This window comes from Bos taurus, chromosome 26 (genome assembly GCF_002263795.3).
Source record: "Bos taurus isolate L1 Dominette 01449 registration number 42190680 breed Hereford chromosome 26, ARS-UCD2.0, whole genome shotgun sequence".
Lineage (NCBI taxonomy): Eukaryota > Metazoa > Chordata > Mammalia > Artiodactyla > Bovidae > Bos > Bos taurus.
Window position 1 is genome coordinate 30,714,208 of NC_037353.1, and position 288,358 is coordinate 31,002,565.

Genomic DNA, 288,358 nt, shown 5'->3' on the forward strand with positions numbered 1-288,358 from the left:
CAAGAAGCCAGCCTTTGGGAGTTTTCAGAGATTTCATTTCTAAGAGATGACCATTAGGGGGCAATCCTGGGTCTAAATTTAGTTTTAGTTGATGGAGGCCAGAAGGAAATGGCAACCCACTCCAGTGTTCTTGCCTGGAGAATCCCAGGGTCGGGGGAGCCTGGTGGGCTGCCGTCTATGGGGTCGCACAGAGTCGGACACGACTGAAGCAACTTAGCAGCAGCAGCAGTTACTTCAAAATGTCTATTTGGGGCTTGGATTTGCATCTGTTTTCTGATTATGAATTACTGGATGCAGAATCAGTTCAGTTCAGTCGCTCAGTCGTGTCCAACTCCTTGTGACCCCATGGACTGCAGCATGCCAGGCCTCCCTGTCCATCACCAACTCCCCGAGCTTGCTCAAACTCATATCCATCGAGTCGGTGATGCTATCCAACCATCTCATCCTCTGTCCTCCCCTTCTCCTCCTGCCTTCAATCTTTCCCAGCATCGGGTCTTTTCCAGTGAGTCAGTTCTTTGCATCAGGTGGCCAAAGGATTGGAGTTTCAGATTCAGCATCAGTCTTTCCAATGAACATTCAGGACTAATTTCCTTTAGGATGGACTGGTTGGATCTCCTTGCAGTCCAGGGAACTCTCAAAAGTTTCAACACCACAGTTTAAAAGCATCAGTTCTTCAGCACTTAGCTTTCTTTATGGTCCAACTCTTACATCCATACTACTAGAAAAACCATAGCTTTAACTAGATGGAACTTTGTCAGAATAAGGTTGAGGAAAGTTTATAAACACTGAATTACTTCATGCATTCCTCCAGCCTAGTTATCTTGTTCTGACTTAGGAAGAATTAGTCCTCCAGAGAAGTTGCGCTTGCCTAACACTAGTCGTTCAGAGACGACTCAGCCAGAATCCAAGCACAGATCTTCAAGTCTGCATCTCAAACACTTGTCTGCTATACCGCAGTCTCCCTTGGAAGCCCATTGGATCATAACCTAGGAACAGATAAATAAACAGTATCTAAAATCCCCTGCAAATTAATGTTTAGGACTTTATTATAGGGATAGTTAAGATAAACATATTGCAGAACAGAGCTCGTGTATTATTTATCAATAATTAAGTCAGTTAGATGCTCTGTGACACTCTTCTGTTTCCTCTCAAGTGAATTAAGATACTGATTGCTTTCCTACTACAACCTGTGATATTTAAATGCCATTTATACCTTAAATGACAAACTGATATGTTTTAATATTCCTTCCTTAGCAAATGTTATATGTCTTAGCTAGCAGACAGGTGGACATGTCTCCAGTTATTTTTAAGGCCTGTATGATTTATAGTTGGTTAAGTCTTGATAATGAAGCAATGGTGAAAGTTACTGATTATTTCTGCACAAACTACTTTAGGTTCTGTCATTCTTGGGCCAGTGCTGACCTTGCTTGTAATAGTAAAAAAAATAAAAAAGAAAATTCCTTTATTTTCAGTCCCGAGTAACTCCTATCTCTAGGCAAAATACTACTGCTGCTAAGTCGCTTCAGTCATGTCCGACTCTGTGCAACCCCATAGACGGCAGCCCACCAGGCTCCCCCGTCCCTGGGATTCTCCAGGCAAGAACACTGGAGTGGGTTGCCATTTCCTTCTCCAATGCATGAAAGGGAAAAGTGAAAGGGAAGTTGCTCAGTCGTGTCCGACTCTTATCGACCCCATGGACTGCAGCCTACCAGGCTCCTCCGTCCATGGGATTTGCCAGGCAAGAGTACTGGACTGGGTTGCCATTGCCTTCTCTGGCAAAATACTAGTTCCTGGCTAATCTCTATACCTTAAAATCAATAGCATTGATTTTATTAATCCAGTTTGTATGTTCACAGGAAAATTATTTTTCTAAGAAATCATTCAGGCTCTCACCTTCTGAATCGGACTGGATTCTGCCTGTGGAATGTGTACCTCTCTAAATAAACTTGCTTTTAAACACACAAAAGTAATAATAAATTCCTAAGAAATGATTCTAAAATGTTTAATATGCTTTTAAAATAATAGACAAGCAATTAGTAAAAAATATTGTAAGAGTCCGTATTACATATTATTTCAAACTCTTATAGACAAGATTTTTCCTCATTGTTTGTCCCTTTATATTCGACTTTCACTCCAAAGGGTCAGTAGAATGAGCCCTGTGGAAGGACCAATTTGGAGTGTTAATTATTGGATGTCTTAGACCAAAGAATGTCCTATTGGGCTGATATTTAGACTTGAGATTTTTCAAGAAAAAAAAAAAAAAAGTTTTCCAAAGCAGTAATATCCTAACAGACGGGGATGGAAATGAGGAAGTGGTGTGGTTATAAGAGGCAGACTGTTCTGTGGATTTCCCACTGGTCCTCTTGACTTAAATGATATTTTCTGGGTTAAGAAAAAAAACCCTGACAGTCCCAGCCTGGACCTCGGACTGCGGTGCTGCCAGACGCTTTCCAGTGAGTTGCCAGACTAGCGTGTGTCCTTACTTCATGTACGGGCACTTTGTTTTATAAGCAGGATCTAAACTAATTGTTTTTTCCAAGAGCAATAGCTTCAGAAGATTCTTACTGAGCAGGAGCTATGGAGGAAGTCGTTGCAGTACTCTATAACTCACCCCTTTCCTGTTGAGTAATGCTCTGGGGGCTGGATTTCAGCAGTGGCTGGTTGGGCAGACTTTGACTTTAGAGTAGGTGACCTCCTCAGTTTTATGAGAGAACATGTAGATACAGCCAACTTGCTGGCAGGCACAGGCTTACTCTTCCAAAGGTGTTTACTGGACTAACAAGGTTAAACATTACTTCTTACCTGATTTCTATTTTGGAAATGTTGGCTTCAATTGTTTCAACTGAAATGAAGGTCATTTGGGGCTATTAAGACAAACCAAAATGTATTCCAAATATTATGCACCAGGCCATGGTGCTGGGAGGAGGAGGGGGAAGAGGGGAGGGGTGAAGCTCCCACTGCACTTGGATGTTTCGGTCTATCAGTGTGTGGTAGTCACTCAGCCATGTCCAGCTCTTTGCAACCCCATAGACTGCAGCCCACCAGGCTCCTCTGTCCATGGGATTCTCCAGGCAAGAATACCGGAGTGGGTAGCCATTCCCTTCTCCAGGGAATCTTCCCAATCCAGGGATCAAACCCAGGTCTCCTGCATTGCGGGCAGATTCTTTATCGTCTGAGCCACCAGGGAAGCCCATTAAGCCCTTTAAAACACATTGTGCATGATAACTGAGGTGTTTCATTTTAAAAATAATCTTTTAGGTAATTTTGTATTATAGAACCAAGTATGTGAAGTAACTTCATATAGGTATGGTCTCCTGTCTCCATTTTGACCTTTAGGTTAACATTGAGCAAGAATACATGCACATACCCCTGCTGAAGTCAGGCTGAGCATGGCTCAATTAACTGCAGAAGAACAGGGCAGACTGGGTGGGGCAAGCTCTGGAATTCTACCCACTCACTGAGCAAAGCCGGGCATTGGGGCAGCAGCTTGAGCTGAAGCAGGTAGTAGGAAGTCCAGCCCAGCGGGTGAAGCATGGAATCCGGAGGACGTGGCAGTCGACCAAAAGCGCAATCTGGTACAGTGGTCCGTATCCGGGAAGTTAAGTCCCAGTCAGGAACCTGGAGCAGAGCAGGAACGCAGGAACCGGGTAGCCGCGTAGGAGCCCCAGCCCAGGGGCTGAGCTTTAAGAGCAGTGCTTCCTCCACTTCCTGTGGGGCAATGGCAAAACCAGGGAAGGACCTTGGGCCTGGGGGCTCTTAGTATAGTTCTTCAGAACAGAAACTCAGATGGAAGGAGAATAACAGACGGATCCTGTGATCAGAGCTGAGGTACACGGTAATGGCTAGGGTCCCAGGAGCAAAGCAGTGCTCGGGGCCAAGACACAAGGTTATGACTGGCCTGCAAACAGGCGTGACTTCTTGCTGAGTGAGTCCCGGAGCCACCTTAGTTCTTCCTGTCTCATCAGGACCATCCTGAAGCCCACTTGAGGGGGTCAAGTGGCTCCAGCCAATGGGGGCGAGGAGTGCTGCGGAGACAGGAAGGGGCCTGGCCTGCCGCTAACGATGGAAGCAGCCGCACGTGGGAACAGACTCCGCCGGGCAGCCAGGACGGGTTATTAATATTTCACCCTAGAACTTACCTGGGGGACAAGGGCCAAGCACTGCCAAGACACTAGCTGTTAGAATGGCCCTGTGTTCTTCAGGAACTCATTTTCTCTAAGAAAATAACAGAGTTTACCCCAGAAAATGAGCCCTAGTGACAAATCTGGCCCCCCCTTCTGGAAGTCAATATAAGCTGCTCATCAAGAGTGCCGGTAATTGGGGGTTTCCCTGGTGGTCCAGTGGCTAAGACTCTGTCCTCCCAGTGCAGATCCCTGATCAGGGAACTAGATCCCACATGCTACAATGAAGATCAAAGTTTCCGTGAGCTGCAAATAAGACCTGGCTCAGACAAATACATAAATATGTATATACTTTAAAAAGAGTACTAGTAATTGGATAGAAGAGAATCAGAGGGTGGTCTGTATTTCTCCCCCTCCTGGAGTAAATGAGGCTATGATTTTAGGCAAGCAGAAGTACCTTAATTCTATGTGATATGTCTCCAGACCCTTGGGTGATGGGTAACAACCTTCTGCCCTGGGGCAAGAGGCCTCACCAATTTGTCTTGCCACACTTGTCCAAAGAATGATCGCTCAGTCCACTCCTCCAGCCTGCTGCCAAGAGGAAGACTTCCTCGGGCCCTTACCTGTCAAACCTCGGGTCTGTCATCATCCTCTGTTTAAATCATTCTGTACTCTACTCCAGGAGCTGCCCATAGAACACCTGTTCCTACTCCCTGGCAAACAGAATCTCCTCACACCCATCTCCCTTAACCTGCTTACCTAGCAGAAGGCTTGCAGCCTCTCCGGTGTCTTCCTAGCTTTCCAGGCATCCTCCACCTGGCCCCGTTGATGAAGCATGTTACTCTCATTCAAATAACTTCCTTCTTTATCAGATTCCAATGGCACTTTAGGGTCATACTTATCTCAGTCTGTCTTAAATTAACATTGTTATATATTCCCCCCTACAAGATTATGAACTATGGGAAAGCAGAGGTTATACCTTGTTCTTCTTTTTGTCCTCCACATAGAACATAGATGCTGAATTTTTGTTGCTTATGATGGACACTATTGTTCATGTTGATGTCATCTTAACAATATGTACATAGCAAAACATGTTCTTGTGTATCTTAAATAGCCAAAATCAGGAAGGGGCTTGAAGTTAAAACCATGGTTAGAGTCACTAGTTTGATCTGCACAGCAAATGATTGCCACAATTTACCAAGTGCCCACCCACCACACGCAGGCATTGTCCCGCGTGTTTTATGACATTATCTTAATTCCCTTTCCTGCAATGAAGGGAACCTGTATTAGAGAGAAGCTAATACACTGTTTCATATCATTACATGCTGCTAAGTCGCTTCAGTCGTATCCGACTCTGTGCGACCCCATAGACGGCAGCCCACCAGGCTCCCCCGTCCCTGGGATTCTCCAGGCAAGAACACTGGAGTGGGTTGCCATTTCCTTCTCCAATGCGTGAAAGTGAAGTCGCTCAGTCGTGTCCGACTCCTAGCGACACCATGGACTGTAACCTACCAGGCCCCTCCGTCCATGGGATTTTCCAGGCAAGAGGACTGGAGTAGGTTGCCATTGCCTTCTCCCATATCATTACATAGTAAGTCGTAGATCCAGGATTCAAACTCCAAGTCTGTTTCTTACTCTTTGCAGATTATTCACCAAATGCAGCCCTCTTGACAGTTGGTAGAAAAATCAAGTGTTAGAACTTGCAGCAATAACAGAGAAGCCTTCCCCAGGCTGTCTCTCCCGTGGCCAAATTGGCTTCTAGGTGAGGAAGAGTTAGCCCAGGACAGACTTCCTGGGCAGCCCCACTGCAATCACTAACTCAGAGTAGGGGAGAACGTCCTGTGCACGTACGCAATATAGTTTTGTTTAGGAACCCGAGGACAGCTTAGAGGATCTGTATAGAAAAGAAGACTGGGTGTTGGTCTTTTCTTAGCAAACACTACTACAGCTGTGCTACTAAATTAACAGTAATATGGTCACTGCATCCTGATCAGCAGCGTGGTTTTTTAATGCATGTATTGCCCAATATTGCCCACTGAATCTCTGCAGATTGTTTAACTGAAGGCTGCTGTCATTGATAGAAGTTGTTGGCACATTATCTCTCCCTGGGTAAAGTGTAATAGCTAGAATTTACTGAGCATCATGTGCTTTAAATGGATGCAATAATTTACTACTGCAAACCTCCAGATAAATAATATTATCCCCCATTTTACAGATGAGAAAACTGGCTTTAGAGAAGATGCCTAAGGTGTCAAAAGCCGGGGTTGAAACCTACATACTCAAAGTTGAGAGCTTATTCTTTTACTGTCTTTGATTCCCAAGGATAACTGCTGTTTTATTCATCTTTTTCACTTACATGGATCTCTGGGGACAGCAGACATTAATTAATAAGCTATTACATTATACAGGGTTCTGAGTTCAAGTTTTCTTTCACTCTCAGTCACTTCTGTGCTAGAATACTCTTTTGTTCTAGAATGCTAGTTATGGCACATGATACATTACATAGTATCTAATTCCAACTGTTGTACCAATAATATTCTGAAATTTCCACATTTGAAATCATTGTAGCCTTTTTTTCTTTGTCCAATAGTGGAACATTATAGTCTAGAGCTTATGCTCTGGAGTCACAGAGACCTGAGTTTGACTCCTGGCTCTTTACTTTTCTATAAAATGGGTAGAATAATTGTACTAACCTCTTTAAATGGTTATAAGAATTAAGTGAAATTGTAATATGCACAAAACTTCACATGGAACTCAGAATCAATAAACCCTCAGTTAATGTTGGTATCGTTAGTATTATCACTTTCTTTGGTCTCCTTTATCTGCCAGGAGAGAATGCATATTAGAAAAAAGATTGAACTATAAATGGCTTATCCCTTTCAACGTTATCTATCTGAAATGTTGTCATTCCTGTTCTTTTTAAAATTCTCTGTACAATAATGACTAGATTTCCAGTCTTTGAAAGAGGGCAGGCACTTCCCTGGCCATCCAGTGGTTAAGATTTCACCTTCCAATGCAGGGAGTGCTGGTTCGACCCCAGTGAGGGAACTAAGATCCCATATGCCCTGGGGCCAAGAAATCAAAATATAAGACAGAAGCTATATTGTAACAAATTCAGTGAAGACTTTTTTTTTTTTAAACTTTACAATATTGTATTAGTTTTGCCAAATATTGAAATGAATCCGCCACAGGTATACCTGTGTTCCCCATCCTGAACCCTCCTCCCTCCTCTCTCCCCGTACCCTCCCTCTGGGTCGTCCCAGTGCACCAGCCCCAAGCATCCAGTATCGTGCATCGAACCTGGACTGGCGACTCGTTTCATACATGATATTATACATGTTTCAATGCCATTCTCCCAAATCTCCCCACCCTCTCCCTCTCCCACAGAGTCCATAAGACTGATCTATACATCAGTGTCTCTTTTGCTGTCTCGTACACAGGGTTATTGTTACCATCTTTCTAAATTCCATATATATGCGTTAGTATACTCTATTGGTGTTTTTCCTTCTGGCTTACTTCACTCTGTATAATAGGTTCCAGTTTCATCCACCTCATTAGAACTGATTCAAATGTATTCTTTTTAATGGCTGAGTAATACTCCACTGTGTATATGTACCACAGCTTTCTTATCCATTCATCTGCTGATGGGCATCTAGGTTGCTTCCATGTCCTGGCTATTATAAACAGTGCTGCGATGAACACTGGGGTACACGTGTCTCTTTCCCTTCTGGTTTCCTCAGTGTGTATGCCCAGCAGTGGGATTGCTGGATCATAAGGCAGTTCTATTTCCAGTTTTTTAAGGAATCTCCACACTGTTCTCCATAGTGGCTGTACTAGTTTGCATTCCCACCAACAGTGTAAGAGGGTTCCCTTTTCTCCACACCCTCTCCAGCATTTATTGCTTGTAGACTTTTGGATCACAGCCATTCTGACTGGTGTGAAATGGTACCTCATAGTGGCTTTGATTTGCATTTCTCTGATAATGAGTGATGTTGAGCACCTTTTCATGTGTTTGTTAGCCATCTGTATGTCTTCTTTGGAGAAATGTCTATTTAGTTCTTTGGCCCATTTTTTGATTGGGTCATTTATTTTTCTGGAGTTGAGCTGTAGGAGTTGCTTGTATATTTTTGAGATTAGTTGTTTGTCAGTTGCTTCATTTGCTATTATTTTCTCCCATTCTGAAGGCTGCCTCAGTGAAGACTTTTAAAAATGGCCCACATTAAAAAAAAAAAAATCTTGAAAGAGAAGGGCAGGCGATGACAAGGGATGAACATATAATTTATAACTGGCCCTTTTCCAGTAAGAAAAAATTCTGTTGTTGGGAGATAAGGTTTGTAGTCTGGGAAGGTGATGGATAAAGGAATTACTACGTTGATTACTCCCAGACAAGGATACTCCAGAGCAGCAACTTCAAGACAAGAGGGGATGCCTAGACATAAGGCAGCTCCATGGAGAATCCCATAGGTGCCAAGGTGTGTTTGTGGAAACAACCGCCTTTGGGGCTCTTGTTGGAAAGGATTTTCCTAGCTCTCTTTGTTCCCTTGAAAATTGAGTGCCATCATGTAGGGGGGTGGCCATCTGCAGCCTTTGTGGCTCATACTATCTGATCTTGAAAATCTAAGAAAGTCCTTTATGAATAAGCTTAAATGATGCGTCACAATTTTGGTTTTCCCTCTGGGGAATGCTCTGGTGACAGAGGTTAACCAAAACTGTTCTCTGAGCATCATGATGAAGTCCCAGAAAAAAGCAGGTTCTCGTCAGTCCTGGGCTGGGTAGAACATTAGTAAGAAAACAAATATGCTTCATAAGAAAAACCTGCCTAGCTCAAAATCTGATTAAAGGTAGGGGAGAGGAAAAGGGTTGTGTAAAAGTAAATGGGAAGGGGGCCCAGAATGTAAAATTCTTTGGACGGTTTGAATAATTAAGCACATTATACACTTTCATATTCATAGGGGAAAGACAGGAAAGAATACACCCAAACAGAATGTGTTTAACAGTGGTGGTCTCTTTTTTTTTAATTTATTGAAGTAAAGTTGATTTACAATGTTGTGTTCATTTTTACTGTACAGCAAAATGATTCGGTTATACATAGCCATTCTCTTTCATATTCTTTTCCATTATGGTTTTCCACAGCTTATGGAATATAGTTCCCTGTGCTGTACAGTAGCACCTAGCTGTTTGCCCATTCCCTGTGTAACAGTCTGCATCTGCTAAGCCCAAACTCCCAGTGCATCCCTCCTCATTCGCCCTCCCCTCCACAACCCCGAGTTTGTTCTCTGTGCCCTGTATGTCTGAGTCTGCTGCTGCTGCTGCTGCTACTAAGTCACTTCAGTCGTGTCCGACTCTGTGCGACCCATAGACGGCAGCCCACCAGGCTCCCCCGTCCCTGGGATTCTCCAGGCAAGAACACTGGAGTGGGTTGCCATTTCCTTCTCCAATGCATGAAAGTGAAAAGTGAAAGTGAGATCGCTCAGTCGTGTCCAACTCTTAGCGACCCCATGGACTGCAGCCCACCAGGCTCCTATGTCCATGGGGTTTTCCAGGCAAGAGGACTGGAGTGGGGTGCCAATGTCTGAGTCTAACAGTGGTCATATCTTGGTAGTGGGATTACATGTGCTTTTGATTTATTTTTGACTCTTTTTAGATTTCCAAATTTTGAATAATGAAATATTAAAAACACAGAGAATCAAAAATTATGATAATTGGGGGAAATGCTATTTTTAAGTCATATGTCAATACGGAATGACAAGCACAGAGCAGAACAGTGCCAATTATATGCTACCATTCATGTAATAAAGGGAGCAAAATATATATATTATTTATATGTGTATAAAATATGCCAAGAAAATTAAACCAGAAATCAGTTGCACAGGATTGACCATGGGAAATGGAAGTGCCCTGTGGGAGATTTTTCACTATAAATGCTTTGATACTCTACTTCTTTAATTGAGTGCCTATATAAAAAGTTTTTAAAATGCAGTATATTTTCCCCATTGTAACGTCAAGAGGTCCTGAAAATTGTACAAAGCATATCATTATAAATGAACTACACATATATTTCAAGCACACTCTGTATGATCTACAGGAGGTAGAATGTCTGCAAGACACCAGGATATGTTGCCCCAGGTCGTGTGGTGTTATTTATCTGAAGGCCCACATGTCAAATGCAGATCCTCATTGAGAACCAAAAGAAAAAAAAAAACTAGCCTTAATATGAGTCATCAAGTTTCCATTTTTGCCTTGACTTCCAAGAAGCCTAGAGCTATGTTTTGCCTTCAACCAGATTTTCTGGTTGAGGGGGACAGTCAGACTCTTACCGAGACACACCCCATTTATTACTCCACTCTCATCTTTTAAATCTTGTTCTAATAGCTTTCCATTTGGTTAGAGCTATGCCTTCCGCTAGATGCAGTTTCAAAACTTCTTTGAAGGGCAATGGATACGTATTGGCTATCTATTGCTAGGTAACATGCATATGTGCCGCTGCAATTGTGTCCGACTCTTTGCGACCCTATGGACTGTAGCCCACCAGGCTCCTCGGCCCATTCTCCAGGCAACAATACTGGAGTGAGTTGCGTGCCCTCCTCCAGGAGATCCTCCCAACACAGGGATCAAAGCCACATGTCCTGTGTCTCCTTAACTGCAGGCTAATTCTTTATCCACTGAACCACCTGGGAAGCCTCTATGTCACTCTAAGATGTAGAAGCGTAAAACAATAATATACATTTATTTATCTCACAGAACATGTTTCATGAATCAGAAATTCAGACGCTTGCAATCTTTCAAGAGATTGCTGCTGAGACATTAGCCAGAGCTGTGGTCATCTGAGGGCTCAACTGGCGCTGGAGACCCTAATTCTGGGAAGGTCAGCAAGCTGGTGCTGACTGTTGGTGGGAGGCCTTCAATCCTCCCAACACGGGCCTCTGCACGTGCTGCCTGAGTGTCCTTGGGGCAGGGTGGCCCACGGAGCAGACAACCCAAGAGAGAACAAGGGGGAAGCCACATCCTCTTATGACCTTGCTCCGGAAGTCACATACCTTCACTTCTGCCACAGCCTCTTCAGAAATGAGTCACTAGTCCAGCCAGTCTTCAGGAGGAGGGCTATTTGGCTTCACCTTTTGAAAAGAGGAGTGTCAAAGAATTTGTGGTCATATTTAAAAACCACCACAGGGTGTAATAAAAAATCCAAATAAATCAATTAATATCAAATTAGTTAAATGAGATGGTAAGGACCGCAAGAAGTAAAGGAAGGTCACTTTTAGGAGGACACACCCATTGAGCACCTGCTCTATCCTGAGCTCTGTCCTTCACAAACGAGATCGTGTTTAATTTTTACAGATGAGGAAAGCGAGACTCAAGGAGGTTGTACAACTTGTCCGCGATCACGTAGCTAGTAAGTGTCAGAGGAACCTGTCAAGCACACATCAGTCTGAGGTCATAGCTGAGCCATCACCCTTCCCAGCAGGAAATGGAAAGCATTCTCAACTATTTGCCACCTTGATTTCCCTAAGCCATGGCAACTGGGCCACCAGAGAGAAATGTCGTAAATACTCCAAGTTGAATGAATTCTAATAGAGCTGTTTAATTGATCTCTAAGTCCTCTGGAGTCAAATGTGTTAATTCTCCTTCAGGAGCACCTCCCCTGCCTTCTGCCATTGCCGGTATGTGCCCAGGCAGGGCAGAGCCCTGCCTCTCCTCACCCCTGACTTTGAAAGTCAGCCAGCTTCTCTTCCCATTGCAGCTGGCTGTAACACGGAGGCCAGTGGGGTCAATGGAGTAGGGTGACACAGCACCGTGGTGTGTGAGGACAAGGCCCTCCTTCTGATGGGGACTGAACCAAGCCCAGTAGGGTGGAGATCAAACAGGCCATCTGCCCTGGTGCTACACTAGACTGTGGGGTGCTGATAAGGCCAGGGCATCACCCACCCAGTTCAGCGTCCTCTTCCACATATAGACTTCTCTTGACGCTGCCCTCCCAGACGTTGATTGTCACATGGGTACTTCTCTCTGCAGGTACCTGGCAGCCTCTTTGCTGCTGTGAGGTGGGACCTGATCCGGGGCAAGACCAGCTCCTGCTTGGAGGGCAGTGGAGAAACACTGAACCCTTATCTCTCCTCCTCCCACTTTTTTTTTTAATGTGGACCATTTTTAAAGTCTTTACTAAATTTGTCACAATATTGCTTCTGCTTTATATTTTGGTTTTCTGGCCACATGTGGTATCTTAGCTCCCCAACCAGGGATCGAATCTACACCCCCCCTGCACTGGAGGTGTGGAGTCTTAACCACTGAACTGCCAGGGGATTTCTTCTACCCCTACTTTCCTTTCCAGCATTGCCCACTCCATTCCTCTTAGGAAATAATCTTCTCTAATATTTATTCTGGCTGCCCTGAGTCCTAGTTGCAGCATGTGAGATCTGGTTCCCTGACCAAGGATGGAACCCAGGCCCCCTGCATCGTGAGCACAGCGTCTTAACCACTGGACTACCAGGGAAGTCCCACAAACTATCTTCTGATAGATTCTCTGGTCAATAGTCATTTCTGCTGAGAACTCACCTGGGGAATCCCTGAACTTCTGCTCCACTGATATCTCAGTTCTTAAGTCACATTTCCTCATACAGAGAATTCTCCTTGGGTTTGGAAGCCAAGGAACCAGTGCTGTGGTTAGAGGCAGAGCTGGAGTAAGAAGTAGGTCAGTTGGGCTGTTAACCGAGGCTCTAGTCCACAAGGGCACTGAAAACCATCCTTGTAGATAAAAAGGATGAAGAATGTCAACTTCTTAGGAGGTATCTTTCAACCGTTTATGACCGAAAGAATACTATGATGAAATACTCCGAGGCAGGGGAAGGCTTTGAGACCTCTCACATCAGTTAATTGCCAAAGGTGAAGATCTGGTGAACAGCAGGGCTTTCTCTCGGGGTGTGGTCTGTGCATTTGAAGCCCATTGCTGCTCCCACCCCACCCCGCTTGGTCCTCCACCCTTCTGTGTTCAGCCTCCTCTCCAAGAAAAGGAGCAACAAATACTGAGAGGTTATCAGCAGAGAACCACCACCAAGCTGTCAGCACATAGGCAGGGACGCAGGGCTTGTCTGCCCTGGTTGGAGCAGTGTGTGCAAGGGGGCAGCCAGGGCCTCTGGGGTGGATCAGAGCTGTCCTCACTGGAATAGAGGGAGACCCTGGGAGGAAGTGAACCCACACACTAGCTGTTGGCTGTCCACCTTGGTCACAATTAGGTTGAATTTTCCCTTTCTTTATAGCTAAGGCAGATCCCTCACTTGGAAACCCCCAATGAGGGGGCTGACATCTGACATTGATGAAAGAAGCAGGGTGAGCCCACAACGGTGCCAGGAGGGCAGCTTCAAGTTAGGGCCAGACCATGTTACAAGCAGGTGAACAGAACTTCTGCCACGTTGTCCTGAGAGCCCAAGTGAAAATGTTACTTGTTCAGTTGTGTCTGACTCTTTGCGACCCCATGAACTGAAGCCCATCAGCTCCAGAATACTGGAGTGAGAAGCCATTCCCTTCTTCAGGGGATCTTCCTGACCCAGGAATCGAACCTGGGTCTCCTGCACTGCAGGCAGATTCTTTACCATCTGAGCTACTAGGGAAGCCAAGAGTGTATGGTTGGGCCCTGGGAGAGGTTGGTCCAATCTAAAAAGCACAGGAATGATAAACTCTGCTAGTATGCCTAGTGCCCCTGACCTGTCCAAGACAGTGCTCTGGGCACTTTAAAAGGATGGTTGCGTCCCTGAGGATGCCTCTGGGGACAAGCTTCACTATTACTCACCCTGTTCTGAGTGAGGAACCTCAGGCCCATAGAGGTTACACTACCTGCCCAAGACAGAAGTCAGTGAGTGGGAGTAGGGATTCAAAGGCTGGTGTCTCTGACTCTCGAGCACCCCCCAAGCCACCACGTCTCTCCTGAGAGAAGTCACCTCTTGGGTGCTTGGGACCCCCAACTCTTGCCTCTTTGAAGCCTCTGCTCTGCTCTGCCCTCCTCCAAGCACGGGGGCCGGGCCCTCTAACCCTGGGAAGTGCCCGTGACCCTTGCTGTGAGACTGGCTTTTCCAGGACATATCTGGGGCCTGAAACTGGGCCAAGTGTATTCCTGGAGAAGGCAGGGCCCAGCCTGGCGAGGAGGTGCTGGGTCGTGGCTGTGGGCTCCACTCCAGGGGTGGAGGGCAGAGGCTGAGCCGCTGAGAAGGAAGCAAACACGTAAACTCTGGTGTCGGAGTCTCTGCTGAGGATCAGCTGAGTGAACTTTACAGATTTCTTCTCTGAGCTCAATTTTCCCAGCTGTAAAGTGAAAATGAGCTTACGTGCCTTGTGGGGTTGATATTAGGGATGAAACGGCGGGAGCCCAGCGCCCGCCCTGGAGCTGACCACACCAGGATCCAGGTGTCCCCGAAGTACATGTGAGACCCCCCTGGACCCCCCACCCCTCCTCTGCACCTCTCTCCTCTTCCTGTCTCCTTCCTCTTTCTCCTCCTCTATCCTCTGTCTCCCTCTTCCTTCTTTGTGGCTGGAGGCCTCTGTGTGGCCCAAGAGATGTGCCTGAGTGACTGGTAACAACACCAGAAGGGGTCAGTGGACACACCTGTTGATGGCCTAGAACCTTCCAACGGGAAGGGGTTAACTGAGCCAGGCCTGAGTCAACCAGGGATCACGTGACCTGTGACAGCCACACCCCGTGCCCCTGAGCCACCCACCCACCCGCCCCTCACTCACAGGCACCTGCTGGCCACCATCCCTCCTCACCCCAACCTCCACCCCAGGAGTTCCAGCTATGGTCCAGGGGAAAACATTGACTGCAAAGAGACAATGGCCATGGTCACTTTTAGCTGGAGAGGAGACTGACTTCCTCCCTGCCCCGTAGTCCCCCAACCCAAAGGAAAAGAGAGGCAAGGGAGGGGCTGCCGGGTCACCACGCTTGGCTGGCTGGCTTTCTGTGTACAGGGTATTGAGGCTGCCTAATTGACAGATAGTAAACACGGATAAAGACCCAGGGGGCAGAGAAGAAGGGGGTGACTGGGGTGAGGCAGACAAGGCACTAGGGGTGGGGTTTGAGGGTCTTGGGAGAAGACCAGATGGCTCCCCGCTGTGTCCCCATCTGGGCCTCGGGGACAAAGGCTGATGCCCACGTGAAGAGGGCCATGGGGGTAGGGCCTGGGGAAAAGTAGGAAGCAAGGGGCTCCCCCTAGTGTGTGAGGCTCGGCAGCTCGGGACGCCCCTCTAGGTGCCCCTCCCTCATCCCCAGCTCAGGCGGGGGCATCTCATGTCGCGCCTACACTGCTCCTCCGCAGCAGGCCTGGGACAGCGCCACGCTCTGTGAGTGTGCACATTTTCTGCAGGGTGGGGGTGGGGGTCTCTGCACCCCTCTGTCAGGAAGAGGCCCCAGGCTATATGGGAGAGCCTGGCTGCAGCCGCCAGCCCCGTGACCACCCAAGCATGGCCCCAAGCCCAGGGGATCTCAGTCTGACTCCGGGATGGCATTCTGGAAGGAGGAGGTAAGGTGTTCTCCTCCGGGCCCAGGTAGCATTCTGGAAGGAGGAGGTAAGGTGTTCTCCTCCGGGCCCAGGTAGCGTTCTGGAAGGAGGAGGTAAGGTGTTCTCCTCCGGGCCCAGGTAGCGTTCTGGAAGGAGGAGGTAAGGTGTTCTCCTCCGGGCCCAGGTAGCGTTCTGGAAGGAGGAGGTAAGGTGTTCTCCTCCGGGCCCAGGTAGCGTTCTGGAAGGAGGAGGTAAGGTGTTCTCCTCCGGGCCCAGGTAGCGTTCTGGAAGGAGGAGGTAAGGTGTTCTCCTCCGGGCCCAGGTAGCGTTCTGGAAGGAGGAGGTAAGGTGTTCTCCTCCGGGCCCAGGTAGCGTTCTGGAAGGAGGAGGTAAGGTGTTCTCCTCCGGGCCCAGGTAGCGTTCTGGAAGGAGGAGGTAAGGTGTTCTCCTCCGGCCCAGGTAGCGTTCTGGAAGGAGGAGGTAAGGTGTTCTCCTCCGGGCCCAGGTAGCGTTCTGGAAGGAGGAGGTAAGGTGTTCTCCTCCGGGCCCAGGTAGCGTTCTGGAAGGAGGAGGTAAGGTGTTCTCCTCCGGGCCCAGGTAGCGTTCTGGAAGGAGGAGGTAAGGTGTTCTCCTCCGGGCCCAGGTAGCGTTCTGGAAGGAGGAGGTAAGGTGTTCTCCTCCGGGCCCAGGTAGCGTTCTGGAAGGAGGAGGTAAGGTGTTCTCCTCCGGGCCCAGGTAGCGTTCTGGAAGGAGGAGGTAAGGTGTTCTCCTCCGGGCCCAGGTAGCGTTCTGGAAGGAGGAGGTAAGGTGTTCTCCTCCGGGCCCAGGTAGCGTTCTGGAAGGAGGAGGTAAGGTGTTCTCCTCCGGGCCCAGGTAGCGTTCTGGAAGGAGGAGGTAAGGTGTTCTCCTCCGGGCCCAGGTAGCGTTCTGGAAGGAGGAGGTAAGGTGTTCTCCTCCGGGCCCAGGTAGCGTTCTGGAAGGAGGAGGTAAGGTGTTCTCCTCCGGGCCCAGGTAGCGTTCTGGAAGGAGGAGGTAAGGTGTTCTCCTCCGGGCCCAGGTAGCGTTCTGGAAGGAGGAGGTAAGGTGTTCTCCTCCGGGCCCAGGTAGCGTTCTGGAAGGAGGAGGTAAGGTGTTCTCCTCCGGGCCCAGGTAGCGTTCTGGAAGGAGGAGGTAAGGTGTTCTCCTCCGGGCCCAGGTAGCGTTCTGGAAGGAGGAGGTAAGGTGTTCTCCTCCGGGCCCAGGTAGCGTTCTGGAAGGAGGAGGTAAGGTGTTCTCCTCCGGGCCCAGGTAGCGTTCTGGAAGGAGGAGGTAAGGTGTTCTCCTCCGGGCCCAGGTAGCGTTCTGGAAGGAGGAGTTCCCTCCGGGCAGGTAGCGTTCTGGCAAGGGGTAGTTCTCCTCCGGGCCCAGGTAGCGTTCTGGAAGGAGGAGGTAAGGTGTTCTCCTCCGGGCCCAGGTAGCGTTCTGGAAGGAGGAGGTAAGGTGTTCTCCTCCGGGCCCAGGTAGCGTTCTGGAAGGAGGAGGTAAGGTGTTCTCCTCCGGGCCCAGGTAGCGTTCTGGAAGGAGGAGGTAAGGTGTTCTCCTCCGGGCCCAGGTAGCGTTCTGGAAGGAGGAGGTAAGGTGTTCTCCTCCGGCCCAGGTAGCGTTCTGGAAGGAGGAGGTAAGGTGTTCTCCTCCGGGCCCAGGTAGCGTTCTGGAAGGAGGAGGTAAGGTGTTCTCCTCCGGGCCCAGGTAGCGTTCTGGAAGGAGGAGGTAAGGTGTTCTCCTCCGGGCCCAGGTAGCGTTCTGGAAGGAGGAGGTAAGGTGTTCTCCTCCGGGCCCAGGTAGCGTTCTGGAAGGAGGAGGTAAGGTGTTCTCCTCCGGGCCCAGGTAGCGTTCTGGAAGGAGGAGGTAAGGTGTTCTCCTCCGGGCCCAGGTAGCGTTCTGGAAGGAGGAGGTAAGGTGTTCTCCTCCGGGCCCAGGTAGCGTTCTGGAAGGAGGAGGTAAGGTGTTCTCCTCTGGGCCCAGGTAGCGTTCTGGAAGGAGGAGGTAAGGTGTTCTCCTCCGGCCCAGGTAGCGTTCTGGAAGGAGGAGGTAAGGTGTTCTCCTCCGGGCCCAGGTAGCGTTCTGGAAGGAGGAGGTAAGGTGTTCTCCTCCGGGCCCAGGTAGCGTTCTGGAAGGAGGAGGTAAGGTGTTCTCCTCCGGGCCCAGGTAGCGTTCTGGAAGGAGGAGGTAAGGTGTTCTCCTCCGGGCCCAGGTAGCGTTCTGGAAGGAGGAGGTAAGGTGTTCTCCTCCGGGCCCAGGTAGCGTTCTGGAAGGAGGAGGTAAGGTGTTCTCCTCCGGGCCCAGGTAGCGTTCTGGAAGGAGGAGGTAAGGTGTTCTCCTCCGGGCCCAGGTAGCGTTCTGGAAGGAGGAGGTAAGGTGTTCTCCTCCGGCCCAGGTAGCGTTCTGGAAGGAGGAGGTAAGGTGTTCTCCTCTGGCCCAGGTAGCGTTCTGGAAGGAGGAGGTAAGGTGTTCTCCTCCGGCCCAGGTAGCATTCTGGAAGGAGGAGGTAAGGTGTTCTCCTCCGGGCCAGGTATCACCCCTGCTCCACCCTTGGGGGACGTGGATCGTGGTCTATGCTGCACACACTTCTTTCCTTTCCAAGGTTTCATGTAGTAGGCAGCCCCTGGGGGAAGAGAGGGGATCAGAACCACCTCAACTCCTTTGGAGCGAATTCTCTTATTTCCCACTTTGTCTTGCTCCTTGGAGAGGCCTTCCAGCCCTCAGCCTGCCCCACCTGAACTCTGAGTTGCCCATCAAGCCCTCGCTGAGCAGCACTGTCCTCCCCCAGCTCTCCCCACCCATCCAGTGCAGCCCGGGTTTTGCTGTATAGCTAAGCGTCACCCAGAGAGACACCAAGATAAAGAAAGCAGGCAGACCTGGGTTCAGGTTATAGCCCTGTGCTAGGACTTTAAGCAAGTGACTTACTGTCTTCCAGCCTGTTTCCTGATCTTTCACTGGGAAACCGGGTACCTCCTTGAAGACTTGTGAGGGTTTAGGAGAGATCTACGTGTAGAATGTTCTGCCATAACAGAGGCCACATGCATATCCTATCCACTGGTGTGCTGTGCTTAGTCGCTCAGTCGTGTCCGACTCTTTGCAACCCCATGGCCTGCAGCCTGCCAGGCTGCTCTGTCCACTGGGATTCTTCAGACAAGAATACTAGAGTGGGTTACCATTCCCTCCTCAGGGGATCTTCCTAACCCAGAACTTGAACCCAGGTCTCCCATATAGCAGGTGGATTCTTTACCTACTGAACCACCAGAAAATTTCTTCCCCTTTAGGCCACTCTTTCGATTCCCACTGTTGTGGCTCTAGCCTACGCTCTTCTATTTTCACCTACATTTCTTTAAATAGCCCCTCACTGGTCTCTCTGCTCCAACCTCACACTGCTGGACAGGGAGCTCCTTCAAATGCAAATAGTGGTCCTGTCACAACCTGCCCAGAATCAATGACTTACAGGAGGGATAAAATCCAGCTTTCTTTGCACTCAAGGAGCCCACTGTGGAACCGGCCAGCTTTATTTCCTCTCTCCAGCCACTCACCAGTCTCCAGCCACTTGCTCTCACACACGTATCACTGCACCTACTCCTTTTTTTTTTTTTTTAATTTATTTTATTTTTTAACTTTACAATATTGTATTGGTTTTGCCATATATGAATATGAACATGTACACCTATTCTTTCCTCATTGTGGTGTGTCCTTCCCCACCTCACCTGAGAGCCAGCTCCTCCTCCTCCTGGGGAGAAGGGGTCTCTCCCGACTCACTATCTGCCAGGCACTGTGCTGAGCATTTGATTTTCATTATCTCATATTCAGTTCAGTTGAGTCACTCAGTTGTGTTCAACTCTTTGCAACCCCATGGACTGCAGCACACCAGGCTTCCCTGTCCATCACCAACTCCCGGAGTTTACTCAAACTCATGTCCATTGAGTCGGTGATGCCATCTAACCATCTCATCCTCTGTCATCCCCTTCTCCTCCCGCCTTCAATCTTTCCCAGTACCAGGGTCTTTTCAAATGAGTCAGTTCTTTGCATCAGGTGGCCAAAGGATTGGAATTTCAGCTTCAGCCTCAGTCCTGCCAATGAATATTCAGGACTGATCTCCTTTAGGATGGACTGGTTGGATCTCCTTGCAGTCCAAGGGACTCTCAAGAGGCTTCTCCAACACCACAGTTCAAAAGCATCAATTCTTTGGCACTCAGCTTTCTTTATAGGCCAACTCTCACATCCACACATGACTACTAGAAAAACCATAGCTTTGACTAGATGGACCTTTGTTGGCAAAGTAATGTCTCTGCTTTTTAATATGTCTAGGTTGGTCATAGCTTTTCTTCCAAGGAGCAAATGTCTTTTAATTTCATGGCTGCAGTCACCATCTGCAGTGATTTTGAAGCCCTAGATATACTCTCACTGTTTCCACTATTTCCCCATTTATTTGCCATGAAGTGATGGGACCAGATGCCATGATCTTAGTTTTCTGAATGTTGAGCTTTAAGCCAACTTTTTCACCCTCCTCTTTCACTTTCATCAAGAGGCTCTTTAGTTCTTCATTTCTGCCATAAGGATGGTGTCATCTGCATATCTGAGGTTATTGATATTTCTCCTGGCAATCTTGATTCCAGCTTGTGCTTCATCCAGCCCGGCATTTCACATGATGTACTCTGCATAGAAGTTAAATAAGCAGGGTGACAATATACAGCCTTGATGTACTCCTTTCCCAATTTGGAACCAGTCTGTTGTTCCATGTCCAGTTATAACTGATGCTTCTTGACTTGCATACAGACTTCTCAGGAGGCAGGTCAGGTGGTCTGGTATTCCCGTCACTTTCAGAATTTCCCACAGTTTATTGTGATCCACACAGTCAAAGGCTTTGGCATAGTCAATAAAGCAGAAGTAGATGTTTTTCTGGAACTCTCTTGCTTTTTTGATGACCCAATGGACTTGGCAATTTGATCTCTGGCTTCTCTGCCTTTTATAAATCCAGCTTGAACATCTGGAAGTTCATAGTTCATGTACTGTTGAAGCCTGGCTTGGAGAATTTTGAGAATTACTTTGTTAGCATGAGAGATGAGTGCAATTGTGCAGTAGTTTGAACATATTTGGCATTGTCTTTATTTGGGATTGAAATGGAAACTGACCTTTTCCAGTCCTGTAGCCAATGACTTGTCCAAATTTAATGGCATATTGAGTACAGCACTTTTCCAGAATCATCTTTTAGGATTTGAAATAGCTCAACTGGAATTCCATCACTTCCACTAGCTTTATTCATAGTAATACTTCCTAAAACCCACTTGACTTCACATTCCAGGATGTCTGGCTCTAGGTAAGTGATCACACCATTGTGATTATCTGGGTCATGAAGATTTTTTTCATATAGTTCTTCTGTGTATTCTTGCCACCTCTTCTTAATATCTTCTACTTCTGTTAGTTCCATACCATTTCTGTCCTTTATTGTGCCCATCTTTGCATGAAATATTCCCTTGGTATCTCTGACTTTCTTGAAGAGATCTCTAGTCTTCCCCCATTCTATTGTTTTCCTCTATTTGCATTGATCACTGAGGAAGGCTTTCTTATCTCTCCTTGCTATTCTTTGGAACTCTACATTCATATGTGTATATCTTTCCTTTTCTCCTTTGCCTTTCGCTTCTCTTCTTTTCTCAGCTATTTGTAAGGCCTCCTCAGACAATGATTTTACCTTTTTGCATTTCTTTTTTGGGGGATAGTCTTGATCACTGCCCCCTGTAAAATGTCACAGACCTCCGTCCATAGGTCTTCAGGCACTCTGTCTATCAGATCTAATCCCTTGAATCTATTTGTCACTTCCACTATATAATCATTAGGGATTTGATTTAGGTCATACCTGAATGGTCTAGTGGTTTTCCTTACTTTCTTCAAATTAAGTCTGAATTTGGCAATAAGGAGTTCATGATCTGAGCCACAGTCAGCTCCCAGTCTTGTTTTTGCTGACTGTATAAAGCTTCTCTTTGCAAAGAATATAGTGTCTGATTTCGGTGTTGACTGACTGGTGATGTCCATGTGTAGAGTCTTCTCTTGTGTTGTTGGAAGAGGGTGCTTGCTATGACCAGTGCATTCTCCTGGCAAAACTCTGTTAGCTTTTGCCCTGCTTCATTCTGTACTCCAAGGCCAAATTTGCCTGTTACCCCAGGTGTTTCTTGACTTCCTACTTTTGCATTCCAGTCCCCTATAATGAAAAGGACATCTTTTTTGGATGTTAGTTATAGAAGGTCTTGTAGGTCTTCCTAGAACCATTCAACTTCAGCTTCTTCAGCATTACTGGTTGGAGCATAGACTTGGATTACTGTGATATTGAATGGTTTGCCTTGGAAATGACAAAAGATCATTCTGTTATTTTTGAGATTGCATCCAAGTACTGCATTTGGGACTCTTTCGTTGACTATGAGGGCTACTCCATTTCTTCTAAGGGATTCTTGCCTACAGCAGTAGATATAATGCTCGTTTGAGTTAAATTCACCCATTCTGGTCCATGTGAGTTCACTGATTACTAAAATTTCAATGTTCACTCTTGCCATCTCCTGTTTGACCACTTCCAATTTACCTTGATTCATGGACCTAACATTCCAGGTTCCTATACAATATTGTTCTTTACAGTATCAGAATTTACTTCCATTACCACTCACATCCACAACTGGGTGTTGTTTTTGCTTCATTCTTTCTGGAGTTATTTCTCCATTGTTCTCCAGTAGCATATTGGGCACCTACTGTCCTGGGGAGTTCTTTCAGTGTCACATCAATGATAGACCCAAGATGGCGGAAGAAGGACACGCACTCATCTTCTCCTGCGAGAACTCCAAAATTATAACTCACTGCTGAACAACTGTCCACAGGAGAATGTTGGATCCCACCAAAAGAGATCTGCCACATCCCAAGGCAAAGGAGAAGCCCCAGCAAGATGGCAGGAGGGGCAAAATTGCGTTTAGAATCAAACCTCGTGCCCACCAGAGATGCTTGGAGGACTCAAACAAAACCTTGTGCTCACCAGGAGACCCCACAGAGTCTGAGCCAGACCTGCCTTTGCATATTTGAGTATCTCCTGCAGAGGTATGGAACAGCAGTGGCCTGCTGCATGGGCAGGGGCTCTGAGTGCAGCAGACCTGGGTATGGCATAAGCCTTCTTAGAGGAGGTCGCCATTAACCCCACCATAGAGCTGCCAGAGCTTACACAGGACTGGGGAAACAGATTCTTGGAGGGCACAAACAAAACTTTGTGTGCACCAGGACCCAGGGGAAAGAAGCAGTGACCCCACAAGAGACTGACCCAGACTTGCCCGTGAGTGTCCAGGAGTCTCCAGCGGAGGCATGGGTCAGGAGTGGCCTGCTGCAGGGTCAAGGGCACTGAGTGCAGCAGTGCATGCATGGGACCTTTTGCAGGAGGTTGCCGTTATCTTCATTACCTCCACCAGAGTTATCATCCCTGCTTAACAGGTGGTAGAACTAAAGTCTCAAGTGGTTAATCCTGTCCCAAATCCATGCTCTTTGATACAATGGTCTTGCAGCTTCAACGCTTCCTCCTCCACAAAGCCTTCCCCAACTCTAAGCATGGAGGCTGGGTCTGGCTTAGTGTTTTGAGGACAGAGTGGGTAGATGAGTTTCAAAGAAACAAAAGGTTTGTTCAGGAAAAAGCACATGATCAGCCCAGCAAACATGGATTCAGCAGTTCCTATATTCAAGGGTCAAGTCTTATCCCATAAACCAGCAATTCCACTCCTCAGTTGGTCTCCCAAATAATTGAAAAATATGTCTCCATAAAAACTTGTACACAAATGTTCATGGCAGCATTATTCATAATAGCCAAAAAGTATAACAAATCAAATGTCCATCAACTGATGAATACATAAGTAAAATGTGGTATTACCCATACAGTGGGTTATGATTCAGCGACTGAAAGACAGTGCCGATACACTATACAACATGGATGAAACTTGGAAACACTATGCTAAATGAAGGACGCCACATATTGTGTGAATCCATTTATGGGAAATGTCAAGAATAGTCAAATCCATGAAGAAAGAATGTAAATTAGAAGTTCCAGGGTCTATCGGTACAGTGACTGCTAATGGCTATGGAGTTTCTTTTGGGAGTGATGAGAATGTTCAAAATTAGACAGTGGTAATGGTTTCAGAATTCTGTAAGTATTCTAAAGCCATTGAATCGTTCATCTTAAAAGGATGAATTTTATGGTATGTGGATTATATCTCAATTAAGCTATTAAAAAAAAAAACTAGATACAACTTAAATGCCCAGCCATAGAAGACTGGTTGAGAAAATTGTGGTACAACTCTCAGATAGAACACTCTGCCATGATTGCCAATAATATAAAATGTTGATAGGAAAATGTCTTAAGATTATTGAACAGGCATAAAAGGAGTTATAGAACTCAAAATAGAATATATGATTCCACTGTAAGGAAATGTGTAATGTGTGTGTGTTGCCTTGCGGGTGTGGTGGTGAGGGGGTGGGGGGAGGCAGCAATCTGCATAAGAAAATGGAAAGATCACTGATACATTACAAGGCTCTGTAGATAAATCTTATCTTTTTTTTTATTTTGGAGGGAAGGCTCTCTGGATTTTCTAGTATTTTCACACAATAAACATATGTTAATTCTGTAATTTCTAAAAAGAGTGACTAAGAGCTTACCCATGCCCTTTCACCAGCTCATAGTCCAACAAGGAAGACAGATATGAGCATTGCAAAGGGAGCTAAGAGACCGGGAGCGGGTGGAGTTGAGACTCATCTCCTGGAAAGTTTGGACTTTGAAATTATGACTGGAAGAAGCATTTGGGGGTAAATCAGATAACTGGGCCAATGGTCTCTGGTTTTCCAGGGGATGAAAGGAGAGGAGTAAAGGGCGTTTCTCGTCAACTCTCCCAAAGACCCTGTGTCCTGTGGCCCAGTCCTCCCCTAAGCTCCTTGGAAAACATAATTCCAGCCAGCCTTCCAAATCCCCACAACACTCATGGGACCATGGGGACATTTGTTAAAACTAGTGGCCAAGGTTCATCTAGGTTGGCCCTGGCAGCCTTTCAGTTAGGTCTGGACCAGAGTTCCCAAGAGCAGCCACACTCATGGGTGGGAGGGAGGTTTGCACTTTCCCAACAAAATGGAAGAACAGAGGCAGGGCCTCTACACTCACTACCCTGCTGTTTCTCACCTTCCATCTTCTCTCAGTCTTTCTTTTTTTAAATGCTGTTTCCTCTTAAGCTGGGGGAGTGCCCAGTAGGCTGAGAACAGAAGTCAGAGGCTGTGAAATAAAACAACTTTCAAGATCAACAGGAAGCAGGGAGATAAATCACAAGGAGAATGACTTGGGGAGGGTGTATGTTGGGTTTGGTCTCATTTGTAGTGGTCATGGTGGTAACGGTGGTGGGGAATTGAGGCCAGAAGCAGGAAGCTGGGTGTCCCAGCCTCAGCTTTTGATGGTTTCCGGGTCTCCTTGAGTCTGTGAAGAAGGGACTCATCTCTGTGATGAGCCAGATCTTTCAAGTTGCCTTTGTCTTTGAGAGGTGTTAATATGTTCTTGTGAAACTGCTGCTCCTTGGAGGGGTCCCTCAGAGCATGAGCAAAGCAGAGCATGTTAGCCAGGATCTGGGTATTGCCCTAGAATTGAAGCATTATGAATGAGCCCCCAATGCATACACTCACATGGGATGATCACTCACAACACTGGGGAGATAGTTTTATTCAGGGTCTCCAAGGGACCCGAAATAAAACACTCAGGAGTAAGTTTAACAGAAGGAGTGCAAGATTTGTACATTGAAACTGCAGCACATTACTGAAAGAAATTAAAGAAGACCTAAATAAATGGAAAGACAGCTTATGCTCATGAATCAGAAGACTTAAAGTTGTTAGGACAGCAATATTCCTAGACTGATCTGCAGATGCAGTACATTCCTATCAGAATTCCATATGGTTTCTTTGCAGAAGTTGATAAACTGATCCTAAAATTCACATGGAAATGCAAGAGATTCAGAATTGCCAAAACAGTTTCAAAGAAAAACAGAGACTTTCATGGTGGTCCAGTGGCTAAGACTCCATGCTCCCAATGCAGGAGGACTAGTTGCTTGCTGCAGCTAAGATCCAGTCCAGCCAAATAAATAAAAAAATTTTTTTCTAAGAAAAACCAGCTTGGAGGACCCACATATCCCAGTTTCAAAACTTGCTACAAAACTACAGTGATGAAGACAATGTGGTATGAGCCTAAGAATAGGCATATAGATCAATGGAATAGAATTGAGAGTCCAAAAAGAAACCCTCACACTTATGGTCAATTCACTCAACAATGGTGCCAAGACCATTCAGTGGTGAAAAGAAGTCTTTTCAACAAATGGTGCTGATACAGATAGAGACTCACATGCAAAGAATGAACCTGTCCTCTAACCTTACATCATCCATGAAATTTGACTCAAAGATGGACAAAAGAGCTAAATGTAAGAGCTCAGACTACAAGAGCCTTCAAAAGAAAACATAGCAATAAATCTTTGTGACCTTGGATTTGGTAGTACTTTCTTATATATGGCACCAAAAGCACAGGCAACAAACGTAGATAAACTAGACATCATCAAAATTAAAACCTGTTTTCCTACAGAGGACCCTATCAAGACAGTGAAAAGATGGCTTACAAATGGGAGAATACATTTTGCAAATTATATATCTTATCAATCAGGGACTTGTCTCCATATGTAAAGAACTATCACAACTCGATAACAAAAGGTAAGTAAGCCATTTTTAAAATGAGCAAAGGATCTGAACAGAAGTTATCCAAAGAAGATAGACAAATGCCAATAAACACATTAAAAGATGCTCAACATCATTAACCATCAGGGAGACACAATCAAACCACAATGAGATACCACTTCATGCTGGTAGAATGACTATTTTTTTTTTTTTTTAAAAAGCTGGTGAGTGTTGACAAGGTTATGGAGAAGTTCCTGTACTGGTGATGGGAATATAACAGGTTGCAGCCACTTTGGATAACAGTATGGCAGTTCCTCAAAATAGTAAACATTGTTACCACATGATCCAACAATTCCACTTCTTGGTATAAACCCAAGAGAAACGAAAGCATATAAAATCTATGGAAACAGAAAGTAAATTAAAAGTTGCTGGGGCACTGGGGAGAGGGAGGGATGGAGAGCAACTATCTGCTTACAGATATGGAATTTCAAACCTTTTGGGGACGATGAAAACATTTTAGAATTAGATAGGGGTGATGGCTACACCTTTTGAATTTACTAAAAACCGCTGAATTGACCCCTCAAAAGGAATGAATTTTATGTTCTGTGAATTATTTCTTAATTTTAATGGAAACATATATACATGGCTCACATTTTTAATAGACTTTATTTTTAGAGCAGTCTTAGGTTCACAGTAAAATTGAACAGAAGGTACAGAGAGTTCCCATGTACTCCATGTCCCCACATACCCACAGCCAGTCCCACTACAAATATCCCAATCAGAATGGTGCCTTTGTTAAAACTGATGAACTCACATAGATAACTCACTGTTGCTGCTATTTTTCAGTTGTTAAGTCACATTCGACTCTTTGTGACCCCCAAGGACTGCAGTACTCCAGGCTTCCCTGTCCTTCACTATGTCCCGGAGTTTGCTCAGACTCATGTCCACTGAGTCAGTGATGTCACACAACCATCTCATTCTTTGTTGCCCTCTTCTCCTCTCACCCTCAATCATTCCCGGCATCAGGGTCTTTTCCAGTGAATCAGCTCTTCACATCAGGTGGCCAAAGTATTGGAGCTTCAGCATCAGTCCTTCCAATGAGTTTTCAGGATTGATCTCCTTTAGGATTGACTGGTGTGATCTCCTTGCAGTCCAAAGGACTCTCAAGAGTCTTCTCCAGCACCACAGTTCAAAAGCATCAATTCTTTGCCCTCAGCCATCCTTATGATCCAACTCTCACATCCGTACATGTCTACTGGAAAAACCACAGCTTTGACTGTATGACCTTTGTCACCCCAAATCCATAGTTTACAGGTAGGTTTAATTCACTCTTGGTGTGGTACATTCTATCAGCTTTGACAAATGCATAATGACATGTATTCCCCATCATGGTATTATACAGAATGCTTTCACTGCCCTAAAAGTCCTCTGTGCTTCACCTAGTCATCCTTCCCACCCCCTCACCAGTGGCAACCACTGATCTTCCTACTGTCTCCATATTTCGCCTTTTCCAGAACGTCATATTTGAAATCATACAGTAACCTTTGCAAATTGTCTTCTTCCACTTAGTAATATGCATTTAAAGATTCCCCAATGTCTTTTCATGGCTCAATAGTTCATTTCTTGTTAGCACTGAATAATATTCCATTGTCTGTATGTCCTGCTGTTTACATATCCATTTATCTACTAAAGGACATCTTAGTTGTTTCCAAGTTTTGGCAATTATGAATAAAGCTACTATAAATATCCTTATGAAGGTTTTTGTATTGACTGAAGCTTTCACCTCCTTTGAGTAAATACTAAGGAACATGATTGCTGGATCACATGGTGTGAGTATGTTTAGTTTTGTAAGAGACCACCAAACTGTCTTCTAAAGTGGCTGCACCATTTTGCATTCCCAACAGCAATGTCACCAGCATTTGGTGTTTCAGTTTCTATTTTCACCATTCTAATAGACGTGTCATGGTATGTCTTCCACCAGACTTCCCTGGTGGCTCAGATGGTAAAGCGTCTGCCTACAATGTGGGAGACCTGGGTTCAGTCCCCGGGTTGGGAAGATCTCCTGGAGAAGGAAATGGCAACCCACTCAAGTATTCTTGCCTGGAAAATCCCATGGACGGAGGAGCCTGGTAGGCTACAGTCCATGGGGTTGCAAAGAGTTGGACATGACTGAACGACTTCACTTTCTTTCTTTCATGGTATGTCAATGTTGTCTTTTCACATTATATTTTTATTGAACAATGTTGCTCTAGACATTGGGATTCAGCAGTGAGTGAAATCTACAACATCCCCAGGCACATGAAGATCCTATTTTTGTGGAAAGAGATAACAGAGACAAGCCACACAGCCTTTCCTAAAGAATAAGACCAAAAGACCTGATCCTAACCCGTCATTTCATAAATGAGACATGTGTTTAGAATGGAGGTAAGACAAGGGGGTAAGAACAGTTTATTGCTGCCCTGACACATCCCTGAGAAATTCAGCAAGAACACCTACCAGAGTCACAAAGAATAAGGAGCTGGTAGACCTTCATATCATGTGTTCTAATGCCTTGATTTTACAACAGAGGGGAAAGATTTGGGTTAGGCATGTGACTGATCTAAGATCATACACCTGGTTTAAGACAGGGCAGAACTATCCTCTACGTTTCCTGAGTCCAGCTTTAATACCTGAAATCAGTCAAGATGAAACAACGAATGAGAAAGGGAAACCCCAAGTCTCCGACTGGGATTGCCCTGCCAGAGCAGAGTCTCAAGGCAGCCCCCAGCACCACCTAAGGAAGCGAAAGTGCCTTGACTCAGCAGTTCCACTCCTAGGACTCAGCCTACAGACACACACACAGGTGTGCACAACTTAGGTATATGATTACTCACTGCAGTATTGTTTCTCATAGAAAGCACTGGAAGTGATCCCTGTTCATCAGTGGGAGGCTAGTTAAATACATTATGATGCATCTATGCAGGGCCATAATATAGAGAGAGTACAAAAGTGTCAGAAAACTCTTTGTGTTCTAAAAGGGAGCAATTTCCAAGATCCATCATTAAGTTAAAAAGTAAGGTGCAGACAGGGTACAGAATATGTTCATTTTACCCTGGAGACTAGAAAGGGATGAGGGCCTTGTCATTGCCTTCCCTCTACCCCTCAATAGGGGTTAAGAAACTCACATACCAATTATGAAGACAAAATAGCCACCCACTGTCCTGACTTTTGGGCTTCCCTGGTGGCTGATTGGTGAAGAATCTTCCTGCCAGTGCGGGAGAACTGGGTTTCATATGTGGGTCAGGAAGACCCCCTGGAGAAGGGAATGGCTACCCACTCCAGTATTCTTGCCTGGAGAATTCCGTGGACAGAGGAGACTGGCAGGCTACAGTCCATGGCGTCACAAAGAGTCAGGCATGATGGAGCAACTAACACTTCCACGGCCCTGATTTTCAGCTCCTGTTACTCGGGGAATTTGAGCAGCTCAAGGTTCTACAGGCTGAGCTTTGAATTCCTGGGACACTCGGCACCCTTCCACTGGTGACCCTTTGGGAAAGTAGCCTGTCAGGAGCCGTGGGGCTGTCCAAGGGCTCCCCTATCTGATTGTGTCAGGAGGTCTGGCTTTGGCCCAGCTCTGCACCAACTTGATATGTGAAATCAGACAAGTAGGTGAACTGCCTGTTCCAACCGCATCCCAATAATACTGGCTTCCTAGGGACAGAGTGAGGTCACAAAGGAGAGTGTGATGCCCCCAGACCCTGACTGGTTTCTGAGGACACCAGCACTCCAGGAAGGAACATGGGCTCTTTGTGGTTAAAGAAAAAGGTCTAGGGGAGACCTTGCCTGGTTAACAGAGGTTATCAAGTCTTTCACTGCAGACCTTCTCAGAGCCTTGAAAATGCCAACTGCATTGTGACATTTGGGTGTGGCTACAGTATGTATCATGTCCCAAACTCTTCTGACCACAGCACCACTTTGGAGGAAAACAACTTTAAAACCTCCTGGAATAAAGGTAATCCATGGAACACAGTTTGACAAACTCTGTTTAGATAAAAGCAGGGTAAACACAAAACACTATTCATAGACACAATGGTAGAGATAATGACCGCAATATAAATTCTTATCATTAACACCCCCTATTCAGTTGCCCTGGCCCTGCTCACAGTATGAAGTAGTTTTATTTTTTCAAACTGTGGATCATAAACCATTAGTAGGCAGTGAAATCATTTTAGCCAGTTGCAATCCCTGGGTCAGGAAGATCCCCTTGAGGAGGGCATGGCAACCCACTCCAGTTTTCTTGCCTGGAGAATTCCATGGATAGAGGAGCCTGGCGGGCTACAGTCCGTAGGGATGCAAAGAGTCAGACACAGCTGAAGTGACTTAGCGCTTGTACACAACCAGCTCAAAAAAAATGAATTTGACTTGAATGGAAAATAAGAGCACACTGCATTTAAGACAGATTTTTTTTTTTTTCCTGAAACACATGTACACATATGCCCATGCTGGGTTATGCCAGCAAACGTGTTTCTCACTGTGGGTTGTGGTAGGAAAGTTTGAAAAATACTGCCATAGAGCAGATGAAAGGAAAAATCAGGTGAGGGGTGCCCTCATCTTCTGACTCAGCCTGTGTGACTCTGGTGAGGGCTGCGGGGACAGCGGCCTCTCACTGGCGGAGCGATTGTGGAATAGATTTTAGGATTAGCAGTGTCACCTTGCCGGACCCGAATAATGACAGAGGCCCTCTTTGTTATTCACCAGGCTCCAGAAATGCAACCATTCTTTCATTCCTTTTTCAAATGCTGCTTATCCTCCCCGACCAGAAAGCACCTTTCTGTCTGGGAAAACAGGTTTGTTGAAGCTCTCGCTTCTTGCTTCAACTTAGACATTCAGAATGCAGCTTAAACTCCGAAGACTCACTTTGATGTCTCTAGCTATTGGATTGTCCTTTTTTAAAACTGCAGTGACTTGGCCCAAGTCTTTTCTTTTTTCTGGTTCTATGTGATGGGGGAGTATTGTTTAAAACGTTGAAGTGTTTCGCACTGACCAATTAGAGCAAACATCCTGTGGATCTTTATTTATTCCTTTATTAAGGTGTGCTTTTTCCAAGTCCCAACTGAGCCCTTAACCAGCTGTGTGGCTTTGAGCAGGATCTGCTCTCTTTGTGCCTCTTTCTTCCCATCTGTCTAATGGGGGTAATGAAATCTGCCTCACCAGGAAGTTATGGGAATTAAATGAGGCAGTCTCTATTAGACCCTCATCACAGTCCTGATGCATGGTAAGAGCTCAATTAAGAACTAATGTAGTCACTGCTCCTCCTCCTGCTTCTTGGAGTGTAACTCATCTGTTTGCTTGAAACTTGAGGTGAACTGGTTAAGCCTCTAAATCTTTCAAGGGACGTTTCAAGGTTTGTAAAAAAGCCTAGAGTATTCAGAAGGGGGTTCCCAAATCTCCAGATACCTCAGCTTTCTTTCACTTCCTCCCTGGATGGGCAGAGCCTAGTGTCTTGAAAAATACAGGTGGGCTCCTGTGTGCCTTCGGGAAGCACTTGGGACCTTCTGAAGGTGACCTCAGCCTGCCTTCCCTATAGGGTCTGCCCAGGACTTTGCAGGTGGCTCAGTGGTAGAGAATCCGCCTGCAATGCAGGAGACGTAATGAGACTCGGGTTTGATCCGTGAGTGGGGAAGATCCCCTGGAGGAAGGGCTGGCAACCCACTCCCGTATTCTTGCCTGGAGAATCCTCTGGACAGAGGAGCCTGGCAGACTACAGAACATGGGGTCTCAAAGAATCAGACACAACTGAGCAAGCACTTGCAGGACTTTCCACTGAAAGTTCTGCATCCTGGGAACTGCCTCTCTCCCCAGAAAACACGAGTCAGTTACCCTACTTCCCAGGTCCCCAGTGTTTACCTCTACACCCTCAACCAGCGTTCACTGCAGCCTCTCGCTGGGAATCACCTCCCTTCTCCAACACTCAGCCGTCTTGCCCCTGGGCTGGGCTGGGCTCTGGCTCCCAGAGTCCCTTGATTTCAAATGCCCCAGGTTCACTGACATTTCTCGCTTGACTTATTCACCTTCTCAACTAGACTCTGGTCCCTTAAGGCCAGGAACTATGTCTCCTCCTATCAAATTCAGCCTTGTATCCCTCAGTAACTTTCAGAGCAGAGACCTGCGAGGAGGCCTGGTGAGCCCAGCAACTGGAAGCAGTTGCGGAGGGAGGACCAGGGAGTGACTGATGTCAGGAGAGGAGTCAGGGTGGCAGCACCAGGAAGAAGACCCAGGACTGCCCCTTCCTTCCTTCGCTGCTCAGTGTTCAAACCCAGGAGCTCCTAGCCTGCTCCGAGCGTGAGTAGAGTTAACTGAGAGTCCTTCTCTCAACTACAGCTTCCAACAGCAGCGATAATGTGGACTCTGACCTGGATCAGAGTCTTGGTCACTGGGCCCTCTCATCAGAAATACTCAAGGCCTTTATTAAAAACATCTCTGGTGGTTTCAATCAGAATCTTGGGTGGGGTCCAGGAATCTGCGTTTGAAGAGTTGATTCTGCTGTAAACTAAAATTTAAGACACCTGTGATCTAGTTGTAGCACTTCCTGACTTGCCCCACCCTCCTGGACTTGACCACTGGCTCTTCCCCTCCCAGGAAGGCAAGTGTAGGCTCAGCAGTTTCTGGACAAGGGGACTGGCGAGAGATGGAGTTGCCCAATAGCACGGGCTCTCAGAAGAAGGAGTGGCTAGAGCTGACCTTTTCATCTGCCTTGGGGTAGATGCCAGGATCTAGGATTGGTGAAGGGGAAAGAGAGCTGCAGGGCAGCCTGGAGGAAGACACCAGGCCTGTGCTTCCCCACTCCAGCACATGGTCTTCCTAGATGGATAAAGGAGCATCTTTGTTTTAAGCTTTGCTTTTTTTTTTTTTTTAATTCATCCATAGTCATTGTTAACCTAGAATTGGTCCCCAAAAGAGGATTTCAGAAGAGCCTTATCTTATATTCCCTAAAATTAAGTACACAGTTTTATGTGTATTGAGGGGGGAAAGGAGTAATTCAGGCAGGTTCTCTCTGCTTACTCTTTGGAGTAAGGCAGAATAGAATAATAGTTAATGGTGTAGATTATTATAATTCAGGGTCAAACTCAATGAATTTGAAGTCTGGCCATCCCAGTTTACAAGCATTGACACAGTTACTCAACCTCTCTGAGGCTCTGTTTTCTCATCTGTTAAATGGGTATACCCTATAGAGTTGTTGCTAGGATGAAATGAATCAGTACATGCAAAGCACCTAGAAGAGTACTCGGGCCACAGTAAAGATTACTGATCATTAGCTATGATGACAAAAGGGCAAGTCTTCCAAAGTCAGTGATCCAAAAGTAGGTTAAGAAACACTGAAGTTCTCTGGGGACTTGAGAGGCCACATGTGGCATGGTGTTTGTGTTAGTCGCTCAGTTGTGTCTGACTCTTTGTGACCCCATGGACTGTAGCCCAGCAGGCTCCTCTGTCCAAGGAATTCTCCAGGCCAGAATGCTGGAGTGGGTAGCCATCTCCTTCTCCCGGGAATCTTCCGCACTCAGGGATCAAGCCTGGGTCTCCTGCGTTGCAGGCAGATTCTCTACTGTCTGAGCCACCAGGAAAGTACAGTACCCCCCTCACTGAGATCTGAAGGCTCTGTTGGTCACTGTGGGGCTGGGGACAAGCAATCTCACTCTCCAAGCTTATTAACTGGTCTGTAAAATGCGAGCAGTCATGGTACTTACTTCCTGAGATTCTCATGAGGGTTAACAGAGAGGCTGCCTATGGGGAGGCTCGGCAAGCATCCCCATCCATCATTTTGGTCACTCAGAGACTCCTAGAAACAGGACTTCTCATCTCTCCAAAGCCATTTTCCATCCCACCGAAGTAGTTGGGAAAACCGTCCAAGGAAAACTCTCTTCCTCCCTCCACGCTTTCAGATAAGGCATAACTTGTCTGCAAGGGAGCCATTACAGGCAGAACAGGCTCCTAACTGTTGGCCTCAGGGTGGAAAGAATCAAGAATCCCCCTTGGAGCTGGAAGTGAAAGGATGTCTCTCCCTCACCTCCCCCTCACCTCCCCCACCCGCCTCCCACTTGGCAAATGTGGCTTCCCTCTGCTTTCTGCTGGCTCCCAGGGATCCTCCCAGCCCTGTTCCTCATATCTCTGGGGCATCACGGCGGCTCTGAAGACAGCTCAGGTGCCCTAGAGCCATTAGAAGGTGCCAGAAAGTCTGACACTTTGATTCAGGAAAGACTTGCCTAAAAATAGAACCACAAAATCTCAGTCCACACAGGAGTTGGAAGCCCTGAGATGCATCTGGTCCAACTTTCTCAGTGCTCGCTTAGTGTCTGCTGAAAACAAACCCTGGGGCCCTCCTTGGAGGTTCAACTGCGGTTCTGCGGTGAGGCCTGGGATGCTGGGTATGAAGGTACATCTAGGGTGGTTCCCGCGATCAGGCAGGTTATTTACAGCATCTCTGGAACACCTCTGAGAATAGTGAGCATACCATCACCTCTATGGGGTGGGGGAGAGATGGGTCTTACTGGTTGACAGTGTGGACACGGAGCCAGGTGTGGGTAGGGACTTTTCCCACTTGCTAACTCAGCCACATTCAACCAGTTACTGAACTTCACTGAGCTTAACTCCTCATCCATGGTGTGCTGCTGCTGCTGCTGCTACTGCGTCACTTCAGTCGTGTCCGACTCTGTGCGACCCAATGGACGGCAGCCCACTAGGCTTCCCCGTCCCTGGGATTCTCCAGGCAAGAACACTGGAGTGGGTTGCCATTTCCTTCTCCAATGCATGAAAGGGAAAAGTGAAAGTGAAGTCGCTCAGTTGTTTTCGACTCTAGCAACCCCATGGACTGCAGCCTACCAGGCTCCTCTGTCCATGGGATTTTCTAGGCAAAAGTACTGGAGTGGGGTGCCATTGCCTTCTCCGATCCGTGGTGTAGGGACACTAATTAATTACAGGCATCTACTTCCCAGACGGTCAGGAAGCTTACTTAAGGCAGCCTAGAAATGAGTCCTTAGCATAAAGCTCAACACGGCCGCTGCCTTCAGTAAACAGCAGCTGTGAGAGTAATAATAACAATAACAAAAAAGCAGTCTTACTTATGTTAAGCTGACACTGTCCCCTTAAGATGCACACCCACAGCACTCTTTCTGCCCTCCATAGTCCAACTTCCTGATCTCGTCTCATGTTAGGTTTTCAGGTATCTGCAAGAGGCAGAGGCCACACGCCACTTTTTCTTTTCCTTTCTGTTTTACTGAGGTCTGATTAACGACTATAAATTGTGTAAAGTGTACAACATGTTTTGATATATATGGACATGGTGAAATGATGACAACAATCAAGCTAATGAACACATAGTTATCTTTGTATGCGTGTGGGTGTGCGGGTGAACACTTAGGGTCTCCTCTCAGCAAATTTCAAGTATATAACACAAATTTCAAGCAACCGTATTCACCATGCTGCACTTTAGGTCTCCAGAACTTCATCTTACAACTGAAAGATGGACCCTTTGACCAAAATCTCCCCCATCCCTCCCATCACCCAGCTTCTGGTAACTGTCATTCTACTCTCTGTGACTAAGTTTGACTATTTTTTAGATTCCGTGTATAAGTGAGGTCATGCAGCATTTGTCTTTCTATGTCTGGCTTATTTCACTTCGCATAATATCCTCCAGGTTCATCCATGCTGTCAGAAAAGGCAGGATTTCCTTTTTATTTATTTATTTGGTCGCTCTCCGCCCTCCTTGGTGCACACAGACTTTCTCTAGTTGCGGCGAGTGAGGGCTGCTCTTCATTGCCGTGCATGGGCGTCTTCTCAATTTTTGTGGCTTCTCTTGTTGCAGAGCACAGGCTCTAGACTCACAGGCTTTTCTGTAGCTGCAGGACATGGGCTCAGGAATTGTGACACACGGGCTTTGCTGCTCTACGGCATGTGGAATCTTCCCAGATCAGGGATCAAACCTGTGTCCCCTGCAATGGCAGGCAGATTCTTATCCACTGTACCCCCGGGGAAGACCCCCCCTTTTTTAGGCTGAATAATATTCCATTGTGTATATATGTATGTGTGTGCATATATTTATACATAAACATAGTATGTGTGTGTATGTATATGTATACACACTACCCACCATATTTTCTTTATTGTTCATCTGTTGACAATGCTTAGATTGTTTCCATATCATGGCCACACCCCACTTAATCACCCCCACCCCTGCAAGATTTTTTCTACCCTTGAATGTGAGGACCTCAAGGCAAGGTGATAACCTCCCAGGCTTGATTTGAGGAAAAGATAGAGATCTCCCCCTCAGACTTCCTGTGGTGTCACAAAACCCCAACACTTCCCATTTTACCTCTGAAAGGTCTTTGTAAAAATGTTTGTGACTCAAAGGAGAAACAGGTGACTTTGGCAGCCAATAGCCCACTAGCTCAATTTAGCTGTAGAATATGTTGGAGGAGAGTCAGATGCTGAGGAAAAGGGCCCCAGGGCCTAGACTCTGCCTGGGATCAGAGGTCGAGGGGCCTGCAGCAGCTGGCAAGCCAAGGTGGCTGATCCCAGGTGTCCTGAGCACGCACCCTCCCCACTCCCCACCCACTCGCACTCCCTCTCCCAACAAACAAGTGCCCCACGACCTCTGAAATAAGAGCTCCCTCTTTTCTCAGGAGGGAGAAAGTGAAAAAGTGAAAATGAAAGTTGCTCAGTTGTGTTCACTCTTCACAACCCCTGCAATTCTCTAGGCCAGCATACTGGAATGGGTAGCCTTTCCCTTTTCCAGGGGGATCTTTCCAACTCAGGGATAGAACTCAGGTCTCCCGCACTGCAAGCCAATTCTTTATCAACTGAGCCACAAAGAAAGCCCAAGAATACTAGAGTGAGTAGCCTATCCCTTCTCCAGGGGATCTTCCCGACCCAGGAATCGAACCAGGGTCTCCTGCATTGCAGGCGTATTCTTTACCAACTGAGCTATCAGGGAAGCCCTCAGGAGGGAGAGGTGCCTTTAAAAACTTCCCATTAACTGGTTATCATGGAATGGAGGACAAGATGGATTTTTCCCAACTCTGAGAGGAATCCAGAGTTCTCTTCGTATAGTGGTTGAGAGCTTAGGCTCTTGAACCAGACTGTCTTGTCTCTACCTCTTAACATTTCTAAGCCTCTATCCGTTCACCTGCAAAATAAGTAAATAACCAGTAATCACCTCACCTGGCTATTTGGGACATAAATATGTGTGTGTGTGTGTGTACTTAGTCATGTCCGACTCTTTGCGACCCATGGACTATAGTCCACCAAGAGCCTCTGTCCATGGAATTTTCCAGCCAAGAATACTGGAGCAGGTTGCCATTTCCTCCTCCAGGGGATCTTCCTGACCTAGGGATGCAACCTATCTCCTGCATTGGCAGGCAGATTCTCCACCACTGGGAAGCCCTTGAGACATAAATAAGATCATCCATATAAAAATATATAGCAAGCCTTTGCTACTGTTACTGGTAGAAGAAGCTAAAGCTACTCTCCAGCTGTGTGGGGAATGGTCCAAATGTGAGGTGTCTTTTGCTTTGCTCCTCATGGTTTGATCAGCCACAGCTGCTCTGCCTGTTTCCACAGCTGGGAAATGTTTGGTGTTAAGGTTCTGGGTGTCAAAGCATCATATGGGGTCCCTGCGAGTGGCTGTTTGTCCACAGAGAGAGGGAAATAATCTGGATCAAGGGGTGGGGCTCACATCCCTGAGCAGCTGCTGGGTGAGGCAGCTGAAGTGACGACGCCCAGGGCTGTTCCTCTAGCTGCCCCGATGCTCTTTGTGACCTGGACTCTGGCATGGCTGCTGCCCCAGGAAGGGGAGGACCAGTCTCCGTGTCCTTTTCTCTGAGCTTATGGTAGGCACTTTGGGGGCAGGATCAGGTGTGGGTTAAAGAGTGTTTCTGGTGACTTAGGAGGTTTGGTTGGAGGGGAGGGAGCAGTTGCAGTAGGGGTGGGTTTGAGGTGGGGATCTCTTCTTTTCCTAACAGCCTCAAGCCAGAGGTTTGAAGCCACCCAGGGCTGATTTTTCCTTCTGTTTGCCTTTGATCTCCGGGAGGCTAAGCCTGATGGGTGGTCCCTCCCAGAGAGGATCTCGGCCTTTCTGCGTTCCTCTTAGCCCACTTATTGTGTGGCCACTGTGGGCTGCTAAAGCCACCAGTAGCCAAAAATGTTTTTTGTTTTTTTTTTAAACTACTAACAAAGAAGACTTCCTCTATCCTCTACTGCACTGAGAATCAGTAAACTTTCAAACAGAGATGAGAGATTAGGATCAAAATATGAAACCAGAAAAAAAAAATCTCATCCTGTTTCCTTGGGAGTTTTGCTGCAACTTGATGAAATATTCCTGGCTTTGTAGCTCGTCCATACTCACCTCTCGCCCGGGTCTAAGAGCGATTGCCCTAAAGTCTGGCAGGGGGTGGAGGTAGGGCCAGGGTCCTGTCTCATGAGGACTCCTCTTTGGAAGGCAAGGATCCCTCTTGGAGAGCAAGATCTTCCTTTTCCTTCAAGTCCAGTGGTTTTCCACTTGACGTCTTGGTAGGCTCCTCGGGGCTCTGAGCTGGGACGACCTCGGGGTCACACGGGGAGCCGGACCCTGTTGTCATGATGAAGAACCTGAGAGGAAATGACTCACCCAAGATTACAGCCAAATGAATCCTAGGGGGAGATCACACCTCACATTTCAGGGTTGAACAGACTTGTGTCCAAATAACCACTGTACGATGCTGTATATACAGCCGATCTTCCTGAGACATACGTTCATCCACATAAAACAATACCTCCTTTTGCAGGATGGTTGTGAGTATGAAATTACCGTCTTCTACGGTGCCTGATCCTAAACTAATAGGCCATGAACTAATCATCTATGAGCTCCACCCCCCGCCCCCACACAGAGTTATTAGTCACACCCTTCTCTGCCCCAGTTCCTGCAATACTTTATTACTCTCTTGGGGTATTTTTTAAACTATTTCAATATAATTATTAAAGTCAGTCTCTATCTATGAGCACCTTGAGAAAGTTAGAAGATCCAAGAGGCAACAACCACAGTCCCCATTCCACTCTTGTACCTGCCCCAAGCCTGAGCTCCAAAACTCCCACACCCCAATCCATTCACAACAAGATGGTAGATGTCATACACCATTGGCCAGTGGTGGCAGAGATGGCATCAGGAAAATCGGGTGCAAGGGCCTTGGCTTCCTGGTCTCCACCTCTCCCCTAGGGGTGGGAGACCTACCCCCTCTTTGTCAGCATCCTACACCCTTGGGGTCTTCCTTCTCCCTCCTCATTAAGATGTGAAAATGACCCATATGGCTTCAAGGAGGCAAGTGGGGTGGTAAGTCAGGGTTAAGATTTGCATTTTAAAATAAAATCTTTTAGCTCCATGCTTTTTGAAGTATAGCCCTAGGACCACGTGTATTAGCATCACTTGACAGGCTTGTTGACAAATACTGAAGTCTGTAATCTGAATCAAGAAGGTGGGGCCCTGGAATCTGTATATTTATCAAGCATCTGAAGTTCACCTTAGACTAAAGTTTGAGAACAGATGAGTTAAGTCCCAAACTGTGCAATTTGGGGCACTAACCAGTGGGTTAGAGAAGGTATTTAGAGGGGATACATGCACTGACCTCCCTTTTACCCCCAGAAACATCCTGTATTGAGCATCCTGATAGTAAAATCTAGCTTCTTCGAATCAGATTGGATGCACAGCTCACCTTTTCGCTGCTCATCTTTGTTCTTTCTTATCCTTATGTGGTGCTTGCTATTTATATTAAAAAACAGAACAAAAAAACTCGAATGCAGTTGAGGCTTATCCTCCAAGTGACAGATGAGAAGCAAAGTTACTGATGTGATTTGAAGAGCACTAAATAGACCTCCCTGAACTCCAAAACTCTCCCCAGCACGTTGGCCTTGTCTCTGAAATCCCATTTTAGGTATTGCTGTGTGGTATGGCTTTGCATTTCGGAGGGTCTGTGTGTTGGGAACACCAACGCACTGGGGATCCATCATTAAGCCACCCAAAATTCACAATAATCCCCCCACTGCTATGCGTTTCTTTAATTCTAATGTTCACAATTGGTGTTTACACAGTGTTCTAGAAGTCAGACATGTGGGTCTCTCTTGCTAGACTCTAGACTTCTCACTGCATATTTAACTTACATGACCAAGCAATTACCATCATGCCCATTTACCTTAAAACAACTGCTGTTTTTATTTTATGATGTCTTTCTGTAGTCATTGTCACTGTGCATATATGATTTTACACAAGTGTGATTGCTCAGAAACTGTTTTGCATTTTTTGTTTTACAAGCATTATTTTCCCGTGTACTTTCCCATGGATCTACTTAAACTTAATCATCGTCCTTATTAATGGTAAAGCAATATTTCATCAATTTGATAACATAAAGTTTGCTTAACCAATTCTCTTTTGTTGGGCATTTGGGCAATTTTTAGACTTTTAACACTCTGAATCACTCTACTATAAATATCTTTGTCCAAATAACTTTTAAACTTCTGACAAATTTCCTGGAGTTGGCTTCCCCAGAAGGGCATTTCCCAGGACCCATTTGGATTTCGAGCTCTTGGAGGGAGAAACTGATCTTACAGTTTCACTGACATTTCATACCCCCTGTGCCCACCTCCCAACCTCTGATCTCACTGAGGACAGCAACCCACCTGTGGGGAGGGAGGGCTCTGTGCACGCACTGAGTGACGCTGTGAGGGGTAGCCCTGTCTTTCCTACTGTCCTTCTAGAAATGAGCTGATGGTCTTTATTCAAGAAATAGTCTCATCCTTGAAGGTTTCAGCTGCCGGGACACATTGTCCAGTGGTAGCTGGAGAGGATGCTCCAGTGATGATGGAAGAAGGGTCCTCGGTGCAATCGGTTGGCCACCCACATGTCAGCTGTAGAGTTTGGCTTGGATGGCTCTTGAGAACTGCTGTGGGTCCCTTTATTTCCTGGCAGCGAGTGATGAGGACAATGAGAGGTTCTTTGCCTTAGAAAAAAGGTTCCTCAACTAAAAAACCCAAAACCTTGGTGCTGAGTCAAAGTGAGGTCTGAGTTGTATTTTCAGGAAATGAGGAACATTGCATTTTAAGTTATCTGTGTTCAGGAAACAAGAAAGGAGAGGTTAATATCCTATTAGCGGGAACCTTCATGGGCCCTCAGTGTTCCAATAAACTGGCTTACTAGGGGCAGTGTGGGCCCTGGGAGTCCCAGTCCTGCCACTTCTGGGCTGTGTATCAAAGGGCAAAGTACTGACTCCAGTGATATTCTTGGAGGCTGTACAATGGGGACAATGTTGATCCTCAGGGGCTCTACAGAGTGATTGGGAAATTCAACAATGTAATATATGTGAAAGTGCTTTGTAAGCTCTAAGCTAATGCCATGTATTTCTGTTATTATTGGTATTTGGATTATTATCATTGGCTAATGGGAGAAGATTCCTGTTATGCCTTCAAGTGGGGCTATGACCTGTGCCTTCTCTTTGAGCATCAGGTAACTGAGCTTAACAGTTAAGCTCCATCTTGTTAAGAAAATTAGGACTTTGATCATCATGTATTGAATGTTATTTTATGTGCAAGACATTGAGCTTCCTGTGGAAAGAGAAGGAAAGTCCAGGCGCCAGCGTCTTTCCCACCTACTGCTTGATTCAACCCCTACTAGAACCTCATATGATAGACGCTATTATTCCCATGTAATAGCTCAAAATTTACTTGCCACATGTGCTGTCTCTGACAATGCCAGACCTGGGATTTGAACTCTGTCCAACGCCAGGGTCTATGCTCTTGCCCTAGGAACTTGTTATTTCTCTGTCCCTGGGGACTTTAGTCTAGATGGGCAAAAGATCAAGATATATAGACAGGGAGTATGACAGGAGGGAAAAAGTACACTAATAGCTTGCTATGGGTATTAGTTAGCTATGGCTGCATAACACACCACCTCCAACTTCAGTGGCTTAAAATAAAAAACAAATAAATAGCGCTCAAGTCTATGTCTTGACCAGGTGCTTCTTCTGGTCTAAGGTGGCCATACTCATGCTTCTGTGGACAGTCGTGGGTCATCTGTGGGCTGATCATGCCAGGGCTTTCTCCCATGCCTGGGGCCTCAGCTGGGAAGAGAAAGTGAAGTCAGCTCTGCGTCTCTTAACGTCCAGCAGGTTGGCCTGAGCTTGTTCTCATGGCAGGAGCAGGGCTCTGACAAAACAGAAGCAGGTAAGACCTCTTGGGGCCCAAAACGGGCCCACTGTGACTTCTGTCAAAGTCACATAGCCAAGGGCTTAATTGAGGCCATCTCTGCAAGAAATCTATAGTACAATAGTTCTATTCTGCATGCTTTATCTGTATTAAGGCATTTCATCCTCATAACACCTCTATGAGATGGACACTGCATGTTGCCTCACTTTACAGATGGAGACATTGAGGTATGGGTGGATTAAGGAAATTTGCCCAAAGTGGGCTTCCCAGAAGTGATAAAGAACCCATCTGCTAATGCAGGAGACATAGAGACACCAGTTCAGTCCCTGGGTCAGGAAGATCCCCTGGAGAAGGTCATGGCAACCTGCTCCAGTATTCTTGTCTGGAGAATCCCATGAACAGAGGATCCTGGTGGGCTACAGCCCATGGGGTGACAAAGTCAGACAACAACTGGGGCGACTTAGCACTCATACATGGTGCATCTGCTAAGTGACAGAGGGAAGAGTCTCGTGTCACAGTGAGGTGTCTTCACAGCACACTGCTCCCCTGGGGAAGGGCAGACACCAAGGCCATGGAGGGAGATGAGACAGGCTACAAGGTGGTCAGTTTAACCACCTTACTTGACCTCCTTCTCTTGAGAAGCTCTGAGGGAAGGGAGGGAAGGTGTTCTGGAGGGAAGGTGTTCCGGAGGGTGTCAGAGTGCAGCCACAACGGCCGGCCCCCTGTACCCCTGAAAATGTTTGTTTTGTTGCATTTAATTTTTTAGAAAGGTCCCCTGGCTGGAACTTCCCGTGTCTGGCCCGGTCTGTTTGTCTGGGTTAAGAGCTGGGAAGCCCTTGGACGTCGGAGGCCCCAGCTGCCACGTCAGCTCAGCATTGTCACAAAAATAGCCCTTCTCAGGGAAGGCAGGTACTTCCTCTGCTGGCTTCCCCTCTCAGCCTGGCCCTCAGAAGAAAAGAGAGCAGAACCGACTGCACACAGGATCGGGATGTGGCTGGTAAGAAGGCTTTACGGGGACTCAGCAGTAACAAAGGGAGGAAATGAATATGCAGTATTAGTAATTATACTGTACACATCCCAATTTGTATTTCAATATGTCATTTCCATAATAAAACTGCCAAAGCCAGTAACTAATGACGCGGGCTCATGTCAGGGAGTTGGAGGAAGATTGGTTGGGGGGAGGGGGGACACAGAGGCTTTTTTTCCCCTAATAACAAAATTGCCTTCAGTGAGAAACTCCTGGCAGGCTGGCTTTTTACAAGGCAAATGTATTCCAGGAGATGAGGCTGTGACCCCAGGCTTCTGTGGAAAAGGAGTCAGGGTTGACTGGCCAGCTGAAAGCTCCTGGAGTTCCATAACTGGGGTAGTTGCTCCAGGGTGGAGAGGCAGCCTACAGGATGGTCAGGCCAGAGCAGAACAAACTGAGATGGGCTTTGGAAAATCCATAAGATAAAATCATGAGCTGGCAGCAGCCTTGTGAATTGGGCTGTCCTACAAAGGCTCCTAAAGCTGAAGCTCCAATACTTTGGCCACCTGATGCAAAGAGTCGACTTACAAGAAAAGACCCTGATGCTGGAAAAAATTGAGGGCAGGAAGAGAAGAGAACAGCAGAGGACAAGATGGCTAGATAGCATCACTGACTCAACAGACGTGAATCTGAGCAAACTCTGGAAGATGGTGAAGGACAGGGAAGCTGGGTGTGCCGCAGGCTGTGGGGGTCACAAAGAGCTGGACATGACTTAGCAACTGAACAGCAAGAAGAAACAAAGGCTCCTGAAACTATTATATTGTTGAAAACCACCATGCCTTTGCACATGCTATTTCTCCCACTTGGAATGCACTTCCCCCCTCCTTTGCCTACCTGTTTGTCTGTTTGAACCCAGCATATGATCACCTCCCTGGAAGCCATTCCTGACCACCAGTCCCCAGCATCGGATTTCATATTCTGGGAGAATCTGTTTTCCAAAGATTCAGATAACATCTGCAACACTTACCAAACAGGTGGTAATTGTCACTTCACTTCTCCCCTCCCTGCCTGGACTGTAAGCCCCTATCCCCTGAGGACACAGAACTCTATGAGCCCCTTCTGGAAAAGAGGAACAAGAGCAAATGGCACATCCCTCTCCATCTCCCCTATGGACAGGTGAGACTGGATTTGTCCAAAGCTCCTTTCCCTTCTTATAGATGGACTAGAATATAATCTTCAGGAAAAATGAGAGAATAAATATCTGGGCATTAAAAAGTAATAATAGGTCCACTGAATTATATGGTGTTCCCTGGTGGCTCAGACAGTTAAGAATCTGCCTGCAATCTGCCTGGGAGACCCGGGTTTGATCCCTGAGTTGGGAAGATCCTCTGAAGAAGGGAATAGCTACCCACTCCAGTATTCTTGTCTGGAGAATTCCATGGACAGAGGAGCCTAGTGGGGTACAGTCCACGGGATTGCGAAGAGTCGGACGCAACTGAGCGACTAACACTTTTCCTTTCACTTTACCAATTACAGTGCTCTTTGTGGACTACTGCAACTGATTTTCTCATAACAACACAATGAAGTAAGTGGACAGGTATTATTATTCTCCTTTCATAGAAAAGAAGCAAGAATAAGTGACTTGTCCAAGGTCACACAGATGCATGGAGCTGAGACTTGAACCTGGGTATTCAATTCCAATTCCAGAACTCTTCCCACTAATATGGAAAGTGTCAGAGGTGGTTTCATAAAGTAAACTGCTCATCAGACTCCGAAGTCATCATAGCCCTGAAAGTGGACAGCTGGAGTTACCATTAGCTGAAATTTTTAAAAGAAGCTAATACAAAAAGGTTTAAAATATATATATACAGGAAGAGCTTGCCTCTTCTGAAATTGACATTGGGTGAATGTTCTTTAGAAATATTCTCTAGTGAATTTCTATCTTAGACCCAGAAGTTTTGGGCAGAATGAAAGAAAATGAAGTAGTTTCCCCAACTGAGAGACCCAGCAAACACAAGTTTTCAAGTTAAAATTTACATACTACTTAGTTTGATCTTCGGAGAAGGCAATGGCATCCCACTCCAGTATTTCTGCCTGGAAAATCCCATGGATGGAGGAGCCTGGAAGGCTGCAGTCCGTGGGGTCGCTGAGGGTCGGACACGACTGAGCTACTTCACTTTCACTTTTCCCTTTCATGCATTGGAGAAGGAAATGGCAACCCACTCCAGTGTTCTTGCCTGGAGAATCCCAGGGACGGGGGAGCCTGGTGGGCTGCCGTCCATTGGGTCACACAGAGTCGGACACGATTGAAGTGACTTAGCAGCAGCAGCAGCAGTAGTTTGATCTTAAATTTCTCAAAATCTCCCTTCTCATTCATCGCCTGGTGCCCACAGCAAAAATATCACACTTAGGCACTTCATTTTATCTTAAAAGATAAAACAATACCAACCAACAAGCAAATACAAGAAACATCTTCCCTCAGTCCTGTCTTCCTTTTCTGTCCTGCACTAGGCTTCTAGGAAGATCTTTCCCAAGTTCTCCACATCTCCTCTCAAGTCCACTATCCACTCCACTTGCTTCATTTGGAGCCCCTTTCTTTCTCCTGGACCATTGATGCAGCCTCTTGACCTAGGCTTATCCTCCCCACTGCCCACCAACACGAGCTCTCCAAAACCCCAGTGTTACAAACAGGGCTCCGTCTATGACTCAGCCAGGTCTTAGGCTCTGACATGGTTTCATTCAAAGGCCTGGGGTGGACAGAATATAGGACTCATCCTACAGGGTCCACCTCCTAGGCCCTGGGACCTGTGATAAGTTACCCAAACATGGAGAAAGGAACTCTGCAGCTATGATGAAGCTGGGGATCCAGAGATGAGGCAAGTAGCCTAGATTATCCAACTGAACCCAATATAACCACAGGGCTCCTTATATGTGGAAAAGGGAAGCAAGGGAGAATAAAAGAGAAAGTGATTTGGAGATGCTACACTGCCAGCTTTGAAGATGGAGAGGGGGCGACAGGCCAAGAAATGTAGGCAGCCTCTAGAGGCTTGAAGAGTCAAGGAAATGGATTGTCCCCTAGAGCCCCCAGAATAAATAGAGTCCTGCAGGCACCTTGATTTTAGCCCAGTAAGATCCATTTTAGATTTCTGATCTCAAGATCCATGAGATAATAAATGTGTATTGTTTTAAGCCGCCAAGTGCAAAGTGTGATAGGAGAGTAATACAGGGCTGTGGTCTTTCCTGACCTACTTTGCCAACCTCCTCTCCTGGTCATGCCCCCTTCACCTGCCCAGCCCCTCAGTCCTCCAGCCAGTCAGACATTCCTTAGACATGCCATACTCTTTCACACCTCTGTGCCTTTGCAAAGGCTGTTCCCTCTGACTCAAATGCTCTTCCCCTTTGGGCTGCTTGTGAATTTCCCCTTGTCCTTCAAGACTGATCTCAAGTGTTGTCTCTATGTACAGCTTCAAGCTAACCTAGCTGACCTCTCTCCCAGGCTCTGTGTGTCTATCTCCCTTTATTTGAGCTTCTAAGGTAGGTTCTATGCATTTTTGTCTGTTTTGTTCACTGCTGCATCCTTTATACTGGAGTAGGCTCTCAAGAAACAAATGTTTGAAAGGCTGGTCTTTCTTTCCTAATAGAACCAGAGATCCTGGCACCTAAACTTTTCCTTCTTTATATCTCAAGCATCTAGGGCAATGCCCAGTGCCTGGTAACTCCTCAAATATAGTCTTAATTAACTAATTAATGGCAGTAAACCACGGTTTAAAAATAGATTGCTCTAATGGCTCATGTGATTTCAGAGAAGTAAAACTTTGACTTCTCCCCTACTTCCTGGAAAAACTGGACTCCTCCACATCAGGGCAGGACATAGCACAGCTCACTCGACATCCTGTCACCTGTTCCAGCTGGTTGCGTGCTGACCATGTGTCTGTGGTTTTCATACACACACTCTCATGGCTTCTGTAGAACAACCCTGTGTGGTCCTTTACCCCTGAAGCAGCTATGAAGTCGGTCTTGGAGGCTGGCATCCAATCTACATTCCTAACACCGAAGCCACAACTCCTTCCACCCAATCTTTCACATGTGGGATGACCAGCACACACCAGCACTCACATGAACTGTTATTTCTCTCCCTCAAAGCCCTGCCCTCTGCCAATTTGCATGGAGATAGGAGGAGGGAAGAAAGTGGGCAGCGAGGGACTGCTTGTGAATTCCCCCTTGTGGTTTAAATCACAAACAGTCTTGGCAGCTATGCTTGGGTGTGTGCACAGAATATCTTCAGAAGGACATACAGGAAACCAAGCGACCGGGAGTGGTGGTCGAGGAGTAGGGGGGGAGACGTCCTTCATGTACTGGGTCACTATGTATCAAATAACATTTTAGGTGTCAGGTATATTTCAGTGGACAAGATAGGCATCACATACATCTCTTTGCACTGTTTGAATTTTTCCATGTATGTATTTCCCTTTCAAAATAAAAATAACCATTTAATTATGAAATAAAACAGAGAGGGTGGAGGTCACATCCATATCACTGAATTCTACATAGCTATTCAAAAGAATGGGCTTCCCCGGTGGCTCAGCAGCAAAGATTCTGCCTGCAATGCAGGAGACAAGGATTCGATCCCTGAGTGGGGAAGATCCTCTGAAGGAGGAAATGACAACCCACTCCAGTATTCTTGCCAGGAAAATTCCATGGACAGAGGAACCTAGCAGGTTATAGTCCATAGGGTTGCAAAGAGTCAGACACAACTGAGCGACTGAACACATACACACATTCAAAAGGATGGAAAGAACAAGATATATTTTTATGTGAAGAATAATCACAACTTATATTATTTTGTGCATGAAAAGTACACATCTATAAAATGTAATATATTTATGTTTGCACAGATGAATGCAAATGTATGAAGAAAAACCTGGAAAGACTGTGGTAAGTGATGGGGGGGGATATGATAGTATGAATGAGAATTGTACTGTTTACACTATTTACTTCTTTATCATTTCAAATGTGTTTGAAACATATAACTTTTATGCATAGAAATATATAACTTTTAGATTAAAAAAGGACCCTGAGACCCCCAAGGCTGGTCTCAGAACACAGATCCCGGTGCGGGGAGATTCCATCGGTTCTTAAAGGCTGCTTCAGTTGCAAGTTTGGACTGGCATCCCAAACAGAGCCAGGGCCCAAACGCGCTCCCTTCTCTTCTCTGCAAATTTGGAAAGCCTGCTGGCCTTGAAAACTGACACCACACCTGCAGATAAGCCCAGAGCCCTTAGGAAGGCTGGAGGGGCTGGGAGGGCTGTGTGCCGATGTGTCACCTCAGCCCCCACTCCAGGAAACAACAATGAAAAGATATTGGCAACTTTGACATGGAGGAAATTGCTTTCTTCTGTTGGAAAGAGGAGTTCTGTTTTGAGGACAAAACACCACTTGCACTGACAAAATGCTTAATTAGGAGATAAGCCAGGGAGCAGTGGGAGCGGCGGTGTTTGCCAGGGGTCCTGGGGAGCGAGTACACAGATGCTGTCCTGGCGTGCCACGGTCATTGCTAATCATGGCTCCGCGAGCCACTGCAGAAGTGGTGTGGGATTATGCTCAGGGCTCTCCTGGCCCTGGGACGAGCCGTCAGATCTGTCAGGACCTCAGTTTATTCATCTGTAAACCAGCGACTGTCATCCCCACTTCACCAAAGGTGGGGGAGATCAAGTGAGACTCTGTGTTTCAAGTTCTCAGCACTGTGCCAGACACCCAGTGCATCTGCTCAGTGGCTGGTGGCAGTGTGATAACTATACGGGCAGTTCTGCATGGTGGCTAAGAACATGGGCTCTGGGGTCACGCCACCTGGGTCAGATTTCCAGCTCCCTCACTTATCAGCTGTGGGACGTGGGCAGTCTCTTGACCTTTATGGGCCTTGTCAGTAAAATGGGGATAATGCTGGTACTTACCTCTCAGGGTTTGTTAAGATTAAATGAGCTAATTATCTGTTAAGCTGTACGTGTCTGGCCCACGGTGGGCAGCACTTGGTATCAGCTCAGTTTAGTTCAGTCGCTCAGTCGTGTCCAACTCTTTGCGACCCCATGAATCGCAGCACGCCAGGCCTCCCTGTCCATCACCAACCCCAGGAGTTCACTCAAACTCACGTCCATCGAGTTGGTGATGCCATCCAGCCACTTCATCCTCTGTCGTCCCCTTCTCCTCCTGCCCCCAATCCGTCCCAGCATCAGGGTCTTTTCCAATGAGTCAACTCTTCGCATGAGGTGGCCAAAGTATTGGAGTTTCAGCTTTTGCATTAGTCCTTCCAATGAACACCCAGGACTTATTTCCTCTAGAATGGACTTGTTGGATCTCCTTGCAGTCCAAGGGACTCTCAAGTGTCTTCTCCAACACCACAGTTCAAAAGCATCAATTCTTCGGCACTCTGCGACTATTAAGGATAACAATAATAATAAACACAGGATGAGCGCGTCCTGAAGGCTCCAAGTCTGCTTTCTCACCAGACATTTTCCCATTGTCCAGTCCTGCTAGGTTGCAAGAGACATGAAACAGGACATCCCTTCTCCCAGTTATCAGGATGGATGACATAGAGGGAAGAGGTTTTTATTCCCGACTCCCAGCTTCCCTGCTGGAGAGTTGGGACCCAAGACCCCCATTTCTTTGGTTTCAGAACCAATGCTCTGGAACTTCCCTGGTGGTCCAGTAGGTAAGAAGCCACCTGCCAATGCAGGGGTACGGGTTCAATCCCTAGTCCAGGAAGATCCCACATACCACGAGGCAACTAAGCCCGTGCTCCACAACTGCTGAGCCCACTCTCTAGAGACCGAACTCTACAACGGGGGGAGCTATTGCAAGGAGAAGCCCACACATGGCAACTAGTGAGGGGCCCCACTTGCTGCAGATAGAGGAAGCCTGTGAGCAGTAACAGACCCAGCGCAACAAAAAAGAAAATGAACAAAGAAATAAGATTTTTAAAAAAGAACCAATGCTCTTCTCTCAACACATGGCTCACAGGTAGCCTGGTCAGATTCTCAGGGACGTGGACCGAGTGCCCACTTTGGGGGAGGATGGCAAGCTGCAGATGATTCTGTGCGGAATTGGAAACCAGAACTGGGTTACAAGCAGGTGCTGCCATTCCTGAAGTTGATAATCCTGGAAGTAGAGACAGTATGTGCCTGTCCTGGTCTCAAGGTACCCACCTTGAGAGACTTAGGTTCAGCTGGTTTTGAATGGACTCACTCCTTCCCAAAAGGGGAGGGACAGAGGGGTGCTCACAGCAAACTGCCCTCCAGTGTGGTGAGTAATAGTCAGGGACAGCCCAAAGGTACCTCCTCTGATCTCTGAGTGCTAGAGCAGATGTTACAGAGGCGGGTCCATGAAAGGAGCCACACCACCCACCTCAGGTACCTGCATCTAAAATGCAAATTGCCATGGAAAGATCTGAAGTTTGTCGTCAGCCTAAACCTTTGGCATCAGTTAAGAACTGATCAGGAAACTGTTGGCAGCTCCTTGAAAATCAGAATGGCACCCAAGTGATGGCGATGCTGCATGTGTATTGGGGAGAGGGGGTGGGATATTTTCGTATGCAGAAACAGGGAGCAAATTAACTGCAGGGCAATTTGACAAAATCTTTTATAACCTTAAAAATGTGCAAACATATACCCAGCTATTCTCTTCCAGGAATGTATCCTAAGGAAATAATTAAGGACTAAGATTTTGTTCCAGGATGTTTATTGCGACATTGTTTACAGCAGCAAAAAATATTTGGAAATAATTTAAATGCCTACAATTGGGAGGCTGGTTAAATAAATTATGGTACAGTCATACAATGGAATATTGTGTAGCCATTAAAATATTGTAAAAGCGTATTTATTGACCTGGAAAGATGTTCATGATTCATTATTGAGTGAAAAAGAGGTTACAAAACAGCCTGTACAGTATGATCTCATTTTTTATTAAAATAAAAAGTGTACATATATTTATATAAGGTAGCTTGGGAGAATATTCTTTTAGGGAAGATCTTGCTAGAGGCATATGTAATATAGGACCTTATGCAGGATGTTTCTGCATTATGATAATTTAGCTTTATCATTTAACATGCCCGAGAGGGAAGGGTGGTACAAATTAAGGGCCTGAAGTGGATAGAGTAGGTGTATTTGTGTGTATATATCAACCAAGACTGGAGATGGAAATGGCAACCAATTCCAATATTCTTGCCTGGAAAATGCCAAAGACAGAGAAGCCTGGGGGGCTACAGTCCATGGGAGTCACAAAGAGTCGAACACGACTGAGTGACTGAGCACACAGCACATCAACCAAGATATTGTAAGTAGCAGCTGGGATTTTGATGGGTTTTATTATCTTATTTTCTTCTTCTCTGCATTTTGTGTTATTTACTTTAAGTTTTTTAAGTTGATGGGGAAAAAAAGACCAAAAACAATCCAAGCCAGATGGCTGGAGGACTGAGAGAGCTACTGAGAGAGCTGGGAAGGAGGAGAGGCAAGTTGAGAGAGCAACCTGGCAAGCTCCACTTGCCTCTGAATCTCATCTGCAATCTGATCTCCCAAGGATAATGCCCATGACCTTACCTGGGCCCTGGGACACACGTTACCAATTGTCAGGCTATCTTTTCTATAATCATGTCTCCTTGGGGCAATTGTCTGGACATGTGCTAGATTCTGATTCTGGGCAGACAGTGTCTCCTCAGCCAGACTGCCATGTGGCCCCCACATTTGACATACATATCTTCTGTATTTAAGGATGGGGGACACGGCTGTATCTTCTAAGGCTAACTCTAATCCCTTCCCCCTACTTTTTAATTAAATATTTTATTTTAATACAATTATGGATCCCATTTACTCGTTTATTGTTTCCCCCAATGTAATCAGACACGACTGAGCAACTTCACTTTCCCTTTTCCCTTTCATGCATTGGAGAAGGAAATGGCAACCCACTCCAGTGTTCTTGCCTGGAGAATCCCAGGGACGGGGGAGCCTGGTGGGCTGCTGTCTATGGGGTCGCACAGAGTCGGACACCCCTGAAGCGACTTAGCAGCAGCAGCAGCAGCAGCAGCATTTTAACAAGAAACTTGTCAGCGTGTATGTTTATGGTTCTCTTTTCCCAGTTTTATGGAGATGTAATTGACATAAGACTGTATAAATTTAAGGCATGTAATGTGATGATTTCATACACATATGTATTGTGAAATGGTTGCCACCATCAGGTTAACTAACTTATCACCTCACATAGTTACCTTTTTGTGTGTATGTTTGGTAAGTACTTCTAAGATCTGTTTTCTTAGCAACTTTCAAGAATATAATACAGTATTATTAACTATAGTCACCCTGCTGTAATCAGATCCCTGGAACCTATTCGTTTATAGCTGGAAGTCTGCACTCTTTGATCACGTTCACCCATTTTCCCCAACCTTGCCTCTGGCAACCACTGATCTTCTCTGTTTCTGTGGGTTCAGGTGCTCTTGGTTTTTTGTTCTGTTTGTTTTAGATCCACATGTAAGAGAGATCATACAGTATTTGTCTTTCTCTGACTTATTTCACTTAGCATAATGCCCTCATGTGATTTACCCATGTGGTTGCAGATGGCAGGATTTCCTTCTTTTTATGACTGAATAATATTCTACTGTATATGTGTGTGTGTTTCACATTTTCTTGATCCATTCATCTGTTGATGACCACCTAAGTTGTTTTCATGCCTCGGCTATTGTAAATAATGCTTCAATGAACATGGAGTACAGATACCTCTTTGAGATAGTGATTTCATTTCCTTCAGATATATACCCAGGAATGGAATTGCTGGATTGTATCATAATTCTATTTTTAATTTCTTAAGGAACTTTCATACCATTATAGTGGCTATACCAATTTACATTCCCCATCAACAGTGCACATGAATTCTCTTTTTTTTACATCCTCACCAGCACTTGTTATCTTTTTGGTAGTAGCCATTCTAAACAGCGGCACTAGTAAAGAACCTGGTAAAGAACCTGCCTGCCAATGCAGGAGACATAAGAGATCCCTGAGTCAGGAAGATGCCCTGGAGAAAGGAATGGCAACCCATTCCAGTATTTTTGCCTGGAGAATCCCATGGACAGAGGAGCCTGGCTGTCTACAGTCCATGGGGTCACAAAAAGTCAGACGCAACTGACTTTTAGCACGTATTCTAAAAGGTATGAGATAAGATCTTATCGTGGTTTCGATTTGCATTTCCTTGATGATTAGTGATGTTGAGCGCTTTTTGTGTACCTGTTGGCTATCTTCATCGAAAAAATGTGTATTTAGGGCATTTGCCCATTTAAAAATTAGATTCTTTTTTCTTTGCTCTTGAGATATAAATGAGTTCTTTATATATTTTGGGTATTAACACCTTATGGATGTACAATTTGCAAATAATTTCTCCCACTCTGTAGGTTGCCTTTTCATTTTGTTGATTGCTTCCTTTGTTATGCAAAAGCTTTTCAGTTTAATGTACTTGTTTATTTTTGCTTTTGTTACTTGCACTTTCAGTGTCATATCAAAAAATCATTGTTAAGGTCAAAGTCAAGGAGCATTTTCCTTATGTTTTCTTCTAGAGTTTTTATGTTTTCAGCTTTTACACTTGCCTTTCCATACAAATTTTAGAATAATCTTGTTTACATCTACACTTTTTTTCCTGGCCGCTTTCAGGATTTTTTTTTTTGTTTTTAGTTGTCAGAAATTTAATTATGGTATGTCTTGTCATGGATTTCTTTGAATTTATCCTGTCTGGGATTCACTCAGCTTCTTGAATCAGTGTTTATGTCTTAACAAACTCAGGGAGTTCTCAATCATTATTTCTTCAAGTTTTTTTTTTTCCAGCTTTGCCCTCTTTCTCCTCTCCTTCTGGGATTCCACTGACTTTAATCTTCGATGATTTTCTCTAGTCCCATGTTCTGAGTCTCTGTTCTTTTTTTTTTTCCATCCTATTTTCTCTCAGTTGTTCGGACAGGATAATCTCTACTGTACCATCTTCTAAATCACTGATTATTTCTCCTGTCCCCTCCATTCTGCTGTTGAGCCCATCTACTGAGCTTTCTATTTTGGTTATTGTGATTTTAGTTCTAAAACTCTGTTGGTTCTTTCGTAGATCTTTGATTTCTGTGCTGAGCCTTTCCATTGTTTAATTTGTTTCAAGCATTTTGATTGTTCCTTGAACTACTTTCATCATGGCTATTTCTCTGTTATCTGGATATTGGCATCCTTTGATTGTCTTTTTCCACTTGATGTGAGATCTTCCTGGTTCTTAGAATGATGAATGATTTTTCTGTTGAAGCTTGGTCATCTTCATATTATAAGACTCTGCATCTTATTTAAACCTCTGTTTCCTGTGATTTTCTTTGACACGGCTGTGGCAGGAGAAGAGAGAGAGGCAGGGCACTGCCTTGTTACCACTCTGCGGAGATTGGAGTCCAGATTCCCCTCTCAGTCCATTTGACACCTGATAAGGATGCCCTTTTGTTAAGCTGTGCAGACAGGAATTCCCCATGTGATCTACACTAACACTGCAGGAGAGGGGTCCTTTTCACCAGCTGGTAGGGGGAAAGTCCTGGCTCTCTGTTCTGCCTTTTCTGGGACCATTTTGGCAGAGGATGTCGGGGAGCCTTGTTACAGCCTAGCTAGGATGGAAGTCTATTCTCCCCAGATGACCTTTACTGGTGTGAGTGTGGGTGTGGTCACAGTTTTTCTGTGGTGTTTGGCTGAAGCAGAGTGGTTATTATCCAGAAGTTTTTTTGTCTTATTAGGCTACCCCTTTCCTGATCATTTGGCTAGAGACGACAGACTTTTGTTTGTCTCTCTCTCTCTTTTTTCTTGTCTGCACTAGCTTCTTCAACTCCAAGTCTGGGATAAACGAGGCAAAAATAAAACACAGAGACTTCACCACTGTGTTGTTCCTTGGGTCCTGAGATCCCTAGCTGGTCTGCCTCTCTCTCTGTACCTCTAAGAGTTTTCTTCTATTTGCTATATACATAATGCCCAAGGATTTTAATTGTGTTTAGTAGAAAGAATAGAGAAGATTTATGTCTACCTCATCTTCTTAGAAGTGGAAATTCTTTCCTCACTGTGTTTACTTACATCTCTTAACAAAAGCAAAAAACCCACTGAAATTTAAGTATCACGCTAACTTCTAGCATAATTTACCAACACTTTTAAGTGATCAAAATCTTTTGCTATTAGAATATCTTCATGAGATATTTCGTGACTCTCTTTCCAAAGGGATAATCAGTCTTGAACTATACAAGGATCCTCTCTGGGTAAATCTGTAATCAGAGTAAAATTAACCCCATCAAAGGATGTTACATTTTGATAGTTCAAAGGGAGGAGGTGAATATAGCTTCATACCCAGGATGGCTGTCTTAAAAAATAACAAAATGACCAGCTACTGAGACTTGCTTCACCATGCCCAAACTGCAAGGTTGCTGACAAAGTCCCCCCAGATTAATTATCTGCAACCACTCCCAGCCTTTTGGGTTGGATTTCCCAGAAACAGTGCCCCAGTTCTTATTTTGTTTCTTTCAGCACAGCAAGTTACCAAAACCAAATCAGGAAAAAAATCTCTGAATATTATTAATAAAGGAGGAGTTTCCTTTGAACTAGAGTCTTTTAAACCATGTTTCCCAGAGATTTCCTGTGCAACTTCAAAAGAAGTTCATGACCACTTTGATTAGGACTTTATCTCAAGCGCTAATGGAGATAGGCGTGTTCTCAGACTATCCATCAGCATGGATGTTAGCCAATTATGTCCCCTTGTAAAAAAGTAACACAACCAATCCTTGGGATCCACACTAATAAAACGATCTTCTTCATCAGAGATGAGAGTCTACTGTTTCTCTAGCTCTGAGCCAAGAAAACTTGGGGAAACCAAGAAGATTTTTCTGTTGTAACTCGGTGTATTTATAGGTCCATCCTGTATTGAACACACATGGACAAAATGCTGTCTGTTGCAACCAGATTCTTTTATTGTACTATTATTTCAGTTATTTAGGGGTTGGAGAAAGACGGTGGGTGGGGGATGGCTAATGGAGACAGATGGCCAGTGCAATTATCACTTGAAAAACAGGTTTGTCCTTTAAAAATGACAACAGCAGTGGACTCTCAGTGGCAGGTGAAATTTGAAAAAGGATTAGTAAGGGATTACCTAAGAGAAAAAGGACAGGTGTATCTAGGGTGTTCCAGTTGGAGGGGGCACTTTAGCTTTTGAATGACACCCTTAAAATCACCCCTTCACATTTCAGTTCCATTTGTACCCGTGGACTTTGGCAACACCAGTGGTGGTGAGTCTGGACTCATCTTTAAAAAGGACAAAAGACAGAATAAATACTGAAGTTTCCCTCCATTATTTGAAGGGAAAATATAAAGAGTATATATTGAGCTTTTTAGCGGAGTATGTATGTAGCTAATGAGAAGGCAGGAAGCCCACAACTCAGAGCTCTCTGTCCTGCTTGAACCCTGAATCTCTACTTCAGAAGCCTGGGAACAGGTAAAAAAGAATCTTAACTCTCTGAGGAGAGTGGCTAGGGACTCAGGGCCAGAATTTCTACAAGCAAGCTGATCACAGGGCACTATGGCTAGATGTGACTGTCTGACCTATATCTATTTGATAGGTGAAGAAACTTAGAAATGCAATGACCTGCCCAAGATCATGATTGGTCAGTGACAAAGTCATAAGTGGAATTCAGGGAGTCAGGTCATTTTTGTGCAATCCGCCTTTCTCTTTGGCATGAGTAATCCTATCTTACAAGGCTTGGTTAAGGGCTCAAAGCCAGAAGGCTGAGAACAAGAGGGTCTGAGCTCGTGTGCTGGACTCCTTGGGGAGCTCTAGGTCAGACAGGACTGTAGCCCCACCTGTATGATTTTTTGCTGCCAAGCTTTGGGAGAGGAAGCTCTACAGGCCCATCTGGGAGAGGTAGAAGCTATGAAACAACAGCTACGTTGTAGCTCAGATGGTAAAGAATCTGCAACGCAGGAGACCAGGGTTTGATCCCTGGGTCGGGAAGATCCCCTGGAGGTGGAAATGGCAACCCATGCCAGTATTCTTGCCTGGAGAATCCCATGGACAGAGGAGCCTGGCAGGCTACAGTCCGTGGGGTGGTAAGAGTTGGACACAACTTAGCAACTAAACCACCACTTATTGGATGTTTCCTCCATACTAGGCATTGGGCACTTTACAGGCATTATCTCATTTGAGCCTCACAATGAACTTGTGAGGTAAGTATAATTTGTCAGTTCCATCTGCAGATGAAAAACTGAGATTCAGAGAGGTTATGTAACTTGCCCAAACATATATATGAGAAAATGACAGAAACAGAATTCGAACCCATCTCTACTTAGCATTAAACCCCAGGCTTTTAACCCGTGTGATGTGTCACTTCTCACAGGCAGATCATACTCTGAGTTCCTCAAGTCATAGTTGAAATTTGGGTGCCTGCTGAATTCAGATACACACAGGAAATAAAAATTGATGCCTGCTAGCTCTGCTGCATCAGGGTGGAGGTGGTAGAGGGAAGACTGGTGCCTTTGGAGGGCACCAAGCTCCTTGGAAATGGTGCTGGGGCCCCCGGTGTGGCTCTGGAGACATGATGCTGGCTGCACACTCCAGTGCTTGGCAGCTGGAATGTGGCCTGGAAGCAGACCCTTGGGTAAGTGAAGTTTGTCACATGTCTCTACCACTTTCTGCTCAGGGGTTACATACCCTAAGCCAAACCCCACTCCCCCTCCTTTGCCTTCCAGCATATTAGGTCCCTTCTATCAGTGATTCTCAAGTCCAGTTGCACAGAAGAATCACCTAGGAAATCTTTTAAATTATTGGTATCTGAACCCCATTTCCAGAGACCTAATTTAGTTGACTAGGTTAAGCTCTCCAGTTAAGTTGCTGGATAAAACACAAGACACTCAGTTAAAGTTGAATTTCAGATGAACAACAAATAGCATAAGCATGTCCCCCAAACTGGAGCTTCCCAGGCAGCACTAGTGGTAAAGAACCCATCCACCAATGCAGGAGATGTAAGAGATGCGGGTTCCATCAGGAAGATGCCCTGGAGAAGGGCGTGGCAACCTACACCAGTATTCTTGCCTAGAGAATCCCATGGACAGAGGAGCCACAGTCCATAGGGTCGCAAAGAGTCAGACATGACCAATCGACTTCACGCACACACACACACACACACACACACTTGTCCCCCAAGTTGCATGGGTCATACTTATACTAAAATATCATTTGCTGTTTATCTGAAATTCAAATTAAAATGTGCATACCTGTGTTTTCATTGCATAAATCTGGCAATTCTATCTCCAGGTCATTCTAAGGCACAAGCCCAGGCTGAGAACCTCTTCCCTACGTGACCAACAATCCTTCTAAGTGCACTTGCATATTGCATTCAGCTTTGCAACCTCTGGGGTGGGTGGCCAATATATGTTTTCTTAGGACCTTCTGTGGCATGGTGTCTGTCCTCTAGCCCAGCAGTGAGGCTAATTGTGGAAAAGGGTGGACAGATCATGAGAAGTTAGCTTGGCCGCCAGTGGAAGCCTGACAATGTCTGATAAACAACACTAAAGGTGCTGCCTGCACCTGATTTGATCCAGAACAAAGTTCCTAGTAATTGAACAACGTGTGTGTGGTGTTTTGGGGGGAAGGGCGTGCCACATGGAATGTGGGATCTTAACTCCCGAATGAGGGATGGAACCTGCGCCTCCTGCATTGGAAGTGTGCAGTCTTGGCCCCTGGACCACTGGAGAAGTCCCTGAACAAGGTGTATTGCACAGTTGTTTTATGAGTGATTGTTGCTCAGTCATGTCCGACTCTTTGCGATCCCATGGACTGTAACCTGCCAGGCTCCTTTGTCCACGGAATTCTATTTTATTATTTTATGCAAGGCACTTACTAGGCACTGCAGGGGAGGCCGTGGAAGCTGTGGAAGAACTCACAGCGTAGGAAGGGAGAATCCAGGTTTCCTTTCCTGGAGAAATGTTCAGTCTATAATGAGGATTTGCCACAAGCGCCCTTGTTACGTACATAAACCCAGCTAGTGAGACTGCATAAACTCATACCCAACCCACGTGCCTGGACAGAACTGGATGAAGGTAAGTGGGTTATAAACAGGAAGAAGGAGCATCCTGCTGCGTTCGTCGGCTGGAGACCAGCGAGCACCCTAGCCCTGGCACTTGCTCGCTGTGCCATCTGAGACAAAGCACTCATTTTCTCTCAGCCTCCGTTTCTTCATCTGTAAAATGGGAGTGATGACAATAGCTTTTGGAGTTGTTTTGAGGATGAAATAAAATAAAATTAAAAATTACGCATGGAGAACAGGGCTTGAAGCATTCCGTGAATACTAGCTATTATACTTACGGTGTCTCTAACAAAATACAGAACCACATTACATGTATGTACAGTGCACTTAAAAGCGCTCACATCCAAAGTATGAAAAACTAACAGGATGAGCAGACATGCCCTTAACATTCAGACTAAGATCTGACAGAGTCCAGTTCTCCCAGTGAACCAGGAAATGGAGAAAAATGTCCAAATTCTAGCCTCTGTATTTGGGATTTTCTACTCAATTTTACATTAACAATGATGCAATTAAGAATCAAAAGTCTAGGGCAGATTCTTGTGACTATATGCCAACATGTTATTCTCATGTGCCTGCCTGTCTGGGATGGGTGTTTTTAGGGTGTAGTTATATGGAAATAGCCTCTGATTACGTTTCTGACTTTTCCAGGTAACTTGTAATTTTAGACAGTTGTTTTGACGTGACTCTTTGGCAGGCTACACACGACTGTGAGATTTTTTAGAACTCTATGAATTAGAATAACACGAAATTTTTTTGAAATTTAAGTATTCGGATACATAATGTAGTGTGCCTTACTACGTGGAACCACACAAAAGGTCAGTGTATGCAAATGAAAGTCAATTTCCCACATAAGCAAGAGAGAAAGGGTTTCCAGTGAAGGCAAACTCTTCCATAGTCTCTCACGATATTTCTATGATGCATAACAGAATGTAACAGCCCTGCTGTATGAATCTCTGTTACTCTGGCTCCAGCTTGGAGTTTGCCTTTCATTTCCTGAAAAGCATGGGAGTAAAGGGTTTTTGTGCGCCTGATTGTGCCTATATGTATACCTGCATGCACACCCACTGGTCCTGTGTCATGTGTATACCTGGATAAGAAATAAGTCCTGGGAGGGTGGGAGTTTGGACTCTGCTCACTGCTGTGTCCCGACACCTTGGAGAAGACTGATGTGTGGGAGACTATGTCTTCTGATGGAATGAAGTCATCTCTATGTCTAGTACATGCTCACATGTCTGTTATCCCTGATAAATACACACACTTCAGTGCCCATCAGCCTTTTCACCCAAGAGAATTGAGCTCTTGGTTAGGAAGGGGAGAGTGCAAACTGCAGGCCTCAGGCAGGAGAGATGAAAAAAGAAGAGAGGGAAAGAAAAGGTTTCAGAGGGGAGAAGAGCATGGGTGGTGGACAGGCATCCAGGCAAAAGGTCAGAAACTAGAAACAGCACCATTCCAGGCTGCTTCCTCCCTGGAGATTTTGTGTAGCCCCCAATGTGGGGGCTGCTTCCCAGATTGCTGAGTCCAGTGGTTCACAGACAGGGCTCCTGTTCCCCCAGACCTCTTTGAAGACAGGAATGGGTCTCTTCCAAGTGTTTCTTGTTTGTTTTCCAAAAAAGAGAATCAAAGGGAGGAAAGTTTTTCCCAGACCTGAGATTGCCAGTTTCTTTACTTTTGGCTAGAATTTTACCAGCTCAGTGTGGTCATCTGCTTCTCTCAAGTTGATCCCAAACCCCCATGGACAGTGACATTCCTATCTGTGATTACTGAACATGGAGGAGATGAATTGAGGATGCTTTTCAGACTGGGGGAGAGAGGTAGACTGAATGCCAATGGCACTCTCCCATTGTAGGGGAGAACCCTGACCCTGCAGATGGTGAGATTATTTCTCCAAAATGACAGAGCCATGCAATGGCCCCGAAGTCTCACATCTTTTTGCCATTGTTTCTGTTTTCCCTGAAAATCTTCCAGGACTCTCTTAGCCCATGACTATCCTGACATGTGCACAATACTTCACAGTTTCCAAAGTTCCTTTATAGATACCCCTTCAGCAAGGCAAAAATTGTTCTTCCCACTTTGCAGATGAGAAGACTGAGGCTTTGAGTGACTTATATAATCAACCAGCTCATCATTAAGGGGAAGCTCCTTTGCCACCTGCATACTGCTTTCCCCTTCCATCTCCTAAAGCCTAACATTTCACCATTAGAGCTGTATTCCTTTAGCTTAAGGCATTGGTCATCTTTTAATTCCAAATGTCTCTGGAAACGATCATATTTGAGCTGGTGTCAGTCACTGGTACCTTAAAGTACCTGAATTTGGAATCTTTGTTAATTCGTTTTAAAAAATATGGAGACGTTAAAGAAAATAGATTGCTGTAGGAATGCCCTCCACCCCCAGGATACATGAGAGAATAAGAAGGTGTGACGAAAGTAAGGTCTGTATGATTCTCACTTTGGTCGCAGGACACTGACTTCATTGCCTGGTGATTCTGGAAGATTCTCCTTTAGAGGCAATTTATTGTTTTGGAGACTCATCTTGTCCCCAGATATGTACAACAGTAAGAACGGGGAAAAGGTGGCTGGGCCACTGCACTTTTGGGGAAGGGAATTTCCACCATCTGGCTCAATGGGTTTCTGGCTACTCTACAGAGGCAGCATTTTGATATTTAAACTTTAATGTGAATGACTCAGGAATAGTTTTGCAGTGTTCAATGCCTCTTCTTACCATGCTGGAGCAAGGAAGCCAGGAAAGGCCAGCACCAAGGTTCAGCCAGGCAAGGAAAGGTCATTCATCTCTTTGACCTTCATGGCCTAAGCCTCTCTTCTGGGCCATGCTTGTGCCATGCTAGGTGCTAGGGGCTGGGGATGGTGGGGGAGCAAGTCATGCTCCCTACCCATGATGAGCTCATAGTCTAGCAAACCCTTTAAGAACTGGGCATTGCATGGGAGAAGCCCAGGAGCTGCCTGAGACAGGAAGGGCCTGTCAACCTCAGAGGTCCAGGAGAAGGGAGGGCAGAGTCCAGAAGAGCAGAGATAATGCCTAGGAGTAGATGACATCCGGGTGAGCTCCAATGTAGGGTGGAGGCTCTTTATCCTCTGCCCATGTCTACACCCACTGGTGAGTGTGTGGGTGGGGGTGGGGGCATGGGGAGTGGTTGAAGGAGGCCTAGTCAGCACTTCTAAGCCTGTGCAGGAGCCAGTGGGAGAGGCAGAGTCCCACAGTTCTAGTTCCTGCTATTCTGCTTGTGCCTAACAGTTCCTAACCTCCCCCCCGACCCCCAACTGCCACCCTGAAACTCCTGGGCTTCCCTTGAAGCCACTTCTAATAGATAAAGACAAGATAAAGGCTCCCAAGGAGAGAGGGAGTCCTGAGCCAGCTCATCAAATCATTGCCAACAATCTCTTTCCAAAGGGAAAGGTGCCCAGGAAAAACTTGGCTAGGGAAGCTCTGAGGATTAGGACTTGAGAGACAATGCAGGGGACAGATCTCTTGATGGTGTTTACCAAGCCTGAGTGCAAAGACCACAGGTCAAAGAGCGGAGAAGAACCTGACTGGTTGTGCTAACAAGGTCCAAGGAAAAGCTAGATGTTGGAGGGTAGCTTCAGCAGAAAGGGCTAGTGAGGGGAGCACAGGTGAGGAGGAAGGGCAGGCGTAAGGAGGCCAGGAGAGCCAAAGTGGTCCAGGCTGGGGAAGGGCATCCCATCCAAATGCAGGATGGGGAGGTCTGGGGGAAGCTCTCATATCACAGCCTCAGTAATTAACCAGACTCTATGTACCTGAAGACATAATTACAGGCAAAACAACTCCTTTGATGTAAGAGTGTAGTGTAGTCTGGGGGCAAAGAAGGACAAATAAAGAATGATTTTGCTTTAATATGCAAATAAGGTTGTCGGAAAAATATTGCCAAATAGGCCAAGCAAAGAAACAGAAGGTTGAGAAAATGTGACCCAGGCTGAGTGGGCACCCAAGACATTTAGGGTCCTTGGGAACATCATGGCTGGCCTGACTGGGCACCACAAAAATTCACTGCTTTCCTTTAACATAGTTCACATGTTCCTACAGGCTGACTGCCTTCTCATTCCCTCCCTGTTCTCTGCAGATATGCTCAGCAAGTTTCCAAAGAGGCCTGTTTATTTATGGAATCAAGGCTCCAGAGAGGGACTTTCCTGGTGGTCCAGTGGTTAAGAATCTGCCTTTCAATGCAGAGGATGCGAGTTCGATCCCTGGTTGGGGAACTAATCCCACATGGCATGGGGCAACTAAGCCCATGCGCTGCAACTAGAGAGAAGCCTGCGTGCCACAACTACTGAGCCTGCACACTATGGACCCCGTGCGCCATAATTAGAGAAGCCAGTGCTCTGCAATAAAGACTCAGTGCAGACGATAAAAGGCCCAAGAGAAAGAAAAAGGGTATGAACAGCTCCTCCTAGGAAGCAAAGGTAATCAGGAATGGCACTGAGCTTGTGACCCAGCTCAGTCTGCCCTGTGATATAACTTCTGAAACACCCCTCTTTACGTTTGGAGCCAACTTTATTAGAGAAATCTATTGATTGGGGAATGGTTAGGGAGGAGGGATGCTCACATGATTTAACACTTGATGGGCTCTGAAAAAAAAATAAGGAAGAGCCTTTGAGCTTTAGCACATTCATCGTTCCAAAGACACGTTACCAAAATGAATGTATGCAACTCTACTGTATGTGAGACTCTGGGGCACAATAGCCTAGATTCTGTGAAACAAAAAGGCATTTCTCCTGCCTCCACTGTGTCTCTTGTGGTGCCATTGTCTGATGCTAAGAACTCACATAATAACAAAAAACAATGCCCCTATGATGGGAGGGAAGACTTGATTTGGCACCAGCAGTGGTGTTTTCCATGGGAATGATGGTGGGGGCTGTGGCTGACTGTGGGAATAGTGCAAATCAGCACTTTTTTGTAGATTTTCTTCAAGCCATTGTTTATTTTGGCTTTGGTCAGATCCGTGGCCCAGCTTGAAGATTCCCACTGGGCTTTCTGAAGCTCACAGACCTATGAGAGATGAAACAGGGATAAATAAATAATGACAAAACACTCTACCCCTGCCCTGGCACTCATGTGTGGGGTGTGCCTATCTTGCTGGGTGTGTATACATGCAGATTGAAGTACAGTATATGTACACATTTGGCCCACACCTCCACCAGGGAATCAGAAACCAAGGTTTTTTCTAGGCTTAGAAGGTTCTTTGTCTCACTTTCACCAGGGGCAAGGGAGATCAATTTTTGCAAAATGACATTGGATAAAACTTGTTTATACTTCCTAAAGTCCTTAGATGTTTATAGACTTTAAAATATGAGTAACTCAGATTGTGGTTCCAACAGAACAAAAAGTAAATAGCTGTTGTGAAGATGGAAAAAAAGTGAAGTGAAAGTGTTAGTGGCTCAGTCACGTCCAACTCTTTGTGACCCCATGGACTGTAGCCTGCCAGTCTCCTCTGTCCATGGAATTCTCCAGCCAAGAATACTGGAGTGAGTTTCCATTCCCTTCTCCAGGGAATCTTCCCAACCCAGGGATCGAACCCAGGTCTCCTGCACTGCAGGCAGATTCCTTACCAGGGAATGAGCCACCAGGGAAGGTGAACTTTTATCTCATAGCTTTTAGGAGCTGCTTCTCTACCCTAGCTAAAGGATGCAGAGATCAATCAAGATGGAAAATGAGCAGGGAATATGTGTAGTATGATTACATTATGGTCTAAAATGGGAATATATTGGCTTTAAAATGCCAAATACTGATTCAGCAGCAGGTTATTGCAGTCTAAAAATACACAAGACTTCAGTGAGGGTGCATGTATTTATTTTACATACATGCATAGTGTTTTTTACAAAGAAACACACTTTCCCTCCTTTTTTCCAAAAGTTTCCATTTCCAGGAAAAGTCTTCCTGACAAGTGTGTGTGAAGCTGTCTCTAAGCAGGGTGGCTGGGTTGCACAACTCCAGGGGGCAGCATTCACTGTGTCTTCTGTATAAATGGTTTCCCTGGAGGAAACCTCCAGGAGACCTTGCAAGGCAACGATATTTAGATAGGCTTATTGCACAGATGTTTTTCAACAAAGTGCAGAAGAGTCTTGTTTCCTGTAACTTATTTCTCCTTTTAGCTGCCAAGTAGGGGACTCAGGTTCTTATCTGGGTCTATACTGGAAGAAAAAGATCATACAATGAGCCAGGCAGCGTGCTGACTGCAGATATAATTTAATCAACTCATGAATCTTATCAGAGGTTTCATGGATGGGGAAACAGGCTGAGAGAGGTTAGGGGACTTGCCCAGGCACACACACAGTCCAGTCTGTGTTCAGCAGAGCTGGGGCTTGAATGCCTCTCTACGGCACTCCCCAAGGGCCCTGACTGCCACCACACTTCCCAGGCCTGGAAAGCATCCATGGTTCCCGCAGACCCTGAATGGTCTGCACTGGCTATGGAACAGTGTCGCCTAGGGTAGGGGTCTTCAGAACCAAAAGGTGGAATTCAGCCAGGGTAGGGGTGGGAAGTTCCTGGGCTGCCACGTCCGCTTTTCTGCCAAATGAAATAAAAGAGAGCCAGGTGTGGAGGCTCCCTACTGTGAGCTTTGCACAGCTGGACTAAGGCTGGGAAGAGGAGTGTGGGGAGAGACGCTTCCATCTCCTCCCCCTTCCAGGAAAATAACTCTGCATTTGAAGGGAGAAAGAAAGAGTGAGTAAATTTGTAACTGGGATTTGGTGGCCTGGGGATTTCACTTGGCCCTGTAAAGGCAGATGCCTGTGCCTGTGTGTGTGTGCATGTGCGTGTACATGTGTGTGTGTGTGTGTGTAGGAGTGTGTCCATTGCGGGGAGAGAACTTGAGGTAACGTGTATGATTTTTTTGGATTGGACTTTTATTTCTTAAGTCATAGCAGCTACCGCTGGAATCTAGTATGTAGTGCCAGGCACTGGTATTATTTTCACGTGAAGTAAAAGAACAACAGTTTAATAGTTTGTTTTTCTGTGGGTACGCTCAGAGCCTTCGAGTATTTTTTCCATTTGGGTTTAAATATTACGCTCTACAATGTGATAACATTGGGGAGAGGCAGGATAGTGTGCCAGGACGGGCAGGGGGCGGTCCCTGCCTCGCTTGTCTCCGCCTTTCATTTTGACCAGTCCGAATGCGACAGGCTCGCACTAGGACCCAGGCGCCAGAGCGCCTCCGTCTGTCCTGTAGGTTCATTCAATCTCCCATACACACAGACCCACAGCGAGACCGACACACACTCACACACACTCAAACACACAACAGCACGCAGCGAGGCTCGGGAAGTCAGGTCGCCTTCTCGCCTCGGCGCCTTCTTTGCTCCAGCCAGCCGGCTCTCCCCCGGGGCCCGGAGCTCGGCCGGGCCGCGCAGCCCCGAAAGAGGACGAGCTCGGCGGACCCCGCGGTCCCTCCATGGGCAAACGCGGGCGGCCGCGCAAGGAGGCGCGCTGCGAGGGCGCGGGGCTGGCCCCCGCCGCGCCCCCGGCCGTGACCGCGCCCCAGCCCCCGGCCCAGCCGGAGGAGCCCGCGGGGGCCAAGCTCAGGTGCCCCTTCTCGGACATTTTCAACACCAGCGAGAACTCGATGGAGAAGCACATCAACACTTTTCTGCAGAACGTGCAGATTCTGCTCGAGGCCGCCAGCTACCTGGAGCAGATCGAGAAAGAAAACAAAAGTAAGTTTGGGGGCCCTGGCTCCTCTTCGGCGCCGGGCTCTTTCTTTCTCGCCCACTTGGGCGACCCCTGACGCCTGCTTAGCCCTCCTCTCCCCAACACACTCACATCCAGCCCTCGGCAGTAAAGCCGATGACACCGGAGAAAGGACACGCACGCACAAAGCTTCTAAAGATGTAACAAAGACGAGCAGGGGGTAGGCGGGGGGTTGGGGGTGCTGTCGGTCCGTCAGTCTGTCCGTCTCCGGGAGGGTGGGAGAACCGCTGGGCCGAGGAGCGGGGGAGTGTTGTTGTTTGCTGACAACTGAGCTGAGAGCTCTTCTCTTCGAGGTCGCGTTTCTTACTTTTTTTTTTTTTCCTCTCCCCCCTTTTTTTTTTTTTTTTTCCGGAGCCTTCTCGGGCAGACAAGTGTTGTTTTTCTGTCGCTCGTTCCTGGGTGGGGTGGGGATTACAAGACGAAAGTTGGAAACTGTAGGCAGAGCTCGGCGGTTCCAGAAAGAAAACACATAGACACACGACAACGATAACAACAAGCAAACAGCCCTCCACGGCGTGGGCTCCGGCTGGCTCGGCTCTGCTTCTTCCTCCTGTCTACTTTGCTTTTTCCTCTCTTCTCGCTGCAAAGCTGGGCTCAGGCCATCGCGTCCACGGAGACAGTCCCTCTGAGCCTCTGCTGCCCTAGGTGCCCCTGCCCCCGACCCCCCCACCCCTCTCAAAGAAACAGGCCGGCAAAACCAAGCGCTGCCACCAGCTCGCCCGGGACCCGCGGTGCTGCGCCCGGGAAACTTGGCGAAGGGGACTCAGCGAGAAGGAAACTTTGGGATCTCGCAGGAAACAATAGTTGTGGAAGAAGGTGTGGGCTGTTATGTGCTGTTTCTTTATTTTCCGGGATACGGCTCCCGAGTGAGCGCTCTGGGCGAGGAAGGCAGATTCCTTCCCGGTGGCTTTCTACTGCTCCCCCCACCCCCACCCCATATTCAGGTGGAGAGAGATGGTTGCGGGCGGCGGGGGGTGCTGGGAGCCCCACCCCGGCCTGGCCTCCTTTTTTGTATTTGTTTGTTTCATTTTTGCCTGGGTGCCCCAATCCTCCCCAGGCCGTCGCCTCAGCGTCCTAACGGGGGCACGCGAGTGCGGCGTCTTCAGCACGGTCCTCACAAATAATAGCTGCGAGAAGGGGGAAGGGGCCGAGGCGGACAGACCGACAGACTAGAGAAAATCTGTCCGAGCAAGTAGGAAGATCAATGAGATGAGAGAGAAAGGGGGGGGGGGGGGGAGAGAAAGGGAGAAAAATGGTCCGATTGCAACGTGTCAGGTCTTGCAACCTACCCCCCCCTCCACACACAACAACAACCCTCAAACACAAAAACACCCTAGCTGACCGACACCCCAGGCCTTCGGGGTTAAAGTAACCGCGTGATGGCAGCGAAATCGTGCAGTAGCTTAAGGCAAAAACAAGGATTTGTGTTGGGAGGTTGGTGGTGCGTTCTTTTCTTTTCTTCTCTCCCTGTTTTCTCGGGGTGCCTGGGTTACGAGAAAGGCGCATCGCCGGCGGTTGCAGCCGAATCAGTTTGCGATTAATCGGGGTGTGGGGTGGGGGGCAGTATGCCTTCGCCTGTAGGGTCAGAGCTGGTGGGGAGGTGGGTGAAGATGTGGTTTTGTTTGGTGTGTTTGCTTTTGTTGGAGGGGGGAGGGGCGTGATTTCTTACTCTAACCACCCCCCCGCCGCCCGGGTCCCCCATTCCCCCGAGTCTGTCCCTTGGCGCCGGCTTTGGCGGGGGGTGCACCCAAAAAGGGCACCTTGGCAGTGAGTGGCAAACCTGGTTTGCCCCCGCCAGGTTCCCTCCACAGAGGGGTGTACGAGAAGCCGCTGGAGCTTCCTCCGCGTCCCGCGCCCCCCGCCCCTCGCACTCGCAGACAATCGGAGACCTCTGTTCCCCACCTCGCCGCCCCCACCCTCGCTCCCCTACCGCCTCGGCCGCCGCCACCTCCTTGTTTACCCGGTGCCGGGGCTCCGGCGTGGCCACCAGTCACGTAAGCAGAGGGCCGGGCGCGCCGGGCCGGACTGCCCCGCACGGGGCGGGCCAGAGGTAGTGGAGCCGGGCTCCGGGGACCGTGGAAGCCAAGGGGCTTCCTCCCGGTCCCCTTACCGAGGCGTCCGCGCTGCCACCCCCCGAGAGGGGATCGGGAACCTGGGCGCCCTCAACTTCGTGTGCATAATCAGCCCCTTCGCCCGGTTGCCCTCCTCCTCCGGCCGGCTCCCCGCTGGAGTATTTTTAGCTCTCTTGCCTCTTTTCGCAGCCGCTGTTTGGCTCAGCATGACGTGATGCCAGCGGCCCCCAGATTTCCCCGAGAGCGGGGACCCTGTTCCAGGCCCTCGCCCCCTCCCCACGAGCTCACGCAGGCAAGGGGGACCTGCAGCAAACTATGGGGCGACCGTCCACAGGGCCTTCTATTATCTCCTTTGCAAACTGGAGCGGCCCACGGGGGCCACTTTATTTTTCCCACTCTCGCCCCCGGTCCGGCCCGGGTCTAGGTCTCCCCGTAAGGAAAACAACGGGCCCTACATCTGTCTCATTTAATCGGGGGTGCTTCTTCGCGCTGGCGGCGCTCGCCGTTGTTTTCTGCTCAATGCACACAATGCCCGCGCGTCACGGCGGTCCGCGTGTGCACAGCAATAACGCGAGTGTGGGGGCGGGTCGTGCGTGCGCCGGGCTCGGGCACTAAGGGTTCCTCCGCGCGCGCGGGGCTTGTTTTGCTTCAGATCCCCGCTTTCCGAAACGCTTACATCATTCAGTCTTTAGGGGAGGGAGGGGAATCTAGGCGTTCCGATAGGATTCCAGCATTTCTCTGGTCCCTCCCTGGTTTTTGGAAGGAAGCAAGGACCCTAGCTGTTTATTTTTATGATGGTGGCGGGACTCAAGTTTTGTGTGTTGGGTAAGGTTTGTTTCTGGTTTTAGGTCACTACTGCAAACGACAATACTGGCCGGCTCAGGTGCACAACCTCCTCGCTTTCATTTCAGCCAGTTCTCCTGTAATCACTTGATCGCAGTTTCTCCGCCTCCACCGCTTCCCCCTCCCAGCGAGAGACACATGGTTTCCACATGGAGACAAACTTCTTTCCTCTGACTGGACTTGACCTAGCAGCATTGCTCAGCCAATCGACAGCCTCAGCTTCCTCTGACGTCACGCGTTGCTGAGGCCGGAGACTAGGGGGTGGAGCCTGGAGGCAAGCCAGAATATCTCTGGGAGCTGTAGTGCGGCCAGCTGGTTCAATCCCTTCTTAAAGGGACGCTCTTCACCCCGAGAAGGGTATTGAACCTCAATTCTCCATTTCGGGTTCTGTGAGACATTCTCGAAATGCACCGATAGGCCCTGGTCACGAGTCCACACGTTCCGCTTTTACTGTGTGCAAAGTACTTCCTTGGCAGGAGCTTGCCTTATTTTCCATTGTCACCAGAACTGCTTTTCATTGCCTCGTTGAGGTTTCCGTGCTAGAAGAGCTCACCAAGTGTGTCCACAGTGCTGAGTTATTCTCAGTATATATGATGAGTTTTCTTGGGGTGTTCAAATTGAGTCACTCAGCATTGAGTGCTCTGTGCAAGGCAAGGATTCCCTAGAAGATGCAAGTACATTCTCCCAAACTTCCAACTGATGTGAATCCCTAAGAAACTCAAATTAAAAGCCTCCAGAAATATTAATTATGGATCCCGTGACCCTGTTATCACAAGTTCAGAAATTATATGTAAATAACCTCTGACATAGGGTCCAGTGAAGGGGTAGCAATTTAGGACTGACTGATCAGTTGAAAAAAAAAATTTACTTCCTATTTTGGAAAAGGTTAAAAACGAAACAGAAAAAGAAATTAATTCACAAAGGGGCGTTCTGTCCATAAAAGTTGTTGAGCAGGCAAGTGGAATCTACAGGACACAACAGGGCTTCCCAGTGTCTAGGGAAGGTGGCTTGGGGGCAATGCTTAAGATAGAAAAGAATGATTAAATTCGAGTAGAAGCCTTGGGTGGCTCTCTGGAGTACATTACCTGGGTTGGAAGGTGAGGTGCTTTCCTAGGGGCATGGACAGGCCAAAGAACAGCCTCTGCCTGCTGACAGAGTAAGCTGTGGCTGTATGGTGTCATCTGGCCCCACCCTGCCTTCCCAACTTAATCTCCTCTACTCCCGTCCAGCAGGTCCACCAGCAAGCAGCCTTTACAGTCATCCCTCTGTGCTTGACTCAGACTCTTCCCTCTGTCTAGCATGCCCTCATTCTCTTACTTCCCTGGGATTATCTGTGTCTAACCTAGCTTCAAAGCCTAGGTCAGATCCCACCTCCTCCAGGAAGCCTCCCCTGGATATTTCTCAAGTCAGGGAATGAATGAGAGAATGAAAGCTTTACAGTCACCCAGAGCAGGGCCCAAGTTACCCCTTCACTGCTTACTGGCTGTGTGGCCTTGGGCACAAGTTGCCTAACCTGAGGTTTCATTTCTTTTTTTGTCAAATGAGGATAACCATAGCATCAGCCTCCTGCCATTGCTGAACAACTGAGGCACTTCATTTAAAGTACCTGGAATATAGTAGGTGCTCAATAAGTAGTCACTTCTCTGAGCTTTGATAATCAGCTCTACTTGCTTACTGTACATTAGCTTTATCCTCACAGGGAGATGATTAGCATCTTAAGGGAAAAGATCACTCAACAGTATTTCATAACCATTGCGTAACACTGGACATACACGAGACAATTAATATACATCCCTTGATTGCTTGGATTTGTCATTTACTGGCTATGACACAGTGATCAGTTTAAAAGGCAGAAAGGACACATGATAGACTTTCTGAAGACTTGGAGTTGGAAATAACTGATCTCTTCCAAGGAGGGAAGATGTCTCCCATAATCAATGCAGACTGCTCCTGGGCTGTAAAGATCAGGGCCTATACAGAGATGGTAGGTGAGGCCCGGAGAGCTGAAACTGCATCAGCTGTGACCCTGCAGATGGATCAGTTATTTATTTACGGAGCAACTTATGCTAAAATTGAGGGCTTTGATAGCAACTAGTGTTTATGCAGATCACATTTCTGCATGGCAGGCATCTTACGATTCAGTCATTCATTCATTCCACACATTATGTATTGAGCATTTACGATGTGCAATTGCTTCCCCCCCCCACCCCGAAAACTCTGTAAGTTGATTTATGATGGGAGTGGAGTGAGGTATTTGTTTTTGGTGAAGTTGTATAAAGAGCATTCTTAACTTAGGCTTCTGTTTCCTCTACATCCTAAATTATGCTCCCCGGATTCAACTCTTTTTGATCTCTGCCCATTGCTAAATGCCAGAAGTGGACTTTTGGGGATACTGTTGTAGCTTTCAGAGTCCCAGAGCTCCCAGGAACTGGGTACCCGATGGAGGGGACCAGGAAAAGCATCTGGACCTTATGAAGTTGGAGAAGATGAATTGAGTCATTCATGGTTTGATGGGGGAAAAGAAGCTCCATCAGATCCAAGACAGAACAAGAGCTGCTCACCTACCTGCCCTCTTTGACCAAAATACACTCCTATTTGGCACAGTTAGAAATGGAGATTTTCATCTGAGAATGGCTGGCAAAATCTGGAGGTAGAACTGAAGGAAGTGAAGAGGGTGCCAGCACTGCAGCAGCAGCAACTAATTGCACTGCATAATACCAACACTGGCAACCATTTACTGAGCATTGACTATACTTGGTAAAATATGGGGCTAAAGACGTGTTATCTCCTCCAAACTTCACAACAACCACAGAGCATGTGGACTTTAATTGCTCCCATTTTACAGAGGGGGTAACTGAGTAACTTGCCCAAAGATCACATAGTAATGGTGGAGCTGAGTTTTGAACCTAGACCTCTGATTGGACTGAGCCTGCAGTTTTATATAACCGTATAGGCGTGTATGCATTTTCTAGTCAAGGAATGAAGTCCAGAGAGATGAAACTTGCTCGAGGTCGCCCAACAACCCGAAGCAGAGCGGGTGTTTGTAACACCTTGTTGATTGTCCAAGGTCTTCCTAAGCACACCCTGCTTAGAAAAGGTTTAGAAACGAAGCTGGAGACAGAAGAGCCAACCAGAGAGGGTTTTTTGTTTTTTGTTTTTTTTCCTTTTTTGTCTTCGTTTTTCAGAGTTGTTCAACTCTCCTGGCCCTAACTCAAGTTTAGGCTCCTAGGAAACACCACCCCTTTCTTGCTACTCTTCCAAGTCTGTCCTCTGGACATATTAGAGGACTTGGGGCTGTTGCTATGGTACTAGGGCCAACAGCAGGTTCATCAAAAGCTGAGTCTTTTGCCTTTTTAAAAAAAAGCCTGGCCCTGCAGAAACGAATTGGCCACAAAGATTTGCATCAGTCATTGTGGCTTGTTCTGTTTTAGATCCCCCTGCCTCCCCACCCCACCCCCTCTTCCCTACCACCACCACTTTCTATAAATACAGTTGGATAAATATTGATTTAAACTGGGTTTCTGGAGAAGAAGCACATGGTTGCCCTGGCCTGGTCCTCACTTAGATACCACCAGTATGCCAGGCATGACACACCTAAGCCCTGACAGCTCTGGCTTCCAGATGACCCGTTTTGGGGAGGTGAGTTGTGGTTTTGTGACTTTTGAGTTAAAAAAGAGAGAGAGACAGAAAAAGAAGTATAAAAGGCAATAACCCAGAAGAAAATGGGAATCTTCCTGCAGAATGAAGAAAGCCATTTTCGGCAGGCAGAAACGAGGGGAGGTTTACCGTAGCCTGGCCTTCTGAACCAGCAGTTCTCTTCCCTTTCACATTCTTCCTTCCATTCCCTTTCAGTTATGTTTTTGAAGGAGGCAGGTGGTAAGACAGAACATCAGCGCCAGAAAAAGCCCAAGAGGTCACAGAGCTTCCATCATCTTCACTATACAGACAGGGAGGCTGAGGCCCAGAAAAAGACAGTGGCTTGCCCAAGACGACACAGCAGAGGCAGAAACAAGTCTGTCTGGGCTGTGTTCCCTCCTGCCTGATGTGAGAATGGGTCCCAGGCAGAGCCCCAAACTGGGCTTTTGTTTTACAGGTCAGGTGCTCATAAAGTCAGCAATTCTCAACCCTGGTTTACTGATCGCAGGGTGTGTCTGTTTATTGCAAAGGTCATTGCAACATTCTCAATAGTCTTTCATAATGAAGATAATTTGAATTCACCATTTAGAAAAAATATTTTCTTATACATCTATGGTAGGGGGAGTGGGTGGAACCCAAAGGTGATGGCAGTGATAGGAAGGCTCTCCAGCCTTAACTGAGGAGGAGGCATTCAGGTCTTCCCAAAGGGGCCTCCCTCTGGGGGTGGAGGGTGGAGCTCCGGCTCCAATGGTGAGAAGAAGCTTTGATTCCGACGGGAGCGACACCTGCTCTCTGACTCTTCTGCTAAACTAAAGGGAAGTCATTTTCTCTGATACTCTTGTCCCTGAGTGGCCTGGCTGGAGGTGTTAAAGCTGTCAGCAGCTGACTTGATCTCTCTGGCCAAAATGAATGGGCATTTGCCACCACCCATCTGAGCTGGAGGTTCCTTCTTTGCTTCCTCATCTTGGCAGAATGCTCTACTGGGCCCCTCGCTTGTGAAATATTTTGAAAGTTCAGGTGACCCTCATTTTGAGCAATACATCTCCAGGAAATATATGTAAATAGGATCTCTTTTTTTTTTTTTTTAATTTAGGTTAGTGAACCTCTCTTTAAAAGGCCCCCATGGCAAATAATTTTATAAAATGTGGAATTATGTTGCATGCCAGGAATTCTCCCTAAATGTGTTCTGTGAGTCTGTTCATCCATCCATTCATCAAGCTGGTATTTAAGGCGTACACACTGCTTTATGTCAGGCTTTGTGCTAGGGCCCAGAGATACAGTCCCTGCCATCGTGGACTTAAACTCTATTCCAGTGCCAGATTTTAGAAATTTCACTTGTCTTAAAGATAAACCTCAACAATGTGGATTGCATCTGACTTGGGCTTTGTGTCTTTGGTTCTAGCCATCATTACAGATAGAACAAAAATTTATACTGGGCTTCAAAAAAGAAAAACACAGAGATACTAGTCCCTCTGCTCCCTCCATGTACCCTGCCATCCCCCAGCCTGATGTTTAAAATCCTTTGTGTTTTGTGTTTATCCTTATAATTTTTACAGATCTGACTCTCCCCCACCCCCTTTTTTAAGCTGCCCAAGCCTAGGAAATCAAGTACTGTGTAAGCAACCTTGTAAATAAACACAGTCCATTCTTAGTTCCTTACAGATTGGGGCACTCTGCACTTGGAGGATTGTCCATACCAATGTTTCTACCATGCCTGCTGTCCCATCGAACATGCCTTTGGCCTCATCTCTCTAATATCCAACTACAGTGTCTGCTGAGGAAATTTAAACATAGCAAAATTAGAAAGATAAACACAGTGTCCTGAGGGAGAGAAAGACTGGGATGTTTAAAGCTAATAAAAGGGGATTTGGATTACCTGTTATTTGAGATATTTTACTCTGTATTTTTATTACCATTAGCAAGTATACTTGAATAAAGATGATTTGGGACCGTTTTAATACCACTGTATCAAAATGGAGGGCATGCCCAGGGCTGCTGTTTCTGATCAAGAGTGGCAAGCGTGAGCCTTTGTTTTTATTTCTGTAGGGGCCCAGAACTACTGTACAGTCCTGTGTTATCCTCTTCTTACTTCAACCATACCTGACCATCTCTACTATATTTCTTGACTCCCAAGATTCTGAGTGCCTTGCATACAACTTTATTTGCTTTTTTCCACCAGCTGTAAAGTTTAGCTCAAAACAACACGTAATTTCTAACACCTGTGAGGAGCCAAGCACCCTGCTTGGTGCTTCCAAAGTGCAATGTATATGATCTCCAGGTTGAGTTCTATATTCCAATGCAAGTGACAGACAAATAGAAATCCATAAATAATACTTGCCTGCTTCCTGGGAGTCTGATAGCCTGTCCCCGGGGTGGGGGCGGGTTGCTGCTGACAAGTGTATTGTTGTCTCTATTTTCCAAAGGAACAGTAATAATGGTGCCTTTTTAATGAGCAGTGACTATGCACTAGCACAACGCTAAGTGCTTTATAGTAAATCCTGACCTTCATCCAATAGGAGGGTGCTATCATTATCCTCATTTTACAGATGAGGAAAGCCTTAGCCTTAGCAAGGCAAGCTAACTTTCCCAAGGCCACCTGCTAACAAACAGTGGGGCTGAGACTCAAAACCAGGTTTTCTTCCTAGGAGACTTCAGGGCTCTTAGAGAAGTGTCAGAGAGCAAGAGGCAAGACATGGAATGTGGAATGTTTGAAGATGAGGCTGAGGGTCCCCTTGGGGAAGGCCTCCCTGGAGTGACTCACTTTACTTCCCATTCATCCTAGAGCAGAGAGAGGACCGCCAGAGCCTTCTGGGGTTCTTCAGGCGTTGAGACCAAAGCAGACAGGGCCCTTGTTCTGCAAGGCACTTGCCGAGGGTGTTCTGCTTGCCCTTGCAGTACCACCTGGCCTGGCACCCCCTGGGGAACTCACCCAACCAGTAGGGCTCCTGAGGCTCTGCATGCTCGGGTGTCGGGGTGTGAATCCACACCCTGTCAGGCTCTACTAGGTTTCCCAAAGGTGCCTGAGCTTGTAGGGAAACTGGTCTGGCCCATGCTTGGCAAGTGTGAGCCACACAGACGAACTTTAGGCCCTGGCTGCCACCTTACTAGCGAGGGCCAGCTGGTTCTGGTCGAACAGCGTTGGTCCAACCTCTTCCTCTCCTCCATCGAGATCTAGGAAGCCAGGGTGATCGTAAATAGAACTGGGTTCGTATCATTTACTTGGTTAAAGCCCTTCAATAGTTTCCTTCCTGTCTCACTTAGAATAAAATCCCAATTCCCTGCATGGCCATCACCCCTACTGTTTGGCGTGAGTGTGGTCTGAAGATGGATAGCCTTGGAGTCTCCTAGGACCTTGTCAGAAATGGGTCTCCCAGGTCCCACCCCAGAACTGCTGAACCCAAAACTCCATTTTAGCATGATTCTCAGGTGACCTATGTGCTTATGGAAGTCTGAGGAGCTGGCCAAACACCCTTGTGATTGCCCTGATCCCTCCATCCACCTAAACCATCCTCCCCCTCATTTATTATTTCTCCCTTATTTCTACTTATCACAATTTACAATGCTTTTACTTGCTTATCATCGGTCTGTCAGGCTAGAATGCAAGCACTTTGAGGACAGAGACCACAAGTAGTTTTATTCTTTGTTCTCTTTGGCATCTAAGTTAGTGTGCAACGAGTAACAGAGGCTTAAGGAATATTTGTTGAACAAACGATGAGTTCTCTGCCTTTAACCCTCTGATGTAGTGCTTATCAACAAGGGGACTATTGATGAGACAGTTCCTCTTGAGCAGATTAATCTGGAATATTGCTGGATTTAACATCCTTGGTTCCTACTCACTAAATGTCAGTAAAATTCCCAAGTCATGGTGACACTCAAGAAAGACACTCCTACACATTTCCAAAGCCTCCAGGTGGATGGCATTATCCTGATTGAGGCTATTGCCTTAATCAACTTTGTTTGACCTTGTCTGGCAAAACATACCCTGATGTACTCTATGGGGTCCAAGAGTTAGGAAATCCAGGTTTGAATCCGTTCGCTACCTGTATGACTTTGGGCAAATCACTTAACCTTTCTGGGCCTCGAATGAGAAACAGGAATCTCAGAATACGTTGAGGATTAAATGAATTGACTGCACAAGTGGCACCACACACATAGTTGGCTCTTATTATGCAGCAGCTATAGGCAAATGGAGGCATGTTATTCTTGGATCTCTGGAGAATCCCAGAATCCTGGAATCAGCATGCTGGAGTTAGAAGAGATGGTGAGATCACACACGTCCTTGAGCAAGCAAGGGCCTGGTGTTTTATTCTAACTATTGTACCTGAGGCTGAAAACAGCCACAAGGTAGCAAGGCTGGATGTGTGACTCAGTGTCCAGGGTCTGGCTGGGCCCTAAGAGTGACCACCACAAGTTTCTGCTGCTTGGAAAGGAGTGGTGATGTCAAGGAGTGGAGGTCGGGCCGCTGTAGGCAAGCTTCTGCCAGGGGAGGGAGGGTTACCCAGGACTGTGTAAGAATGTGGGCCATCCTCTTAACAGCAGGGGAAGGCCTCTGGTAATCTTGTTTTTTTTTTTTTCTTTTCTTTTTTAAGGCTTTAAAATCAAGTTGTATCTAACTTTGAAAGACTAGGTCATTACCTACAAAACCTGTTAAGTGCAACAAAAAATTACAGTGCATTCTGGCTTTTGAATGTGGATGCAAACATTCTAAATAAAATATTCATTCATGGAATGAGCAGTCTTTTAAAGAATAACATACAATGGCTGACCAGGATATATATGCCAGAGATGGCTGAAAGTCACAAAATCTATAAGTATTAAAGGATTGTAATCACAAATTAAGGAGAGTAATACATGACCACAGCAACACAAGATGAAATGTCATTTGAAAAAAAGTATTCAGGAGACATTCCTAATGAAGGAAGCTACTTCCATACAACAGAGATCATTTACCTGTGCTGGTCTTCTAATTAAAATGAGGTAGTGTGGCTGGGCCCATGGCTTGTGGTCATCACCAGCAGAGGAGTTGATTTTTCCTTTTCCTAAGACCTTTGAACAGAAAACAAAACAGAACAGGCTTTGGATCCCCTTGGAATATAACTCGATCTTGATATTGAGAGGATTAATCCTTGGGGCTCCATAAAATTTAAAAGACCATAACATGTATTCTACTTTGTTTATCTGTTTATTTTTAAAACCACAGATCAACTAGAAAAAGAATTAGGGAGATGGGTAGACAGCCCTGGATGAGAGTCTGGAGGACCGAGTCCTAACCCTTGCTCTATCAGTTTGATAGATGGCTGTGTGACTTTGGTATGTTACCATACCTCTCTGAGCCTCAGTTTTTTCATCTGAAAAATGGAGGCTGGATTGCAGAATAAGCTTAATGATACAAACTTATATGAAAACAAACCATGAAGTGTTATTGGGAGGAATATTCATAGGGGATGGCCGAAGCGAGATCTTCCATCAGTTGCACCCTCAAGTGAAGTGCTCCGAGGTAAGCAAGAATCTTATGTGTGCATATTAATTAAGTCCTGCAATGCAGATCTCTTCTTGGACCCATGTTAATGCAAAAAAAGAAGGAAAAGGACATTCCAGAGATTAACACATTCATTATAATCACCTAAATAGGCTGCTGTTATAAGGGCCATTTAATAAAATGTAAGAAGCCCTTTTCTAAGAGAGAAGACATAGGCCAGGATGGAAGTCAAGTGCAGCTGTTTGAGCCTCTGCCAGTGTCCTGATCTCACCAGAAAACCAAAGTTAAAAAACAACAAACTTCCAGATTCAGCGATCTCAGAGTACCGCTGCCTCCCCCTGCCATTTCCTCCCACCCCCCATGTCCTTTCTTTCCCTTTCTCCCCAGCTCAGGCACCTGGGTCGTGGTGCTTTTCCGTATGGTTGGGATGTCAGCCGGCAGCCCTGGCGACTGGAGCCCTGGGAGGCGGCAGCCACCTCTCGGATTTAGCATTACGTCATCCCTTCTAGACCCAAATTTATCTCGGCTGCACACAGACCCGCAGCTCTCAGCTGCCGCTGACTCGAGGACAGCTTACGCATGAAGTTAGGCAAGGCTGACTCACTCGGCAGAAGAAAAGGTTTTCTGCTGCTCTTCACGTTTCTGGGCTCCGAGGGGAGAGGCAAGGAGGACGCTACGGTTGTCACTCTGGGGTGGGGGATGGAAAGATGTATAACTCTTAAGATTCTTATTTAGGAGCTCAGGACTCACCCTGTTCCCAACCTTGTTTATTTGACGACCACCCCCGCCCCTCCACCCCCCTTAAGGATAATTTCGGAAAACAGTGCCCTGCACAGTAAGCACTGCAGTTTCAAGGCAGTTCTCTTAAGCACCAGGTGTCACTAATAGTGACTTTGGACTTGTACCTTAACCTCAGGGCCCCCTCCCCTCTTTTCCTCTTTTCTGTCTGCAGAAGTGATGTAACACAGACCAGGCTCCTCCTCTGTTCATGAATCTGCAATAAGGCATTTGAAAATTTACCTTGAGTAAACCGTTCAGGGAAAGGACCCCTAAGAATGGAGAGCTTTGCCTGCTTCCTCCAGAAGGCAGACTGTCCCCATCCAGGCTGTGTTTGTTATAGGGCTGGGGGACTCTGGAGGACTTTTTCCACCATCAAATGAGACTCCCCTGAGTGAGATACTCCCTTGAGGGAGAGGACAGAAGAACCAGAGACTATGAGTAAGATTCCAGGTTCTTTTGTCAGTAGACTTTAGAAGCCCTGCTTTTCCTCAGTTTCCCCATTTGCATTTGTAGTGCAATTCGGATTTATCTGCAAAAGAGAAGCCGTGGCTGCTTCTGGGTTCTCACAGGCTGGGCTGGTGCTTAGGATGGTTTGTGAGTGACATCCTTTTCTAGGCTAGAGCCCCAAGCTTTGTGCTGTAGGAGGCCCTTGTGGCCAGTATCCACGCAAGAACTCTGGGAGTCAGCTGGAGCAGGAAGAAGGAAGTGGCACCTTCAACTGCTGTTAGAAGAGCCTGGGTATTTCTGTACAGAAACCAGTGCTTAACACTGCCCACCATCACCATCATCTCATCTCTTCTTCAACATATGCAGGTGGCTTTTTGGTGATTTTAACACTACTTTCCATCTCTTCCACTCCCTCTTGGCCATAGCTTTAAAAGAAGGGTTGGTTAATTCATCTGGAGGTCAACTGTGAAAGGTCAGACATGTGCACCAAGCATCCTGCTTTCTCTTAATAACCTGCTAGGGCTTATGATGTGTGGATTTAAACCCATCTTGAACCCATGTGTATTTTCAGTCTGTACTTTTCTCCTTGATTGCATGTCACAAGGTTTACCTCCCATGGGGTAGAATTTTATTTGTTATAAAACTACCTCTTTTAAGTTCCTGGGGTAGCCCTTAGCAATTTAGGATCTAAAGCTTAAAGTGGTTTTGCAAGTGGTAGAAACTTTCCATCTAATAATTTCTACCCTCAACTTACAGATGTTCGGAGTGAATAGGTATTTTCTTTTAAATAATTCCTTTCTCCCCCTACCCAACGTGTCCCTTGTTGAATGTGGAGGGTGGTTGTTACCAACGCCCAGTGGGAAAGCCCAGATCTGAAGCAACCTAGCTAACAGCTGAAAAAGGACAGTTCCTGTTTCAATACCTTAAAAAAAAATTATCTTGTGGCTTGTGAACATCTCTCATTTTGGGTCTCCCTGTATTTGATCGAACATCTATTTGGTTCATACATGTGGTGCCAAGTATAATATTTTAAAAGGTTGGCAGAATTTTGTAGCTTTTGACCTCACTGGAAATCTTGTTCACTCTTGGGGGGAAAAGGGGGAGAGAATATTAGAATGCAGCATGAAGCCCATGACATTTTTGAGAATAACATTTTCATTCTGAGGTGGTATTTTCTGCAGTAGCCACTGGAGTGACCACAGGGAAGGGGAAATTCTCCCCTCACCAAGAGCTTCTCGTTACTCTGGATGTCCACCGGCAGGATAAGATAATGAGGGTGGGGAAAGTTATGGATGTTTACACAATTCCTAGGTTGCTCCTAGAGCTTTCAACAGTTATGATCTTCTTGCCTTTCCTTGCCCTAGACCAGAGATTATCAATCAGAGGTGATTTGTGCCCCAAGAGGCTTTTGGCAATGTCTGGAGACATTTTTGGTTGTCATACCTGAGTTGGTGGTGTGCTACTGGCATCTAGTGGGTAGAGGCCAGGGATGCCGCTGAATATCCTTCAATGCACAGGTCTCCACCAACCCCATCCCTCCCCCAGTTAGGAATCATTCACCCAAAATATTGGTAATGCTGAGGTTGAGAAACTCTGGTCTAGACTGTGAGGACTTGGAAAGACGATGTGTGGGGGTGGGGGGTGGGCAGTCATTGGCAGTCTTTTAATGTGGTCCTGCAGTCTTTAGCCTCTGCTTTCAGTTCCCTCTCTGTGGAGGAGAACATGAGAGAAATGATCATCATAGCTTCCATTTATTGAGTGCCACATACTAACTTCTGGTATTATTTCCTTTAATCGTCACAATAAGCCCTGCTGACTATACACTCCTTGAGAGCAAGGCCCATGTCTGTTTCATCTGTTACTGTACACGTTATGCCTAGTGCAGTGCCTTGTACACGGCAGGCCCTCAGTGTTTGGATAAATGGAGTCATTACATCTGATATAGACGCGAGGCACATGAGGTCTGAAAAGTCCACAGAGTTAGTGTAAATAGAAGGGTCAGGATTTTAACTGAGCCCTGTGTGACTCCAGCACCAAATCACTTAGCGACCGAAATGTATCTCTCAGTTGCAGCACCAGGGAGGTTTGCCAGTCTCTAAAATCACGAATGAAGGGCTGAGGGAGGGGAAAGGAATTTTTAAAATTAAGGTTAAAAAACAAAACACTACCTCTTTGTGAACTATGAAGAAGGGCCTTAGGGGAGCTCTCTCTGGCTCTGATGGGATCATCTCTTGTTCCTCAGCTGTATCTATTCAAGTATCTATTCTGCAGATAGGGTAACCAAGCCGCGGAAGTTCCGGGAGAAAGTAGTAGTAGATGGAGAACTGGAGCGGGGCACTGTGGAACTACATGTTCCAGCTCCTGGGCACCTTCCAGGAGTCATTGAGAAAAAGGTTCCCCGGAAGTAGACCCACAGTCGTTCAAATCCTTCCCTCCAAGAAGCAAAGCACAGAAAACCTCTTGGTCTTTCCACCTGGGAGGCAGAAATTCAAACGGACTACGTTTCCCGGAGGCCATTGCGGAATTTGGTAAGGCGCAGGCGCATTAAAGCGTCGTGCATACTACGAGTCCCGGCGTGCAGTGGGCAGGGCGGGACTACATTTCCCAGGAGACAGAGGAAGGGGCGGGAGGGGGCGGGTCGCGGTACTGCCCCCGCCCCTCCCCCGTGCTCGCGCGGAGAGGTAAACAAACCCCGCGCGGGTTGCCAGCGGAGCAGGGGCGGCGGGGTGGCCGGGGCGGCGCGGGTGGCGGGGGCGGCGGAGAGCGCGCCGAGCCGCGGCGGGGCTGGCCTGCCGGCCCGCCGCACATGTCCCGGGGCGGCGCCGGACTGTAGCCGCTTGCGGCGCCTCCTGTTGGCCGGGGAAGGGAGCGCGGAGAGGCCCGGGTTGCCGCCCGCGGTGCCCATGGAGCAGGTGCGGATGATCAACGTGCAGCGCCTGCTGGAAGCTGCCGAGTTTTTGGAGCGCCGGGACCGAGGTAACGGCTGGACGCCACCACCTCTGCCACTGCCTGAACCCGCGCACTCCTCTTCCGCGCGGGGAGTGCGGTGCGGCTGGTGTGAGGGGTGTGTGTGTAAGGAGAGGTGTCTGTGAGGAGGGGGTGCTTGTGTTAGACGGGGGTGCGTTGCAAGGAGGCGGGTGGTGCGTGTGTGAGGAGGGGCTGTGTGTGAGGGGATTGCGTGTTTGAGAAAGGGACGCGTGTGAGGAGGGGATGCGTGTGAAGAGGGGTGTGCGTGTGAGGAAGGGATGCGTGTGTGAGTAGGGGTGTGTGTGTGAGGGAAGTGCGTGTGAGGAGTTACATGTGAGGGAAGTGCGTGTGTGAGGAGGGGTGCGTGTGTCAGGAGGGTGGGGTAAGGGAGGTGCGTGTGTGAGGAGAATTGTGCCTATATGAGGGGGTAGCATGTGAGAGGGAGTGAGCATGTGAATGAAGGGGTACCTGAGGCAATACGTGTGCATGTGTGTGACGGGCACCTGTGGGTGTATGTGTGTTCAGGAAGGGGAGCAGGGGAGGACACTGTCTCCTGGGGAGACTGAGGGAGGCACCAGGCTGGAACCTGGGGCTGCCCTGAGTGGAGGTGGACGAGAGGGGAGGAACGGGGAGGAGTGTTGAGAGTGGGGGTGATTTGAGGATCCGGGAAGAAAGAGGACGTGAAGAACCGGAGGAGGTGGCGGGAGGAATGCGTGTCGGGGTCGGGGAGACCGGACCCAGAGCCCAGACCGGGATGCCTGCTGAAGAGCAGGGAGGTGGACAGGTACTTGTGAGGAAGTGATCTCTACACATCCAAATAGGATGCACTGGGATTCCTTAGGAACAGAGACTAAGAGCTATGTAAAGAGATTGGGGTGCTGAGTGCAACCCCTGAAAATTGTGGTGTCGTGAGAAAATGTCTTCCTAGAACGAGGTGATTGAATTGTTTGAAGTACACAAAAATGTGGGCTTATAGAGACACCTTGAAGGGGGACAGTTATACCAAAAGGGATTTTGAAACAAATGAAATAATTTAGGTGAATGGTAACTGGTCTCAGAAATGAGGGTGTTTGAGTCAAGAATTCTTGGAGAAAAGGATTTTGAAGAGGAGGAAGAAGTTCCTTGGTTTAGAGGAAGTGTTAGTACACCTTCCAAGCGTGAGTTGGGTCTGTATATAATGTCACAGGATTGATGACCAGGAAAGGACTGGGAATCTTATTTTCCAATCAGAAAGAATAGAAAAAATCTACCTCTTTGTCTTCTCTGTTTTCAACAGCCTGTTACTGAAAGGACTAGAGATGTGTAGATCAGGAATTTGGGTATATTCCTCTTACCCTCTTACTTCTTCCTCTTTTTTTTTTTTTTTTTTTGCCATTTGTTTAGAGTGTGAACATGGCTACGCCTCAACGTTCCCCTCCATGCCGAGCCCCCGGCTGCAGCATTCAAAGCCCCCACGGAGGTTGAGCCGGGCACAGAAACACAGCAGCGGGAGCAGCAACACCAGCACTGCCAACAGGTATTGAGCTGCAGAGGTTTGGAAAGGGCACCTGAAGGGAGGGAGCATAGACTCAGGCAGAAGCGCTGACCCATCTGACCTCTAATAGCAAGTCTAGAGCAACACTATCAGCCAAGCAAGTGCCTTTATCACCATCCCTCAGAATTTGGCCCTTTTAAAATAATTAAATCTAGGAATCCTAACCTGACTTTGTGTAGAAGGCAAAGAATAGAATCTGGCAAAACAACCAAAGAAGTTCTTGCTGGGGATTATCAAATGTAGACGTCTGTGACTGAGACGGATAGTAAGTTTAGAGATTCGGCCGCATGTGTCCATGCATGCAGCCATATGCTAAAAGTAATCTTGGGCCAGCTTTAAACTTGAGAGATGCAAGAATTTTAAAAAATCAGAAATAAGGAGGCTATAAAGCAGAATAAAGGGTTTTGGTAAAGAAATAAAAATATTTAGATGCAGTAGGAAGTTGGTCATGGTCTGTATTTTTTAAGGATGATAAGAGTTAATTGGTAAGGGAGCTCTTAAAGCAAAAAGAAAAAAAAAAGGAAAGAAGATGTTTATCCTTCAATCAAAACAGATACTAGAAAATGCTTACTTGGATATATACTCAGACATAGTTGACTTCTATTTTTTTGAAAATTTTTGGTAGTGTCTGGCTGTCTTTTCAGTGTTTTTGTTCTAGAGGGCCTATGTATTCTAAAGATTCATCTCATGAAATTTTCAAAAAGCCTGTTTTAAAACCAGCTGGTGCTTGCCTTTTCCATGATGAAAGGATTTAAATGTTTTTTCCAAAGTTTTTTCTAGAGAACGTAAGCGTTCATTTTGGAGGGGCACAGAGCATTCTCTGAGTAACTAAGTTTGCCGGGAGACTTTGGAGAACTCCAGACAGGAAGTTGGGTAGCACTTGAAGATGTGGGTTGGGAGGGAGCAGGAGTAGGGGCTCTTTCTCATTGATGCAGAAAACCTGAGGTTCCTGTAGATAACAGTGCTCAGAACGTTGGATCTTTCCACTCTGCCTTTCTAACATTACTGTGGCAAGTCACTAGTATCTTTAAATCTGTGTCTCCTTTTTTGGCTTCTTTTCTTCGCTAAGACTATTCTGTACATTTTAAATAATTTTTAAAAGTATAAAATTATTTAGCCCTAAGTGTATTATGCTGTATTTATGTTTATGTGTGGGTCTTCAGTGTTTGTTGTGGTTTGGCAGGTTTGGGATGAAAATATGTAAGCATATTAAACAAAATAGGCAGCATTAAACAATTACTTATAAATTTTCCTGCCCTTCACAGTTTCTCTGGTTAAGGTATCAGCAATTAAAACCTATATTCAGGAGTTTATGAATTTTCCAATCCATGCATAGACTAAAATTTTTTTTTTTTACTTTGAGGCATGGGAAGAGTACTAGATAGGAAATCAAGCCTGGGTTCTGCCATGGTATGAGTATATATTGATTGTTTCCTACTTTCTAGAAATCAAGTATATGATCTCATTACATTTTTTTCTCTGTCCTTAACTGTTGTCATAGTTTGAGGGGATTAAGTACATGCTCACCAAGGTCTGTCCTTCCCCTGAAGTTCTGTGACACTGATTTATTGACAGTTTTAGAGATCAGTTACTATATTGGTCATTCAGTACACCATCCCATCATTGCAGATGTGACATTTTTACTGACAACTCAAGAATTACAAAGGCATACATTAGATGTGTATTTCTAGATTTTACCAGTTATGTTACAGGTCATTAATGTGTTTGTCATCTGTTGACTTATACTTTGCTTGGCTTGGAATTTCTCTTTCATGCTAGTGTTCTTTTTGCTACTGCTACTGCTAAGTCACTTCAGTCGTGTCCAACTCTGTGCGACCCCATAGACGGCAGCCCATCAGGCTCCCCCGTCCCTGAGATTATCCAGGCAAGAACACTGGAGTGGGTTGCCATTTCCTTCTCCAATGCATGAAAGTGAAGTCGCTCAGTCGTATCAGGCTCTCAGTGACCCCATGGACTGCAGCCCACCAGGCTCCTCTGCCCACGGGATTTTCCAGGCAAGAGTACTGGAGTGGGGTGCCATTGCCTTCCAAGTGTTCTTTTTCGGAGTCTACTATTGTGTGTCAGCGGAGAAGGCAATGGCACCCCACTCCAGTACTCTTGCCTAGAAAATCCCATGGGCGGAGGAGCCTGGTAGGCTGCAGTCCATGGGGTCGCTGAGAGTCAGACACGACTGAGCGACTTCACTTTCACTTTTCCCTTTCATGCATTGGAGAAGGAAATGGCAACCCACTCCAGTGTTCTTGCCTGGAGAATCCCAGGGACGGGGGAGCCTGGTGGGCTGACGTCTGTAGGGTCGCACAGAGTCAGACACGACTGAAGTGACTTAGCATAGCATAGCATTGTGTGTCAGACCACATTGCTAATTACTGTGTATTTTAGCACAGCACGTCAGAAAATTTATAAGACTACAAATATGCCACTTTATTCTTAGTAGTACTCAAGAGAAAATAATTACATGTGCATTGGACCACCTAAGACTAATAATTTTTCATGGAAATATAAATAGTAAGAAAGAAAAAAAGATTTTAGGATATATTATCTAAAGGTCTACCCATATGTGGGATTTAGGGTGGAGCCTTTAGATGAGAGGGAGAAGGCAGTGGCACCCCACTCCAGTACTCTTGCCTGGAAAATCCCAGGGACGGCGGAGCCTGGTGGGCTGGTGTCTATGGGGTCACACAGAGTCGGACACAACTGAAGTGATTTCGCAGCAGCAGCAGAAGCTTTGGATGAGAACTAGTATGTTAAAGGGGAACACTAGAAATTATTTCTCTTTATGTTTTAAGATTTTTGCTCCATAGAGTAGGGAGCAAATGATCAAATTCTAGTACTGGAGTATTGGGGAGATAGTGGTGTTGTTTCATTTGTAAGGGAACACTGTAGACTCCCTGTTATTACTACATTTAATGAAGATTTTAACAAATAAAACTGGTAAAATTTTTCATATGTTAGTCATCTGAAACAAGGAAAGGAATAGAGTTGATAAGTGTATGTGTCTTATTTTCCTATCAAATATGTACCTATAAGGAAGTTGCTGTTCTATTAAGCGTCTTGAAGGTATGTCATAAAGTAACATTTGTTTCCCTGACATTGTAGCATACTTAAGATACAATGTTGACTCCCTCCCTAATATTCTCAGGTATAATATGATATTCCTGATATAAAATGTTATTTTATAAACTTGTGCTGAGAGTTGACTCATAATATTATAAATTCCTATTCTTTCTTTCTCCCAAGTCTTGAAACCTTGCTTTCATAGAAGTACAAAGGAGAGAAAACGGGTGATACAGTGTGACATTAAAAGAATGTGCCATGAAAATTTAATTTTATCATTTGGGATCCTTTTGACAATTAGGGCATGGGATATATAGTACATAATTATTTTTTAAATTCATGGTTGACTTTACTGTAGTCTTGGTTCATGGCCTTCTGGCACACTTCCTAAAAATCACCCTTGCTAAGTTGTTACTGCTATTAGAGAACTGGCAGCAATTGCTCTCTGGCTTATTGAGCAGTATCAGATAAATTCCCAGCTTCTTTACTATTTGGTTTCACAACTGAAAAATACCAAGATCTCTCATCTTTAAAACTCTACTAACACAGCTTGGTGTAATTGGTGTTACACCGACATGGCTTTGGTGTAACACCAAGTTTCTCCTACATATCTCTTGAACCTGCCTTTTCTCTTAGCTTCATTGCTGCTGCTGCTGCTGCTGCTAAGTCGCTTCAGTCGTGTCTGACTCTGTGCAACCCCATAGATAGCAGCCCACCAGGCCGCGCCGTCCCTGGGATTCTCCAGGCAAGAACACTGGAGTGGGTTGCCATTTCCTCCTCCAATGCATGAAAGTGAAAGGTGAAAGTGAAGTCGCTCAGTCGTGTCCGACTCTTAGCGACCCCATGGACTGCAGCCCACTAGGCTCCTCCGTCCATGGGATTTTCCAGGCAAGAGTACTGGAGTGGGGTGCCATTGCCTTCTCCCCTTAGCTTCGTTATTACCGTCCTAATCCAAGATACCATTACTTCTACCTGAACAGCTCTTGTGACCCTCCTAATTGGTATCCCTGCAACCAGTCTTGTCCCAAATGCAATTCTGATGAATTATATTGGCTAGCCTTCTTTCAGTTCCTTTAATACACCACGTTTCCCCTACCTCAGGGTCTTTGCACATACTCTGTTCTCTGCTGAGAATTGTTTTTCTTTCCCTTTTGCCAAGTTATCACTAATTACACGCTTGCTTCAGCTCAGTAATAACTTCTTCAGGAAAGCATTTTCTCATCTGCCAAAGTGGATCAGGTGGTCACATACCTCATGGCATCCGCACTTTTCCTTCAGTGTTTATCACAGTTTGTAGGAAATATATGATTGATAAATTCATGTCTCATGTATTGGACTAAAAACCCCATGGAAGCAAGGATTGAATCTCTTCTGCTTAAAGATTTATCCCCAGTAACTATCACAGTGCTCTTTAAACAGTAGGTTTTTGAAGAATGGAAGGTTTTTCAAACTCCAAGTAGACTATCTGGAATTGGAACTGAGTTTTTATTTTGTGCCAAGTATTATATTAGACTCTGAATAGAAATAATATAAGAACGTGCAACTTCTGCTTTGGCGAACTCTGATTGCTTTATATTTGGAAGGATATTACTGATAATACATTTGGAAAGGAAAACAATGTACAGTATTTGAAGAATAAAAATCTTCAATCTGCCAGTTCTTTTAAACACATGTATTAGACTACATGTATAAAATACTACAATTAATATTAAACTACATGTATAAAATACAATTAATATTAAAGAATACAGTTATCATCCTGTGTCATGAGAGTAAAATGATACCAAAACTTGTCTATGCAAAGAACCAGAAATCTGTTGAATATTGGCAGTAAATACTGGTATGAGATTGTGACACACATACAGTAATTTTCTTTATTTTAAGGTGATCTATAAAGTAGAAAATACAGGCATACCTTGTTTTATTGTTCTTCCCTCTGTTGTTTATCACAAATACTGTTTGTTTGTTTGTTTTTTTTTAACAAATTGGAGGTTTGTGGCAACCCTGCATTGTCAGGCGATAGTAAGCATTTTAAATAATAAAATATTCTTGAGTTAAGGTATGCACATTGTTTTTTTTAGACATAATACTGTCACACATTTAATAGACTATAATGTAGTATAAACCTAAGTTTTATGTGTACTGAGAAACCAAAAAAATTGTGAGTCACTTTATTGCAGTGGTCTGGAACCAAACCCACAGTACCTCCGAGGTATACCTTTACCAGTTTATTGTTGAATTTCAAGTTGTTTCTTTAGTATTCTTTGGATACTAAAGAATCTTATAACAGCAGCAGTATTTCAGTACTATCTGCTCAGATTGAGGACCTAAAAAACAAAACAACTTTCCTTTTGCTTTTAAGACTTTAGTTTAACCTTTTTAAACTACAAAATAATGAAATGTTTTAGCCTTATTTTTGACGGAATGATGTATTGTTACATTTTCAGCTTTATATCCTTTTTGTCTGTCATCTTCATGGATTTTTAGGGTTTTTGTTTTGCAGGAATAGGGTGAATTCTTTTTCTAGAATAGTTGTAGAGGATTTTTTTTCTAGTGGAAGTAGTTTGACATATATCTTCTATTTTTATTCTTAAACATGCACCTATTTGTTCACAGGCTAATTGAATGAAGCCTTATTTTTGAGAAATTTATTACTAGTCTTTATTTTTCAGTTATTCTGTCTTAAAGAACTGGATCTTTGTCCAATAGAGAACACTCAAAGTTTCAAGGCCAAAAGTAGAAATTAGTAGTAGTTAAACTCTTAATGATACTAGTATTGTTCTTCAGGTACTTCCTATATGTTGAATGATGTGATCTTATGTGTTCTGTGATATTTTGTCTTCCACTAAAACCAAGTTTAAATGAAAACTTCTGAAGAATTATTTATATACTTTAACAAACTCAGATGTATTGAAGCATAAGTTTCTGGTTGCTGGATTTCTGAAAAATATATCCCCCTGTAGAAGTATAATTGAAGGAGACTTTCATGATCATGGCTTGTAAGTTGGTGGAACAACTGCTGTTCTTATTTGATAAAAGGCTTTTGGTAGAATAGTCATTTGATGCTAAAGTATAAAAGATCACAAATCACAGAAAGGGAGTTCTGGATTTCATCTGGTATAGCTCTCTGCCTTATGAAGGTAAGATGTTATCATATATTTTATGGTTAAAACTCATACTAGGAATGGTTGAGTGATTTGTCCAAGCCTTATAGCTCTAAGTGACTTGAGTTTAATATCAAGCCTGATTTTAAGCAGTATATGCATAATTCTAACCAGGCGGGACTTTTGGCCTGAAGAAAGGTTTCTCTTCTGGATTTCTCTTTACAAATGAAACAGCATTGCCTCCTTTTGGATATATTGTAGCATTATTCTTTGTTTTTCCTTAAGTGAAGACAGTTTCCCAAATACTAATCTAATCAAAGAGGTTTTGTGGTGTGGTTTTGACAAAATATGTATCCAGATTCCATTTCTGTTCGATAGTGCTAATGTAATTTAAGCTTGTATATTTTAATTTTCATTTTGGCTTCTGACATATTAAAATACTGGCAGACTTTTTTCCCCCTCCGTCTGTGTGTGTATGTATGTATCTGTATACACATATGTGTTAATATACCTTCTTCATTATCATCTAACACATGTTATCAAGTAAACATATAAATATATTATTTCAAGTTATGATGAGCTTAATAGAAGAAAGCTGGAGGAGCCTATGAAGGTCATAATAGAGGACCTGATCAAGTTTGAAAGATGAAAGAAGGCATCTTGGGATTGTGAACCTTTGCAATCCTGCTTTCACTTATCCTGAACGTTTTTTCAAGTTCATGTCTATTAAATCATTTTTGATTATAGCATAATACTCTACTTCATGTGTGTAACATAATTTGTTAAGCCAATTATCTGTTAATAACATTTAAAATGTTAATTTTTCATCCCATACAGGGCTACTGTGAACATCTTTATATAGATACTTTCGTGCATTTGTCCACCTAGATCCTTAGGACAGACCTGAAGAAGTAGAATTGCTGAATCAAAGGGTGGAATCCATTTTCAATAATAGTAACAGTAACACTTTGCATTTAATATACTAGTTGTGTACAGATTCCTTTAATGTACATTATTATTTCTTTTGAATTTCAGAACACTTCTGTGAGGTAAAGTGGAATTTATTTATTTATTAATAAGGAAACTGGACTGATGTGCAAAGTAACCTTTACAGGTACAACTAGAAGATGAGTGAAATCCCTGGGATTTGTTTCTCTGGAATCAGCAAACAGTCCTCAGTGATAATCTGCCTAAAAACTAAGACTCAGTGACTACAGCCTGAATTTTCTGTGTTGTAGTGTTTTCCTTGTCTGCTCTGGGAAGTGCCTGAAGTGTGTGGTCTGTACCTCCTACTTTAATGCTTTCCCACCAGAGCTCTTTTTTACCCTTTGCAATTGGCTTGCTTATTTGCTAGCTATTGAAACTGTTCCCTTAAAGTAATTTGTAACCAAATTTATTGAACTTATACATAGAATTGTTGTTATGTGTGTTTGTGATATATTTGGAAAGATAGTGTATATAATAAAAATGATAAATAATACAAGTCAGTAAGATGTTATAGACAGGGCAGTTTTTATTTATGTCTGATGCTGGTGCAGGGAATAAGTAAATAGCCTAAGTTTGTTTACAATTTTTTTTTTGCTTGTGAACAACAGAAATTTACTTCTCACAGTTTTGGAGGCTAGAGGTATAAGATCAAGGTAGCAGTATGGCCAGATGAGGGCCCTTTTCTGAGATGCAGACTTCTCTCCTATAGGAAGTCTCCTGCATATGAACAAGTTCCATTCTGAGAGTGCGCTTGTTTAATTTTTTACAATAGGTTACAATAAAAAGGTTACAATAGGTTACTGTGAAAATGCTATAGATCCACAGTATATTCTTGTTCACTGATTAAACTTAACATGCATTCAAGGAGATATAGGGATTCCATAACATAGTGTTACGGTGAAATTTCTTATGTTTTGTCTTCAAGAAAATTAGAGATACCAAGGGAACATTTCATGCAAAGATGGGCTCGATAAAGGACAGAAATGGTATGGACCTAACAGAAGCAGAAGATATTAAGAAGAGGTGGCAAGAATACACAGAAGAACTGGACAAAAAGATCTTTACAACCAAGATAATCACAATGGTGTGATCATTCACCTAGAGCCAGACATCCCGGAATGTGAAGTCAAGTGGGCCTTAGAAAGCATCATTATGAACAAAACTAGTGGAGGTGATGGAATTCCAGTTGAGCTATTTCAAATCCTGAAAGATGATGCTGTGAAAGTGCTGCACTCAATATGCCAGCAAATTTGGAAAACTCAGCAGTGGCCACAGGACTGGAAAAGGTCAGTTTTCATTCCAATCCCAAAGAAAGGCAATGCCAAAGAATGCTCAAACTACTGCACAACTGCACTCATCTCACATGCTAGTAAAGTAATGCTCAAAATTCTCCAAGCCAGGCTTCAGCAATACGTGAACTGTGAACTTCCAGATGTTCAAGCTGGTTTTAGAAAAGGCAGAGGAACCAGAGATCAAATTGCCAACATCCACTGGATCATCGAAAAAGCAAGAGAGTTCCAGAAAAACATCTGCTTTATTGACTATGCCAAACCCGTTGACTGTGTGGATCATAGTAAACTGTGGAAAATTCTGAAAGAGATGGGATTACCAGACCACCTGACCTGCCTCTTGAGAAACCTGTATGCAGGTCAGGAAGCAATAGTTAGAACTGGACATGGAACAACAGACTGGTTCCAAATAGGAAAAGGAGTACATCAAGGCTGTTTATTGTCACCCTGCTTATTTAACTTACATGCAGAGTACATCATGAGAAACGCTGGGCTGGAAGAAGCACAGCTGGAATCAAGATTGCCGGGAGAAGTATCAATAACCTCAGATATGCAGATGACACCACCCTTATGGCAGAAAGTGAAGAGGAACTCAAAAGCCTCTTGATGAAAGTGAAAGAGAAGAGTGAAAAAGTTGGCTTAAAGCTCAGCATTCAGAAAACTAAGATCATGGCATCTGGTCCCATCACTTCATGGGAAATAGATGGGGAAACAGTGTCAGACTTTATTTTTTTGGGCTCCAAAATCACTGCAGATGGTGATTGCAGCCATGAAATTAAAAGACACTTACTCCTTGGAAGGAAAGTTACAACCAACCTAGATAGCATATTCAAAAGCAGAGACATTACTTTGCCAACAAAGGTCCTTCTAGTCAAGGCTATGGTTTTTCCTGTGGTCATGTATGGATGTGAGAGTTGGACTGTGAAGAAAGCTGAGCACCGAGGAGTTGATGCTTTTGAACTGTGGTGTTGGAGAAGACTCTTGAGAGTCCCTTGGACTGTAAGGAGATCCAACCAGTCCATCCTAAAGGAGATCAGTCCTGGGTGTTCATTGGAAGGATTGATGCTGAAGCTGAAACTCCAATACTTTGGCCACCTCATGCGAAGAGTTGACTCATTGGAAAAGACTCTGGTGCTGGGAGGGATTGGGGGCAGGAGGAGAAGGGGTCGACAGAGGATGAGATGGCTGGATGGCATCACTGACTCGATGGACATGAGTTTGAGTGAACTCTGGGAGTTGGTGATGGACAGGGAGGCCTGGTCTGCTGTGATTCATGGGGTCGCAAAGAGTTGGACACTACTGAGCGACTGCACTGAACTGAATGAATTTTTTATAAGAGAAATTATTTGGTTTAGTAGACAATTTTGTTATTAACGTTACTGCATACATTTCAGGGAAAAGTGTTAACGATTTTGTTTTTATTTAGTTTTATGACATTGTATAAAAGGATTTCCATGTGGTATTTATTTCCTTGTCTTTGTTTATCATGGGAAATACTTTTGATAGTCTTTGAGAACACTATGTAAACACCATTTGTGGAGGCCACATAATGAGAGCTTTGAAGCCATTTGAAATGAGAATTTTTAAATTATAGAAGAACATAATTTTAGTCTTTAGTCAGTCATATATTTTGATAAAGCAACTGATTTTCCTTTACTCTCATTTTGATTAATTAGGGGCAATTTAGGATTCTCTTTGAGGAACTTTAAGGAACTTTTCCTTTTATGTAATAAAAGAGACTGGAGAGTAAAATGTGGTAAGTTTGCCTTGGTATTAGAAGAAGTAAATTTTTAGGTTTTTAATTTTGATCACCGTAATCCTATGTCTTCTATGTGAATAACAGAACAAGTGGTCTTCACAAAAACTCTAGATACTGTCATTAATACTTAGTCTGTTGGATTGATTTTTATAGTCTTTGTTGGTAACAGTAAATGCATGTAAGTTACAATTTAAAATGTAGATTTCTAGGCCTGGCTCTAAAGGTTTGGTGTACTTCATTTTATCATTTTAACATGTTACCCACTCAGTTGTCCTTTGGAAGGCAGGTTATATTCCTGTAATTAGCGCTATATGTCAAAAAAGAAGTTTTTGAATTTCATTTTTCTATAGAATCATTATTTATTGGGCAAGGGGGGAGGGTGTTTACCTAAAGCTTAGTCTGTATTTTAGTGGAATTTACCAAACACTGTATTTAGTCCACTGACTGTTTAAAAAAACAGAATGATTTATTTGTATAAAATTTAAACACTTTTTAAAAACTTTCATTCTATATTGAAATATGGCCAATTAACAATGTTGTGATAATTTCAGGTGGACAGCAAAAGAACAGCCATACATATGTGTGTGGTTTAAAAGAGTTACATGGTGGTTATCTAACATTGTAAGAATATAGTGCCCCAGGTATGGTGTATAGGTGCAATTTTCTTAATAAATCCTGCCTTATTTATTTACTTTTAACAAAAAAAATGGATGATGGAATGTGAGCTATGTGAGAGAAGAGACTGAAATTTTAGAGTACTTATATTTCCAGTGTAGGTACTCAATAAATACTAAGTAAGTGAATGACTGGATACTTTGAGCATGATTATGTAGACCTGAAGGTAATGTTTAAACCAAATGTTGACATAATTTTGAGAAGACTTTTAGAAAAACTTAGGCTTAATTGATTGCTTTGTATGAAATGGATCTAGGGATGTTTAATAGCTTTATTCTCATTGTCAGTTTATTTGTAACATATACTCGTTGGAGACAAAATTATGTGGTTTTTTTTTTAACATTTTAAGACCCATATTATCAGAAATAGCTGAGAAACATGTTTCTTTTATTCTTTTAACGAACATTTTAAATATCAGTAGGAATTTAATATTTATTAAGTATTGTTATGTGCTTCATATTGTTGACCATTTTACAAATGTGAAAAATAACTTGGATGTTAATGGTAAAGTGTAACAAGTGTAAGGCAACTGTCCTGTAAGATGAAGATCTCTTATTCTACAGGAGTCCACAGGAAGACTTGAACATGCATGGTCATGGCATTAATTCATAGTCAGCAAAAGTTGGAAACAGTTGAAATGTCCCTCAGCTAGTGAGTGGATAAACAAAATATAGTACATGATACAGTGGAATACTACCCAGTAATAAAAAAAAAAAGTGTTCATACATATGACAAAATAGATGAAACACAAAAAAAGTATGTGAACAAAGTCAGATATATAAGTACATATTTGCATTACTCCATTATATGAAGTTTGCATTTGTAAGGCAGAACTATAGAGACAGGAAGCAGATTAGTGGTAGATGAAGGGTGGGAATTGTCTGCAAATGGACATTAGGGCATTTTGGGGGTGATAAAAGTGTTCTAAAAGTGGACTGTGGTAATGGTTACACAAATATGTAAGTTTACAAAAACTCATTGGATTTTTTACAAAAACACTTAAAAATGCATGAATTTTATAATATGTATCGGTAAAACTTGAAAAAAAGATTCAGTTCAGTTCAGTCGCTCAGTTGTGTCCGACTTTTTGCGACCCCATGAATCACAGCACGCCAGGCATCCCTGTCCATCACCGACTCCCGGAGTTCACTCAAACTCATGTCCATCGAGTTGGTGATGCCATCTAGCCATCTCATCCTCTGTCATCCCCTTTTCCTCCTGCCCTCAATCCGTCCCAGCATCAGGGTCTTTTCCAATGAGTCAACTCTTCGCATGAGGTGGCCAAAGTATTGGAGTTTCAGCTTCAGCATCAATCCTTCCAATGAACACCCAGGACTGATCTCCTTTAGGATGGACTGGTTGGATCTCCTTACAGTCCAAGGGACTCTCAAGAGTCTTCTCCAACACCACAGTTCAAAAGCATCAACTCCTCGGTGCTCAGCTTTCTTCACAGTCCAACTCTCACATCCATACATGACCACAGGAAAAACCATAGCCTTGACTAGAAGGACCTTTGTTGGCAAAGTAATGTCTCTGCTTTTGAATATGCTATCTAGGTTGGTTGTAACTTTCCTTCCAAGGAGTAAGTGTCTTTTAATTTCATGGCTGCAGTCACCATCTGCAGTGATTTTGGAGCCCCAAAAAATAAAGTCTGACACTGTTTCCCCATCTATTTCCCAAGAAATGATGGGACCAGATGCCATGATCTTAGTTTTCTGAATGCTGAGCTTTAAGCCAACTTTTTCTCTCTCCTCTTTACCTGTCCTATTTATTGCAGTAAAATAGTGAAGGATCTTGAACATATGATAGATGCTAAGAAGAACTAACAATGGAATGGATGAATGAATATTAAGCAATGATTCCTTTTTTATTTCTTCCAGTTTTATTGAGATATGATTGACATACAGCACTATATAGATTTAAGGTGTACAACTTAATAATCTGACTTATATACATCATGAAGTAATTATCACAGTAAGTTTAGGGAACATTCATCTCATATAGATATAAAATGAAACAGAAAAGAATTTTTGTTTTCTTGTGGTGAGAACTCTTAGAATTTACTGTCTTAACAACTTTCATGTATGTTGTACGTTACCTCCCTGATACTTACCTTCTAACTGGAAATTTATACCTTTGACTGCCTTCATCCAATTATCCCTCCCCTCACCCCTGGCCTCTGGTAACCACAAATATGATCTCCTTTTCTATGAGCTTGATTTTTTTTTGAATTATAATTGACTAACAATACTGTATTAGTTCCTAGTGTACAAAATAGTGATTTATTGTTTCCGTGCATTACAAAGAGCTCCCCAGTTTGCACAGTGGTAAAGAATCCCCCTGTTAATGAAGGAGATGCAGGAGTTCAATCCTTGGGTCAGGAAGATCCTCTAGGGTAGGAAATGGCAGCCCACTCCAGTATTCTTGCCTGGAAAATTCCATGGACGGAGAAGCCTGGCAGGCTACAGTCCATGGGGTCACAAAGAGTTGGATGCTACTGAGCACACAGGCACGCATACATTACAAAATGATCTCCACAGCAGTGATTCCTTTAAAACTTGAAATAAACCAGTAAGGAGTGGGGAGTGTCACCTCCACTCTCCGACTACAACCAGAGCAAGAATTCAGCTCTCCTGCCAACCTCTCCTCCTTTACTCCCTTTGAGAATCACTTTTTTATGTGATATATTTCCTTTAGACAGTAAGGTTCTTTGAAATAGCTACACGTGTTACATCTATGTTTGCTTCTAGTACTATAGCAAAGAATGGAGTATATTAACAATGGAAATTAGAATCTATGGGCTTTCTGTTATGAGTAGTGCTATTAATTATGGTACCACTTGGCTTTTTTTCCTTCAACAAGTGTCTATCAAATGTTCATTTCATGCCTGAGTCCTTCCTAAAATACTGAACTACAATTTGGAAGTCAAATTATTTAGGAAATCACTGATATTTTTTCCATTTTTAAGGATTTTTAGAATGTTGAAGCAGTCTAGATGATTAGTGTTTTGTCTTTTTAAGTGTCTTGTTTGAACTTTTGAAAATACATTTAAGAGCATTATTTTTAATCGTCACAATCCTCTGTGGTTTCCGTTATTGCTTTTTTTAACCTAAGAAATGATTATTTCACAAATATTGTATAACTTTAGTATATATTAGATGCATCTTAATTTCTGGCACTAAGAATAGAGAGCTGTTATCTTTTATTTTACATTTATTTTTAATATTAAAAAAGTGTATGTAGTTATAAAAGTTAATACTAATTGGATTATATAGAAAAATAACATTCCTCTGCCTCATCTCGCCTCATCCAATTTTTGCTTCCTAGAGGCTGCCACTTCCAATAATTTAACAGTTTCTTCTTCTGTTTGCTTTCATATTTCTAAGTTATAAACTTATCCTGCTTGTTATCTGTTGACTTCCTGTTGTGAAGATTAAGATTTGACTGTTTGTACTCTTGACTGACAGCAGATTAATCATATGCCAGAAATAAAACAAAAAAATTAAGTAGATGAAAAGTCCAGATAGTCTCCAAATCACTTATGTTTTAAAAATATGCATTTTCTAGTAATTTTTATTATTAGTTTTTGGAATAAGGAAATGATGTCTTAGTCTCATTCTTGAGTACTTTGCGGTAGATTAGAGTATTGCGCCAATTGCAGGATGAGATTTATAACTTTAAAAAAATGTTTGTTGCAGTGTAATTTCTATACAATAAAATTCCTCAATATTTAGGTTATGATTCAGTGACTTGACGTGTATAAAGTCATAAATCCCCAAGACAATTATGATACAGAACTTTTTTTTATCACCTCAAGCATTATTATCTTATGTTCCTATCGTCAGTTTCCTATCTCCACTTTTCTTTTCTGTCACTATAGTTTTTCCATTTCTAGAATTTCATATGAGTGGAATCATACATATACTATTTTGTGTCTGACTTGTTTCACTTGGTATAATATTGTCTGAAATTCATTCATGTTGTCCTGTGACTCAATAGTTAAGTCCTTTATATTGCTGAGTCCATTGTATGAATCTACCATAGTTTAATCATTTACCAATTGATAGACATTAGGTTGTGTATAGTTTTTAGCTATCATAAGAAAAGATGCTGTATACATTTATGAACAGATCTTTCTGTGGAAATGAGTTTTCATTTTTCTTAGCTACCTATAATTCTGGGTCTCATAGTAACTGTGTATGTAACTTTATAAAGAAACTACCAAACTATTCTCCAAAGTGGCTGGACCATGTTCCATTCTAACTAGCAGTGTAGGGTGCTTCCAGTAACTCCAAATCCTGGATAGCACTTGGTATTGTCAGTCTTTTAAATTTTAGCCATTCTAGTGGGTGTGTCATAGTATCTCACCATTTTACTTTGCACTTTCCTAGTAATTTTAAACATTTGGTTATGTGTTTATTTGCCACTGATAAATCTTCTTTGGTGAGGTATCTTTTCATATCTTTTGCTTTTTATTTTATTGAGTTGTTTGTTTTCTTATTAAGTTGTAAGATTTCTTTGTAAATTCTGGATACAAGTTCTCTATTACATATGTGGTTTGCAGATGTCTTGTCCTCAGTGGTTTGCCTTTATCATTTTTTTTAATAGTGTCTTTTGAAAAACAAAAGTTGTATTTTTTGATGAAGTTCAGTTTACATGTTTATCTTCTAAAGTACATGCTTGTTATGTCCTAAGAAATCTTTGCATAATTCAACATCATAAAATTTTTCTCTTAATGTTTTTATTCTAGCAGTTTTATAATATTAGTATTACATTTAGATCTAAGATTAATTTAGAGTTAAATTTTTATGGAAGGTGTAAGGTAAGAGTTGAAGTTCATTTTTTGGCAAATGGCCATCCAGTTGTTTCGGTATCATTTATTGGAAAGGCATTTCTACATTTGATTGCCTCGGCATCTTCATAAAAAATGAATTGACCACATATATGTGAATCTATTTCTGGACTCTCTCTTCTGTCCCATTGATCTAAATATTTATATTTACTACAATGCCACACTATCTTAATTGCTGTAGTCTTTCTAATAAGTCATGAAATAAGGTAGTGTAAGTCTTCCAAATTGGTTCTCCTTTTTCAAAAGTTCCTTTTACTGTTGTAGGTCTTTTCCGTTTTCACATATATTATCAGATCTGCTTTTCAGTTTCTACAACAAAGCCTACTGGAGTTTTGATTGAGATTGCATTGAATCGATAGATTAATTTGGGGGGACTTGACACATCTGAACAACATTGACTCTTTTGTTGTGTGGACATGGTATATCTCCCCATTTATTCAGTTATTTAGGGTGTTTTTTTTTTTAATTCAACAGTATTTTGTAGTTTTTTATAGTATGGGTAATGCACATATTTTGTAGTTTTTTATAGTATGGGTAATGCACATATTTTGTTGAGTTAAATTTGTTACAGTAGTTAATATTCTTTGATGCTGTTGTAAATAGCAATTGAATTTGGTATATGGCCTTTATAAACTGACTTTCCTGAACTCACTTATTATTTCTAGTAATTTGCATATTCCTTAGAATTTTCTAAATATACACTATATAATGTTGTTTACTCCAGTATTCTTCCATGGAGACTCCCGTGGATAGAAGAGCCTGGAGAGCTACAGTCCATAGGGTCACAAAGAGTTGTACATGACTGAAGAGACAGCACAGCACAATAAAGCTATTTTTACTTCTTTCTTGCCGTTCTGTATGAATTTATTCTTCTTGCCTTATTTCATTGGCTAGGACTTCTAGTATTGAATAGAAGCTGATGAGAGGGAACATCCTTGCCTTGCTTCTGATAATGGGAAAACATGTATTCTTCCACCACTGAGTATAACTGTAGTTTTTTTTGTAGATGCCTTTTAACAAGTTGAGGAAATTCCTTTCTTTCCTAATTTGCTGAAAGTTTTTATCATGAATGGATGTATGAATTTTGTCAAATGCTTTTTCTTCATCTATTAAGATTTATACTATGGGTTTTCTTTTTTATTCTGTTAATATGGTTAATTACATTGAGTTTTTTGAATCTTAAACTTCTTGCAGTCCTAGAATAAACCCTACTTGATCATGGTGTATTTTGCAATACTGCTGCTAACCATCTCCAGTTAGCAGACTCCACAAGTTTAAGGATGCAGTCCCCAACATGAGTGACCTCACTACAGATCCAGACATGAGTTCAAGAGTTCCCAGCCACCCAAACTTCTGACCAATTGGCTTCAAATTTATGGGTTCCCACAGTCCCCTCAGGTTCAGTAGTTGACTAGAACTACTCATGAAAGTACTATACTTACAATTTCAAGTTTTATTATAAATAATATGAATCAGGACCAGCCAAATGAAGAAATGCATAGGGTGAGGTCTGAGAGAGTCCTGGGCATGAAACTTTTGTGTCCTCTTCCTAGAGAATCAGAATGCCCTACCCTTCTGGCAGATTGATGTATTCCTCAACCAGTAAGCTCATCTAAACCTTGGATTCTAGGGGTTTGTTTTTGTTTTTTTTCCCATATTGTTATGTAGTCACAATTGATTGAATCCTTGACCATGTGATTGAACTCCATCTCTCTGACCCTCTTCTCCCCAGAGGTTGGCTGCTATCAGTTGCTTAAAGCCCAAATCCTCTAATTACATGATTGATCTTTCTGGCATAACTAACGCCTGATTTAAAGTAATTTCCTTAGCACAAACTCAGTTGTGGTCCAAGGGCTCTAACTGAGGAAATTCCTGTAACTGAGGAAATTTCAAAGGTTCAGAAGCTCTGTCCTTGGAAGTTGAGACAAAGACCAGGCAAGCTTTTTTTTTTTTTTTTTTTAATTGTAAAACTGATAGTTTCTATAAATGTGCTAGTATTTTGTTAAGAATTTTTGTGTCTGTGTTCACAAGGGAATGGTAATCTGTGGTTTTGTTTTTCAGTGTAATTTGTCAGGTTTTGATATCAGGATAATATAATCCCCAAGATGATTTGGGAGATGTTACCATTTCCTTTATCTTTTGAAATACTTCCTATAGAATTAGTATGATTTATTCCATAAATGCTTGGTAAAATTTGCCAATGAATACTTCTGGGCTTGGAGGGTTGTTTTTTGTGGGCAGGTTTTTTATTATAAATTCAATTTCTTTAATAGATGCAAGACTCTTCATGGTTTCTGTTTCTTCTTGAGTTTTGATAATTTTTATATTTCAAGAAATTGGTCCATTTCATCTCAAGGTGGAATTGATTAGCATAAGCTGTTCATAATAGTATTTTATTATACTCTCTTGTGTGTTGGCTCTGTAGTGATGTGTTCTCTTTCATCCCTGAGAATTGGTTTGTTTGGGGGTTTTTTTGTATTGGTAATTTTTGCCTTTTTTCTTCATCAATCTTTGAAGAGGTTCATCAGTTTTACTGTGTTTTTTTTTAAAAAAAATCAACTCCTGGTTTTATTGATACTCTCTCGTTTCCTGTCTTCTATTTTGTTAATTCCTGTTCTTGGCTTTCTTATTTCTTCCTCTACTTGAGAGTTTTTCAACCCCAGTGCTATTGACATTATAGACCAAATAATTCTGTTCTGAGCATCACTGGATGTTTAGCAGCATCCCTGGCCTCTCCTCGCAGAATACAGTAGTATCTCCCCGGTATGATAACCAAAAATATCTCTGTACATGCATGCGTGCTAAGTCGCTTCAGTTGTGTCTGACTCTCTGCGACACTATGGACTGTAGCCTACTAGGCTCCTCTGTCCATGGGATTCTCCAGGCAAGAATACTGGCGTGGATTTCCGTGCTTTCCTCCAGGGGATCGTCCCAACCCAGGGACTGAACCTGGATCTCCTGCAACTCCTGCATTGCACACTGAATCTTTACCACTGAGCCACCAGGGAAACCTAAAAATATCTCCAGACATGACCAGATGTCTTCTGGTGGGAAAAACAGCCCCCAGCCGAGATCCACTGCTCCCCTTCTGTAGGCTTAGTTTGGTTCTTTCCCACCTTCTAAAGGTGGGAGAATTGATTTTGTAGTCCACCCCTACCTCCTACCCCAAAGGATTTAAAGCTAGAAACATTTGTTTCCTAAACACTGCTTTAGCTGCACTCTGCAAATTTTGAAATGTTGTATTTCTTTATCATCCAACTGAAGATAATTTGTTTTCTTTGTGATTTTTTTTTAACCTGCAACTTCTTATTTCCTTCCTGTATTTCACTGAGTTTAATTTGCTCTTCTTTTTGTAGCTTCTTAAGGTTGAAGTTAGACCATTGATTTTTAGCCTTTTTTTTTTTAACTAATAGAAGAATTTAATGCTAAATATTTAAAAGTACTGTTTTAGATACATCCAACAAATTTTAGTATGTTCTGTTTTCATTATTCAGTTCAGAATATCTTCTAATTTCTCTATCATTTGTTCTTTGATTTGTCACTTATTTTCTAAGTACTGCTATTTTCTTAGTTATCTTATTGTTACTAAGTAAGTAGTAACTAAGTACATACTAAGTAAGTATCTATGATTTTACTCTGTATGATTTTAGTACTTACAACTGATTTTTACTCAATTTGATTCATGTGTTATTTTTTAATTTTTTTCATCTTTTTTGAAAATGTACATACAGAAATAGCTTGATACATTTTCACAAAGGTTGAGAAATAAGATATTATAGACTCACTGTCAGCCCTACCCCAGGTAACCACCAATCTTTTTTTGATACCATTAGTTTTGCCGGTTTTTTACTTTACTTGAATGGAGTTAGGCAGTATGTATCTTTGTGTCTGCCTTTTTTCATTCAGCATTGTGTTGAAATTATGAAAATTCATCCATGTTATTGCATGAGAGTTGTTCATTATCAGTGCTCTATAGTATTATATGAATGTTCCACAATTTATTCATCCATTCTGTTAGGTTGGTGCAAAAGTAATTGCAGTTTTGCATTGTTGAAATTTGCCATTTGATATTGGAATACATTCTTAAATAAATGTCATTATGTTATGCATCATTTTAATGTGCATTTCTGACTTCTTATATTTTGCTAATGACATTGCTGTTTATTTTATATTTATTTTAGACTATGGAAATTATGTTAGGCAAAAAGCAAATTTGAGTGATTTTCTTATTTGAGTTCAAAATGGGTTGTAAAGTAGAGGAGACAACTCACAATATCAACAACACGTTTGGCACAGGAACTGCTAATGAACATCAAGTTCAGTGGTGGTTCAAGCAGTTTTGCAAAGGAAAAGAGAGCCTTGAAGATGAGGAGTGCAGTGGCTGGCCATCAAAAGTAGAAATGACCAATTGAGAGCCATCGTTGAAGCTGATCCTCTTACAGCTGCATGAGAAGTTGCCAAATAACTCAGCATCAATCATTCTACCATCATTTGGCATTTGAAGCAAATTGGAAAGGTGGAAAAGCTCGATAAGTGGGTGTCTCATTAGCTGACTGCAAACCAAGAAAATTGTCATTTTGAAGTGTTGTCGTCTCTTACTCTACACACAACAGTGAAGCATTTCTCAGCCAGATTGTGATGTGCAAAGAAAAGTGGATTTTATATGACAACTATCAAAGACCAACTTAGTGGCTGGACTGAGAAGCAGCTCTGAAGCACTTCCAAAAGCCAAACTTACACTAAAAAATGGTCATGGTCACTGTTTTGTGGTCTGCTGGCAGTCTGATCCACTGCAGCTTTCTGAATCCCTGCAAAACCACTACATCTGATATGTTTGCTCAGCAAATGGATGGGATGCACTGGACACTAAAACGCCCCCGCCTGGCACTGGTCAGCTGAAAGGGCCCGATTCTTCTCCACCACAAGGCCGCCTGCAAGTTGCACAGCCAACGCTCCAAACATTGAACGAACTGAGCTACGAAGTTTTGCCTCATCCACCTTACTCACCTGACCTCTCGCCAATCAACTACCACTTCTTCAAGCATCTCGACAACTTTTTGCAGGAAAACTGCTTTCATAACCAGAAGGATGCAGAAAATGCTTTTCAAGAGTTTGTCAAATCCTGAGGCATGATTTTGATGCTACAGGAATAAACAAATTTATTTCTCATTGGCAAAAATGTCTTGATGGTATTGGTTCCTATTTTGATTAATAAAGATGTGTTTGAGCCTAGTTATATGATTTAAAATTTATGGTCAGAAACCGTAATTACATTTGTACCAACCTAATACTGTTGATGGACATTTGAGTTTCCAGTTTTTGGCTAGTATGAAAAGAATGAGTATTCTCTTGTGTCCTTTAACAAACATATGTGTATATATATTAGATTGGTATATGCTTGCAAGGGGGAATGCTGAGTCATAAGATATGCTGATATTCAACTTTGATATGTAAGTTATTAATTGTAGTTATTGCTCTGCATCCTTTTTAGGCACTTTTTTATGGTCTTAGTTATTGTGTTTGTTTTTGTTATTGTTAAGAAAGAAATAATACATTTCTTATGAGGCATTTTCCCTATCTACAGTATTAAAGTTTTACTGTCTTTAATGTTTTTTTAAGAATATTTAAAACATTTTTTTTGAGGACAGAAACAAATGTATAAAACTACTTCTTTGAAATAATTACTTTATTGGCAGTAAGCATGATTTTCTTCTATTATAGTGTTCTTCAAACTTTATTGACCACTTATGTACCACTAGCTGCAAAAAATATACCTAATATATTTGTATGTATTCGTAATTTTATACATGTATGGCTGTACTAATATTTTATAAATACCAGAGTATTAAGGTTACATATAAAAGTGAAGAAGAAGAATAAACAGAAGTTTTACTATTCAGCTAGTTCTTTTTCAACCCCCTTCAGGTATATACTTCAGAGACCTCTGCTCTAACAGAGCTGAAGTATAAGCTTTAGGATACAGTTAGAAAATACTCACTTAGCTTCATAGAATGTGTTTTTTTTTTCATTGTGTGGAGGACACTATCCCTTAGGCACTTCAGGATTGGAAAGTAAGTGAAATGAGAATGTTAACAAATTAGGGGCTGGTTCATTAATCCAACAAAGATAGAGGTCTTTTCTTTTGTTGAAAGAGAATATTAATTCTGGGAATGGGGTCTTTTATTTTCCTTCTGTGGTGGTACTAGTCTTGAGCCAAACAGTACCATTTTGTGCAATTTCAATTCTATGCTTCATTTCATTGACTGCCACCAAACTGCACCCTAAAGAATTAAAAGTTTATGTATTAGAGCAGTGTTGTAGTCAATGAAAAATCACAGATCTGGTTGAGATAATGACTCCCATTCAAATAGGGAATGTGTTACCATGTCTCTTAGAGGGATGTTATTTGTGAAAAAGATTATCTGTGATTTGATGATAAATAATAGAAATGTCTTTATTCCTGTCCTTGGAAGTTGTTAAGCATTCAGAGGAAGGGTGTCTGAAAGGAAGACAGTTCATAGGGTTTACTTTCAGAGGTGCATTTTTGTTAGGAGAAGAAAAGTGTGCTAACCAGATGGATTATTCAGAACATTCCAGCTTTATAGGGAATTTAGCATAATGGACTATTTTAATGGCATATTATTGGAAAGGCTTGGTTGGACACATAGGCTCAGGGAAGCAACCCCAGGAAGGTTGCTTCTGCGTGTGCTGGGATGTGACGTGTTCAGCTACTCTGTTTTCCAGCACTGTTTGGATCATTATTTTTTCCATGTGTGTATTAGACGTCTTCCTCTCTATCATGCTTTCAGTCTTCTAGAGTCCTCACATCAACTAAATGATCAAAACACTTATATTTTCCTTTAGTTTCTTTTTTAGTTGTTATTGTTGTTTGTTTCCAGGCTAGTTCCAAGTGTTACTGAGAACTCTCAATTTGTTGCCCCATGTAATATGTTTAACATTGTTTTAGGTAGTATATTTTCAGTCTTGTTAAAAATAATAAGACTATTTGCAGTGGCTAGCATTTACTGAATACTTACTATATGCTGATGCTTTTACATTACTCTCTAATTTTCAGAGTAACCCACCCAGTCAAGGCATGTGATGTTACTCCAGTTTTACAAATGAGAAAACTGTTAACTAGAAAAGTTAAATAATTTGTTCAAAGTTCTACAGCTAATGTGAGTGATAGGGCTAATATTTAAACTCCGAACTTTTTTTCCATTTTTATTCTGTGATTTTTGCTTTGGACTTCACAACTCAGCTTGTTTTGCTTCTGCTATATCCTTTTCACACTTGAAATGTCTTCTCCCTACCAGGTCTAGTTTCTGGTAGTAGCAAAAGCCCCAGACCAAGTGCTCCCTTTCCTAAAGCCCCATTTTCTGAGAGCCCCATTTGTAACTAAACACTGCCTTCTTTAGACTCTCAGAATAGTTTGTACCTTTCTTCGTGTATTTATTTTGCCTAATTTATTTTACGTAATTATTCCTGTATATGTCTTAATCTACCAGCTAGAGACTGTCTTTGATTCCTTGCAGCCTAAGATAGTTTTGAACATTGAAAACTTGCAATATTTGTTGACCTGATATTAGAGGCAAAAATGTCATCAAAATAGGAGTAAACACTACTGATGGATTTTTTTTAAAGTTGAGGGAACATGGCAATATGATAAAGATTAGTATATATGTGATCATTTTTGCCTCTTGGTATTTGGAAATCTTGTTAAATTTTACTAGTGATATAACTAGATATGGCATGTGTTTTCTGGTTTCGTGAAAAAGTTCTTAGCTATCATTTAATATTTTTTAGGAAGAAGATAAATAATAAAAATCTGAGAGAGGTGGGAAGAACCTGCTGTTTTAATTTTGTTCACAGCAGTGGTTCAGATAACGTTCTTTTGGTGCTAGCTTTGATAATAGGTTCAATATAATACTGGAATTCAGCAGTTGGTTATCTTTGGGTATGTGTCTTTTGCATTTAACTCCATATGTGGGATGCCATGCTGTTTGGAATAAGTATATGGTAAATACCTCTCTCTAAATACATTGTTTCATTTATTACTTTAGCATTTCATTGTTTTTGTTTTACTTGTTCTGAGTTTTCTTTTCAGTAAAAGGCAATTAAACCAAAATTTACTCACCAAGTGGGGATGTCTTATTTTGGGGAAATTTTATTATTGATCACCCTTTCAAATTTTGAACAATGTTTTTTTTAAATCTCTTTAAAACATACCTATTACCTCTTCTAACTTATTTAGTTTGACATTTCATTCAAACAAGAAAGAACTTAAACCTGTTTATAAATACTTATGTGTGGTAGAGATTTGGATGTAATTTATTTATTGAGTTTTGAGGTCTGAGTTTGTGTTATACTAAGAAATCTGTTTTTATAGCTTCTTCTGAATCGTACATATCCTTGCCATTAATTTGGCTGAACTCTTAAAGCATCCTGAGATTTTTTAAAATTTCTCTCTTTTGAGAGGGGTGTTTTCTTATTAAGATAATCTGTTGAAAATGAAGATCAGTCGTTTTTATCATTTGTCACTTGGACCTTACGATAATGCTAAGAAAGCAAAAGGTGGACAGTAGACAGTAACTCAAAGAAGCCTTTTGGCTCTTGAACTAAGACAGTGAGTAAAATTTCCACAAATTATGAGACTGATAAAAATATTGTTGAAGTTTAGGAATTTGATTATTAAATATCCATTAGAATAATAAATCAGATTAAAGTAATCAGTAATGAAATATTCTGAAGGCTTTTGACATTAATCAGAAAACACTAAATGATTGAAGTTTCAGTTTTGATGCTGCTGCTGCTGCGTCGCTTCAGTCGTGTCCGACTCTGTGCGACCCCATAGACAGCAGTCCACCAGGCTCCCCTGTCCCTGGGATTCTCCAGGCAAGAACACTGGAGTGGGTTGCCATTTCCTTCTCCAATGCATCAAAGTGAAAAGTGAAAGTGAAGTCGCTCAGTCATGTCCAACTCACAGCGACCCCATGGACTGCAGCCTACCAGGGTCCTCCATCCATGGGATTTTCCAGGCAAGAGTACTGGAGTGGGTTGCCATTGCCTTCTCTGCAGTTTTGATGATAGGAACTTAAATTTTTCTTTATAAAATTTTGTTATTTTTAATGCTAAATTGTTGTAAAAATGTTTGTTCAGGAGAACTTAGTATGACATTCTAATAGTAGTTAACTTTAGATCGAGTTTATTTTGTTGTTCAGTGTAAACATGTGTATTTCTCATTACAATCTTATGAGGCAAATACTGTTATTTTCCTGTTTCATAGATGATAAAGCTGAGCACAGAGAAATGAAGAGATTTTTAAAAGGCAACACAATATTTGATCCAAGGCAGTCTGGCCTTAGAGTCCATGCTCTAAGTCTCTTTTCAATATTGCTTGTCACTAAATAGTTAAGAAATTGGGGTTTGAAATAAATTAATTAATTTTTTTTTAAAAAAGGAAGTTGGGGTTTGGAGTAAGAAAGACATGGGCTTAAATCATGGCTGCAACTTAAAACTCTTAGGACAAGATCATGTCTTTTTACCTCTCAGAGTCTCAGCATTCTTGTTTATAAAACAAGGGGTGCTTGGAGGATAAAATGAGATAATGTATGTTAACTGTTGAGCAAACACTCAACTTGTTCAATAGATGGTAAGTAATATTATTATAACAAATAGTTGTAAGTAAAATGAAAAAACTCACAAAAACAACTGTTGTTAGCATTTTGAGGTATATCCTCCCAGTCTTTTAAAACTGTGTTTTTTTATTTTAGTAATATATCTTTTCTGTTGATGTTGTTTTTTCCTTGTGTGACATTTTTGGTTTATGTTTCACACACAAAAAGGCTTGAATTTGTCTGTATCGCTTAGCAATAAGGCAAACCTATTTCAGCTTCTGTGCTGGCCAAAACTTTTTCTCTCCCTGTATAAGAGGGGGTAAATGGAGATAGAAGACACGGAAGTACATACACTGTTTTTTTTAAAAAACAAAAGAATGGGATTATGTTTGAATTAAATTTTCTGATAAAATGTCTACAAACCAGTAAAATGTAGGACCCTAGAAGTGGGCAAGAGAACATGTGCTCATATTAATTTTATTAAAAATAACAGTAAGATTCTAATTTCAAAATATTTAGTTGTTAACTGAAAACGCTCTATCTGAAGTCTTAATGAACATAGACTACTACTTCTTGATGAGTGAGATAGCTAAAAGTCTGTCCATATATTGCATTGTTAAATTCACTCAATGAATTTATTTAGCAATACCTAAACTAACCCCCCTTCTTATAGCCTTAGCAACACAACATGGCTAACTCTCTTCTCCCCCCTTTTTTCCCTCCCTTTTAGGTCTACACACAATGAGCTGGAAAAGAATCGGTGAGTCAATGATGAGGTGTAGCTTTCATATATGTAGCTTTCATAAAGCAAACTCAACACTTGACCTGTGAAAATATAATATTGCATATGTAGTTAAAACTTTTTTACATGTGTAATATATCATAATTAGGATACATGTGTATTATCTCCCAAAAGTAGTAAGTTTATGCTGTCTAAACTAGAAGACATAAACACACTTCAAGTTCATTTGAATTTTGGGTTTATGTTGAGCCTTCTTTATATCTGTCTTTGGAAACAGGTTAATTGTGATAGGCTCATGTCTTAAATATGGTCTTGCTAAAGGATTAGGTTTCTGTAATGTTGCTAATAACTGTTATGGCAAGTTGTAGGACACTGAATTTCTCTTTCTTTGCAGTTTGTTCTTTCATTCATTCATTTATTCATGCATTCAACAAATCTTTATCTAGTACCATCTATATGTCAGTGCAAGGCAGGTATGATGCTTTACATAAGAAAGACAAGAATGTGTAAGGCAGTTTCTGACCTTAAGGAATTTATAGCTTCCTGCGGGAGACAGATAAGTAGTTACAATACTGTGTAGTGTGGTAAATATGGTGATAGAAAAGCAGAGGATCCTGAAAGATCATTTTTGAAGGTCACCTGATTCTCTCTTGAAGGAATCTTGGAATGCTTTTTAGAGGATAGTGAGCTTTGTTTATTGAGGAAACTGCTTCCCAGGTGATGCTAGTGATAAAGAGCCTGTCTGCCAATCAATGCAGGAGATGTAAGAGACATGGGTTTGATCCCTGGGTCAGGGAGATCCCCTGGAGGAGGGCATGGCAACACACTCCAGTATTCTTGCCTGGAGAATTCCTTGGACAGAGCAGCCTGGTATGCTACAGTCCATAGGGCTGCACCAAATTAGACACAACTGAAGCGACTTAGAAGCACACACACGTGTGAGAAGTTCAATATGAATATAAAAGACTGTAGCACAAGGTAAGCCAAGCCAGATGTGGACAGTTACACTGGAGAGTTTGGACTTTTTCTGGGAACAATAAAAGTAGTTGTATGATTTTAAGGTGAATTGAAATATGATCAGATTTGTGTTTTGGAAGAATCACTTTGGCTACCATGTAAAGAATTGGTTGATTGGCAGAAGAGATCTCAGAGACAGGAAAACTCCAAAATTTTGGAGGCCACAGGAAGCCTCCACTGTAAGAGATAGTGGTAGCAATTGGAAATAGAATATAGAAATAGTATAGAATATAATAGAAACTGGTGATGAGTTGACTATAGAAGCTTAAGTTTTAGATGGTAAGTGTTCTTGCCTAGAGAATCCCAGGGACCGGGGAGCCAGGTGGGCTGCCACCTATGGGGTCACACAGAGTTGGACACGACTGAAGTGACTTAGCAGCGGCAACTATTTACCAAGAAAAGGAGTATAGTAAGAGGACAAGTTTGGGAGAGATGATGAGCAATGTACAAGTGAAATATTCTCTTTTGGATACAGAAGTTAAATTAATAAGCAATAAACTGGAATTATTTACATCAACTGTTTTTAAAATTATGTTAGTTTCAGGTGTATAGCACTATATTTTGAAGCATTATGCACTAAAAAGTGATCACCATATAGTTGACCCCCTTCATCCATTTCACCCTGTGCTACAACCTCCTTCCCCTCTGGTAACCAGATCAGAGAACTAATCTGTTCTCTTTATCTATAAGTTTGTTTTTGTTTTATTTTGTTCTTTTAGATTCCACATGAGTGAAATCATAGGTATTTGTCTTTCTCTGGCTTATTTCACTTGGCATAATACCTTCAAGGTTCATTACTATTGTCACAGATGGCAGATTTCATTCTTTTTTATGATTGAGTAGTTTTCCATCATGTGCACACGTGTGCGCGCTCACACACACATATGAATGTGTGTGTGTGTGTATATATACACATACACACTGTGCTGTGCTTAGTCACTTAGTTGTGTCTGACTCTTTGTGACCCCTTGGACTGTAGCCTGCTAGGCTCCTCTGTCCATGGGGATTCTCCAGGCAATAATACTAGAGTGGATTCCCATGCTGTCCTGCAGGGGATCTTCCCAACCCAGGGATCAAACCCAGCTCTCCCACATTGCAGGCAGATTCTTTACTGTCTGAGCCACCACGCACACATAGCATATCATCCATCCATCCATCCGTGGGCACTTAGGTTGCTTCCATGTCTTTGCTATTGTAGGTAATGCTCCAGTGAACATAGGGGTACATATATCTTCTCAAATTAGTGTTTTCCTGTCCTTCAGATGTGTGTGTGTGTTAGTCGCTCAGTCGTGTTTGACTCTTTGCGATCCCACGGACTGTGGCCCGCCAGGTTCTCTGTCTATGGGATTCTCCAGGCAGGAATACTGGAGTGGATTGCCATTCCCTTCTCCAGAGGAACTTCCCAACCCAGGGATCGAACCCTGGTCTCCTGCATCGTAGGCAAGTTCTTTACCATTTGAGCTACAGGGAAGTCCTTTGGATAAATACCCAGAAGTAGAATGGCTAGGTACACCAGCCCTTTTGACAAACAAGATCTCTATGACCTTCACCTTTTTGTCCTGCCCTTTTTAAAATAGAAGGGTCCTTACAGATTGACTAACCCAACTGCCTCACTGCAGATGAATTTAAATGTCAAATTCTCTTGAAAAGGCTTAGCATAGTCCTCCAGGCTCATTTCGTGGCTTTTACTACTTTATTTGCACAATGCTCTGTTCATATCTCCTATTATGAAACTTAATCAGGTAGTCTTATAATTATTTGTTTATATGTCTCTTTCTGTCAAATGATTCTGACTGCCTCAAAGGTAGGGATTCTCTTTTGTTCAGTTTGTAACCTTGGTGTCTAGTATTTGACATGTATCAGAAGATGTTAGCTTTAATATTAAGTGAAGGATAAAACTGAAGCATAGTTCAGTGGTCTAGTCAAAGATGTTTTGCTAGTTTGAGGCAAAGCAGTTTGGCAGGAAATGCTTTAAAGAATCTCTTTTCTGCCTTATATTTCTATCATATTAAAAGAAGTATCTGGCTAGCTTAAACATGGCAAAAAGACCAAGAAATGACAGCTTTGAAGATTCTAAAAATAAAACCTTATTTTGACCTTTAGAGCACAGAGTGTATTTTGAGCCATATGTTTTAAATACTAATAAACATGTGGCTTTTATAATTATTTCACCTACTGGAATGTGGTCCTTGGGAGACCCTCATTGGAAATCTAGCAAAAACATTTAAAACTAAAGAGACTCTTTCTTTAAGTAAACTATTTGGAATGGCGCTTTTAAAATCGTTGCGTAAACTTGGTTTAATGCGTTCTGTATATCAATTATGACTTATTGATAACCTTATCACCCATAGCATTTCTTTGCTGTGCCTTGTAAATTGTTTAATCTAGTACTTATTTGTCTGTAGTGCTGGTGTAACAGTCATAGCTTTTATCGCCTTAATTGTACATAATCTCTGCTGTGTCCAGTGAAGGCTTTTTGTTTCCATTTTACTTACTTAGGTCTAAGGCTTTCTGGCTGGTTTCCTAGTCTCCCTCTCTTAAGGCATGATTCACTCATCCTTTTCTGTCCTCTTCTGGTAGTCCTAATGTCTTTTTTCCTCAGATTAGGTCTTCTTTCTCCCTTCTCTCCTCTTCTTTTTCCCTCCCTCCTTCTCTTCCTTGAGGTTGAAAGGTAATATAGAATTAATCTTTTTTTCCCCAAGATATATTTGTTTTTAAAAGGGGTATTTATCAATATAAATAAATCTCTAATTTAGTGGAATGTATCAGAGGATGAGTACTAAAGGAAGAATCCAGTTTAATAACCTGTGCTCTATTTCTGAAAAGTGGATCTAACAAAAAAAAGCAAAAATATTGGTAGACACAGGATGATTTAAAGGTGGAGGAGGGAGATGTTTTAGCCAAATAGCAAGAAAGTAACACAAGAATATTGTTAATATTTAAGCCTGTATTGTTATTATACTTTTAAGGCCCTTCCAAGTTCTATTTAATAGCTCTTTTTTCCAAGACGCTGTTTTTATTTGAAATGTTAAAAAAATTTAACCTAGATTTGACATCTTTTAAAATAAATAGAATTGTGGCTTTACCTTTCATTTGCTTTTCAGTGTAATGAGGAGAGTAATTCACTGTCAAAAGAGTGATTCAATTTTGTTTTCATTCTTAAAAAATATTCGTGAAGCAGTTCATATTTTTGAAATTTTGCCATTCTAGGTATAATACTTTCATGTCAAAAGTTTTGGGTTTTTTGGGGGGGGGGCGGGGCTTAGTTCTAAAATCTTGCATATAAAGCTTCTCTGAGTTAAGTGTTTTTTACTGGAGCAATGCAGGGAGAATTAGAGTAGACGATTTTACATTGTTAGTGAATGATGAGTAATTCCAGATGGCTGTCTTAAAGCCCTAACATTGCTGAAGCCCTGGGTCTGGCCTTGAGGAGACAATTGCAATGAATGCTGAGGTTCATACTTCCAGATTTCAGAGGGTCTGGAGCACAGAGTAGTTTACTCTGGCCCACAGTTATCCCAGGATGCCTGCAGCCTTTAGGTAGTTTTAGAGCTGATAAAGAAAGTCAGATTCTTTCTTGGATAGGTCCTGGAGGCTTATTTCTGCCTAAAAGCCTGAGCCTGGTCTAGGTGGTACAGAGCATTTGTTACTGTGTATTCGCCTTGTCTCCCTAGACCTGCAGTGGGTCATCACAGACTCAGGAGGTGGAAGTGAAGTACCTGTAGATGCTTTGCCTTCCTCAGGAGCCTATGGGAATCAGCTCCTGGTAAAATTAATTTTACCTTTGAGTCTTTGAGATTTGAGAATTAGGAATTTACATTGCCCCATTGGCTTATCTTAAAAGTTGGGTCCTTTGCCAGAGAAAAAACCATTCAGTGCAGATTTTAGATTACTTCCTTGCTTTTTCATTTTCTTAATTCAAATTACTGAAGATGTTTTTGAAAGAGTCAACAACTTTAATAGAACTTTAATGGTCAAGTACCTTAGTGCTGACAGCAGGAGAGGCCATTCAACCTTAATAACTGTCATTCCGTTGAAACAAAAGGCTTACTCTTATCCCAACTTTGGCAAATCTAAAAGGACCACATGAGGATGCTGGACTTATAATGCCTTCCTAGGCAGAGCAGAAGAACCCGAGTACCTGTGATAGAAGAGAAGCATGCCCAATGAATGGTAGTAGGTGTCCTCCATATAGAGATTTTCTCATACCTCTGAAGAAAAGGTGAAAATGAGTGTTTGTTGAATACTTATTGTGTTCTCTCACCTTGCAAAACCATTATTTAATCCTGTAAGGTAGGAAAGCAGAAAGAATAGATCAAAGTGTTGTTGAAAACTAACCATTTTGACCTCATAACTACAGTTTGAAACAAGATGATGTGAACACAAAACAGTCTTAATCATGATCCTGTCTGGTTGCAGATAGTCTTTCTCTTCAGTAAGGATTAATAAATACTATGTGTGTTTAAAAATAAATAAATAAATACTATGTGTGGCATCGTGGTAGATAAAGTGACATATAAAATACCCTGTCCTACCATTAAGATTGGGCTTCCCAGGTGGCACTAGTGGTAAAAAAAAAAAAAAAATTAAAAACCCTCCTGCCAGTGCAGGAGACATAAGAGATGCAGGTTTGATCCCTGGGTTGGGAAAAATCTCCTGGAGGAGGGCGTGGCAACTCACGTCAGCATTCTTGCCTGGAGAATCCCATGGTCAGGGGAAACCTGGTGGGCTACAGTCCATGGGGGTCACACAGACTTGGACATGACTGAAGTGACTTAGCACGCATGCACTTACCATTAAGATTAAGGCCACTGTAGTTTGATATAAGTTTCCTCTTTCAATGTCAGGATTTGGTTAAGTTACCAATGCTGCCTAGAAAGATGCATTTAAAGTGTTTTTTAAATTGAAGATTGAAACCTGTTAAGTAGTCTGTGCAGTCATTTTAGTGAGTCATTTGAAAAAGAAATAGAATAGGATAGGAAATACCAAAGAGCATTGTTTGAAGTAAAGGTAAATGTAGATTTGTGAAACTTGTATATTCTGGGTCATGATGTAAAATGCTATGGTTATAGTCAAATAGAACAGCTACTGCCTGGATAGTCAAGGAGAATGTTTCTTGAGCCATGAAGAAAAGAGAGACTTTGAATTTAAGGAAAAATTAAGGAAAGGGATCAGAGCCATGGAAGCAGGAAGTCATAAGCTCTGTCCAGGAAAAACTGAGTAGACCTTATAGAGTGAAAGAGTCGAGTAAGAGCAAATTTGGAAAATGCAATGGTGGCCACAGGACTGCAAAAAGTCAGTTTTCATTCCAGTTCCAAAGAAAGGCAATGCCAAAGAATGTTCAAACTACCTTACAATTGTGTTCATTTCACATGCTATCAAGATTAACATAGTCATAGTATTAAGTTGAATATCAACAACCTCAGATATGCAGATGATACCACTCTAATGGCAGAAAGTGAAGAGGAACTAAAAACCTCCTGATGAGAGTGAAGAGGAGATTCATGAAAAAGCTGGCTTAAAACTCAACATTCAAAAAATGAAGATCATGGCATCTAGCCCCATCACTTCATGGCAAATAGATGGAGAAAAAGTGAAAACAGTGATATACTTTATTTTCTTGGGCTCCAGAATCACTGCAGATGGTGACTGCAGTCATGAATTAAAAGAGACTTGCTCCTTGGAAGAAAACCTGTGACAAACCTAGATAGCATATTAAAAAGCAGAGATATCACTTTGCCGACGAAGGTCTGTATAGTCAAAGTTATCGGTTTTCCAGTAGTCATGTACGGATGTGAAAATTGGACCATAGAGAAGGCTGAGCACTGAAGAACTGATGCTTTTGAATCGTGGTTTTGGAGAAGACTCTTGACAGTCCCTTGGACTCTACGGAGATCAAACCAGTCAATCCTAAAGGAAATCAACCCTGAATATTCATTGGAAGGACTGATGCTGAAGCTGAAGTTCCAAAATTTTGGCCACCTGATGCAAAGAGCCAACTCATTGGAAAAGATCCTGGTTCTGGGAAAGATTGAGGGCAGGAGGAGAAGAAAGTGACAAAGGATGAGGTGGTTGGATGGCATCACTGACTCAATGGACATGAGTTTGAGCAAGCTTCGGGAGATGGTGAAGGACAGGGAAGCCTGGCGTGCTGCAGTCATGGGGTCGCAAAGAGTCAGACACGACTGAGCGACTGAACAACAACAACACAGTCTGTCACATCAGTAGTGGGAAGTGAGGCCAGGCAGGTGCTTTGATATTAGGCTGCAGTGTTACTGAATGTCAAGCAAGGAGTTTGGATTTTATTTTGTTGGTAGTAGTGAGTTTTTGAGGCTTTTGATCAAAGCATACACATATACATGCACACACATGCATGCATGTACATGTGTGCACACTTACACACACATACACTAGTTATGGAAGCAGGGAGACTAGTTTGGATATTTTTGAAATAGCCCAGGTAGGAGAAGGATATAAGAACCAGTATTCAGTTGATGGAATTGGGAATAGAAAGGGAGAGAGAAGACTAAGAAACAATACAAAGAAAAAAGATTATTATTTTCTGTTAACTGGTACTGTTCATTCCTCCTCACATTTCATTCTTTACATACCAGCAAGAGTGATCTTCTTAAAGTATGTGTCAGGTCATGCCATTTCTGTTTACAGTCTTCCACTGGCTTCCTGTTGCAACCAGATAAAATCTATGGTGACAAAGTCCTACCACTCCATCCCTCATCTCATATGGTCTAGGATGACAGTTTTCTTTCTTTTCCTCAAATACACTGTGTTGTTTCTTTCCATCTTATTAGAGCTTTTGTACCTGCTGTTTCTTTTACTTATAAAACCCTTGCTCTACTCCTTTATCATTATTGAGTTCCCAGTTTTCAGGTCGTCTTCTTAGAGAATAGTATGTGCCCACCAGTCACTCTATCCCATTTTGCCTTTTATGTCACTCTACATTTATTTATATCTGTATAAATTATTTATTTGTTTGAGTTATTTGACTTCTTTTGCTAGAATATCAGTTTCAGGAAGACAGGGACTTGGTCTTTTTTACCCTTAGCACAGAGCAGTCATTTAGTAAATGTTCATTGAATGAAAACATGACTATATGTGCTATATATTGAGCATACCTATAATCAATAATATTGCATACTGAATTATGATGACTCAGTCCTGAATATTCATTGAAAGGACTAATGCTGAAGCTGAAACTCCAATACTTTGGCCACCTGATGTGAAGAACTGACTCATTTGAAAAGACCCTGATGCTGGGAAAGATTGAAGGCAGGAAAGAGGGGACGACAGAGGATGAGATGGTTGGATGGCGTTACCAACTCAATGGACATGAGTTTGAGTAAACTCCGGGAGTTGGTGATGGGCAGGGAGGCCTTGGCATGCTGCAGTCCGTGGGGTTGCAAAGAATCAGACACGACTAAGCAACTGAACTGAACTGGAAAATAACAATACTTAAAATACTCTCTTATTTAGCTCAAAAGACATTATAATAAAACAGTGTCATAGGAGGTAAATAGAAAACTTAATTCTTAAAGTGTAAATAAATTATATGAAAGAAACTTGATACCTGGTGACATAACAAAGAATGTTTACTGTGCAGAACTTTATTTTGATCATAAGAAGAGAGTCAATACTCTTTTTTAAAAAAGGCTAATTGACTCTTTCAGTTCATTAAGATATCATATTGCACACTAAGAAAAAGACAAGTAATTTTGTAAAGAGTAAACACTTGACAGAGTTCAAGCTCAACTTGTGAGGTCTTTATGCTTTTCTCACTCCAAGAGTTGAAAATCGTTCAGCATTTTTCGAAGTAAAGATTTATATATACTTGGAGACTAGAATATCGTAAATAATTTCAACTTTTTTGTTAGAAGTTTTGATGTATTAGTTATGTTTATCCCAGTGGTTTGGACATGATAAGGAATACAATATATTTTTTAGACTATGTACATGTCCTCATTTGGCATGGACATTTTGACAGAGTGATTTGTTTTGGTCTACTTTATCTTGGAACAGGATATAAGAGTAAACCTTTGACCATTGGATAGGCAATTGTTTCTTAGTAGTACATCACCTGACTGTTTAGGATTCTATGGCAGGAAGAGCATATCTGAACTGGTTTTAGCTGCATATCTGGGGTGCTTGAATGACACTTGTTTAAAAAGAACATATACTTCTTTGTACAGTGTATACATTCTAGAAAAAATGTATATTTGTTAGGGAAAAAACAAGTTGCAAAACTGGTTTGCCATAACTTTCATTAAAACTTTTTTAATTTATTTAGTTTTAATTAATTTATTTTTTGGAGGCTAATTACTCTACAATATTGTATTGGTTTTGCCATATATTGACATGAATCCGCCACGGGTGTACATGTGTTCCCCATCTTGAACCCCCCTCCCACCTCCCTTCCCATCCCATCCCTCTGGGTCATCCGGGCGATCTGGTTGCAACATCTGTCACCCCATTGATCACCAGGGTTGATTCAGCTGATCTGGCTGGCTACGCAGGTATCCCCTTCCTCCCTCACCGCTCCATGTGCGTCCCTCCCGAAGCTGCGTGCTCGGTCGAAGAGGATGACCATCCCCAATAGAGGAGGACTGGTCTTCAGTCAAGGGGGTATACGAGTAGCTGCGCTCCCCTGCTAGAACCTCCAAACAAGCTTTCAAGGTCATTAAAAGTCTTAACCTCAACTAATATACCTAAAGAATATTTGCTTGTGCTAAAAATAAGTTATGGAGTTAAGGAAACTAAGCCTGTACTGTCAGTTTGAAATATGTAACTACAGCTGGATCAAACATCTACAGTTTTAGATTAGGTCCAATAATTCTGGAACCCTCAGTTTAAATGTTTTTTAGCCTTGGTTTATTACTAAGATAGACATTTTATTATGAAAATACCTTAAAATAACTTCATTAGCCTGATAAAAGGCATTTATGAAAAACCCACAGCTAACATTGTACATAATGGTGAAAGACTAAATTTTTTCCCCTAAGATCAGGAGTAAGACACGTATGTCTGCTCTTTTGGCTTCTACTCAGCATTTACTGGAGATTCTACCCAAGGATGAAGGTGAGAGCATTCAGATAGGAGAGGAAGAAGTAAAACCATTTCTATTTGCAGATATCATAGTCTTATGTATAGAAAATACTAAAGAATACACATAAAAACTAGAGCTCATTAAAAAATTTAGCAAAGTTGCAGGACAGGATTGACACACACAAACTAATTGAATTTCTATAGATAAGCAGTGAACAATCTGAAAATGTATTTAAGAAAACAGTTCTATTAACAATAGCATCTAAAAGAATAAAATACCTAGGAATAAACTTAACAAGGGAGGTGAAAGATTTGTACACAGAAGACTACAAAACATTGTTCAAAGAAATTAAAACCTAAATGGATGGAGAGAGACCCTGTGTTTATGGATTGGAAGACTTAATATTGTGGTATGCCTTCTATTGATCTGCAGATTCAATGCAAGCCTTGTCAAATCCCTGCTTCTTTTTTAGCAGGGATTTACAACTAATCCTAAAGTTCATACGGAAATGCATGGTACCCAGAGTGGCCAAAGCTATCTTGAAAAGAACAAAGTGGAAGACTCATACTTCCCAATTTCAAAACACAATAAAACTATGAAACCAGGCAGTGTGGTATTGGCTTAAGTATGCTTATACTTGCAGATAAGCATATACTTATAGATAAGACTTATACATCAATGGGATAGATTCCAGAAATAATTGCTTACATTTATGGTCAATTAATTTTGAAAAAGGGTGCCAAGACAATTCAGTGTCTTTTCAACAAATGGCGCTGACACAACTGGATAGCTACATGTGGAATAATGAAGTTAGATCCCTGTCTCACACTGTATACACAGGTGAACGCTGAATGGATCATAGACCTGAGTCTAGGGCTAAAACTGTAAAATTCTTAGAAGAAAACTTGAGAATAATCTTTGTGACTTTGACCTAGGCAGTAGTTTCTTACATAAGACACCAGCAGTACAAGAAACACAAGAAAAACAGATACATTGGGCTTTATCAAAATTTAAAACATTTGTTCTTCAAAAGGCACCATCAGCAAAATAAAGACAAATTACAGAATGGGAGAAAATACTTACAGAACATATATCTGATAAGAGACTTACATCCAGAATATATAAAGAACTCTTAAAACTAAACAATAAAAAGACAACCCAATATAAAAATTGGCAAAGGATTTGAACTGATATACAAATGGTCAGTAAGTACATGAAAAGATGCTTGACATCAAAATCACTAGGGAAATACAAATCAAAGCTATAAGATACCACTTCACACTCACTAAAGTGGCTAATTGCTCACCAACTTTGTGGTCATCCATTCATCATACCAGTAACCATTGGCTGGGGGAAAGGTCTGAAAAAGTCTACTGACCTCACGATTTGGCACTTAAAAAGTGCTGATTTCATCACTGTCTGATGGCGTTGTACAAATGACTCAACACTTTACAGTTACTTAAGACATGTTATTAACCATAGATAAGTTTCCAAAATATTGTATGCTGCTACTACCTAATGTGCTTTGAGTACTTGGTAATGAGGAAAGATTGAATTCTGCATATAAAAAGAATAAAGATTTTTAAGAGCCCCTAATTAACAATGAAGTCTAACAAAATTAAAATCATATGTTGAAAGAATATAATAATTGTTTCAGTTTCTCTTAAGGATACTAAAATATAACTTGATTGTTTTTGTTAGACTTTGAACTACAAAATTTTAAAAGTGTAGCTGTGGAGGGAAGGAGAAATAGCATTGTCCAGAGACCAGGAAATAGCTACCCATCTAGTTTTCTGATAGGCAAATAAAAATGATGACTATTTCCTCTTTTTAGTCTACAGATGGAAAACTGACACCCTTGTTTTTTAAATTCATGTGTAAGTACTAAAGAAGTTAATTTTATTCTTTGTACTTTTTAGACGGTAGGAGTCCAGTTATAGTACTAAGTTAAAAAAAGTAGGGGACACATATTCAATAGAATTTGACTGTTTATGAAACTATAGAACCAGATAAATATAGAAATTAACATCAAACAGTGTACAGTAACATCATCATTTTTCAGAAAGACATGCAATTGATTCCTTTATTGTTGTGTGCAAGAATATTTTTTAACTTTAGTTTTATAGGGTAGGAATGCTGAAAACTAGAAAAACTAAAAATAGCTGTCAAAGTGCAGAGATAGGCACCTGTTAGAATTGAACGTTATTTGAGATAGAGATGAAGTAATGGGTGGGTTTTTGAGATAAAATTTATGGTTAATAGAGGAAGCATATCCAGGATAAAATTACACATCTAAAATGCAGCCTATGCCGTGAAGTCATTGCAGCAGTGTCTAGATAGATTCACAGTTTCTATATTGACCTTTGTCAGAAATAGCTCATTAAGGCTAAGCTGACCCAGGCTGCAAGGTGACAGAGGCTGACTCAGACAAGGATTGCATTCTAGAAACTAAGTATTCTCAGAACTTCAGTTATCCAATTCCTAAAGTTTAAATGAATTCTACAGTGGATACCTGGGAAGAGATGAGATCATCTCTTGGTTTCAGAAATAACCAAGAAATATTATAACTTGAAACTCAGATTCTAAAATTATGTATATAAATATCAGGCTTTAGATAATTGAAATGGTATTATAATGAAGGTGTAGTAGCTTTTTATCCAAGTGATTGCAAATTGTGTATCTCAGTGCAACTGTAACTTGTTTAGGAAAACACTTCCTCTAAAACTATGCATTTATCAGTTAAAAAGAATAGTTTAATAGATTTTCCTGATATATTTTAGGTGATACAGTATACAAAAATCTATTTTATACCAATTTTAGAGAATGTTTTTAATCCATAAAATTGACTATACCTTTTACACTGATGTTCATAGTAATTAAACAGCAGCAGAATTTCACTAGATTTAAGGCAGTGTGTTAGTTTGCTAAATTCTTTTGTTGTGTACAGTAATTAATGCTGTGTAAATGCTCTGATAAGTATTGATTTAATAATAGCAATTCAAGTAGTTTTCTTGAGCTGTCGTATTCTTTATGTAAAGAAATTTCAATTTTGGTACAGATTTCAGCACTTAAAGCATGCCAAGAGGTACATCAGTAAGAAATCTTTTTATTACATGAGATACTTCTTTTAGTATCTTCCATTTATTTACTCTAAAAATGAAGAGATTCAGACCATTTGATATGTTTCAGCTGTTGGAGAGAAGAGGATAGTTATTGTACATGCTTATCTTTTTCTGTGCTTAATTCTAGTGAATAATGCCATTTGCAAGTACCATGGGTCTTAGGATTGAAAAGCTACAGGTCTAAAGAAGAATTCAGTAATAAGAATAGAATTTTCTAATATGGTTACTTGCTAATCAGTTGGTGAAGACAAATATGCTTGGAAAATAATTAATTCAGCCCTGGAACATTATTGCTTATATTCATAGCTTTTAAATCAAGAAAAGTTGAAACTTTATGAACTAATAAGTATAAATAATTTCTTTATTTTGTTTTATTTAGGGGAAAGCCAATAAAGGAAGGTAGATTTTAATACTAAATGTGATTTAGGAGCTAAATTGTCGAAAAGAATACCTGTACTCTAACACAGATGACTTCTTTGGGAATATTTAATGGATTGGTGTGAAAATTGTACCAGAAGTTAGAGGATAATAATTTTTCTTCTCATCTCTACTACTGGTAGGTTGTAGACATTATGCAAGTTATCTAAATTCTTGTTTTCCTTAGCTGTAAAAAGAAGGAGACTTGGATGATCTCTGATTCCCTTCCTACATGAAAAGTTTTATAGTTCTGTGAATTTTTAAGTTCAATAATTATAGGCCTATTAAAAACTTAAATATTATTCTGCTGTCTCCAAAGCATTTTCCTTGATATGTATATATAATATATATGCACATATATATATGTATGTAAATGCCCCCCCAACACACAGAATTAAAGAGCAGCTGGAAAAATGAGCTTAGAACTGTGTCTCATTCAAACTTCGGTTTTGGCTTAGCTGGTAAAGAATCTGCCTGCAATGCAGGAGACCTGGGTTCAATCCCTGTGTTGGGAAGATCCCCCAGAGAAGGGAAAGGCTATCCACTTCAGTATTCTGGCCTGGAGAATTCCATGGATTGTATAGTCCATAAGGTGGGAAAGAGTTGGATACGACTGAGTGACTTTCACACACATACTTATTTTATATTGAAAAATGGTAGATATTTGTATAAAAGTAGAATTTTCCCTGTAGTAATTCTACATGTAAAAGTAGAATTTACATGTAGAAATTGAATAGTTCTAAGACCTACAAGACTTTATAGAACTAACACCCCAAAAAGATGTCCTTTTCATCAAAGAGGACTGGAATGTAAAAGTAGGAAGTCAAGAAATAACTGGAGTAACAGACAAATTTGGCCTTGGAGTACAAAGTGAAGCAGGGCAAAGGATAACAGAGTTTTGCCAAAGGGCACTGGTCATAGCAAACACCCTCTTCCAACAACACAAGAGAAGAGTCTACACGTGAACATCACCAGATGGTCAATACCAAAATCAGATTGATTATATTCTTTGCAGCCAAAGATGCAGAAGCTCTATACAGTCAGCAGAAATAAGGCTGAGAGCTGACTGTGGCTCAGATCATGAACTCCTTATTGCTAAGTTCAGGCTTAAATTGAAGAAAGTAGGGAAGACCCCTAGACCATTCAGGTATGACCTAAATCAAATCCCTTATGATGATGATACAGTGGAAGTGATGAATAGATTCAAGGGATTAGATCTGATAGACAGAGTGCCTGAAGAACTATGGATGAAGATTTGTAACATTGTATAGGAGGCAGTGATCAAGACCATCCCCAAGAAAAAGAAATGTAAAAAGGCAAAATGCTTGTCTAGGAGGCCTTGCAAACAGCTGAGAAAAGAAGAGAAGCTAAACAGAAAGGAGAAAAGGAAAGATATACCCATTTGAATGCAGAGTTCCAAAGAATAGCAAAGAGTGATATGAAAGCCTTCCTCAGTGATCAATGCAAAGAAATAGAGGAAAACAATAGAATGGGAAAGACTAGAGATCTCTTCAAGAAAGTTAGAGATACCAAGGGAACATTTTATGCAAAGATGAGCACAATAAAGAACAGAAATGGTATGGACCTAACAGAAGCAGAAGATATTAAGAAGAGGTGGCAAGAATACACAGAAGAACTATATAAACAAGATCTTCATGACCCAGATAACCACAATGGTGTGATCACTCACCTAGAGCCAGACATCCTGGAATGTGAGGTAAGTGCACCTTAGGAAGCATCACTACGAACAAAGCTAGGGGAGGTGATGAAATTCCAGTTGAGCTATTTCAAATCCTTAAAAGATGATGCTGTAAAAGTGCTGCACTCAGTATTTCAGCAAATTTGGAAAACTCAGCAGTGGCCACTGTACTGGAAAAGGTCAATTTTCATTCCAGTCCCAAAGAAAGGCAATGCCAAAAAATATTCAAATTACTGCACAGTTACACTTCATCTCACACACTAGCAAAGTAATGCTCAAAATTCTCCAAGCCAGGCTTCAATAGTATGTGGACCATGAACTTCCAGATATTCAAGCTGTATTTAGAAAAGGCAAAGGAACCAGAGATCAAATTGCCAACATCCCTTGGACCATCAAAAAAGCAAGAGAGTTTCAGAAAAAATATACTTCTGCTTTATTGACTATGCCAAAGCCTTTGTGTGGATCACAACAAACTGTGGAAGATTCTTAAAGAGGTGGGAATATAAGACCACCTGACCTGCCTCCTGAGAAATCTGTATGCAGGTCAAGAATCAACAGTTAGAACCAGATGTGGAACAACAGACTGGTTCTAAATTGGGAAAGGAATACGTCAAGGCTGTATATTGTCACCCTGCTTATCTAACTTCTATGTGGAGTGCATCATGCGAAATGCCATGCCAGATGAAGCACAAGCTGGAATCAAGATTTCTGGGAGAAATATCAATAACCTCAGATATGCAGATGACACCACCCTTATGGTAGAAAGCGAAGAAGAACTAAAGAGTTCTTGATGAAAGTGAAAGAGGAGAGTGAAAACAATGGCTTTAAACATTTCAAAAACTAAGATCATGGCATCCGGTCCCATCACTTCATGGCAAATAGATGGGGAAACAATGGAAACAGTGAGAGACTTTATTTTGGGGGACTCCAGAATCACTGCAGGTGGTGACTGCAGCCATGAAATTAAAAGATGCTTGCTCCTTGGAAGAAAAGCTATGACCAACCTAGACAGCATATTAAAAAGCAGATATTACTTTGCCTACAAAGATCTGCCTAGTCAAAGCTATGGTTTTTCCAGTAGTCATGTATGGATGTGAGTTGGACCATAAGGAAGGCTGAGCACCAAAGAAATTGATGCTTTTGAACTGTGGTGTTGGAGAAGACTCTTGAGAGTCCCCTGGACAGCAAGGAAATCCAGCTAGTCCATCCTAAAGGAAATCAGTCCTGAATATTCATTGGAAGGACTGATGCTGAAGTTGAAACTCCAATCCTTTGGCCATCTGATGCAAAGAAGTGACTCACTGGAGAAGACCCTGAGGCTGGACAGATTGAAGGCAGGAGGAAAAGGGGAGGACAGGATGATTGATTGGATGGCATCACTGACTCAATGGATATGAGTTTGAGCAAGTTTTGGGCAGGAGTTGGTGATGGACAGGGAAGCCTGGCGTGCTGCAGTCCATGGGGTCACAAAGAGTTGGACACAACTGAGTGATTGAACTGAACTGAGAATTTTCCCTAAGAAGCATATGTGGTTTTTTATGTATAAATAATATAAACACATTCCTCAAAGCTTTATACACACAAATACTAGTGAATATTATTGGAGAAAGAAATGCAACTCACTCCAATATTCTTGCTCAGAGAATCCCATGGACAGAAGAGCCTGGCGGGCTATAGTCCACTGGGTAGCGAAGAGTCAGACCCAACTAAGCGACTAATACTACTACTACTAATGAATATTAGGACCTTGTCCCTTTTGAAAAAATACTTATCATTGACTCGCTAAGGAAATGTTCCAAGTTAATCTGTAAACATTGATGTGCTAAATCCTAGTTATATATATTTTTTATATTCTCTGATACATTTAGGTTTACATTTGCTCATGCTCCAGAAATCTGGTTTTATGATTATAACTGTATTGTATTGCTGTATCTAATCAGTCATTTAATAGGCTCCAGTGATCATTAAATGAGGGTGCTGTACCAGGAGGAAAACGCACACTACTGTTAGCAGACTCCAGAGGACAGCTTAGCTTATTTAAACCATATATCTCTAAACAATCTGAAGTAGGTCGGTATATTGGGATCTTTCTTCCTTATTGTTTGGACAAAGTAGCTTTTTAATAATGTCCTCACTGCTTTGATAGTCTGCCAAACCCACCCCTAATTTTGGGACATCTCCACAGTTTATTTTTTTCCTCTTCAGAGTTGATGAGGTTTGCTGAAAATCAGAGCTGTGCTGACTGAGTCCAATAGAAATATATGCTGTCTTTAAATGTAACATTCTCACTTCTTATTGTGTCTCCATAGCATTTACCAGTGACTATTCAAACCCTTTTAAAAAAATCCTTTCAGCAGAGTATGGGGTAAAAACTCAAAGCTTCTGCTGCTGCTAAGTCACTTCAGTCGTGTCCGACTCTGTGCGACCCCATAGACGGCAGCCCACCAGGCTCCCCCGTCCCTGGGATTCTCCAGGCAAGAACACCGGAGAGGGTTGCCATTTCCTTCTCCAATGCATGGAAGTGAAAAGTGAAAGTGAAGTCGCTCAGTCGTATCTGACTCTTAGCGACCCCGTGGACTGCAGCCTACCAGGCTCCTCCGTCCATGTGATTTTCCAGGCAAGAGTACTGGAGTGGGTTGCCATTGCCTTCTCTGCAGGGTCATCAAAATCACATTCTAATTTTCAGATACGACTTTAGTTTCTCCAAAATGTCCTTCTAGTCCGAAAATACCCAGTTCCACTTTTTACTGTCAGATCTAGTTTGTGAACCAAGGGCTAGGACCCATGTCTCTCAATCCTAGTCTAAAGATACTTATAGTATATTTTGTGACTCCCATATCCTCCTTTGCTGAAAATAAGAATGCCTGTTTTGAACTTCTTCATCTTCCTTTTTATTTTCTACCTTTGTGTTTTTAGCTCAAATTCCTTACTCCACCCCTGCCCGCCCTCACCCCCACACACCCCTTTTGAACGTCTAATACACAGTAAGGTATGAATAAGAATAACAAAAATGTTTATAATAACCCCAAGTTAGAAGTAACATGAATTCTGATTAAAGGGGAAATGGCTAAATAAATGACAAAACGTGTACTTTGTATTGGGTGAAAAGAATGATATAGATTTCTATGTGTATATATGGAGATTTCAAAGACATATTAAATGAAAAAAAAGCAAATTGAAAAATGGTATTTCCAGTATCTCATTTATGTTCAGTTCAGTTGCTCAGTCATGTCCAGCTCTTTGTGACCCCGTAGACTGCAACATGCCAGGCCTCCCTGTCTATCACCAACTCCCAGAGTTTACTCAAACTCATGTCCATTGAGTCTGTGATGCCATCCAACCATCTCATCCTCTGTCATCCCCTTCTCTTCCCACCTTCAATCTTTCCCAGCATCAGGGTCTTTTTTCAAATGAGTCAGTTCTTCGCATCAGGTGGCTAAATATTGGAGTTTCAGCTTCTGCATTAGTCTTTCCAGTGAATATTCAGGACTGATTTCCTTTAGGTTGGACTGATGTTAATAACAATTAAATGTATAAATACATAGGAAAGATACATGTCAAACTGAAACACTTGTTGCCTCTGAGGAAGGGAGTGACAAACAAGGAGAAGCTATCTTGTTGATTTTGTTAGAATTTTTATAGTAAGAGTTATTACTTGTGAACTGAAAGATTTTTATGAAAGGTGATAAATGTAATTCTGTCTGTACATTTCCATAGATAATAAAGCTGGAAGGGTCCTTAAAAATCATCTAGTCTAGTATTCTCTTTTAATGGATAAGGAAAACTAAGTTCTTCCAAGTTTTATGCTCCACCAAGCTAATAACAAAGTCAGGATGAGAGTCTAGATTTTCCAGTTCCCAGAGCAGAACTTTTTCACACGCTTTCAAGGTACAGCTAAGTTACATTTTTCACAGTGTCTTTTCTGTTTGTCTAAAATGGTATCTCTTCGAAATTCCCATCTGTTCATTGTTTGTGTCACTTATGTGAACGTTAACCCATAAATACTGTAATGTCCTTCCTTTCTGTATCACATATAGCCCATGTGGAGACTGTAACTCAGTGTCTTTATATCTGACCAGGGTCTTGCATGTAGTAACAGGTGCTTAGTGAATTAGTAATTTCCATTTTTGTTTGATTTTTATAGCTGGCTATGCACGTTGTGTTAGATTAAGAGGAAAAAAAAGTTAAATGCCAAGTCAAATAAATAGCTGGGTTTTTTTTGAAACCTGCCCCTTCAAGATAGAAAATATTTTAGGAAGGCACATAGTGAGATACTTGCTGCCCCGAAAATATCTTCCCTTTCCAAGGAAAATACTTTTGTTCTCCACTCCTGCTTCAGAGAGAACAGTTTGTCCTCATAGGATATTCTAGGTAATATGACCCACTTAGGAAATATGTGATACTTGTGCTTCATAATGGGCCCTCTACTAAAGCTGTACCATGGGAGAATGCTTGAGTGTGATGTTTTCACAGATGCATGTGCGTGTCTATATACCTGAATTGGGTATAGCAGACCAAAAAACTCGATTATGACTTAAAAATTTTCCTATAAGTAGCTGGAAGCTGTGGCAGACTGTTCTTTTGTTGTTGTTATTATGAAAACATTTCCTCAAAATGTTTATACAAGTGTCTTGTGTAAAATTTTATACAAGTGTCTTGCCATTGATGTGTTGTTACCTTATTTTCTGTCTACATAGCTGGAAGATATTAACGTCTTTTACATATCAGCTTGCTTTTTGTGATACACACTCATCCCTATAATGTGTATCTACAGTTGTGTGAGTTTTTGGTAACTTGATTTATTCTCATAGCTGTTTAATTTGACATCATTAAAAGCCTGTAGAATTATCTAAATAGATTACTTGGAAGTTTCCATGATCATTTAGAACATTGTTCTTGGGTGGCACTTTGGGAAGACATTCTTTTTTTTTTTTTTTTAATTTTATTGGAGTATAGTGGATTTACAGTGTTGTATCATATCAGTTTCAGGTGTACAGCAGAGTGATTCAGTTATACATATATTCATTCTCTTTTTAGAGTCTTTTCTCTTAAAGTTTATCACAGAATATTGAGTAGAGTTCCCTGTGATGTATAGAAGGTCCTTGTTGGTTATCTGTCTTATATTTAGTATTATATTTATGTTCATTCCAAGCTCCTGATTTATCCCTCCTCCCTCCACCCACATTTCCCCTTTGGTAACCATAAGTTTGTTTTCAATATCTGTAAGTCTGTTTCTGTTTGTAAATAAGTTCATTTGTATCCCTTTTTAAAAATTAGATTCCACATATGAGTGATATGATATTTGTCTTTCTCTGTCTGACTTTACTTCACTTAGTATGTGAAGTATAATCTCTTAGGTCCATCCATGTTCCTGTAAATGGCATTATTTCATTGTTTTTTATGGTCAAGTAATATTTCATTGTACATATGTACTACATCTTTATCCATTCCTCTGCTGAGGGACATTTAAGCTGCTTCCATTCTTGTGGAATGGAAGGCTAATGTCTCTCTTAGTTTAGAATTATTAGCTTTAGAAAAACATCACAGAATGCTGAGAATTTCCATAAATGCTTCTAGCCAAATATGGCCGGTTGGTACTGAATTTGCTAAGTCTCTTCGGTTGTGTCTGAGTCTTTGCAACCCTATGGATTGTAGCCCACCGGGCTTCTCTGCATGGGATTCTCCAGGCAAGAATACTGGAGTGGGTTGCCAGGGGATCTTCCCGACCCAGGGATCAAACCCGCATCTATTTGTTCTTCCAGCAAGAATACTGGAGTGTATTCACCTAGAGCCAGCTCTGTTATGTGAGAATTTAGAAGTGTATATGTGTATGTGTGTCTATATGTGTAGATTTGTTTAAAAACTAGCTATGAGTTTGGCTCATTTGAAAGCCGTGAAGTAATTAGAGATAACAAGTTTATTAAATAGAAAGTGATCTGTAACTAGTGAATTTCAAAGTGTTAAAACTTGTTCTGTTGAGCCTTTTTTTTTTTTTTTAACAAATTTTAAAAATAATCAGGTTTATCACACTTGGATCTGTTCTGCTTGGAAGGGAAGATATTAGGTGTTAGTTATCCCCTATTCTTGAGATCCTAGATTTTTTATTTTCATACAAAGATATGTAGGTTAATTTACTTGTGATAAAGTTAGTAGATATCTGCTATTTTCTGAACTTTTAATTGGTCTTACAGTTTGCTATGATAAAATTCATTTTATTTTAAAATTATAGTCAACATACTTAGTTTAGTAATATTTGAATGGAATAGGAAAAATGGATTTTTAAACATTAACTTCGGGTTATATTCTGGTTAGTACTTTAATTTAAAATAATTTTTTTTTCAGATAGTAGTCCTCTATGGAGAATTTTTTTAGAAATAATATAAAGAACCATATTTTACTTCTATCTAGGATTTCTTGACTTAGAGTTAGCAAGCTGAAGCTCAGATATATGTTTAAACTTGGCAGCTTCGATTTGCAAAATGGCCTACCTGTGCTGAGAAAGTGAAAGTTAATTGGAGGTTTCTCAACATTTTTGGTAGAGCTTTGAGTACTTTGAAGAGTTGGGTGGATGCCAGTACAGGTCCAACAAACAGTGGTTAGGGATAAACAATTTTTGTCTTCTCTCTCTCCCCTCCTCTACCCTTTGCACTTTTAACTCAGAAGTATGTTGAAAATTTAGGTTTAGGATTTGTTTCAGACTTCCATGATCTTGAAAATTTAGAATTTGTTTTGCTCTTCCTTTGAATGTCAATCCAGGATGACAGAAGTTATTGGTAATAGTCAGACATCTATGATAATGTCTCTTTAACAGTCTTACATACCATTAACCCCAAGGTCATGTTTTCTAATTAAAAATATGTATGTGGAAATGGGAGATCATTTGTGAAAGTGTGAACGTGTTAGTTGCTCGGTTGTGTCCAACTCTTTGCAACCCCATGGACTGTAGCCTGCCAGGCTCCTCTGTCAATGGGATTCTCTAGGCTAGAATACTGGAGTGGGTAGACATTCCCTTCTCCGGGGGATCTTCCCAACCCCGGGGAATGAACCTGGGTCTCCTGCATGGCAGGTGGACTCTTTTACCAAGTAAGCCACCAGAGAAGCCTGGGCGTTCATTTGAAGTGGCTTAATTCCTGGCACTGACGGTGGACTCTTAAAGATAATAAAGATAATTACAAATCAACTGACAAGCATTTATTAGTCTTTGACTGTGTGCTTGGTACTGGGGACAGGATAAAAGAAGGAGAAATTCCAGGCTCTGCTTTTGAGGATTTTTAGTCCAATTAGGTAGAAGACAAAAGATTTTATAAAGCCCCTACAAATAATATGTAATTAAGTGCTAAGCTATGTGTGTCCCAGACGGGAGTTGAGGTAAACTCAAAGCAGGGGGTTATCATGGGCTGAAGTTGGTATGAACATCTTAGGAGTGATTACTTTTGTGACTTGCATGATTCTCTGTAGGAGTTTGCCAGAATTGGTTTTAAAACATTGTCATTACGTTTGAAAGGGTTTTCAAGAGAAATGCTGCATCTGAAACTTGCTTGTTTTTTAGTCACTAAAGTTATGATTTGTCACTTATTCTGGGGTGAAAGTAGACTTTTTTAGCTATTTAGCATGGATGAGATAGGTATGACCCTGCGGCGGCTGCTGCTAAGTTGCTTCAGTCGTGTCCAACTCTGTGCGACCCCATAGATGGCAGCCTCCCAGGCTCCGCTCTCCCTGGGATTCTCCAGGCAAGAATACTGGAGTGGGTTGCCATTTCCTTCTCCAATGCATGCGTGCATGCTAAGTCGCTTCAGTCATGTCCAACTCTGTGCAACCCCATAGACGGCAGCCCAGCAGGCTCCCCTGTCCCTGGGATTCTCCAGGCAAGAATACTGGAGTGGGTTGCTATTTCCTTCTCCACAGGTATGAGCCTGGGACCACATTTAGAGAATATGATAAGGCCTTCTTATTCTCTTAATCTATAGTTGCTTTCCTGGTATGTCTCTAATGACAGCTAAAATACAGTGTCATTATTAATGCTGTGTTTTACCTATGAAGGGATGTCTACTTGGGCTCTCCCTCTTGTGTAGTGCAATGTAGGTGAAGGCCCAACTGTCTGTGAAAACAGCGAAGACCTTCAACTGGAGAAGACACATCTGCTATAGCTTCGGGGAAATAAGGATAACACCAAAGTCCTGTTTTCTTAGCTCTCTAGAATCTCTTAGATGTCATTTTGTTCTGGAGTACTGTTGAAGTACTCATTTTATTCTAGTAAGCCCTTTATGATGAAGAGCCAAGTAACTTTTGCAATCCTGTATTTACCCTTGTAACTTATATTTCATGTGAATGCTTCTCAATTTATCCTTTAACAGGCAACCCTGAACAAGATATATCTGAGAAATCCTGTGCCTTTGTAAACTTTATGCCTGCTCTAGTACATCAACTGTAGATCATTGACTTTTACAAATGTCAACAACCCTGTCGCTTTTAAGTATGCCTGAAAACTGATTGGAAAGTTGATATAGGATTTTATGCCACTACCAAAAAATCTGTTTTTATAGACTCCTTTATTTTCTAGTACTTTTATCCCGAAGTAAGAACAATGCTGAGCCTTCAAATAATCTAAAATTAGATGAGAGAAATTATCTTTTTAATCTGGAAATGCAATACCTAAATTAGAACAAGGGAGAAATTAAGAAGTACAGCTAAGGTTTTTTTCACCAAAATCACAATGGAATAGAATTAGAAAGTATACTCCTTTGAAGTTTTGAAACCTTAAAGGACGAATTTTCAGATTAAGAAAAACAAGGACAGTCCCGCTTTATCCAGTGAATGCTATTTATTACCCTAATAAAAAATGAAAATAAAATCAAACCAATTTAGATCAGTTCTTTGAAAGAACATTGCTATTGGACTTTAGTAGGAAGATGTTAGGGATATGTCTCTGTAATATATAGGTATTGTCATGGAGGACAACCGTCAAATTTAAGTTTTGCCAAGCCTGTTGGCGTCACTGATAAAAGCTTACTTTTTGGCATTTGAATCATTGGTGTGACCAATTATTGAATTTTTCTCTAGGGCTGTAATTCTGTATGGTTTTTCTGTCTTGATTCACTTTATTCCAAGCTGATTCACAATTATTTCTTTACAGAACAGCTTGTATTTGGCATAGCTGTAAAAAAAATTCAGGCTTTTCTAAGTAAGGTTCTTTTTCAATTGGAAATTCCATCTTTGCAGTTAAAACATTTGTAAACATAACACAATTTAGATAGAGCTGAACGACTTTGCAAGACTGCTATTTTTGAAATGGAGGAGGGTTTTCCTAAAGAACAATTTGGTGATTCTGGGCTCTTAGAACTCCCTTGAAAGCAGTTGGCATTTACTGGTGCGTGTATTGGGTCAGATGAAGGAAGAAACATGTATTTCTTGGCTTGCAATATTCAGGAAATATTGGTATGTTTAGAAGAATGCTGAATAGAATTTGGGGTCTTATTTTCCTTTATTTCAAAGGATCCTTCATGTATCTTTTGTTTCCTGAGATTAGAGATGTTGGTGATCCTGAAAGATGTTTCAAGACTTTTACCTTGTAATATTTCTAAAACCTGAAAGGAATTATAACCAAACTTAACCTCCAGACTCTACCACCTTCTCTGGTTGGATCAACAGTTTTTGTGTTGTTGTTGAAGTATTCTTAGGCGAGAGAGCCACACAGCCTCCCCTGATGAGCAGTCAGGATTTTGACTGGCAGTGTGAACAAAATGGAACATGTTCGCTGAGCCTGCCTTCTCCTTCTCAAATCCACTGAACAGTATGGATTTTTCAGCTCTGCTCTCCAGAATCAAGGTGTGGTGGTGCTTCTTGCAGTAGTTCTTCTTGAACAGAAAACTATAATGGTGTTGTGGCTGGAATCATACGAAATAAATATTAGCTCTCTGATTCTTCTCTCATTTAATTTTTTTTCTGGGCTTATCCAGAGGAGAGTCAAACTAAGATTTAGACAAATAGAAACAAGTCACAAAGTGTACTGTTACAACCCAGTCTTAATTTGAACCCAGTCTTTCACTGCTAAAACTTTGTCTTTTAAGAGGCTACTGTAATTGTTGTTAATTCTTTGAATACCTTTCCTTTTCATGCTCATTTGTGAGTGCCCTAATACAGCAATAAAAAAAATTCCTGTTTTATCAGAAGAGAGCATGCCCAAGATTGGTGCCAGGTGTAATGTGAAGCTGCCTCCAAAAGCAGCTCTCAAAAACTACTCTTCAGTTGGGCCCTTTGTGGTCAGGAAAAAAAAAATGTGATATAGTATAATGAAAGAGAAAGATCAGAAGAGTTAAGTAACTTTGAAATAAAAACATTAATTCTCTGTCATTGTCAAGACTGTGGCATGTTTGAAATTCTGTGTATCTTTATTCTTCTAGAGATTCCAAATGTCCTATAAATACTTTAGGATTAATATTTAAAAAATTATACACTGACCAACAACTGCTCTTTGTTACCCTTTTCCTGCCCCAAATTTTACCTCCCCAAAACAAAAACAAAATCAGAAACCCCTGCATTTTGATTTTGGGGAAATTTTGCTAAAATGGGTCTTTAAAAATAATCCCTAGCTGGACTAAACTGGCGGATGTCCAGCAATATCAAACCATTGTGCCGTCTGCCGGTGGCAAGCATGGTCACCAGTTTTAATCATTCAGCTATTTCAGGTTACTTACATTCAGTACAAATTGTGAATACTCATCTTCCAGGGATGCGTTAATTCTTAGACCAGAGTGTTTCTGTTCCATTTAAGAGAAGATGTCTTTCCTCCTAAGTGAATACACCTCCTTAAAGTGAACTGTTACACTAATCACATCTTAATAGTGGGGCTATTTTTAAAGGTGTTAGGCTGTTTTCATTTTCTGCTTCCAAGTGAACATTTACATAACAAAGCATTCTGGGAGTGTGCTGTTTGTGCTAAATAGGATCGCCACTTTATTAGAGATCAGTAACAATATTTCTTCATTTCCCTCTTCCATCCCGGACTATGATTTGATAAATTGTACTGGGCAATGGGTATGAATGCAGCTGTGAGAGTTAGACTTCAGCTTTTGTAGAATAGTAGACTAATGCTTGTTGTGTGCGTTTTTGTATATGAATCTAGGGCAGTGTCTTAAAGGAACGTTATCTCCGTGTCTCAAATCTGACTTACCAGCACGTAGGAAGTTTGTTTTGGTTTCAAAATGTACTTTACCCCATGGTGGCTGGCAGGGTACAATGCTATTGACATCACTGTGTTTCAAATAGAAAATTAACAAGTAGCTACTGTTGTGATTGCAGATTGCCTTCCCAGTCCCTGTGAGAGAATGCTTTTTCTTTTGGACAGCAACACTTCTCAGCCCCTTGGTACCATTAAATCAGCCAATGGGGGCTGCCAGAATAGGGATGAACATCAACAAAAGACTGGAGAGTAGAAAACCCATTAATAATGCAAAATCTTTAATCAGTTTCCAAACTGATGTGAAAGATAAATAATTTAAAAAAAATGTCTTTCCCACCCACAGCCAAGTTTTGACATTAGGCCAGGTTCAGAGCCTGATCTCTCCAGAGAGAAGTATCCTTTCCCTCCACCCAAAACCCTGGAGAGTTGCCAAAGGAAAATAAGCTATTTTGTATTTAGAACAAATTGCCACTGTTTTCACCAGTGATGTAGCCCTATTTCCCAGACTTTGAAACTTGGAATACAGAAAGTTCTTGTGTGACCAAAGAAATATGGTAAATGAGTGATCGTTTTTTGTTGTTTTTTTTTAAAAGAAAAAACCAAATCCTTATAAATAGGTAAGAGAGGGAATGAGATGTATGCATGGAAGCTAAGTTGAGCGTAGAATGGACATCAAGTGAATAAAATCTGTTAAATCACTTTGGAAGTTGGGTTCCTTGTGGGAGCTTCAGTAGAGAACATATGCCTCTGGAACCAGATTTTAATTAATTTTTTTCAAATGCTGTCAATAGTTGTCTCCCTTAGAGATGAATGCAGGTCAGTAAAAAAATTTATATGTTCTATGCTATAGGCTTCAAGTGATCAGCAATCCTGGGATCTTGTAAAACTATGCAAACATGAGTTTCTCCTGTTATCAAATGAGATTAAAAAACATTCATTTAATTTTTTCCCCCTTTGCAGTGTGGAGTATTTCTTTTTAGACTTTTCCCTCTCATACTGGGTTTTCTTACCTTTTTTTTTTTTTCTTTTTTCTCCTAAATAATTGCCTTCCTGTCGTCACAGTTGTCATTACCACCATTTCTTGAACAACAGCTGGAACAGAGGCCAAACATAAATCAGTCAGATTATCTGCATGCTAGGAGGCCTGTCAGTAAGGTCAGAAGGTCAATATTGGTGACCAAAAAAATTGGATTTTAAAAAGTTATCTGTGGGTTTGACATTGTTGTCCTAGTCCCCCATCACTGTCAGTGCTTTAATAAGTTACTCTGTTGTAATGGCTGCAATTCCCAGACCTCTGCTTCACTATTAAGAGAGATGTCAGCCCTAAACAAGAGTTGGCTGGAGAATTGTCAGTTACTCTACATGTAGTTGTCTTTGGTGGTGACTTCAGCTGCACACCAAAGTATAGAGTTCTGACATCGGTAAGCAGGTCACTTGTGAATGTTGGCCTGCCGTCTCTACTGTTCGGAGGCCCCTGTATTACTATATCGGAGAAGGCAATGGCAGCCCACTCCAGTACTCTTGCCTGGAAAATCCCATGGACGGAGGGGCCTGGTGGGCTGCAGTCCATGGGTTCGCTAAGAGTCGGACACGACTGAGCGAATTCTTTCACTTTTCACTTTCATGCACTGGAGAAGGAAATGGCAACCCACTCCAGTGTTCTTGCCTGGAGAATCCCAGGGACGGGGGAGCCTGGTGGGCTGCCGTCTATGGGGTCGCACAGAGTCGGACGTGACTGAAGCGACTTAGCAGCAGCAGCAGTATTACTACATCAACTTTGGTGAGTTAGAGAGGCCCAGAAATATCCATTGGAAATTGTTACATCTCTTCTCCCCACCATGGGCCATTTTTCTGTTTGGTTATTCGAAGAACTGAAATGACTAAAAAGTATGGATTCCTTCTAATCTGGAAGATAATTAGAATATAATGTGATTAGTGTAAAAATCAAGTGTTTATTATCTGAGAAAGGTGATATGGCAAAGAAGCCCTCATGGAAGAAACAGTAGTTTGTGGATTGATGAATGCGTTAGATGCCCAGTGGACAGTGGAGGAAAGGGTATTCCAGGTAGAGAAATCAGAAAATAGGAACCTTTGGTTTGTGGAAGAGTTTTGCAAAAGGTAATGGATAATGACCAGTGCGGCTGGAAGGGTAGTAGGCAGGTCAGATTATAGCATCTTCACACAGATAAAGATTACTACTGTCACCTTTAAAAATTTTTACAGCATGTAATTCAGTGGCATAATAGGGTGTAGCTTGTTGTTTGCTGATGGTCATTGTTATTGACTGACTGGCAGTTCATTGTCTTCACATCTCTGAGTTGTGAAGAGTAAATGCAATGTCAGCCTACATGGAATCTGTGTAGCTTAAGAAAGAAGACGCCACTATTTGTCATTAGCTTACTGAGTACTCACATTTCTCCCCATTCACTTGCCACCCCCCCAACTTTTTCTCTCTCTCTAAACCTTTGAAAAACATAATCCCAACAGTAATCCAGAATTGGTGTTCTGAGGTCCCAAGCTCTTATAGTGATCTGTGGTAATTTGGTTTAACAGTTTAACATAGATTCCTGGAGGTCCTAGGTTGTAGTGTGAAATAATGAGAGATTTGTTTGAAGTTTTTAATTTTAAAAATACACTTTACATTATCTGTTTGTTTGTATATAAAATAGTGTTCTTTTCCCAAATCTTTGAGGAAAACTATGACTTCTGGAAGGCTTACTGTGTTTAACTTTCTGGCCTTAAATACTGTCTGGCTCCCTAACCCAGAGTAGAACTACTTTGATTTTATTGGGAGAAGGTGATTTAAAAAAAAATTTTTGAAGAATGAGTAATGTGTATCTCAACCTTACTGATTTTATTCCTTATCTTGTGTATAGATGAGCCCTTTAGTGGTGAGGTGGATAATGTAACTGTAGAATAATTTATATTATTATAATATTATATAGTTTATATATAATTTACAACTTCATTATAGCACTTGTTGATATTCCTGTCTGGTTATTTTATAAGATACCAAATGAACTAAGGGGAATATTAATGAAAGCAGCTTTTTTTTTTTTGAAGAGTGAGAAGAGGGTCCTAACTATTCTCCTAAGTTTTAATTTTGTTGTCATTAAACCCCATGACACCACAGTCAATTCTGATGCTAGGGAAATGCCACTTACCATGTTACTCACTGGGAGTTAATAGTCTGTTTATTTTTTTATGAAGTAGATAATATACAAACTGTAAATGAAACATATAATTAACATGTGCCATTTTATGGGAATAGCGTGTCTAAAGCTTATTTCACAAATAGGATAAGCTGAACAGCAGCATATGATATCAGTTTTTGTAAATAAAATTCATGAGCAGCATGATTGTGCTTGGGTTCTGGATCTATAATATCTTTAATGTCATTTTTTAATAAGAAAAGGAAGCAAGCAGGTTTTTGTTTTTATTTTTTTGGTAACTGAAGATTTTCAGAAAATTCTCAACGTTACATTTTAGAGAATGCTGGAATATAAAGTGTGTAGGATAAGCAGCTAGCTGCTGTCATATACAAAAGTGTTATGTAGTTGGGAAACCTGGCCACGAGCCACTGCAGCTTTGAAGAATGTGGCTCAAGGGAGGACTCAGCCCGTTGCATAACGTTCCACAGAGAGGAAAATACAAGTACTGTCCCTATCACTTGACTTGTTTTCCATTTTTATTTAGTTACTTGGCAAAGTCTTGGTATCCCGTAGTGGAGGAATGAAAGACAAGCAAGTTCCAGTGAAGGACCGTGCCTGCAAGGGCATCGACCAACGGATGGTTTGTGAGGCTGGGCAGGTGTTAAATTTCTTATTGTTGTTAGGCAGAGGGATAAGAGTTTCAAGAGACAACTTGAAAAACATCATCATATGATACTTGCAGTTTTTTTCTGAAAGGGAATTCTTTCCTCTCTCTTCCCTCAACACCGTGCGTACCTCTTCTGGTTGATATACCTGTGTTTTAAAATATCATAGCTACTAGCAGGGGTCATTTTATAGCAAAATCGTTTCCCCTCATGTTCTGTGATATTTCAGTTTGGCGTTAAAGTTTACAAGGTTGGAAATCAAAAGCAGCACTGGTTCCTTTAGGGAAAAATGATCCCAGTCTACCAAAATAAAAGCCAAACAGACTCTAATTGTTCCTTTTCCCACAAGGGGCTTGCCCTTTTGGAAGGTGTGGGTAATTTTGATAGGACCTTCTCTCTAACAGGGTTAGTCACTGGGAATCGCCTCTTCCCCTGGGAAAAACCCACTTTTATATCTCATTTTAAAACAGACCTCAAAATGTCTTTGAAAATAAAATTACTGTGCTATCTTTTCATTGTCTTGCTGCCTCCCTCTCTGCAAGGAGACTCCAGTGTTCTCACAGGGCATCTCCTGCTACAATCCTAATTTTGCTTTACAGTCACACATGCTAAATTAGGAAAGATTTTAGTTGTATAGTTTTTATTGAGCTATCAGTGTGTTGTGAAAAGTTAAGTAAATGCTAACCAGGGTGCTAAATTTTTTTCCAAGTTTAACTATGTAAATTTACAGTGTTATGTTCTTCCTATTGGTTGTTAGTCTAGTGTTCATCAGAATATTCAGAACAACAGCCTTAAGTTTCCCCAACCTTCTTATACTTTGACTATCGGTGCAGGACCATGCCTTTCATGAATTCTTCTTTATGTCGGTTCCTCCACTCCTTGACAACTTGAAAAACATCATGTTGTGATACTCTCAAATTCCTTCTCAGAAGGATTTTCAAATCAAACCAAGCTTTTGTTCTTCTCTGTCTCTTGTCCTCTTTTCTTCTGCCAGCATCTTACAGTTGATGATTTGGCAACTCCGTCCAGGAGACTCCAGAGCCACCAGTCATATGAGAATGAAGGCAAGAAAAGAAAGGACCAGATGGCATCAAAAGATAGGCCTTTCTAGGTCATTGGTGGTTAAGCTTGCAATCTGGTTACCAGCAGGGAGACTGGGGGAAAGGGTGGAGAGCAGCACAGCACCATTGTAAGGGAAGAGGAATTTTGTCATACAATTCATTCCGTAATTTGCTGGACAGAAAAAACTTACATATGGAAGATAATGGATTTTCTGATTTAACTTTCCAATCACAGGGAATCCATTGCATTTACTTAAAGGGGCATATAAGCACATGGAAAAACTGTATAATATTTGAATGGCCACTTTGAAAAGTGTGGCTCCGCCTTGGTCAGCTGCTATCCTTTCAACTTCCATTAACCCTTTGTTACTATTCTCCTAATGCCTGATTCACTTACAAGTATTAATACAAAAACTGGAGGAAATAACATTTGGCTCCCCCACATATACCTGTCCCCTTAGAAAAGCAGAGGACGTCATTCACCACTCATCCCTCATGAGGACCCTACTTACAAAATATGGACTATGGCAACACTGGCCTTTGTGAGGCATATCTCAGAGTATGGTTTCTTGGAATAAACTGTATCTTGGAACACATTTAAAACTACTTGACTGAAGAAATGTTCAGTAGTGGAACCCTTCTACCCTGTTGGTGGGAATGTAAATTGGTCCAGGGACTGTGGAGAACAGCATGCATGCGTGCTAAGTTGCTTCAGTCATATTTGACTCTTTGTGACTCTGTGGACTGTAGCCCACCAGTCTCCTCTGTCCATGGGATTCTCCAGACAGAGGGTTGTCATGCCCCCCTCCAGGGGATCTTCCTGACCTAGTGATCAAACCCACGTCTCTTAAATCTCCTGCATTGGCAGGCAGGTTCTTTACCACTAGCACCACCTGGGAAGCCTGGAGAACAGTATAGAGGGTCCTTAAAAAACTGAAAACAGAGTTACCATACAATCCTGCAGTTCCACTCCTGGAGCATATATCCAGAGAAAACTCTAATTCAAAAAGACATGTACACCCTAATGTTTATTGCAGCACTATTTATAATAGCCAAGACACGGAAGCAACCTAAATGTTCACCAAGAGATGAATGATAAAGGAGATGTGGTGTGTATAGACACACACACATATAATGGAATGTTACTCAGCCACAAAAAAGAATGAAATGCCATTTGCAGCCACATGGATGAACCTAGAGATTATCAGATTAAGTGAAGTCAGTCAGATATAGAGAAAGACATCATATGATATCACTTATTTGTGGAACCTAAAAAAGTAATATAAGTGAGTTTATTTATGAAACGGAAATAGACTCACAGACATAGAAAATAAAATGGTGGGGAGCTAAATTAGGAGTTTGGAATTAACATATACACACTTCTATATATAAAACAAACAAGGACCTACTGTATGTAGCACAGGAAATTATATTCAGTATTTGGTAGTAGCCTATAATGGAAAAGTCGCTTAGCGACTTCACTTTCACTTTTCACTTTCATGCATTGGAGAAGGAAATGGCAACCCACTCCAGTGTTCTTGCCTGAAGAATCCCAGGGACGGCGGGGCCTGGTGGGCTGACGTCTATGGGGTCGCACAGAGTCGGACACGACTGAAGTGACTTAGCAGCAGCAGTAGCAGTATAATGGAAAAGAATCTGAAAAAAAAAATGTGTGTATATATGTATACACACACACACAAAACCAAATGACTTTGCTGTACACCTGAAATTATTGCAACATTGTAAATTAACTACACTTGGGTTTTAAAGAATGGTCTAAAAAACTGACTTAAGAAATGTTCAGTAGTGACTAACAGTACTTTGGAGGGGTAGTCTGCTTTCCTGGTTCATGTAGACATCGCTTGCATCTTGACTCGTTTGGCCAGGGCAGTTCCTGATTTGACAGTGCTGTTGTAGATCACCAGACTGCTGACCTTGGTTGATGTTTCCTTATAGGATTCCAACTCAGTTGTTTTGTTATGAATGAAGAAATCTAAAGTATTTTTAATTTTAGGTTTAAACTTGGTCCCAATATTTGAATTTTAAATTCTTTACTGTTTTAATCACCATGCTTTTTTCATAAACAAATTCAGTATCCTTTAAGTTTCAACCTCTTTCATTAGGCTGTCTTCGTCAATTATAATCTCTTCTTTCATTTAGATTCTGTCACCCTTGATACCTGTATGACTCATTTCATTGTGAACCAACTGAAACAAAATATGTTTCATTCTGTAGTCTGGATTATAAACTGTTAAAATTTACCTTTCTTTTTTCACTTCTCCCACTCAAGCATCGAGAACATTGCTGAGTACACAAAAGTCATGTAATAAATATACAACTGAATGATTTTTTAAAAGGAAAAAACCAACATTTTCATATTGTTAGTTGATTTCTGCCTAGATTTTATTTTTTCACATTAAAGCATAGTTCATTTTATTCAACTTTTTTATCTTTATCTAGTTGATTTACACTGATGTGCCAATCTCTGCTGTACAGCAAAGTGACTGTTATACATACATATATATATATATATTCTTTAAAATATTCTTTTCCATTATGGCTTATCCCAGGAGATTGGAAATAGTTCCCTGTACTATACCTGGGACTTTGTTGTTTATCCATTCTAAATGTAATATTTGCATCTACCAACCCCAGACTCCCAGTCCCTCCCTCTCCCGCCCCCACCACCCACCCACCTTGGGAACCACAAGTCTGATCTCTGTGTCTGTGAGTCTGTTTTATATGTACATACATTAATTTGTGACGTATTTTAGATTCCACATGTAAGTGATATCATGTGGTATTTGTCTTTCTGACTTCATTATGATAATCTCTACTTTTATCCATGTTGCTGTACATTGTGCTTAGATTTTAGTATGACTTTAACTTATATTTTACAAAACAGGAAATTGACCCACCCATTTTTTTCTGCACCGCCCTCTGCCATTTTTTCTTGATATGCAACTGTAGTAAGGAGTCATCTGAAACTTCTTAAACTAAAAGTTCTATATATGTACTGAATATCTGGGGTTAAATATGACAAGTTATTCCTTTGGCAAAATACTTGTTAACTCTGCATTTTTTTTTAGATGATTGAATTCAAAGCCCTCTTGGGAGCCTCTAATTATTGCAAGAGAACTACCAGTCTCTCTCCATCCTCCAGTCATATCATACGAGTTCAGTTATTAGGCATATGCTATAATAATCCTAATGAAGAGTTTAAAGGCCTTTTTTACTGTGGACCTTATTTTGTTTAGTTTTAGTCTGTGAGAGTCCTCACCTAAGAAATTTTACAATTCAAGATTAAAATTCTGTGATTTTTGTTTGCACATCAGGGGAGGAGAGTGACTTTCAGTTCAGTTCAGTCGCTCAGTCATGTCCGACTCTTTGCGACCCCATGAATCGCAGCACGCCAGCCCTCCCTGTCCATCACCAACTCCCAGAGTTCACTCAGACTCACGTCCATCGAGTCAGTGATGCCATCCAGCCATCTCATCCTCTGTCGTCCCCTTCTCCTCCTGCCCCCAATCCCTCCCAGCATCAGAGTCTTTTCCAATGAGTCAAGTCTTTGCATGAGGTGGCTAAAGTACTGGAGTTTCAGCTTTAGCATCATTCCTTCCAAAGAAATCCTAGGGCTGATATCCTTCAGAATGGACTGGTTGGATCTCCTTGCAGTCCAAGGGACTCTCAAGAGTCTTCCCCAACACCACAGTTCAAAAGCATCAATTCTTTGGCGCTCAGCCTTCTTCACAGTCCAACTCTCACATCCATACATGACCACAGGAAAAACCATAGCCTTGACTAGACGGACCTTTTATTGGCAAAGTAATGTCTCTGCTTTTGAATATGCTATCTAGGTTGGACATAACTTTCCTTCCAAGGAGTAAGCGTCTTTTAATTTCATGGCTGCAGTCACCATCTGCAGTGATTTTGGAGCCCAGAAAAATAAAGTCTGACACTGTTTCCACTGTTTCCCCATCTATTTCCCATGAAGTGATGGGACCGGATGCCATGATCTTCATTTTCTGAATGTTGAGCTTTAAGCCAACTTTTTCACTCTCCACTTTCATCAAGAGGCTTTTGAGTTCCTCTTCACTTTCTGCCATAAGGGTGGTGTCATCTGCATATCTGAGGTTATTGATATTTCTCCCGGCAGTCTTGATTCCAGCTTGTGTTTCTTCCAGTCCAGTGTTTCTCATGATGTACTCTGCATATAAGTAAGTAGGGTGAAAATATACAGCCTTGACGTACTCCTTTTCCTATGTGGAACCAGTCTGTTGTTCCACAGCCAGTTTGAACTGTTGCTTCCTAACCTGCATACAGGTTTCTCAAGAGGCAGGTCAGGTGGTCTGGTATTCCCATCTCTTTCAGAATTTTCCACAGTTTATTGTGATCCACACAGTCAAAGGCTTTGGCATAGTCAATAAAGCAGAAATAGATGTTTTTCTGGAACTCTCTTACTTTTTCCATGATCCAGCAGATGTTGGCAATTTGATCTCTGGTTCCTCTGCCTTTTCTTTGAACTGGCTTGGAGAATTTTGAGCATTACTTTACTAGCATGTGAGATGAGTGCAATTGTGCTGTAGTTTGAGCATTCTTTGGCATTGCCTTTCTTTGGGATTGGAATGAAAACTGACCTTTTCCAGTCCTGTGGCCACTGCTGAGTTTTCCACATTTGCTGGCATATTGAGTGCAGCACTTTCACAGCATCATCTTTTAGGATTTGAAATAGCTCACCTGGAATTCCATCACCTCCACTAGTTTGTTCGTAATGATGCTTTCTAAGGCCCACTTGACTTCACATTCCAGGATGTCTGGTTCTAGGTCAGTGATCACACCATTGTGATTATCTGGGTCGTGAAGATCCAGAGTGACTTTAAAATTGTTAAATCTCATTAACCAGGAATCCATTGATAAACTTTTAAGGAAAATTAAACAAAATTATTTTTCTTTATCCACGTCAGGTATGTCAGGTTTCAGCCTGGAGCCAATTATTAGATTTGAGTTATTGAACTCAATAGAGAGATTTGGAATGGAAATGCTAACAGACCTCTTAACTATGCTGGCTAGAAGGTACTAGAAGAATCTTGACAATTCATCAGCCAAACCTCACTTCACTACCCTTAACATCCTTGCCTGTCAGTGACATAATTGGCTGCCTTCTGCTATCCCTCCCTGAACTTGCTAGCATTTGAGAATGTCTCTTGACATTATTTCTTATGTATTAAGACAGAGAAACCATAGTTTGACGGGTGAGCTAGTAAACCATCTGACCGTCTTTGAGGAGAAAATGGAGGATGTGTTTTGTTCCTGTGGCAGTTGACACGGTTGCTAAATATTCAATTGTAGTTCTTTAAGGAATAGGGCTAATCTGTGAACACATTTGTGGGCTTTCTTTTCAGATATACTAACTTCTGGATTAAGTTATACATTATGAACCGCAGAACCAGATATGTAAACTAATGTTGTTTCAGGGTGAAATTATGTATCCAGAACTCTCATCATGGTAATCATAGTTCCTATTGGGTACATGGGCTTCTCTGGTAGCTCAGCTAGTAAAGAATCTGCCTGCAATGGAAGAGACCTGCATTCGATCCTGGGTTGGGAAGATCCCCTGGAGGAAAGCATGTCAACCCACTCCAGTATTCTTGCCCGGAGAATCCCCACGGACAGAGGAGCCTGGCGGGCTATGGTCCAGGGACTCACAAAGAGTCAGACAGGACTGAGCAACTTAAGCACAGCAAAGCAGAACACACAGGATCCATGGAATGTAAATTCATGAGGCTGTCTGCTAGCATATACAGGAAACATTTCCCTAACCTGCCCACAGGATGATGAGTATGTTAAAGAACACAGTGACTTTTGGTGAAGAATTCTGTCACCTGGCTTTTTTCCAGGTGTAGAATATTGGAGTTGGGTAGTACGAGAGGGGAGAGGGAGACAGAGAAATAAAAAGGAAAAGCTAATAACTGATACACTTAGATATTAGGAAGCAGGGGACTATTTTATAGGTTGTTGATTCAGTGCCTGGAATTGACCTTAGAGCCATATATTTTGTCTCACCCTGTCCTCACTGGCCACAGAATTTTGCTGTTTTTGTTGTGTTGGATCATATGAAGTTGTCATTTTTATAAGTGAGAAAGGGCTGAGTATCAGAAATTTTATATGGTTTAAACTAATGCATAATAATATAAACACTGTAGGATGGCTACAGTTGTGGAGAGGAGTGTGTGTCTGTGTGTGTGTGTGTGTGTGTGTGTGTGAATGAAAGGTGGAAGGGAGGAAATGGAAATTTATGAGCCTTTTCGGGTAGTGAAGCTGAAAACCTCTAACCTAGCCTTGGTTTTATACATGCAAAATCAAATACAGGCGCCCAGTGTTTTTCTACTTCTACATTAATACAGTTGAGAAAGTTTATGGGACTGGATAAAATTAAATCACCTGTGACAGAGATTGGCACTGGGGATAATAATCTGAAGTGACCAACGTCTGCGGCGTACAACAAAAGTGGCGGAAAACTGAAAGCCAGTAGGCACACCTGCACTTGCATACAGATACTCTTTTGAAACTGAATAATGTGCAAGTTCTTATGTGTCTTAAAATAGGCTTTAAGATGTTTTTAGTGGAATATCCAGACTGCTGATTTCACTTACCTTTGTCTTTCTTAGACGAGCTCATCTTCGCCTGTGTTTAGAACGCTTAAAAGTTCTGATTCCACTAGGACCAGATTGCACCAGGCACACAACACTTGGTTTGCTCAACAAAGCCAAAGCACACATCAAGGTAGGAATTTTTTTTTTTTATCATATTTTCACATGACTCTCTCAGTCCTGGTCTCTTTTTAGTAGTGATTTCTGTCCGCATATATCAGCTAGCTCACAATGCTCTCCTTTAATGACTGACCTCAAGAGAAATTTCCTGAAAATTTAACGCTAATCTGATAGGAGCAACATAACCTGACTACACTAAATTGTTTTGACAGCATGGCCATTTGAAGAGCTGGGAATACTAGGAAAATAACAGTTACTCTGCTGATACCCGAAGGAAGGCAGTTGTGCCCTCTGGTGGAGATGACTTCACTTGGCTGTGTCCCTCAGTGTTTTTCCATCAAACTATACTGCAGAGCAGGTTTCTCTTTTATGGCAATAACTTGACAGACTTTGAAAATTCCATATTGTTCTAGTAATGTAGCATTCATTATATACACAAAGTGAAGAAAGAACTATTTTTGATGTTTAAAAATACATATTTATGTATGTTTTTATACACACACGTATACTTGTATAGTCATTCATGTTTTCTCTGTCAAAGAAGAAATCTGAGATGTTAGGGAGGAATCCATTTTACTGTTTGTACTGTACAACACACAAATATCACTGTATCATTTCAGAAACTTGAAGAAGCTGAAAGGAAGAGCCAGCACCAGCTAGAGAATTTGGAACGAGAACAGAGATTTTTAAAGCGGCGACTGGAACAGCTGCAGGGTCCTCAAGAGATGGAACGAATACGAATGGACAGCATTGGATCAACTATTTCTTCAGATCGTTCTGATTCAGAGCGAGGTAGGCAGTGAGCTTCTTCCCTAATGAAACAAAGTGTCCCTGTCTCTGAATTTAGAGAGGGTAGGATGGGTGGCATTGTGTTTGCTTCCTTCTTCTGCACCAACACTGTATGTAGCATTCTAGAGTTTATGCAGTCACAACATTGTCTAGCAATGCCTGTGTGAACTGTAGAACATTTTTTCTTGACTATATATATATATACACACACATATATATATATCAAATATTCTACTTTGAAAAAATTTTAAAGTTGTAAGTTTTCTGTAGAAAATTGTTGAGTTCTCATATACCCTTCACCCAGGTTCCTCTAACGTTAATCTTATGTAACCATAATACAGCTATCAAAACCAAGAAATTAACATTCATAAAATACTATTAATCTATTAACCTTATTCAGACTTCACTACTTTTCCTAATAATGTTCTGTGTCTGATCCAGGATCCAGTGTAAGATCTCCATTGCCTTAGAAATATTTCTTCAGTCTTTCTTTCGTGACCATGACACATTTGAAGAATATTGGTCAGTTATTTTATACAGTGTTCCTCAATTTGGGTTTATCTGATGTTTTCTGTTAGACTGAGGTGTTACACATTTGAGGGAAGAAAATACCACAGAAGTGATGTTGTGCCCTTCTTAGTTCATTATATCAGATACATGACGTTGATATGTTTTATTACTGGTGATGTTTTTATATCTGTATTTTAAACTACCACACCCTCCATTTCTCGTAACATCTGTCCCAGAACATTTGTCTTTGACATAATTAAAGAAAAAAACAACCAGAAAAGAAATTGTAATTGTTTGAATTTTACTGATCTGTTCATCTATAGCTCCCACCACATCAGGCCTCACACCACAATAAAAGATCCCAGAGGTGAACTCTGGTCACTTCATATTTGGGAAACTAGAGCTCACAAGATTTTGAGCATTCTGAAACAAAAAAAGAGAAAATTTTGTAAAATTTCTTTTTATGATGCAAATTTGAAAAAATTTTATTATTATTTTGGTTGCTGTGCAAGGACTTTCCTCTAGTTGTAGTCTAGAGGTTCCTCTAGGCTACTCTTCATTGCAGTGTACAAGCTTCTCATTGCAGTAACTTCTCTTGTTGGGCTCTAGAGCCCAGGCTCAGTAGCTGTGGCATATGGGCTTAGCTGCCCTGAGGTATGTGGAATCTTTCTGAACCAGGGATTGAACCCATGTCCCCTGCATTGGCAGGTGGATTCTTAACCACTGGACTACCAGGGAAGTCCTATTATGGAAGATTTAAAACATATACTAAAGTAAATAGGGTCATGAACTCTCAGGTATCCATTATCCAGCTTGTACAGTTGTCAACATTTTGTCATTCTTTTTTCACCTGTTCTCTACCACCCATATGCCCTGACCATTTCTTCTGAAGTTTTTAAAATCAAATCTCAGGTAACATTTCATTTTGTTCCTAAATACTTCAGTATGTTATCTTTAATAAATAGGACTTTAAAAAATACACAATACTGTTACATCCCATAAAATTGAGTTGGCCAAAAGTTCATTGCTTCAGTTCAGTTCAGTTGCTCAGTCCTGTCCGACTCTTTGCAACCCCATGAATTGCAGCACACCAGGCCTCCCTGTCCATCACCATCTCCCAGAGCTTACCCAAACTCATGTCCATTGAGTCAGTGATGCCATCCAGCCATCTCATCTTCTGTCATCCCCTTCTCCTCCTGCCCCTAAACCCTCCCAGCCATCTCATCTTCTGTCGTCCCCTTCTTCTCCTGCCCCTAAACCCTCCCAGCATCAGGGTCTTTTCCAATGAGTCAACTCTTCGCATGAGGTGGCCAAAGTATTGGAGTTTCAGCTTCAGCATCAGTCCTTCCAATTCACAACAATTTTATTAGATTGTATTGTGATAGCTCTCATATCAGTGTGCATATTTTAAAAAAACTTCAGTGAATTTTCATGTAGCCATTTTAATATTGAAGATGGAAGAAAACATTTTCAGAATATTATATTATTTCAAGAAAGGTAAAAATGCAACTGAAACACAAAGATTTGTGCAGTTTATGAAGTTGCCGTGACTACTCAAATATGTCAAAAGTAGTTTGTGAAGTTTCATGCTGGAGATTTCTTGCTGGATGATGCTTCACAGTCAGGTTGAAGTTGTAAACAATCAGATTGAGACATTAATTGAGAACAATAAACGTTATGCCACATAGGAGACAGTCAACATACTCAGAATATCCAAGCACTGAAAATCATTTGCATCAACTTAATTATGTTAATTACTTTGTTTGGGTTCCATTTAAGTGAAAAAAAACCTTCTTGACTATATTTCTGCATGCGATTCTCTGCTGAAACATAACAAAAGCACTCTGTTTTTAAATCAAATTGTGACGGACAATGAAAAGTGGATACTGTACAATAATGTGGAATGGAAGACATCGTGGAGCAAGCAAAATGAACCACCACCAACCACATCATCCAAAGGTTATCTTGTGTATATGGTGGAACTGGAAGGAGTCCTCTATTATGAGCTCCTTCTGGAAAACCAAATGATTAATTACAATAAGTACTGCTCCCAGTTAGACCAAGTGAGAGCAGCACTCAGTGAAAAGCGTAATTAGTCAACAGAAAATGCATTATCTTCCATCAGGGTACCACAAGACTGCTTGTTTCTTTGATGACCAGGAAAAACTGTTACAGCTTGACTGGGAAGTTTTGATTCATCTGCTGTATCCACAAGACAGTCCACCTTCTGATCCATTTATTTCCGCCTTTACAAAATTTTCTTAATGGAAAAAATCTTAGTTCTTTGGAAGACTGTAAAAGGCACCTGGAACAGTTCTTTACTGAAAAAGACCAAGTTTTAGGCAGATGGAATTATGAAGTTGCCTGAAAAATGGCAGAAGATAGTGGAACAAAACTGAATTTGTTGTTCAGTAAACTGCTTGGTGAAAGTGAAAAATCTGTCTTGTATTTTTACTTAAAAACCCAAGAAACTTTATGGCCAACCCAATAAAATCAGATAATCCTATTTAATGTCATCTAACACCCAGTTTCATCAATTTTTCTCAAAAAAGGCATGATTGGTGTGTTTGAGTAAGAATCCAAAGTCTACATTACATTTGTTTGTACCTTTTAAGGTACAGTTGGCCCTTGAACAGCACAAGTGTGAACTGCACAGGTACATTTATATGTAGATATTTTTCATTAAATATGTGCTACAGTACTACATGATCCATGGTTGGTTGAATGTGCAGATAGGGAGGGCTGACTTAACAGTAGACTCAGATTTTTGTCTGTGTGGAGGGTTGGCATCCTTAACCCCCCATGCTGTTCAAGGGTCAACTATACTTGTGTAGTTTTCCCTTTCCCACTTTTTTTTCAATGCCATTTATTTGTTGTAGAACCTGGGAAACTGTATAATTTTTCTTACCGTTTCCCACATTCTAGATGTGGCTGAATGAATGTCATGGTGTCATTTAACATGTTCTGCCTTCATGTTTCTTGTAAACTGGTTGATAGGTCTAGGGGTTTAATTATATTCAGGTTTTTTTTTTTTTTTTGGAGGCACGGATACTTCATAGGTGGTACTGTGTACTTCCTATGCATCAGTATTATTTTTAATTGTCCCATGCTAGTGATAACATTGGTCACTGGGTTCAGATGATGTCATCTTGATCAGATCAGATCAGTCGCTCAGTTGTGTCCGACTCTTTGTGACCCCATGAATCGCAGCACGCCAGGCCTCCCTGTCCATCACCAACTCCCGGAGTTCAGTCAGACTCACGTCCATCGAGTCAGTGATGCCATCCAGCCATCTCATTCTCTGTCATCCCCTTCTCCTCCTGCCCCCAATCCCTCCCAGCATCAGAGTCTTCTCCAATGAGTCAACTCTTCGCATGAGGTGGCCAAAGTATTGGAGTTTCAGCTTCAGCATCATTCCTTCCAAAGAAATCCCAGGGCTGATCTCCTTTAGAATGGACTGGTTGGATCTCCTTGCAGTCCAAGGGACTCTCTCAAGAGTCTTCTCCAACACCACAGTTCAAAAGCATCAATTCTTTGGCACTCAGCCTTCTTCACAGTCCAACTCTCACATCCATACATGACCACAGGAAAAACCATAGCCCTGACTAGACGAACCTCTGTTGGCAAAGTAATGTCTCTGCTTTTGAATATGCTATCTAGGTTGGTCATAACTTTCCTTCCAAGGAGTAAGCATCTTTTAATTTCATGGCTGCAGTCACCATCTGCAGTGATTTTGGAGCCCAGAAAAATAAAGTCTGACACTGTTTCCACTGTTTCCCCATCTATTTCCCATGAAGTGGTGGGATCGGATGCCGTGATCTTCATTTTCTGAATGTTGAGCTTTAAGCCAACTTTTTCACTCTCCACTTTCACTTTCATCAAGAGGCTTTTGAGTTCCTCTTCACTTTCTGCCATAAGAGTGGTGTCATCTGCATCTGAGGTTATTGATATTTCTCCCAGCAATCTTGATTCCAGTTTGTGTTTCTTCCAGTCCAGCATTTCTTATGATGTACTCTGCATATAAGTTAAATAAACAGGGTGACAATATACAGCCTTGACGAACTCCTTTTCCTATTTGGAACTAGTCTGTTGTTCCATGTCCAGTTCTAACTGTTGCTTCCTGACCTGCATACAAATTTCTGAAGAGGCAGATCAGGTGGTCTTGATACATTAATTCAAATGTATCCACCTTTTGCTTAATAGTTTGTTATTGATGATTGTTGCCCTGATCATTATTTTATTAGGTGTTCCAAAATAGTGATTTTCTATCATTGTTGGGTTTATTAACTTTTTCTTCTTTAAAGAACATTTTTTCATCAATTTTCTGGTTACCTTCAAATAAAGTCTTTACTGGAAAGATGGGATAAATGCTTGTTTTTGCTGTATCAATTTTCCGAGTAATGAATTGGCACCTTAGCAACCTCCAGAGTTAACTTTTTTGTTTAGCTCTTTGATTATCTTGTAAAGTCCTATTTTTTCATGTACTGAATATGTCCCAATCCACTGTAGTCATTCTTGTTAATTCTTTTTAATATCCGAATTTCCCATATTCTGTGGGAACCTTTCAAATAGGAGTTCGTGGGTTTGTTGTCGTTATGTAAAAGCTTACTTTTGTTGTGTGGCACTTGAAGAATAGTAGTTCACCAGAAGCAGCAGCAAGAGCCTCAAGGTCATAATGCATTTACGAGTGAGAGGCATAGCAGAAATAACCCTGTGTAAGGAGGCAGACCTTGGTCCTCCTCTTTCTTTTGCTGGCTACTAAGCTGTGTGATCTTGTTCAGTCTTCAGGCTTTAGCTGCCCTTGCTGCTATTGTCTCCTCCTTGTACTCACCCCACCTCCAAATTTCAGAGAGGTAGTATGTCTTCATCATACTATTCCTGTTCTTACCTGGCAGCCCTCTTTCTCAGCGTTAGGGACTTTTAAATTCAGCATGCTCTGGATAGGGTGTTTTGATTGTGTTTCCCAACTAGAGGTCGGATGAGTGTTCTGTGATCTAGGAAACACTAAATAGCCTGTGAAGGATTAATGGATATGAAGAAAATAGTTATGCATTCATAGTATTATTTGTACAGTTTGTTTCAATAACTGAGTGCATTTTAAAAAGACTGCGAAAACTTTTTGAAGCAGTAAGCCATCTTGAAAATTATATTCTTCAAAATAACTTGCTCTGTCTTCTTGTGCTCAGCTAGAATCCACTTTTCTAAAGCAACTGTGATCAGTATGAACCGTTAAAATCAGGGCCAATGTGAAACATCAGGCTTTTGAATTTAAGAGAATTGAAGGGAGAAAACAGTCTTTCAGCTCCGTTAAAAAAAAAAATATTGCTTTTTATGTATTATTGCTGATTGCACATGTAGTATTTAACAATTAAAATACAGTATGTATATATAAATAGCTGGGTCACATATGTATTTAGATTTTACCATGTTTTGTTTTTGAAGTAAAGTTAATCAGCACCAGTATTTAAAGTAAAATGCTTTTACTATAATCTTTACTATAGATCTGACTATAATCCAGAGACTCTTAAGCCTCACACCCTCATTTCAAGCTTTATTTGATGAAAGAAAATTAATTTGAAGACAAATCTGTGTTCTCTTTGCACTTTTTAATCATGGGCTTATTATGGTTACTGAATAGTCAAGAGATCTTTATGATGAATCCTGGAAGTCTACAGAACTATGCCACCAAAGGCCTGGATGGAAACATATTCTAGTTCATCTATATTGTTTATTCTCCCCCTCCCCACCAACCCCCATGAAGGGAGTTCTGCTTAAACATCACTGAGAATTAGTTTCTAGTTTAAGGCAAAACAGATGTTAAACCACTCAGGATTGGGATCTTTTAATATTAAACACTTAATTCCCAAATAGGTCAAGTGCTTTTGGTGGGAGGTCTAGACAGACTGGCGTCAAAAGCTTTAGTAAACTTGCTGCATAAATTGAGACCACCACTGTATACATTTCTTTGCAAATATATCCGTTTCTCATCTTCGGTTCCTTCTGTTCTTAAGAGATCGCTGATAACAGTTTGTATAATAATTCCTTTATACTACAAAAAGTAATTACTTTTCCTCATGCCCTGTTAGTTCTTGCAAGTGCACATGTACTAATGTTCCTCCTTTTTTCCCTTTGGCAGAGGAGATTGAAGTGGATGTTGAAAGCACAGAGTTCTCCCATGGAGAAGTGGACAATATCAGTACCACCAGCATCAGTGACATTGATGACCACAGCAGCCTGCAGAGTATTGGGAGTGACGAGGGTTACTCCAGTGCCAGTGTCAAACTTTCGTTCACTTCCTAGAACCCAGCATGACATGACAGTGCAGGGCAAAGTATTCACTGGGCCAATTCAATCCAAACAATCTCTTAAATTGGGTTCATGATGCAGTCTCCTCTTTAAAGCTAAGCAAAACTATACTTGAACAAGAGTCAAGAGACCTCTATTTAAGCAAATACTTAGCAAAAAGTGGGGCAGAGCCTCCCCTGCAGAACAAATATTCGTATTTGAAAATCAGTTTCTAATGGCAGCAGAAAATGTGTGTGAAATTTTTTCAATTTGATTTAGTTGATTTGAAAGAGGACACTGGAGATTACATCCTCTTTTTCTTTTCTAGTTTGCTCCTATCATATTGATTGAGTAGACACATTTAAGGATGGGATTATGAACCCTTCCTGAGCTCTTTGGTCCTAACAACAAACAAGAATCAAACCTATAGTAAAGACAAGATAATCAGGCATTAATCTTGGATAGCTAAAAAGCTATTAAAACAGCCTAGGACAGCTTATCATGAAGCCTGTGGATGATCAATTCTTTATAAAAAGGAAAAAAAAAAAAAGCTCATTTCATGCTCTGCAAAAGGAGAGACTCCCATGAAGCCTTTTGAAAGGGATCATCATGCAGCTCAGCTTTCTGTTGGATTCCATGCTAAGCAAGCTAACCTTATCCTGCATTGTTAGCACTAGGGCAGCCAATCGCCAGCTCTACAGTCAGCCGCCCTTAGGCCCTTGGGGAAGTCCCTGTGCGTGACAGCGTCTACCACGCAGGGCCTGATTTTGGATTGAGGGGCCAGAAGGAAAAAGCTCCACGTGCCTCCATGTCTGCGTGGGCCAGAAGAGTTGTACACGCAGATTAGCAGGCCAAGGTCTGAGCCACGGCAGCATTTTTATTTCAGATTTTGATAACTGTTTGTATGTGTTGAAAACCAAAATGACATCTTTTTAAAGCTTGTCCATAAAAAACATAGACGTCTTTTATAGTGTAAAACACATGGGAAAAAAATCATCTATTTTGATGCAGCATTTGATAATGATAAAACACCTCACACCTCACTCTTTATAGTGCACAAAATGAATGAGGTCTGGGCTAAGTAGAAAAAAGGTCAGTGCTGTTTTTGTTTTCTTTTAGAATCATTACCTTTTATCATCTCTTAACCATCTGATATCTATAGTAGACACACTATCATAGTTAACATAGTTAAGTTTGGCACTTGTCTCATTTTAATGTAAAGATCTGCTTCCGTTTCCTACAGGCAGTCTCTCTCCTTCCTCACAGCCCCATTGTGCAGGTGCTATTGTTGCTCTTGTCAATATTTTCAGAAATGTTATTTTAAGTGAAATTTCTAGCCTGCACTTTGATGTCATGTGTTCCCTTTGTCTTTCAAGCTCCAAGGTTCTCCCCAGCCCTCCCCCTTATCCTGGGAAGCCTTGGAGACCTTATCCTGACTCTTTGGACTTTGTATACTTTAAATAATTTAACTACCCTTAATTACTTAAAAAAGGAAAAAAAAAGCTTTATGATTTTCGTAACTTATTGCTGATTTTAATGGGTTAATTTCAGTCCTGTAGTTTTATTTTGTTTAGATAGGGCTGGGCAAGGAAAAAGAAAATAAAGACAACCATATTTAGCAGTGCAGTTGAGTTGTGTGTATGTTAAACTATCCTTTGTAAGTAGCACTTTTAACAGCTCTCACTGCTTCTATATATGAAGTGAACCATCTTGGTCATACACAAGGCCTCATCATATACTTATTTGTTCTTGTGCTCTTCCCGTGCCTCCAGAAATATTTTATCCTTGATTGTGGTATGTCTGAGTGAAAGAAATTCTTTGAAGTAGATGTGTGAAAAACTGCATGCCTTTAGAAGCCCCTTATTAGAACTTGCTACTTCAGGTGCTGGGGACTTAATGCAAAACATGGTAAAAGAAATTTGTTTCTGTGGCCCAGGTAAATTATTTCTGGTTTCATTTATAATTACTCCTGGCCAAGTCAAAATATTCCTCTATATGCTTACTTTTGACTTTCCCAAGGGAGACAGTTTGAAGACTCTGCTAACTACCATGGAAAGTAAATGGAAGCCAGTGACAGAGTTTCTGTTTTGTTATTCCCATGGCATTCACTTGAATCACTTGCCTAGGGCTGGAATTTGGGACTTCATTTAGGTGAACTTGAGGCGCTGCCATTTTGCTGTATATGTAAAGATGGTGGGCTGGGAAGCCTTTGTCACAAACCTATAGGACCTATTTCAACTGCCCCCTAAACTACTCCTTCCCTGAATTTGTTTCCTTTGGGGGAAGGGGATGGATTGTATGATGAATAAGTATTAATTTTTTAAAAGACAAACTGACTTTGAAGATACAAAAAGTTAACCACAAGAAATAAAAATTGTGAATGAAGAATACCCGAGTGCTTTTTGTACCACCCTTCTCTATGAAGGAAAAAATACGAATGAACATCCACACCTTGAGAGGCAAATCTCCTTCAGTGTCCATGTTGATACTGCTTCAGTGGTCGGAATTAATGGCAGTTTAAAATCATTGCCATTTCCTGTTCTATAGCTTTAGAACAGGTGCCTTCTTGACTGATAATTCCATATAACCTAACTGCAGATGGTTTAATGTACCAAATTTTAATTTCTTCAGGCAGGACACAAAGCCATTTATCATTATCTGTTCTCCAAATAACTTTTTAGGGAATCCCTTAGGCTATATACTATTATTCAAATTGAAAACCAGTCTGGAGGGTCCCACTTAATCCTCACTAACCTGAGTTTTAACACTGCCCCCTATATAAAAGATCTGTGTGCTATGATGTGTGCTCACTCACTCACTCATGGCTGACTCTCTGCAACCCTAAGGATTGTTGCCTGCTAGGCTCCTCTGTCCATGGGATTTCCCAGGCAAGAATACTGGAGTAGGTTGCCATTTCCTCCTCCAGGGGATCTTCCTGACCCAGGGATCGAACCCATTTCTCTTGCGTCTCCCACATTTTCAGGTGGATTCTTTACCACTAGTGCCACCCGGGAAACAACAGCTTTTAGTACTATGAAGGGATTTTAAAAGGCAGTGAGAATTACTGAGGCAAAGCTTCTACACCTAAGGCCACACGGACAGTTTCCTGGGTCATTTCTCTTGAGAACTGTTTACCCTCTAGGTAAAGGTTTACCAACTGTCTACCCTCTTGGTAAAGGTTTTTTCGAGGGTTTGTTTTCTTCCACTTAGTCCTTTTCCTATTATCCTTCCACCTCGAAATATTCCATAGCCCATTCCAAAAATTGCATAATACAACAAGGATTTTGGCTACATTTAAATAACAGTTCTAACATTTGCTAAGGATGCTGGGCAAGTTACTAAATTACTTCATGGAGACTGTTTCCTCCTGAAAAAGTTGTTAAAAATACTACCTCTACTTTGAAAGACTGTTAAGGATTAAAACTGATATAGGTAATTCAACCCTACCCCCATAATCTAGGGGCTTGTAGCCTACCAGGCTTCTCCATCCATGGGATTTTCCAGGCAAGAATACTGGAGTGGGTTACCATTTCCTTCTCCAGGGGATCTTCCCGACTCAGGGATTGAACCCAGGTCTCCCGCATTGGAGGCAGATGCTTTAACCTCTGAGCTACCAGGGAAGATATTCTCTTCATCTTGAATCCTGAACTTTAGTTATTATGACTCTGGGTCTTCCCAAAAAAGACTATTAATAAAATGGTTCATTTTCACAATTCTGTGGCAGGTTATACATTTTAAGACGTAAATTTTGACATCCCATAGAAATTTTTAAATAAAGGCTTTGTAAGAGTCATGTTATTGGTTTTAGTGATTACCTGGTCTTCCTAAAAAAAAAAGGACCTGAGTTTGAGTATGTTATACACTGATAGTAACTGCTGCATAATAAATTGAGTGCCCCAGTTAATATTTTAGTGCTGGCCTCACCATGAAAAAGAATCTTATTGCCCTATGTACTAGATCTAACAGGAAACTAGTTTTCTTATGGAATACCATCTGATTCTTTTAAATAATAAGTGTAGATCAAAACAGAATACTGGTTGGCAGCTTCAGTTCTTCCTTCTGTTTTACCTTTGTGCTCAGTAACCCAGTTGTGTCCGACTGTCTGCAGGCTCATGGACTGTAGCCTGCCAGGCTCCTCTGCCCATGGAATTTTCCAGGCAAGAATGCTGGAGCATGTTGCCATGTCCTCCAGATAATCTGACCCAGGGTGTTGAGCCGGAGTCTCTTTCGTCTCCTGCACTGGCAGGCGGATTCTTTACCACTAGTGCCACCTGGGAACCCCTTTACCTTTTCATACAGTAATCAATTATTAAGGGAAATGACTTAAAATGAAAATGAAGCTCTTTTAAAGTTCTGCCAACTTCCTATAATTTTGGAATTTTCTATTTTCTCAAGCTCTTAGCTATGGAAGATGCTTTTAAAAGTCTTTACCAGTAGGACAATAATTGGTATATTCTAGATTTTCACACTAGAGCACAGAATAGCACTGTAAAAACACAAAAGCCATAAAATACCTCTAACATTAATACAAATTTAAGAAGTCAATTTTTTCTAAATTAGCAGCTTCATCACACTCACACTGAAAGCTAGGTCAACTAAACTTGACAGTGCTCTTGGAGGGAAAAACTGGGCAAAAGAACCAAACGGATACTTAACTCCTCCTTCTCGCACACTTTTGGGCAATGGACAACTGGACAATTACCATCTATTAAAGACTAGCCTAGCTGCGGATCTCAGACTTCAACACTAGTTTTCCAAAGTCAAGTGTTTGCTCCCAAGTCAAGTGTTTCCTCCAAGCCTGAATTGTTTCTGTGGTCAGAAATTCACTGCATCTTGCTAAAGTGAGTTACAGGGCTTAAAAGGGGGAAAAAACAAATGCACATCAGTTCCACCAAAAAAAGGAAAGTCATGAGCCAGCAAAATAATAATCATGATTTTGGGGCCTCAAGTTGAGAAAGTAGCTCTTCAAACATTAAAAAAAAACCCTTTTCTTCTAATGAGCATAACCATGGCTTCTTTAGCTGTGCTCTTTAACTGGGGAAACAAACTACAATTTTAATAATTCCAGTAACAAGTGTGTACTGGTTCTGTAAAAATGAACCGGTCAAGGGCTTGGTGGAAGTAAACTGCCAGGTTTTTTTTTTCCCCCCAGCAACTAAAAGATGACTTAAGTATCCAAAATTTGGTCAAGTTCAGCTGTCAACTACCAGAAGCCCAGCATTCTTCTTGGATCTGCTTTTCCCTGCTCAAGGCACACACAAAGAAACTTAGGTTGGTGCAGAAGTAATTGCGATTCTGCCTTGTTGACCTTTTTTGTTTGACATTGGAATACATTCTTAATCATTTTAGTGTGCATTTCATGCTTTTGTTTTTTTGCTAGTGACTCATTACTTGCTGTTTATTTTATATTTTAGACTATGGAAATAATACTAAGACAAAAAGCAATTTAAGCGATTTTCTTATTTGAGTTCAAAATGGGTTGTAAAGCAAAAGAGACAACTCACAACAGCACATCTGGCCCAGGAACTTCTAATGAACCTACAGTGCAATGATGGTTTGTTTAAGAAGTTTTGCAAAGGAAGAAAGAGCCTTGAAGATGAGAAGTGCACATCAGAAGTTGACAAAGACCAACTGAGAGCCATCACTGAAACTGATTCTCTTACAAGTACATGAGAAATTGCCAAGGAACTCCATGTCGACCATCCCTATGGTCATTCAGCATTTGAAGCAAATTGGAAAGGTGGGAAAGCTCGGTAAATGGGTGCCTCATGCACTGCCCACAAAATCAAAAACTATTGTTTTGAAGTATTGCCTTCTCTTATTCTATGCAACAACAAACCATTTCTCAAGATTGTGACATGATGAAAAGTGGATTTTATATGATAACCAGTGATGACCAGCTCAGTGGTTGGACTAAGAACCTCCAAAGCAGCTCTCAGAGCCAAACCTGCACCCAAAAAAGGTCATGGTCACTGTTTGGTGGTCTGCTGCCAGTCTGATGCACTACAGCTTTCTGAATCTTGGCGAAACCATTACATTTGAGAAGTATGCTCAGCAAATTGACGTGATGCACCAAAAACTGCAACTCCTACAGCTAGCATTGGTCAACAGCCAGTAACTGCTTAATAACTGCCAAGTTGCACAACCACTTCAAAAGCTGAATGAATTGGGCTATGAAGTTTTGCCTCAGCCTCCTTATTCACCTGACCTCTGGCCAACCAGATACCACTTTGAGAATCCTGATGATTTTTTTTGCAGGGAATACACTCCCATGACCAGCAGGAGGCAGAAAATACTTTCCAAGAACTCGTTAAATGCCAAGGCTTGGATTTTTATGCTAAGAATAAACTTATTTCTCGTTGGCAAAAATGTGTTCATTGTAATCGTTCCTATTTTGATTAATAAAGATGTGTTTGACCCAAGGAAATGGCAACCTACTCCAGTATCCTTGCCTGGAAAATCCCATGGACAGAGGAGCCTGGTAGGCTATGGTCTAGAGGGGTCGCAAAGAGTCGGACACAACTGAGCTAGTTCACTTTCACCCTAGTTACGACTTAAAATTCAAGGTCCAAAACTGCAATTGTATTTGCACCAACTTTATACATAATCTGAAAGGTAAGTGAAGACCCTCACAGAAATCCAACACCTTTATCTGTGTTCGTTTTTTTTTTATACTTACTCTGGCTAGGCCAAAACAAATTCACAGAAAGTCAGTAATGGTTTCCAAACCTCTTGAGATGTTTCTTAAGAGTACATTTATATAGATACGCTTAAAAAAAAAAAAGATCATAGTATAAGGGGATTCAGTAACTTTGGTTTTGTTTAAACTATGGTATTACCTGTTATTTTACCTGCTATGCTCTTCCTCTCCACTGCAGTAAAAATTCAGTTTAACTTGCAACTCAAAAATCCTAGATATAAAGAATGTTTACATTTACTACTGAACTTGTAAATTATCATTTATACTACTTGGTGGTTTCACAGTATAATACAAATACTTAATACAATCCAGTGCATGTTTATTGAACTCTTAAATATTTTAACAAATACAAAACCTTATTGGTTTTAATAGATTTTCTTCCTTCTTTTCTATTTCAGTTAATACCAAGTTGAAGCAAAAATTCAAATCAAAGCTTTAAAAATACTTGGCTTAATTTGTAAGTGGTATTTTTCACCTTATATAATCACAATCCACAGACATCACACAACTTAAAAACTATGAATTTCCTTTGTCACTTAAGTTTTCCCTTGCTATTTTAAAGGCAGACACAGCATTAAAACTGCACTGCAATGGAAAGCCACACACATATGCACACCCTTCACTGTGAAAAAAACAAGCATTTTAAAAAATGAGTTGTTACATTAAACGGATGTATTTCATTTTGGTTTGCAGAAAATTGCCACAACTAAAATTTAAAATTGTTTTTTTGGGGGGCAGGTTTTAAGACTGTCCTTCCCTTGAAACAGTCAATAACAAAGTCAAATGCAAAGTCAAATGTTAAGTTCTGAGAAGACAAATGCAACCATAGCCACAAGGGGGCCATTAAGTATGGTTCAGTCCATCAGTTTCAAAGGTTCAAGTCCCCTTTCTTGACAAGCAGGGAAACTCTGCATTAAATTTTATAACAACACTTCATAAGACCAAGCATCATATTTGATTTTAGAAAACTGAGAGGTTAACCACCTGCATTTGTAAAATACTATTGGTATCATGCTTCTCACTAAGCATTTCTCAACTTATGAGACAGGTCTCCCCAGGATTCCTAATTTTTAAGTTTAGTCCAGAGATACTATCATCATCCTGCAAATAGGATTTCTCAAAGGGTCACATCTAGATCTCTGACACAAGAGCTCTTGTTTTCCTGCCATATGCCTATTTGTAAAAGGAAGGCCCACAGGGCCAAAGGTGGCACAGGTCTACCAAAAAATTAAAATTCACGAAATAAAAAATTTTATTTTCTCCTTCTACCAAAAATTTACAAACATCTCTATTAAACACAGCCCTTAAAATAAAAAGAAAACTAGTTTGTCCTTTAGGATCCAATTTCATATGTCCAATATAAGGAGTACATAAAGATTTACCAAAACCTTTATTACTTACTCAATATTCTTTTCTGTGGAAATGATGTATGCTTAATCACTGTATCAATGCTGGCAGCTAAGACTTTACCTATCGGTTAACACACCCTGGAGATTTTAAAAACACTTTATTTAATAAAAGTTAAACATACAAAAACTGAAATTAACACACATCTTAAAAATCATCTTCTTCCACTAATAGGAGGACCCTTTCCTATGCATATATTTGGCTTAAACTCAACTCAGGATAATTGTGAAGTTCACTTACCAACAAATGCTGACTGATCTAGTTAACAAAAATTATAAACTCAGCTACATGAACATAATATACAGGGAAATTATGGTCAGATTAATGCACAAGAAATACAGTAAATTTTTAATGATGAAATATTCAGTACTCTTGTTCATTAATTTAGCCTTGGTTTTTTACAAAAATAGTATCTACATTGTATACAGGGCTATACATCAGCTTTTTGTTTTCTCATATAAACATTACACATCCAAAAAATGTCACCACTACTGTAAGTGAAAACACAGGAGGAAAGCAAACGTACAAAAAAAAAAAAAAAGAACATTAGAAAAGGTAGCTGGTCCTAAACATGGTTTCTTACATAAAACTAAAATTCAATGAAAAGAATAAAGAGCTGGATCAATTTTAGAGATGGCCTAATAGGCTTAGGAAGCAAGTTATTGAGAAAAACCTCAGAAAAGAAAACTTTGCCATTTACCAATTAACCTAGTTTTAGGTTAATTGGACAACAGCTAAATTTAAGCTGAAGATAAGAAAAACAATGAAGAGAAATTCTTTTTAGAACATTGGTATTTTGTCTTGATGTTCCAGGGAATTGCTAGAGTATGTGGCAAGTTCAAAGCATCTGAAAATTCCCAGTTAGAACTTTACAAAAAGTATTTACCATCCATTAAGTGGGTACCTGATACTAGGAAGATGAATAATTCATTTAAGTGCTGTATTTATGCAGCATTTATCTAGAAAAGTTGCTTTATCCAATAAACTTTGAGGAAACTGGTAGTAGTAATGAAAAAAAAGTTTAAATGAGTAGCAGTTATTAATTGCAATTTCAAGTTTCATTCTATTGAAGTCAAACAATGACAACAATGGTATTTTCTTTACTCATCTAACAAATAATTTACCTTTAGAAAAATATAAGGATAAAAAGGTAAATGTAAAGCCCTGCAGAGATGAAATCCAACAGTTTTTCTGATTATTGAGGCATCAAATGCCTAACATTGTATTTAGAGGTATCTTGATACTGTGTCATAGGTTTATCAGCAATTCCACAAGTTCCTACTCCAACTTTGCCAGTTACACTCTCGGGTGAAGCAAAAATACTCCTCTTTACCTAGAGAGAGGAAAAAAAAAGAATTCTTTATTGGTTTTGGAAAAAACTAAAATTTCAAAATACGCCTTTAAGGAAAAGTACATCAAGAAAACTTGAGTGATCAAAAAATCCTCCAGTGATACCCAACATAAGTAAGGTTCAATACACTCTAAGTGGTATGTAAGATAGCACACAGGTTTTCAAATTTTAGTTTATAAAAGAAAATAACCTAGATCTTTTATAATTCCTAATATAAATTCATTCACAGTGCTTCCACTGCAGAGACAGTGCCTAATGGGGATATTTTATATTCAGTAAGTCAAAAAGAAGATTAAAGAGGATTCTGAATTCAAGATCCAGTTGTATTTTTTTAAATCTCATCGAACGTCCTTCTTCATTTTAAAGTTATTTTAACGACAGCCATGCTCTGCAAATTTACAAAGTATGTGTGATGAAAGGATTTACTAACCTGGCCCTTTTTGTTTTTAGAATAGGCTCTGTTGTTGAACTGTTGCCATTTTACCTTCTGGTCCTCTCTTTCTTGTTCAAGTTCTTTTATTCTCTGTGCTTTTTTCAAAGCTTTCTTCTTTTTATATTCACGCTGCTGTGCAATCATTTCTTTTCTGTGTGGACAGAACAGGTAAATGTCAATTCAAAATGACCTCAACTAAAAGATGACTTCAGTGCAACCACTCTCCCGCCAAAGAAACCCCAAAATCGAATAAGTTTACACACTTTTCCCTCCATAAATAAAAGCACTAACGTCAATGCCAATCACTCAGGACTAGTAATAAATAAATGTTATTTGGAATATACAGTATCCATGGAAGCTTTTAAACACAACTGTAGTAATCTATTACCCATTTAAATCCAATATTTCAACTGACTTTTAATTTGTCATTTACATAGCTTTTACAAGTTTTGTTTCAAGAAAAAGATGAGTTTCAACATGTAAAGCTAACTAAACCTTTATCAAATTTTAAACGGGCAGTTAGCAAGTATGATATGCTGCATTTGGAAAATGCAAAGATTCATTGCAGACAAAACTATTTCATCTAGATTGGAAGAGCTCAGCAGCACAAAGGGAAATCATAGCTAGCAATTCTTAAAACAAAAACAACTAGGGTTTTCCAATCAGAGCCTAAAAGTTCTCTCAGTAATTCCTGCTAAGTTAACACTTATCACCAAAGGAATGAATACAGAGGTATTCAAAATGAGGTAATATGATTCAGACTTCTCTGTATCATATAAACACTTCCATGAAGTATGGTTTTTACACAATGTCAAAGACTAAAAACAGAAATCTCATGTTGTTCTACAATCTACTTTTCTTATTGGGATGCTTAAATCAAATGTTGTTAATAGATGATATATTTTCCCATATTCAAATATATTTATGTAGCAAATTAAGTTCTGAAAACAAGTAGACAAATCAAAAGATGGCAAACTTCTGCATAAATGCAGAAGTTAACTGAAAACTGTTAATTCCATCTCATGAAACAACTCTCAAACCATACACAGCTCCATCCTTACTGCTACTCCCTTGGTTCAGGTCACCATCATCTTATACCTGGATGATAGTAGTAGCTGCCTTCTCTCTGCTGCCAGTAATCACTCAAAAGTTCAAATATGAACATATCAAATCCTCTCCACTTGAAATACATTAGTGCTTTCTAGCTCTTTATGATCTGGCCTCTACCTTTCTAATCTCTTTCTCTTGTTAAGCTACCCACCCTCAAGCCCCAAGTTTTTAACGAAAGGATTTCTTTCTGTTACTTCTATGTTCCTCCCCATTTTTTGGTTTTAAATGTAAATCTTACTTCTTGTTTAACTTACTTGTTAAGTCATGTCTGATTCTTTGCAACCCCACAAACTACAGCCCGCCAGGCTCCTTTGTCCATGGAATTTCCCCAAGAATACTGGAGTGGGTGGCCATTTCCTTCTCCAGGGGATCTTCCTAACCCAGGGATCGAACCCACATCTCCTGCACTGGCAAGGGGGTCTTTATCACTGAGCCACCGGGAAAGCCTATGTGTCAAGAACTGTGCCATAAGTTTTACTCAAGCTATGAATGAATCCTTACAACCCCATAACAGAGATACTACTATCCCTGATTTATAGATGAGGAATCAGAAGGTAAGCAGCTTGCTCAAGAATCATACCTTCTAGTTCATTAACTGGCCCACATCTGTCCTTTTCAAATCCCAGTTTACATGTCATTTCCTCTAAGAAATTTGCCCTCATGACAAAAATGCAGCTTGTTACCTTTTCTTTGTTCTCTAAAAGTATCTGTTGTGTTTCCTCCATTACTTCTACACTAAAGTTCTTCTTTCATTATGTGTCTATTCTTCAGATTGTAAACGCAGTTAGGACAAGGCCTGTTTTGGTCTTCTTTGCTGTGGTGGAACCCAGAACCTGGTTTATTGAGACATACTCTTAATTTTACTCTTAATCTTAAGATATCCTCTTAATAAATATGTATTAAATGCCTAAGCAGGAACCCCAAAATGTCTTCACTTTACCTAGGTATACGTATTAACAGACACTGTTAACCATACGCTGCTAACCTTCAAAACAATTGTAAACAGTACTATAACTTTCTTATCCTAATCTAGCCTGCACAGATTCTGCAGACAACCTCAAATACCCAAATGAGGAAGATTACATTTAAAATGCTAAAGTCAAAGTCACTTACTTTGACATGGGTTTGTTGCCACTGTCCTCCTTTGCCTTCCTTCCTTCTTCTACAGGCTTGAGGTTCAACAGTGGAGTCACTTCAGCATTGCCATAGCCAGCAAAAGTGATTGCAGCGGTGCCGTTTTCCTCATCTATCTCCTCAATCTCCGCTTCATAACACCTGTAAAGATATCATGGCTGTAAGCAGGTGAGTAAAGGTTTAATACTCAGCCTATAAGACTTATACTGCAGTGATTCTACTATTAAATGTGTCTAAAATGAAACTTAATACAATCAAATGTCCCTTTGGCAAAGATAATACAAAAAAGCAGCTAGAGTTAGCCACTGGCTTTTTAGGAAGGAAGTCCCAATCAAAATATTGCCCGGGAAGTCTCTGACAGATCTACTCAATGTGTTTTAGTCAATTTCTGTGAGAAAATATACTTCTTATATCAATCATTTCAATATATGTGCTTCACAGAAGTCTAAGAGAGCCAACCATTACTCAATGTTCAACCCAAGGGAAAAAGAACTTATAGACTGTATTAAAATAAAGAAAATCCATTCACTTTCCTCTATTTCATGTCTATTTCATCTAGCATCCAAGCCATTCTTCTGCCCTAAAACTTACTCTAAAGCTAAAAACTATAGTAATGGTAACCATCCAAGAATCAAATTGGTTGTGTAAGTCGTATCAGCCATATAAAGACTAAAATAGAGTAGGTCAAGCTGAATAAAAATCACCTTACCATTGTACTTTACTAGTTCATGTTATAGTTAGTTTTTTTTCTACACTTACTGTCCATCTTCACTCCAGATTGCCATACACTTGTCTCCTACTTTCCATGAATGAGTGGGCTGAGTAGAAGCAAAGTTGTCTGAACTTGCCAGAGTTTCAGAAGGCTGAGTTGACAGAAGGTCTTTGGTTAGTTCAATAACCTCCTAAAAAGGAAAAACAAAAACCATTATCTTTATAATTCACATTGTCACCTACTTTCAACAAGCAAGTTCTTTCAGTTTTTGGTAACAGCTCTCATACCATGTAGCACTCATTAACTACTCTACACATATTTATTTGCAGTTCATAATGATACTATGATGTAGATACTGTGATTATCCCAAGTAGAGACTAAGATAAAACATTTTATACAGTGGTGGTGGGACTTAAACCTAGCCAGTTGCCTTTCAATTTAATTAACCTCTAATACTAACAGAAATATAGTGAACTTGAATTTACACTGTACATTATTTTTATGCACCTATTTTAGCTAAAGAGATCTCTCTAAAGGTGAGAAATAGTCAACTCTAAGGCACTGAACTAGATTCAAGATCCCTTCTCTCTCATTATCACTGTCACATATATTTAATTCCAATGAACTTTTTATAGGGCACTGCTTGGCAGTAGTATTAACTGACTAGCCAACAGGGATGCTCTCCCTACAAAAAAAATAAAATAAGCCCCCAAAAACTTGACGGAGCATTATTAGTAATAAAAATGTTCCTGCTCATATGTATTTCTACTAAAATACTATAGGCATGTATAAAAAAACAGTAGTTTTTCTATTCATTTATTGTAATACTTACCCCATCTGGGTAAGCAAATTACCAAGTCAGATTTTAAATATCCCAATACTATAATGTTAAATACATTAGCACAGCTTCAACTAAAAGGAAAAAGTAAAATAAATATAACACACAGGTAGGTAAAGCCTTTCTGTGTGACAAATACATTTTCTAACTTACACTTGCTGCTGCTGCTGCTGCTAAGTCGCTTCAGTCGTGTCCGACTCTGTGCGACCCCAGAGACAGCAGCCCACCAGGCTCCCCTGTCCCTGGGATTCTCCAGGCAAGAACACTGGAGTGGGTTGCCATTTCCTTCTCCAAAGCATGAAAGTGAAAAGTGAAAGTGAAGTCGATTAGTCGTATGCGACTCTTAGCGACCCCATGAACTGCAGCCTGCCAGGCTCCTCCGTCCATGGGATTTTCCAAGCAAGAGTACTGGAGTGGGGTGCCATTGCCTTCTCCGCTTACACTTACTGACTTCATTCAAAGGTGTTTGGTAGAGTTGGTTAAAAAACTTAATAAAAACAAACTGATAGATTCTGCTACCAATCCACTATATTTTTACTCTGATGAAGACTCATCCTTTGCTGTTGCACACAAAATACCTTAAACATCACACTGTATGTTTTGGGAGAAAAATGAGCAAAGTTACACTCTGTATTCAGTTTCTCCTGGCTCCCACTGAGGTTTAATAATAGCCAAGCAAGTGAAATATTACTTCTCTCCTTAAGATTTTAAATCTTCCCAACTAGTTCTTAAAAACTTATATTTGAGCCTTAAGGACAACAACAACAAAAAGGATTATTAAAGCCCTTGGAGAAAGATCAGTTTTATGAATAAAAAAATTTTACGAATGAAAATACTAGAAGACTCAGATTTAAGTTAAAAATTCAGTAGATTAATATCTTTCATGAAATTTTATTAGGTGCCAAATAGCCATTCAAATACCTTTTGATTAAGACAATCCTTTGCAAATAAGCAAGGGATGTCCAAATAAATAGATGATGTACTACACAAAGAAGGAGAGTAAATTATCCAGTCTTGTTTTTAATTAACCACTTTTAGCACTAGGAATGTAATCCAGTAAGTCTGACTCAAAAGCCTACGTAATTCCCATCATTAAATAATTCAATTTAACTAGGGATCATTGGCCTACTAATGCACAAACATGAAGTCTGTGTTTTTAGATCTCAATATTTAGAACTCTACTTCTCTTAGAATAAAACATCTTTCCACTATGTTTTCATAATAAAATACATTTTCACCAAAGAGAAGGGTCCTGAAAAGCTGTGGTTGTAATTTCCAGGGCCCTGCACTGAAAAGACATTTTTAAAAATCAAGAGCATTTATCCCTAGCTGTCTTTTCACTTTGCCATGTTGTACATACCCCTCCCAACAATTATGAAGACCCTTCTAAATGTCCTTTTTTATTCACATGTGCATATGGACCAAAGTATTATAAATATGATTTCATGTATGAGGGAGTTCTTAAAGGTACATACCATTAATTACTTTTCCTCCCCCAAGTCTGAGTTCTGAAACTGCTCCTTCATTGACAGATGGGCAGCAGTTACAGTTATCGGCAATTCCAGGAAGCATCAGATGTTGTGATCTACATATCAGCAGGTCAAAGGGGGTGCACTCAAGCACTCTGCTTACTGAAGGAAGGCGTTTCGGGGATGCAGAGAGCCACTGTAATATATGAGACAAGTGACTTGACCCCTGCCTCCTTTAGAACCAGTTTATTCAGCAAAACAGCCTAATAAATTGACTATTTTTGTGATTATCACAGACTGCCTGGGGAGCTAGTCAACTAGCTAGTCTGGATTTTACTAAACTCACTTCTTTAAAGTGAAAAAAGAAAACAAATTAGGATTTCAGAAGACTGATTTGCTGCCTATTGAGTAACTTTATATGAAAGACAGTGTGGTAAGAGATAAACATAGAAGCCTTACTGGCAAAATGAAAGTCACTGGAAAAAATGCAGAAAAAGGATTCTGCATAAATGAAACTGCAAACAAATTCTTAACCAGAATAAGGATATTCCATAAAAGGAACACAAAAAAATAAAGGAGACTACAAACTCAGTCATCAGTCTGAGAAGACTTTTCAGCAAATATAAAAGGTAGAATTAAATACCAATGGCACAAGGCATATCCCAGAAGCAAGGAAGGAAAAGGATTTTTTAAAAAACAAAAACCTATGACAAAATAGAAGCTGTAGCTATAGTCAGTAGAGATAACAATTACTAGATGGAAGCAGATAGCAAAATATTTTTCAGAATTTTATCTAATATTAAACGATGTGTTCCATCTTTGAGTAGTTTTCAGTTCAAAAACAAAACTATATCTAGTAACCAAAATGACTGTTTTCCATGAGAGGAAAAGAATTTGAGGTCAAGATTGGTCGGGAAAAACATTCTCTGTTATTGCTAACTGAAGTGTTAGAACGTGCACTTCTAAATCTGTGCCATCTGATAAGGCAGCCACATATGGTTACTTAAATAAAATTAAAAATTCAGTGTTTCAGCCATCCTAGTCTTTTTCCAAGTATTCAATAGCCCCATGTACCTAGCAGCTATAATATTGCACAGCAGATATAGAACATTTCCATCACCACAGAAAGTTCTATTGGACAATGTTTTTCAAAATGGTTATTTAAAAAAGAATATTTTACAGAACGACCTCCAGGTCATCATTAACTGAACCCTAAGTAAGCCATTTACCTGGTTACTACAATGCCTACAACAATGGTCTCCTTCCCTATAGTACTTCCACTATAGATCATGTCCTAACACAATTCTGCCCAGACTCTGAAATGTATTCCAGAACTACTAAAATACCAAGACTCGTAACAGTGCTGTCTTCACTGCCAACTCCCCGCTCCACCAGTTCCACATACACCCCTCCCTCTTACTGCCAATTAAATACAAGAAGCGAAGTATACAACACGGGCACAATGTTTTACTTTCTTCAAAAGGAAAAAGGACTGCTTTTAAGTTGGTTTTTAATAAAATAGAGAGAGAGAGATGGGGGTAGGTCAGGCTCTCTAAGACAAGCAGAAAGTTGGCCTGAGATGGGAGAAACTGCTCCCAAAACATTTTTTCTTACTGACTAGCTCCCTGAAATCCACTGGCCTAACTTCTACATACTGAAGAGAAGCCTTGGTTTCTGTATTTTTTTTTTTAAATAACATACTATTGCAACTTCATGCACGTCTATCCTAAATCCAGAAATTGAACCTGAAAATATTCAACTCATTTAAATTATGCCCAGGTAAGCTTTTAGAATTGTGAATCTGGACCCCGTTTCAAGTAAGTTTTGTTTGTTTGCAGTTCTACTGTCCCTAAAATATTGATCATTTTAATTGGCAAGAGGATGATATAAACAGAGAGAAACGATACGTAGTATGAAGATGATTTGAGTTGTTTTAAATCAGTGAAGATAAGTCATCTAATCAAAACATCTTTTAAAACTCTCCAAAAAATCAGATTCAGAATTAGATGAAAGCCATGGATATTTACAAATATTGTATATGGTGTTTTATTAATCAACCTAGTGTTGTAAGAAATAACAGATATTTACTTCTATGGCTTTATGTTTGTCTTGAAACCCCAGGGCAAGTTTTAAAAAGCTGGTTTCATACTTACTGCTCTTCCAGGACAAAAGGAACACATTAAATTCAGATCGCCTTTTTACATAGATTCGGTTTAATTTCAAGTTGCTAACAAGTGTCAATAATTACATATAAGACCTAGCCTTAAGTTCAAACATTATGTAACATTTATGCAGAAAAAAAATATCTCTTTAGGTATTTTTATGTGTTTTCAACACAGGCACTAGAGCTAGCTTTGTTACACTTACACACACACACACAGGATCTCTGGCATGGGTGCTCTATTTCATTTTCAAAGAAATCTTGTGGCATTGAAAAGAATCTGATATAATCTGATTAAGTTATATTTTCCTCCTTTAATTTTAGTTACCCTTTGAAGTAAAATTCCTTTTCCAGGTCTTTAAAAACAGAAATGTTATCCACTGTCAAGTTATATGTACCTCTTTTTCTAGAGTGATAGTGACTTATAAAATTAACTCTTACTTTTAAAAATTATAAGAGCATATAAGGGTGACACAACAAAGAACAATGCTTCAATTAATTGTTTTGATGTACACAAACTGAGGAAGCAACCCGTCTCTTAGAAGCCATGTATACCTCTGTGGGTGCACACATGTACACACAAGGGGTGTGAAGGGGAGAAACACTCCCTCCAAAGATATTATGGATACCCGTAGATTCTAGGCAATAACCACTTATAAGCCACAGAAATACTCTTTTCAAGCAATGAAACTATTAAGTATTGCCCCATACTTACTTGTAAATCTTTCTTTAATTTTAGTAAATCTTCATTTTCTCCATTTCCAGACAGCGCAGCCTCAACTTGCTGGAGTTGAGCTTTGTAGCTTGCCAGCTGCTTTGCTAGATCCTCTGACATCTGGTGAAAATAAAGAGTAGAGTCATGAAAACAGAACCAAAAAACCAAAACATAAAAATACATTTTTTTCCTGTTGGCCTGAATTAACCCTTACCGATTTTGTTCCCAACTCCTTATAACTCAACTGCGGCATAATATATTACTACTACCTTTACTTTCAGTTCAGAGAAAAGCTGTGCTCCAAACCACAAACTTCAAGTATTCTGAAGATTATAAACATGTAAGATATATTACATATAGAAACAGAAAACGAGATAAGAGGAAAGAGGAGAATAATTTCTAATTTTCTTTAAACTATTAACAGGGAAGAGACACTGCGTTAGGCTCAAGGAACAGGACTGTTATATCATCACCAAAAAATAAAATAGAAGGCACTAAACTGTTGAAAGAGTTGAGGCTTCCGATTTTTAAGGGCTAAAAAGTACTTCGAAAGCCAAATATAAATGGCTTTTGGATTAACTACACAAATAACTTTCTCCACAAGAGCTATAGTACGTGTGTTTAGAAACTTCTCCACAGTGCAAAAATCTTTTCAGTCACTTAAATACTGCCAATGCATTTTTCTGCAGTAAAAAAAACATCACAGATGCTCTCCAATCAGGCAATCTGAAGTACGGGCCTTTCACCAAATCCAGCTCGTACTTCTCCTGAAAATAAGACCGGAGAGAATTGTTTTTCGCTTTATTAGCAAACGTACAGGGTTTCCGAGACTCGTCTGTGTTACAAATCCCGGCCCGGAACCTGGAAGGACTGCAAAAGGGTTGGTGAAAGCCAGGCTGCTCCCCTTCAGTCACCCTATACCTCAAAGCCCGCCACAACTAGCTCGACCATTTCAGACCCCGAAATTCCAACAGCTTCCAAGGAAACCGAAAACAAGAACGGAGCCGAGGCCCCAGTAGCCGGAGCCCCACCCGCAAACAGGCTCCGCACAGAAGGGCCGAGGGCGTCCTTAAGATGCCTCCCGCGACCAGCCCAACCCCGTTCAGGGACTCTCAGGGCTCAACTCTGCGTGGAAGAGGAGGCCGGCGCCCGGGCGTCTCCACTGCGGCCTCGGCCTCTGGCCTCCGGTTCAACTCGTGAGAGGTCGAGGCCCAGCGAGGCCTCACTGTCTCCCTCATCGCGTTACCTTGTGTGGGGTTGGGAGAGTGGCGACGGGAAGGGGTAGTGGGCAAATGAGCCCAGCGGTGGCAGCAACAGCAACAGCAGCAGCAACAAAACAGTCCGCGTCGACAACTAGTTAACCCGGGGTAAAAACTCAGGTCTCAACCGGGAGTGAACTAGGGAGGACTAAAGCCGGGGACTGGAAGAAGGTATAGAAGAGGCGGGTGAAGTCTCGCGAGAGGTTAAAAATCCTCGCGAGACGTCTCTCTATTCACGTGATTCCTAGCGCCCTCTAGGCCTCCGGTCCTTAATCACGTCAGGGACGTGAAGTGGACCGCGGCGGAGAGGGGGAGGGGGAAGGGGAAAGGGAAAGGGCGGGGTTCTCATAGGTAGGAAATGACGTACTGGGATGCGCCAGGCGCCGGATGTAGGTTCGTCTTATCTTAGTTCCGGCTTGGAATGGGGAATCCGTTTGTTGTTTTAGGTGTGGGCGCAGTCCGGCAAATCCTGAGGTTTCAGGGTGCTGGGTGGCGGAAAAAACCGGGTTTAATACAGTATTCATCGTAGAGGCTGGTTCTCAGAATTTGGTCCCAGCACCATCAGCATTGCCTGGTATTTATTTTTTACAGTAATTTATAATTTATTGCAAAAATAATGCACTATAAATACATACTTTCAACACCCACCTCAGACCTTTGAATCAGAAACGTTGAAGATGGGCGCAGCAGCCTGTTTCAGTAAGCCTTCTAGGGGATACCATTGTCCGCTCGAGTGTGAGAACCACTGCTTCATATTAATAGAATAGTAAAAGTCTTAAGGGCAACAGAAAGCTGATTAGATTGTGGCAGAACCTATTGGACAGTAGATTAGATTATTTAAAACCGATTTTGACTTTTCGAGGGCGGTTACACAGGCTGTGTACCTCCCCAGGAGCAAGAGCTGTGTATCCTCCCCTTTTCCGTTTACTGTTGTGAACAAAGGCCTTTCGTACCATTAAAAAAAAAAAAAAAACTGTTTTATAAGCATTTACTGGTTTTAATTAAGTTATGTAGGTTAATGCCACTCGCAAGGGAACAGTCTCTTATAATCTTAAATATAAGCAGATTGTGTAAGCACTTAATGTTTTAAAATGTGTATTAAGTGTAATAATATGTACTGTTGGACGGATATACAAATCTATCTAGAGATTTGGAGTGGAACCCAAATGTTTTCACTGATTATCCTTCCTACTTTTAATCTTTCCCCTATACACATGTAATTTTTTCCAATTAAAAAAAAAAAAAATTAAAAAGACCTGAGACACTAAGAGGCTCTATAAATGCCAGGAAAGAAAGTTCCCTGTTTTGTTTTGTACACACACACACATCCCTCATTGAGTCAGAGAACCTGTAGAGATGAAACTAGGTCAGGTTTGTGGCAGTCAACTTGTAAGAATTGAAATTGCTGTAGAGGGCAGCCACGTGTAGCTGGAATGAAGAGGGAAGGCAAACCAGAGGGGATGCACTTTATTAAAAATAAGTTAAAAACACGATGTAGTTTTTGACAGTTGCTCTTAATTGTATATTTGAAGAACTAACGCCAGGAGGACCTTCCTTGAAAATAAACTTTACAGCTGTGTAAGTTTGTCACATAAGAACTCTTCATGAACCCCCTAGATCAGAGAATAGGAAAATATGTATAAGCTCCAATAAAGGTTTTTGATAACTTTTTGTTTTTAGGACTGATTTTAATCTCTCCTTCTGTGCAACATAGAGTATATTTGGAAAGAAAGGTTACATTGAATGTTATTAGTTCTCACAAAGAGATGACAGTTGGTGTGCCAGGCAGCATTGTAAATTCTACATGTATTCATTTATTTTTCACTATGATTTGGTGTGTTTTTAAAGACAAAACTGAAGCAAGTATAAGCTTTGACTAAGCCTACTACTTCAAATAGGTGTTCTGACTTACCACCTCCTTTGAAGTGTCAAAATCCTCTTTCAGTGTCAGATTTTTCTTAAAACATTCTGACTCAAAATTTAATCATGTTTATTTTATAAAAAGAACAATATCTAAAACCTCTAGTTCTTTAAACCTGGTATTTATTTTATTGAACTCAGTAAGTAAATAAAATTTAAAGATGCCACAGCTATTTCCTTTCACTCCTAAAGAAAATTAAAGCATAGCCATGCCTTTGGAATGCACTAACTCTTTGCAGAGCGTAAAACTATGCACTAAATTCATACATTAATACATGTTGGTTAAATTGGAGGTTGCATTCTTTAGCTTAGCTTTTATTATATCCCTTCACTAAAGTAGCCCCAAATTTTCCTACATTTTTGCTATCTATACAGATGCCTAATGTGATGAGAGATGTGCACATAGTAATAATAACTATAACCTTTGCCCTTTTTAATCATCATAGGTGTTTTGAATGTTTACATGTGGATTTGTTACAGGGCAAGCTACTGGCTTTTTCTGCCTATTGAGTATTTTGGGGGGTACAGTCCATTCAGAACATATCCTGGGATGACTCTTAGATGGTATCATCCATTTAAGTTTGATGGATAAACAACCTTGCTGATGAATGCAGTTGCTCACCTGTCGTAGCAATCCTGATTTGTTCAGTGAAATCCGCATTGTCTTGCCAGTCTTAGGATGTACATTTTCAGCCATTCTGTATTTCACGTGTACCACCAGAGAACAGAAGGCATGCCACTAAAAACAGAAAACAAGGACTCGTTCAGTTTGAAAAGATGATAGTCTAAGCTTTTTAAAGGATCAGAAATAACAGAGTCATCAAAGTTCTTCAGATCTATTTGAAAGTGATGTTTAAATGTACCCCTATTTTTTCAGTTTAACTGTACTCATATTTTCTCAAGAATATATTCTGAGGGTAAAAAGAACAGAAACAAAAAAGTCTCAAACATCACAGATGTATTGCTAATAGTAGTATTGATAAGGTAAGATAATTTAAAAACTTTTATGTCTACTCTAGATAAAGTGAATAGTAAGTTTTGTTAGTTAAAACTCTAATAAGAGGGAAAAAATATTAAATAAGAGGGAAAAAATAAATTTTTTTGTTAAAAGTCCTCTGGTATTAAATTTGAATTTTGAATATATATTTCTATATTTTAGAAGTAATGTTACCCTAGTGGAGTGTGCCCATATCTTGATATCTAAATACCACTCCCTATGAAAGAAACAGTATTTTTTGGAGAAATGATAGAGTTAGGGTCTCAGGCCAGAAAAATACAACAGTGCAAACGTGAGCCTGGAACATCTTGCCAGAAAACAAGGAAGTGCCCCCAAACTCTTAGGATCAAATCAAAAACTCACAGAACCCAGCTTGAGGGGACTGCATTGGCCAAAGATGAGTCAGTCTTGACATTAAAAGAATAATGACTATGATCAATTATTAAATCATTCAGTAAGTTCAGTTCAGTCGCTAAGTTGTGTTGGACTCTTTGCAACCCCATGGACTGCAGCATGCCAGGCCTCCATGTCCATCACCAACTCCCAGAGTTTACTCAAACTCATTTCCATTGACTCGTTGATGCCATCTAACAATCTGATCCTCTGTCATCCCCTTCTCCCACCTTCAATCTTTCCCAGCATCAGGGTCTTTTCAAATGAGTCAGTTCTTTGCATCAGGTGGCCAAAGTTTTGGAGTTTCAGCTTCAGCATCAGTCCTTCCAGTGAATATTCAGGACTGATATCCTTTAGGATGGACTAGTTGAATCTCTTTGCAGTCCAAGGGACTCTCAAGAGTTTTCTCTAACACCGCAGTTCAAAAGCATCAACTCTTCAGGGCTCAGCTTTCTTTATACTCCAACTCCACATCCATACATGACTACTGGAAAAACCATAGCTTTGACTAGATGGACCTTTGTTGGCAAAATAATGTCTCTGCTTTTTAATATGCTGTCTAGGTTGGTCATAACTTTTCTTCTAAAGAGCAAGCGTCTTTTTACTTTTATGGCTGCTGTCACCATCTGCAGTGATTTTGGAGCCCAGAAAAATAAAGTCTGCCACTGTTTCCCCATCTATTTGCCATGAAGTAATGGGACCAGACGCCATGATCTTTGTTTTCTGAATGTTGAATTTAAAGCCAACTTTTTTACTCTCCTTATTCACTTTTATCAAGAGGCTCTTTAGTTCTTCTTCACTTTCTGCCGTAAGTGGGGTATCATCTGTGTATCTGAGGTTACTGACATTTCTCCCAGCAATCTTGATCACAGTTTGTGCTTCATCCAGTCCAGCATTTCTCAGGATGTACTCTGCATATAAGTTAAATAAGCACAGTGACAATATACGGCCTTGACATATTCCTTTCCTGATTTGGAACCAGTCTGTTGTACCCTGGAATGTGAAGTCAAGTGGGCCTTAGAAAGCATCACTATGAACAAAGCTAGTGGAGGTGATAGAATTCCACTTGAGCTATTCCAAATCCTGAAAGATGATGCTGTGAAAGTGCTGCACTCAATATGCCAGCAAATTTGGAAAACTCAGCAGTGGCCACAGGACTGGAAAAGGTCAGTTTTCATTCCAATCCCAAAGAAAGGCAATGCCAAAGAATGCTCAAACTACCACACAATTGCACTCATCTCACACGCTAGTAAAGTAATGCTTAAAATTCTCCAAGCCAGGCTTCAGCAATATGTGAACTGTGAACTTCCTGATGTTCAAGCTGGTTTTAGAAAAGGCAGAGGAACCAGAGATCAAATTGCCAACATCCGCTGGATCATGGAAAAAGCAAGAGAGTTCCAGAAAAACATCTATTTCTGCTTTATTGACTATGCCAAAGCCTTTGACTATGTGGATCACAATAAACTGTAGAAAATTCTTCAAGAGATCAGAATACCAGACCACCTGATCTGCCTCTTGAGAAATTTGTATGCAGGTCAGGAAGCAACAGTTAGAACTGGACATGGAACAACAGACTGGTTCCAAATAGGAAAAGGAGTACGTCAAGGCTGTATATTGTCACCCTGTTTATTTAACTTACATGCAGAGTACATCATGAGAAACGCTGGACTGGAAGAAACACAAGCTGGAATCAAGATTGCCGGGAGAAATGTCAATAACCTCACATATGCAGATGACACCACCCTTATGGCAGAAAGTGAAGAGGAACTCAAAAGCCTCTTGATGAAAGTGAAAGTGGAGAGTGAAAAAGTTGGCTTAAAGCTCAACATTCAGAAAACAAAGATCACGGCATCCGGTCCCATCACTTCATAGGAAATAGATGGGAAAACAGTGGAAACAGTGTCAGACTTTATTTTTTGGGGCTCCAAAATCACTGCAGATGGTGACTGCAGCCATGAAATTAAAAGACACTTACTCCTTGGAAGGAAAGTTATGACCAACCTAGATAGTATATTGAAAAACAGAGACTTTACTTTGCCAACAAAGGTCCGTCTAGTCAAGGCTATGGTTTTTCTTGTGGTCATGTATGGATATGAGAGTTGGACTGTGAAGAAGGCTGAGTGCCGAAGAATTGATGCTTTTGAACTGTGGTGTTGGAGAAGACTCTTGAGAGCCCCTTGGACTGCAAGGAGATCCAACCAGTCCATTTTAAAGGAGATCAGCTCTGGGATTTCTTTGGAAGGAATGATGCAGAAGCTGAAACTCCAATACTTTGGTCACCTGATGCAAAGAACTGACTCATTTGAAAAGACCCTGATGCTGGGTAAGATTGAAGGCATGAGGAGAAGGGGACAACAGAGGATAAGATGGTTAGATGGTGTCACTGACTCAATGGACATGAGTTTGAGCAAGCTCCAGGAGTTGGTGATGGACAGGGAGGCCTGGTGTGCTGCAGTCCATGGAGTCTCAGAGAGTCGGACATGACTGAGCAACTGAGCTGAAATGAAGTAAACAGCGTTACCTATGAAGAAACATTGCCCAAGATGCTTAACTTAAATATAGTGAAGCCTTTTGACCCAAATTCTAGTTTATATGAAATACAGGGAGAGAAAAACAAGCAAAATGACCATGATGAAAGAATCAGATTCAGAATTTGTAGCTTACAAAAACTGGCCTAAATCCTTCAGAAAAGTACTGTCATTAAGAAGAGTGGAGTACTGCTCTAGATTATGAGACAAAAGATGCAATAATTAAATGCAGTGAGTAAGTCTTGATTGGGTTTTGGTGTGGAAAAATAAAGCTATGAAAGAATATTTGAGGACACTTTAGGAAGTTTCTTTATAGACTGGATATCAGTTGATACTGAATTACGGTTCATTTTATTACTGTGGAATTAAGTTACTTAGGAGAATGTCCTATTCAGGTAATTAGGGACCGAGTACCATTACATCTATGACTTACCTTCAAATGGTTCCATCAAAGAATTATATAAAACGTTGGGAAACTCATTTTGTGTATATACACACACATACACACATGGACAGATAAAGAATTAAAACATGGCAAAATATTTAACAGTCGTTGTGGAGGATGTATGTTTCTGCTCATGGTACCAGTCTTTCAGATTTGGTTGGAGAATTGTGTTTCAAAATTTTCAAAAGATGGAAAACAGTGTTCACAGAGTAGTTAGAATAGTTTCGGCGTGCGTTGCGTGTGTTGAAGGGGGGTGGTGGGGAAAAGCAGCAGACAGGATAGGTGAGGGGAAATCTAGGAGCCAGCAGCAGTTTAGCAAGCTCGGAAGTAACACACGAGAATTCAAAAGCTTCCGTGATTGTCAGAAACAGAAGGCCGCAGAAAGCTGGATGGGTCACAGCTTAGCAGAAAGGTGTGGGCAGTGGAGGCGGAAGCAGTCACCGGAGCCCCTTGAAGGTCAGGAAGGAAAACTTGAGAAAGAATTGCTTTGACTTCCCCACAGGCAGGAGAGAGTCCAATGGGCCTTGCCCTCTGATGTGGTGACAGGAGCTTTTTAAATTTTTTTGGTTCTGTTTGGCTTTCTTATATATAGCCTCCATCAGTGGTCTTAAGATAGTCTTTTAAAACCAGAGTTAATGGGATTCATCTGCATCACAGCCCCTGAAGGTACCCTTATTATCTGGGTGTTTCCCACTCCCAGATGCATGTTGCCTGTTTATCTATCTTAGAAAAAGCTTATCACAAAAAAGGCAGGAAAAATCTGGTACAGTCCACATAACTTTAATCGCACAGTGGATAATAAAACAATCTTTTTTTAAAAAAATAAAGGATACTTAGATCTAACAACAATGGGCGGTAGGTAGGTGGGTATACATTCCCAGATGTAAAGAGGAAAACGGAGACAGCGTGACTTTTTCCAGAAGCCAGAATGAGCCCCAGAGTTTAGCCACAGTAAGACTAGTGGTCTGTAGTTTGATATGGTCACATTTAGCCATTTTATTCAGAGAAGGCAATGGCGCCCCACTCCAGTACTCTTGCGTGGAAAATCCCATGGACAGAGGAGCCTGGTGGGCTGCAGTCCATGGGTCGCTAAGAGTCGGGCACGACTGAGCGACTTCCCTTTCACTTTTCACTTTCATGCATTGGAGAAGGAAATGGCAACCCACTCCAGTGTTCTTGCCTGGAGAATCCCAGGGACGGGGGAGCCTGGTGGGCTGCTGTCTATGGGGTCGCACAGAGTCGGACACGACTGAAGTGACTTAGCAGCAGCACACAATTGAGGTGGTAATGCTCAGAGAACCATTAGGTGGCAGCAGGGACACACGTATCTTTCTGTTTGTTTTGGCCACGGAGCATATAGGATCTTAGTCCCCAGACCAGGGATCAAATCCACGCCCGCTGCCTTGGAACCATAGTCTTAACCACTGGATTACCAGGGAAGTCTCAGACACAAGCATCTTTTGATATCCGATTTTCTCCCCTCCTCCCCCATTGATGGAGCCTTAGTGAAAGAACATTGCCGAACAGCTTTGTCGGGGAAGAGAAAGGGAAAAATAAACAGCCAAAAAACCCCAGCAACTATGGTTTATAGCATCCAAGTGATAAAGGCCTGCTAGCCATCTGTACTCAACTCCTGTTCTTGGTTTTAATATACACATTTTTATGTGTACTTGCTATAATTTTTTAATAAAATAGCTTTATATCCAAAGTCCTTTAGATCACTTGTGCGCTGTTTACAACATCTCTCTGTTGTCAGCTTTAGAATATAAGCTGAAATATAAGTAGGAAGTGTGGCTCATGTTGTTCGAGACTCAGGACATTTAATACATACATTTATAGGGACACCTTCATTCTCTGTGATTAGTGATCACGAAGGGCTCTTTGTGGTCCTCATAGGTGTCATGTGTTAGGGTCCTTGGGAAAAGAACTCAGATTTCTGTGCGGGAGGTTTACTGGGGTCTACCCTTGGGAACATCACCTGTGAGAGGTGACAGGAGCAGGATGGGGTAGAGGGAGAAAGGAGGAGCTGCAAAACAGTTGCAACAAAGGCATCAAACAATCCTGTAGGAGCTCTGGAGCTAGGGTGACCCTACAGAGACGCTCCCTGCCTTAAGTCAAGGGAGCCAGAACTTTATACCCACCCCGTCCCAAATAATCAGCCACAGATATGGGCTGCCCTGTGAAGGGGGCTAAGAGCCATTCAGTGGAAAGCTGTCAACCACTAACACTCCCGGCCTCTGGGAAGACGAGCTCCTCAGTCCTGAAGAGGGAATCTGGGCAGCACGCCGCAGCATCCACGTTAGAGAAGAAGGTGTGCTCTCCCCATTGCACCCTTATTTTTGGCACCTCTGAGGGTGCCTCTCTTGCAGAAGCTACTCATTTTAGAAGCCATGAAACCACCTTCTCATCTTGTTTTCTTTGTGTTAAAAGCTCATGGAGCAATACCTTGGCTCTTCCTGCAGATGATGTTTGTTTTGAATTGATTTCGTGTGTGTGTGTGTGTGTGTGTGTGCAATACCTTGGCTCTTCCTGCAGATGATGTTTGTTTTGAATTGATTTCGTGTGTGTGTGTGTGTGTGTGTGTGTGTGTGTGTGTGTGCGCGCGCGCGTGCGCACTGTAGGAGAGCTTGCTCATGCTTAAGTATCTCAGGTACAAAGATTAAGGATTTCCATTGTTGAAGGATGCTCCAAAAGTTTTTGGCACGATTGGTGATCATTTACTCTGGCACACCAAAAGCCAATAGGGCAAATTTTATAAAAAGAAAAGCCTTTTAGGGTAAGTTTTTTTTTAAAAGGAGGAATAAATGATATGTTCTGAAAATAGCCTTTTTGCAGGCAGAAAATACATGATCAACTATTTATGAAGAAGTTTTTAAAATTTTCTATTTCACCTGACTTTGCCTTCTTTTGTATTCTGTGATACTGATGTCCTTCTTATTTTTTTCCAGTTTCAGCAGAAGGAATCACTCCCCCCACCCTTACAGTAATTTGATTAATTCTACCCTCTCAGTGTTTTTTGGGGTGTATTTCTTCTTCTCCGTGCCAGTGCTGCAGACCTAGCTGTCATCATTTCTCACCTAGGCTGAGGCAGTCGCCTAAGATTGGGAATCCTTCCCCAACATGCATCTTCCACAGTTGGCTCCCAGATTGATCTTCCGCGTGCCCACCCTTCTGCATCTTCCAAACATACTCATACCTACTTGTTAACATCCCATTTGTTAGCCTAGCATATAAGGCCATGGGCAGTATGGCCACAGCCTGCTTCTCAGCCTGAGCATGGACCGTGCTCGCCATGTATGAACCTACCCTTTCCTTTCATGCATTGCTGCTTTGCCCCTGGTGTCTGTTTTACGTCACATGCCTTTCCCACTCTTCTGCCTGGAAAAATGTCTTTTATAACCCAGTTCTGATGGGACTTTGGTGACTGCTCACCAGCTTTCACAGAACTCCTTGTTTCCCATGTCTGCTCCCTTAGTGTTTTGCATCCAGCAGCAAACACCCCGGGCTCTTGGTGTTTCAAATGGAGCCACACTTGGGCCTCAGGCTTCCCAGGTGGCGCTAGTGGTAAAGAAACCACCTGCCAGTGTTGGAGATGTACCAAACATGGGTTCAATCCCTGGATCAGGAAGATCCCCTGGAGGAGGGCATGGCAACCCACTCCAGTATTCTTGCCTGGAGAATCCTATGGCTAAAGGAGTCTGCCAGGCTACTCTATAGGGTGACAAAGAATCGAACATGAAAGAATCAACTCACCATGCACAAACACAGGGCATCATGTCTAAGGGGCAGTGGTTAATCTTGTTCTTTGCATTGTCTACACTTGGCAAGGTGTGCCTGGCACTAGTAGAATTCAGTCTCCTTGAGAAACGTGGAGTTTGATATCAAAAGAAAACTTTTGATAGCAGTGATCATTATATTTGACTTTGGAGAACATCCTAAAGATTTCTTGTAATTAGCATTGTGGTATTTCTCTGACACATAGACTCATAATATCAGTTGCCACATATGGTTATTACTACAGTAAGATATAAGGAATTAATATTTTGAGGCATTTTCTTGATGGAGAGAAACTTGTGATTGATCCTAATTAATGATGTGTCTCTTTGCAGGGAGTTGAAAGTGATTTTTACTTTTGTGTTTGCTGCTAAGTATCTAGGTAGGAAAAACCTGACTGTAATTGCTTGATTATGAGCAATCAATGTATCACTCTTTTTTGGTTGTTGTTTTCAGTGTTACTGAGTTGGTGGCTAATTTGATGCTTTCTCCACAGGTGGAGTGATCAGAACCAATTAAGCTGACAGTGGAAGAGCAAAACTCAGGCAACTGATACAAGAAAGTGACTACAGTTTATAGATATATGTGGCCGTTTGTTTTATGGTTTATAAAGAGAAAAATATCGAACACAGAGCACATGCTTATTTACTCTCATTTTTGCTGTGACTTGTAAAGTGGCCCAGGTTGAGCCACTTTACTTTTTTCTGTCCCATCTGAAAAAAAAAATAACATTTTCTGTATCCTTATAAGACAATCAAGTTGATGTGAATATAACAGCTGCTTCTAGCAGTTTTCGAGCCCAAAGTAAATGGTTGTGGGCTTTTTTTGGTTGTAACTGATGCCCTGTCTTGTTTTGCTTCGTTTTTCTTCGCATTGCTCTCGGATCTCTGTTTTATGATCAAAGGAAAACATGATGGCTTGCTTCACTGACAGGTAAAACAGCACCCTGGACCTAGGATCTGTAGTTCTAGTGTGGATCCTGCCTCTCACTAGCTGTGAGGCCTTCGGCGGGAAGACCTTAACTTTGTCCAGCCTCCATTTCCATTTTTCCTTTCAGTTCTGAGATTCTGCGATTCTTAGTTTATGGAGAAGGAAATGACAACCCACTCCAGTATTCATGCCTGGAGAATTCCATGGACAGAGGAGCCTGGTGGGCTACAGCCCCTGGGGTCACAAAGAGTCAGACATAACTGAACAACTACACCATCCAGTCCATATACAATCACTCAGTCTTATCGACATTTCTCCTTCCTCTGAGATTCTACTGAAGTATATCAAAGCTACACAATCTAACACACATTAGTCCTCTGATGATAAGCTCTAGTAAGGCAGGGTTCCATGTATGAAATCCCATCTCATCCCCTGCCTCCATGCCCCCAACCTGGCCAACTCCCAGGTCTAGGCATCTGTTGTAGACTCAGTTCGTATATGTTGGCTGAAGGAGGAAGCTTAAGGACTCTGCAGCTATCTATTAAGAGTTGATTCTATTTATTTTACAGAGAAAAGGTCATTTGGCAAGAATTTTCTTTGATAACTTCCTCCTCCAGCGCATACATAATCTGTTGATTCATCCTTGAAAAGATTGAAAAAGTATGACTGTATTAAAATTTAAATCATGTGTACAACCAAAAGTAGCATTACAAAGTTACAGACAAGCCGCAGGCCATAAGAAAATATTTGCAGAATATTTTTTTTTAAATCCTGAGGATCGCTTCCTTTGTGGCTCAGCTGTTAAGAATCTGCCTTCTATGCGGGAGACTTGGGTTCAATCCCTGGGTTGGGAGTATCCCCTGGAGAAGGGAAAGGCTACCTACTCAAGTATTCTGGCCTAGAGAATTCCATGGACTGTACAGTCCATGGGGTCACAAAGAGTTGGAAGTAAAAAAAAAAAAAATCCTGTGTATCATTAAGAAAACAGATAAATAACCCAACAGAAACAGGAAAACACTGGGGAAGAGGAGGAAGAAGAATATTCATGCCCATCATTCATATTCCTTGGGCCTTTGCTTCTAACCTAGTTTTAGTAGACCCCCATATGGGTCTGGAAAAGGCAATGGCACCCCACTCCAGTACTCTTGCCTGGAAAATCCCATGGATGGAGGAGCCTGGTGGGCTGCAGTCTGGGGGGTCACTGAGGGTCGGACACGACTAAGCGACTTCCCTTTCACTTTTCACTTTCATGCACTGGAGAAGGAAATGGCAACCCACTCCAGTGTTCTTGCCTGGAGAATCCCAGGGACGGGGGAGCCTGGTGGGCTGCCGTCTATGGGGTCGCACAGAGTCGGACACGACTAAAGCGACTTAGCATATGGGTCTATCTAGAATGGGTTGGGTTTAAGCAACTCATCTGCCAAAACAAGGTCCAAATGCCTTCAAAACATTTTATTTTGCTTGCAGTCATTTCCAGCTCATCAGCATTATTGATTTCAGATTCACCGTGAAAAGAAAACTGTAAAACTGACACTGGGAAAGTGATTCTCTGAACTTAGAGGTCAACTTGAACCAGGAAAGATGGAACCCGTGGAAAGATTTGGCTCACCGCGCTGAACAGGTGTGAGTCGTGATTAATTCTGAAGCGATGCCTCTGCGTCAGTCCCCCGGGCTGCCCTCTCGCACATCCCTGCTCTTGCTGCCACCCCGCCTTCTATCTTCCAAAGCCGGGTGGGCACAGAGCTAGAGTCAGGTGAGCCAGCTCTTACACTGCCCTCACTGGCTTACACCAGTCCTGCCCTCTGTGACCTGGTGGTCTCTTCCTGGGAGCTCCCAGACAATAACCATTCTCTTACAAAGTTTATAGTATGACCCCTACTTGGAAAGTGTACACATATTCTGTTTTTTCCATTGCCGAAGCTAATTACCACATTAAGACTATCCTATAAATACCTCTTGACCTACTCTGAGTTCTCACACTGAATCCATTTAATAATAACACAGAAAGAGCCCATGAACCCTGGGAGAGGCAATATTCCTCAAGAGCATCCAGCCCAAGACACACATGGCAAGTCTGTTGCCAAGTCTCTGAGAAACTCCTTTAGTATGAGGGAGACTCCTGTAGGGCTCACTAAAACATAATTTAGATGCTGCAGAAGTAGAAACAGCAAAGGCATACCAAAGTAGGAAAATAAGTTGTTAAAAGCAGTGAGTAATGATGGCATGTTCGTTTTTTTTTTAAATCAATATCTGTCCTCATGTTTCTATGTGCAAGGTGCGGCCATCAAAGTGAGTGGGTGACGCTTGTCCGAGTCCTGCGGAGTGAGCCAGTGCTGTGTGACTCACCTTCGTGATATCAGTAAAGCTCCAAGCCTCTTGCCTGGGAATTGACAAAGGAAACTCTATTCTGAATATGTCACTATTTGAATCTTTAAATGTAATCCACTTACCAGTCAACTGACAAACGTTCTCCATATTCTTCAGGTTGTTTCTAATCTTTCTCCTAATCACTTTTGCAGCCTGGCTGGATTTTATTGGGTTTATGTGTGTTAGCTTTGAGAAGGAATGGAAACACCTGCTTCTCTGAGATGATCATTATGTACCACCCCCTGCCTCGTCCCCCACCACAGCTCGGGTAGAGCAGAAAGGTGATCTCATAGGGTTTTTCCACACAATTATTCTGATTTTTAAAACACAAGTATGTGAAAGCCCCAATCATTGCCTCTTAAAATCCCCTTTGTGTTCAAAGAGGAAGCTTGGGGAATAGTTTCAGCAAAGTATCGGGAGTATCAGATAGCACTGATTCACCCAGTTCTGGAAACAAACCTCAGTTTCTTCAATCATTGGTTCAAGATGAGAAAACTCCAAAAATGTGAAAACTTCCCTTTGTCGTGTACTAATTTGGCCACAAACTAGAGATCAGCCTGTCCTCTGACAAATGTGACACGTGAATTTGACAAGTGTTCCGTCTTCTTCCACCCCAGTTCATGCTGCGCCCTTCTGGCTACATTGCTCCCTGGGTTCTCTATTCAAGTCTTCCTCATCTTTGGAGGTCCCACTGTCTCCTGGTAACCTTCTCCAACTTACTGGCTTAGAGGGAGCTTTTCCTCCCCTGAACTCTGGCACATATATCAGAATCTCTCAATTGACATTTAGTCAATTTCCAGGGTAGAGATTTTGCTGAATTCTTACTCCCACACCTGTAGGGGTGCTGGTGCTTTGCCTACAGTGCTGATGTGTAGTGTTGGCTGGGCATCAGGATTACCTGTGCAGCTTTTAGGGATTACACATGTCCCAGTCTCACACCACACCTTCTGAATCAGGCTCACTGCTTGGGTGATTCTGATTTACCCCTGGAGTGAGAGCTACCACTTTGCCATTATTGTAGGAATTACATGAGCTAATATGTTGAAGTGAAGTGAAGTGTTAGTCACTCAAAGGTGTCCAGCTCTTTTCAACCCCATGGACTAGGGCTCTCCAGGCTCCTCTGTCCATGGGATTCTCCAGAGAAGGATACTGAAGTGGGTTGCCCTTTCCTTCTCTAGGAGATCTTCCCAACCCAGGGGTTGAACCCAGGTCTCCTGCATTGCAGGCAGACTCTTTACTGTGTGAGCCACCAGCGAAGCTCTCAGTAGAGGTATATTGACAGGCACTTTTTTTTTTTTTTTAATTAAGCTCTAGACTTTCATTATCGGAGAAGGCAATGGCACCCCACTCCAGTACTCTTGCCTGGAAAATCCCATGGACGGAGGAGCCTGGTGGGCTGCAGTCCATGGGGTCGCTAAGAGTCGGACACGACTGAGTGACTTCACTTTCACTTTTCACTTTCCTGCATTGGAGAAGGCAGTGGCAACCCACTCCAGTGTTCTTGCCTGGAGGATCCCAGGGACGGGGGAGCCTGGTGGGCTGCTGTCTCTGGGGTCGCACAGAGTTGGACACAACTGAAGCGACTTAGCAGCAGCAGCAGCAGACTTTCATTATAAATTACAACTTGAATGCTATGGCTGCTTCCTAGCTCCTCCTTCAGCCGCTAGCTCCTAGTCCCTTCCTTTTCAGCAGAACCTCTATATGTTTCGAGGGCTTCCCCTCCTCAACACAGTCCGCTTGCTTCAGGGGAAGTCCTCCCCACCCTCAGTGTGAGGGGAGGGGCTGAACGTCTATGAGGTTAAGTCCATGGCTCAGGAACAGGTGTGTGACCCAGTTACGGCCACTGAGAAGCAAGAAGAGTGCTAAAGGCTCTGGGAAGGGTCTTCCTCTTTACTCTTTCTCCTGCTATTATCTTTGTTACTGGCAGCCACCTGTGGTCTTTCTCTCTCTCCCTCCTCTTTCCCCCTTTTCCAGAAGGGGGAAAGAAGGTTTAGGATGAATCTGAAAAATCATGCATCGTTAATGTTGAGCAAAACAAACCTGAGTTGATCTCAATTTGGACTTCCATGTATGTGCACCAATAAATGCCTAATTGTTTAAAACAGTTCTGTTATTGTGGCTGAATTATCCTTCTAGACATACTTGTGTTTATTCCTTTGATCCCAAGTATCACCTGGCATAATGCCCTGTTTAGGAAATTGTCAATAAGCATTTGTTGAATGAATGAATGAATGCATAAAAGTGCCTATATATACAAGTACTGGAGACATAGTAGCCTAACAAAATCCCAGTCTTCATGGATTTTATATTCTAGTGGGAGTAAAACTGCATTTGTGGACCAGGTTAGCAGCTTCTCTACAGAAGCAGGTTTTATGTTTCCACTTCTTTAAGTACTTGGGTTCAACACTCTGAGTTAGAAAAGGAACATTTGTCCCGAAGAGTCACTGCTCAGGAATTCACCTGACCACCAGAGTGACTTTTTGATGCTAAAGAAAAAGGAAATGACAAGTGACATCAAGAAGAATACTTTGTTCCCAAGTTTGTGACTCAGAGGAAAACCTACAGTGCTCTTACTACTCTTCCTCAGCTCCAGAGTGTAAGACAGGAAATTGCAGAGGACCAAATGGGGAGAAACCATCTTAAAGGGCTAGGAAATCAGGATTTTAATAAATGAATGGAATTTGGGAAGGGAACACCAATGACTTACTGCGTGTCAACCTGTGAGTGTGTGAAAGGTAACCACAAGAGGTAGGGATCAGTTCATTTCCAGGTCTTCCCTCTGTGTACCACAGGCAAAGGGAGGGTGTCTTCCCCTTAGAGACTGCCCTTCATGCTCATGCTCAGAGGCTAACTCATGCCCAACCCTTTGATGACCCCATGGACTATAGCCCGCCAGGCTCCTCTGACCATGGGATTTTCGCAGTCAAGAATACTGGAGTGGGTTGCCACTGTCTCCTCCAAGGCATCTTCCCAGCCCAGGGATTGAACTCACATCTCCTGCATTGGCAGGTGGATTCCTTACCACTGAGCCACCAGGGCAGCCTGAGTGCCATGATAAACTGGGGACTGGCCTTCATTAGAGATAGTTCATTATGAGATAGACCAGCTTAGATGTATTATTTGTGTATGCAATCGGATGATCTCATTCCTTTTCTGGGATAGCAAACGCTGGTGAGGGTGAGTGCAGCCATCCCTGAAGATTGGTGAGGGAAATGGCTAACGTGGGGCAGACGTTGTGTAGCAGGAGGCCTGCTGACCCAGCCGGCTGATCAGAAAACAAATGCAGACTTCCCTGATGGTTCAGTGGCTAAGACTCCACGGTCCCAATGCAGGAGGCCCAGGTTTGATCCCTGGTCAGGTCACTAGATCCCACATGCTGCAACTGAAAGTTCGTATGCCACAACTGAAAGAACCATATACTGCAACAGAGACAGGAGATCGTGTGTGCCACAGCTGACACCTGGCCCAGCTAAACAAAAAATAATAACTATTAAAAAAGATAAACACCACCTCCAATCCACTGCCTCCAACTCCCCTCCCATCAAATATATTTTGAAAAAAAAAAAAAAAAGAAAGCAAATTCAGAAGGGTGGGAAGGAGTAGAAAGGAGCAGTCTAGCAAAATGAGTTGAGGCACAAAATCATTACTGGGCTTCGTTGGTGGCTCAGTCAGTAAAGAATCTGCCTCCAATACGGGAGACCACCTGCAGCACAGGAGCTCCGGGTTTGGTCCCTGGGTTACGAAGATTGCCTGGAGAAGGAAATGGCAACCCACTCCAGTATTCTTGCCTGGGAAATTCCATGGACAGAGGAGCCTGGCGGGCTACGGTCCATGAGGTAGCTAGGGTCAGACATGACTTAGCGACTAAATCATCAAAGCAAAGGTAAACACTCTAGACCTAGGAAGAAGAGGGCTTCAGGGAGCAGGTGTCATTGAACCCTGACACTAGAGAAATAAGTCAAGGACATTGACTAAGGTCCTGAGATCAGGTCTTAGTAATTAAACTCAGCACCAGCTCACAGACAGGAGACAAATAAAGCATGACCCACACCAGGATAGCAGGTGTCGCATAGACCTGGTGATAAGCTAATGGTCGTGTAAATGTTCAGTGGGTCAATGAGCTCATCAAGCTGTCCTGTGAGATTGGCAGCAGTCAGATAGTTTTATATCCTTAAGCTCTAAATGGGTTTCCTTGGTGGCTCAGACAAGAATCTGTCTGCAATTGGGAGAACTGGGTTCGATCCCTGGGTCAGGAAGATCCTCTCAAGAAGGACATGGCAACCCACTCCAATATTCTTGCCTGGAGAATCCCATGGACAGAGGAGCCTGGCAGGTTACAGTCCATGCGGTTGCAAAGAGTGGTACACAGGACCCAACTAAGTGACTAACACTCTTACTTTCAAGCTCTAAACATACAGGTTCTTATGGAACTGGCAAAAATGTCAGTTCCGTGAAACAGAAAGGCAGTTGTAATGGAAATCTATCTCCCCCACAAAAGTTGCATCTCATAGCACTGCAGTTTCTTTTGGGAAACCACTCCTCCCTGGCTGGCAAACCACGTGACTCAGGTGATGCCAACTCCCAAACACCCTCCCATCTAGGATTGGGTGAGTGACTTGGTTTGACTAATTAACATATTCCTTCTCTCTGGACACAGTGATTAGTTCAGGGAGGGCATGTGATCCGAGTTGGTCCAATGAAAGTCAATTCTGAGTTGTTGTTGTCCCCCCCACCCACCCACCCCCGCTGGAAATACTGGGAAGGGGCAGTTCTCTTTCTGCTGGCAGAAATGTACAATGTAGAAAGTAAGCACAGCACTGGCAGGAGCCACTGCATGGAGAGGACTTTCCCACAAATGGAACCAATCCAGAGGAAAGTAGAGCCAATAGAGAGATGGAGGGAGAGATTAAAAGGCAATTACTCTGATGATTGCCAACATCTGCTGGATCATGGAAAAAGGAAGAGAGTTCCAGAAAAACATCTATTTCTGTTTTATTGACTATGCCAAAGCCTTTGACTGTGTGAACTGGACATGGAACAACAGACTTGTTCCAAATAGGAAAAGGAGTACATCAAGGCTATATACTGTCACCCTGCTTATTTAAGTTCCATGCAGAGTACATCATGAGAAACTCTGGGCTGGAAGAAGCACAAGCTGGAATCAAGATTGCTGGGAGAAATGTCAATAACCTCAGATATGCAGATGACACCACCCTTATGGCAGAAAGTGAAGAGGAACTAAAAAGCCTCTTAATGAAAGTGAAAGAGGAGAGTGAAAAAGTTGGCTTACAGCTCAACATTCAGAAAACTAAGATCATGGCATCTGGTCCCATCACTTCATGGGAAATAGATGGAGAAACAGTGGAAACAGTGTCCGATTTTATTTTGGGGGGCTCCAAAATCACTGCAGATGGTGATTGCAGCCATGAAATAAAAGATGCTTACTCCTTGGAAGGAAAGTTATGACCAACCTAGATAGCATATTGAAAAGCAGAGACATTACTTTGCCAACAAAGGTCTGTCTAGTCAAGGCTATGGTTTTTCCTGTGGTCATGTATGGATGTGAGAGTTGGACTGTGAAGAAAGCTGAGCACCGAAGATTTGATGCTTTTGAACTGTGGTGTTGGAGAAGACTCTTGAGAGAGTCCCTTGGACTGCAAGGAGATCCAACCAGTCCATTCTAAAGGAGATCAGCCCTGGGTGTTCTTTGGAAGGACTGATGCTGAAGCTGAAACTCCAATACTTTGGCCACCTCATGCGAAGAGTTGACTCATTGGAAAAGACTCTGATGCTGGGAGGGATTGGGGGCAGGAGAAGGGGACGACAGAGGATGAGATGGCTGGATGGCATCACTGACTCGATGGACATGAGTTTGGGTGAACCTCTGGGAGTTGGTGATGGACAGGGAGGCCTGGCGTGCTGCGATTCATGGGGTCGCAAAGAGTCGGACACGACTGAGCGACTGAACTGAACTGAACTGAACTGAACTGACTCTGATGATATAATTGGAACCAGCTGTGCCTGAAGATAGACCTAGGTTTTTGTGTTGCTATTAAGGCATCCTGAATGGGGTTTCTGTTACTTATGACTTGTAGTCCTGAAGTTATCAATGATGGAGGCTATATTATGATAAATACCTTTGCTTTCCCATCTTTTCAGATGAGCTGAATAGATTCAGTAGGTCAACTTATGTTGTGCCTTCTATTGGCAAATACTGTTCTGAGCATTAGGATATTTCTACTAATAAAATAGAATCCTTGCCCTCAAGAAACTTACCTTCTAGCAGAAGGAACTAGCCTTTAAAAAAGTTAACAACAAAGATATAAGAAGAGTTTAGGTATAGATAGTGTTCTTGCCTGTAGAATCCCAGGGACCGGGGAGCCTGGTAGGCTGCCCTCTATGGGGTCGCACAGAGTCGGACACGACTGAAGCAACTTAGCAGCAGCAACAGAGTTATCAAGAAGATTACATAGGATCGGGGCAGGAGAGGCTGTTTTTAGTGAGGATAGCCAGGGAAGGTCTCCTGGAGGAGAAGATAACATTTGAATTGAGGCTATAATGTTAAGAAGATGCTGCTGTTCAAAGACTAGGGAAGAATGCTCCAAGCAGAAAGAAAAGTAAATATAGAGGCCCTCATACAGGAACAAGACTGACCTGTTCAGGGAACAGAGAGAAGGTGAGGGTGGCTGGAGTGTCCCTAGTAATGGGACAAACGGAGGGGGATAAGACTAGAAAGGGACTAGTTGGGCCACACCCATTGACCTTGGGAGAGTTTGGGTTTTATTTTGCAAGCAATGAGAACTCATGGGAGTGTTACTAGGACCTGACTTACCTTTTAAAATCATTATTCTTATTGTTGGGTGAAGGTGGGACTAAAGGAAGGCAAAAGGGAAGTAAGAAAGACCTACCTACAAGGAGATAATGCGACGGTCCGGACTTGGGGGGCTGTGAACGGGGGTTGGAACAACAGAGATGGAAATGGAGAAAGGTCATTGTATTTAGGATACATTTTGGAGGCACAGGCAATAGGGTATACAAATAGGTTAGAAGCGAGTTTTGAGGAAAAGAGATGATTCAACATGATGACTAAGTTTTACCCTGAACAGCTAGGTGGATGATAGTGCCATTTACAAAAATGAGCCAGCCACCCTGGGGAGCAGATTTGGGATATGAAAGGATCCATAGTTCTGTCTCAGCTGTGTGAGACATCCAAGTGGAGGCATCAAGTGAGCAACTGGTTAGCCATATCTGGAGTTCAGGGGAGATGTTTAGGTTGGAGATACTTATATGTAAGTCATAGACATTGATGGGTTTACCATCTGTGTCTAAGAAGAGAAGAGAGATGTTCAAACACAGAGCCCTGGGATCTGCACCATTCAGAGGAGAAGATAAGAGCAAAGGAGAAGGAAGAAAAGCCAGTGAGGTAAAAAGAAAACCAGGCAAACACAATGTTACGGAAGCCTAGATAACAAGTGTTTCGAGAACAAGACAGGTGTCGTCTAAATTGAATGCTACCCAGAGGTTGAGTAAAATGAGGAAGGAGAACCAACTACTGGATTTGGCAAGTCAACCCTGATAAGGGACCTTTCAGGGAGGGTTAAGGGCGAAAGCAATGAGAAGAGAGTTAGAGGAAGACACCCAGGTGCTGCTTTCAGGCTTGCTGGCCAGTTCTAGATGTGTGGGATTTATTGACAAGCCCTCGGTAGGGATATGCTATCTTATTTTTTCAAGAGTCTAATGTTTTTACAATTTATTTTTAAAGTTATATACAATGAAGGATGCATAGCTTAAGTGATGAGTTTCTTTTACTGAGATAAGGTTCACATAACATCAAGTGAACCATTTTAGAGTGAACCATTCAGTAGCATTTAGTACATCACAATGTTGGGAAACCATCACCTCTAATTCCCTAATACTTCTCTCATTCCCAAGGGAGACCCCATACGCCTTAATGGGTATAGGGGTGTCCTTTTGGGGTATGCTTTCTTAATACATTTCATTTAATGCACTCCAAGAAAACAGATTTTTCTCTTTCTAGCTCTGAACAACTAAAATCCACTTAAGACAGTTCTTTATTGAAAGAACACAGGTCAAGCCAAAATAAGCTGTTGTGTGTAAGAAATCAGGTTCGTGGTTACCCTTGAGGAAGAGTTTGTAGTAAATGGAGGGAGAGCTTCAGGGAGCTTGTGGGGCGCTAGAGACAGTCTGTTTCTTGACTGTCCAAGAGCCCTGTAGGCTTCTGGGTACGGAAGCCTTTCTGTGTCCCCTGTTTCTTGTCAGTAAGGAACAGACTCCAGCCTCCAGCCTCCATGACCTTCCCCGAGTTCCAAAGGGAAGATTTGGACAGTTGCTAATCAGGGAAAGGAGAGGATGCAGGGACAAGGCAGAAACAGCCAAGGAACAACGGTGCAGGCTTGGAGCAGCATCCCGATTCCTCCTCAAGGGATGCACATATCTTCAAGTTATTTATAGAACGAAACCCTCAACAAATGGAAGATGCCAGCATTCTTCAGAAGACCACCTAAGGCCAGGTTAAAGGAACCAGAGAAGCTCATCAAAAGGTTACCTAAGACCAGATTAAAGGAGTGCAGGCCCTGCACGCACTCTAACTTAGCAGCAGCCCTACCCTTGGCATCACTGACTCAATGGACGTGCATTTAAGCCAGCTCTGGGAGATGGTGAAACCTGGTGTGATGCAGTCCATGGGATTGCAGAGAGTTGGGCATGGCTGAGTAACTGAACAACAACAGCCCTTGAACTATTGCTATGAAACCAAGTCCTTTGGGTTGGGACACAGTCTTAGAGGGCAGAAGCCCACTGGCTCCCCTTTTGCCGGGCAAAGTAATAAAGCTATTCTTTTCTACTTCACCCCAAATTCTGTCTCCGGATTCAATTCAGCACTGGTGCCCGGAGACGGAGTTGTCAGCATCAGTTGCATGGATGTATTCACTTAACAATAATTATTCAAGCTGTATAGTTATGATATGTACACTTTGCTGTACGTATGCTTCAAGTTAATTTTTTTAAAAAAATAGCTAAAGAATCAGGAGGCCTGGGCTTCAGTTCCAGCCTGGAGGGGACTAGCTTTGTAATCCCAGATAAGTCACTTAACCTCTCTGGACCTTGGGTCGCCTCACCTGTAAATGAAGAGGATTGAGCTAGATGCCCTCCAAGGTCCCTTCCACCCATCGTGGTTCCAAATGTGGTTCCTCCTGTTTGAAGTCAGGCTCCTGCGCTGTTGAAATCAGCCTAAAGCCCTCTCTGACCTTGGCGTGGGGCAGGGTGGGGGCAGGCCTTTTTCATCTTCCTCCTTTCAGAAGCTAACAGTTGCTGCTGACGTCTCTGTGGTACCACTTGTCACCGGGCAAGGCAGCTGTGAAGTTAATGATAGTACAAATAAAAAGCTGCTAGTAATTAGGCGGCTGGATGTTCAAGCATTATTGTTATTTTAAAAAAATCAATTAGCTGAATAAGAAAATGCCATTGAGACAAACATTTATTTTTCTCCCTAGCGTGATTCCAGCTGGGTAGGAGGATAATGTGGTCAGTTCCAGAAGGGGAAAATATGTTTCTGATATATTGGAACTAACATATTTTTTAAAACTGCATAGGGAAAGATGGAAGCTTTTAATTTTTTTTTTTTTTGATCGTGTAGGGAAAGAAGAGTCACATAATTACTTGTGATTTGTACCCACTACTGTCTCATTAGCAACCCACTGGCTCTGGCAATGACCACATCCTCATTTCCTCCTTTTATTTGTTTATTTAGGTCACTCTGTGTGGCATGTGGGATCTTAACTCCTCGACCAGGGATTGAACCCATACCCCTTGCATTGCAAGGCCAAGTCTTAACCACTGGACCACCAGGGAAGTTCTCCCATTGTCTCCTTTCAGAAAAACTTCAATTAAAAAAAAAAAATACTTCTAGGACATCTGGAATGTTATCCATCAGTATTCTTATCTCTGGGTTTAGACCTAGAGAGTCTATGAAGCAAATTAAATGAAATAGGAACAGCATTTTTTCCCCTATACTCCTCTTGTTCATTATTCAAATAACTGCACTTAACCAAGCAGATAATACAACTGGGTTTGTTTAAAGCTTTCTCCTAAAGATTACTTGAGTCTGTGCCCTGCATTAACTATTAACTCTGCACCAGTTATTGAAATTTCCTGAGCCTTAGTCTTCTTACCCGTGAAAAGGAGATACTGTTAGTACCCACCTCAGGGTGTGTGTTTGTGTGTACACAAGTGTGCATGTATGAGTGCATGTGCATATTCACACAGACAAATTAGCCTGCATGATCCATGGCAAATGCTTTGCTAAGTGCCTGATGTATAACAGGCACTCAGTAAATATTAGGTCTTTTTACTCTGGGGAAGAAGAGGATGTTCTTATGCCTATGGGGAAAGAGGATGGCAGGGTCAGGCAGCAGAAAGTGGATCTGTTTTCCTTTTGTGCCCATCCATGGGCTCTTGACCACTGAGGCTCTCACAAGGCCCCGGCAGGGCTTCTAGACTTCTCTGCGCCTGTCAGTTTGTGGTCCTTGCTTGTTGTACTTTAGAACCACAAATAGCCCTGGAGAGAGGGAGTCAGAGGTTCTGACTCTTCCCCATGATGGATGGTGACCACACCCCCTGCCGCCACAGCTGGTGACACAGGCCTTTAGCATAATGGAAGGCATTTGGGGATCTATTTTTCTCTCCCTGCACACAGCATTACTCACCTCACTCCTCTGTGTCACAAGGAAGGAGGGGGACATGAGAAACTGTCAAGGATGAGTCAAGTTTCAGTGGAGCATCTCTGCTCAGAAGGCAGCGACTGCTGTTTCTTTTGCATTCCTGAGATTCAAATTACAAAGCAAGCTCCAAACTCATTTCTTTCTTCTTTTTTTACCCCCCCAGGGAAGGGCAGCAACTGGAACTGTAAACATTTTGATTGTGTTTTTCCTAGGTTAGAGATTGAAGGAAAATATTAGCCTCAGAGCGGGCCTCCTTAGGGCCTCCGTGATTCTTTTTTTCTTGGGGGAGGAGGGCACTTGCTGGGTCTTCACCTTGGTGGGTGGGCTTCCTTAGTTGCACCTTGTGGGCTTAGCTGCTCTACAGCATGTGGGGTCTAAGTTCCCCCACCAGGGATGGAACTCGAGTATCCTGCATTGGAAGGCGAATTCTTAATCACCGGACCACCAGGATGTCCCAGAGGCTCTGTGATTCTTGACCATGAATGTAGCCTGGTTCCTTGCCATCTCAGCCTCTCACCTTCTCCTAAGACATGAACCCCCACCTGAGCTATTCTGACTTTCCTTTCCCTCCTAGGAGAGGCCATGGTCACCCAATGGTTTCTCAACTGGCTCTAGATTAGAGATGAGTGTGGAGAGCTTCTCTTTTGTGACCACTGTGGGGCCTTCTCTGCAGGTATACCCCCTAATCGTTGCTACATTCATGTCAGTTAAGAGATTGGCCAGATCCCACATGGCTGTATCTCTCCCTATGACTCTGGTGTCCCTGTAAAGCTCTCTTCTCAGGGTAGCATGAGGTCTTCCCCAGGAGGTGTTAATAGAGAGGAATACCAAAGGAAAGAAGATATTTAACTAGTTTTATGATTATTTGGTGTTTAAGCTAAAGGATTTTTATTATATGTTTGTATTTGCATATATTTTCTTATTTCTGTCAGGTTGGTTTCTCTCTCTTCCTCAGTTCATGTCTCATTGCAACAAAAATTTGGAATGACAGACCAAAGAGGTTAAAACAACAGAGAAGTTATAACTCAGTACAGATCTTTTATTAAACAGACACTCCCAACGCATGGAAGCAAGCCAAACCCGAAGGCATCATCTTCCTCATCCATCTTGGCTTCCTCCCTCTTATACTTCCCATCTCCTTCTTTTGGTTGTGCTTTGTGCAAAATAGGGCTTGTACCTACCACCACTCAATGAAAGGGAATGCAAATGGGCATATGTTCAAGGCCAGTTGACAATTGCAAGTTATATAACAGCAGGCTCTGTTGTGCATGTCTTCCCATAATTCAGTCTGTTATAATCAGATGTATACATGTGTAGAATATTTATGAACCCTTCATGGGCTCCTAGCTGCCTAAGGTTACTTGGAGAAGCTGCTGTGGTTAGTTTGTATCCACTGGATACAGGAGTTGGAAAAGTCTTTTCCAGGAGTTGGAAAAGTCTCTGTGGTTATGCGGTAGCATACCTGTGAGCTCTCCTCCGTGTGCCTGGGATAGGGTTTAGAGATCAGCTTGCATCACTTTCAGCGAGGCCACTCCTCCTTACTCATGCCTAACTTCCCACTTAACATTTCCATGGTAGAAAGCAATGGAAGATGAGAAGGAAGGTTAAAGATAGGGTCAAGTTCAGGGTGTTGGGCAGGAAAAGGAAGGTATAGCATTGTTGAATTAATCAGCCTTCTGTCTGGCACAAGATATATTTTGAGCATCTCCAAAGGCCACAGGAAACAACACTGAAGAAAACATTAACTGAACTGGCGTACTTGAAGCCTGCGGTTCCCAAACTTGGCTGAGTGTTAGAGTCATGGGGAGCTTGCTGATGATATAAGCTCTGGGCCCTGTGCCAGGGAATTCTGAGCCCCTGGTCTAGGGTGAGAATCTTCATTTTAGAAGCTTCCGCAGGTGGTTCTGATGACAAGTCAGGTTTGGGAGTTACTAAGTTGGCCACACTTTCAGGGGAGATGGTCACATAGCATCTACCATTAACAAGGCAGTTCAGGCTTATTTCTAACCCTTTGTTGTTCAGGAAACCACACAAACAGGAAATGTGGCTCAGAGCAAACACCCCAGTGTTCACTTCTCAGTCAAGAAACAGATTTTTGCCAACATATACACTTTTGGGCAACTCAAAATCTGGAACATTTTTCTATTTATAAATCATTGGAGCTATTCCATTTCTCTAGCACCTGAAATGTGAGCCTTGGTTTTTAGGTGTGTATCTCTGATACGCCCAGGCTTTTCTATGATTCAAGGAGCTGAGTTTTCATCCTTCATAATCTTGCACTTGAAGTATTAGCTGCTCAGTCGTGTCTGACTCTTTGGGACCTCAGGGATTGTAGCCTACCAGACTTCTCTGTCCGTGGAATTCTCCAAGCAAGAATGGAGGAGTGGGTAGCCATTCCCTTCTCCAGGGGATTTTCCCAAACCAGGGATCGAACCCAGGTCTCCTGCATTGCAGGCAGATTCTTTACATCTGAGCCACCAGGAAAGCTGATCCTGTAATTAATCAGGAGTCAGAATTTTGCTTCAAACTCCAATTCCTCTGCTAGCCTACAGTATGATTTTGGGCAAGTTACTTTACATCTCTGACCCTTAGACTCCTCATTATTATAAAATAAGAAGAATAACAATATACACCTCCCAGGATTTTGCGAGCATTAAATTGACTGAATATTACTGAATAAAACTCAATATTACCCAGCAATCTACAATTTTTCTTTCAGAACCTGTTTTCACTTTGCTCCTCTCAAAGCATCTCTTCCCAGAAATTTCCTCCCCTCTCCCCTGCATCTGGGCCCTGTGCCAGAGGCTTGTGTCATCTCCATCTATATAGAGACCGGCTCTCTTCTATCCTGACTTAAAAGGAAACAAGCAAACAAACAAAAAATCCTCCTTGACCCCCATCTTTGTCTCCTGACATCACCTTATTCTTCTGCTTCCCTTCTTGGCAAAGGTTTTGTGATTACCATTACTGCTGCTTCACTCTGTGTTGCCTCCTTTAGGCTTGAATTTGAGCTTCTGTCATCCCTAAGCCACTGAGAACCACACTGGTCCAGACGACCTGTATTGTCTGCATTGCCCCGGGCCAGTGATGGCAGCTGTGTTCTGAACTCAGCTGGCCTTTCTGCAGCATCTGACAGAGTTGATCCTGCTGAGAGATGGTGGCAGAACTTTTTAGGCAAGGGAAATTGCAAGTGCAAAGGCCCTGAAATAGGGACAAACTTAGTGGGTTCAAAAACAGTTTTTTTGTTTGTTTTTTAAAAAGGCTGATGTGGCTAGAACATAGAGAGGGAAGGGTGGGAGCTGAGAAGGCAGACGTGTGCAGGGGCCCAATCACGTGTCAGCGGAAGTGAAGCTTCAGCCCCCAGCCTAGCACAGAACAGGTGCCCCATGTTTATCATTGTTATCATTAAGAGCTTAATAGTGTGGGACGTCTCTGGTGGTCTAGTGGTTAAGAATCCACCTCGCAATGCAGGGGACTCAGGTTTGATCCCTGGTCAAGGAACTATCAATAAGATCCCTCATGCCGAGGAGCAACTAAGCCCTCAAACCTCAACTACAGAGTCTGAGCCAAAATGCAAGAGCCCGCCTGCCACAGCTAAGACCTGAGGCAGCCAGATAAATTTAAAATAAAAATAAAAGAGAGATTAGCAGTGCCAAGTGAGGGAGTGGGAAGGGCGCTGGGCAGGGAAATGAAAAGAAAGTCCCAGGTCTTGAAGAGCATTCCACCAAGCTGACGGTCTTGACTATACTTGTCACATAGGTAATGGGACAAGCAAGCCCGTGAGCTGACTTGAAGGTCAATCTGTTGTCATTGCACTCCCTCCAGTCCCCACCCCTCACACACTTTCTTGGTGAACTGTGTCCCATCCAGTGATTCTCTCGGGATAATGAAGGTTTAGTTTTTCACTTGAAAGGGAACAAAAGTGGGCTAGATATGAGTCCCTGCGAAGAAAGAGGTGACTAAGAAGATACCAGCTGTGAGACCACAGTGTGGACTGGAGACAGAGACCAGCCCTGTGGTCCTCTCTGCTTTTGCCGACTACTCAAAGTCATCCCCTCCCCATGATTACTCAAAGTCATGATAAATAATAGCTGGTCTCTGCTGTTTCATTTGGGCCCAGTTTCAGATCACACAAAAGGAATCAGACTCTGCAAGCAGCTGTTTGGACTCCAGATACAGCACATGTGAACTGAAATGGGTGTGTCTTTATCTTTCTGGTGTCCTTGCCACACGCATCCCTACCACAGGCACATCTGCAAGCACACACATACACTCACATACATACACACTTACACACAGAATCCACATACCTATACCCTCAACACCCAGACATCTAATACACACAGACACTCAACATGCAAACACAGCACACATACTCAGTATGCACTCTACAGATGCACACACTTGATATAATGCACATACTCAACAGATTACTGTTGCTGTTTAGTAGCTAAGTCATGTCCATTTCTTTTTCGACATTGCCAGTCTCCTCTGTCCATGGGATTTCTCAGGGAAGAATACTGGAGTAGATTGCCATTTCCTTCTCCAGGGTATCTTCCTAGCCCAGGGATCCAAACTGCATCTCCTGCATTGACAGGTGGATTCTTTACCGCTGAGCTACGAGGGCAGCCCTACTCAACAGATATACACAGGTAACACACACACACTCAGCACACACACATTTAGATACTCATGCAGACATTCACGCACTACTGGAACATTCATGACCCTAAAGGACTATGAAATAATTCCTACTTCTATACATTTCTTTTGGCCAGCAACTGAAAGTGGGCCAGTGTGGAAAATTAAAGGGAGTCAGGAAAGATTTTCAATTATGATTTTATGCCACCTGTCTCCCAGATCAGACTCTGGTGGAAGGGAGATGAAGAAAGATGAGCAGGTAATTCTTGCACATGAAGACCCAACAGACACAGTGCACTGTCTCTGTCTCTCTGTCTCTTTCTCTGTCTCTGATCATGGAAAAGTTGGCCCAGGAGGATAATCCATTAGGAAATTAGCTCAACAAAAGTGTATGGGTACCATGGTTTTGAAAGGGGATGTGTTTGAAAGAGGCCACCTGAGTTTACTCCCACAAAACTTGTAGGTTTAGAGAATATTCCAGATAGCATACAGGCAAATTAATTGACATCGGATGATGTGAAACCAAAACTTTAGCAAAGAAGCCTATGAACAAGTGGAATAGATGATTTTGCCTTGTCTAACATGAATTTGCTTTCATTTCCACACTTTGATGCTAGCAGAATTCTTCCTCAAAATGATAAGCCCATAGAGCATTCTCGGTTATTGCGTGTGAATGAGTCAGATCGCTGTGTTCCTTGGTTTTGATTCTGGTAGACCACTAATATGGCAAGAAGTATGCTAGGGAAGAAAGAGTTCCACTCTTAATCATATTGTTTTCAGACTTTTCTGCCTGAGGACATTTTGTCATTACACCAGCTTTCTAGTGTTCCTCTTTTTCATGTCTGGTAGCTCTTTTTTTTTTTTTAATTTATCATGCTCGATTTTCAGCATTCCAGGACAGTGTGATATCTTTATCTTCTTTATTTCTGACCCTAAAGCATCTGTCAAGTGCTTCAATGTGTCTGGCTTAGCACAGGTGCTTTACTGAGGAAAATCTAACAGAGTATTAAAAGTCAAAGGGACAAAGAAGGACTCAGCAAGATTTCCCTGACAATTGCCTTAGTACTTTTAATGCTTAATTTTTTTTAATTATATTCATCTTATTTTACTTTAGAGTTTATCATATCGACCTGCCACTGATTGAAAACAACACAAAACTGTTTCATCACTGATAGGTAGTCTGAGAAGCAATGAAATAGGTAACATTAAAACCAAGACATTCAGTTCAGGAAAAGACACATAGGGAGAAACAAGTTCCAGAAGGCAGAAAAAAATGTTTGCAGCACCTTAATTGTTAAGGCAGGTATAAGACTCAATTGAAATAAAAATGGGCTGAACATGCGAACAGGTATTTACAGATATTTAGGATGAGAAGTCCAAATGCCCAGTGAGCACGTGAGGAGTGGTCAACCTCACTGTCACCAGGGAAGAGAGTATTAAAACCACAACATAAGCCACAGAGCCACCAGATCAACAGAAACAAAGCCTCGTAATTCCAAATGTTGGTGAGGATGCTGAGCAGCAGGAGCTCACTGGCAGGAGAGTAAACCAGCCAAAGCCTTCAGAACACTCCTTGGCAGCGTTCATTAAAGCTGAGCATAAAAAGCTGGATTCGAGAGCCGCAGTTCCACTCCAAGTTCTAGTCCTAGGAACTAATGACGTGTGCACAAACCCGATGACGAAAGCAGCATAATTTACAATGATTACAAAGTGGAAAGAAGCCCAGTGACCACCAACAGTGGGCCGGATAAAGAGATGCTGTGCTCTTCACAGTGTGAAACAGTAAACAGCAGCAAAGCCCATCAAGCCGCAGCTTCAGACAATGACGTCAACAAAGCTCATAGGATGCACCAGCCTCCATCTGGACATATCAGGATATTTCAGGGTCAGACGCTCCTATCCATTCAGTAACATCCTCATGCTGGAGACATTCGTGTCTTCAGAGCACCTGCTTGGTACCCAGACACCGTGGGGGTGAGAACGTGTCCTTGAAAGGGTCTTTCGTGAGGAGAGTCCACTGCTGTGGTGGTTGCATCGCTCCTGTTGAGGCATTTGATCTGCTGGTTCTTGAACCATAGGGGCGGGTTCAGATTGAGTCATTAGCCCTCTTGCTCCTCACAGCCAGGCTCCCTACCCTTCTCAGAGTGTTTTCCCCAGCTCCTGCTGCGATTCTCGGCTGAGGGCCCTGAGTTACTGGGACCACCTGCTCTGGGGCCTGCTGATGGTGAGGGGCCCATGAGACTCTTAGGTTCTTATATCCTTCACTCCTCTGTTTCCTCCCTTTGAGCTTAGCACATTTTATTTTGAGTTTAGTACATTTTTAAATGATTTTCCCAATTGTATCTCAAGCCATATAGTTGTACAGAATAAGGTCCCCCAGAAGCATTAGAGAGTGAAGCAGTCATGGCCCTAAACTCTGCAGACAGAGCCCAGGTAGATGATGGGGCAGAGGACACACAGGGCTTTCCAGGTGGCTCAGTGGTAAAAAATCCACCTGCCAGTGCAGGAGAAGCAAGAGAAGCTGTTTCGATCCCTGGGTCAGGAAGATCCCCTGGAGGAGGAAATGGCAACTCACTCCAGTATTCTTGCCTGGGGAATCCCATGGACAGAGGAGTCTGGAGGGCCGCAGTTCATGGGGTTGCAAAGAGTTGGACACAACTGAGTATGTACTGGGAAGACACACAAGGAGATGCTAAGACCCGGCACAGTGGACTCAGGACTTACCTATTCCTCCTCTCTCCTTTCCAGCTGCAGGTCTCTGTGGATCCACTCCTTAATCTCATCTGTCAGCCTCACTCTGAAGATCTCATTTTAATTTTGCCTTATTACTCCAATAGCTCTGGTGGGTTTTTTTTTTTTCCTTCCAAGAGCTCTCAAAACTGACACCCACCCCTACTCCTTACCCCTAATCATCATCCCAGCAGAGCAAGCCTCAGCCTCAGCTTTTGGAAGGAACCAAACCTCAGATCAGCTCAGAACCCTATGGTGACTTCATATTGAAGTGGGTGTGTGTTTATGTGTTTAAATGTTGTATTGCTTTTTTTCCCCTCAAGTTAGTTGATCTACTTAAAAAATAGAGAAAACGTAAAGCATGTACACTGTACAAAATTCAAAAAGTAGAAAGGGGGGTGCAAAGTGAGAGAAAAATCTATCCCTTTCATTCCTCCCCAGCCCTCTCTCTAGGTCCAATAATGTCTCTGGTTTCTGCCAAAGACAGCCTCTGTAAGCAAGATTACATGTGTATATAGCCTTTGTTGTTGCTGTTCAGTCACTCAGTTGTGTCTGACTCTTTGTGACCCCATGGACTGCAGCACCCCAGACTTCCCTGTCCTTCATAATCTCCCAGAGTTTGCTCAAACTCATGTCTTGAGTCACTGATGCCATCCAACCATCTCATCCTCTTCTCCTGCCTTCAATCTTTCCCAGCATCAGGGTCTTTTCCAATGAGTCGGCTCTTCACATAAGGTGGCCAAAGTAAAGGAGCTTCAGCTCCAGCATCAGTCCTTCCAATGAACATTTAGGGTTGATTTCCTTCAGGATTAACTGGTTTAATCTCCTTGCCGTCCAATAGATAGTCTTGGTCCTTTTCAAAATCTCAAACGATAGCATACTACCTTTTTACTTGAGAGTTCTTGGCAATTGGACGTTTAACTTGGCCTTGTTAAAGGTGTCATACTCCTCTACTTTCTAGAGATTCTGATTGCTAGACACTAGGGGTTTTTCTGATTTTTGTCTATTACGAGCTGCAGTGAATAACAACCTCTCCGTTTCAACCGTCCTCTGGACTGTTTCCTTGGGTAGTTATTAACATGCTTAACTTTCCTTGAAGAGAAGAGGATGTAGGAAGGGAGGGGTCTTCTTCAGGCCTGCTGGGAAGGCATGTCTACTACCATATCCCCTTGAGAGGGCGGCTCGTACTGTGGAGGTTATGAGGGAAAACTCCCAGAAGGATCTGGATGCAATGCAATAACACATTGGTCAAGGTATTTTATGAAACCGAAAACACTGAAAAGATTTTTTTAATTTAAAAAATAAGTTTAAAAAAATTTTAAATAAACATTAAGGACTTCCTTGGTTGTCCAGTGGTTAAGAGTCCACTGGTTAAGACCCCCCAGTGCAGGGGTCTGAGTTCAATCTCTAGCTGGGGAACTAAGATCCCACAGGCCGTATACCATGGACTAAAACAATTTTTTTCCATAAAATAAATAATTAACAATTTAAAATTTTAATTTAATTTTAATTTAATTTCAATTTTAAAAATTGAAAACACCATGCAGATATAATATGGCGTGACTACAAAGTAATGGGTCAGATTCGACTGGAATCCTAGACTGGAACCAGCCACATTGCTTTATGCTTGGATAGGTGATGCGCAGATTGAGAACACCGAATTCAGAATGACTCAGGGGAAACCTGGAAATACATTGTCTCACGTACCAGTCCATAGTATAGGCTTGGCTTTAGGAACCACTAGGCTTGAGTGCTCGGATGATGTCACAGGACTCAATTTCTTGACCTTGGCTCTGTCTTCTGGTGTGTTGTCTCCAGACTCAGAGGTCTCCCCCTTGTGGGGACAAGATGGCCACAGCAGCACAAACCTCAGGTCCCTTCCAGCTCTCACCCTACAGGAAAGAATCCTCTTTCCTTGCAGCTGATCTTGAGTCTCCTTGACCCTGACTGGCCAGTCTTTGGTCAGGTGGCTGCCCCTGAACCAACCAGAGAATGTCCTCCAACTGCCCCTGCCCAGATGAAATACCTTTTCCAAAACTCAAGGCAATGTCAACTCCACCGGAATTCCTTGGACTAAAAGAAAAAGAGTGGATATCTGAGCATAAACCCTGTGCTATTTTGGCATTTTTACTGTCCATGAGCCTATCCTTTCAAACTTCTGGCTCAGAGAGCTGAGTTCCCTTCAAGGGTTATCTTCGCATTTTGTTTTTGGTGGTGGTAAAAACAGCAATGGGCTTCCCTGATGTCTCAGAAGGTAAAGAATCTGCCTGCAGATTCAGTCCCTGGGTCAGAAAGACCCCCCTGGAGAAGGGCAGAGTAACCCACTCCAGTATTCTTGCCTGGAAAATCCCATGGACAGAGGAGACTGGTGGGCTTACAATTCATGAGGTCACACAGAGTCAGACGTGACTGAGCAACTGACACTTTAACTTCCAGAAACAGCAATTAGATGCGTGTATGGGGCAAGAGGAGGTTTACATATTGAAATGACCTTTAAAAATGTTTCTTCCCTTATGAGACACAAGAAAAATTCTTCTTCCTGTCAAGTGAAGAGGCTTGCCCCATAAAGAATGAAGTTAGTTCTTAATCAGAGTTGTAGGGAGAGCAAACACACACGACTGAGATCAGATGCAGAAAGCCCTGCTCTACACGGAAGGACATTTAAATCAAAGGAAAAAAAGAGCAGTAATTATTCTCATTTAAGCAGAACTCAGGCATGCCTTTACTGTCACAAAGAGAAAATGAAGGAGATCCCCAAACAAGCTCCCCTACCTTCAAGCTTTGAAAGAACAAATAATGGGATGCAAATCACCCGGAGAAAGCAATGGCACCCCACTCCAGTACTCTTGCCTGGCAAATTCTATGGACGGAGGAGCCTGGTGGGCTGAAGTCCATGGGGTCGCTAAGAGTCGGACACGACTGAGAGACTTCACTTTCACTTTTCACTTTCATGAATTGGAGAAGGAAATGGCAACCCACTCCAGTGTTTTGTTTTGTTTTGTTTTTAATTTTATTTAACTTTACAATATTGTATTGGTTTTGCCATATATCAAAATGAATCTGCCACAGGTATACATGTGTTCCCCATCCTGAACCCTCCTCCCTCCTCCCTCCCCATACCATCCCTCTGGGTCGTCCCAGTACACCAGCCCCAAGCATCCAGTATCGAGCATCGAACCTGGACTGGCGACTCATTTCATACATGATATTATACATGTTTCAATGCCATTCTCCCAAATCTCCCCACCCTCTCCCTCTCCCACAGAGTCCAAAAGACTGTTCTATACATCAGTGTCTCTTTTGCTGTCTCGTATACAGGGTTATTGTTACCATCTTTCTAAATTCCATATATATGCGTTAGTATACTGTATTGGTGTTTTTCTTTCTGGCTTACTTCACTCTGTATAATAGGCTCCAGTTTCATCCACCTCATTAGAACTGATTCAAATGTGTTCTTTTTAATGGCTGAGTAATACTCCATTGTGTATATGTACCACAGCTTTCTTATCCCTTCATCCGCTGATGGACATCTAGGTTGCTTCCATGCCCTGGCTATTATAAACAGTGCTTCGATGAACATTGGGGTACACGTGTCTCTTTCCCTTCTGGTTTCCTCAGTGTGTATGTCCAGCAGTGGGATTGCTGGATCATAAGGCAATGTTCTTGCCTGGAGATTCCCAGGGACGGCGGAGCCTATGGGCTGCCGTCTATGGGGTTGCACAGAGTCGGACACAACTGAAGCAACTTAGAGGTAGCAGCAGCAGCAGCAGCAGGCATGTCTTTACTGTCACAAAGAGAAAATGAAGGAGATCCCCAAACAAGCTCCCCTACCTTCAAACTTTGAAAGAACAAATAATGGGATGCAAATCACCCAAAATTGTGCTAAAGAAGTTAATGCTGAAATAACCAGTGAATGGGGACTCTCTGGTGGCTAAGACAGTAAAGAATCCACCTGCAATGCAGGAGACCCAGGTTTGATCCCTGGGTCAGGAAGATCCATTGGAGGAGGCCATGGCAACTCCCTCCAGTATTCTTGCCTGGAGAATCCCATGGACAGAGGAGCCTGGCAGCGTTGCAAAGAGTCAGACATGACACAGTGACTAAAAAACAACAAACAAATGAGCGCGTCGATTCTCTCATCTTATTTTCTTGGCTTGGGCATTGATTTTAATTCCTGTCCTCATCTGCCTTCTGCTTATTTACTCAGCTCTGTCCTACCCTCGTGTCTTCACGTCACGGGAACTCGCCAGTCTCACTGAGCACAGTGGTGTTTGCCACCTGTAGACAGGTTGAGCTAAGGACGGCTGCTCAGGGTCTCACCTTTCATGCACGTCAGCAGTTACCATCCTGCCCTCTCTTCTGTTTTTAGGGAGAGTGTAGTGACTCTGGGGGCAGGTGAGCCCCGCTAGGCAAGCAGGCAGGGACCACGAGGAGTGCAGGTGTAGAGCAGGCAATCTGACAGCCACAGGGAGGAACCAGGTCCAGAGGGGTGGGTGCCCTTGGCTCTCTTCTGGCTCTGTGCCCAAGCGGCTCCCAGCTCCCTCCCCCACATTCAGTGTTCCCCTACAGTCAAGTACCCCAAGCTGTGTCGACTCTCAGATTTTACTTTGGCCAGTAACAGGTTGTAACATTTTAAATTTAAATGCCTTTGGGTAGAATAGGTAGGTATATATGTGTATCTCCTGTAGTGTTTCATGCCTCCCCCCACCTCCCTGTGCCTTTCACAGTCCTGCTCCATTATACTTTATCTGACCCTGACCTTCAGCTTGTGGGTGACACATTAACTTTTTATTTTTTATCACCTTAATCCTCTTGCTCCTTTCTGTCTCTGAAGTAAACAGCCTCAAGAAGTGACTCTCAAACTTGAGCGTATACTCCCTCCCATGCCTCCACTGCTTCTCTGGGTCCCACCAGCCCCGGCTCTCCACGTGTACCTTTGTGTCCTCAAACAAGCCACCCCTCTGATCTGCACACATTCTGGCCCCACTTCCTGCCATGCCCTCAGCCTCCTCCTAATTAATTCACACTCAGTCTCCAGAGCTGCAACCACATGTCATTTCCCCAGGAAAGCCCTTCCTGACCGCCCCAGGCTGGATCCCATCACATGCTGAGTGCCCTGCACTTCTGCTTCATTGCACCTACCTCGATTGACCTGTAATAATGGCCCGTGCAATTAGCTATTAACTGAGGTCTGCCTTCCTCCTTCGCCTCCGCCTCCCCGACCCCGACCTCTACCATCTCCCAAACAGGAGTTAAGGAGGGCGTTTCCCCTCCGCCTCCCCCACCCCGACCTCTACCATCTCCCAAACAGGAGTTAAGGAGGGCGTTTCCCCTCCGCCTCCCCCACCCCGACCTCTACCATCTCCCAAACAGGAGCTACCGGAGGGCGTTGACTCTGTTTGTCTTGATCACAGTTGTGTCTGCAGCTCCTGGCACAACCTGAATGCTCATTGATTAGTGAAGGAGGAAGGGAGTGAATGAATGAAAGGATGGTTAGGACGTCATCAGGCTGAGGTGGCATCTCAGGGGAAAGACAGCATGAACAAAGGGCCCCCAGTAGCGCAGCCTGTTTATTCATAAATTCCAGCCAATGTGAATGAGCTGGACTTCCCAGAGGCCCCTCGGGGAGCGGGTTCCTGTGTACTGTCATTCTTTCCTCCACCCGAGGAAGTGGGTGAAGGATTCCACGTGTCCACCAGGTGTAGGCAAAAGAGGATTTCTCAACTTCTGCGGGCTCTCTCACTTGTCCTCACTCAGTCCCCTTGGCACCTCCTCTGGTAAGCTTTCCTCTTCTCCCCACACTGTTTAAACTCCTTGTTCTGTTTCCTCTTAAGATAAAGTCCATTCGGTGAGATGATCCTTGGTGTCTTTATCTTCCATCTCAACTCTGACCCTTGACAGGAACAGGCTTCCCAGGAAAAGTTTTTCTAAACATCTGTGGCTTTACCTGAATTGTTTTTGTTTGAAGTTTAAATGGATCCATTGATTTTTCTGACCCATTCAAGTACTTTGCTATTTTTAAATAAAAGAGAGACGTGCTAAGTGAAAGCAAGCCGAAACCACCACCATTGGTGAAAATCACCTTCAAGAAGGACAGACCACCTCTCAGAGGCCTGGCCAAGCAGTGGAGGGGCTCCAGTCTGGGTGCAGGAGATGGCGGGGGGAGACCCTGCCGGTGGTCCTACTCATTACCTGTCCTCTTTGCTTTGCCGGTCAGGGGATGGATCTGAAGCCCCCTCTGACTCTGATGACTCACCAGGGTCCCTGAGCTCAGGGTCAATGATGTCACTCTTTCCCCTTCACTGAAGCCCAGGAAAGCCCCAGAGCATGGGTCACCGGGTGGCAGCCTTGGTGGCTTTAGCCTGTATCCTTGGACAATCATCTTACCCATCAGGGTAAGCAGTACATTATGAGGTCCAATTTATAGGAGAGGATTCTTCCCTGCAGAACCCCATGGACAGAGGAGCCTGTCGGGCTACAGTCCATGGGGTTGCAAAGAATAGGATATGACTGAGTGAGCATAAGGAGATTAGAAAAGTGGCTCTTGGGACTTTTCTGGCAGTCCAGTGGTTAAGACTCTACCTTCCAATGCAAGGGGTGCAGGTTCAATCCATGGCTGGGGAACTAAGATCCCACATGCCACGTGGTGTGGCTTAAAAAAAAGAAAGAAAAATGGCTCTTTCTGAGTTCTGTGAAGACTCTAAATGAACCAACCTCTCACTTCCACCTAATGGGCCTGTGACTCAGAAATGGGCCACGTGATTGATGTTATGGATTGCAATGGATTGTATGTTAATGTCCCCTCTAACAGCAGTATGTTGCAATCCTAACCCCATAATGTGATGGTTTTGGGGAGGTGGAGCTTTGGGGTAATAATCAGGCCATGAGAGTAGACCTCTCCTGGATGAGACCAGTGCCCTTATAAGAGACCCCAGAGAGCTGACTCCCTCTCTTTCCACTGTATAAGGACACTCAAGAAGTTGGCAATCTGCAGCCCAGAGGAGGGTCCTCACCAGAACCGCACCAGGTAGGTACCCCTGATCTCGAGCTGTTGGCCTCCAAAACTGTAAGAAATAAATGTGTGTTGTTTAAACCTCCCAGTCTCCAGTAATGTGCTATAGCAGCCTGAGCCAAGTTCAGTTGGAAGAGGGATTCTCTGCATCCACAGGGTCTCCCCGTAGTCCCTTCAGGGCTCCCCACCTTATCCCTCCTCCAGCTCTGGAACATGCTGATCTGGTCAGGTAGAGAGTGGAAGGAGGCCTCCTCTTCCTCTGCACACTCCTATTCTAACCAGAAAGGCGTAATAATCACCAAAAAGGTCACAGGCCTGGTCAGTCATTAGGTATTCATTCTCCCCTGGGGAACACATTGTAGTGAAACAGAAGAAATTCCTGGAAAAGTCAGTGGCTCAGGAACACATGGCCTGGACGTATTAATGATAAAACACTAGGTTAATGCATCCCAGGACCAGAGCAACCCCAAGGGCCCAGGAAGCAACGGCAACTGCTCACAAAATCTGGTGGGTCATATCAGAACTTGCTGAGCTTGCTGAGGGGGTCAGTGTTGGGCAGCAGGAAGAGAAAGTGGATGGAGGAGGGCATGAAGGAGCTCGGGACTCCACGTGCCAGGTAGCATAAGTTCAGTTCAGTTCAGTTGCTCAGTCATGTCCGACTCTTTGCGACCCCATGAATCGCCAGGCCTCCCTGTCCATCACCAACTCCCAGAGTTCACTCAAACTCATGTCCATCGAGTCAGTGATGCCATCCAGCCATCTCATCCTCTGTCGTCCCCTTCTCCTCCTGCTCCCAATCCCTCCCAGCATCAGGGTCTTTTCCAATGAGTCAACTCTTCGCATGAGGTGGCCAAAGTATTGGAGTTTCAGCTTCAACATCAGTCCTTCCAATGAACACCCAGGACTGATCTCTTTAGAATGGACTGGTTGGACCTCCTTGCAGTCCAAAGGACTCTCAAGAGAGTCTTCTCCAACACCACAGTTCAAAAGCATCAATTCTTTGGCGCTCAGCTTTCTTCACAGTCCAACTCTCACATCCATACATGACCACAGGAAAAACCATAGCCTTGACTAGAAGGACCTTTGTTGGCAAAGTAATGTCTCTGCTTTTCAATATGCTATCTAGGTTGGTCATAACTTTCCTTCCAAGGAGTAAGCGTCTTTTAATTTCATGGCTGCAGTCACCATCTGCAGTGATTTTGGAGCCCAAAACAATAAAGTCTGACACTGTTTCCACTGTTTCCCCATGTTTTCCCATCAAGTGATGGGACCAGATGGCATGATCTTCGTTTTTCTGACTGTGTGGATCACAATAAACTGTGGAAAATTCTGAAAGAGATGGGAATACCAGACCACCTGACCTGCCTCTTCAGAAACCTATATGCAGGTCAGGAGGCAACAGTTAGAACTGGACATGAAACAACAGACTGGTTCCAAATAGGAAAAGGAGCACATCAAGGCTGTATACTGTCACCGTGGTTATTTAACTTATCTGCAAAGTACATCATGAGAAACGCTGGGCTGGAAGAAACACAAGCTGGAATCAAGATTGCTGAGAGAAATATCAATAACCTCAGATATGCAGATGACACCACCCTTATGGCAGAAAGTGAAGAGGAACTCAAAAGCCTCTTGATGAAAGTGAAAGAGGCAGCATAAGCCCTGTCACCAAGTCAGGCTGCCATGCCTCACCTGTGACATGTGATGAGATTTACAGCTCCAAGCATGTCTGGCCTTCTGGCTGCAGGTGTGACACATCTAGAATCTTCTGCTCTTCTTAAGTATCTTTCATTGGCCTTTCCCTGCTCATAAAATTTTATGAGTCTTGGGTTTTCTAAAGCAAAACAAATACGACCTCCTCTGTCAGGTCAGCGCTCAAGGCCGTCCTGATCTTCCATGATGGAGCCCACCAGCCCTTTCACTTCTGCCCTCACTAAGGCTTCCCCTGCAGCTCAGTGGCAGAGTCCGCCTACAATGCAGGAGTCATGGGTTCAATCCCAGGTTGGAAGATCCCCTGGAGGAGGGCATGAAAATCCACTCCAGTATTCTTGCTGGGAAAATTCCATGGACAGAAGAGCCTGGTGGGCTCTAGTCCGTAGGGTGTCAGAGAGCCAGACACGCCCGAGCATTCTATAAGACAGCTGGCGGCAGTGAGGCACAAGACTCCATGCCCACCCGCTCATTTTCCTCTAGCCCTCGCTCCTTTTTCAAGGTCCATTTCCAGGTTGTCTTCCTTCTTGAAGACCCTTTTGAAGCTGGTCTCTGTGGGCCTCTTCTCTCTCTGAACTTCATTATAGAAAGAAAATGCTGCATCTCAGTTCTGATATGACCCACCAGATTATAAACTGTGTGACAGCAAGGTCTTCTGTGTTGTTCACCAGTGTATAATTTCCATCATTTAGGACAGTGGCTGGCACATAATAGGTGCTCAATAAACTTTTGCTGATTTAATAATTTCCATTTTTTAATGTTTGTTTTGTTTTGTGGATACAATTTGGTTGCCCCAAGTGTACTGAAGACTCTTCAAAGCTTAACCCTGGTTCCATAACAGATACCTGGAATATTCTTGACCATGATGAAAGTGGCCATTGGAGCCCAGAGAGGGTAGTTACCATGTAGGATTGGGTAAGGTTGATGTCTTGGTCAATGCTTTTTCGGCAATGCAATTTGAAATATGAATCAAGAGCCTTAAAACTATCCTCATCCCTGGATTTGGGAATAGTACTTCTGGCAATTCACCCTAAGAAAATTAACTGAGATGTAATCCATATTAATAAAACAAGAGCGACTGTAACTTATTAAGTACTTTCATGTGTAGAACAGTCCTCTGCTCGCCAGTTTTCACCTATCCTTTTATCTGACCCTGTGAGTCACTTTATGAGATCAGTATTATGATTCTCATTTTATAAATGAGAAAACTGAGGCTCAGAAAAGTTTATGCAACTTGACTGCGGTCACACTTGGTAAATGGAAAAGCCAGAATTTGATCTGGGGATATCTGGCCCCCAAATCCACATGTTACATCCTTATCACAATAGTAGAAAATCATGAGCAATCTAAATGCCTAGCAAGAGGAAACGAATTGAGTTAATTACAGTATATCTACAAAATGGAAAGTTAATAGCCATCAAAATAGTTCTTGGGGGACTTCTTTGGTGGTCCAGTGGCTAAGACTACATGTCCCCAAAGCAAAGAGCCCTGGTTTCGATCTCTGGCTCGGGAACTAGATTTCACATCCTGCAACTAAAGATCCTATATGACGCAACTAAGATTCAGAGCAGCCAAATAAATAAATAAGGGAGGAAGGGACAGTTAGGGAGTTTGTGATGGACATGTACACACTGCTATATTTAAAACAGGTAACCAACAAGGACCTACTGGGTAGCACGTGGAACTCTGCTCAATGTTATGTGCCAGGATGGGATGGGAGTTTGGGGGAGAATGGATACATGTATATGGCTGAGTCCCCTTGCTGTTCACATGAAGCTATCACAACATTGTTAATAAATGTTAACAATACAAAATAAAAAGTTTAAAATAAATACTGTATAGGTGTATAAATGTGTTTTTTTAAGTTCTTGGAAGACTATTCAATGCACAGGAAATACTTTAGATAAAAAGTGACATTAGTATACTGTGGTGGGTAGCATGGTGGTCCCTAAAAGACACGTCCATATCGGAATCCTTGGAGCCTGTGATGGTGACCTTATTTCAGAAGTCTTTTCAGGTGTAATTAAGGATCTGAAGATCATCCTAGACTAACCAAGCAGGTCCTAAATCAAAGGACAAGCATCCTTATATGAGACAGAAGGGGCCAAGACACAAAGGAATGTAGACTGTGATGTGCAAGAGTGTGGAGGCAAAGAATGGGGTAACGTGGCCATAAGCCAAGGAATGCCAACAATCACAAGGTAGAAGAGGCAAGGGAAAAGTCATTCCCCACAACCTGTGTATGGAGGGCGGCCCTGCTGACACCCTGATTTCAGACTTCTTGCCTTCAGGACTGAGAATACATTTCTGCGGCTTTAAGCCACCAAACTTGTGGTGACTTTTTGTATCAGCCCCAGGAAACTAATACAGATTTCAAGCCATATGTGCCTTTGGAAACCTTCCTCTCTGTCATGACAATCCAGACCTGTTACACTGTGACTCCCGCCTAGATCTCAAGTCAACAAGCATTCTGTTGATTCTGCCCCAGGAAATGCTGTCCTTTCTTTCCTGGGCCTGTATCCTTTGACACAGGGGCATCTGGCCACAGAGATCAGTACACATATGGACACGTACCCTACACCCGACATAAAAATCTGTACTGAATATCACCACTGGGATTTGGTGCAGTCAACACTGAACAAGCGCTGAGCACTGAGCTGAGCATCAGGGACCCGCAAAGACCCTTTTCCATTGTGTAGCGCTTTGGAGTTCACAGGTCACATCCCTGTGCATTGGGCTATTTGATCTTCACACCACCCTAAAGGCAAAACATTTTATACCTGTTTTGCAGATGAGTAAATGGAGGCTACAGAGATATTAAATGCCTTGCTCAAAGTTATGTAGCAAGGCAGAGCTTAAATCCAGATTGCCTGCCTATCCTTTCTAGGATACTAATCTCTCCCACAAACTCAGGGTTTTGGAAGTCCAGGGAGAGAAAAATGAAATATCATAGTAGAGAGACAGGCAGGGTTCTTAGAAGAGGTAGAATCAGAGGAGAGTCTTATAAGATGGTAGAATCCCTATAGATCAGGGACAGGCAAATTATGGCCAGCAGGCTAAATACACCCAACCTCCTGTTTTTATAAAGTCTTATTAGAACACAGCTTAATTCACTTGTTTACATAATTGTCTATGCTACAATAGCAGATGTGAGTATTTGTAACAAAGACTGTATGACCAGCAGTCACTGAAATATTTACTATTTGGCTCTTAATAGAAAAATCATTCTGACCTCTGCAATAAATGGTTCCATGTGTGTGAGACAAGCCTGTAGGGGTGGAGGTGAATGCTTCCAAGATAAGAAAACCCACACGTTCTGGTTAAAAGAGATTTTAATTCCTTGGAGTAACTATCTTTCAGGCTGTATTATAACAGACACTGGTGGTGCCTATTATGTGCCAGGCAGTATTTTAACTGCTTTACACACAGCAACTCTTCACTATTATGAGTTGCTGTTGTTCAGTTGTTAAGTTGTGTCCTACTCTTTGCCACCCCATGAACTATAGCTCACCAGGCTTCCCTTCCTTCACTATCTCCCAGAGCTTGCTCAAACTCATGTTCATTGAGTCAGTGATGTCATCCAATCATCTCACCCTCTGTCATCCCCTTCTCCTCCTGCCTTCAATCTTTCCCAGCATCAGGGTCTTTTCCAGTGAGTCTTCACATCAGGTGGCCCAAGTATTGGAGCTTCAGCTTCAGCCTCAGTCCCTCCAGTGAAGATTCAAGGTTGATTTCCTTTAGGATTGACTGGTTTGATCATTATTATTATACCCATCTTATAGATGAGGAAACAGAGACCAAAAGATCAAGCAGCAGGCCCCGGCTTGCACAGTTAGCAGTGGCAGAGCCTTTGTTCAAAGCTGGGCAGTACCTGCCAGAGGCTGTGTGCAGAAGCACCTGTATATTTCTTCTCACGCCCTTAGGAGTCCTGGGCATTCATTAATTCACCCAGTAAGAATGCACAGCGTCCTGTTGGGGTGCAGGCCCGATGCTCAATGCTATAATGAGAGCCAGCTGTTTGTTTCTGCTCAGGCATTTCCTACCATTTTCCTGACAGCCCCCCCGCACCCTGCCGCTCACTTGGGAGCAGACACACCATTCCCAAGATGGTGACTCTGTTTTGATGCACTGGCCTTGGGAGGTCAGGAAAGCTATGACAAAGTGGGTGCAAAGGCTTTTCTGGAACAGAGACAAAGTACAAAAGCCATGATGCTGTGATCAAAGATGGAGTCACCGGCTGAGTAAGGAAGGGAGGGAAGCTGTGGCGAGGGGAGGGAGGGTGGCTGTCATGATGCCCAGAGACTAGTCACCAGGCCTCAAGGGTGTCTTACATCCACTTGAGGCTTCGGGACTCTGCCAAAAGCTGCACTGTGATTGACTGGAGAGGATAAGGGTGATGAGCGAGTCAGCAGCTCCAGCCCTGTCAGCACCCATCATCTTTGTTTGTCTTTGTTTGTCTGCCTAAATAGCCTATCATGGTTTATTTCTCATCCCTCTGCAAAGGTGATTGGTGCAAGAAAATGAAGTATCTGGCATCTTATCCAGAGACACAAAACTTCATACTGATTATTGCATCTGAGGTTGAGGAAGGGAGGAGGAAGGGAGGAGGCTGCTCTGTGGGAGCGTGTTTAAGGGGAAACGAGCAGAGTGCAGCAGGCACCCACCTGCGGAGGTGAATTCACCTGTCCCTGGCCTCCTGCCACTTCACCCCAGGCTGCTAGGGAGACAGGAGGGGGAAGAGAAACTGACGGCTGAGGGGAATTCGTCTCCAGTCTTTATCAGCTCTCTCCACCCACACCCTTGCTCCCTAGGCAAAGAGCCTGGCAGGAGAAAAACAGGCTTTACTTCGAGCTTCTCTGTCACATACGCCTTTCCCCTACCCACCTCACTGGCCCAACACTGAGAAGAAGAAAGAAGAATTGATCAAGGCTCCCCGGCCCTTGGGGAGGCATCACACACAGCATCAGTCATGCAGTCGTGGGTGTTAAGTTGAAAAAAAAATGAATACTCTCCACCCCAAACTAAATGGAATGAAAGAAGGAAATACTTGCGTATGAATAGCAGGCTGCCCTCTCAAGATAGCTCCACCATCTGGAGGCGAGCCCAGGAGGCAGGAGAGGGAACTGTTCCTGAGTTTCTTAATCACAGCTCTCAGGGGGCATCCGCTGCAGCCAGCTGCCCACGACCTCAGCACACAGCTCTTGGCACAACTGCTGGTAATCAAGGGCCCAGAGGCTGCTCAAACGGAGCTTAATGTCTGCTGGGGGTGGGGGCACATAGAGCTGAAACAAATACAGAACCATAAACGATGCTGTGCTCCTAAAGAGAAGAGCCAGGTGCCAAGAGTGGGGAGGTAGCTGGAGACCTAAGTTAGTTGGGGGCTCAGAGGAAGTGTGGAGGCCGCTTTGCGGTGGGTGGGATGCAGCTGAGGCTGGGGGTGGGGTGAGGGGGCAAGCTGTGTGGGCAGAAGAAGCCACACCTGCCAAGCCCACAGCTTTAAGCCAAGCAACAACCCAAGCTGGGTCCAAGGGGAGAGGGTGACATGAGAGGAAAATCAGGGGCTTGGGTAGGCCCCGAGCAGATGTGACTTTTACTGGGATTTCCCCGGGACTCGGGCCTCTAGGCACCAAACACCGTGGTCCCTAGTTCTTTCTCAGAAGATTTGCATGTTATTTGCTTGGTATCCCTCAACTTTGTATTTTTCATTGTTTTAAACCCAAACCCTGCAGCCTTTTTCCCCCTGTCTTTGTTCATGTTTCAGTGCCATCATTTCTTCTTTCTTTGAGCTATATTAGGCAGAAAAATATGTCTAGGGAGGAAGCCAGAAGACACGAGAAAGACCCTCAGAGGGACCCTAACTTGGAGTCTCCTTCACTGGAGACCCCATTCTCTGTCCAGCGCCAAAGGACACATTCCCAACTCTGCTCCCAACTGATTGTGTGACCTTGAACAAGTCACTCACCCCTCTGGGTATCTGCTGCCTCATATGTGAAATGAATGCATCACTTTAGGTCACAGTTACCCCACCTGGGATGCACAGGTAGGCTTTAAGAGGGTCCAAGACTCCTTGAAATTGTATGTAAAATTTAGTGGATGAGAGAGTTGTGCCCTTTTCCTGCAGAGAATCCAAGGTGCTCTCACTCAATTCTCAATTAGGATCAGGAACCTCCCCCACCCCAAAATTAAGAATCCCTGCCCTGAGTGATGTCTGGCAACCGCAGCTCTCATGATCATTCAGTTGTCAACTCTGAAGTCTCATTAGACGTGAACTTACTGTAAAGCCCATGAGATGTGAGCTTCTGGGGCCCCGTGAGAGCAGGGAGATGCTGAGCATGTTCTAGGCAGAGAGGGAAGCCCGTTACAAACAGGAAACATTTCTATATGTGCATGTCTGATAAACCACCTAAGGAGATCACTGAAGAAACAGACCCGAATCTGCAGGGTGTCAGCAATTTACTATGAGCTCTGTCCCCCACCCCCAAGCTAAAGAAATATTCATTTGGTACTTAACTTTGTTCCCAGTTAGTGCTCCTGAATTATTAAGTCTTTGGACATCATACAACCTGAATTCACTCCTGGGTCTGGAATGCAACCAAGGCTGTGATGACCCAGTGGGCTCAAGCACTGGCCAGGCCAGTGGCAGTCAGACACCCAGGGTGGGAGTGGGGATCCCACACCACGTGCTGCTCCACCTGGCCGGCTCTCCTCTTACTTGGGAGCTTAGCCATCCTGGTTTCTGCTTCTTTTTCTTTCCTTTCCTTTTCTCTTTAATATGGATTCCAGGGAGTGGGTTGGAAATGACCTGAGCGAGGGGCCAACCTCCCTGGGACAAAGGCCCGGTATTTTTGACGTGGGAGTGGCGTCGGCTGTGACTCAACCCCATACTGGCCCAGGGACAACACCTCCTTCAGAGTAGCCGCTGCGTTTGGTTTCAGGCAGCCCAGCTGTGTTCTGCATGACCGAATCGGACACCTCTCACTTCCTCTGAGAACGGAACTTGGTGTTTGGATGACGTGCGGGCAAGTCGTTTGTGCAAAATAGCACATCTCTATCGTCGGTCTCCCACCCCAACCCCAGGCCTAAAGAAAGACAAGAAACAGAAAAAAAGCAACACCTGAGAGGAATCCGGCTTCCAACGAGTACAGACATTCTTAGCCCTGAGCGTTGCCTGCAGGACTGGAGAGTGACTGTGATCACTCCTGATTGCTGCTCAAATCTCAGGTCAATGTCTTCCAGGCTGTGTGACCCAGGCCAGAAGGTCACTGAAATAACACTGGGCTTAACTGACCCAGAAAGGAGCACTTCATCCTAGCCTTCATCTTCTTCATCTTCTCGGGACAACACGAGGCATACCAACTTGGGTGGCACAGGTGGCGTCCAGCACCCAGCAGGTGCCTCCTCCAGGGCAACAAGAAGAGCTGGCCCTGTTGGAGGGTGAGATGATAAAGCACCTGCCCCCTTGACAGTCCTTCCTGCGCACCCCTTCTCCCACCCTGTGTGCAGGGAGGACACCACAGTCTAGGCTTTGAGACATTCGAGGGGTGGCCCCACCCTCTAAGTTGGAGGGAAGCCTGGTCTCCATGTGGTTTGCAGGCGTCGCAGTGCCCCAACACACCTGGGACAGATGTGTGATCTCTGAACCTGCCCATTTCCTTCCTGCTTGTAGGCTCAGTGGCTGGACTGTGGCCCACACTGATGAACGAATCCTCCAGGAGTGAGACTCCTTTGGAGTTATTGGCTGGTGAAAATAAGCAAAGGACTGCAAAGATCCACGGGTCATGTGAGGCAGTCTGGTCTGCGGCAGCTGACAGCAGAGACTCCAGGAGGCCGAGGAAGGCACCCGCTCTCCTCCCACGGGTCTGGTGGGTCTGATTTGCCTGAAGCCAGTGGAAGATAAACAGGCAGCGGGTATGGTGTGTGAAGCCAGAGGCCCACAGCCTGAGAACTGGGGCATCACTGATGCTCTCTGGGTCTCCCCTTCCTGTCTGGGGAGGACTTTAATACCCACCTCAGAGTGATGTTTGGATGACTTAGCACAGTGCCTGGCACGCAGTGGGTGCTCAAGGCATTTTCATGCCCCCCACCCTCCCCTTTCCCCTCCCTTACCCTTCCTCTGTTTGCACTGCCTCCAGGATGAGGCTGTCACCTCAGGGACTCTTCAGCACTTGAGGCCTCGCTCTCCCTCCCCACCTTCCTGAGCAGTCACAGAGTGATGCAGATGCTCCTGCCCTTGCATCTGGTTTCCCTGCTTCTTCCCCAAGCACGCTGCTGTGCCAGCTCTCTTGTCTCTGGTCTGGATTCCAGCAGCCACTGCTCGCCTGCCCTAGGGTGGTCCTGTGCTCTCAGGCAAGATGCTCTTCTACCAGCTCATGGTCTTTGTCTCCTTTGGGTACATGTCTGCCCTCCTCCCTCCTACTTGGATCTCACCTGGGGTCCTTCTCAGCTCAGGACTACAGACCTTTCAAGGGATCAGGTCCATGTGACAGCAGCCACCAAGAGTCCCCAGCTGAAGGATCCAGCCTCTGCCCACCTGCCCATCAAACATGGAGGCTCCAGGAATTGTCATCACAGGAAAGGCCAAGAGTCAGAAAGATCAGCTGAGCCACCCCCCACCCCAGGCAGCTTCCTTATAAGGAAGAAGAAGAGGAGCAGGAGGACGAAGTCATGGCTTCTAGAGGCTCATCCCTAAGATGTCCTAGTGGAAGAAGCCAGAGTTCTGTCTCCAGGGGCTTTGTGCAAGACCTGGGGTGGGGTGGGGTCACTACCAGCCCCTATCTTTGGCCCCTCCCTCTCACCCTAACCCTCTCTGCCTCAAGGTGGCTAGGAGCACAGTCTGTAAGTCTCGTGACACTCCATATTATCATTAGGTTGAGTTTGCAACATAAGCCTCAGTTTTGCTGTTCTGGAATGCCTTCTGAATATGCCTGAGTAATGTCTTCCTCTGGTTTTGATGTTTATTCCAAGGAGGAATGTCACTGGAATGCATCTTCTACTGACACCCAGGCTACTGGTCCTCAACCTTGAGGCTGACCAAGCTGGCTTACCCATTGGATAATGTGGTTTGCCAGGTATGGGCCAGGTTGAGCATGTCTCCAAGACAAGCAGCACAGTTAGGGACACAGTCTGTGGCCATAATGATTACAATAGAAATGAACAAGTAGCTAGTTTCTTAAAGCATGTCCCATATACTCAGCTCTGAGCCAATGGAAACCCATGCAGGATCTGATCTCATCATCTTAGGCAAACTGATTAGTTACCAATATCCCCATTTTACGGATGAGAAAATGAAAGCTCTAAAACTGAGAAAACTTGAAGGAGAACAAGATGGTAGAGGAGTAGGTGGACGTGGAGTACATCTTTCTCCATGGATACATCAGGAATACACCTTCAGACACAGAAGTGCATGCAGAACACCAGCTGAGAGCATACAGGAGTACCTGACCAGAGGAAAAGAATATATAGAACCACTCCAAACTTGAGATCAAGCCCTGAGCCTTTGGAGTGGGACCGCTGACTCCAAGACCCTAGACTACCAGAGAACTAATCCTAGGGAGTATCAAATAGTGAGAACTCACACAAAGGAAACCGCTTGAATACAAAACCCAGCATCACCCAACCACCAGTAGCACCCTGTGCAGGACGCCTCATCTAAACAACAAACTAAGAAAAATACAAACCCAGTCATCAGCAGACAGGATTACCACCTCATTCAGCCTTGCCCATCAGAGAAAAACAAACAAACAAAAACTCAGCACAAATCTCACCATATACAAAGCTTAGACAAACCACTGGACCAACCTTAGGAGGGCAGAAACCAAAAAGGAGAAAGAATTCAACCTTGAAGACTGGGAAAAGGAGACCTCAAACACAATAAGTTAAAAAAGATTAATGAAAAGGCAGAGAAATACTACACAAATGAAGGAACAAACTAGAAACACAGAAGTCCAAATAAATGAAGAGGAAATAGGCAAACTCCCTGAAAAATAATTCAGAATAATGGTAGTAAAGATCATCAAAAACCTTGAAAACAAAATGGAGAAAATGTAAGAATCAATTAACAAAGACCTAGAAGAATTAAAAAATAAACATACAGAGACAAACTACACAATTACTGAAATTTATAATACTCTAGAAGAAATCAATAGCAGAATATTTGAAGCAGAAGAACGAATCAGTGAGTTGGAAGATAAAATGGTGGAAATAACTTCTGAGGAGCAGAATAAAGTAAAAAGAATGGAAAGAACGGAGTAGAGTCTCAGAGACCTCTGGGACAAAATCAAACACACCAACATTCGAATTATAGGGATCCCAGAAGAAGAAGTGAAAAAGAAAGGGTATGAGAAAATTTTTGAAGAGATTATAGTTGAAAATTTCCCCAACATGGAAAAGGAAATAATCAATTAAGTCCAAGAAATGCAGAGTCCCATACAGGATAAACCCAAGGAGAGACATGACAAGACACATACTAATCAAACTAACAAAGACTAAATACAAAGAAAAAATATTAAAAACAGCAAGGGAGAAGCGACAAGTAACATACAAGGGAAACCCCATACGTTTAACAGCTGATCTTTCAGCAGGAACTCTGCAGGCCAGAAGGGAATGGCAGGATATATTTAAAGTACTGAAAGGGAAAAATCTACAACCAAGATTACTGTACCCAGCAAGGATCTCATTCAAAATTGATGGAGAAATAAAAAGCTTTTCAGACAAGCAAAAGTTAAGAGAATTCAGTACCACCAAACCAGGTTTACAACAAATGTTAAACGGACCTATATAGTCAAGAAACACAAGAGAAGAAAAAAGATCTACAAAATCAACCCCAAACAATTAAGAAAATGGCAATAGGAACATATATATCAATAATTACTTTAAATGTAAATGGATTAAATGCTCCAACCAAAAGACACAGACTGGCTGAATGGTTATAAAAACAAGACCCATATATATGCTATCTACAGGAAACCCACTTCAGACCTCAAGACACATATAGACTGAAAGTGACAGGATAGAAAAATATATTCCATGCAAATGGGAAGCAAAAGAAAGCTGGAGTAGCAATCCTCAGAAAAAATGGGCCTTAAAATAAAGAATATTACAAGAGATAAGGAAGGACACTTCCTAACGATCAAAGGATCAATCCAAGAGGAAGACATAACAATTGTAAATATCTATGCACCCAACATAGGAGCACCTCAATACGTAAGACTAACACTAACCGACATAAAAGGAGAAATTGACAGTAACACAATAATAGTAGGAGACTATAACACCCTACTTACACCAATGGGCAGATCATCAAAACAGAAAATTAAAAGGACACACAAGTCTGAAATGATACATTAGATGAGATGGATCTCATTGGTATCTTCAGGACATTCCATCCAAATGCAGAAGAATACACCTTCTTCTCAAGTGCACATGGAACATTCTCCAGGATAGACCACATCTTGGATCACAAGTCAAACCTCAGTAAATTTAAGAAATCATATCAGGCATCTTCTGTGACGACAATGCTATGAGACTAGATATCAACTACAAGAAAAAAAACTAAGAAACACAAACTCATGGTGATTAAACAACACATTTCTAAATAACCAGCAGGTTACTGAAGAAATCAAAAAGGAAATCAAAAAATTTCTAGAAACAAATGACAATGAAAACACAACAACTCAAAACCTATGGGATGCAGCAAAAGCAGTTCTAAGAGGGAGGTTTATAGCAATACAATCCTACCTCAAGAAACAAGAAAAACATCAAAAAGACAACCTAACTTTACACCTAAAACAACTGGAAAAAGAAGAACAAAAACACCCCAAAATTAGTAGAAGGAAAGAAATCATAAAGATCTGAGAAGAAATAAATGAAAAAGAAATGATAGAAAAATAGTAAAGGTTAAGAAAACTAAAAACTGGTTCTTTGAGAAGATAAGCAAAATTGACAAGCCTTTAGCCAGATTCATCAAGAAAATAAGAGAGAAGAATCAAATCAATGAAATTAGAAATGAAAAAGGAGAGACTAACAACAGACAATGCAGAAATACAAAGGATTATAAGAGACTATTATGAACAACTATATGGCAATAAAATGGATAACCTGGAAGAAATGGACAGATTCTTAGAAAAGTTCAATCTTCCAAGACTGAACCAGGAAGAAATAGAAATTATGAATAATCCAATTACAATCACTGAAACTGAAGCTGTGATTTAAAAAATCGCCCAAAAAACAAAAGCCCAGGACACAGAGAGAATTCTATCAAACATTTAGAGAAGAGCTAATGCCTATCCTTCTAAAACTCTTTCAAAAAGTTGCAGAGGTAGAAACACTTCCAAACTCATTCTATGAGGCCACCATCACCCTGATACCTAAACCAAACAAAGACAACACAAAAAAAGAAAACCACAGGCCAATATCACTGATGAACATAGATGCAAAAATCCTCAACAAAATTTTAGCACACAGAATTCAGCAACACACATCAAAAAGCTCATACACCATGATCAAGTTGGGTTTATTCGAGGAATGCAAGGATTCTTCAATACATGCAAATCAATCAATGTAATACACCATATTAACAAACTGAAAGATAAAAACCATATGATAATCTCAATAGATGCAGAAAAGGCCTTTGACAAAATTCAGCACCCATTTATGTTTAAAACTTTTCAAAAAATGAGCATAAAAGCAACCTACCTCAACATAGTAAAGGCCATATATGATAAGCCTACAACAAATATTATCCTCAATGGTGAAAAACTGAAAGCATTCCCCCTAAGATCAGGAACAAGACAAGGGTGTCCAATTTCACCACTATTATTCAACATAGTTCTGGAAGTCCTAGCTACAGCAATCAAAGAAGAAAAAGAAATAAAAGGAATCCAGATCAGAAAAGAAGAAGTAAAGCTCTCACTGTTTGCAGATGACATGATACTATACATAGAAAACCCTAAAGATAGTATCAGAAAATTACTAGAGCTAATCAGTGAATTTAGCAAAGTTGCAGGATGCAAAATCAATATACAGAAATCACTTGCATTTCTATATACTAACAAAAATCAGAAGGAGAAATTAAGGAGTCAATCCCATTCATCGTTGCAACAAAAAGAATTAAAAATTTAGGAATAAACTTACCTAAGGAGACAAAAGAACTGTACACAGAAAATTATAAGACACTAATGAAAGAAATCAAAGATGACATAAACAGATGAAGAGATATTCCATGTTCCTGGGTAGGAAGAATCAATATTGTGAAAATGACTATACTAACAAGTGCGATCTATAGATTCAATGTGATCCCTATCAAATTACCAATGGCATTTTTCATGGAACTAGAACAAAAAATTTCACAATTCATATGGAAACACAAAAGACCCCGAATAGCCAAAGCAGTCTTGAGAAAGAAGAATGGAGCTGGAGAATCAATCTTCCTCACTTTAGATTCTATTATAAAGCTACAGTCATCAAGACAGTGTGGTACTGGCACAAAAACAGAAATATAGACCAATGAAACAAGATAGCCCAGAAATAAACCCATGCACCTATAGGTAACTTATTTTTGACAAAGAAGGCAAGAAAATACAATGGGGCAAAGATAACCACTTCAATAAATGGTGCTGGGAAAACTGGACTGCTGCTAAGTCACTTCAGTCATGTCTGACTCTGTGCAACCCCATAGATGGCAGCCCACCAGGCTCCGTCGTCCCTGGGATTCTCCAGGCAAGAACACTGGAGTGGGTTGCCATTTCCTTCTCCAGTGCATGAAAAGAGAAAAGTGAAACTGAAGTCACTCAGTCGTGTCCGACTCCCAGCGACCCCATGGACCGCAGCCTACCAGGCTCCTCTGTCCATGGGATTTTCCAGGCAAGAGTACTGGAGTGGGGTGCCATTGCCTTCTCCAGACCCACCTCCTAGAGTAACAGAAATAAAAACAATAGTAAACAAATGGGACCTGATTAAACTTAAAAGCTTTTGCACAGCAAAGGAAACTATAAGTAAGGTGAAATGAAACAACTGACAAAGGATTAATTTCCAAAATATACAAGCAGCTCAAAAAACTCACTGCTAGAAAAACAAATAACCTAATCAAAAAGTGGGGAAAAGACCTAAACAGACATTTCTCCAAAGAAGACATACAGATGGGTAACAAACACATGAAAAGATGCACAACATTTCTCATTAATTAGAGAAATGCAAATCAAAACCACAATGAGATATCACTTTGCAATCGGTTAGAATGGCCATCAGCAAAAAGTCTACAAACAATAAATGCTGGAGAGGGTATGGACAAAAGGGAAAGATCTTGCACTGTTGGTGGGAATGTAAATTGATACAGCCACTATGGAAGACAGTATGGAGATGCCTTTAAAAACTAGGAATAAAACCACCATATGACCCAGCCATCCCATTCCTAGGTATATACCCTGAGGAAACCAAATTTCAAAAAGACACATGTATCCCTTTCTTCATTGCAGCACTATTTACAGTAGCTAGAACATGAACGCAACCTAGATGTCCATTGACAGATGAAAGGACAGAGAAGTTAAGTTGTGGTACATATACACAATGGAGTATTACTCAGCCATAAAAGGCTGAGTCAGTTCTGATGAGGTGGATGAACCTAGAACTTATTTTACAGAGTGAAGTGAGTCAGAAACAGAAAGATAAATAACATATTCTAATGCACATATATGGAATCTAGAAAAATGGTACTGAAGAATATATTTACACGGTGGCAATGGAGAGACAGACATAGAGAATAGACTTATGGACATAGGGAGAGGGGAGGAGAGGGTGAGATATATGGAAAGAGTAACATGGAAACTTACATTACCATATGTAAAAGAAATAGCCAACGGGAATTTGCTGTATGGCTCGGGAAACTCAAACAGGGGCTCTGTATCAATCTAGAGGGATGGAATGGGGTAGGAGATGGGAGGGAGTTTCAAAAGGGAGAGGATAACTGTATACCGATGGCTGATTCATGTTGAGGTTTGACAGAAAACAACCAAATTCTGTAAAGCAATTATCCTTCAATAAAAAATAATTAAAAAGAAAAAAATTAAAAGGGAAAAAAAAGCACTTAGAAAAAAACAAAATAAAATAAAATGGGGAGAACTTGTCCAAGGCCACGCTTGTATGCCAGGCAGCCCAGAGCCTGTTCTAACCACTGTGCTGTGATGCCTCATGGAAGTGGAGTTTCTTGCTGATTCTGAGCCCACACAGTGGTTTAGCACACCAAGTTTAATCAGCACAAATGACTGAATGTGTTTGAGCAAGGCTGCCAGCAACCAGCCGAGGGATTCCCCTACACCAGGGATCCAGGTGGAAAAACAAAACGGGGAAGGACTGGACCACTCCTTACCTGCCCCTCCCAGCCTCTCCATTCCAGCCCACTTTCCTCTCCCACATTTTCCAACCACCCACCCATCTTCCAAAATCTACCAGGAAGAAGGGAGAGCTACCTGAACACCTACAGCAAGCATGTCAGTTTCCCTTAATCACATGTTTAGTCCTTATCCAGCTTTTTGAGATTGGGTATCATTTCTGCTCATTTTATAGATGGAGAAACTGAAGCTTTGAGAAGGCAAGAGACTTGCTCAAGATCATGTTGTTGGCAGAACTGGGCTTGAGACAAAGCTAATCTGATCTAGAGCCTGTGCTTTGTCGGCCACACCAGCAAAAAAGAGACTCCCTCTGAAGTAGCAAAAATGACTTCAGAAGTTTGGAGAGCAGAGCCAAGCCTGACTGGGAAGGAGGGGATGGCCAAGAAAGAGACGTGACCCTCCCCTGCTCATTCCAGCTCATCCACTCCCTGCCAAAGGTGAAGATGCTGGCTTCCCAGCATCAGATATCTGCAGGTAAGCCACCTGTTGCCACCTCCCCTGTGATACACTTAGCACAAGGCATCAATTCAGTTTAGTCACTCAGTTGTGTCTGACTCTTTGCGATCCCATGGACTGCAGCATGCCAGGCTTCCCTATCCATCACCAAATCCCGGAGCCTACTCAAACTCATGTCCATTGTGTCAGTGATGCCATCCAACCATCTCATCCTCATTGTCCCCTTCTTCTCCCACCTTCAATCTTTCCCAGCATCAGGGTCTTTTCAAATGAGTCAGTTCTTCACATCAGAATTGAAAGAATTGGAGTTTCAACTTCAGCATCAGTTCTTCCAATAAATATTCAGAACTGATTTCCTTTAGGATTAACTGGTTGGATCCTTGCAGTCCAAGGGACTCTCAAGAGTCTTCTCCAACACCACAGTTCAAAAGCATCAGTTCTTCAATGCTCAACTTTTTTTATGGTCCAACTCTCACATCCATACATGACTACTGGAAAACCCATTGCTTGACTAGATGGATCTTTGTTGGCAAAGTAATGTCTCTGCTTTTTAATATGCTGTCTAGGTTGGTCATAGTTTTTCTTCCAAGGAGTAAGCGTCTTCTAATTTCATGGCTGCAGTCACTACCATCTGCAGTGATTTTGGAGCACAGAAAAATAAAGTCTGTCACCGTTTCCATTGTTTCCCCATCTATTTGCCATGAAGTGATGGGACTGGATGCTATGATCTTAGTTTTCTGAATGTTGAGTTTTAAGCCAAATTTTTCACTCTCATCTTTCACTTTCATCAAGAGGCTCTTTAGTTCTTCTTCACTTTCTGCCATAAGGGTGGTGTCATCTGCATATCTGAGGTTATTGATATTTCTCCTGGCAATCTTGATTCCAGCTTGTGCTTCATCCAACCCAACATTTCTCATGATGTACTCTGCATATAAGTTAAATAAACAGGGTGACAATATGCAGCCCTTCCCTGACGTACTCTTTTCCCAGTTTGGAACCAGTCTATTGTTCCATGTCCAGTTCTAACTGTTGCTTTTTGACATGCATAGAGATTTATCAGGGGGCAGGTCAGGTGGCCTGGTATTCTTATCTCTTTAAGAATTTTCTACAGTTGAGTAGCATAGACCAAGGGGCTAGACTTCTGGGTGCTCATTAAGCCAGGGAGCGCTGAAGATTCTATGACCTCGGATTGTACACTGCCATCCATCTGACTGTCTGGCAGCTCAGCCAGCTGGCCAGAGTTTCCATGCCAGGGAGCTGGGTTGGGTTCTGTGACTTCCCTATAGGGAGACGCCTTACTCGGGGCCACCCAGACCATAGGCACCGATACACTGGCCTGCTGCTGCCTCTCACTGCACAGAGGTAGGCAGGTGCAGGCCTATTGCACAGGGTTTGAGAAACTCCAAGGAGGTGCACGTAGCCGTGGATCCAGGGGGTGGCTTAAATCCCACACCTCTCATCCCTCGGGTGACCTTGGGTAAGCTTCCAGGCCTTGCTAAGCCTCAATGTTCATGTTGGAAAAAGGCATCAACAATACCTGTCCGCAGTTTTGGTTGAATCAGGAAATTTATATAAGCATCTATCCCAATGCCTGGCACATAGTAGGTGCTCTTTAAGTTAAAGCTTTTAACTTTTTTATTATTAAATATCTCCAAGATTCATGTCATCAGAAAGAAGAGTTTCAGGGTAATCCCAAATGAAGAAGCATAAAAGGCCACAGACGGAAATGTCCTGTGTGACTATGAAGGATGGTCATTTAGTCTGGAAGTAAGAGGACGGCAATGAGCAGGCACATTTTAGGTGCTGTGCTTAAACTACTCAGTTTGTGTGTGTGTGTGTGTGTGTGTGTGTGACTGAGCCAGAAGGGGAGGGGACACACATGCAGCAGACTAAAACTTAGTCCCCACTCTCAAGCCATTTGCACAGAATTGGAATACAAAGAAGAAAAGAAAAAAATGCTGAAATTGACACTCGTAAGATACGAAGTGCTGTAGGAGTACAGAGATGGGAGAGTTCACATCCCACTCAGGTGGAGGTCCTGAGTGATTTACCATGCTTCCTGAGAAGTGCACTTTGGAGGGGTTTTGAAGACTGGATAGGATTTCAACAGGTGGCAAGGCAGGTGAGGGAAGGGGCAAAGAGGATTGTCAAGAAAAGTCATGGAACAGGGGAAAGCAGAGTGTGCTCAAAGAACCTGTGATAAGGAAAAATACCAAATATAAAAATATTCTTACTGGTTACCTCCATGTAACTAGTAAAAAATAATTTAAAATAATAAAAAAGTAATTTTTTATTTTTGTACCTTTCTGAATATTTTAAAGTCTCTAAAGTAAGCATGGATGGTTTCTATATTCAAGAAAAAAGTCATTTTAGACTTCAGCATCAGTAACAAAATTAGCAGAAAGACATCGTTTCAGGATACAGGTAAAGAACTGAGAAGTTCTGAAATTCCATGAAAGATGACAGTAGACAAGGGGGCTGGTGTCTGACTGGGACCCCAACCTCAGCAGTACTGACATTTCAGCCCGCTCACTGGGTCCTGTACTTGTGGCATCCTGGCCTCTACCCACTACATGCCCTCTGCCTTTCCTTCTGCCCCAGATACAACAACCAAAAATGTCTCCAGACATTTCCCCAATGTCCCCAAGGGGCAAAATGGCCCTGGGTGAGAGCCCCCACTCTAAGGCCTGGAATCTTGTGTGTCAAGGACGAGTCATTCTTCCAGAGTTCCCCACAGGCACAGGGAGTGGATTTCCTTCACTGTCTTTCTCTCCTGAAATGCTTCATTCTTTCATCAATACCACTCCAGACCAGGAGGCAGAAAGCCTGAACTGAGGTCTCAAGTCTTAACACCACCTAGCTACATGAACTTGGCTGAGTTGAGTGGCCATTCTGTGCCTCAGCTTATCTGTGAAATGGGTAGACTTGATGAGCTCTAAGATTTCAGGAACCCGTGTGTCAATGCCAACTCCCTCATTCTGTAAGTGAAGAAAATGGCATTCACATATGTTGTTTTGCTCAAGGTCACACACCTAACCATGGGCAGAGCCGTTACTAAAATGCAGCTCTCCTGATTTCTACACGTGCCGTCTTCCACCCCTATACTCCTCTCCCCATGCCATCTATGGATTAGAAGCACAGCTTCCTTGTGCTGAAGAAGGAAACTGGAGAGTGAATGGACCAGCTAACATGTATGCGCCATTCACTGCGCAAGGCCACAGAGAAACCTCCTCTCTGTAAATAACAACAGTGCCAGTGATGTGACTTTCCGAATGAGCCAGTGCCACACGCAGAAACACAGGGCTAATTGGCCCTTGCGAGGCGGTGGAGAATCTGGGGGCGAGGCATTGCGTGCTATTCAACGGCGGGTTGCTGTGACAGAGGGCTGCAAATGCCACTCTGGGGATGTGTTAATGAAGGCTCAGCATGCACAACACGAGAGGCAATTATTCTGTTCTCCCTGGCGCTGGCTCCTCCTGGCAGGAGTGCTGCCGACCGGGTTGGAAGGAGTTCAGCGGAAAGTTCACCAAGAAAGCCAGATGGAGAAGGAACAGGACTTGCCGTCTGGACCAGCCATTGCCAAACAGATGGAGCGCTTGTCCATCTGTGTTACCCTTCTCCTGGAGGACATGAGGAGGAGGTGGCTTGGTGGGAGGAAGACAGGAGACTCAGCTGGTGGGAAGAAAGAGCTCCAGGCTGCTTCCGGCTGTGCAGAAGCCTCCATTCCTGATAATTCCACAGCCTCTGGGGCTGGCCTTCCATCTTGGCCTGAGATGCTATCCAGATGGGGTGCTGGGAGCCATCCCAAGAGAAAACATGGCCAGGAAGGTGAGTCAGGAGAAGAGGGGCTGAACACAGATTAGTCTGCTGGTGGGTTGCATGACACTCAACTGCAGAGCAGACTCTGCCCCTTTCTCCCACCCTCATGCAGGGGAAGGCTGTCCATCTAAGAGGCTCTCTGAGGTGCTGGAAGGGGGAGTTTGTCACCTTCCTCTCCTGCTTGGGACCCCAGGCCTATTAGTGGAATTGTCTGGGCAAATGTGGTCCCCACCCCACGCGGGTGAAGTCAATTTAAAAATAACATTGAGGGCAGATGTGAAGGCCAGTTGAGCCACCAGGGCTTAGAGTAAGGGAATCCCACACCTTTCCCGGGGTGACGCTGGGGGCAAGAGCAGGTTTTGGAGTCTGTGGGGGTGCAGATGAGCCCCAGGTCTTAGCAACAACCTCTCCCTACCCTGTGTGTGCATATTCAGTCTTGTCCGACTCTTTGCAACCCCAAGGACGGTAGCCCACCAGATTTCTCTGTCCATGGGATTCTCTAGGCAAGAATACTGGAGTGGATTGCCGTGCACTCCACCAGGGGATCTTCCCGACCCTATGTGCTGGCAATTCTAGGCTTGGAGGGATCGTTCTGCTCCACTATGTCCCAAAGTCCACCTGCTTCTGCCTTACGGAGTCAGGAAGGCCTGCCTGCCTTGTCCTGTGTCGCTTGGCATCAGTCACATGCCTCCCTTCTCTATTTCTAAATGGGCTTCAGAAGATGGCTATACCATCTAGCACCTCCACCCAGGAAATCACCATCACTAACTCTAGGGAAGAATCATCTCAGGCTACTGACCTGACTGGAGGGGCAGTGCAGAGGGTGTGGACAGGTCAAGATGAGGTTCACAGAAAGGGAGAGAAAGGAACCTTCTGCGGACAGCGTCTCAGTGATGGAAGGATTGGGGAAGTTGGGGGCTGAGGGGTCCTTGGGATGAGCTAGCCACTGTGCTGACAAGAACTTCAGCTGAAATAATAGAAACACCAGCCCAGGCCTCCTGCGGACTCTCCTATAGGCCTAGATAGCTCAGGCGTGGGGCTGAGACCTAACTGACTGGGCTGTAGCTAACAAGCAGAGAGAGAGAGGACAGTTGGCAGGGGCTGGGGAGCCTCCAAGGGACGCCCCTGCTCCCTGAAGCAACTGCAAACCTCCTGCATATCCCACACTGCCACCCCAGGTCTCCTCAGTTCATGTCCCATGCACCCTAGCTCTCACCCTGCTCCCCACTCCCCACGAGGTGAAGCATGATGCCGGTGTTCCACTCTACATGCATCAGAGCCACCTGAAGAGATGGTCAAAATCATAGCTTCTAAGCCCCTTTATTCCCCAAGGTTCTGATCCTGTGAGCCTGGGCAGGACCCAAGACTGCATTTCTATCAGGTATCCTGGCAAGTCTCCAGGCAGGTGGTTTCTGGTTTCTGGACTCCAGGGTGAGAACCCTGTTCTCAAGGCTCAGATTCTGAAGCCAGACCAGAATTCAAACCCCAGGTCTGTCGCTCACCAGCTGTAAGACCCCTGAGCCTTGGTGTCCTCACCTGTATAATGGGAATGATAACATGATTGTCCTCTTGCTATGAGGATTAAATGAGGTGATTGATATAAAGGCCCAACAGACTGCATGGAAGGCAGGGAGCATGTAATAAACTTAATTCCTATTCCTGGTGGATCCCAGCTCTTCCCTGCTCCCCCACACACACGCACAGCCCCCAACCGAAGGTTCTCAACACACAGTGACAGGTGTCCGTGGCTCTGACTCCAAGCTGTCCTGTTCTTTATGGAAAATGATGCCAGGGCTTTGGGGGTGACTTGTTCCCCATTTGGAGAGCTAAACCTCTACCTTTCCTGAGGGTGGACCCCATTTTCTCCCTTCAAAGGTGAATTAAATCCTAAGTTTGGCCACTTCCACATGGGAAGTGAAAGTGTTAGTTGCTCAGTTGTGTCCAACTTCTTGTGACCCCATGGACTGTAGCCCGCCAGGCTCCTCTATCCATGGAATTCTCCAGGCAAGTTAACTGGAGTGGGTTGCCCATCCGCTTACCCGGGGAATCTTCCCAACTCAGGGATCGAACCTGGGTCTCTTGCATTACAGGCAGATTCTTTGCCATCTGAGCCACCAGAGAAGCCCTCGTGGAGCAAGAGCAAGAGAAAAAAGGCTCTCTCTTAGCACCTCCTCCCAGCAGGAGCCGTGTTGGCAAAGTCTCTTTGACAGCTTGATGACTTTTTTGGCTTTGAAAAGAAAACAGAAGTCAGCTTGTGAGTGGTCCCACCACTGCCCTGCGGGAGCCTGCGGGAGTGGGCAGAGCCAGGCAGGAAACTTGAGAGGGGACTAAGGCTCTCCATGCGGAGGCCTTTGGCAGCCGAGCTCTCTCCAAGCCCTGGCCTTTCAGGCTGGGGTCCCTTCAGATGAATGCTCCCCTCTCTCTAGGGCACAGCTCAGGCCTTGATCCACGAGGCTCCCCTCTCCCGGCTGTGCTCACCTCCTCCTCTCCAGCTACTCCTTGCCTCCATACTTCAAAAGCCTGTGTTCTGGACTTTTCTTTTCCTTTAAAGCCACTCACTCACTGATAATCATGAACCTGGTCCAGAAGGAGCATCTCATCCACACCCCAGGGCTCCCTGGCCCTCTCCAGGGGCCAGGCCTGGCAGAGGTCCGCAGACCAAGGCCCCCAGAGCTGGAAACCCTAGAAGTGGACCATTCCCTCAAGGACCAGATCATCAGGAAAGGCCACTGGACAGGGTAGGGGCCAAAGCAACCCAGGAAGTGGGGGTCAGCTTACAAAGCTGCTCAGAATTGTTGTTTGGCAGCCAGACCTGCCAGTTTAGTTCTGTTCAGTTCAATTCAGTCGCTCAGTCATGTCCAACTCTTTGCAACCCCGTGGACTGCAGCACGCCAGGCTTCCCTGTCCATCACCAATTCCCGGAGTTTACTCAAACTCATGTCTATTGAGTCAGTGATGCCATCCAACCATCTCACCCTCTGTCGTCTCCTTCTCCTCCTGCCTTCAATCTTTCCCAGCATCAGGGTCTTTTCAAATGAGTCAGTTCTTCACATCAGGTGTCCAGACCTGCCAAGTTTTCTCAAAAGCCTCCCCCAGATTTCTCCCCTGGATCCATCCAGTTGAGTCTGAACTGTAAGACCTAGACACAGTTACAGAAGGTGACAACCCCGGGGCTTAAAAGCAACCATCCCATCTGATGCCTGAAACTGTACGGCTGGAGCTCTTCACATCTCAGAGGCTTTGGACATCATTTACCTCCACATAATAACACTGTAAACTCTTACTAGTGTGTGTGCTGACACCTGTATACCTTGCATATAATAAGCACTTAATAGTTGATAGTTAATGGCAGAAGCAGTGAGAGGTAGTTATCACAATGGTCTTTAACCCTTTAGTATCACTAAATTTCCATTTTATATATACACACATAATGGCGAGGGGGGTTGATGCTTGAAACTTCTGTTGGTGGCAGCACCCTGATTCTGTCATGGTCTCCATAGCCCACGGACACTGAGGAATGCTGTGCGTGAACCCCAGCTGAACTCCAGCTGAACACAGGGGGCAGGGAGATTCTGTCCAGATTCTATGTCCTGCTTACAAGTCCCAGCTCCTGCCAGGAGCTGATATCACACTCCACCTGCAAAGCTGGAAGAGAAACCACAGTGGGGCCTCCCACGGGCAGTGTGGCGGGTGGTTAAGAGCACAGGCCCTGGGGTCAGGTTTCAACTCCACCACTTAGCTGTGGTGCGACCTTGGGCAAGTTCCTTACCATCTCAGAGCCTCAGCTTCCTCCTCTGTCAACTGGGCACTCAGGCTGGGCTGTGTTGGAATTCAGCCCAGGCCTGCCTGGGAAGTGCTTTGCTCAGACCTGATGTGATGGAAGGAAAAGCCACATAGTTCAGAACTTCCCCATCTGCCTCCTGAGTTCAACGTTCATTCAAGATATTTTTACTTATTCCTTTATGAGAAGAGAGGTGGGGACGCTTCTAAAAGATATTTGGGAAAAGAGACTCGATTTCTCAGCATTTCAAGGAGACACTGAGAAGCTCCTGGGGGCAGGAAGAGCTGGCCTTTACCCTGCAGGAAGCATGAGAGTGTTTCTCCTTTGAAGGCTGTCCATGGTGTTTGCTTGTCCCCGAGGGCCCCAGGGAAGTGGCGTGAGGCAGTTCCCGGGAGAATCCAAGCCCGTGTCATCAATGGTCCTGCCAGGCTGCGAGCTCCTCCTGACCCTGGGCTGACTCATGTCCCCAGCAGGAGCTATGCCCCGGAGATTGCTGTCCTTTCAGAGAAAACCCCTCCTGGGGATGGGAAAGGGGAAATAGAAACTCCCTGACCTTTACCTAGAAACTCCCTGTCTACTGCATCGTTAGTTATTGAAGGTCTCTCTTCCCTCTGGGCTCCTGAGGTTCCCCTTGCTCAGCCCTTAGTGCTTAGGACAGTGGGCATTGCAGTAAGTACATGTTGAAAAAAAGTAAATGAACTGATGGATCAATACATGAATGGATGAAGGGAGAATTATGGTGCTGCCCCTGCCCTGAGCAGCTCACAGGCCAGGTGACAGGTCAAGATGCACCCAAAACAATTTGCAAGTGCAGAAAACAATCTTTGCTTAAGTGTCAAATGGAGGGTGTCATTAGAGTTCAGTGCTTTGGGGAGGCCAGTGAGAATGAGCCTCGCAGACCTCTGGCTACAGGGCGTGTACTTAGCTGCGGGCTTCAGCGCCTGTGTGCTGAAATGCATGGCTCCTGTAGAGAGGGTAACAGGCAGGAAGGCCAGGGGTCTCCAAATGGAGGAAATATCAGACATCAGAGGCTGCAAATGTCAGACATTTTTTATCTCTCCCTTAAACAGCAGGAGGAAACAAACTACAATTAGATTTTTAGTTAGATTTTTTTTTTCTTCTCCATACAAAATTAAAAGGAGGTTTCTCTATGGAAATGTTTTTCTTAAGCTATGTGAATGAAATTGTGTATTTGCTTTGGAATTTGCCTTTCTTCAAAATGGTTCCACCTAAGACTACCTTTTTTCTTTTCTCAAACCTTGGGCTGGTAATAGCTCAACGAACCATATTCATATCAATTGCTTTATGGCTGGGGACGACACACCTCGTGCCATCCTATCTCCAAAAATGCATGTTGTGGGAGAGGGGCCTGGTGAAACTCCGTCAGCCTTGAGGCGTCTCTCTCATCTAATTAATGGCTTTCTCACAGACATAAAACAGCTGGCTAAAGACCAGAAGGGGGACACTGTCCCCCTTCTGATGTCTATGTCAGAAGCTTTCTCTGTCCCTTTTTATACTTTAATAAAACTCTGCTGTACAAAAGCTCTTGAGTGATCAAGCCTGGTCCCTGGTCTCGAAGTTAAATCTTCTTCTTCAGAGATCACGAATCCGACACCGTTCACCAAAAGCTATCACTGTGGGCTGCGCTCTGCCACTGATGGGGCATCAGGAATGCTGTGCAGACCGGTCCTGGGAGACAACAAGCTCCTGTGCTGCTGCTTTTGGCTGGGCGCCCCCGACAGCCTCGCCAGGCTTTCCTGAAACAGTCGGCGTTGCCTTCACCCCTCCTCCCTTCCCTCTATCCTTCACTTGGAGTAAGACTTGCATTGAGGTTGGACTGACTTCTATTCAAACAAAAGAAAGAGCGGACCCCTCCCTCCTTCATAGCAGCAGAACCCCTCGTGCTTGCCTGTGTTCTTGAAGCCATCGCATTTGACTGCTACAGAAATAGTTACTTGTTTGTCTCTGCTGCCTGCTTCTTGAAGGCAAGGAGGTCTTATTCTGGAGCCCCAAAGACCTGGTTAATAGTTGGTGTGTCTGGGGGTGGGTTGAGGGGTGGGGCGAGAGGGAGGCTCAAGGGGGAGGGTATATGTACACTTACAGCTGATGCACCTGTTGTACAGCAGAAACTAACACAACCTTGTAAAACAATTATCCTCCAGCTAAAAATTTAAAAAACAAAACCATAAAGCCCCTAAACTATCGTTGGTATTCAAAGAAGAAATTGATAGAATGAATACCCATGGCTGAGGAAGAGGCAGGTCACAAGGCAACGACTCCATTAGTTATAACATTTGAGAGGCAGTTCCTGGTGAAGGATGGGGACAAGGATTTGCAGTTTGTAAAGTGCTCAGAGGAAGATCTGGCTGCATCCGGGCACCATGGCCAGCTCCTTTCTTACCAGCTAACATTTTACGGACTCACTAGAAACTTCTCGGAGAAGGCGATGGCACCCCACTCCAGTACTCTTGCCTGGAAAATCCCATGGGTGGAGGAGCCTGGTAGGCTGCAGTCCATGGGGTCGGGAAGAGTCGGACACGACTGAGCGACTTCACTTTCACTTTTCATTTTCATGCATTGGAGAAGGCAATGGCAACCCACTCCAGTGTTCTTGCCTGGAGAATCCTAGGGACTGGGCAGCTTGGTGGGCTGCCATCTTTGGGGTCGCACAGAGTTGGACACGACTGAAGCGACTTAGCAGCAGAAACTTCTATCTGAGGGTATCTCATAGGTTTCTAAGTCCCACCACATACATGATTTTGTGGGTGTCCTTCAAGTCCATAGCATAAAGATGTTAGTGATTTTTTCCCCAATTTTACGGCCTGTGGTTTTAGGCTGCCCTCATCCACCTACACATCCAGTGATGGCATCTTGGTTTTGCTTTGAGGAATACCCCCTCACCATGGGATTGTCTTGTAGGACTGTCCACCAAAGTGCCCCACCCTTTCCTGGACAAACGATGTTCATATAATTTGAAAAGGCCATCCTGACACTCTTCCTAACATTTGACTCTTGCATGAGGAGACACCATAATTAAAAGCAGGTGGAGCTAATTATAGGACCTAGAAATTCCACTGCCCCCCTTGTGTCTGATCCCTGGAGATCACACAGGGATCTTCCTGTCCCTTTAGCCAGTAGAACCTAGTTTCAGAAGATGCTCTAAGCTAAGAGGAGGTAGTGGGGTGGACAACAGGGAGGAGAACCCCCTAGCCCCATAGAGGGACAGTCAGGAGACTAGCGTTCTCAGCTACAGACCCCGGCCCTGGCAGGGCCACTTGGTTTCTGCACCCTTAATGTCTTGGTCATTCCACATTTACTCAGCACTTGCCAAGAACAGTAGGATGAGCAGAACATGGCTCCGCTCTCCCAGGGGTCTACAGAGCTATCCCTGGGGCCCATCCCACACCCCCTGAGCCCTCTCTGCTTTCAGCCATGGCTGCATTGGGCAGTACCCAGCAAACCCAACCACATCCCAACTTACCTCCCTGGTGCTTGCCCCAGGGCTCTCTGCCACCTGCGGGTACCTGCTGGGTCTGCAAGAGGTTGTAGGCCTGCAGCGTGCAGGGGGTCATTCCCCCAGAGCAACTAACTGGCAGTGGGGGGCAAAGCCAGTGGGTGAACACAGGCCTCCTTCTCTGGGACAGACAGGCCTTCTTAAGACTTCTTGGGTGCTTCTAGGGAGCTGAACCACCAGTTCCTACAGAGGACCATCTTGATCAGTCACCCTTCCCTCCTTTCCCATCCCTTGCCCGCAGCATCATCTTTGGCATAAATTACCTGTGCCCAAGTCCTTATTCAGGCCCCATTTGCGGGGAATCTAAGGTAGTCTCCTCGTGCATTATCCAAGTGATAAGTCCTGAAATCAAGATAGAAATAGGGTGCAGGGGAGTGCGAGGGGGAAGCACCAGCCACCAAGGGATAGGAAAGGCCCCCAGAGGTGGTGATGTTTGGTCTGAGTCTTGAGGAAGTGTTGGTCAGCAGACAGTGGGTAGAAGGCTTTATTCCAGATGGGGGGCAGCCCACACAGAGACCCAGAAGTGATAAAGAACCTGAGAAATCTTGGAAATTTTCAACCCGCTGGAGTCCAAGGTGCCAGTGAGGGTGGGGCTGGAACCAGGAGGGACACGGTGGCAATGGACCAGCAGTGCTCATGTAGTGGCCATGGGTACGTGAGGGCCTGCAGCCAGGTCCTTCCAGTCCACTGGGGCCCCTGGAGTTGGCAGGAGGAGGTGTTTCATCAATATGTCTGGAAGGACAAGGAGGAGAAGCAGACACCAGTGAAACGGGGCTGGCAGTTGGCCATACCCTGAATCCTGTAGTCGAGACACAGGGCAGCCTTCCTGACTTCCAGTAGCAATAAGGAGGGCATGACTTGAACCCCCAGGGCAGCTTCATTCTGCAAAGCTCTCTTGGGTAATCATCACAAGGTCCCCTTGTCCAGCAACCCCCAGTGGCCCAGGTCTCTTCCTTCACTCCCTCCCCAGCCAGATGGGCCCAGCTGGCCACCCTCCCCAACGTGCACCTGCCACCTCACCACTGCAGGTTTCTTGGAAGGCACCCCTTCCCTTTAAGAAAACAATCTCCAGTGTCCCTCTTCCTCAAAGGACATCTGGCTTGATGCGTAGCCCCATTTCACTGATGGTTGTATGGTTTTTAAGATAGCACCCATCTATCTAAAAACCATGTAGGCTTCAGATGGCCTTTTTGTATTTTTATAAGAAACTGCTTAAATGATGCTCAACATCCGATGATTATCAGGGAAATGCAAATCAAAACCGCAGTGAGATATCACCTCACACCTCTCAGAATGTCTGTCATTAAGAAGAACACAAGTACCAAGTGCTGGCGAGGATGTGGAGAAAAGGAAACCACTGTTGGTGGGGATGTAAATCGATGCAGTCACTGTAGAAAACAGTATGGAGGATCCTCAGAAGACTAAAAATAGAACTACCATATGACCCTGCAAGTTAACTCCTGGTTACATAGTTAAAAAAAGAAACAAACGCTGATTCAAAAAGATACATGTACCTCAGTGTTCATAGCATCATTATTTATAATTGCCAGGATATGGAAGCAACTTAAGCGCCCATGAACAGATGAATGAATAAAGATGTGGTGTGTGAAAACCGTGGATGACTACTCAGGCATAAAAAAAATTGCCATTGACAGCAACATGGATGGATTTGGAGGGCATTATGCTAATCTGAAACAAGTCAGAGAAAGACAAATGTATGATATCACTGACATGTGGAGTCTAAAAAGTACAACAAACTGACTTGACTTTCAGTTTTCACTTTCATGCACTGGAGAAGGAAATGGCAACCCACTCCAGTGTTCTTGCCTGGAGAATCCCAGGGACAGCGGAGCCTGGTGGGCTGCCGTCTCTGGGGTCGCACAGAGTTGGACACGACTGAAGTGACTTAGCAGCAGCAGTGAATATAACAAAAAAGATGCAGGCTCACGAATATAGAGAACAAACTAGTAATAACCAGTGGTGGGGGGAGGGGCAACAGAGGATTAAAAATAGGGATGGGCCAATAAGAGGTACAAACTATTAGGTATAAAATAATCTACAAGCAGGGATTTTCCGGCAATCCAGTGGTTAGCATTCTATGCTTCCACAGAAGGGAGCATGAACTCCATCCCTGGTTGGGGAACTAAGATCCCACAAGCCAAGAGGCATGGCCAAAAAAAAAAAAAAAAAAAAGAAATCTACAAGGATATATTGTACACAGGGAATATAGCCAATATTTTAAAATAACTGTAAATGGAGTACAACCTTTAAGAAGTGGAACTCACTATATTTTACACCTGTAACTTATATAATATTGTATAGCAGTTGTAGTTCAATTAAGAAAAAGAAACTGCTTTGTGGGGTAGGACGCATGGCCAGGGGCTTTGCTGTCTGAAGAGGTCACCCGGCTTGACCTTTCATGGACAGATAGGGATCTGCTATGGAGTTCAGGAAGGACTGGGAGAGCTGCAGGCCTCTGCTTCCCACCATGTCAAGCCAGATCTGGGACACAGGATCTACACTTGTGGGGAGTGGTCACGTAGGTCCGCCTCCAGGTTCCATGGGAGCTGGTGTTACCTCCACTCTACACCCCACAGGTTGCCTGTGGCTCGAGGGGCTCCGCCTGACAGATCTGCACATGTCTCCTTGGAGCAAAAGCATGAATATCCCCAGTGAAGCAGCTCCAGCCTTCACTGGGCTTCCCTGTGACTCACATGGTAAAGAATCTGCCTGCAATGCAGAAGACCTGGGTTTGATCCCTAGGTCAGGAAGATCCCCTGAAGAAGAGAATGGCTACCCTCTTCAGTATTCTTGCCTGGAGAATTCCATGGACAGAGGAGCCTGGCGGGCTACAGTCCATGGGGTCATAAAGAGTTGGACACAACCGAGCAGCTAACACTTTCACTTTCCTTCTCCTTTCTAGGCCAGGCCCTGCACTAAACATTCTACATGTGTTAGATCGTTTCACCCTTGTAACACTGTATGTTACCATTATTATCCTGCTTTTCCAAATGAGGAAGCTGAGGCACAAAGAGGTTCAGTAGGGAGCTCAAGATCACACAGCCAGCAAGTGGTGGAAAGGGGTCCTTGGGTCCCATGAACCCAGAACAGCAAGTTGGATGTTCCCATAATTGGTGGTTCTACAACCTGTGTGGAGCGGGGAAAGGAAGGGTTGGGGGAGGGAGGCAGGAGGCACACGTGAGTGAAGCTGGGCGAGGAAAACTGGAGAGGGTAGCCATTCCCTTCTCTAGGGGATCTGTCTGACCCAGGGATGGAACATGGGTCTCCTACATTGCAGGCAGATTCTTTACCATCTGAGTCACCAGGGAAGCCCATAGTCTGACAACACCAGGGGCCTCCACTGAGCATTTAGTGTGTCTTGGGCCAGGGGCTTTACCTGTACTTTCTCACCAACACCTTGATGAGGTGGGTACCACTGATGCCATTGTTAGGAGAGATCCTTCCTCCTTCCTTCCCTCCATTCCTTCCTCTCTTCCCTCATCATTCCTTGAGTTCTCGCAGGGCAGTGATCCCCAGACTGTGGTCCAGATTCCCAGCAAGAATGACCCTGCTCTGTCCTAAGTCACTATAAAGAGATTTCTTGCAGCAGGGAGACCTCAGGCGCCAAGAGCCCTTCCTCCATACACACGCCTCCCTCTTTCTGGACCAGCTGCCCTCCCAGACCCCACAGCCCCTGGCGGCTTCCCTGGTTCCTCCCAGGCCAGCGCTCAAGCCTGCGCGTTGCTCACCCATCATCCCTATCAGCTCCTACTCCACCTGCCAGGCCTGCCTACCCGAGGGGCAGGCCCACACCCCTCCCTTCCCCAAGCTAGCTAGAGTTGAAAGCAGCTGGGAAGTTACTGAGTGACAGCTCAGCCTCACCTCCAGCACATATCCTTTGGGGTGCATGCTCTGTTCAGGCTTTGTTCAAGGTCTTGGCCAAGAGACCCCACTGTCTTAACAACACTACAGCCCCTATCTCTGCCCTCCTCCCCAGGGCTCGGCATCCGGGTGCCCATCCAGGAAGTTTGCCCTTCCTTTCTGGGCAACCTGGCCTTGGCCAGGGAGCATCCCACAGTGTGATTTCCGTCCAGCTTTGTCCCATGACTGCTGAGCCATGGCAACGCTCCCCGCTGCACCCCTCCTGGCCCTGGCGCCACCTCAAGGCCACTTCCCTTGTGACCTTCCTGCTCCTGGGATCAGTCATTCCCACTCTGTCTGGGGCCCGGCCAGCCCCCTTCTGTCCCTTCCTCTCTCTCTGCTCTGTCCCTCCCACTCTCCGGAAGGGAAGAAGGTCTGTCACCAAGCCCCACAACTGATTAATAGTGCAGCTTTCACTGATAACTCCACCCCTGAGGGCTGCGGCCCAAAGCTTTGAGTAAACAGAGTGATTTTCCTTAAATAAACATCCTCCCCACAAAGCAAAGCTGGTGACCAGGTCAGCTGACCCCACCACTGTTTTCACCTCTGCGTCCTGATTCCCTCTGCTTTCCCCCACCGGCCATCACCCGCCTGTGGGAATGCCTTGGGGATGGATTCCCAGTGGGCCCCTGGCCCACCCTCGGCTTCAGCTACAGCCTGCTAGACCCTCTTTTTGCACTCGAGGAAGCTCCCCCTCCCCAAGTCCGCACCCCCACCTGCTGCCTGCAATCCCAGCTGTCGGTTCCATAGGCTGACAGCTCCTGTCCCTGCAACTGCTGACCCTTTAAATGGCTCCCAACCACCCAACCCATCAAGGGACAGCGGAACCCAGACCAGCCTCCTGCTCCGTGTGCTTCCACTTTCCTCTGCTCTTCCTGGCTGTCCTCTTGGCTCTCTTGGGTTTGGAAGGCCAAATAGTCCTGCTTTTCATCAACTCCCGCTCTGTCCCACCTTCACCTGGTCTCTAGAACGTGTCTGGACCCACTTTCCTGCCTCCGCCTCCATGGCCCTGGTTTTGCAACCTCGCCTTCAAATTCATGCCCTGCTTCAGGGCTGGGTGGAAGCCTGGGCCCCCCACCCCCTCCCCGCACACTCTGCAGGATTGAAGCCCTCGGGGCAGGGACTTGCAGAGCACGGGGTGTGGGGGGCGGGGAGGGGAGGGGTAAGGGTCCTGTGCCAACTAGTGAAAGACCTGTGATTGAGGGTCACACTGTGAAGGGTGGAGCGACCTCAGGCTGAGCTCCTCACAGGGACTGTCCTCCCTACGGCCTTACTGAGCCCATCTCATCAGATGCTGTGGTCACTTAAAAAGCTACATATTTTGGAATATTATTTTTTTTTTTCCTCTATGTAGTATCTCCTTTTCCTTCCTCTTATTCAAGGGGGAGTAGTTTGACAGTAATGCTGGATCTTTGTTCAAAAACCAAGGGCTGTTTAGGAAGTTTGCAGAGGAGATAAATGGAGAAGACTGACCAGAATGGACAGAGGTCCTAGGGGAGCAGACAAGAGTAGGTTTCCCTACATCACCTGCTCCGGGGCCTGGAAAACAATTCTTCTTGTGGGAGACAGGGAGGCCGCCAGCAGCAGGAGCCCCACCCGGCTCTGCTTCCTGACAGGGGATATGGAAACAGCAAGACCCTGGAGAGGAGTCACCCGACGCTCAGCCCCTCTTCCCCGTGCTTCAGGCTTGTGGAACCATCTGCTCTGGGTTCCTGACCTTGACCAAGACTCCTGTTTCGCATGGAGGCAGGGAAGTCAAAGACAGGGACAGTGGTATATCTGGGCTAAGCCATGGAGACTAGTGGCTGATCCCATGTCTTGGCAGAGAATAGGATCTTGAACATCTCACAAACCTAGAAACACTGAAAATGATGGGGATGACATTTTCTGCAGTCTGGAGGAATGGGGCTCAGAGTCAGAAATGAATTCCTCTTCTAAAAAAATGACTTCTGAGTTTGTACACCAGGGTTTATGCCCATAATGACTAGAGGACTTGCAGGTAGCAGAGTAACCTGCGCTGTTTACTGTTTTCATGCTGGGCCTTTGCACGCGCTGTTCTCTGCCTGAAAAGACCTTCCTTCCCACTTAGTCTGTTTGGTGAACCTCAGTGGTCCTTTGAAACCAGGCTTAGATGGTACTTTTACTCTGGGAAACCGCCCCACAAAGCTGTAACTATTCAGGGTGTGTGTGTGTGTGTGTGTGTGTGTGTGTGCGCGCGCGCGCCGCACTCAGTTGCTCAGTCATGTCTGACTCTTTTGCAACTCCATGAACTGTAGCCCACTAGGCTTCTCTGTCAACAGATTTTCCAGGCAAACATACTGGAGTGGTTTGCCACGCCCTCCTACAGGGGATCTTCCTGACCCAGGGACTGAACCCACTGGGTTCCTTCCTGCGACTCTTGCACGGGCAGGCGGATTCTTTACCACTGAGTCACCTAAAGTGAAATCACTCAGTCGTGTCCGACTCTTTGCAACTCCATGAACTGTAGCCTACCAGGCTCCTCTGTCCTTGGAATTTTCCAGGCAAGAGTACTGGAGTGGGTTGCCATTTCCTTCGCCAAGGGATCTTCCCGACCCAGGGATCGAACCCAGGTCTCCCGCATTGTAGGCAGATGCTTTACCATCTGAGCCACCTGGGAAGCCCTTATAACTGTCCTTATCCTTTCTGTGGGTTGCTTACCTTCATACTGTTGCATATTTCTCTTTATTTCTTTTTATTGAGATATAATTCACATACCGTAACAGTCATTCTTTTAAAATGTACAATCCAGTGTTTTTAGCATATTTGAAAAACTGTACAACCATCACCACTAAGTCTAGAACATTTTCATCATCCCCCAAATAAACTCCACACCCACTAGCAATCACTTTGCTTTCACTTCTAACCCCAGTCCTGGCAATCATTAATCTACTTTCTCTCCCTGTGGACTCACCTATTCTGAACATTTCATACAAATGGAATCATACAATACGTGGCCTTTTGTGTCTAGCTTCTTTCACTTAGCATAATGTTTTCAAGATTTGTCCATGTTGTAGCATATATCCAGTACTTCATTTTTTTAAGCTAACAATATATTTTATTGTTTGACCAAGTTATTTTCCTGAATAAGATAGTTATTACACAGTAGGAAAACAGTAGCTTCTTATTCAAAATGAATGACTCTAGATTTATTTAGCAAGTCACATGTATATACTAAACAAATTAAGTACTAACTTTAAATAAATTTTATACCCATCTCACACTTTTTCATCCATTCCTACTGAGATGATTCAATCAGTTTCCATATAATTTTTTTGCACTGCATGTAAAGATTGGTAAAAGTATAATTATTACAATTTTAATTTACAGAAAATATTTATAATGTCTATAATAAGAGACCAGAATCTGTTTCAAATATGTGCTCTTGTTTTTGTAAATATTAGTTCACCATCACATTCACTTCCCCATGTGTTTCTGTGCTCACCTTTTCTTAATAGGGCAGGAGATGATAGAAGAAGGCAGGACAAGAACACTTTGAAGATCTTTTTTTAAAAAAAAAGACTGCATTTCTTGGACTAAGAAAATGGATGACATCTACGGTCATAAGAGAAATAGGACGAATAATAAATTCTCAGCATACTTATCAACCTCACCTAACACCATCAGGATGAAGGGTCTATATGAAAGATTCAGTTAAAAAAAATAAAATGTCGTCTTCCTAGATAATCCACTAGTAGACCCAGTGCTCTTATTTATTTACCTGTGTGGGTTATTTTTTCTTTTAAATTAACCGGAAGTATATAAAAAAGAATCCAATGGAAATGTGATATGTGTTAAAAATAAATATTGGATAAACAGAAATTCCTTGGCAGTTCTGCTGTTTGTACTCCACTACAGGAGGCGTGAGTTCCATCCCTGGTTGGGGAACTAGGACCCTGCATGCCCCACAGTGTGGCCAAAAGCAAGAACTCAAAACAAACAAAAATTAAATTGGATAAACAGATTAAGAAATTAATTAAAAACAGATTTTAAAATTAAATATTAAATCCCATTTTTAATGGAGGAAAAGAATACATTTTCAATTTAAAATCTTGGGGTTTGTTTCTTTTCAGGAATTTCCCTTGTTCTTAATGTCCATTTCAAACTTTTATAATATTCACTTTTAAGATATTAATTGCTTTATATCCCCTCACATGGGAAAAGGTGAAATCTTACTACACTGAAATAGCTTCACTGCTATCAGTTGAGTGTACTCCATTCATTTTTATGGGTGAATAATATTCTATTGTATGAACATACCATGTTACTTATTCATTTATCATTCAATCAATGTTGGGGTTGTTTTCAGTTTGGAGCTATTCTAGACAATGCTGCTAAGAGTTTGTGTACAAGGTTTTGTGTGAACGTATGTTTTCAGTTCTTTGGGGTATATACCCAGGAGTGGAATTGCTGGATTATATGATAATTCTATGCTTAACATTTTGAGGAACTGCCAAACTCCTCCAAAGTGCCTTTTGCATTCCCACCAACAGTGTGAGGGTTCCAGTTTCTTTACACCTTTCCAGCACTTGTTATTATCTGCCTTTTAGATTATGATCATCCCAGTAGGTGTGAAATGGTATCTCACTGTGGTTTTGATTTGCATTTCTCTAATGACTAATGGCAGTGTTGAACATGTTGTTTATAGGCCATTGATACATCTTTGGAGAAATGTCTATTCAAATCCTTTCCTTATTTTTTTTTCAGTTTATTGTCTTTTTGAGTTGTGTGTGTACACACTTCTACCAGTACATTTACCATGATGTTCTCTAATTTATGTTTTATGTGTCTGAGTTTCCTACTAGACTGTGCCAAATGTGGGCAGGGCCTGGGTCTGATTCAAATGTATGCCCTCCTCACGGGTACGGTACAGGGCATATGCGATGCATTCTCAGTAAAGGCTTCAGGACTGGTGACCTGAGCTCTTTGGGGAGTTGTCGTGGTCTCATCCAAGGTTCTTGCTTCGCAAAGTACTTACATTTCTAGGTGGAGGCTCATGGTGGGTCTGGGGTCCTTTTTTGGAAAGGAAGGTGAAACTGAGTGGTCTGAGTTCTGGGTTACACCGCCACCCTGCCTAGGAAGGGGCCCACCCAACATTTAGCCTTCCATCTGCCTGTTTCCTTTGGTAGAGGTGATGGGGAGGAGAAATAGTTGCTTTTGAGACAAGATTAATGCAGATGAGGTTGAATTTTAAATAAAGGAAGAAAATCTCCATCTCTGTTTGTGACACATAGATCTCAAGATATACTGGTCTTTCAGCCACAACTTCCGAGTCTGTAAATTCTGCCAGATTAGTCAGTGTGCTGGGGACCTTCTGACTACTGCCCTCCCCTCCCCATCCACTCTCTAACCCTCCTCTGTGTCCCAAAGCTGACTTCTGTGGATCATATCAGGGGCTCTCTTGCTCCCTGGCTTCCAAATAGATTTATCCAGTGGGACGCTGACTGGAGATTGGATGGAAAGAGGAAAAGAGGCATGAGTAAGTTGGGAATATTTTTTTTCCTCCTTGAAGGGTCGCTGCCTATGTCCCTTCATTGAAGACCACAACTCCTGCCAGGAGGTGCCCCTCTACATAGCCTCTGGGCTCAGGTGCCCATAACCATCCCCTCCCATTTATGCTAGCTCCAGCCAGGGGTACCGTGATCTCATTTGTGGCTCTCTAACTCTGCTCACACCTTTGCATAGGGTCCCTTTATTCATCCTCCTTAATAACCCAACTTGAGTGCCATTTCCTACTGGAGCCTGGCTGAGACAGCTGGAGAATATCAAGTGTAATGGCCACGAGGCAAGGTTTTGATCTCAGGCTGTCATACCTCAGCTGTATTACTGTGGGTAAGTTACTCCAGAGCCTCCACTTCCTGTCCCTTCTTCTTGGAGTTGATGTGAGCAGGAAGTGAGGCAATGGCTATTCGGACAGATCCCAGTACAGACAAAGGCCCGCAGCAACGGAAGATGCTGTTGTTGGGAAGACCAGAACTTTGGGTATTACACAGGGAACTGATAATTTTCCTTGCCTGCTTGACCCCATTTGATTTGGAATCAACAGCTGAAGAGCAAGTGACTGAAATAGGAGTAAAAGAAATGTTTAATCAGCGTCTATTCAGGTCAGGAGCTAGCAGGAGGACCCAGAAGTCTAAGAGAAGGCCTTGCTCTTAGGGAGCTGACTACAGAGAGAAGTCGAGTCAGAGCCCCAGGGAACCAGGAGACGAGAGGTCCACTGAACCTGGATGAAACAGTCTCAGCTCCTCGGGCACTTGAACCATCTGCCACATGTCCAGGGCTGGGATTAATTCCGTGTAGTTCTGGGGGCAGAGCTGGTATCAGGAAGCAAATGTTTCTCCAGCTCTAGATCCTGTGCAACTCCCATTTGATAAGAAGCGAGACTCTTTCAGGTTTATCTTGGAAGCTGCCGGAGTGTGACAGGAAGGGCATTGACTGTGGAGGCCGCCAAGACCTGGGTCTGCTGCCATCTGCTGCCCCCTGCCCAGGATGCTGGGCAGGTCACGTGGCCTCTCTGTACCTCAGCTTCTGTGAACAACACTGACCACAGCCTGCCCCCAGCTGCAGGAGGGCTCCACACACCCAGCCACCGCTTCACTTGCTCAGCCATATTCAAGGAGTGTTTGTTGGTGCCCATGACATTCCAGACCAACCACACATTTGAGGGCACAGCAGGAAAGAGCCCCAAGGCCTTGTCTTTAGGAGATCACAGACTGAGAGACCTTTCACGGTTGGCCCAGGGTCCTTTTGTGAGCTCTGTGATCTGGGCAAGTGACTCACGTTTTCTGGACTTATACCTTATCGGTGGGAACGGTGATTGGACTTCCTCATGGGGTTAACTGGAGGAGTAATGATGTGTGAGATTATGATGGAAAATATTTAGCCATCCCTGAGCACTAATAAATGGCAACTTTTTACTGACATTCATTCATGTAAGCTTGTAACCTTAATAAGTAAATAGACGTTTTCTTAAAGAAACTCTTCTGCATGTGCAAAAAGAGGAACTTATGCTGAATTGTCTGTTATCGCCAAATACTGAGAATAGCCCAAGTGTCCAACAGTAGGGGAACATTCAACTGTTCAACATGCATTCTCTGACACACGACACAGCAATGTAGATAAGTGAGTTGGCTCATATACACTGACCAGGAAAGAGCTCCAAGAAAGAGCACCAAGTATAAAGGGCAAGTTGCAAAGTAAGTACAAAATGGTTCCACTTCTGCACACCTACCAAAATAGATCTAGAAGAATCCACACAAAGTGATTTCACCATTGTTACCCCCTGGGGAGGGGATGTGGCTAAGAAGGGTGGCCCAAAGCGGTTTCAGTTGTTATCTGTATTGTTTAAATTCAAGAATACTTGTTACACTTCAGGTATCAAAAATGATGTTAAAGGAATGACTTTCCCCACCTCTCTGAGCCTCAATCTATTTCTCTGTAGAATGAGCAAGCTATTCTCTACACTCAGAGATATTTAATGGTCCTTGCATCAGATTTTTCTTATTATGGTAAAGTATATGTAAAACTTACCATTTTAACCATTTTTAATTGCACAGTTCAGTGACAGTAGTACATCTTCAGAATTTTCTCATCACCCCAAACTAAAACTCCATACCCATTAAACAGTAACTCCGGTTTCCCATCTCCCCCAGCTCCTGGTAACAGCTATTCTACTTTCTGTCTCTAAAAATTTGCCTGTTCCAGGTATCCTTTATAAATAGAATCCCTTATAAAGGAATCATATTTGTCCTTTTCTTGCCTGACTTATTTCACGTAGTGTGTCTTTGAGGTTTATGTTGTAGCATCTGCTAGAATTTCTTAAGATAGTGGGTTGGCCCAAAATTTCATTTGGTTAGCAAAGTGAAGTGAAGTGAAAGTCGTTCAGTCAAATACATTGTTTAATAAAATTCTTAGTGAAAATAAAAAATGTGTCTTTTATTTTTTAAAAGGGAAAGTCACTCAGTTGTGTCCAACTCTTTGAGACTTCATGGGCTGTAGCTTGCCAGGCTCTTCTGTACATGGATTTTCCAGGCAAGAATACTGGAGTGGGTTGCCATTTCCTTCTCCAGGAAATCTTCCCAACCCAGGGATCGAACCTAGGTCTACCTGAATTGCAGATGGATTCTTTACTGTCTAATGGCTTCCCTGGTAGCTCAGCTGGTGAAGAATCCATTTCCAGTGCAGGAGCCTCAGGTTCAATTCCTGGGTTGGCAAGATCCACTGGAGAGGGGATAGGTTACCACTTCAGTATTCTTGGGCTTCCTTGGTGGCTCACCTAGTAAAGAATTTGCCTGCAATGTAGGAGACCTGGGTTTGATCCCTGGGTTGGAAAGATCCCCTGGAGAAGGGAATGACTACCCACAACAGTATTCTGGCCTGGAGAATTCCATGGACACGACGGAGCCACTTTTACTTTTCTTTACCATCTGAGCCATCAGGGAGGCCTTAAAACCAAAAAAAACTTTTTGGCCAGCCCAATAGCATAGTGGGGTCTTCCCTAGTGGTCCAGTGGATAAGACTCCGTGCTTCCAATGCAAGGGGCACAGGTTCAATCCCTGGTCAGGGAACTAAGATCCTACGTGCCACGCAGTCAAAAGAGAAGGAAAGAAAGAATACCATTCCACTGTTTGTATACAGCACCTTTGCTGATCTCTTCATCTGTCAGTTAACATTTGAGTTGTTTCCACTTTGACTACTGTGACGAGTGCTGCTGGGAATGAAGGCACACAGACATTTATTTGAGTCCCTGCTTTCATTTCTTTTGTATATATACTCAGAAGTGGAATTTCTGGGTACATAATTCTATGATGAATTTTTTGAGGAACCTCCATACTGTTTTCCATAGAGGCTGCACACTTCCCATTCCCACCAGCAATACACATGTTTCCAGTTTCTCCACATCCCTGCCAAACACTTGTCTTCTGCTTTTTTGATGATAGCTACCATATGTGAAGTGATCTCTCCTTGTGGTTTTGACTTGCATTTTCCTAACGATTTGTGATGTTGAACATCTTTTCATGTGCTCACTGGCCATTTCTTTATCATCGTAGGGAAAATGTCTCTTCAAGTTCTTTTCTCATCTTTGAATTGGGTTGTTTTATTGTTAAGTTTTATATATTCTGGATATTAATCCCTCCTCAGATATTTATTTGTAAATATTTCATCCCATTCTGTGGGTTGCCTTTTTACCCTGTCAGTGTGCCCTTGATGCACAAAGTTTTAAATTTTAATGAAGCCCAATTTACCTAAGGGCTTTCCTGGTGGCTCAGTGGTAAAGAATCCACCTGTAATGCAAGAGACACAGGAGACTCGGGTTCAATCCCTGGGTTGGGAAGATCCACAGGAGGAAATGGCAACTCACTCCATTATTCTTACCTAGAGAATCCCATGGACAGAGGAGCCCGGTGGGCTATAGTCCATGGGGTCTCAAAGAGTCGAACACGACCTTAGTCATGTAGCACAGGATTTACCTAAAAGAAAGACCTTAAAATACTTACAGTAAAAAAGAAGACAATACTGTTAAGCTGCTGCTGCTGCTGCTGCTGCTGCTAAGTCGCTTCAGTCCTGTCCGACTCTGCGACCCATAGACGGCAGCCCATCAGGCTCCTCTGTCCCTGGGATTCTCAAGGCAAGAACACTGGAGTGGGTTGCCATTTCCTTCTCCAACCCATGAAAGTGGAAAGTGAAAGGGAAGTCGCTCAGTCGTGTCCGACTCTTAGCGACCCCATGGACTGCAGCCCACCAGGCTCCTCCGTCCATGGGAGTTTCCAGGCAAGAGTACTGGAGTGGGTTGCCAGTGCCTTCTCCAATACCGTTAAGCAACTATACTCAAATAAAAATTAATTTAAAATAATATTGTAATAAATAAAAAAGAAACAAAGTACAGGAAGGTGAGGCAGAGCCACGTGGGACAAAGCATAGACGCTGTGGTCCCTGGTCCTCGCTCCTTCCCTAACATCACCGAGCGTCAGACGCCGCCCCAGCCCAAGCGCACAGGCTGAGAGCAGCGGGTGGAGGGCGAGGCGGGGTGGGCTCTGGTAAACCCCAAGCCCAGCCCTGTCGGCCTGCTTGCTGGGAGTGGGCGTGCGTGAGGAAGGGCTTGTTAGCCTGGGGATTCCCTGAGATAGGTACGCTGGGGACGGGTGGGTGGGCTCAAAGGCAGGAAATGCTTAATAAGGAAACCCGTGGGTGCGCCCACCTGACTCTCTCTCAGCCTTGTTAACTGCAGGTTAAGTTCAGGCCCAGAGCCACAGTTTCTAAAGAACATCTGTCTCTCCGCCCTTGGCTCCCTGTATATCGCTCGTCACCTATCACTCTTCACCTTTGCTTTGTTTCGTGAGGTTTTCTCTTTTCTTTTCTTTTTTTTTGATTCTAAAAATAAGACGTCTAACAAACTGACCAGAATATAAAAGGAAAAAACTAACCACAAGGTCACCATCCTGCAGTGATAAAAGTCAGCAGTCGTTGAGTGCAAACTCTGCCGGGAACCACACTTCAAGGACGCCCCCCACCCCAGCACTCTCCACACGAGCCCCTGCCCCCTGACCCTTCACACTGATATGAGCCCTGTTTTATGACCACAGAAACTGAGCCCTAATGAAGAGCTGGTGTGAGTAGAACAGGGCTCAACTCAGGTTTGTCTGGTTCTAAAACACATTTCTATCTTAGCCTCTATCTTGCTACTGTTAATACGTGGACTTATTTTTCCTAGCCTTAAAAATAATCATTTTACATTTCAAAACATTTCTTAGAAATGTGGAGTTGTTTGGTTATTTTAGGAATAATAAGATATGCTATTTATAACATGGGTTACTCATGAAATGATCATGTTGAGTGTTGTTTAAACTTGTTTTAAAAAGAATCAAGCTTATCACTGCTGTGCTGCTTGCTGTCCATTCCCACCCCAATCCCTGCCCTGCTGGGGCCACCTGGATAGCCTTCTCCCCATAACACATCTCAAGGGGGCAGCTCTGCCAGGGTGAAGTCTTACTTATTCTTTAGGTGCTAATCACTGGATGAAGTGTCCTTGACCCACCACCTTCTGAAAAGGGGCAAAGGGTATGGATTTCCCAGAGGCTGCTGCGAAAGTGCCCCACTAGCCTCTGGTGGGATCTCTTCTCACCTCCATTCGCTGTTGGTGAATCAGTAAATCACTATGGTTGGCAACATGTCAAACAATTATAAAGGCTTGCACTGTTTGATTTGTTAATTCTGCTTCTAGGAATTTATCCTACAGACCAAAGTGTAATGCTTATCATGGCAGATGACAAATTAAATGTCCCCTAAGGCGTGAAAAAGTAAAAATGTTTGTCACTCAGTTGTGTCTGACTCTTTGTAACCCTATGGACTATAACCCACCAGGCTCCTCTGTCCATGGAATTCTCTAGGCAAGAATACTGGAATAGGTTGCTATTTCCTTCTCCAGGAGAACTTCCTGACCCAGGGATCGAACCCAGGTCTCCTGCATTGCAAGAGGATTCTTTACCATCTGAGCCACCAGGGAAGCCCCCACTAGGATAGGATTGGCTAGTAAATTATAAAACGTCCACAGACAGAATACTATGCAGCTGGGAAAAAGTTCAGGAGGCTCTCTGTGTACTAATGAGGCGGAATCTCAAGATATCAAGAGAAAAAATGGCGCTGGAGTATTTTCCACCATCAGCCATGGGGCTGTCCAGCTCTTCCTCCAAAGACCCATCCTGGAGATTACAGTTCCCCTGAGGTCTTCCATCCCCAGCATGCTCTCCAGCCCAGCTCAGACTCCAGAATTGACTAGAACACTGTGAGCCAGGGACACCTCGAGCATCAGAGACAGGGGCCGGGGGCTGCTCCAGGGGCTCACTTTCTGGCCAGCCCCAGGCCCTGAACCCTCACTGCTCGGGAGTACTGGTCCTTTCTTGTTCTCTATCCTAACTTGTACCCACGAGCCAAGCCAAGCCTTCAGTCCTTCCCTCCAGGTGTATGCCGGCTGTGTCCAGCTTTTCCCAACGTTTCAGGGAGCCAACTCTGGGGCTGGGCTCCTTTCCAGAAACACTCGCCCTGTGACTCAGCTTCCCTGTAATGATCCACCTGTCCCCGCACCTCTCTCCTCCCCTCAGGCTACATATGACAAATCCGCCTTCTCTTAAGAATCACAGTAGCCTGGTGGGTGCATACAAGGGCTCCGATGGTCAACTCCTGGGCTTCAGTCTTGGCTCTGGATTTGCTGTATATGTGAGCTTGGCAGAGTCACCTGCTGTCTCTCTTTTAAGGAACAGAACTGCTCACAGCTTCTCCCTTCAAGATCTACTTAAAAGCCCTTGGCATGAAGTACCCAATAAATGTTGCTATCATTTTCTGTGCCACGGGGAAGCTAGCTGGAACCAATCCACAGAATACTGGGAAGAAATTTATTTCCTCAGAATTTCCCTCAACGAAGCTCAAGAGGGGGAGAAAATCATTTGGCAACTCTCTGCCTAACAGCCCAGCAATTCTGTTGGGAGAGGCAACCCTGTCTGCCCTGTGGGTCTCTGTTTGTGTTTTAAGAGGTGGGGCTGGAATCAAGATAAGGCCCCAACGTACACACCTTCCCCAGTGTCAGCCAGCAACCCTCCCTGGATGAGCAGCAGTGGGAGACCTTTCTCTGCTGGAGCCTACCTTTGGCTGAGGATGAAGGTAACTCAGATGGTAAAGAATCTGCCTGCAATGCAGGAGACCCGGGTCCTGTCCCTGGGTCAGGAAGACGCCCTGGAGAAGGGAATGGTAACCCACTGCAGTATTATTGCCTGGAGGATCCCATGGACAGAGAAGCCTGGGGTATATGGGGTCAAAAAGAGTCAGACACGACTGAGCGACTAAGTACAGCAAGCACAAGAAGCAATCAGGAGTGGGTGGAGCTGAAGGGCCGAAGCAGCTTATGTCATCCAATATGACCTTTCTTTTCACAAGTAAGGAATGAATTTATTTATAACTGTGAAGTCTTTGGAGGAGGTGGGTTACGGGATCTGAGAGATAGTATGAGAAGAGGGGGAGAGAAGGAATGTCTTTCCTGTGAAGTCACTGAGACAACAGTTGGTGGGCCTTTTAATTCCACTCTTATGATTGCCACACAGGTGAGAGGACCTAGAATCATAAGGGACGTGGGTGCAAGACGCCCCCTCCCCTGCGCTCTCCCGCTGTGGCTCCCTCACTGAGCACAGAGACACCCCCCTCCCCTCCTCGTCCCCCAGGTCCAGAGCATATCCCTGCAGGTGCTACTGTCAGACCTGCCCTGGAGCCTCAGAAACTGACCAGGTCACCCTGTTTCTGGGCAGGAAGCCCCTCTCAGAGGGCCCTTCGCAGTCTCCAGCCTCCCCCACCCACTGCCTCCTGCTGCCTCACTTCCTCTCTGCCTCACACAAAGGCCCAGGCATTTTCTTCCGCTTTGCACAATGGGGTGCATGGCTCTATTATACTAAGGGCCCCCAGATTCCTTACAGCATGGATAAGGGAGAATCGTCAGGTGCTTCTCATCGCCAGCCTAGCATGATGACATAGCTGCGCCAAAAGCCACTTTCTGGAAGCAGGAGACAGAAGCATCACCAGCAGTTTTCCTTTAAAAATGTGACCTGGAGGCTTTGTGCTGCCAAGCAGTCTGTAGCGTCCTCATCTTTTCCAGTGATCATGTATGGATGTAAGAGCTGGACCATAAGGAAGGCTGAGCGCCAAAGGATTGATGCTTTCGAACTGTGGTGTTGGAGAAGACTCTTGAGAGTCCCTTGAATAGCAGGATCAAACCAGTCAATCCTAAAGGAAATCAGTCCTGAATATTCATTGGAAGGACTGACGCTGAAGCTCCAATCCTTTGGCCACCTGATGGGAAGAGCCAACTTCTTGGGAAAGACCCTGATGCTGGGAAAGATCGAAAGCAGGAGGAGAAAGGGATGACAGAGGATGAGATGGTTGGATGGCATCACTGACTCAATGGATAAGAGTTTGAGCAAGCTCAGGGAGAAGGTGAAGGACAGAAAAATTTGGCGTGCTGCCATCCATGGGGTTGCAGAGTCGGACATGACTTAGCAACTGAACAACAACAGCTAAGCTCTGAGAAGGCTGATGGGATTAGGGAGAGACCCAAAGGGCTGGGGTATTAGCCAGGTATCAACCGGCAATTAATTGAGGGCAATTTGAGCCCTGGGATGGGAACTCCTGTCCTTGGGTCAGTGATGGGCGCTGGCTAAATACACAGCCTGACCCTAGATGGACACACTTTGCCCATCCACTCAGTGGGTTCACACTCTCTCACATCACAATGGGGACTTGCCTGTCCCACTGGAGGGATATTGACACACATGTGGACTCACACATCCGGCAGATTCATGCCCACATCCAGCCATGATACACAAAGCAGACTTGCCAAGACAGCCTTGCTCCCCACTGGCAGCCCCCACAACTGACAGAGCCGCATAACATTTACACGCAAAACGGCTCCTACACTCACACCTCCCACCTCTTTCACTTCCACCCACGATATGCACACACCACAGGTTCACAGAAACTGAGAGAACTCCCAGTTCTGACCAGGTAGGGAGCAGACCATTGTCACAGCTCTCACTCGTCCCCGGGCAGCCCGGAGTCCCACCTTCCCTCCTCTTAGCATGGCTGGGTACATGCGCTGCAGGGTGAGGATGCTCTGGGCTTCTAGGAAAGCAGTCTGGCAGGCAGTCTCCACCCTCTGTGGAGGCAGGGAGATCCTGGTTGAGATCTTGCCCCACACTACCACCCCCACCACCCCTGACAGCCCCATGTGAGCTCTTAGGGAAACCTACGGAGTTTCAGACCTACTCAGCCTGAACCCCTTCAATCCTGAGCAACCCCACCCCCACATACTGATCACCACCTCAAGGAGGTGGGGGCCTGGCTGGGTAAAAGAAACCCTTACCTCAGCCTGGAGGCAACTCATTTCCCCTGAGTTTGCCCTCGGTTTACAAGACCACAGAATTGAGTGTGACTTTTCCTCAGCAAGTGGTCTTGGGACCCAGGGGTTGGTCTCCACCCCTGGCCACTGTCCCTTTTCTCCCAAGGCCTCCAGCCTGCAGGTAGGGATGTGCCCAGGCAATCTGATGCATGAACGTGCCCTGGTTAATGGCCCCAGAGTTCCAGCAGGAAACCTGGAGGCAAAGCAGGGAAAATTGTACAGGCACGCCTGGTTCTAGTAGATACTGCTCCACAGGTATGCTTTGGAGGGGAGGGTTCAGGTTGGACCCCCCGCCCGAAGTGTCACTCACCACCCATCCGTCCTTCCACCATTAAAGCTCCAGTCCTTAGGGTTTTGAGGCATCATCTGTCACCTGCCTGGTCAGACATTCCCCCTACCTACCTCCCTCAGAGGACATCCAATCCCCAGGCTGCCTCCATCCTGTTCTTCAGGCCCAGGGAGTGTGAAATGTGTGTGTGTGCTGGGAGGAGGGGGGCATGGGGGGAGGGGGAGTTGGGGACAGGAAGGGCAGGAGAAGCCAAAAAGTCAACCCTCCCTCTGCTGTGTATTGCTGAAGGTGGAGCATCCCCACAGGCTGCCCTGTGTGTGGCTTGGAGGAAAGAGCCAGGCTTTCAAGGAGACCTACCCAGCTCTGCATCCTGTATTACCACTTGGTACCTATGAGACTTCAGGTAAGTATCTTTACCTCTCTGAGCCATTCTTTACCCTTAAAATGGGTTTGCTACAGGATGGAGAATGAATTGGGGGAATATATCAGTTAGTGCGAGTCATCATTCACTCTGGTGGCTGGTTCACACAGGAAGTGCTCCGTAGGTGGCACCTGTGGTTCTAAGCTTCGGGCTCCGGAGTGGGAAGCCCCTGAGGTTTTCTTCTCCCAGAGTTTTGGGGATGCTGATTTTCCGCCCAGGGCCTAGGCTGGGAGTGCCTGTGGACGGCACTATCTCATAATCACAGGCCTGAGGACAGCACCATTGGAATTAGCCATGTAGGGCCAGGTGGAGGCTTGGAGCAAGACCCCTGGAATGGCCCCTCTGATGGAGACAGGATGTTCATGAGTTGGGGCAGGAAGGTGCAGAAGTTATGGGTCAGCAGAGAGGGAACTTCCTGTACACTCCTCTCAAGGACTTGGCCTCCTTTCCCCTTTCTAGACTGTAGGCTGGCTTGCTTTGTGGATTTAAACTGTTTATTTTTTTAAAAAATCATGTGTGTGTGCTAAGTTGCTTCAGTTGTGTCTGACTCTTTGTGACCCCATGGACACAAAGAGTAGCCTGCCAGGCTCCTCTGTCCATGGGATACTCCAGGCAAGAACACTGGAGTGGGTTGCCATGCTTCCCTCCAGAGGATCTTCCTGACCCAGGGACTGAATCTGTGTCTCTTATGTCTCCTGCATTGTTGCAGGCATGTTCACTCACTCCCACGGGCGTGTTCTTTACCACTAGCACCACCTGGGAAGTCCTTTTAAATCATAATCTCAGCCAGTTCTCACTGTTGCCTTTTAGAGGCAGGAATTCTGAATTTCCATTTTTACAAGATGAGAACCAGAAAAGTGAAGGGACCTGCAGAGCTCACGCAACTCTTAGTGGCAGAACTGAGAGTTCAAGCTGGATCTTCCGACTATGATGCCAACTCCCTGCCCATGGCACCAGGGGGCCCCTCAGGTTTCCAAGGGCAGGTGTGATTTGTTCCTCAGGAACGGCAGCCTTGAGTGTTGACTTTATTCGGTAGTGAGACTCTCCTCCTCCTGACACCCCCTCCCCATCCCCGCCACCATCAGTTTCTTGGGCACACCCCAGGAGGTGACCATAGAAAGAGTCCCAGCTCCATACCACTGCAGCCCACCAAGTTCTGGCCTCTCTTCCTGACCTGGCTTCTCCCTGTGTCTCAGGGCCACCCTGAGAACTGTAGGGCCCTGAGCGCCTCATGCTGCCTCCAGTCTCCATGCCCTGGCTCACACAGCTCCCTCTTCCTGGAATGCTTCCACCTACATTGGCGACCCAGCTAACTCCATTTGTCTTCACAGTCAGCTCAGGTGCCATGTTCTCTGGGGAACCCCCTGACCCTTCTCCCTGAGAAGCTTGGCTACCTGCTCACTTTTGTACTGTTCTCTATCTGGGTACTGAAGAAGACTCTTAAGAGTCCCTTGGACAGCAAGGAGATCCTAAAGGAAATCAACCCTGAATATTCATTGGAAGGACTGATGTTGAAGCTGAAGCTCCAATACTTTGGCCACCTGATGGGATGAGCCAACTCCCTGGGAAAGATCCTGATGAAAGATTGAGGCCAGGAGGAGGAGAGAGTGACAGAGGATGAGATGGTTGGATGGCATCATCGACTCAATGGACCTGAGTCCAGGAGACAGTTAAGGACAGAGAAGCCTGGCATGTTGCAGTCCACGGGGTCACAAACAGTTGGATACAACTTAGTGACTGAACAACAATAACTATCTGGGCACCACACATTCATCACCATAAAGACCCTTTCTTGTCTTCCCCTGGAGTAGTCAGTATTGAACTCTGCAGGGCCGAAAACCTTGCCTTACTCTCTTGGGTCAGCAGCATGGTGGAAAGGAGGTTCTTTCTCTGCAAGTGTAAGAAATCCATCTCACACACTTAGGTAAAGGGAATTGGTTGGCTTATATGGACTGAAAAACCAAAAGAGTCTATTTGACTTTAGACAAAGGGGGAAGCTGAAAAGATGTGATCAGGAATCTACCTCTCTTTGTCTCTTACACACACACACACACACACACACACACACACACTGCTGATCCAGGCCTCCATCGTACAGCTGCATACAGAGAGCTCCTCTTACCCAACTCTTCCAGCCAAAGTTCCTGGCCTGGTTCCAATTGGCCAGGACCAGCTTTCATGCCCCCTTGGGGGTCTGCAGAGCGGATAAACCCCACAGAAACGCATCAAACTAGAGTAGGGGTAGGAGCATGATTCTTGCAAAGAAAGATCACCTGAAACAGAAGAAGGGGGAATAGACCCAGGGCAAACAAAAGCTATGCCCATGAAAGTGACCCTGTTCAAATTTCAGTGAGCACACAGATCTCTCGGGGGTCTTGTTAAGATGCAGCTTCTGACTCAGCAGGTCTGGGGTGGGGCCTCAGGGTCTGCATTTCTGACAAGCTCCCAGATGATGTTATTGCTGCTCTCCTGGGAACCAGGCTTTGAGTGGTGAGGGTCCTAATGCACTTAACACCTGGCCCCAAATGGATTTAATGCACAAAAAGAGAGGGGATCAAGATGCTGATGAAACTGGGTGCCTACTTTGGTTCTTCCTGAACCCCTGGGCCCAGCTGTGCCTCTTAGATTGCTCCTCACTGTAACTGGTGAGGAGGTAGGGCATGCCATCTTATTTCTATCTTGTAGATCAGAAAATAGCAGCTCCAATAGGCTCTGTGACTTTCCCAAGTCACGCCAATGCAAGGAGTGTAGCTGGTCCTGGGTACCTACCTTCTCTGAAGGAATGCAGAGCTCTCTCAAGGCAACCCCCTCCTCTTACAGGAACAGAGCTGCCCACCCCAGCCTTTTCCATTCTTAGGAAGGGGTTGAAAGGCTGCCAGGACAAACAGAAAGAGAAGTGGTCCACCTTGTTGTGGTCATATTTCCCCAGGATTGGAAATTCCCAGACCACTGAACAGAAAGCTGTGTCAGCTGACAAGGTGATGAGGTTTTTACAGTCCAGGTGACCTCCTGGCAGAGCTATTTGTAAATCAAAGTTGTAAAGGGCTAAGGTCACCCTGGCAGCCTCTGCTCCCTGGGTTATTTTTAACCTTGTCTTTCTTATCAGTTTTCTCTCTCCAGCTCTCCAGTTATCTGTTATCTTTAACAGAGGTAGTCTCACCACGGGTGGGGCCAGTCACACCTGGGCTTCCAGGAACAAAATGTGGTGTCTCCAGCCCCTGACCCCACCTCGCAGGGGTGCCATGGGCACCTACAAGTGATTTGAAGAAGGGATCCTTAGCGGATCTATAGGCTAGCACAAGAGGAAGATTGCTGTTGCTACAGTTGCTGTTTAGTCGCTAAGTCGTGTCAGACTCTTTGAGACCCCACGGACTGTAGTCCTCCAGGCTCCTCTGTCCATGGGATTTTCCAGGCAAGAATACTGGAGTGGGTTGCCATTTCCTTCTCCAGGGGATCTTCCCATCCTAGGATTGAACCTGCATCTCCTACATTGGCAAGTGGATTCTTTAAAATTGAGACACCTGGGAATATAAATATGGAATGAGCTCCTGGAGAGGGAGGGAGTTCCCCATCTCTTATGGGTTGAATTGTGTGCCCCAAAATTCATATATTGAAGCCCTAATCCCCAGTGCCTCAGAATGTGACCTTATTTGGGAATAGGGCCTGTGTAGATGTATTTAGTTAAAATGAAGTCATCCCGGAGTAGGGTGAGCCCCTAATCCAGTATGAATAGTGTCCTTATAGAGGGTAAATTTGAACACTGAGAAACACACAAGGAGGTCTGATGCCATGTGAAGATGAACAGGGATTGGGCTGATGCATCAGAAGACAAAGAGCAGAAGGGATTGCCAGCAAAGCTCCAGGACAGGGGTGTGAAGGAGCCTCCCTCCATCTCAGAAGGAACTAGCCCTGCTGCCACTTTGATTTCAAACTTGCAGCCTCCAGAACTTGGAGATAAGGCTTTCTCTTGATTAAGCCACCAAGTTTGTGGCATTTTGTTATGGCAGCCCTAGGAAACAAACACATCGACATCATGTTGAGGCTGACAGGCACTTGGAAGGATGTCATCCAGCAGAAATATGACGCGAGCCACCCACGTCGTGTGTGATTTTCTAGTAGCTTCATGAAAAAAAGTTAAAAGAAACAGATGAAATTAACTTTAAAATAATATATTTTGTTTCACCCAGTAAATCCAAATTATCATTTCAACATGTAGTAAATACCAAAAAGAGTTTTATTTGATGTGGACCATTTTTGAAGTCTTTATTAAATTTGTTGCAATTTGCTTCTGCTATGTTTTTTTTGACCAGGAGCCATGTAAGATCTTAGCTCCCTGATCGAACCTGCACCCCCTGCATTGGAAAGCAAAGGCTTAACCATGACTGCCAGAGAAATCCCCTAAAAAGAGCTTGTAATGAGATGTTTTATATTCTTTTGTTTGTTTCATAGTAAGTCTTTGAAACCTAGTGTGTGATTTTCCACAACAGCACAGCTCATTAAGGATTAGCCATATTTCAAGAGTTCGTTAGTCACACAGAGCTAGTGGCCACCGTACTGGACAAAGGTAGGTCCAGTTCCTGTATAGGCAATTTACTGAGCACAGAGCCTCAGTTTGTTCACCTGCAAAATGGGGACAATAATAATACCTCCACCACAGGGGTGGCATGAAAACTAAGTAAAAAGGATGTGCCTGGCCTGAGAGTGTCCCTGGCACAGAGTGAACCTTCATAATCAAGAACTGTTACTACGATGAGGCCATCAGACTGGATATTTAAGGACCTTCCCATTCCAAAGGCTCATACATCACCACATTTCTCACTAGACTCATCTAGACACCCCTCCACACTCAGACTCGCCTCCAGGCTTCCTACTCAGACCAACTTGACTTCATTTCCTTCAGGAAGCTTGCTGAAGGGCCCCAGTCCCCATTTTAAATCCTCAGAGCACCTTGAGAGAGCGTCACAATTTAACACTTAACTGTTGTTAATTGTGTTATTACTGGGTAGTGAGGTTTTAAATCCCTGGAGGGCTGGGGTGTGCCTCTTCTGTTTTCTCCTCTAGCCTCTGAGCACTGAGCTTGTTCAATCACACAGTTGGGTGATAAACCTTTATTGAGCACCCAACCTAAGTCAGCCATTGGGTCCTGCAGGACTTAGAGTGGGTATCAGCTAACAACATGTGGGTCACCTCACCCATGACATCACTCAGAAACCCCCAAACAGATGGTCTGTGAGCACCAAGGCGCAGAGCTCAGGATAGAGGAACCATAGCTTGGACCAGCCCAGGGCAGCAGACATCCTGGAACCTTCCAGGAAAAAGAGGTCAGAAGTGATGCTGCACCCCAGGCAGGGAAATCTTTCCTGCATGGGCTGTGGACCTCATGCAGAAGCCCCGAATGCCAGGCCCCAGATGCCCCACCTGGATGAGACTTGGGTCCGGCAGAGACCCTTTGAGCCACCCTCTACCCCCCTATTTCCCCCCAGCCTGGATGGCATCTAGGAGCTCGTTTACTATAAGTTGCACCTTAATAGAGGCCCAACTGGCTGCGAAAGGTATTAATACATAGATCCCCAGCACCTCCATGTGAGTCAATCACGCCAGCCTGGCCCGGCCTCTCCTCGTCCACTGCTCTTCACCCCTACCCAACACACAGTATTTATGCGGGTGTTGTCACTAGGGTTGAGCCTGGCACAGGACAGAGAAAGGCCAGCTGAAAAGATACATCCTGTGGGCAGACAAGGTCTCACCCACCCCTGCTTCTGCACCCATCTCTTCCCTGTCAGCACTTTAACTCGACTATCCTCCATACAAGTTACCTGGGTGGGGGTGCGCATTTGCCCCTCCCCCCCACAAAGCCAGTCCTGTGGTCTAGAGGTCTCCAGCCACTGTGGCACCAGGGACCAGTTTGGTGGGGGGCTTCCCAGGTGGTCGGAGGTAAAGAATCTGCCTGCTAGTGCAGGAATCTGCCCACCATCCCTGGGTGGGGAAGATCCCCTGGAAAAGGAAATGGCAACCCACTCCAGTATTCTTGCCCAGAAAACCCCATGGACAGAGGATCCTGGTGGGCTACAGTCCATGGAGTCTCAGAGTTGGACACGACTGAGCAACTGAACACCCACACGGCAGTTTCGTGGAAGACAATTTTTCCATGGACCAGGAAGCAGGGATGGTTTTGGAATGACTCAAGTGCATTACATGTATTGTGCACTTTATTTCTATTATTATTACATCAGCTCCACCTCAGAGCATCAGGCATTAGATCCTGGGGACCCCTGCTGTAGACCCATCCCAGTCTTCCTGTCACCTCCTCTCTTATTCCCTAAAGACAAAACACCTAGGTTTGTATCACCCTATGCCCCCTTCTAGCTGTGTGACCTTAATAAAATTGTTTAACCTGAGCCCCAGATTCCTCAACCACAAAATGAGGAGAGCAATAACATCTACCTCGTCAGGTTGCCATGACGTTTAAATAAGACACTTTCTACCACGGGCTTGTTGTAGTGAGTGGCATGTTAACAAGTGTGCACGTTAACTGTCCTTTTATGATCACAGTGATGACTATCATTTGCTTGTAAAGCATGACAGGAGGCTTATTCTGCTACCCAAACGCACATTCTGAGCCACTGCAAAGCTGGGAAACGTGACGTCAACTTTACCTGCTGTTTTTTGGATTTTGTAGCCTATGACTTTTTGTTGAGGAATTTGTACTGACACAAGGCAACTCATTCACTCCACAAATATGTACAGAGCACCTGCTAAGGAGATGACGTATTCTTGGCGGTCCCTAGAGCAGAACTGGGCGATGTAGACAAGAGGTTTTCCTGGCAGCTGCCCAGACCCACATCTTGAAAGTTCCTTTCATGCTTTGCTGAGGTGATGGCAGGATCTTTGTCTGTGTCCTTACACCAGACATAGCATGGCCTGGAGGTGATAACCAAGGAGAGGTGCAGAAAGGGCCTGTGCCCAGGAATTTGGACCAGGTTTGGGGTTTGGGTTCCAACTTCTATCTCTTGTGACTCTGGGAAAGTCAGTTGGTCTCACAGAGCTTCAGTTTTCTTCTCTTAAATGGGCACAGTAACACCTAGCCTGTAACCTCACAGGCTTGCTGTCAGCATGTGTGTGAAACCCTTTTAATAACTGTATTTTTCCTTCCTTCCTCTCTCTCTTCCTCACTCATCCACCCACTCAGCCATTCAACACTTTTTTCATTACCTACTCTTTCAGCTAGAAGTAGAAGGGATCTAGACAGAGGGAAGCAGTCCCCACCAGGATTCTCAGCCCTTCTCCCCATCTCTGGATGTCCATGTTAGGGCAGGACGACAGGAGCCATCAGACACATTCTTGAGAGGGGCTGATCCTGCCTCAGTCCAGCCAGGTGACTGGTGGCCCCTCTGAGCCAACCTGGTCTGCGTGAGGAGCGGTTCAGGTTCCCAGGCAGATGCCCTGCCTGGGACTCCCCTCTTCTTGGACCCCAGCCAGGCCTTTAACTGCACTTTTGACCTTGTGTTTTCCCATCCTCGGCAGGAAATGAATCCTAAAGCAAAAAGACTGAAGCATCAGACATACCCATGCTTCAAGCAGGAAGTAGAAAGAAAGGGAGGTTCCGGCCGTATCTGTCCCCTTCTCTCAGAAAAGCAATGCTTTTAGACAAATACCCACAACAGATTCACGCTTAGTTGTCTTTGGAGAGGACTGGAACCTGTGGCCACTATCGCTGCAAGAAAGGCTAGGGGAAAGGGAGCAGGGTGATTATGACTGGCTCACACCAAGGTCGGCAAACTTCTTTGAACGATTTTGTTCTTGTTTAGTCACTAAATTGTGTCCGATTCTTTTGCGACCCCACGGACTGTAGCCCACCAGGCTCATCTGTCCATGGGATTTCCCAGGCGAGAATACTGGAGTAGATTGCCATTTCCCTCTCCAGGGAATCTTCCCAATCCAGGGATGGAACCCGCGTCCGCGTCTCCTGCTTTGGCAGGCAGATTTTTTTTATCACTGAGCCATCAGGGAAGCCCCTGTGAAGGACCAGGGGGTAAATATTTTAGGCTTCGTGGACCAGATCCATCTCTTTCACAACCACTCAACTCAGCCTTTGTAGAGTGAAATCAGCCTTAAGTGCTACATAAACAGATGGGTGTGGCCTGCATCAACAAAACTTTATTTATGAACACAAAGTTGAATTTTTGTATAATTTTCATGGGTCACAGAATATTACTTTTCTTTTTATTTTTTTCAACCATTTTGAAAGTGTTTAAAAAAAAAAAAAAAAACTGTCTGAGTTTGTGGGACATACAAAAAAAAAGGGGCAGTCAGATTTGGCCTCGGGCCATGGTTTGCCAATCCTCGGCTTGGACCGATCATATGCCATTCCTTGGGGCTGAACACACTGGAACTCCAAGGAAAAGTGTGTGTGTGTGTGTGTGTGTGTGTGTGTGTACTAACAGACACTGGGGGCAGGGGTGATGTGGTGGGTACATCGTGTGAGTAACTAACAGCCTTCGCCATAGGCTGTGCTGCTACACAGGAAAGACAGCGGGAGTTGAACACAAACCATCCAAATTCCAGAGTTCGTAGCCTCCATGCTAACACCCTCTTTTCAGCTGTGAAGGGTGTATGCGGCGGGGGGTTAGGGAGTGGAGCACGCATATCACAACGCAGGGATACAGGCCTATGTATTCCTGAGACCCTCCAGTAGCCCCTTCTCTGGTAAGGACCTGGAGGGGAGATCACAAAACCGGCTGTGGGCGGGGCAGAGGAGGGAAAGCTCTGCCTCCCTCCCTCCTCTTGTCCGACTCTGCCACACCATGGACTGTAGTCTGCCAGGTTCCTCTGTCCATGGGATTTTCCAGGCAAGAATAGTGGAATGGGTTGCCACTTCCTACTCCAAGAGCTCTTCCCATTTTCCCCAGCCAGGGATTGAACCCGCGTCTCCTGTGTCTCCTGCATTAGCAGGCAGATTCTTTACCACTGAGCCACTGGGGAAGCCCTCCCCTCCTTCCGCAGACCAATGCATATGCAGAGGCTGGGGGGTGGGGTGGGGGCTTCCCTTCAGCCCTGGAGCAGGATTTCCTTTTCCGTTAACATTAATAGACAGGAAATTGGGTCTTAGTCTCATGGGTGAGGAGAACCCTCCCTCTCCCCCTGACTCCCCTCTTTCTCCTGCCCTTCTCTTCCTGCCCAATCCCACCCCACCCCACCCCACCCTACCCCCTATTCTCCTGCATGAAGGAGATTCAGGGAAGCATTTAACAGCTAAGGGAGCCTGAGAGAATTTGAAAACTCAGAGATGTCACACTTTCAGCCATTACCAAATCTTTTCTTTAGCTCCTCTTCTATGATTTATTATTTTTAAAGTTCATTCGGTTTCCACTGAGCTCAAGCTAGACATTACTTCAGGGGCTTTTACATTTTGTGATTCATGTACTCCTCCCCAAACTCCTGCAAGGTTGGTGCCCTTTGACCCATCTCACAAAGGTGAAACTGAAACCCAGAGGTTTTACAAAGTCAGGGGCAGAGTCTAGATTTAACCCTGGCCCGTATGGCTCCTTCTGTCTGCTGGTGAGTCTGCTTCTGCCCAAAGGGGTCCCCTGGGAGGAAAGGGTCCATGACGTATCTGAGTTCAGAGCTCAGGGACTGGAGTCAAAGAGACTTGAGTTCAGATCCTTGGTACAGATGTACACTAGCTGCTTCCTTGGGGAAGGTCATTTAATATTGCCGAACCTCAGTTTCCCCCTCTATTAAAAAAAAAAATGTATTCTCTCTTCCTCCAGCCCATGATTTCTTCTTGGGAAACCACTATTCCCCAAATCTTCTTTGCTATGGTTTTCCTGGCAATGACCCCTTTGCTGACAGTAAGAGTCAACATATGCCCTATGCCCAGCCAATCAGAGCATCTTGTTCTCTCAGACTAAGTGATGCATTTGGGGATAAGTACATGTGACTAAATCCAGCCAATGAGAATTAGGTTTGGGATTTTTGCTGGACCTATTAGGAATGAAAGGCTCTCTTTTGGCTTATTTGGACGTGAACCTAGAGCTTTGAGTGGTTGTGTTGTCACTGCACAGAAAGAGCCTGCCTGAGAGTAAAGCAAAGGCAGAAAACAAGAGAGGCAGAACTCAGAAAGTCTAAGAGGAGGAAGAGTCCCAGGGAGATGACTTAACCTGAGCTTTGGCTCCCAGCATGCCTAAGACGTATCCTCTGTTTCCTTAGTTATATAAGGCTCCATGTGTCCCCTCTCGGCCAGTCTGAGCTGTTTCTCTGACACGTGCCATCAATCAATAGAGTAAAAGCCCCTCAAGGGCAAGGATTTTTGTCTGCTAAATTAATGCATCACCTCCAATGGCTGGAACACTGCCTGTCACAAAAAAGTTTGTCAGTCAATATTTGTTAAACAAATATAACCCTGCATCTCATAAGATGTTGTGATGATAAAGTGGACAGATGAATGAATGTCTAAGTTGTCCCTGATGCGTGGCCTGGTCTGGTGGACTGTCCTCTCCACTGGCCCTAGGCAGGTCAGGGCAGGAGTGGCCTTTTTTTTTTAAGTTTATTTATTTATTTGTCCGTGCCAGATGTGAGTTGCGGCAGGCGGGATCTTTAGTTTAGGCATACAAACGCTCAGTGCAACATGCGGGATCTAGTTTCCTGCCCAGGGTTGGAACCTGGGCCTCCTGCATTGGGAGCAAGGAGTCTTACCCAGTGGACCACTAGGGAAGTCCCAGGGCAGGAGCAGTTTAAGTAAGGAGCAGTGATCAAAGACTATGAGTGGAAAATGCATTAATCAAAGCTGTAGGAACATAAATGATGCTGCAGACCTGGTCCCTTCCCTCCTGGACTCTACTTGACACCCTTCAGTCTCTGTGGCCCCCTCACAACCCTTTGGCTGGGATGGCATCACCTACCCAAACTTCCACCTGTCTCTAGTAAGAGCAATGGGCCCGTGGCATTTCCATGTGGCAGAGGGAAGAGTACCCACCTCCAGTCAGGAAGGGGGAATGTCATGGGGGGCAGCCTTGTCTCCTTCCAGCTGGCATGAGAAAATGCAAAAAAAAGAGTGACTTTTGGATTTGAACAGATAGGATGGTGTAGCAAAATAGAGCGCTGGGTTGAGTGAATTGAAGGGCAGATTTCACTCCACTATTAAGGACCTGGGGCCAGAAGGTCTTGTGCTGGGTCCTAGTTCTGTTTTCTGTGCATGGGGGAGACTCTCTCCAAACCAGGCTCGGGTTTCTCAAGGGACCATATGTTCTACTTCCTCTCGCCTCCAACCCTGCCTACTGCAGAGCCGGGTGTGCAGTGTGCTCACAAATAGACAGCTCTAGCTGAAGAGTCAGGATATCTGTCCTCACCTTCCCTGGTGGCTCAGATGATAAAGAATCTGCCTGCTATGGAGGAGGCCCGGGTTTGATCCCTTGGTCAGGAAGATCCTCTGGAGAAGGGAATGGCAACCCACTCCGGCATTTTGCCTGGAGAATTCCATGGACAGAGGAACTTGGCAGGCTACAGTCCACGGGGTCACAGAGTTGGACACGAATGAGTGACTAACACTTGGGAATTGTACTCCCCACCTTCAGCCTTCTGGAAACAAACCTGTTCCTGTTCCCGAGAAGCAACCCCCAAAATTCTTGTCGCTCAGTCTGGGTAATTAAACTCAATACCTCCAGGGTGATTAAAAATTAATTCAGCGTTCAACAGGCCCGGAAATGAAATGCAGTGGGAAACACACTTGGCATGCCTGGTTAGATGTAATTAGAAAATCGTCCTGCTGGGGAAAGTAACTGAGGGGACGGTGCAGCCATAGAAGTGTCGGTTGGTGGGGAAGGCAACTGCCCTGCTTACACAGTAACAGGCCGCTTCTCAGCCTCTATTTTCCCTTACTCAACTGTTGCTGACAGTTATATCGCACAGGCAGCTGGTTTATGATAAGGGTTTTCACTTCTAAGTCGGTGAGGGTTCACGGGCACTGCCTCTGCCCAGGCCTATTTGAGTCTCCACTCCTTGGTCTGTGCGTCCTTCCCTCACCTCCCCCCTGCTGATGGCCACTGCCATCCCTTCCCTCCCCCTCATCCACACCATCTGCAGGGCTCTTTGCTGGCCCTTCTACATCCTGGCTCCATCCCAATGTCTCCTCACCTTCTCCCCCTGATGCCCTCTCCCTGCCCAATTTGGGCTTCTCCTTGCCCTTCCCTTTGCTTCCAGCTACTGTCCTCCAGGAGTGAGCCCAGCTGGAGGCTAGCTGCCCCCCTGGGAGATCTTCAATACTCCTTATCTGCCAGGCAGCAGCCTCGTTGCTTAGGATGCCAGTCCAGAGGCTGGTATTCTAGGACGCTACAGAAGGACATTTCATATTCCCATCTCAGAAGCCATCAGGGGCCTTCGCACCTCCCAAACCATCCAACTTTCCCATCTGGTACCTCTGAATACCATGCACAGCAGGGAATACCTTGTTAACTCTTGAGGGCTAGAATGCCTTACTATTTTGAGTTGCTCTAGGGGCCTGTAGCTGGAGAAGGCGATGGCACCCCACTCCAGTACTTTGCCTGGAAAATCCCACGGACGGAGGAGCCTGGTGGGCTGCAATCCATGGGGTCGCGAAGAGTCAGACACGACTGAGCGACTTCCCTTTCCCTTTTCACTGTCATGCATTGGAGAAGGAAGTGGCAAGCCACTCCAGTGTTCTTGCCTGGAGAATCCCAGAGACGGGGGAGCCTGGTGGGCTGCCATCTATGGGGTCACACAGAGTCGGACATGACTGAAGTGACTTAGCAGCAGGGGCCTGTAGCAGCAACTGTTGTGCTCAAGATGATTCCTGTTCCTTCAGTTCAGTTCAGTTCAGTCCCTCAGTCATGTCCGACTCTTTGTGACCGCATAAACTGCAGCACGCCAGGCCTCCCTGTCCATCACCAACTCCTGGAGTTCACTCAAACTCATGTCCATCGAGTCAGTGATGCCATCCAGCCATCTCATCCTCTGTCTTCCCCTTCTCCTCCTGCCCCCAGTCCCTCCCAGCATCAGGGTCTTTCCCAATGCATCAACTCGTCACATGAGGTGGCCAAAGTACTGGAGTTTTAGCTTCAGCATCATTCCTTCCAAAGAAATCCCAGGGCTGATGTCCTTTCGGATGGACTGGTTGGACCTCCTTGCAGTCCAAGGGACTCTCAAGAGTCTTCTCCAACACCACAGTTCAAAAGCATCAATTCTTCGGCGCTCAGCTTTCTTCACAGTTCAACTCTCACATCCATACATGACCACTGGAAAAACCATGGCCTTGACTAGACAGACCTTTGTTGGTGGCAAAGTAATGTCTCTGCTTTTTAATATGCTATCTAGGTTGATCAGAACTTTCCTTCCAAGGAGTAAGCGTCTTTTAATATCATGGCTACAGTCACCATCTGCAGTGATTTTGGAGCCCAGAAAATAAAGTCAGCCACTGTTTCCACTGTTTCCCCATCTATTTCCCATGAAGTGATGGGACCAGATGCCATGATCTTCGTTTTCTGAATGTTGAGCTTTAAGCCAACTTTTTCACTCTCCACTTTCACTTTCATCAAGAGGCTTTTGAGTTCCTCTTCACTTTCTGCCATAAGGGTGGTGTTGTCTGAATATCTGAGGTTATTGATATTTCTCTCAGCAATCTTGATTCCAGCTTGTGCTTCTTCCAGCCCAGCTTCTTATGATGTATTCTGCATATAAATTAAATAAGCAGGGTGACAATATACAGCCTTGACATACTCCTTTTCCTATTTGGAACCAGTCTGTTGTTCCATGTCCAGTTCTAACTCTTGCTTCCTGACCTGCATATAGGTTTCTGAAGAGGCAGGTCAGGTGGTCTGGTATTCCCATCTCTTTCAGAATTTTCCACAGTTTATTGTGATCCACACAGTCAAAGGCTTTGGCATAGTCAATAAAGCAGAAATAGATGTTTTTCTGGAACTCTCTTCCTTTTTCCATGATCCAGAGGATGTTGGCAATTTGATCTCTGGTTCCTCTGCCTTTTCTAAAACCAGCTTGAACATCTGGAAGTTCACGGTTCACATATTGCTGAAGCCTGGCTTGGAGAATTTTGAGCATTACTTTACTAGCATGTGAGATGAGTGCAATTGTGCGGTAGTTTGAGCATTCTTTGGGTTTGTCTTTCTTTGGGATTGGAATGAAAACTGACCTTTTCCAGTCCTGTGGCCACTGCTGAGTTTTCCAAATTTACTGTGAACCAAATAACTGCAACAAGGCAAGAGAGGAAGTGCTAGGTATTTCCTGGGCCTCCTGGAAAATCTAAGACAGCGCTGTCCAATACAGTAGCCACTAGCCTCATATAGCCATTAAATTCAATTGAAATTGGATAAAATTAAAGTTCAGTTCCTCAGCTGTTCTTGTGGTTAGTGGCTACCATATAGACTGCAGATATAGCATTCCATTATCAGAAAGTTCTATTGGATGGCACAGCCCTAGAACATAGACTTTAATAGCACAGGCTCAAAGCTGGGAAGACCCTCTACTATTTACTCTGTGATTCACTTGACTTCCTAAAGCCTTACTCCATTTCTTCATCTATAATAACAGCTATCTTGGAGAGTCATGACATCCAGTCAGGAATCCGGATAGACACTCAGCAGTGTTTGATAACAGGAAGAGCTGATAAATGGAAGCAATTGGTTTTTGGAGTAAAGTCAATGACTCCCAATCTAAGGCTCTCAGAGAATTCCAAAGGGGAACAGATATTTAAAATGGAGAAATCTGGTGGATACTAAGGATGCAAATTTAGCAGCATCAGTAATGGAACAAACTGGCATCATAAGCCTCCTGATATGACGCAATGAGATCATCATCTCGTCTATGTAGTATTCTTGTGCCCCAAAATGTCTAAATCTAACCACAAGGAGACAATCAGACAGATCCGAATTATATGATATTCCATAGAACAACTGGCAGTGACTCCTTAAAAATGTCACAACCATAAAACAAAGAAAAGGCAGAGGATGACTAATCATCTGCATGACCCTTGTTAAGAGCCTCGATTAAAAAGGACATCATTGGCACACTTGGAGAGATTTAATATGGAGCATATGCCAGATAACATTATTGCCTCAATTCAAATTTACTGATTATGATAATACTGATGGAGAATGTCCTTGTTCTCCAGGAGATAATAGCTGATGTATCAAGAGGTAAATGGTCATCATGCTTGCAACTTACCTCCTAAAGGAGAGAGAAAGCAAATATGGCAAAATGTCAATGACTTACAAATTCAGGTGAAAAGTAGAGAGATGCTCATTGTACTGATCTTTCATCTTTTCTGCAGGTTGAGATTTTCCAAAAGAAGAAGTCAGGAGGGGGAAGGCTTAACAGAAATCCTATCTGTGATAAGGCTGCTTTGAGTTAATCACTAAGAATTAGAGCAGAAACACACACCAGACACTGTCAAGAGCTTTATGTGAATAATTTCTCTTAATCCTTACATCAGTCTTATGAGGTGGATCTATTAAGACAAAAGATCCCCAGGCACACAGAGGTGAAGCAACTTACTCAGGCTCACATGCAAGCGTCTGAGCCCGGATACTGTGGGTCCAAATCTGTTCCCTTAACTATTTCCTCTCAGATTAAGTCTTTCAAAACATGGATTCTCTGAGGTGAAAATAATATCCAGTCATAAATCACTCCTCTTTGGAATAGCTAGAGTGTTTCTATTCTAGGTTGGATGAACTGAGTTCAGAATAGTTACTTTAGTTGATTGAAAAGCATGTCATTGGCACCCATTCTTTTCCAGGTCTTTACAAAGACCTCAAGGTCACACAGAGTCCTTATCTTCAAGGAGTTTACTGCCTAGCAGAGACGCCCACCAGAACAGCAGGAATGCAGGAATTCACAAAAGGGGGAAAGTATCAATAGCTTGTGGACTTATTTCACTATCCATATCCAGGTGCCTGCCCCCTGACAAGTTACCTCAATTTCCCTCTAGAGGCAAGTGAAGCTTACTCCTCTGCACCTCTGAAGGTACAGGTGATTCAGGTCTAAGCTAACCCAGGGACTCCAGCCCCCGAAACATATTGACTGATCTCAGAATGAGCTCTTGACCCATGTCACACTGATCAGAGAAAACATGTCTTAATTTCAGACTAAGTTTGAGGTATGGAGAAATTGACTTACTCTTTCCACTATGTCTGAAACTCGTGAGAATGTAAAAGCTAGACTGCTGTGCCTTTTTGCTACCATATGGAGCCTGAAACTTCAGCCTTCAGAAAAGAAGGCAAAACCAAGATTTAGGAAGAAAGAAAATACGGAAAATACTGATGACATTATTTGAGCTCTAAATCCAACCTCACTCACTGGACTTTTGGGTTACTTGTGCCCCCAAACTTCCATTTCTTTGCTTAAGCCTCTTTGGAATGGAATTTTCTATCACTTGCAATAAAAGGTGTCCTCAATGATTCAGAAGGTATCCTGGAGGAGATGGAGGGAATGAGACCCTGAATGACAAATGGAATCCAGAAAGGAAAGGAGGTGGAAGGATATTCTAGGCAGAGAAATGGTTGATGGAAACCAGCAGACTAGGGCTCCCATAGTTCTTAAAGACCTGGCATCAAATCCTGGCTCTACCACCTAGTAGCCTTCTAGCTCTTAAGCTCTCTCTGAGCCAATAGCCTCTTATACAAGCTTAATGGCATCACCTCTCAGAGCTGCGGAGATGAAAATGATAGTGACTTGTTCATGCTTGCTGAACAAACAAGCCAGTCATTTTGACTGGAGACAAGAACGGGTTAGAAAAGTGATACCTGATAATAAGATGAGGAAAGATAATGGATAGGGAAGGATGGGAAGGTTCACCTACCAAACCCTATCAAGTTTTGTAGCAATGCTCTCCAGTCCTCACAATAACCCTGTAGACATTACCATCTTGTTTCCAGATAAGTAAATTGAGGCTCAGAGAAGTGGTGCAACCAAAGCCACACAGCTGACCAGCACAGGAGCTATGATCCAAACCATATCTAGTTGACGCCACACCCAATGCCTTTCTTACCATAATGACCATTTCCTGTGGGTAGGGGCTGAGACCCCTGGGGGCCTCCAGTGCTAGCCAAAGAGAATGACATTTCCCTTGTAAGAAAGAGCAAGTCTCCCTGCCTGGAGCAAATAGTTAAAGAAATGTTTCCATTGAAGGCCAATTGATTAACAGGTGGACTAGATCAAGCCCGCAGAAAGAAGACCAGTCAGCTTTCTGGGCCAGACCCTGGGAGTGAGAAAGGATGGTGTGGAGTGAGCACAGAGAAAATTCAGCATTTGGGGAGTGGCTGGTCTGAGCTCCTCAAGCCTCAGGAACGTGGGTCCCTGTGACCAGCTTCATTCCCAGAAACATGCAATCCCCTCCCAGAGGGCCCTGCTATTTGGGCCTTGGGGAGAGGCTGGGAGGAAGGGCAGACGGAGCCTGGGAACACTCCCCCAGCTCTGAGGAGGAAGATTTGCATCTGGGTTGTAGGAGGAGGTTGTTTGTGGAGGGAGGGGCATGTTGGTTGTTTGTGTCTGTTCCTTCTGATGGTGGCCTTCTTCCCCTGTCGATAACTGGTAGAACCTGCAGGGCTGATGCCCAGCCTGAGGCCCTTCCTCTGACTCAGTGGGAGGGAAGGGGAGTGTCCCAGAGAGCAGCCCACATCCCTGACCGCTGGCCTTGCCCCAGGGTCTCTTTGTCCACCAACTTCCACATGGTACAAGTGGGGCTTGTTCCTCTTTCCGCTTTTCCTTCTGTGTGAAGGCCTCCGGGCACAGATGTGTGGCTCCTTCCGGCCACCAGCAATCAAGATAAGGAGGGTAACAGGGCCTGACCCTCGGGCAGCCCTTTAGCTTTTTCCCAGTTCATCTGCTGCTGGCCTCACTTGATCCCTACATCAACTTTTGAGGTGAGAGGCATCAGTCCCATTTTAGAGGAGTAAACTAAGGCCAAGAACGGGAAAGGGACTTGCCCAAATGGCTAAGAAGTGGTCTAGCAATGGCCAGATCCAAATCTTAGACTCTAAGCCTGAAGTTATTTCCATCACAGACATCTAAGGCCCCCACACCAGGGGTGCTATCCCTCAGTCCACTGTGAGACCGTGGTGGGCTTGCCCCCAAGTCATCTCTGGAGGTTCCTTGGGTGTCCCACAGATGCCCAGGGCCAGTTTCTTCTGCTCTACCTCCTTACTGAGGCCCACAAGGTCCCTGCTTCTCAGGCTGAGGCTGTGACCCTGGCACTCTCCCAGGGGGCAGGTCCTCAGTCACCACAGCGAACTGTTCTGTGCTCTGAGCCCAAATAGGTAGACGGCTCCTCTCTCTAACTTGTGTCCCAAACTGCAACCTAGGTAAGAAGCCTCTCAGCTTTTCCCTGCAGCCCTCTCTCTAAAGGGAGTGAGGGGGTCAGTGTTTCTTGGCAGCCTGTCCCCATCTACTCACTTGCAGCAACAGCCTCAGCTGATACAGTGAAACTTCCCCCATCACCACAGTGACCAAACTCCCTTATTCGTCCGTGTCCCATACTCAGATCCAAGTGGAGAGTATCGAACTACCCCTCCCCTGACTAGGATCCTTCATCCCCCTGGCCACACTCATTGTTTAAAGTCAGGTCAATCATAGCCAGTGAAACTCAGTTCTAGAGCATTGAGCTGTCAGAGAAGTGGTCTGGTTCTCAGTCCTGGCACAAAGGTGTGAGGCTCGGAGCTTCGGCAGCCACTTTGTGCCAATGATATGGAACCCGGCTGTGCTTCAGCTGCTACCCAGAGAAGAGCTGAGTCAAAAGACCACAGGTTTTTTGAGCACCAGGTCACAATGTGACACTGTTTAGAGTCCCTGATCAAGCTTCATCTAAACCAACCACACCCTTGGACTTCAGTTCCCAGGCCCACACATTCTGGTTTCACATTAAGCAAAAAGTTGGGTTTTCTTTTGTGTGCAACCGAAATTATGGGGACACAGAAGGTCACATCTGGGCCCCTTGTTTCTCTCCCTGCCCCACCCTACTGCCTCATCAAGTTCCTTCTCAGAGGCCTGCCTCCCCCCATGCAAATTGACTCATACAAATAGATATCCAGGGTCACCCGCTACTAGCCCATAAGTATACCATTTAGAACCCTTTGTGCTACATAGAAAAAGTGGTCCCAGACACTCTCCCTTCTTGGCTTAGTGAGGTGGGGGTGGATGGGGAGTGGAGACGCCAGCAGAGAGCACGAGGCAGGGTGGCAAACACCGGCCCTGCCCAATGGATGCAGGATGCCAACTCCATCCTGTCTCCTAAGGGATGGGCCCCCAGCTGCACTGTTAGCCCAGGGCTCAAGAAAGTCTGCCGGCCTCATGTGGCTTTCGGGGCCTCTTATGATAGCTTCCAGCGAGAAGGATGGATCAGAAGAAAGAAGAGACCACCAATGGATTATTATTATTATTTTTTAAACCGGCCCCTTCCCAGGATGATTTAACCCTGAGCAAGAGGCCTCGTTTCTCACTACTCACTGTACCCCTTGGCCTGGCTTCCTCCCAGCCACACCCCCAAACGTATCCTTTCCTTCTTAGAGCAGGAGCTTGAGGGTGAGTCAGTGCCTCATTCCTTCCATTCCTTCCGCACGGGTCAGGCCTCACCCCTTCGCCCTGCCAGCCCCTCCTCTGGGCAGCCGTCTGCACCGCGTACAGGGCAGGCGGGGCCGACCTCTTAGCTCCTGAGATTTTCAGAGAGATCTGGCACCTCCAGAGATGGACCACAGCGACCTGGGTCTGTTCCAGGCCCTAAAGAAGGACTTTCTCTGGGGTCTCTCCCAACAGGCCTTGTCTTCCTCCACAGTGTCAAGTCCATTTCTGTGTCTGTCCCAAAGAAGGGGGATGGAAATGTCTTTAGAGAGTGCCTACAGAGTCCCAGGCCCTGCCTTGAACTTTGAGTTCTCGTCACAACCCTCAGTGTGGTGGCACGACCAACCGCGAGGCAGAACTTAGCTCTGGGTGGCAGAGTTCACCCCAGCTGCCAGCACACCATCCCTGCCTGCCGGGGCCTGGTGGTACCGCTCCCCAGGGGCCACCGCTGTCCTGGGTCAGTCTGTTCTCTCTCTGCCCTCACCTCCAGCAAACTTTCTTGTGGCCCAAGGCTGGCAGGCCCCACGCCAAGAACAGATTCTTTCATCCTCTCTGGTCTAAATCAAGCTGCATCGGGAGCAACCCCCACGGGCCCTCCTGCCTTATTTGGAAGAAGAGCAGGAAACCAGACAAGAAATCGTCTACACACAAGCACACCTCTCATCGTGACCACAGGGCCGACGCTGTCATTCTCCAGAGTGCAGGGAATCTGTGCCCCAGAGGGCCGTGAGCTGGGGTGTCGGAGGGGCTGCCTTGTACGGCCCTAGAGGAAGGCAGATGTTTGTGCGTAGTACTCATGAAAGGAGAGCTTGACTCTAAAGCAAATAAAAGTTAAAGGTGACTCAGAAGCCACGGGGAGCCCCCCGGGGCCCCTGGCAGGGTTATCTGGTTGGGGGTGGTCTGTGAGGAGGGGTCGGTTCAATCAGAGGCAAGTCTCTGAGCCAGGGTTTACCTCAGGCTCCACCCTGGGTCTACCTCCACAGTGTTGCATCACTAAAAGGGTGGTTTAATCAGCACCAGGTAACCCTGGTATCTCAAAAGAGATCAAGAAAAGCAGGCTGGGACCCTGCAGAATCTTCTAGAATCAGTTCTCAGCCCTGGTGGCACTGTAGAATCACCTGAAGAGCTTTTTAGAATACTGATTCCTGGCCTCAACCCAGACACATTGGATCAAAATCTCAGAATGAGGGCTGGGCAGCCGTAATTTTCAGTCCCCTCAGGTGACACTACTAAGCTGTGTTTCTCAATTTTCCCTGATAATAAAAATCACCCAGAGGGCACATTTTAAAAAAAAAAAAAAAAAAGATGCCCAGGCTCCCAACTTCCTAATCAATCAGACCCACCAAATCAGAATCTCTGGGAACTGAGGCTCAGGAATCTGCGTTTCTCACAGTTACCGTGGCTGACTGAAGCTAGGAAATCAGGTTTCCAGTGCAAACGCCTGAGGTGGCCCAGGCTCACTCAGTCCCTCCCCGCCCACCTGACCCTCAGCGCTCCACAGAGGACTTCCCTGTGAGAAGACACAGCACCCATTTCCTTCATAGCACATATCACTGTTTGAACACTATGTGTATTTATCTCCGTCTTTGCTTCACACCCATCCCCCAACTAGCCTGTAAACTCCATGAGGGCAAGAATGTCTGGTTCCACAGAGCGAGCTCTGAAGTTTGGCCTCAAACCCCAGCTCCCTGACTCACCTGTTCTTTGCTTTGAATCAAGTTACTTCTCTATCGGGTGGCCCAGTGCTCTCATCTGTAACATGGAAATTAGAATAACAGCCCTTGTCTCAGGTAGGTGATGTGAGGAATCAATGAGATATGTAAAACATTCAGCACGGTTTCCGGCACAGCGGCCATGGTCCATAAACGCTCATTGTGTGTGTGCTGTGCTGTGCTCAGCTGCTTCAGTCGTGTCCGACTCCTTGCAACCCTATGGATGCCTCTGCCTATGGGATTCCCCAGGCAATAATACTGGAATGGGTAGCCATGCCTGCCTCCAGGAGATCTTCCCCAGCCAGGGACTGAACCCTCCTCTCCTGTATCTCCTACATTGTAGGTGGATTCTTTACAGCTGAGCAACTGGGGAAGCTCAAATGTTTCTTATATTGATTACCTTTTGCTACATAACAAACCACTCCAAAACAATGGCTTTAAACTGCAACCCTTTTTGGGACTTCCCCAGCAGTCCAGTGGTTAAGACTCTGCCTTCCAGGGCATGGGGTCACAGGTTCGATCCCTGGTTGGGGAAACTAAGATCCCACATGCAGGGGGCAGTAGGGCCAAAAAAGTCACACATAAAAACTACAACCATTTCATGCCTTACAATTCTCTCAGTTAGGCTGGCTTGTCTCTACTCTGAGGGGTCTTGACTGAGCTCCAGCTGTTGTTTGTAGCCAGTCTGCTGAGGGTCAGGGGCTCCACATGGGCTAACTCACAGGACTGGCATTGGTGAGGCCACCTCACTTCTCCTCTGGGTGACCTCTCCAATGGACTGGCTTGGGCTTCCTCACATGGCAGCTGGGTTCCAGGAAGATGAGAATGAGAGTCATGTGTCACTTTCTTGACATTCTGTTAGCCAAAGCGAGTTACAAAGTCAGCCCTGAGTCAAGGGATGGAGAAATAGTGCCAGTTTTCCATAGGGGGAGGTGCAAAGACTTCCTGGGCATTTTTCATCCTCCATAGATGCACAGCTGCCTGGCCCAGTAGGCATTTGCTATGCATTGTTGAAGAAATAAATAAATGGATAAACAGAAAAGAAACTTGAGACCAGAGAGGAAAATGAACTTGCTTAAAGTCACACAGTTAAGTGAGTGGCAGAACCTGGACTCCCACGTGCTGGTCCCTCCTCTTCCCATTAGATCAGTCTACTCAGACAGCAGCCTGAGGTGGGGCCAAATTCATCAAATAATTGCCTCACTCCTCAGTGTCTGCTGAGCCTCTAGAGATGTAGATAGAAGGCCAGGACTTTGCTGGCTTCCTGAAGAGTCCGGAACGGGGAGAAAGGAGCCCTTTTCATTTCCCTGGGCACAGAGCATCCCAGAGAATGGTCAGGAAATCAGCAGTCCTCCTCCAATCCCACCATGTGTGTGTAAGGGCCAGGGGCAGTCAGAGGCAAAGGCAGAGCACGGGGTAGTCCTTCTGTGACCTGCTTATCCTCCCACCAACCAGGTGTGGGTGCACGCGTGCGCCTGCATGCACAGCCCCCCCCACACACACACCTTTCTCTCTCCTCTGCCTTCAGGTCCTGGGAGAAAACTACCATAATTTGCGGGTCTGGCCTCTAATTTGGCCTGGACCAGCAACTGATGGGTTTGAGCAGTGAGTCTGGGGGAGGGAAACAGAGACAGGAGTTGCAAAACGTCGACTACGTTCCTGTCCCTGTCCGTCAGCCCCTTGCTATCACTGGGGGGAAATCAGGGCCCCTGGGTGCCACCTTTCCTCCAGCAGGAGCGTTCCTTGCACTTGCTTAGTCACCCACCTGCTGCAGGAGAGACACCTATTTTTAGCCTTCAGTAAATGAGCTCTGCAGTCGCCCAGACCACGTTCCCTCGTGTCTCTTCGTCACGGTTGGTGTGACTGGATGGGAATCACGTCATCAGGGACCCCTCCACCCCCATCCCCAACCAACTGACCTCCATCTCCTTCCTCTGAGACGCCTCACTGCCTGGCCATCACCCACGTAACCGAGGCGGCAGAGCAGCGGTGTGTAACAGCAACGCACCTGCCGTGAGAGAAACCCAGCTCTCAGGAGTATTTTAACCACTGACGTTGTTGAGCATTCCTGCGCATCACTTTCGGTCAGGGTTGTTTTTGTTTTTAGCTTTTCTATAGACAGCACACTCCCCTTCTTGTGCTCGTGTGGACCACTCTCATGGCCCCAGCTTTGAAGGTGCCGTAGCATGGAAGCTGAGGCACTGTGGCCCTGGAAGCCAAGCTCCACTGATCACTCACTGTCTGACTTGAGCAAGACCCTTAGCCATTCCAACCACTGACCCCTCGCAGGTCACCCAGGCTGCTGATCAGTTTTCAGGATGTTGGCACAAGAAGGGCACCTAGATACCATGAAGTCCACTCCCACTTTATTGACGGGGAAATGGAAACAAAGGAAAAAGCAGGGGCCTGCCTGTTGCAGGTGCCAGAGACCTCTCTGTGACATCATTCCATCAGGGCCACCTCATGGATAAAAAGCCAGTAAGAAGCAGTGCTGATGAGGCCTCTCTGTTGGACAGAACCATCTGTTCTTCAGCCCATTATCCCCACACTTGGTACCCAGCACAAGGTAAGGCTTCCTTGGTGGCTTAGTGGTAAAGAATCTGCCTGCCAATGCAGGCGCTGCGTGTTCAATCCCTGGGTTGGGAAGATTCCCTGGAGAAGGAAATGGCAACCCTCTCCATTAGTCTTGCCTGGGAAATCCCATGGACAGGGGAGCCTGGTGGGCTACAGTCCATGGGGTCACAAAAGAGTCAGACAGGGATTTAGCAACTAAACAACAACAAGGTAGTGAAGAATTCCTCTACAGAAGCCTCTGAGTCACCTGGGGCTTATCAAAACTTCAGGTCCCTGGGCTCTACTATGGCTTGAGATTTGACCCCCAGTGGTACATTCCTGTCCTGCAGGACTTGAGGGATGTCACATCGTCTCTGCCTCAGGTTCCTCGCCTTTAAAATGAGACTGAACCTCCCTGTGTCAATGAGAGGAACAATGCAGTCACGTAGGGGCCGTATCAGCATGGTGCTTGGCACATCGGAACCTCACAGCATGTGACTAGACCTATTGTTGGTTTCTGGTCCCAAGCAGCTCCTAGGAGGCTCAGCTCCCTCTGGCAGGCTGCTTGAAAGCAGACACTCCCTCTTTCAGATCAGTCTGAAACTATCATGTGCTGGTGACTTCCAGAAGTGACCCTGCAAACCTCTGCGAGGCAGTTGCACTCTTCAGACTAGGACTCAGATCTCAAGATGTTCGCCACCCCCATCCCCCATCACAGCTGCTGGCCACAGTCGTCCCTTGGCAGAAAAGCACTGTCCTATCCCCCTCCTGGTCTCTCCCTCTGGTGACTGAGCCCAACACCATCACACCTATAGGAAGGCAAATGAAGTGAAGTGAAGTGAAAGTCGCTCAGTCATGTCTGACTCTTTGTGACCCCATGGACTATACAGTCCATGGAATTCTCCAGGCCAGAATACCGGAGTGGGTAGCCTATCTCTTCTCCAGTGGATCTTCCCAACCCAGGAATTGAACCGGGGTCTCCTGAATTGCAGGCAGATTCTTTACCAACTGAGCTATCAGAGAAGCCCCTTTAGAAGATAAACCCTTCTCCAAACAAAATTTGACAGAGCATGAGCCCCGCCATGTATACAATTAGTAGAGTTGTATTAGTTTGAATTTCTTCTCTACGTCCAAATTGCCAACATGTTACTATGTCACTTATAAAATCCCTGTGAACACAAGTGGGATCCAACGTGTGAAAATCACATATTCCTTCTAAATGTACATGTTGATGCTTATTATAAATTTTCACATAGCATCAAGTATGTGTTGGAAACTGTCTTTGCACTGAGCATTGGCAAAAGCCATGGAGCTCTCCTGAAAATTGCCAGGATTTTGTTTAGCATGGTTTGCAAGCCCTGGAGAATTCCAAAGCCCTTTTAATGGCTGAGGAGATTGAGGCTGAGGTGGGAGAAGGGAGCCGCCCTTCAAGTGGCCACAGCCACGAGAATCTTCACCCACATTCCCAACCTCACCAGCAGGGTGGGCTGCTCAAAGGGATGAGGTCAGCACAGGTGGTTCTAGCCAATGGCTGAATTAGTCTAAAGTGGCAAAGACTGTCTATGTCTCTCAGTGCAGCCAATCATCAGATGGCAGAGACAGAG

General features: G+C 43.6%; 2 protein-coding genes and 3 long non-coding RNA genes across 11 annotated transcripts; 3 read left to right on the top strand and 2 right to left on the bottom strand.

Annotated features, from left to right (window-relative positions):
* Window positions 1–29,992: 29,992 nt before the first annotated feature.
* LOC107131885 (uncharacterized) lies at window positions 29,993–64,667 on the top strand. 3 transcript variants are annotated; one of them, XR_001495210.3, is made up of 6 exons: window positions 30,003–30,329; window positions 42,365–42,553; window positions 43,302–43,532; window positions 45,039–45,087; window positions 48,398–48,437; window positions 63,695–64,667. It is a non-coding gene; the product is annotated as an uncharacterized lncRNA (long non-coding RNA). The 3 variants fall into 3 exon arrangements; XR_009492998.1 differs by lacking the exon at window positions 63,695–64,667 and having other exon boundaries at window positions 29,993–30,329; window positions 43,302–44,678; window positions 48,398–53,657; XR_009492999.1 differs by lacking the exon at window positions 63,695–64,667 and having other exon boundaries at window positions 30,004–30,329; window positions 48,398–53,657.
* Window positions 64,534–83,250, bottom strand: LOC132343960 (uncharacterized). 2 transcript variants are annotated; one of them, XR_009492997.1, is made up of 3 exons: window positions 79,744–83,250; window positions 78,819–78,914; window positions 64,534–64,620 (listed from the first exon to the last, which is right to left on the bottom strand). It is a non-coding gene; the product is annotated as an uncharacterized lncRNA (long non-coding RNA). The 2 variants fall into 2 exon arrangements; XR_009492996.1 differs by having other exon boundaries at window positions 82,743–83,243.
* On the top strand, window positions 66,816–159,284 carry MXI1 (MAX interactor 1, dimerization protein). 3 transcript variants are annotated; one of them, NM_001076331.1, is given in 6 exon segments: window positions 66,844–67,283; window positions 84,925–85,057; window positions 111,164–111,193; window positions 149,214–149,328; window positions 149,936–150,107; window positions 156,751–159,284. In NM_001076331.1, coding segments are annotated over 6 exon segments (876 nt in total). In that variant the 5' UTR covers window positions 66,844–67,021; the 3' UTR covers window positions 156,915–159,284.
* Window positions 159,285–165,089: 5,805 nt separating this feature from the next.
* Window positions 165,090–176,383, bottom strand: SMNDC1 (survival motor neuron domain containing 1). Of its 2 annotated transcripts, none has more exons than XM_059881864.1 (6): window positions 174,930–175,019; window positions 172,060–172,249; window positions 169,794–169,936; window positions 169,014–169,175; window positions 166,788–166,941; window positions 165,090–166,339 (listed from the first exon to the last, which is right to left on the bottom strand). In XM_059881864.1, exons 2-6 carry the CDS (start codon window positions 172,060–172,062, stop codon window positions 166,202–166,204), a joined length of 600 nt encoding a protein of 199 aa, XP_059737847.1. In that variant the 5' UTR covers window positions 172,063–172,249; window positions 174,930–175,019; the 3' UTR covers window positions 165,090–166,201.
* A 56-nt stretch (window positions 176,384–176,439) lies between these two features.
* LOC132343961 (uncharacterized) lies at window positions 176,440–191,702 on the top strand. Its single transcript, XR_009493000.1, has 3 exons — window positions 176,440–176,762; window positions 186,742–188,796; window positions 189,451–191,702. It is a non-coding gene; the product is annotated as an uncharacterized lncRNA (long non-coding RNA).
* Window positions 191,703–288,358: the final 96,656 nt, after the last annotated feature.

Bases quoted from the DNA above. Each gene is read 5' to 3' on its own strand.
- MXI1 (XM_010820043.4), top strand. From the start codon at position 67,022: ATGGGCAAACGCGGGCGGCCGCGCAAGGAGGCGCGCTGCGAGGGCGCG. The intron at 85,058-149,213 runs GTATTGAGCTGC...TGTCTTTCTTAG, and splicing joins AACACCAGCACTGCCAACAG to ACGAGCTCATCTTCGCCTGT. The intron at 150,108-156,750 runs GTAGGCAGTGAG...TCCCTTTGGCAG, and splicing joins TCGTTCTGATTCAGAGCGAG to AGGAGATTGAAGTGGATGTT.
- SMNDC1 (XM_059881864.1), bottom strand. The intron at 166,942-169,013 runs GTAAGTGACTTT...CTGTCCACACAG, and splicing joins GGCAACAAACCCATGTCAAA to AAAAGAAATGATTGCACAGC. The intron at 166,340-166,787 runs GTTAGTAAATCC...TCCTCTCTCTAG, and splicing joins CTAAAAACAAAAAGGGCCAG to GTAAAGAGGAGTATTTTTGC.